Source organism: Pan paniscus, chromosome 14 (genome assembly GCF_029289425.2).
Source record: "Pan paniscus chromosome 14, NHGRI_mPanPan1-v2.0_pri, whole genome shotgun sequence".
In the NCBI taxonomy this organism is placed as follows: domain Eukaryota; kingdom Metazoa; phylum Chordata; class Mammalia; order Primates; family Hominidae; genus Pan; species Pan paniscus.
Window position 1 is genome coordinate 27,068,112 of NC_073263.2, and position 288,358 is coordinate 27,356,469.

Consider the following 288,358-nt stretch of genomic DNA (forward strand, 5'->3'; position numbering starts at 1 on the left):
AGGGTGAGCAACTCTGCTGAGGACGCACCTGAGAGGCTGGCCCAGGCCTGTGCACTGCTTGCTGGGAGCAAAGCATGTCATCAAACCAAACTGTGTCCATTTGCCTGTGTGCAACAGAAAGACAAACATTGAGTCACTAGGTTTTGGCTGTGAGAAAGGTTCATTGTGAGTTGACTGACAAGGAGACAAGGGGCTATGCTCAAATCTATCTCCCTGAGTTGGGTGCTGGGTTGGGTTTTTATAAGCACAAGGTAATGAGGTGTGATCTGATTGGATCTTGCAATGAGGTGATGCCAGGAGGCATGATCTGACTGGATCCTTCCATGGAATGTTTGCATCTTAACTCAATCCCAGCTCCTTAAGCACTTAGGTCCCACCAGTGGTTACACGCTTGGTTCATCTGGGCATGCTCAGGTTTATGTGATCTTCAACCTGGGAGCCCGTGGCAACTGAAAAACTCACAGGTTTGTTAAATGAAAGTTGAACCAGATTGGTTTGATGGGTTACCAGCAGAGGCCTTTGGGGGTTGGCTGGAGCAGCACCACCCCTCTGTGGTGTGCACCTGGAGCACCCATCCACATAGGCCCCAATGATGAGATAGCGTTAACCACCAGCTGTGCTGTAGCAACCCAGCCCCTGTGGATGGCCACATAGTGGGTGAAGAAGTCCCAGGTTTTAACCCGGGCTTCTTTATTGGAAACTACATGCTTCTTCTCAAGTGGCTTTGTGGGCACAGAACCCAAGAGCTGAAACAATTCTTTCCCAAAAGAGGACACTGAGATTATTGGGCAGGAAGGAAGTTTTGGGCTTACTGAAGAAGGCTTGTCTGTATAAAATTGCTACTATTCGTGACATCTGTTCTTTAGATTATGTTTCCTGTGCTCTGTTTGTCAACTTGGAGCACCATAATGCACTTTGATTTATGGCTGCTGTCCTTAAAACCCACCTGAAAATAAGAACCCCCTCTTAACCTGTGAACAGAACTAGAACCCTGCCCCAATAACAGCTAATATTAATTTTTATTTAGTGCTTGCCAATCATCTCACAGCTAGGGGTGATGAAAGTGGATTTAACCAATATGCCTTAATGCTACCGTTTATGTGTGTCTGGCACTGTGCTGGGTGGTTTCCATTTTATTCCTCATCCTGAAGATAGCCCTGAAAGATATTGTTTATCTTGATTTTTCAGATGAGGAATCAGGGCTCAGAGATGTTAAATAGCTTGCCTGATATCACAAAGCTAACATGTGATTGGCTCAGATTTCTAAACCTGCCTCTGTCTGACCCCGATGCTGTGTCCTTCCCACTACCCCACACTGCCCTTCCAGCAAAGGTAGCATCCATGTGGAGGCAAGAATTGGGCTCCAATTTGCAGGAAGTGCAGATATGTTGGGGAGAGACTCAGGATATCAGAGCTGGAAGGAATGATTCAATTGAGGGTTTTCCAACTTCACGGTCCATGGACAACCATCTGGCTTGCGTGGATAGTGTATGATCCCCTACATTTGGGAGTGTCTTGTGACCCCCTAGATCTGGAGAGTAGTGTGTGTCCCCCTGGATTCAGGGGTAGTGCATGACCTCCTGGATTTTTGTACAGATGAAGAAACAGGCCCAGACAGGTGACACTGCTTGCCAATGGCCAGAACCAGTTGGTGAAGGACTCAGACTCTCTGACTGTCTTCTTTCCTGAGCAAAATACATAATTATCTCTTCCAGAGCATGGACAACTGGTTGTGGCTGCTCACTTTTCTTCCAAATCTGGGGTTTAAGGCCTGAGTTTTTCATGACTGTGGCATTTGATACAGAGATGTGCTGGCTTCTGAAACAGAGCAGCCTCAGCTTTCCTGCTGCTTCATCTACTTCTGAGATAAAGACAGCCTAATGGGCATGGTTGCTCACACCTGTAATCCCAGCACTTTGGGAGGCCAAGGTGGGAGGATCACTTGAGGTCAGGAGTTCAAGACTAGCCTGGCCAACATGGTGAAACCCCGTCTTTACTAAAAAAAAAAAAAAAGAAAATACTGAAATCAGTCAAGTGTGGTGGTGTGCGCCTATAATCCCAGCTACTCGGGAGGCTGAGGCAGAAGAATCACTTGAACCCAGGAGGCGGAGGTTGCAGTGAGTCAAGATCCGCCACTGCACTCCCGCCTGGGCAACAGAGTGAGACTCTGTCTCAAAAAAAGAGACAGCCTTATGGTTTCGTTAGAATGGGAAACGGCAGCAGGGCTGAAGGAAATTACCAAGACTAGCTGCACACTTGCTTATGAATCAGAACATTACACTTCTATGAGACCAAGTCTCATATATGCATTTTTAAGCTGGTACAGTATTTACTTCCACTTACCTACTGCCTCACCGTCATGGACCAGCCTCGGATACTCCCCAGCGAAAACATCCAGGGAGAGCGTGGCCGCCACGGCACACCTCAGGCCTTGGTCAGGGACACAGAGGAGGAAAAGGGTGCTGCCTGGGAAGGGCCTCCTCCTCCTCCTGGAACATAGACCCAAGAAGGTCTAGTGAAGCTCCGGAAGCCAAATCTCCCACGCGCCCACGTCTGGGTACCCACCCACGACCAGCATCACTTAGTCAGTTTTATATTTAAATCGCCAGAAGCCTGAAAACTGTAGAAAGGACTTGTCCCAGGTGATTCACTGGGGATCCTAGCCACAGTCTTTTACTTTCATCCTCAAAGGCCTATGATGACAAACATAGCCAGGCTCAGCCCCAGCCCACCTGGCAGGTAAAGACAGCCAACGGCATGCCGTGGAAGCTCAGATGCCCCCAGTTTACGGAGCTCCAACCCTCTGCTGGGTTTGTACAGGAGCCCATGGTTGAAAGAGGCAGCCTCCATTGGAACAAACACCCAATCAGACATTGTGGAAAACAGAGAACATCCCCCGAGGAATTTTTAGGTGGGACTTCCTACCTAAGGAGGTGAATACAGTATCATCTCTCACCTGCACTCCTGAAAGTGTCATATCTGGTTCTGTTTTTCACGATCTAACCCTCCTTCTAATCTGTTCTCCACCTGGCAGCTAGGATGTTCTTTGTTTATAAAAACTGGTTAAAATACACATAACATAAAATTTACCATTTTAACCATTTTTAAGTTGAAGTTCAGCAGCATTAAGAACATTCACATTGTCGTGCAACCAGCACCATGATCCATCTCCAGAATCCCCTTCATCTCCTCAAATAGAAACTCTGTGCTCATTAAACAACCACTCCCCATTCCCGCCTTCCCCAGCCCCTGGCAACCACCGTTCTATTTTCTGTCTCCAGGAACCTGACTGTTCTGGTACCTCACGTAAGTGGAATCTTGCAGTGTTTGTCCCCTTGTGCCTGGCATAGCATGATGTCCTCAGAGTTCATCCAGTCGTAGCATGTGACAGGATTTCCTTTGTTTTTAAGGCTAAATCATACTCTACATTTTGTGTATCTGTTCATCCGTTGATGGACACTGGGTGGTTTTAGAATGTTCTTTGCAAAAACGCAAGTCTGATTGTATGACCGCAGGTGGGATGAGGCCCAAATCTTTAAAAAGCCATCAGGCTGTGCCCCCTTTGCAGGATCACCAGCCTCCCTCCATCCCAGGCCCCCAGTGTCCTCTCATTCCTCTGGGGCCTGGGCCTGGGAAGCTGTTCCCACAGCTTTTCACCTGGTTAACTCCTCGCGCCAGTCCAGTCCAAACCCAGGGTCCCATCCAAGTCAGAAGCACAGCCTCCTCTCTCAGGGCCCCTTGTGCTTCCTCCCAGCACAGCTCAGACCTGTCATTACACATCTGGTTCTGTGGGGGACCCCTGTTTCTGCCGGCGGACTCCAAACCCAATGTTTAGCTCACCTCGGCAGTCCTGAATGCCTGACAGATAGGCGGCGCTCCACAGATGTGAATGTGGTGAAAGAATAAATGTTGGAAGGAGCATGGGGCTGGAGGCAGGCTAAATTTAATATTTATTTATTTATTGACAGAGTCTTGCTTTCCCACCCAGGCTGGAGTGCAGTGGTGCAATATTGGCTCACTGCAACCTCCATCTCCTGGGTTCAAGCAACTCTCCCGCCTCAGCCTCCCAAGTAGCTGGGACTACAGGCATGCACCACCATGCCTGACTAATTTTTTGTATTTTTAGTAGAGATGGGGTTTCGCCATGTTGGACAGGCTGGTCTCGAACTCCTGACCTCAGGTGATTTGCCCACCTCAGCCTCCCAAAGTGCTGGGATTACAAGTGTGAGTCACTGTGCCTGGCCATTGCTTGAAGAATTTAGAGAATAAAACACCAGCACAGCACCCGGCACATAGTAGACGCTCAGCAACATCACCGCCCTTCTTTTCTCTTACCCTAAATCTAGTCTGAAGGGAGATATGGGTGAGAACACATTTGCTCCCATAATTACCCTGAATTGTATTGGCTGACACGTAAAGCAGCATTTCCCTTGGAGAGAAGAATGGTGGAAAGGGTCTGGGGCCTTGGGTACCTTATAAGGTCCAGAAACCCTCTTGGCAAGGCCTGAATGCCCTACCTCAGCTCCATCAGCATTACCACCACCTGACCTTGTCCTGAGCCGTAAGCCCTGGTGTTAGCTGGGGATGCAGGAGCAAGGGCTTGGGGCAGGGGTGAAATTCTCCCTAGAACTGGACAACTTGAATGACACCCAGCAGGAGAAAGCCTCAATATGACTGTGTAAGATCACAGTGGTTCAGGAATCCCTTTTTTCCTACACTGTCCTGAGCAGGCTGAGCTCAGAACCACAAACATCTGCACACACGGGCAGCTGGCCCCGTCACCGGCCTCCAGGGGCAGTGCCCCCGCCATTATTAGTCATTACTAGAGCAAACATTAGTACAAGTACACACACAATTGCAGAATCATTGCTCTGATTGGAAACACTGGTGTGGAGTCTTGCAAGCATTCACTGGGTGAGACAGAAACTGTGAACTTGTTTTTCTAGGCTCAGACACTTCTTTCAGATCCAGGGCTGACAAAGAAAGGCCCATTACGTGGGGCACCTCCCCCAGGACTTCCTCTTCAAATATCAGCTAGATCAGGTTCCTTCTATGCAAATCATTTGCGCATTTATCCTGCTTTTCATTAACATAATATCTCCTGAGCCATCACCCTAGCCTCTCTCCTTTAAACATTTCACAGTCAAACGGAGCTCAACAGAAAGAGGGGTGATACCAGCGTCTTTGTTAAGGCGGTAGTCTTTATTCGTGTCTCCTCTGCCTGCTATATACTACTGTATGCCATAGCCACATCCAAAATGCTTTATTTTTTAGTGAAGAACAAAATAAAGCTGAGATGAACTACTCGTGGATTCAGAAGCCCCAAAATCTCAAGGAAATTGTGAATTCCACCTGTATGCACACAGTACACGATACTATGCTTGTTATCTATGAGACGGGCCAGAAACTAGGTAGAACCTAAGAATAAATTGTGCAGGGGATGCGTTCTTTGCAAAAGACATTTATTACTGAGGACACATCTCCTCTGGATGGAGAATTTATTCTGTGTAGGAGGGGGCTGAAGTGGGGGTTTCTACACCACCCTTTCTGGGAGAGCATGCTTCATTGCTTTGCCAGGTAGGGTCAGGTGGATGGGGTGGGCACCCCACAGTCTTATTCTGCTACTGACCACTTCCTCCCAATGGCACGTTTTTACAGTTTCTCACTTGATTTGTGCACGCAAACACACAAGAACGTTCTTCTGGGGTCTGTATATGGTGATGTCGGCGTGTTTCCAATTCATTCTTCCTTTGTACCAGCACTTAGTAGGGAAACATAGGAGAGAACTCACTCGATGTTGTTAAGCTGAATTAATTTCATGTTTTGGGGTGGGAGGTAGGGACTTTCTGACTTCAAAGAGCCTTTGATTCTTATATGATAAAACAGGGTACAGAACCATATATGATATAATCTTAGCTATGAATACAACCAACCCTGACACACCCACAAACACACACACAGGCTTGTGCATATATGCAATTTAAAAAAAGACTTCATACTGATACATCATAATGTTAAGAAAGCTTCTTCTGAGTGGCTGGGATTATCATTGGTTTTTAGTTTATTTTTTATTTTTTCTTTCAAAATGTCTGTAGAAGCCTATATTACTCTTGTAATCAAAAAAGGTTACAGGAGTAACCTTTTATTTTGTTTCTTCTATAAAATAAAATCTTTTAATGTTTTTTCCTCTATAAAAATACCCTGGAAACTGATTAATTCTTAAGTAGTCATCAGGCAAATTTTTCAGAGGAATTAATTAACAGCTAGCTTAGAGCAAGGCATTGGAGAAATGGAATATGACATTAATATTCCAGGCTGAGGGAAAGATAGAGTGGTGACAGGGAAGAGGAGAGGAGCATGGCTTACCAATGATCTTACCAATGCCATGGCTTTCTTACTGGTGTTTATCTGGGACACACATACACACAGCCTCTTCTTCTGCCATCTCCTAGTTCTGACACTCAGCCCTGAGCAGCCCTCAATCCAGCAGCTGGAATACCTCCATGCCCAGGCTTTAAGGCCATAATCAAACTAATACTGTCTTAGTCTATTTTGTGCTGCTATACCAGAATACCTAAGAACATAAACTTTATAAAGAACATAAACTTTTTTCTCACAGCTCTGGAGGCTGAGTAGTCCAAGATCAAGACACTGTCATCTGGCAAGGGCCTTCTTGCTGAGTCCTCACGTGGCAGAAGATGGAAGAGTGAAAAAGAATCCAACTTCTGCTGTCAAGCCCTTTTAAAACAGTATTAATCTATTCAAAAGAGCAGAGCCCTTGTGACCCAAACACCTCCCAACACTGTTGCATAGAGATTAAGTTTCCAACATATGGATTTTGAGGGACACATTCAGATCATAGCAGATATTAGCAGTGAAGGTCCAACCAGGAAAATGAAAATATCTCCAAATATTTAAAATGAGGAAAATAAATTTAAGAATTGGCTTCATAAATGAAGGAAGAGCTAAGAGGCCAACAGGGACCATGAAGCCACTGATAGCTTAGTACCAGCAGGAAGCCACTCCATGCACTTGGACTGATGGTTTCTGGTAAACCCACGGCTAAAGAAACCACAGAGGGAGGGAAGGAATGTCCTGGTTTCTCCCTTCCTTCCTCTCGTCTTCTACCAGCACCTCCCATGCCAAACCCAGCTGGCAGCAGCTGCCCCTGAATCCCACTGTGATACCAAGCAGGGCAGGGGAAGGAGGAGTAACAGGTCTGAGGGCAGGGAAGCTACAGACTGGACACCACCTATCATTGGGTCAAAGAGCCTGTGAGCTGCCAGCTTGTCCCTTTCCCTCCCACCCTACTCCCCTGCCTGTTAGCAGAATGCACTTGAATCATGCCAGCTAATTTTTTCCTAGTCTATATCATCTTTGTGCCAGATCACAAAGATGAAAATATTACATTAGTTAAAAACGACCTCGTAGTCATTTTCATGAATGAGGGAACTGAAGTTTCAGAATGGCAGTCCCTCTCAGCCCTTGCTTCCAAGTTCCACCAAACTGAGAACAACTTCAGGGGCCAGAGAGGATCAGCTTTATAACTGAAGCTCATATGAAAACTAGTCTGCCCCTGGGCAAGGTAGTGGCTTTCTTCTCCCTTTCCCAAAGTCACCAACTGAAAGTCCTGAATGTCAGCAGGCCGAGAAGCAGGAAGGGGAAGTCCTCTAACTCAGGAGGGGTGTCCCCAAGAGCATATAGACCCAAGGAATAGGAGAGGAGGGCTGGGGCTGGAGTTGCTTTTTGGGCACAGTGATCTTACCTCTGCCACTGTGGTCCAATAGACAGAAGGTCTTGCTAATTAGATTACTATCTCTCCCTTGTAGGGGACTGCTATGCTTTGAATGTCCATCCCATCCAAAATTCATGTTGAAATTTCATCCTCAAAGGGGCAGTATTGAGAGGTGGGGCCTTCACGAGATGACTGGATCATGAGAGGGCTCTACCCTCATGAATGGATTAATCTATTCATGGACTATGAATTAATGAGTTATCATGATAATAGGACTGACTGCTTTACAGGAAGTGGAAGAGAGACCTGAACTAGCATGTGAGCTTGCTCAGCCCCTCACATGTGATGCCCTGCGCTGCCTGGGGATTCTGCAGAGAATCCCCACTAGCAGGAAGGCCCTCACCAGATGCAGCCCCTCGACCTTGACCTTCTAAACCTTCATGACTGTAAAAAAGAAATTTTTTTTCTTTATAAATTACCCAGCTTCAGGTATTCTGTTATAAGCAACAGAAAACAGATTAGGACAAGGAGTGAAAAAAAGAGGTGAGGCATCCAAAGCTCCCTTTATATTTCCCTGAGTGGTACAAATGTACACAGAAGATCCTATTTTATGAGCCAAGGCAGGAATTAAAGAAATGAAACAGGAGGGAGGCCTCCTCCCACCCACACCTCCACCCTCAACTGTGAAGATAACTTGGGGCATTTGGGGGCTCCCTCAGCATTGAAGTTGTAGTCATGATAGAAAAAAAGGCTACCTGGAGCAAACGGAGTAGGACAAAATAAACCCACCCATACCTGACAACGAGAGATAAACAGATGAGAGATAATCTGTTTATCTCTCATAAACCTCATTTAGCCTCATGTTTACATTTATTTCCAGTTCCTCAGATGGTCCTATTTTTGATAGGTAAATGTAATACAAAGGGATCATATATATGTATAGTTTTAAATTCTGCTTTAAAAAATAACATTATGTTATATATTGTATATTAGTAAGTATTCTTCTAAAACATTATATTGGTAGGTTTATAGCAGGTCATCGAATGGCTGCTCAAAATTTAAATGTAGATTGTAAGACTTGCTCTACACAGTGTAAAAATATGGTCATACCTCTGCTATTAAAGCCGCAATTACTTTTGCACCAACTTGTCTTTTTGTTTCCTGTTTTGTTTTGTTTTTGAGACAGAGTCTTGCCCTGTCGCCCTGGCTGGGGTGCAGTGGCACGACCTTGGCTCACTGCAACCTCCACCTCCCAGGTTCAAGCAATTCTCCTACCTCAGCCTCCCGAGTGGCTGGGACTACAGGCATGCACCGCCACGCTCGGCTAGTTTTTTGTATTTTTAGTAGAAACGGGGTTTCCCCATGTTGGCCAGGCTGGTCTCGAACTCCTGACCTCAAGGGATCCATCCACCTCAGCCTCCCAAAGTGCTGGGATTACAGGCGTGACTCACCGTGTCCAGCCTATATTCTTTGGAAATTAATTGCTGAAGCTTCCCAGGCCCTTTGAGCGGAAAGTCCAACTTGTCCCTCTCAAAATTCCCTGCATTTCCCCCAAGTTGTCCAAGAATGCTGGATCCTTCCTCAGCCCCGAGAGGACTCCAGGTAACAGGCTAGCAAAATGACAGCCGGGGCTCCAGCCTGCAGTTCCCGGTGGTTGCCACGTGGTGTCAGTGTTGAAGAGTAGTCCTGTACCCTGCAGCCGGCAATGACCATCCGTCCTGGGATGTCCCTCCGCGTCTAGCCCCTTGTCGTTTACATTTCCATGCTCAGACATTGCCCTCTAAGACACAGCCACTAGGCAAGGCTTTTACGGGTCGGAGGTACTTCCAAGGTCAGCCATATACTTAATGCTCTGGAATCAATTCCACTACCAATTCTTTGGCCCTTGTGAAATTGGGACATGAAACTTGAATCTCCTTCCTGCAGGATAACTATTTCAACGTCTTGTTCACTTCCCTCTTACTAGATTTGAGTCCCCCTTTTGTACGTTTCTAATTTCAAATCAGACCTTTCTAATTTCAAATTTGAGAAAGTGGTGATTGGACTGCTGGCCCCTTTAGAAAACCCTGAGCTTCTCAGGGAAATCAGCCCACTTCTTCCCCAGCCAACAGCTCTGCAAATCAAGGACTATGTCAGATTTTGCTAAGCCATTCAGGGAAACAAAATGTTTTATGGTTTTTTGTTTTTGTTTTTGTTTTTAAATGGGTGCCTCCTTGTCCTCTGTTTATAAGAGACCACTGACACAATTCTTTATAGATCGAAGATCTGTTTCAGTGTGATTATCTATACCTGTGTTAAAATTTCTTTGTAAATAAAAATCTCATCCTCTATGTACCCCATGACCTGGTAGTTGTTCTATTGCTGGACTTCAAGTTGTTACTATGTTTTAAAAGTCATAATAATAAATAATGCTGACTTTTGGCTTAAAGATGTCAAATTGTCATGTGTTTATTTCCACTCCCTCCTGGTATCTTACTGAAATATATGACAACAACAAAAAAGTAAACAATGGGGGAAACCTCTGGCAGAGAGAGATAGTGGGAAAACATACCATTGATAGAGAAGAAACATGGAGACGTTCTGATGTAATAATAATGGCTGTGTGGGTTTACTGTGCACCCAGCCCTGCTCAATGCCTTTACATGCATGCATCATCTCACCAAAGAATATGAGATAGGTGGAAGCTCCAAGCAAATGGAACTGGACTGCTGGGCACATGATACGGTTTGGCTCTGTGTCCCCGCCCAAATCTCATCTAGAATTGTAATCCGGACGTGTAGAGGGAGGGACCTGTAATCCCCATGTGTGGAGGTAGGGAGGTGATTAGATCATAGGGCGGTTTCCCCATGCTGTGCTCTGGATAGTGAGTTCTCACAGGTCTGATGGTTTTATAAGGGGTTCTTCCCCTTTCACTTTCTCTTCTCGCTTCTGCTGCCTTGTGAAGAGGGTGCTTGCTTCCCCTTCCGCCATGATTATAAGTTTCCCGAGGCCTTGCCAGCTTGCAGAACTGTGAGTCAATTTAACCTCTTTCCTTTATAAATTGCCCAGTCTCAGGGAAGTTCTTTATAGCAGTGTGAAAACGGACTAATACAGCACATCAAGCAACACTCCTGTTTCTCCTTTTTCACACAGAAAAAGAAGAGGAGGGCTCCTCTGAGACCTAATTGGATGCATTCCCCAGCTTAGCCCAAGTGTGGGCTGCTCATGGGGTGTTGTGAGGGTGCGGGGATGGTTTGAAGGGCAAACGTGTCAGTGCGCTTCCGGGACCCCTCTCCAAGCCAGGCACCCAAAGGCAGGACCGGGGACTCAGTCTACTCACGAGGACGAAGCTCAGCTTGGAAACCCAGATGCTCCACCTCCTCAGAACTCCTTCCAGCGATGCGGGGACAAGGTGATGCAGCCCCCTTCCCGTTGTCTGAACTCCAGCAGGTGCAGAGTGAGCACTTTGGTTGGAAATTCTTGACTGCGAGCTGTCTCCTGGGCTTCTCTCACAGGGGCCCCACAGTGCCCCAACCCTCCAGCAGGTGCCTGGACCCACTGCCATGCTGTTTCACTTGCCAAAATCAGGGGAATTCCTTTTCCTGGCTGGGCCTTTTCTTCTTTCCCAGTGAGCTGGGAGGTGAAAATTTTAGGACTCTATGAACAGAGACCAGTCAAGGCTCCTTATGGTTTTGTCCTTACTGCCCTTGATTTTCAGTCCAAAACCATTTTCAAGGACAACCTGCCATGACCTCCACTGGCTCAGCGTTCTGCCTGAAGGAGAGCTGCCTTCAGCAGCAGATCTCAATTGCCCACCTTTTGGAGGTGGACCAAGGGGTCTTGCCTCCAACCAAATGACAACCTCAAAGTGGACCAGGTGTTTTCCTTACCTCATTTATAACCTGGGGTGTAAATGATTGGCAGTGGAAGGTCAAGCCGTAATTCCTGTGATGAATTGGGGCAGGTTAAATGGACTGATCTGTTTCTGTTCATCCATAGTAACATCATGCAGCTGCCCAGCAACATATTTGAACAAGAGTTTTGCAATCATCACACGTAAAATCTTTCTGTTGGAAAAAGGCACGCATATGCCTTGGTAGAATATATTTGTTAATTGCTATTTTTGTTAGCTTCATCTTTTCTTCAAAATAGAGGAGAAATTATTACTTTGATAATGGGTAGAGGGGTTTCAGGCTTAAAAAGAGGAATTTTCCAAGGGTATTAAGAACAAACACAGCAGCCAGGCGTGGTGGCTCAGGCCTGTAATCACAGCACTTTGGGAGGCCAAGGTGGGCAGAACACGAGGTCAGGAGATCGAGACCACCTGGCTAACACAGTGAAGCCCCGTCTCTACTAAAAATACAAAAATTAGCCGGGTGTGGTGGCGGGTGGCTGTAGTCCCAGCTACTCCGGAGGCTGAGGCAGGAGAATGGCCTGAATGTGGGAGGTGGAGCTTGCAGTCAGCTGAGATGGCACCACTGCACTCCAGCCTGGGCGACAAAGCAAGACTCTGTCAAAAATAATAATAATAATAATAATAATAATAATAATAATAATAAACACAGCAGGGCAAAAACTGCTGTCTGCCGTCTGCAGCCACACATGATGCTGGTTATTGAGGAGAGTGTGTCCATCTGGAATCAGATGCAATTGCTGAGGGAACTACTGATGCTTGTATACCATGGCATGTGATACATGGAAGCAGACAATAACAACACAGAATCACTGGATGTTTGTGGAGAATCAGCACCTCGAAGGAAAGAAAGTATTTCAAGCAATCAATATAAATACCTATCCCTACATATTATAGAGTTATTTCAGGAAACAAGAAATAAGACAATTATAAGTAGTATTCTTAGAAATATCCAGGCATGGCCTGGCGCAGTGGCTCAGGCCGGTAATGCCAGCATTTTGGGAGGCTGAGGCAGGCAGATCACTTGAGGCCGGGGGTTCGAGACCAGCCTGGCCAACATGGAGAAACACAGTCTCTACTGAAAATACAAAAATTAGCCAGTCATGGTGGTGCACACCTGTAGTCCCAGCTACTCGGGAGGCTGAGGCAGGAGGATCACTTGAACCTGGGAGGTGGAGGTTGCAGTGAGCAGAGATTGTGCCACTGCACTCCAGCCTGGGCAATAGAGGGAGACTCTGTGTGTGTGTGTGTGTGTATATGTGTGTGTGTGTGTGTAGTTTTTGGATATGTATATATCCAAGCAGATATTCCTTCAATAAAGCAAGAGCAGACTTGGAAAAGAGCAATTAGATAAGAAAGAAGCATATTTTAGAAATTAAAAATTCCAATGGAAACAAAAGATGATATACCCATACAATGAAATACTACTGAGGAATAAAAAGGGAAAAAATTACTGATACACTCTACGGCATGGATAAACCTCAAAAGCATTATGTTGAGCTAAGGAAGCCAGTTGCAGAAAGTGCATGCTATATGGTTTCTTTCATATAAAACTCGAACACAAGTGAAATTAATTGATGATATTAGAAATCGTTCGTGATTTCTGGGGAGGGGTCATGAATTGACCAGAAGGAGATGAAAAAACTTTCTGGGGTCATGGAAATGTTTTACATCTTGATTGAATGACTATACGTGTTATATGTATGCATTCATTACAACTGACTGTGCACTTAAAATTTGTGCATTCTATTGTATGAATATTATACAGGAATTTAAGAAAGGTGGCAAAGACTAATATGAATGGACTCCACTCTCAAAAACAACAGCAGCAACAACAAAACACCTTTATATATACTCTGACTTATAGTAATTCAGCTGAAAACTGAATTAGTGAATTAGAGGAAAAGGTGATGGAAGTCATGAGAGATGGTGAAATATAAATGCAGTGTCACCATCGCTTGTATAATAGGAATTTCATGATGAGAGAATAGAAGGAAAAAATCACTGAGAATATGTAATAAATTGTTTCCTGAGTGGAGAAAAAGAGGCCATTGAATGCCAAGTAGGAATTCTCAGAAAACTACCTCCAGTCTGGGCAACACAGCAAGGCTTCATTTCTATTAAAAAAAAAAATAGCCGGATGTGGTGGCACACACCTGTAATCTCAGCTACTCAGGAAGCTGAGGTGGGAGGATCGATTGAGCCCAGGATAAGCCCGCAGTGAGCTGTGATAGTGCCACTGCACTCCAGCCTGGGTGAATGTATAATGTATGCTTTCATCAATAGTGCACAAGAGGTAAGACTCTGTTTCAAAAAAAAAAAAAAAAAAAGAAAAAAGAAAAAGAAAAAGAAAGAAAAGAGAGACAGAAAAAAAGAAAAACTACCTAAACATAGTCTGATGAAATTTCTCAAGCCTATGGTTAAAGGGAAAAATTTATAAGCTTCATGACAGGAAAAAAAAATACCGTCATAGAAAAGAGAATCAAACTTTTAACTTACAAACCAAATGCTAGAAGATTGTGAAACCACGTTCCTAGGGTTTCCTCTTGGAAAAGATTGTTAGTAGCATTCCATACCCACTCAACTTATCTATCCTGTGTCAGGGTAAAGGAAGGCAGTCAGTATCCTACTCATATACCTCCTCTGCTAAAAATAAAACAACAGTAAGAAACCTCAAGGCCGGGCGCGGTGGCTCACGCCTGTAATCCCAGCGCTTTGGGAGGCCCAGGCGGGCGGATCACGAGGTCAGGAGATTGAGACTACCCTGGCTAACAAGGTGAAACCTCGTCTTTACTAAAAATACAAAAAAATTAGCCGAGCGTGGTAGCGGGCACCTGTGGTCCCAGCTACTTGGGAGGCTGAGGCAGGAGAATGGCATGAACCCAGGAGGCAGAGCTTGCAGTGAGCTGAGATCACGCCACTGCACTCCAACCTGGGCGACAGAGTGAGACTCCGTCTCAAAAAAAAAAAAAAAGAAAAAAAAAATTCAAAACATCAAAATAGGGCAGGCGCAATGGCTCACATCTGTAATCCCAGCACTTTGGGAGGCTGAGGTGGACAGATCACAAGGTCAGGAGTTTGAGACCAGGCTGGCCAACATAGTGAAGCCCCATCTCTACTAAAAATACAAAAAAATTAGCTGGGCTGGGTGGCATGAGCCTGTAATCCCAGCTACTTGGGGGGGCTGAGGCAGGAGAATTACTTGAACCCGGGAGGCAGAGGTTGCTGTCTGAGCCGAGATTGCATCACTGCACTCCAGCCCAGGCAACAGTGGTAGACTCTGGATCAAAAAAAAAAAAAAAAAAGGAAAGCATCAAAATAAATAATTCAGAAAAGATGAAGACAAAAAACAGTAATAAACAATAAGACCTGTAAAGTTTAAGTAATTATTGGTAACACGGCTGTTTAGTACATTTTAAAGCTTTTTTTTTTTTTTTCTGGAGACGGAGTCTCACTCTGTCGCTCAGGCTGGAGTGCAGTGGTGCAATCTCAGCTCACTGCAACCTCTGCCTCTCAGGTTCAAGCGATTCTCCTGCCTCAGCCTCCAGAGTAGCTGGGGTCACAGGCATGTGCCACCAAGCCCAGCTAATTTTTTTTGTGTTTTCAGTAGAGACGGGGTTTCACCATGTTGCCCAGGCTGGTCTTGAACTCCTGACCTCAAGTGATCCACCTGCCTTGGTCTCCCAAAGTGATGAAATTACAGGCGTGAGCCACTGTACCCGGCCTTTAAAGCTTTCTTAAAGTAGAAGAGGCATCATGTAAAAAAAATAATAACATCAATCTAAACATCTAGACGATTTCAGCAGAGCTGGAAATACCCAGCAGGGGAGGCAGAGAGGAATTAGAAGTATGTGAATCACCCTTTTTTAAATCGAGGGAGTTATTTATATTGTTTAATTCTTGACACTGATGAAAAATACATTTTCAGATATGTCTGTTAGAATTGAAACAGGATTTTTAAAATGTTTCATTTCCCACTTTAGCAGCACATACACTAAAATTGGAATGACACAGAGCACGGCCCCTGAACAAGGATAACATGCAAGTTTGTGAAGTGTTCCATATTTTTGATGACTGGATAAAGAAAATCTGGTATATTTACTCCATGGAATATTATTCAGCCATAAAAAGCATGAAATCCTGTCATTTGTGGCAACATGAATGGAACTAGAGGACATTCTGTTAAGAGAAATAAGCCAGGAACAGAAAGTTAAACACCACGTGGGATTCATTAGATTCTTATAAGGAGTGTGCAGTTCACAGTAAAGTTTGTGCTCCTATGAGACTCTAATGCTGCCAATGATCTGATAGGAGGCAGAGCTCAGGCTGTAATGCTTGCTGGCCCGCAGCCTGCCTCTTGCTGTGTGGGCCAGTTCCTAACAGGTCACGGACTGGTACAGGGATCCCTGCTCTAGAACAGTTGTATAATGTACACTTTCATCAATAGTGCACAATAACCATTTCATTGTAACTGCAGCAATACTGCATATTTTAATTTTAAAAAATTAGCGGCCGGGTGCGGTGGCTCATGCCTGTAATCCCAGCACTTTGGGAGGACAAGTCGGGCGGATCATGAGGTCAGGAAATGGAGACCATCCTGGCTAACACGGCTAACAAAACAAAACAAAACAAAAATTAGCCAATTTGTTAAAAATAAGAGTATTTAGGGGTAGCACTTCATTAATGTTGAAGTCTAACATTTTTTCTATATACTTATTTTTGTCAATTATGATTCCATTTATTTGAAACTGTAGAACATATATGGAATTGGGGGAGATTGTTTTTATTTTTGCTATTTATATAACTTGTGTAAGTTGCTTTGTAAATCTTTTACTCATTTTTCTAAGAGACTTAATATTTTTCTTGTGGATTTTTGTAAACTTTTCACATATTAAAGACATTAATTCCTTATCCTATTTCCTTCAAATATTTTCCCAGTTTTTCATTTGCCTTTCAGTAGTGCCCTTTGACATATTCAGAATGATTCAATTTGGTCTTAAAATTTATTTGTGCTTAGATAAGTTCTTATGCATCTAAAAATCAGATATGCGTATTTACTGGTTTTTGTTTGTTTATATTTTACTCTATATTCCATGTGAAATTTTAACCTATATTATGAAACGGGAATTTAACTTTATTTCCCCAAATAAGTAATAATTTGTACAACACCGATACAGTCCTGAACTCGAATCCTGGCCCAGAGATGAATTCTTGCTTGACCTTGGACACGTTACTTAATCTCTTTAAACATTGCTTTTATCATCTGTAAAATGGAGATAATAACACCTACTTTGTAGAGTTATAATAATTAAATAATACAATAAATGCAAAATTCCTAACAAGTATCCTGTTTAATAACTGTGAAGAGCCTGAGATTTTACCCTACTTGCCAGCTGACAAGTTAGCCTGCCAGTTTCACAGATGCTGGCAGAAGACCCAAGACTCCTGGATCAGAAACAAAGGACTTTATTATTATCTAATGCACAGCAGGCAGCAAGAGCATCACCATATGTGCATCAGTTCTCCTTGACTGAAGTCCCATGGTGGTGAAAGGATGAGCCCAGATAATTACCTAAACATGCAGTGGGTTGCATTATAGGAGAGGAACTCTGAGTTTAGCTTATCCAAATCTTCTAAAGCGTTCAGTAAGCATGCCTGCCCTTTGCTCTGTGGGAGCACCTCTTTCTATTTTCCAAGGCTGTTTGCTAAATGAACAGCCATAAAAAGATAATCTAAAACAAAGGAGAGTTAGTCCCCCACAAGACTTGCAGAAAAGTGAAAGACCCATGGAGAATTGTCTCCCAACACCTGCATGTTCAATAAATGGAATTGTGTTTGTTATTATCTACTAAATTATTGTATACATCTGTCTTTGGGCTTTCTATTCTCTTTTATTTTATTGGCACTATGTTTATGTAATCTTATGTTCCATGAGAAAAATCTATGTGAATTTAAAAAAATTACTTTTATATAAAAGCTGAACAGATGATGAATTTGAATAACGTCATATAGAGCAAAGTTAAACAACTTTGCTATATATGGTTTCGGTTATGGTAGAAAAATTGGTTCACATGGAAATCATCCCCCACTTCCTTTTGTGCTCTAAATACATAACAATGATAGACAAAACATCTTTAGCAACATATGAAAGACATAACTATCTCAAAAACAAGATAAACATATCTGGGAACCAGAGTCAGGATAGAAACGTGAAGGCATTATTACATAAAACCACAAGCCTCCTGGGCTCCAGATCCAGAAGCAGGCAAAACTGGCCACAGGGCTGCCACAGTACACTACTATAGGGGCAGCATTCATATTGCTGGGTTTTTTAAAAAAAATTTTTATTTTTCTCTTTAGAAAAAAAAGGACAGACACATTGTTATCTATGTGAATGGCCTCTCCTGGAGCACAGCTCCATTGGAGGGAGGGAACCAGTTTCATTCATAAAGCAGCCTAGAAAACAGTGTGACAAAGTTGAGAACGCTGCTGATCCGGACTGTGTTGGTATGGAGCTGCATGTATGCTGGAGTGAACATTTGTCATTTGTGGCTGCTTAATATTTTGACCACTGCCATGGTTTGAGAATGATGCCTCCGAAACTCATATTGAAATGTAATTGCCATTGTGATGGTATGAAGAAGTGATTAGTCATGCAGGCTGTGCTGTCAGGAATGGAGCAATGGTATTGCCATGGGAGTGGGTTTGTTACTGCGAGAGTTGGACCCCTTTCCCTCTCAGTCTTGCTTGCTCTGGCCTCTTGCCATGTGATACCTTCCATGTTATGATGCAGCAAGAAGACCCTCACCAGACGTGGCCCCTTGGTTTTCGCCTTCCCAGCCTCCATAGCCATGAGCCAAAGAAATATTTTTTTATTATTAATTACCCAATCTGTATTCTTGTTATACCTGCAGAAAAACAGACCAAGACAACCACCTTGCCCTCATTGTGGTGATTCTCCATATTGAGTCTTGCCTTCCCATAGCAGAAGCCAGAAAATGTGCATTCCAGGAGTTCCTTGAAACTAGGCTCCAGGCATGGGACCTTGTCTCGGCCAATCAGGTGTATCCCCATGAGACGCGGACTTGGGTGAGCAAGGTGTCAGAGACTGATTGTGTTCCCCTAAAATTCATATGTTGAAGCCCTCGTAAAGATAAAGCCTTTAAGAAGGCAATTAAGGGCCGGGCGCGGTGGCTCATGCCTGTAATCCCAGCACTTTGGGAGGCTGAAGCCGGCAGATCACGAGGTCAGGAGATCAAGACCATCCGGCTAACACGGTGAAACTCCGTCTCTACTAAAAACACAAAAAATTAGCCGGGCGTGGTGGTGGGCGCCTGTAGTCCCAGCTACTCGGGAGGCTGAGGCAGGAGAACGGTATGAACCCGGGAGGCAGAGCTTGCAGTGAGCCGAGATCGCACCACTGCACTCCAGCCTTGGCGACAGAGTGAGACTCCATCTCAAAACAAAACAAAACAAAAACTAAAAAAACCCGAAAGCAATTAAGGTTAAACGAGAACACAAGGATGGGACCCTAATTCAATAGGACTAATGTCCTTACAGGAAGAGGAAGAAACAGGAGGGATGTGGACACACAGAGGAAAGGCCATGTGAGGACACGGCGAGAAGGCACTGTCTGCAAGCCGAGGAGAGAGGCCTGCTGCTATGGTCTGAATGCTACCCCCCAGATTCATACATTGAAACTTCATGGCTAGTGTGATCGTGTTAAGAGGTGGGGCCTTTTGGGGGTGATTAAGCCTTGAGGGCAAAGTTCTCATGGATTGGACTAGGGCTCTTATAAAAGGGGTTGAGGGAATGGGTTTGCCCTCTTCTGTTCTTCCACTGTGTGAGGACACAGTGTTCATCCCCCCCAGAGGAGACCAGGCCCTCACCAGACACGAAACCTATTGGTGCCTTGATCTAGGCCATCCAGCCTGCAGAACTGTGATAAATTTATTTCTGTTTTTTGTTGCTGTTGTTTGTTTTTTGAGACGGAGTTTTGCTCTTGTTGCCAAGCTGGAGTGCAATGGCACAATCTCAGCTCACTGCAACCTCCGCCTCTGGGTTCAAGTGATTCTCCTGCTTCAGACTCCTGAGTAGCTGGGATGATAGGCATGCACTACCATGCCTGGCTAATTTTGTATTTTTAGTAGAGATGGGGTTTCGCCATGCTGGTCAGGCTGGTCTCAAACTCCTGACCTCAGGTGATCCGCCCGCCTTAGCCTCCCAAAGTGGTGGAATTACAGGCATAAGCCACCACGCCTGGCCTAAATTTCTGTTTTTTAAGCCACACAGTCTGTGCCACATGCTGACAGAGGCATCTATTTATTTGGGGGACAGCAATGGTGCAGAGTTGGTACCTGGTTCTGAATATCATCAGTGAACAAGTAGCAGTGGTGTTTTTGCTAAAATAGACCCTGTGATGTCATTGGGCATCATCCCTAGTTGTGTAGCTCCAGAGCTTGGATTTCTAGCCCTGCCAGAGACCCTTGAGTTACCTAACATCCTATCAAAAGTTCCTTTTCTGCTTAAACACCGCTGTTATTTGCACCTAATACCCCCAATCGATATAGTAATTTTCTGTAGAAGACAGTATTGCAGAAAACCTGACTGCAGTGTCTTAAATACAAGGAAAGTTTGTGTCATGCTCCAGGCATCCTTGACTTGGGCTGGCCAGGTGGGTACAAGAGTTTTTTTTGTTTGTTTGTTTGTTTGTTTGAGACGGAGTCTTGCTCTGTCGCCCAGGCTGGAGTCCAGTGGTGCGATCTCGGCTCACTGCAAGCTCTGCCTCCTGGGTTCGTGCCATTCTCCTGCCTCAGCCTCCCAAGTAGCTGGGACTACAGGCGCCCGCCACCACACCCAGCTAATTTTTTTTTTTGTATTTTTAGTAGAGATGGGGTTTCACTGTGTTAGCCAGGATGGTCTCGCTCTCCTGACCTCATGATCCACCCGCCTCGGCCTCCCAAAGTGCTGGGATTACAGGCATGAGCCACGGCGCCCGGCCTAGTACAAGGGGTTTTATGAGGGACTCAGGCTCCTTTCTCACCGTTGTCTGCTGTCCTCCCTGTGGAGCTTTTGTCCTCATGGCCATAAGTTGCCTGTTGCGTCTTCTATATCAGGCGTCAGCAAACTTTGAAGGGGCCAAATGATGATGAACGCTGTGTCCTCACATGGTGAAGAACAGAAAAGGGCAAACCCACTCCTAAGCCCTTGTGTAAGAGCCCTACTCCAATCCATGAAGTGTGGGCCATAGGTCTTTGCTAGAGCTACTCAAGTCTGCCACTGCAGCATGAAACAGCCACAGACATGTGCATATAAATGGGCATAGCTGCGTTCCAAAACACTTTATTTATGAAACCAGGCAGCAGGTGGAACTGGGCCCGTGGGCCACAGTTTGTGGATCCCTGTTCCATATCCAGGAGGAGGAGGAAGCAAGAGCCAGAGTCAGCACCTTCAGCTTAAAGCTCAATGGCCAGAGCTGTGTCGTATGACTACCCCCAACTGCAAAGGCAGTTGGAAGTCTGAGCATCTATTAACATTTACAGCCTTTAGAGCAGGGCCCCCCAAACATTTTCATGCCGTGTGATGCATAGAAAATAGGGGTACATGTTTGATGTTACTTACTGCCAACTGGATACGGGGCAATGGCTGGCCCAAGTCCTACCTGGCTGCCGCAAAGGTGGAAGGGATCAAGTTCTCGGTCACACCTGTAACCCATTTGCAGATGCTGATTGGAAAGTTCTGCCCTGGAGTCAGACAGGCAAGGAAGAAGGTTGTAGGACAGAACAAGCTCCCCCACATGTGTACAGACTCAGGGACTGTATCTTTAATATTCTTATGGCACGAAAACTCCCAGGCACCACGGAAAACCTGGTTTTCATTAAATACATATTCTAAACTTTGATTGCAAAATTCTTCATAAATAGAGCATTCTTAAAATGTTTTTTAACATGGTGTGACACTCTTATTCTGGTACTTCCCAGGAAGTGGGAGTTGACACTTCAAATTGTAGTTTCTCCACCAGAAATAAGGGCTTCTTTTTGCATCCTGTGAGTAATTGCGACAGGGTGACAAGACACCCTAGCACTGGCCAAAACCACAAAGCTCCATATTTTTGGATTAGTGTGGATATTTAAAAAATTATTCCAATCCCTCACAAAGCTTTCTCTCTGTCCAGGCCCAGCTCTGGCTTTCCCTGGGCCCTCGAGTTCCCCAGTTCTTTTGTGCTCAAGCCCATGCTGTATTTCTACTTTGCTTTACTTCTTGTGACTGAGACACACACGGTGTGATGGAACAGTGGTCTCTAGGCTGCCTTTGCCATAACTCCAGGTATATTCCCTGAAACATGTTTAACCATTCTCTGTACCTGGCCCATATTTGCTTTGCTGCACATAATATAATACTTTGCTAGTGGCCCTTAAGCAGGAGAATATGTATTGTTTACTTAACAAAAAGTTGAGAGGTGGGCAGCCTGAGGGTGGGTTTGGCAACTCAACAGTGTTACTGGGACCCCGACTCTTTTCTGCCAACCTCCGTAGATCAGGTGTCTTTTTTCTTCATGGACACAAGCATTGGCTCCTCCTGACAACACCCATGAAGGAAAGGGATGGTTGTCAAAGCCTTTCTCTCCCTGCACCTCTCTTAGAGAAGGAGCCCCCAACATATTTCTCCATATGTCTCACTGCCAGAATTGGGCCACAGCCCACTCTTAAATTAAACAATCGCAACAAGAAGAGGAGACTAGCCAATCGCAAATCAACCTACACTGCTGAGACCAATCATGGATCAACCTGCATGGCTGAGACTAATCACAAGTCAACCTGCATAGCTGAGACCAATTACAAATCAACCTGTATGGCTGAGACCAATTACAAATCAACCTGCATGGCTGAGACCAATTACAAATCAACCTGCATGGCTGAGACCAATCACAAATCAACCTGCATGGCTGAGACCAATTACAAGTCAATCTGCATGGCTGAGAGCAGTCACAAAACAGCCTGCATGGCTGACATCAATCACAAGTCAACTGGCATGGCTGAGCATACTACTGACCAGACAAAAGGGGATTCCAAGAGCAAGAGACAGGAAGGATGGTTATTGGGTAGAAAACCAATAGCACCTGCCATTGTCCCCTCAGCTCTGAGTCAGTTTCCTTGGTGCTTGTTCCTTAGAGTGCAGAGGTCCTGTCTTCTGTGCCTTTATGATCCCCTCTTAGAATCCACTAGAGTGGCCTGTCCAAACGGAGATTAAAAAGATATTTTTAAAAAATATGTGTTCTCATGGAATACTACTCAGCATTTAAAGGACAAATTACTGGCACGTGGAACAACATAGATGAATGTCACCAATGATATTATGCTGCGTGAACACAGCCAGCATACTACTTTTTTGTAGCATACTGCAAAGAGTATATACTGTATGATTGCCTTTATATGACGATAAATAGAACAGCTAAAAATAATCAAAGGTGGAAAAAAATTCAGAACAGTGGCTACCCATAAGGGGTGTGGAGATTGCCTGGGAAAGGAGCCAAAGAAGCTTTCTGGGAGAAGTAAAATGTTCTATTTTGTGTAATGTGTGGATTACAAGGGTGTGTCTATTTGTCAAAATCATACTGCTAAGCTGTCAGAGCGTTTGAGTGTATGCACCTTTTACAACAATAATTGAGTGCGGGGAGTGGGGAATGAGGGAGCTATAGAGATGAAACAAGAATGACAGAATGTTGCGAATTGTTGGAGCTGGTGGATGAGAACTTGGAACATGGGGTTCACTATCTTTATTCTGTTTATTTTGTATGTTTGAAATTTTCTAGAATTAAAAATTGTTCAAAAAGTATTTCTCCCTTCTCTTTCATGCCACTGGGTTTTTAGTTTGCATCTCCTCTCTCCGAGGCTCTTCTCAGAGAAAGACCTGGATAAGCAGGCTTCTGCTGCCTTCTGGCATCAGGGGACTAGAACTTAGTATTGTAACCATGAGCATCTCCGTCATCGGGCAGGGGGCCCAAGTGCAGGCTCCACAATGTGCAATCTGACTCCTTGGAAACAGAGATGCCCACTCTCCCTGTGTGCCTGGCCTCTAGCACAACAGCCTGCTCAGAGTGGGTGCTCAGCAAATGTTTGGTGAATGAATAAATGAATTATGAATTAACAGAAGAATGAAACTAATAAATGATCGTTGCAATAACCTGTACAAAAACTTTTCAAAAAAAAGTGTATCATAGGCAGGACCCAATTTATATAAATGGATCATGCTCCAAAGAGTCATTTGTCACTTGTTTGGATTTCTTGAATTTCTTCTTAGTGGTGAAGTTTCCAGATCAGCCACTAAATGTGGTGACCTACTTCGAGTGAAAACGTGTAACATCGTTTCAAAGGAAAAAAATGCATTCTGAGATCTACCTCCAGAAAACCAGTCTCTAGTTGAAAGCTACGCGTCGCCCTGCAGCCTGGCCTGCAGCTCTGCTTTCCTGCCTTATACAGCCTGGCTGACTGTAAGATGGAATTAAGTAGTCTGTATTTACTGAGAGGCAATTACTCAAAGCAAGGTGGACAATACAACCTCCTGGAGGCTGTCCTGTCCCATGTTCTATCTCATTTCCCATTACAAAGGGCAGCTTCAGAATTTCTACCCAGGAAAGGGCTCAGGGCCCTTGTATAGAAGCTGTGTTTGTTTTTATTTACATCACTGATGTATTTAGAGTTGCTTAGCAGGGGTGGCAGAGGCCCCCTAAGGCACCCCTGGGCACTGTCACTCCTCATACGTTGCAGTTGTTATTGCTTTTACAAATATGAATCTTCCACCAGTAAATGGCCTGCCTGGTTATGGCAAGCTTCGTGCTGTTTTCCATGCCATTAACCCTATCACCTGGTCAGCACTCCATAGCTGTTGTGGAACGGTGATGTCTGGGAGTGAGGCAGCTGAGTGTGGTGCACGCACGGGGTCTGCAGGTGCTTCCAGACCCCTAGCAGAACATCGCCAACCACTGCAGGCTGGGGCTGGGTTGGACCCCTTTGCAGGTGGCTATGGAGGCATCTCCCATGGGTATTGAAGGAATGATGTCTAGGAGACAGAAGAATGTTTACCCCATGCTATGTGCTAGTGTTTTGATGTACATGATCTCCTTTTATCTTCACCAACTACCCAGTGAGAATTAGCTAAGTAGCCCCATTTAACAGACAAGGAAACAGAGGCTTGGAGTGTTGTTCTGCTTGGAGATAAGAAAGTGTATAAACTCACTAAGATATGTAATCCTCAGGGCCAAAGCCCTCAGCACATTGAGGACACCAAATCCCTCCTGTCCCCAAGCTCCATTACTATTATGTTGCAGCTACTTCTTGGATGTCAAAAAAATTTCATCCTACGGTCAGCCAGGCTGTATAAGGCAAGAAAGTGGAGCTGCAGCCCAGGCTGCAGGGTGACGCGTAGCCCCCTTACCACCCACTCAAGGACACCCAGTGTGTTGGTGTCTTATTTCCACTGTCACGAATGAACACAAACCGAGTGACTAAAAACAACATACATGTATTCTCTTACCGTTCTGGAAGCCAGAAGTTCAAGCTCAGTTTCGCTCAGTGAACATCCAGCTGTCAGCCAACTGGTTTTTCCTGGAGGCTCTGGGGGGATTCCATTTCCTTGCTTATTCCAGCTTCTAGAGGCTGCTGAATTCCTTGGCTGAACCCCCTGCCTTACACCCCTTCTACCCCTTGCTTCCCTTGCCCCGTCTCTTACTTCTGTAGTCTAATCTCCCCTGCTTCTCTCTTGAGAGGGCCCTTGTGATGATGGGGGCCCACTTGGATAATGCAGGATCCGTACTCAGTCCCACCTGCAAAGTCCATTTTGCTGTATGAGGCAACATTCGAAGTTCTGGGGATTAGGCCAGGTGCGTCCTATGGGGGCCATCACTCAGCCGACCACATTCAGCACCACCGCAAAGATCTGGTGTGGGCAGGCCTAGGGGCAGGGCCAACACGCCAGGAAGAGAATGAACTTGGAAATGGAAATACCAACATTTCACTTGTTTAAGGATAGAAGAGAAAAATCATCCCACTGCAACTTGAATGAATTGACCATTTCTACTTTTCCTGTTTCCCTTCCTGTCCTTGGCTAAATGCAGAGGTAATTTTATATAATTGCAGTGATAGGATTAATACAATTTTCTGTTCTGCTTTTTTCACTTAATATCACTTTTTTTTTTTTTAATGGAATCTCAGTCTGTCGCCTAGGTTGGAGTGCAGCAGTACAATCTCGGCCCACTGTAACCTCCACCTCCTGGGTTCAAGTGATTCTCCTGCCTCAGCCTCCTGAGTAGCTGGGATTACAGGCGTGCACCACCACACCCAGCTAATTCTTTTTCATATTTTTAGTAGATATGGGGTTTCACCATGTTGGCCAGGCTGGTCTCGAACTCCTGACCTCTGGTGATCCGCCCGTCTCAGCCTCCCAAAGTGCTGGGATTACAGGCGTGAGGCACTGTGCCCGGCCCACATGTATTTTAAACTATTGATAATTGCAACTCAGAATTCATGTTAAATTATTCTTTAATGTAAAAGAGGGTGATGTAAAAGGCTTCCTTTAAGCACCAAAGACCCACTAAGGTTAACAGATGTGCACAAGGCTGTGCCTGTGTTTCCTGGGCCGGGTCTGTGTCACGATTCCTCCCTCAACATCAGGCTCTGCTCCCCTGATGCCTCGTCCCTGGAACAATTTAAGATGCTTTCAATTGAAAGCCTTGGAAATCTGTCTAACCCTTTTATGTCTATTGGGTCCCTCTTGTTTTCTGCTGGATGAAAAGGCCATGCAGGAGCCACATTGATGGTGGAGAAGAGAAAATAAATGCGTAAGGGGACACGCTACATAGACACTGGCCTGGGTCTCATTCCAAATGTATTTCCTAACTCATCCGTGCCCAGCAGCTGAGCTATCAGAAGATTCTGGTGGTGGCTAGATGTTTAGGCCTTTCCTAGACTGGAAATATTTCTTGCTGAAATAGCAGCTGCATATGCCTCCCCTGGAGAAGGTAAAGACGACCAGCAAGAAAAGTCATCTGAAAGTTGATTGAATTCCTGCATCCAAAGGTTATTCTGACGCTGCTGTTTCTCTTTCTAAATCCTACAAAGGTAAGGCAGGAGCAAATTTTACCATAATAGAAAAAAAAAAACAAAACACCCAACCCTTGGGCCTGTGTTTTCAGTAATTAGCTCAATGTGCTAATGAGAGTCTTCAGGGAGAACAGCATTAATTAATGGGTGAATTTCACTTTAATAAATGTATAGGCAATTTTCTAAATGCAGATGGCAGAGTCCGCCCTGATGGCTCTACCTAGAGCCACTCAACACGGTAAGTGTCGGAGGAAAGTGGTTAATTTGTAAAATGTTTCATGATCCTGATTAGAAGAGAAATAATGCTTGTGTTTGCTTTCCAATGTATTATTCATCTCTTCACAACCCAAGAACTCCACATCCTTCCCCACCTCCCAGTGTCCTGAGGCTCTTTGTCACTCCTCTTTGTCGCTTCCGAAATGAGAAGGCCTCTCCCTCTGGAGGACGGGGACCTCCCGCCTCGCCTCGAGTGGGCTCTCTCTCTCCACCAGTTTCTAATCCCAGGGAAGCTGAATGCCTTCCACTCTCTCTCTGAGTAGACAGAAAGGGGCAGAATGTTGCCCAAGCAAGATCAATGACACCGTCTAAAAGAAAGTGCCTTCGAGGCTAGGAAATGTAATGCACCAAAGTCATCATTTCTTTAAGAAATAATTTGCTGGTAGTTGATTACAGACTTTAAAAAGCACCAGTCATGATAGGGAGCTAAGAGAAGTTCTGCTTTTTTAACCAACCCTCTGGGTCAGTGTTATCCTCCTCCTTCACAGTCAGGCAAACAAAGGACAGGGTGAGAACCTAGGCTGCAATTTGAAAACACATTTCCAGGCTTTCCAGATGGGCTCATCTTGATGTTTTGAGAATTAAATGGAAAAGTACATCACAATTATTGCTATTGCTTAGAGAAAAAGAGATGAAGGACAAGATCACCCATTTGTACCTGGTGCAAAGAGATTTATTGAGCACTTGCTTATGTGAACCTATTGGGGGGGAGTCACATGACAATAAAATCAAACTGCTCTGGATCAATAAACTTTATTTATTTTATTTATTTTTATTTTTTATTTTTTGAGACGGAGTCTAGCTCTGTCACCCAGGCTGGAGTGCAATGGTACAATCTCAACTCACTGCAACCTCTGCCTCCTGGGTTCAAGCGATTCTCTTGCCTCAGCCTCCTGAGTAGCTGGGATTACAGGCATGCACCACCATGCCCAGCTAATTTTTGCATTTTTAGTAGAGATGGGGTTTCACTGTGTTGGCCAGGCTGGTCTCGAACTCCTGACCTCATGATCCACCAGCCTCGGCCTCCCAAAGTGCTGGAATTACAAGCATGAGCCACCACGCCTGGCTGTGGATCAATAAACTTTAGCAATTACAACAAGTCCAGATTCATTACAACCATTATCTTGACAATAAAATCTCAATCTAACAAATCTGTCAGCTGGACTCAAAATAATTGAAAAATCCAGTTAAATAGAAATGCCCTGGCCTGTCACTCAATGTTTTAATAATCAAAATGGAAAAGCGCTTCACAATTGTTGCTGTTGCTTAAGGGACACAGAGACGAAGGTCAAGATGACCTGTTTGTGCCTGGTGCAAACTCCCTCCTCATTGGGTGTCGGCCACACTCACCAGAGATCTGTCACCATCACGTACCTTATAAATCTGCGTTGATATCAGAACATGACTCTGAGGAACTGCACGATTCTCAAAGCAGATCCCGCCCACCTCGTCTTCGTATGACATCTTTTCGGGGGAGGCAAATCATCACATTCCAGGGACACTTTTTTATACATAAGGTGGAATTTCCCCCCTCAACCCAAATGACTCAAAAACCAAGTTAATCGGGTGTGATATTCTGATAGATTCTAAATGCAGCACAAAAATCCAGTATAACCACAGAATTTATATAGTCCTGAAATCACAATTTTTTTTCTTTTTAAGAACCAGAATGGAATTTGGGATTATCAAGTATTCATCACCCAGATGAGAAAACCCAGGCATAGAGGAGTTGGGATATTGACTCCAAGCCAGGTGGCTACAACAGAATGATGTCCAGACCCAGCTACTAATTTGCAGGGGCCCCATGACCCAAGAGGGAAATTTGCCCACTTGCTTTTTTCTTGCCAGTCTGCTGGTGTGCACACTTCCGGGACCCAGGCATGAATGCTGTGGCCCATCGCCCTAGGCTTGGCTGGATTCTAGTCTTTGGAGTCAACAGGCTGCTAAATTCAGACAAGTGGAGCAAATCTAGCAAAATGGAGAACCAGTATTGCCACGTCAGGACGCAGCGCAGCTTCACCAGATGCAATCCCTGTGTCTGCTGGGGACTTCTTCCTAATTCACTGGTCCTGGGAAGGCAGGAAACAGTGAACCATGTTTCGTTTCATAATCAAGCTGAGAAGAAAAATGTGTGCTGGTCTCCACTCCATGACATTGGTTATTGGGAGTTGGATAATTTTTGAAAAAGTGTTCAGAAAATTCTCGGTCAGGTGCGGTGGCTCACGCCTGTAATCCCAACACTTTGGGAGACTGAGGCGGGCAGATCACCTGAGGTCAGGAGTTTGAGAAGAGCCCGGCCAACATGGTGAAACCTCGTCTCTACTAAAAAAAATACAAAAATTAGCCGGGCATGATGAGGGGTGCCTGTAATCCCAGCTACTTGGGAGGCTGAGGCAGGGGAATCGCTTGAACCCAGGAGGTGGAGGTTGCAGTGAGCTGAGATCGCACCATTGCACTCCAGCCTGGGTGATAAGAGTGAGACTCTGTCTCGCCAAAAAAAAAAAAAGAAGAAGAAGAAAAAGAAAATTATTGCTACGAGTTAGAAGAAACAGTGTGTGAATGGCCAGGAACATGTTGATGCTTTCTCACTCCAGCCAGACTCAGTTCAGGGGCACTGGCTGGAACCACGAGTGGCCTCTGCTTTGCTGTTATGAGAAAGTAAGGACCATTGATGGTCAGTGTCATGGGGTCTATTTTGAGAAGTCCCCGGGTCACATGAGCATTGAGAGGGAGACAATTTTCTGGTCTACTCCTGGACCATGTTCAAAACTACCAGGAGAAATGCACAAGCCCTGCCCACAACACCGTTGGTGTGCCCAATTGGTGATTTTCACCCTTCAGCAATTCATCCATTTATTCCATAAGCCTTTAACTGACCACCTTTTCTGTGCCAGGTTCTTGGGCTAGGGATAAAATGATGAGGAAAGTGAATGCAATTTCTGTCCTCAAGGAGCATTCAATCCAGCAGTGGAGAGCAAGAAAAATAATCATCTCCACAGTGAATGGATTAGGTGACAAGTGTTCCCTTTGCCTTGCCTAGCCGATCTAGCCAATATGCCAACATGGGCACTAACAGGATAGGTCAGCTTAGCCAAGGCCAGGAGCAGAATCCATCTAGGCTGGAGGCTTAGACAGCAGAGAGATTCAGAGGGTGACTTCTGGAGTAAGACTGCTCTGGTCACTGTTTTGTCCCTGTCGCTCTCTAGTTTTGTGACCTTGGGCAGGTAACTGAGCATGTCCTGGTCTGTCTTTGCAGTTGTAGAATGGGGGGTAGTGTCTCCTTTGTAGGGCTGCTGTGAGCCTCCAATGAACTGGTGCTCTTGCACAGAGCCTGGTATATGGGGAGTGTTGGCTGTTAGTGCACCAAGAGTTCATGGCCAGAAATTCAGTTTGTTGAAAGCAAGATTAACAAGAACACTAATCTAAGCAGCACAGAGGGCCTGGGGAGTGTCACGGAAATATATTAATAGTAGCAGAGTTTGGCCAGGCATGATGGCTCACACCTGTAATCCCAGCACTTTGGGAAGACGAGGTGGGTGGATCACCTGAGGTCAGGAGTTCGAGACTAGCCTGGGCAACATGGTGAAACCCCGTCTCTACTAAAAATACAAAAATTAGCTGGGTGTGGTGGCACGTGCCTGTAGTCCCAGCTACTTGGGAGGCTGAGGCAGGAGAATTGCTTGAACCCGGGAGGTGGAGGTTGCAGTAAGCTGAGATTGCGCCACTGCACTCCAGTCTGGGTGACACAGTGAGACTCTCAAAAAAAAAAAAAAAAAAAAAAGTAGCAGAGTTCAAAAATGACGCTGGTGTCAGGCAGGAAGGTGACAACTGGACTGACCAACAGGCAGTCTGCGAGTGTTGTCCTCAGAGCTGGAAGGCGACGTGGCCAACAGCCTGCTGTGAACAGATGTGGTCCTTGACCCCCAGGCTGACCCGAAGGCTCTGTTTTGCATTTCCTGAGTCATCAAGATAGGGGTTGCAGCAGAATGGGGAGGCCAGGAGTTTGAAGGGGAGACAGACTTATGTTTAATGCTGTTTTAAGTTTTAAAATCAGAAGGTTAAACTTAAACCTTCCCTCTTGCTCACCTTTAGGAAGAACAAGCTCAATCGAGGTCACATTCACCGTGATGCACCTGTTTTTCAGCCCAACTATTCAGAGGAAGGCAGGACCAAATGTTGTTCTCTGTCTTGATTTTCACTGGAAGCATAAGAAGTGGGGATGCCTGTCCTGTGCGTGTGTGTAGGAGAGTTTAAGTTCATAGTAAAACTGCAATTGGAGCCCATTAGGGAGAGATTGGGCTGCTGACACACATGGGAAGCAGTGCATTAGCCTATTTCCTTCCCGTAAAGACCTGTAAAAGCCAGTGTGATTTTTGCAGAATGAGACTCTTGCAGCCAGTAATCGGTTCGGGCAGCACCAGAAGCCCTGAAATCAACCAGACCGGGTCAAAGAGGCTCTGTGCTGGCTGTGGAATGGGAACTAATTTATCTTAACAGTCACAATGGTCAGATGGGGTCATCATCACCTTACTGCTTCTTGAGAGTTCTGCTGTTGCCAGAATTCCTTACATGCTCTGGGTTTTTTGGCGATCTAATGTGTGTGCTTGAGTTTTGTATCCCTTGAGAATACAAATGGCATCTTGTCTCAGCTGGAGAAAGGGAGAGAGGGGAGGGACTGGCCAAGGGGCAGCTTGTGAGTGTTGTCCTCAGAGCTGGAAGGCGATGTGGCTTTGGGAGCGCCGTGTGCCACACTGAGGGCCTCACGCATGCCCAGCCATTTATCAGCTGAGTGTACCCAGCTCCTGGCCACGCGGTGGCCTGATGCAGTTTACCACTTACTTTATGCAATGAGGATCTCAAAAGAGTGTAATCGTGTGACTATTTATTCCTTATAAATCACTCACTGGCTTGTCTGGGAAATTCTTTCCCATTGATATCTGAGTTAGAGAAAGCCGACCGCTGCTGTGAACAGTCTCTGAGTAATTTGATCCTAAAACCATAACCCAGAAGCAATCAAAGACACAGCTCTGTTGGGGAGACAGGGCCTTCCCATGATGTGGCTTTGAACAACTCAGAAATCACTGACCTAAGTGATGGAAGAAGAATTTCCAGATTCAGACCCACAAGGAATCCTTAACACTTTTGGATGGCACCACTCCAAGCCCAGAGCCGCTGCCGCAGGAGTCACCCCCATCGTGGCATCCCCCGGGGGACCAGGGCACACAGTCCAGCACTGTCTAGTTTGTGATCATCCCTCTCATTCAAGGAGGTTCTATGCAGAGCTTTCCCCCGTGTGGTTTATGGTTTATTATCCTGTTTGGAGCTCCTTTAAATTAAAACAATCCATGCCAGTGTGGCGCTCTCATTGTTGCCCCTGGTCTGTTTACTCCCAGCTCTCTTCAGGGAGGAAAAGGCTGGAAACTGTGTCCTAATGGCCCAATTAGTCCTAATGCTGCGTAGTGTTGACTGTTTAGTCACTACCATATTGTGTACAGAACTAATTGTGGTGAAAGCAAATGAATGGTCAGGAAACAAACAGGCTACTAGAAAATAATTACTTGGAGTGTTTCTCTTTAGTACCTGTGCAGCGGATTTCATTATAGTCAACAGCCTCTAAGCTGCTCGAAATAGTGGTATTTGTCATTTTCATAGAAACTTGATAATGACATTAATTTATCTTAATGGCCTGTTCTATTGTTATAAATAGTAAAATTAGCTTAAATTGTCTTGCTTTTGCTGGTTTTGGATGGCTGCAAAGGGCCCCACGGCAGCCGACGAGTAGATAATTTGGTGTGCTTGACAAATTTCCAATAATTTGTTATGTGGAACATGAGTAATGCTAGTACCATTAATGTTCATTTTCCTCTAAATTCATTACTGCCCTTTTCCCTTTTATCTTTTTTAATGTCTGGGCCATTTTTCTATATTTCAAGTGGAGCCACAGAGCCTATTCATATTCAGCCGGCTATTAACATTCTGCACATAGCGAACATCCTGTAGAAAAACAACTCTTTATGAAATGATGAGCCTGGTTGCTCTATCTGAGAGAAAAGCAGGCAAAATGGGGCTTACTGGTATCAGGGCCTGGGTATAATTAAGTCAAATGTAATTTTAAAGAAATTTAAATGTTTTCATTTTATGGCAAAGGTAAAACACACTCCAGGGAGAATCGAAGAAGGTGTAAATGCACTAATAACATTCATTCCTCCCTTTCATATTCCTCCTATTTCAACTTCACATGGCATTTTATCAAAGGTTATTATTCAGCATTCTCTATAAATTTGATTCTAATTAATCCCTAAGAAATATGGTGACTAATTTCATTTCTGTAAGCAGATATGTTGACATCTGAACAAATGTGAGGACTCTTTTTTACTAGAAAAACCCCTAGAATTTAGTATGCTTACTTTCAGTTCCACATCTTTGTCTTTCATTCATTATGGGTTGGGAGAGGCCGCATCATCAGTTGATTCAGTCTTTCTGCAGTTTCTAAGCATCTCCTCTACTTTCTTTCGTGTTGTCATATGAAGGCCACTAAACAATAAAGAGGCTGACTAGAGCTTTATATCAATTAAATAATGTATGTAAAACATGTACATTACAAACATGAAAACAATGTGTGCAATATCTATCCTGTACAAAGGAATGGACATTGAGACCCAAATCCAATTTATTTCTACAATTTGGGTAGAATGATGTTGAAAGCTCAGGGCTTATCTACATTAATTCTTAGACTGGTACAATCCACCCCACTTTCACTCCAGGTTAAAATGCCCATCTAGAGTATAAAGAAAACACAAGCATATCTGGGGAGAAATAGGCATCTTAAGAAAAAAGAAATGTTGGCTTTCTTAGGATGCCTTGCTTTCTAAAAAAGGAAGAGTCTCCTTTCTGGAATTGTGCAAAACTCTTCCCAGTATTGTCTGGTCCTATTGGGGAATGCCAAGGAGGAAAGATTAGCTTTTTTTTTCTTTTTTTTTTTTCTATTTCTATTTCTTTTCTTTTCTTTTAAGAGATGAGGTCTCACTGTGTTGCCCAGGCTGGTCTCAAACTCCTGGCCTCAAGTGATCCTCCTGCCTCAGCCTCCCAAAGTGCTGGGATTTCAGGTGTGAACCACTGCACCCCACTGCTGATATTTTTAAAGTAGACCTTAGACATTTCTGTCAACCTAAAAGTCCCTGGATGACGACTTTTACACTGAAACAGAAAATCATCATTTAAAGAACTTTTCTTTTCATGAGACAAAATTATTCCTCTTTTTCCACTAATACAAACAGATTTTAAAAGCAGCCTATTCAATAAAATCACCCAAATGTACTCCTGAGTGTGTACCCAGGCTCTTCAAACCTCAGGGAGGGATGAAGCATAATGTACTAATAATGTAATGTATCAGCGGGGCAATTCATAAAATATTTATCCTAAAGCAGAAAATGTGTCTGTCTGCCTTGTTCATTTATAAAATAATAGTTTAGGGGAATTAGGTACCAGCTAGATCCCTTAGTCAATGTAGTTGGCTTCACCCAGAGTCCATTAGACTAGGTTATGTATCTGCTAAGGAAGACGCAGCCTGTCAGCAGTGCATAATGGATCATGAAAGATAAATGGAATTAGGCAATTGAATAATTAGAGTGGTGCCTCCCAGAGTGGCTCTAAGTAAAGGGTTGCAGGGATTTCCATTAGAAACCTCCATTTCCATGGTTAGAAATCCATCTGGAAAAATTTGGCTGGGGCTGAAAGTTAGTACCAGGTGGGGCACTGAAGGGAAAGAATCTCCCCAGAGGCGCTGTGGTCCTCAAAGGCCAAGGCTGAGTGATTTAGGAGTCATGATACTGGAGAGACTCAAGCCCCACTCCCTTCCTCACCTAAGTCAGCCTCCCAGGCACCAAAGCACCAGATCTGATGGAAGCGAACATTTCCCAGCTTGGGGGAAGGGTGTTATGTCTGATCTGCTCCTCTGTCCTCAGGCTTGGAGCACACAGTGATGTCTTAGGGAAAGGCTGTGCTGTGAATGGTGTGCCCTGGGACAGTGCAGTCTACAATCTACACAACTGTGCGAAGCCTCCCTTCAAGGGCCACATCCCCAACACCTAGCAGAGTGCCTGGCACACAGAAGCTGCTCAACAATATCCGATTAATACACAAACAAATTACTGTGATCTTTACAGAATTCAGTGAGAAGCAAGAGGAGACAAATTGCAAACGAAGGTATTCCTAGGCTTGGCAGACAAAGAAGAAGAATCGCTGCAGCTCTGTGCAGATGCCTTATGAGAAGAGAATAAAATCTCTGGGCCATTTTTAAAGACCCCAGAATCAATTTCTTCAGTCACCGGTGTTTACTGAGCAGCTACAATGTACCAGGCTGTTCTAAGTGCTGGCAATACAAAGATGAAAACACAAGGATCCTGCCTTGGGGAGCTTTGTGTGTATGGGAGAGACATCAAGCTGGAGTAAAGGATGGTGCCCAGGGCAGGGGAGCACTAGGAAAGAGCCCCTCAGTCTGCCTGGAGAGCCCTGAGGGCTCTAAGCACACTCGTGTGAAGTAAAACCCACACCAACATTCAATTGCCTATGTTCATTCAACAGGATCTAGCTCTATTCTGAAAACTACTGGTGGAGGGAAAGGTTTTTATTCAATATGTGACTACAAATACAGGGAAAAGCAAAGTCATCTGGCCCCTGGCTTGGCCTCTTATTAGGTGAGAAACCTTGGGCAAGTCACTGAACATCTTTAAGCTTCAGTTTCCTCAATGTTAAAATGTTAATAGGTTGATAATAGCCAACTCACAGGTTCTGGGGTTTAAGTGAGAGATCCTATGCCTGAGCATACTGTGAACTCTATGTGTGCACAGTTTAGTTATGGCCAACACTATTTAAGGGAAATTTGAATAAGTCCATGTAGCTTTTTTTTACTTTTTTTTTTTTTCTGGGGGTGGGGTGGGGACAGAGTCTTGCTCTGTCGCCCAGGCTAGAGTGCAGTGGCACGATCTCAGCTCACTACAACTTCCACCTCCCGTGTTCAAGTGATTCTCATGCCTCAGCCTCCCAAGTAGCTGAGACTACAGGCGTGTGCCACCATGCCCGGCTAATTTTTGTATTTTTAGTAGAAATAGGGTTTCCATGTTGGCCAGGCTGGTCTAGAACTCCTGGCCTCAAGTGATCCGCCCGCCTCAGCCTCCCAAAGTGTTGGGATTATAGGCATGAGCCACTGTGCCCGGCCCATGTAGCTTTCATACATGAAATACATGACATGTTTTCATCCACCACACACATTTGCATTAGGTCATTGGGCCCTATTTTATAGAGGAGGAAAATGTGACTTTAGAAGGCTTGGTAATTTGCTCTAATTCAATTGATTCATAATACGGGCGGGACTCAATCTCAGGGCACGGGGCTGTCAGGCAGCAGGTTTTGCTTGGCCTGCACAGTGGGGAGGGCCTGGCACAACAGGGCGCAAGCCGGGAACTCGTGCGTGGACACACAAGCCTGGTCCACAGTGGAGATGGGTTTCCACCTGCAAGCTCCTGCTGGTGGAGATGCACCAGGGACAGATGCTCCCAAGGAAGTGCTGTTAGGGGCTGGTGTGTGACCAGCTTCAGGGAGCCAGCCTTGGGAGGGCCAATGGCCTCATTACTGTCCACACAGTTGCTTTATTAACAACTTTGCCCAGAGTGGCCCATAAATGGTTCAGCACCTCTTGAGGTCTTGCTCAATACAAAGGTGTGCTTCCATCCTGTTTTCTTCTCCATCTTCCTGATCCTCATCCCTCCTCCTTCTCTCCCGAGCCCACCCTCACTGTGTGCTGGCCCCCGTCCGGCCTGCTGCTTCCACATTCTCACACTAACAACCCTTCCCATTTCTCTATCTCCAGCTGTCTCTTTCACCCAGCTCCTTCATGTCAGCTTAAAGATATTCTCCATCCTCCCAATCCTAAACATAAATTCCTTAAACAACAGTCTTCCAGCCATTCTTTGGGTCCCTCAGCTATCGTAAGAATCCAGGTTCTGTCCCCGGCCCTCTATCTCCATCCCCTTCATGCAGGCTCTGCTTTTGCTGTGGTGACTGATGACCTCCTGCCTGGACATCCAGTGTCTTCACCCAGCCTGTCGTCAGCATGTCCTCAAACAAGTGGTGGGTACTGGTTTTGTGCCTCCTTCTCAGGGCTCTCTTCTCCCTGCAACACCCTCTTATCTTGCCACCTGTCCATCTACACCATCATTGATTCCTCCTCCTGCTCCAGCCCTTGCAAACGTGGTTTTCCCTACTTCTTTGTCCCATAGCCTCAATGCTATGTTCATACATATCATATAGGTGATGCTGTCCTCTTCACCTGTGATCCTGATACTGAATACATCCAGGTCAATGAGCAGATCCCATTGCTCTCTGCCCCTTCCTGGCAGCATTTTTATCCTTCCGTTCTTCCCTCTTTGTCTCTCTCTTTCTTACAATATTTATTCAGTGCCTGCCATGTGTCTGCTTCTGTGCTTGGCCCTGGATACTGAGAAAGACTCATGGGGTCCACCCTAGCTCTGGGCCTGAGTGATCCTCGCAGTCTGCTGCCACCTGCCCCAGGACATCCCTCCCACAAGGAAACCACCCAAGTGTTCCATCCTGAAGCTTTAGAAACAGCTCACATTTCACCTCTCCCTCTCACTTCACATCCATTCCATCCCAAGCCCTCTCATCCTTGTCTCATAAACGTGCCTCATCCTGCAGCCACTGTCCTCTGCTTCCTGCTGTTGTTGCTGGTTATCTTCCCATAACTGGAACCCTGCTGGGGTTACCCAACTGCTCTCTGGCTCCTGTCCCACCCTCCATTCTGGTTTCCGCGCACCAACAGAATGGTCTTGCTAAAGTGCAAAATGCGCGATTTGTTCTTTCAACATCTGCGGTGCAGGGTGCTGGAGATGCAATGGTGGAGCAGCAGGTGACGCCCCTGCCCTCGGGAGCTTACAGCCCAGGCTGGGTGGAGATGGACACTACAGTGTTGTGGGGGTCTCAAGGGAGATGTGCTGTAGGCTGGGACCCTTCGATGGCTCCTATCAGTTCAAGCTCAATCTCCTTAAATGATAACTCAGGCCCTTCCCATCTAGTGCCCACCTACATTGCTGGTGCCATCTCCCACATCCCCCCGGTGTCCTTCACACTCACCACACACCAGCTCACCAGTCCTTGAAGACACCCTGGGCTCTTTCAAGGCTCCACACTTAGGGGTGCTCTTATCTGCCAGGACGTTCTCTACTCTTTTTTCTTTCTGCTTAAAAATGTTAATTGTGATAAAACATACACAAATAAAATGTACCATCTTGACCATTTTTAAGTGTGCAGTTCAGGCCGAGCGTGATGGCTCACGCCTGTAATCCCAGCACTTTGGGAGGCCAAGGTGGGAGGATCACTTGAGGTCAGGAGTTCGAGACTAGCCTGGCCAACATGGCGAAACCCCGTCTCTACTAAAAATGCAAAAGTTAGTTGGGTGTGGTGGTGCATGCCTGTAATCCCAGCTACTGGGGAGGCTGAGGCTGGAGAATTGCTTCAACCCAGAAGGCGGAGGTTGCAGTGAGCTGAGATTGCTCTACTGCACTCCAGCCTCAGCAACAGAGCAAGACTCCATCTCGGAAAAAAAAAAAAAAGATGCAGTTCAGCAGCATTAAGGACATTCACATTGCTGTGCAACCATCATTACCATCCATCTCCAGAATTCTTTCATCTTGCAAAACTGAAACTTTGTACCTGTTAAACACTAACTCCCACTCCCTTTCCCCTCAGCCCTTTGCAACCTCTGCTCTGTTTTCTTTAAAAAAAATTTTATTTTTAATTATTTGGGGTACATAATAGGTATATATATTTATGGGTACATGCAATGTTTTGATACAGACATATGATGTGTAATGATCAAATCTGGGTAATTGGGGATATTCATCACCTCAAGCACTTATCATTTCTTTGTGTTAGGAATCTTCCAATTCTACCCTTTTAGTTATTTTAAAATATACAATAGATTACTGTTGGCTATAGTCACCCTGTTGTGTATCAAACACTAGATCCTATTCATTCTATCTAATTGTATTTGTGTACCCATTAACCATCCCTACTTTATCCCCCTCTACTTCTGTCTCTGGATTTGACCACCCTAAATACCTCATGTAAGTGGAATCATACAGTTTTTGTCCTTTTGTGACCGGCTTATTTCACTTAGCATAATGTCCTCAAAGTTCATCACATTGTATCATGTGTCAGAATTTCCTTTCTTTTCAGGGCTGAATAATATTTCATTATATCTGTATCTAGCTCACATTTTGTTTATCTATTCATCCAGCAATGGACACTTGGATTGCTTCCATCTCTTGGCTGTTGTGAAAAATTCTGCAGTGAACATAGGTGTCCACATAGTTCTCTGAGTCTCTACTTTCATCTCTTTGAGATATATACCCAGAAGTGGAATTGCTAGATCATATGCTAGTGCCTTTTTTTTTTTTTTTTTTTTTGAGACGGAGTCTCGCTCTGTCGCCCAGGCTGGAGTGCAGTGGCACAATCTTAGCTCACTGCAAGCTCCGCCTCCCGTGTTCACGCCATTCTCTTGCCTCAGCCTCCCAAGTAGCTGGGACTACAAGCGCCCGCCACCACACCCGGCTAATTTTTTGTATTTTTAGTAGAGATGGGGTTTCACTGTGTTAGCCAGGATGGTCTCGATCTCCTGACCTCGTGATCTGCCCGCCTCGGCCTCCCAAAGTGCTGGGAGTACAGGCGTGAGCCACTGTGCCCAGCCGTTAGTGCTATTTTTTGAGGGACTGTCATACTGTTTTCCATAGTGGCTGCACCATTTACATCCCCACCAACAGTGCACAGGGTTCCCATTGCTCTATCATTCCCAACACTTATTATTTTACATTCTTTTTGATAGTAGCCTAATGGGTGGGTGGTGTATTTCACTGTGGTTCTACTCATCTTTGACCTCACTGAAACCTCTTCTCTCCTATTAAAATTCCCCTGATTTCCCCAAGCAGAGTTAGTGTCCCATAACCCCTGCCTCCCAGTCGATCACATTTCATGAGGTTCTATATGTATTTGCTGATCTGTATCCCCTCAGGATCTTGAGCTCCTAGAGGATGGTCTCATTTAGTCAGGGAGGTGTCCTCAGCATTCCAGGCACAAGAACTATTTTAGAAGTGTTTGTTGAATGAATAAAAAGTGTTGTATCACACGTATTTAACACATTTTTGTTGGTTGATTTGCTGGTTTTAATTTTTTATCAAACTATAGCTTACATATGTTAAAGTGCACATATTAAGTGTGCAGCTCCGTGATTTTTTTACATTTCCACTTGTGCAACCATCATCCAGAGCAAGATGTAGAACATTTCCAACACCCTAAAAAACTCCCCAGTCAAATACTTGCCCCACCACAAAAGTAACTCCTGTTTTGATTTTTAAAAACTCTCGATTGGTATGCCTGCATTTGAACATTCTACAAATGAAATCATGGAGAATGTACTCTTAAGTGTCTGCAAGATTCACCCGCATTGCTGTGTGTGTCAGTGACTCACTCCTTTCGATTGCTGAGCTCTGCTCCATTGTCTGAATGTACCACAATTTACTTATTCACTCTCCTGTTGGCAGATATTTGGATTGTTTCTAGTTTCTTGGCTATGGTGAATAAAGATGCTCCAAATATCTTGTACATGTTATTTGAAAGATATATGCACTCATATCTCTTATGTACGTGACTTAGAGTGGATTGTGCACAGCTTTAGTAGGTAGTCCCAAACAGTTTCCAAGCAGGTGAGTAAATTTACAACCCACTCCCCAACAATGAGTTCTGGTGGCTCCTTATTCTCACCAACACTTGGGTATTGTCATTCTTTTAATTTCAGTCATTCTGGTGGTGGAGCATAGCCACCATGAAATTAACAAACCATGATCTTGTATCTAATTTCAAACTTCTTCTTGGTAGCAAGATTTTTATTTTTTACCAGCCTTTTAAAAATCACTTGTCACTCACATGCACACGTATGTTTAATGCGGCACTATTCACAATAGCAAAGACTTAGAACCAACCCAAATGTCCATCAATGATAGACTGGATTAAGAAAATGTAGCACATATACACCATGGAATACTATGCAGCCATAAAAAATGATGAGTTCATGTCCTTTGTAGGGACATGGATGAAGCTGGAAACCATCATTCTCAGCAAACTATCACAAGAACAAAAAACCAAACACCACATGTTCTCACTCATAGGTGGGAATTGAACAATGAGAACACTTGGACACAGGAATGGGAACATCACACACCGGGGCCTGTTGTGGGTCGGGGGGCGGCGGGAGGGAGAGCATTAGGGGATATACCTAATGTAAATGGCGAGATAATGGGTGCAGCACACCAACACAGCACATGTATACATATGTAACAAACCTGCACATTGTGCACATGTACCCTAGAACTTAAAGTATAATAAAAATAAATAAATACATAAAAATAAAAATCACTTGTCACTGATAATTTCTTTGTCTTTCTTTTCTTTTTCTTTTTCTTTTTCTTTTTTTTTTTTTTTGTGAGACACGGTCTCACTCTGTTGTGAGGGCTGCAGTGCAGTGGTACAATCCTAACTCACCACAGCCTTGAACCCCTGGACTCCAGGGATTCTCCTGCTTCAGCCTCTCATGTAGCTGGGACTATAGGCGTGCACCACCACGCCTGGCTAATTTTTTATTTTTTGTAGAGATGGGGTCTCACTATGTTGCCTAGGCTGGTCTTGAACTCCTGGGCTCAAGTAATCCTCCTGCATTGGCCTCCCAAAGTGCTAGGATTACAGGCCTGTAATTTTGTAATTGTATAATTGACACACCTGGCAGATAATTTCTTCTATTTATTAAGTGCCAGTATATTTACCTCCTTCTACATTTGAGATATATATTAAATACACTTTTTATGTAAGTTGTTTTTTTTTTTTTGAGGCAGTCTTGCTCTGTCACCCAGACTAGAGTGCAGTGGCACTCCACCTTCCAGGTTCAAGAAATTCTCCTGTCTCAGCCACCTGAGTAGCTGGGATTACAGGCATGCACCATCACACCCAACTAATTCTTGTATTTTTGGTAGAGACAGAGTTTCACCATGTTGACCAGGTTGGTCTCAAACTCCTGGCCTCCCAAAGTGCTGGGATTATAGGTGCTGGGATTAAAATAGGACCGCATGCGGCCTATTTTAGCATTTTTAGTAGGGTTGTTAAAGCCTGTTTAAACTGTTGGGCTGAAGTTCTCTCCCCACTTTAGCATGAGAGGAGTTACAGCATGGGGCTTGAGAGGCCTGGACTGAGAATGCTTTGGTGGAAATTCCAGCTCTGCCACAGAGCTTCTGTGTGACTTTGGGCAAGTTTATACAAGCTCTTGGTAACTCAGTTTCTTCATCCATAAAATAGAGATAATAATATAATATGCCTTATGAAGTTGTCATTAGTATTAAATTAATTATTGCACTTGAACTCCTGGTGCAGAGTTAATTCTCATTAAATATTAGCTGTTATTGTCACCCAGCTTCCCCATGACACTATTAAAAGTCACTTCCTTTCCCATTATTTTCTTATTCCCAGTTAGTCTTAATAATAGCTCCCAAAAAGGTTAGGCATATATCAGGAATCTGTGCTTTATTTTAATCATTATTTTTCCTCTTCTTATGCTGATATCATCTAGTTTTGTTGATTGTCATTTAACAATATATTTTATAGTTATCTGAGAAGTTTAGTTCTCCTGGTTCTGCTGTTATTTTCCTTCCCAAATGCAATACTCTTAACTATTTATTCTTCCAGATGGATTTTGATGTGATTTCTGTGGGAATTTTAATTGCTAAAGGAGCTCTTCCGTCTTTAGCATTTTAAATTGTCCTAGACTGAAACAGAGCCCAACACCCAATTCTTCAATACTTTATTTATTTCTCCCTCCAGAATTTTGTAATTTTTCTCCATACCAGGTTAATTTCCAAGTATATTCTTTAAAACTTTTGTGAACTGGATTTCCTCCTTCACTGTTCTTAGTTTATCCCTTATATTAGAAAGTGATGGTATTTGTGGATTTATCTTACAGCATGTCACTTTGGGGAACCCATTGATAGTCTCTAATAGTATTTTTCTGCTTGGTGAGAGAGCAAACAACAGTGGGAAGGACATGGGCTTTGGGGCAGATGGACCAGGCTGAAACACACCTCCTTTCATGACTTGCATGTAAGACTTCGGGCAAGTTTCCATCTTCCCTGAGACTCAGGGTCCTTATTGGTAAGGGGGGCACACAATTACAGCTAGGGAGGGCTCGTGCTGGAACTCTAGAGCTTCTTTTTTAAATATCATACAACCTGCTGGGTATGTACCCAAAAGAACTGAAAGCAGGATCTCAGAATGGTATTTGAACATCCACATTCATAGCAGCATTATTCACAATAGCCAAGAAGGGAAGGTAACCCAAGTGTCCATTGATGGGTGAATGGATAAAAAAAAAAATAATATATACATACAATGGAATACGATTCGGCCTTAAAGAGGAATGAAGCTCTGACACATGCTATAACATGAATGAACCTTGCAGATATTAAGCTAAGTGAAATAAACCAGTCACAAAGAGCAAATATTATAAAACTTAATATGACGTGCCAAGAGTAGCCAAATAGAGACAGAAAGTAGAATGGTGGTTGCCAGTGGCTGGAATCTGGAGAAAAAGAGAGTTATTGTTTAATGAGAACAGACTTTCAGTTGTGCAAGATGGAAGAGTTCTGGAGATGGATGGTGGTGATGGTTGCACAATCATGTGACTATACTTAATGCCAATGAACCATCCACTTCAAGATGATCAAGAAGGTATATTTTATGTTACCATGCATACCATGTGTATTTTACCACAATTAAAAAGAATAATAATTTTTAAAAATTATATAAGCTGGAGTTGCCATTCTGGAAACAGATCCTGAGCAGATGGAAGTTATCAGTGCAGCAAAACTTTCATATCTCCTGATATGTGATAAAGGGAGTCACATTTGCTCCTTTCTTAAGCTAGCAAGTTGAAGGGAAGAGTATTCCTTCCACATGCTACACTGGTGGGTAAGTGGGGGATTCCAGGTGAGAGTAAGGGGAGCACAAAGAAGCACATGTAGAATAATCTTGTTTATAACATTAATAACATTAAATTAGCATGTAGTATTTATTGAGTCTTTGTGCTAAACATTTTAAATCATTAATCATTCCTTTATTAAGTATCCATAGCAACCCATGAGGTAAGAATTATTCCAATTTTCCCAGTAGGAAAACTGAGGTTTAGGGAGGTGTGTGTTTGTGTGTGTGTATGTGTGTGTATGTGTGTGTCTGAGAGAGAGAGAGGTAGCAGTCTATTTTGCTGTTCCTGCAACTGTTCTTTTTCACTCCGCAGAGGATATGGGGTTGGTATTTCTGAGTGAATTCTTATAGTTTTCCAATCAAAGAGGCAAGAATAGGTTATTCCCTCCCCAATCCAGTTTGACAGATCGTGGAAGAAGGCTGATGGGCCAGCTTGTTATATGTCCTTTCCTGAAGCAATCACTATGGCCAGGGGACATGTAATACTGTAATTTTCCCAGAGAAAGACAGGAGCCTTTAAATACCCTTGTCTTGTGCCTAATTTTAAGGGAGATGCATCTGACCTATTACCATTAAAATGATGGATTTTTTAAAAATCTAAAATGTTTTATTCAACATTGTATTCAAGGTCTTGGAGTAGTAAGAGAAGAAATATAAATAAAAGATATGTATTTTGGAGAGGTGAGGTGGCTTGTGCCTATAACCCCAGCTACTCAGGTGGCTGAGACAGGAGGATCGCTTGAGCCTAGGGGTTTGAGGCTACAGTGAGTTACGATCATGCCACTGCACTCCAGCCTGGGAGACAGAGTAGACTGTCAAAAAAAAAAAAAGAAAAAAAAGGAAAGAAAAGAAAAGTAAAGGTTACTGGTGGAAAGTAATAAATAAATCTAAATTTTATGACACTTGATGTTATCATTTACACAGAAAACTCAAGGGATCTATGGAAATATTATTAAAAATAATAAAATTTTGTAAGGTGCCTATGTGTAAGATTAATATGTAAAAAGTAACTAAATCGCAAAGTAAAGAGATGAATAAAAACAAAACACAACATACCAATACTAAGGGGGTGTAGCCAAAGCAGTGCTAAGTAGAAAATTTATAGCTTTTTAAAACTTCTATTTAAAAAGGAGAAATATTTCAAATTAATGATGTAAACTTCCACCATAAGAAGAAACTATGAATAAAGAACAAACTAAACCTAAAGCAAGCAGAGGAAGAAAATAATGAAGTTTAAGGTGAAAATTAATAAAATAAACAAATAGTAGAGAAAATCAATGAAACCAAAAGTTGGTGTTTAGTAACAATCAACAAAATGGACAAACCTTTAGCTACACTGAGCAAGAAAAAAAGAAAGAAGACTCAAATTACTACATGGCCTAGTGAGATTTATTCCAGGAATACAAGGCTTTTTCAAGATACAAAACCAATCAATATAATACATCATGTTAACAAAATAAAGGACAGAAACCACAGGATAATCATCTCAATCAATGCAGAAAAAGTATTTGACAAAATCTACCACCTGTTCATGACTGAACAAACTCAGACTAGAAGGAAACTTCATGAATCTGATAAGGGGCATCTATGAGAAGCTCACAGCCAACACCATATTTAATGGTGAAAGACTGAAGGCTTTCCTCTTAAGATCAGCAAAAACTTAAGATGTCTATTTTTGCCACTTTCATTCAACATTGTACTGAAAATTCTAGCCAGGACAATTAGAGGAAGAAACAAAAATTGGAAAAGGGAAAGATTGAAAATGAAAAAATAAACTATCTTTCTTTGCAGGTGACATAATCTCATGTATGGAAAATCTGAGGATCCTCATCCACACAAAACTATTAGAACTCATAAAGAAGTTCAGCAAGATTGCAGGATACAAGATCAATATACACAAATTGATTGCATTTCTAAACAATAGCAAGAAATAATTTGAAATTAAGAAAATTTAATTTATAAATTGATAAAAAATTATAATTTATAAAATTATGGCATCAAAATGAAGAAAGTACTTAGGAATGAATTTAACCAAGGAGGAACAAGATTTGTACACTGGAAATTACAAAATATCTTTGAAAGAGTTAAAGAACACCTAAATAAATAAAAATACATACCATGTTCATGGGTGGGACGGCTTAATCTTGTTAAGAAGGCCATAGTTTCCAAATTAATCTGTAGATTTAATGCAATTCTTATGAAAATCCCAACAGAGCTTTTTCCCCCCAGAAACTGACATACTAATTTTAAAATTTACAAGGAAATGCAAGGAGCCCAGAATAGCCAAAGCAGTCTTGAAAAGAAGAACAAAGTTGGAGCACTCACACTTTCTCATTTCAAAACTTACTATGAAACCCTAGTAAGAAAGACTGTTTGTTACTGGCATAGGATAGACATATATCAATGGCATAGAATTGAAAGCCAGAAGTAAACCCATCCATTTATGGGTAATTGATTTTCAACAAAGGAACCAAGGCATTTTAACAGGAAAAGAATAATTTTATCAACAAATCGTGCTGGGACTACTGGGTATCCACTTGCAAAAGAATAATGTATTCCTACCTCATATCATACAAAAATTAACTCAAAAAAGATCACAGACCTAAAGTTAAGAGCTAAAACTGTTCAACTCTTAGAAGAAAACATAGATGTGACTCTTTGTAACCTTGGATTAAGCAATGGTTTCTTAGATAATGACAATGAAAGTATAAGCAACCAAGGAAAAAGCAGATATATAGAACTTCATTACAATAAAGAATTTTGTGCTTCACTATCAAGAAAGGAAAAATGCAACCCATAGAACAGGGGAAGAATATTTTCAAATCATATATCTGAAAAAGGACTTGTATTCAGAACATTTAAAGGGCTCTTACAACTCAACAATAAAATTTTTTAAATGGGTAAAGGATTTGAACACACATTTCTCTGAAAAAGATATAGAAATGGCCAATAAGCACATGAAAAGATGCTCAACATCATTAGTCATTAGAGTTAGGCACATCAAAATCACAATGAGATATCACTTCACACCCACCAGGATGGCTGTAATAAAAAAAATAATGAATGTTGACAAGGATATGGAAAATTGGAACCCTCATACATTGCTAGTGGGAATGTAAAACGGTGCAGCTGCTTTGTAAAACAGTTTGACAGTTCCTTAACAAGTTAAACATAGAGTTACCATAGGACCTAGCAACTCTACTCCTATGTATACACCCAAGAAAAGTGAAAACATATGTCCACACAAAAACTTGTACGCCAGTGTTCACAGCAGCATTATTCATATAAGCAAAAGGTGAAAACCACCTAAATGTTCAGCAGCTGATGAATGGATAAAGAAAATGTGGGATATCCATACAATGTTATTCAACCATTGTTCCACGGTGGTCAGGTTGTTGCAAAGCTACCCCTAAAGTCCTAGGAAGATGAGAGGCTGAAGATAAAATCTGACTTATCCAAGTTTCTCAGAAAGAAGCATTTAATAGGGTCTTACAAACAGAAGCCATAGCCTTGGGCGGCCACAAGACAAGACGGTGGATCCCCACACCATTTCCCCCAAGACCCATGGTGTATATGCCATAGGCAAGTAATGTATAGACCAGGAAAAGGTAAGAATGCTATGTGAATCTGCCTAAGGGTATAATTTATAGTAAAGGTTGGTTTTACCTAAGGGCAGGAATTACGGTAACATTACATAAAGTATAAATCTTAGAGGCATTTCCAGGTGTTAATCAGAAGTCAACATGGTAGCCGGGTGCGGTGGCTCACGCCTGTAATCCCAACACTTTAGGAGGCTGAGGTGGGCGGATCAGGGGGTCAAGAGATCAAGACCATCCTGGCCAAAATGGTGAAACCCCCGTCTCTACTAAAACTACAAACAATTAGCGGGACACGGTGGTGGGCACCTGTAATCCCAGCTACTAGGGAGGCTGAGGCAGGAGAATCGCTTGAACCCAGGAGGTGGAGCTTGCAGTGAGCCGAGATTGCGCCACTGCATTCCAGCCTCTACAGAGCGAGACTCCGCTCTAAAAAAGAAAAGAAAAAAAGAAAGGAGAGGAAAGGAAAGAAGGAAAGGGAGGGGAGGGGAGGGGAGGGGAAGGGAAGGGGAGGGAAGGGGAGTGAAGGGGAGGGGAAGGGGAGGGAAGGGGAGCAGAAGGGGAGTGAAGGGGAGGGGAAGGGGAGGGAAAGAGGCGCGAAGCGGAGGGGAGGGAAGCGGAGGGGAGGGAAGCGGAGGGGAGGGGGAGGGGAGGGGAAGGGGAGGGGAGGGGAGGGAAGGGGAAGGGAGGGGAGTCAACATGGCAGATTAGATCCGAGATGGAGTCGCTTTGTCCTCCACAGCCATAAAAAGGAATAAAGTTCTACATCATAGATGAACCTTAAAAACATTGTGCCAGCTATGGTGGCGGGCGCCTGTAGTCCCAGCTGCTCGGGAAGCTGAGGCAGGAGAATTGCTTAAATCTGTGAGGCAGAGGTTGCAGTGAGCCGAAATCGCGCCACTGCACTCCCGCCAGGGCGACAGAGCGAGACTCCACCTCAAAAAAAAAAAAAATTGTATAAAATGAAAAAAGCCAGTCATAAGAGACCACACATTATATAATTCCATTTATATGAAATATCCAGAATAGGTAAATCCATAGAAATAGAAAGTAAATTAGTTGTTGCCAGGGGAAAAGGGTTTTGGGTGATAAAAAAAAGTTCTGGGGTTAGATAGTGGTGATGGTACATAATTTTTGGAATATACTGAAAATCACTGAATTGTACACTTTTAAATGGTGGCTTCTAGATCTGTGGATTATCTCAATTTAAAAAGTAAAAGCAGGCTGGGTGCGGTGGCTCACGCCTGTAATCCCAGCACTTTGGGAGACCGAGGTGGGCAGATTTTGAGGTCAGGTATTTGAGACCAGCCTGGCCAACATGGTGAAACCCCATCCCTACTAAAAATACAAAAATTAGCCGGGCGTGGTGCTGGGCACCTGTAATTCCAGCCACTCGGGAGGCTGAGGCATGAGAATCGCTTGAACCCAGGAGGCAGAGGTTGCAGTGAGCCAAGATCGCACCACTGCACTCCAGCCTGGGCAACAGAGTGAGACTCCATCTCAAAGAAAAAAAAATTAAAGAACTACTAAAAATAATAAGAAAAAAAATCATACTACCCAACAATAAAATGGGCAAAGGTCATGCACAAATATATTTCAGAAGAGAAAAAGTAAACGGAGAACAAACTTGTGGCACGATGATAATCTCATTAGCAAGCAGATAACTGTAAATTAATACTGCAATGCTATTCCATCCTGACAGGTCTCTTGTGAACTGCTGGGAAGAATGTAAAATGATACAGACACTTGGGAAACAACTTGGAGTTCCAGCAATTCCTTTCCGAGCTACATGCCCCTGAGTTGCTCTTGCTTTTGCCAAAAGGGATCTGGAAGAATGTTCACAGCAGTACTCAGAACAAACAAAAACTAGAAACAAATGAAATGCCCATCAATAGGATAAATAAATCATGGTGTGATCACACAATGGAATATTCTAAAATAGTGAAAATGGATGCCTGTCAGCAATATGCAAAAGCAAGGACGAGTCTTAGAAACAACACTGAATCAAAAAAGTCTCAGAAGAGCCAGCATGTAACATTTTATAAATCTCAAAATCAAGCAGAATTCTACCTCATATTATAAAACTGTACATTTAAAAAACAAGGGATGATAAACAGAAAATTTAGACTTGTGTAACCCCCAGGGTTGGGGATGAGGCAAGAGAAGTGGGTGCAGGAAAGGACGCTCAGCCGGTGTTAGTGACTCTGGTGACACTTTTGTTCTCAGGCTGGGTGGTGGGTTCATGCTGTTCATTTTATTATTATTGCTCATGTTATCATATGCATTATTTTGTATATATTAAATGTTACATTTTTTTAATTTAAAGATAGTTTTTATAAAAACAAGCAATGGGCAAAGAGGATTTTTTTTTAAAAACCTTAGTGTTTATAGAGGAAAATGGAATCTTTCGAAGTCTTCAACAGACAACAGGCCAAGTGGGGGTGCCTCATGTCTGTAAAATCCCAACATTTTGGGAGGCCAGGCAAGAGGATCACTTGAGTCCGGAAGTTCGAGACCAGCCTGGGCAACATAGCAAGACACTGGACTCTATAAAAAATAAAAAATATAAAATATAAAAAGAAACAATGGAAGCATCTGTGTGTCTTTCAGCTGAACTGTGTGCCACGAATTAGACTGCTGGTCTTAGTCAATTTATCTAGAGGGCCTGGTGCGATTCAGGTGAAAATGCCATTCAGCCACTCAACAAACCTTCCCTAAGAAAGGTGCATGCTGGGCCCATCAGTCCTCTGGAGGAAGCCAAGATGGGTGGATATAGCTCTGCCTGCTGGAGCTTCTTAGGTCATAGAGGACATTGTTATACTAAGAAAATATTCAAGGGAGACAAAAATGATCTTTTTGGGATGCAATCATGTCTTATACCCTTTGCTTACTAGCATTGAAGGACTTCCCCTTAGCCCTGGAATGAAACTCAGCTGCGACGCATGCAAGGACTTCCTTTATCTGGCCCTGACACCCCTACAGCCCTCAGTGCCTTGAGTCTCTCACCCTTGGTTCTCCATGTGACACTCATACTGAAGTTCTTTGGGCCCCTGGAATGTCCCTGAGCTCTCTTCCCCCTATGCTTTTGCACACTCAGTTCCCTCAGTCTGGAATGTCTATCACCATCTGCCCTACACGTGGCCGAGCCCCACTGACCTATTCTGTTTTTTTTTTTTTCAAAGAAGCATTCCATGAACCCTGGACCAAAATAAGTCCCCTGGCTGCACACATCTACAGCGCCCCAACCCCTGTCACCTCCAGGGTTACTGTGTCAGACTCATTCACTATGGTAACCCCAGCAGCGCCCCAGAGCATAGCAGAGGTGGAATCAGTATTTGCTGGATTTAATTTTATGTATGTCTTAAGAGTTCTGTGCAAACTGTAGAAGAGGAAGAGATAACTTGTATTTGGAGGGAAGAGGTGGGCTTGAGGAGGAAGTGGCACAGCACGAGGCTGGGTCTATGACATGCATCACTGTCAATCACTGGGGTGCTTTTCCTGTATTTGAGGTTGTCCTCAAGCTGTTGGCTGTGTCTCCCTGTGGTTGCAGCAGCAGTGCTGGGTAGAAATGATCTCTTCCTCCACCTAGTCCCAGCTTATTCCTTCCCATGAGGCTGGAGCGTGTGCTGTGTCCTTTCCTGGTTCTAGCATGGGCCATTCCCAAAGCTGCCTTCCAGTCTGGAAGAAGCTCTGCATCAACTCGAATGGGCTGTTCACCACCATGTGTTCAAATTGCAGTGCTCTGTTGACTCCAGCTCCAGGGTTACAGCTTCCTTTGCTATCCCAGGCAGGACTGCCAAATCCACAATGCTGAGCCCCAGGGGATAAAAGCCACATGGTGCAGAAATCTGTGTGGCCAGTGAAGAAAGTGGGCCTGTGTGTGTGGAATATGAACAAACTAGCTCAGAATCTGCAGAACTTAGAGGAAGCTCAGTTGTGGCAGTGCCTTGGTCATAGGTTGAGACTGTGAGATGGAGATTAACAGGCAGGGCCTGCTCTTGGGATCAACACTTGGTCCCCTTCCTTGAGGCCCTGGGGGAGGTCAGGCAGCCCCATCCTGGCACCCACAGACCACCTCTGCTGAATGGGCCTCCCTGTCAACATCCCTAGACCTTCTACCTGCTTCCTTGAGAGCATAACCTTCTTCCCCAAGTGTGTTATTTTTATTTTTGTAATCTCCTTAAATGTTATACAAAATTAGTTTACACACAAAGAAAAACAAACAAACAAAAATTTTTAATGATGCAATTTCAAGAAGTGTGGGATGGCTAGAAACCCGAGGAGATGTCTCCAGGAAGACACTGGGGTCTCCAAATGAGCCACCTGTACCCTTGACAGAACCAGGGACACAGAGGGGGAGCCTGGCTTTGGGCGGAAGGTGACGGATGCTTTGGGTCAGTTAGAAGAGTTGGCGATCTGTGGGAGCTCAGCACAGAACTGCTGCTCTGGTTACAGGCCAGGCGAGTGGGAAGCAACAGAACAACACCCAGCTTCTTTCCTGAGTGCCACTGACAGAGGAGGGTACCCTCCACCAGGGAGAATGCCTCATGCCAGGCAGCGGAAAGGCAGGGCTGCGACTGCCAGGAGAGCCCATCAACCCTCATGCCAACAAGGCCCCAGGGCTTCCAGCTAGATCATCCCAAACCCGACTTCTTAGATGTATTTTGAGTTTTGAGACCTGAACGTTAGAAAAGGGATTGAAAATGGAATAGGATGTTTTATGACATTAAAAATGTAAACATTCATTAAAGCATAATGCACATAAATAAAAGTGCACAGATCATAAATGTGCATCACAAAGTGAATACAGCCATGCAGCCGCCACCCGGGCCAAGAAACAAAATCTCTGCAGACCTCCAGAAGCCTGATCTCTCATCCCCCCTTCCAATCTTTAAAGTTTTAGAACATGTCTGTTGTAAACAATAATAATAAAAAAAAGTAAAACAGTTCCTACACACGGGCCACCGGTCCATTCATGCACCCAGGTACCACCAAGACGCACATTCTCTCAGCAGTCCCTCTGGTCTTTGAGACCATTTCATCCCAGATGCAGTGCCGTGCTTAAGAGGCATTACATCTGAGCATTAGAGAGTGCCAGAGCTGCGCGGTACTCGGAGAGCCTCCTGTTCAACCCCCTCATCTTTCAAATGCAGAAACTATTATGGAGATTAGTATTAATTTGATGATGATGAGGCTTCTCGTGCATCTGTTTCAAGACTTGCCCCCACCACCGCCGCTGAAAGTAACTAAGCAAAGTCTATGAGAGAAAACTCTAAGTTTTAATACACTTTGTTATTCACCACTTCTCTTTTCTTAATTCCTTGTTAGCTGTGGAGGTGGGGTCTGTTAAGGTGTCTTTTAGTCATTCCAGGCAGAGCAAGTCACAGCAAAGGTTGTGGCCTGATAACTGTCTGTGTTGTTGGGTTAAGAATCCCATGTGGGTCATGGATTATCTGCTGGAAACTTCAGAATCTCCTTTCAGTGAGATCCTTGTAAATCCATCCTGCTCTGTGGCTGACAGGGGTTAGAGAGGCATTTTTTCTTGTCTCTGGTACTCCATGCAAATGCTCACTGCTCTCTTGATTTTATAACCGGAGCTCCAAGCTCCTGTCTGGCTCAAGTTTCCAGGGATGATCCCTGAAGCAGGAGCCCATTCTCTAACTGCAGGTGGGCATCCTCACCCTGCACAGATGGGGGTGTCATGTGGAGATCGTGGGTATCCCCTCCTGGGCGCACTCCATCTCTTGAAGCCTCATGCCAAAACCCCTCCACTCCTGGGTACCATCTGTTTGCCTTCTATTTTTATTCCTTTGGTTTTTGTCTTCCTAATTATCCCAACCTGACTAGCTCAAGGATGCTAGAACTACATTCTCACCATTGCCAGAAGAATAGACAAACAGAAGCCTGAGTTTTACCTAAAGGTAGAATGACAGTCTCTACTTGTATATTTGTCTCTCTTTCTAGGTTGGGTTAGACAGAGCCCCATTTGCTTCTTTGCCCCTGGCTCCTGGTGGGCATGGGTCCTGACACTCATTCATTGGGAGCTCTAAAGCTGTCGGCTTGGAGTTTGCCAGGTGCCATCATCTGACTCCTTGACAGGCTGCTGCAGGCTGCCTGGGTGCAGAGCAGTGCCCCTGGCCTTCCACAGGATGCAGCTGTATCATTGCTGCAGGATTCTCTTCCACACAACATATGGGCAGAGAACAATGAAAATAACTCCTTACATCTATTTGCACACTTCTTTCTAGTTTACAAAGTATGTTCACATTCGTTATCTCCTTTTAGTTTATGTTTCCTCTGTCACTTTGTCAGCTTGGAAAGGCTATCATTATCCCTTGGTACAGAGGAAGACACTGAGGTTCAGGGGTGAGATGCTTTGCCCAAAGCCCACAGCTAATAGGAGTGAACCCAGAATTGGATCAAGCTTTCTCTTGATTCCAATTCCGATGCTCTTCTTCCTTTCCCAGTAGGAAACCCAAATTCCCTTAGGTCAGATCAGCCTCTCCCTTGGTGTTTAAGCCCAAATACTCCCGTTTCCTCCTCCTCCAAGACAGGAAAGCCTAGCAGGAGGTGTCTGGGTCATGGGGGTGAACCCCTCATGAATGGCTTTCTGTCATTCTGAAAGAAGTGAGTGAGTTTTGATCTCGTGAGACTGGGTTAGTTATCACAGGAATGGATTCGTTCTCACAAGAGTGTGTTGTTATAAAACCAGGAGGCCCCTTGGTTTTTCCTCTTTGCATTTATCATTTCTCCTTTGACCTTCTGCCATGTCGTGACACAGCATGAAAGCCCTCACCAGACACTGAGCAGATGCTGGTGCCCTGCTTCTTGAACTTTTCACCCTGCAGAACCATGAGCTAAATAAACCTCTTCTCTTTATAAATTACCCAGTCTCAGGTATTCTGTCATAGCAACAGAAAATGGACAAAGACAGTAGGAAACAGGGCTATTCAGGGTCAAATTTGCCTCCAAACACTCTCTTCTCAGTTCTACCTCATGCTAGGTCCATCTGGATGCCTTTCTCAGGGTTCCCTTCTGAGCAGCAGCATACTTACAAGGCTACCTCTTAGGGCAGAAGAGGGGACGGAGGCACCCGGATCATCTGGAAGTAGGTAATGAGGAATGGTGGCTGAGCTCTGTGAGCACACACCAATGCTGGGAGGATGCCACATGTGCCAACCTGGGAAACAGCTGATGATGCTCAGGCTCAAAGAGGTTAAGTGACGTGTCCAAACTCACACAGGTAGCTTGTGGCATGGCCAGGATTCAAACCCGAGAGTGGCTGGATCTGAAACTCCACTCTACAGGCTATAGGCAGGAGTGCTGGGAGGTGAGGTGCTCAGCCCCACAGGAACCAGGAATCAGGGCTCCAGGCCCGAGGAGAAGTGTCTTCCCTGAAGAAAGGGCATGCATTTGGTCTCCTCTCCTTTTGTTTGTGGTCATCTTAATGAGATTTCCTTCCCCCTTGGCCTCACCACCCACTTTCTTACACACTGGCCTCCTGTGTGGGAAGGTGGAGCTAGCATTAGATCTAGAGGCTGGAGCCTGGATCCTGGTTCTGGTTCAGCCCAGCTGGTTCAGCCCAGCTCCGGGGAAGTCATTTAACTTATCTGAAGTCTGGTTTCCTCACCTGAAAACCAGGGGGTTGAGCAGGTGATCCCCTGCTGAGATGTTCTCACCTGCAGCATTCCAGGACTCTGACATCTCCGTGATCCACAACCCTCTCCTCTTCTCATACCCCCCACCTGCCTGCCTCTGCCACCCTTGTGGGGGTACAGATGACCTGGCACAAGGCACTGTCACTATCAGCCAAGGCCGGCTAAGGAAGACAATGCCAGCCAGCTAGTGCCGAGACACCCCATTCTGAGGAATGCTGGCACAGTGAGGTGCTCTGTAGAATGCAGCTATTTTCTTCTTCCTAAAATGATCCCCAGTAGCTGTGCCTTGGGCTGCCAGAAGTGCTCTGCAGGAGATAACTTGGTCCTATATGCTCTTCACTCTTGTTTTGCATGACTTTAAGCAGTAAATGCCCCCCGACACTCCTTTTCTTCAGTGTTCCCCACTAGAAACTCCCTGATATAGTTTGCATATTTGTCCCCTCCAAATCTCATGTTGAAATGTAATTCCCAATGTTGGAGGTGGGGTGTTGTGGGAGGTGTTTGGATCATGGGGTGGCTCATGAGGAGGCCCTCATGAATGGCTTGGGCCATCCCCTTGGTGATAAGTGAGTCCTTGTTCGAGTTCACAGGAGATTTGACCATTTGGAAGTGCGTGGCAACTCCCGCCACTCTCCCACTCTGGTGCTTGCTCCTGCTTTTGCCCTGGGAAGTGCTTGCTCTTCCTTTGTCTTCTGCCATGATTGGAAGCTTCCTGAGGCCTCCCCAGAAGCCAGGCAGATGCCAGCACCATGCTTCCTGTAAAGCCTGCAGAACTGTGAGCCAATTAAACCTCTTTTCTTTATAAATTACCTAGTCTTAGGTATTTCTTTATAGCAATGCGAGAACGGCCTAATACACCCCTCCACGCACCCAAAGGAGCCCCGCAGATGTGATGGAAAGGCATGGCCCTGACACCTTCTCCTTAGTCCTAAGTCACCAGCCAGAATCTCAGTGTTGGAGGTCACTTCCTCCAACCTCGCTCCCATGCAAGAAGAGTCTCTCCTGATGCCCACCTGGCTTCTCCATGGAGCCTTCTGGAGACACTGGCCTCGTGCCGGAGTGCCTGGAATTGTTGCAACTTGTCTTGGCATTGTGACCCCGTCTGCCTTCCCACAATTCTCAACACGAGCACCCGCTCAGCCTTCTGCAGTGATGCAGGAAGTGTCAGCTCTCTTCTGCAGGATGGCCTAGAAGCTTATGAAGACAGCCGATGTGTGCCTTGGGCCACTGCATGGTCAACGTCTACAGTTTCCTGTTACAGCTCAGATGATGAGGTTTCCACAGCTACCTTCGGGACATGATCCAGATTCCCACGTCCACCTCTAGGAGTGCCCAGAAGAGCTGGATGTGTTATACTGAGAACAGACGACAGCGGGGGCCACCCTCCCTTCATGTAGATGCTGTGCTCCACTGGGTGAATGGAGCTGACTACTGCACCAGCAGCCAAGTTACACACCAGTTCATGCTGAATTTGTGGCTGTCTAGAATTTCCAACTTTACTCCATTTTGTTCATATGCAATTAATCATTTGAGCCTAAATGAGACACTTTACCTTTTAAAAGTTCACCCTTTCCGTTTCAGCATCATCTAACTTTTTAGTTTTTCTGCCTAGCTTTGTGACATTTTGAAGTAAAAAGTCATATAGGACAACCCCCAGGACAGAGCTCTAACCCCAATTTTACGTTACACACACTCTTAGTTGACTCTGAAGCGCTGGAAATTAGGTATTATTTCTCAACCACATCTTAATAGCTCTGAATGTAATAACATCTATTCCACATCTCAGAAGGTTTTTAGAAAATCTTTTTCGCCCCAGGTTTTCTAACGGGGAGGAGCTGCTTGGCTGGCAGGCCACACATCGGGCAAGTTACTTTTCCTTCATTTCTACATCTATAAAATGAAAATGAGAATACTTACTTTGCAGGGTTGTTTTTTTGTGAGCATTAGATAAAACAATTTGTTTCCATTTCCACGAGTAAGTTCCTTTTACACCTCCCTGGGGACTGTGGCCTGCACGCGAGCATACCCTGAACATTTCTTTCAGTTTACATCGGAGACACAATATATGTATTATAAAAATTCATGTTCATTCTGCGAAAATGATAAAATACACTGAAATCAACCAAAATCACACTAGTAATTAGATGTGACCACTGTAAACACTTTGAAACATCCTTCCATTCCTTTTTAATGGATAATTGCACATATACTCACACACACATAGTCTTTAAAAATCATTTGTATAATCTGAACAGTTTGTATCCTGTTTTTTCCCTTAACATATTCATAAGCATATTTGCATGTCAACAAGTACATTTATAAAATATTTAATGTTTTCATTGTGGTAAAATATGCATAACATATTTCATGCATAACATAACACCATTTTAACCATTCTAAAGCACACAGCTCAATGGCATTAGGTGCATTCTCATTGTTGTGAAACCATCACCATCATCTCCAGAACTTTTGCATCTTCCCAAACTGAAACTCTGTGCCCATTAAACACTAACTCCCCACTCCCCACCCCTTTCTCCAGCCCCTGGCTGCCACCATTCTACTGTCTATGAATTTGACTACTCTGGGTGCCTCATATGAGTGGAATCATACAGTATTGTCCTTTGTAACTGGCTCATTTCACTTAGTATAATGTCCTCGCGGTTCATCGATGTCACAGCATGTGTCAGAATTGCATTCCTTCTTAATACTGAATCACATTCATTGTATGTATAGACCACATTTGGTTTACCCATTCATCCATCAATGGACACTTGGGTTGTTTTCACCTTTTAGCTGTTGTGAATAATGCTGCTGTAAACACGGGTGTGCAAATATCTGTTTAAGTCCCTGCTTTCAGTGTTTATCAATATAGACCCAGAAGTGAAACTGCTGGATAATTGGACAATTCTATCTTCAATTTTTTGAGGAACAACGATACCGTTTTCCATGCTGGCGGTACAATTTTACATTTCCTCCAGCAATGCACAAGGGATCTGATTTCTCCACACTTGTTATTTTCTGTTGTTGCTGGGGTTTTTTGTTTGTTTGTTTGTTTGTTTGTTTGTTTGTTTTTTATGGAGTTTTGCTCTTGTTGCCCAGGCTGGAGTGCAGTGGTACAATCTGTACTCACTGCAACCTCCACCTCCCAGGTTCAAGGGTCCTCATGCCTCAGCCTCCCAAGTAGCTGGGACTATAGGAGTGCGCCCTCATGCCTGCCTAATTTTTGTGTTTTTGGTAGAGACAGCGTTTCACCATGTTGGCCAGGCTATTCTCAACCTCCTGACTCAAGTGATTCACTTGCCTCGGCCTCCCAAAGTTCTGGGATTACGGGTGTGAGACACTGCACCTGGCCTGTTGTTTTCTTTTTAATGGTAGCCATCCTCATGGTGTGAAGTGGTATCTCATGGTTTTTATTTACATTTCCCTAATGATTAGTGATGTTAAGCATCTTATCATGTGTTTATTGGCCATCTGTATATCCTCTTTAAGGAAATGTCTATTCACCTCCTTTGCCCATTTTTTTCATTGGGTTTTTGTTTGCTGTTGTTATTGTTGCATTATAGAGCTTCTTTGTATATGCTGGATATTAATCTCTTATCAGATATATGATTTGCATATATTTTCTCCCATTCTGTGAGTGTCCTTTGATATACAATTTGTTAATTTTAGTGAAATCCAATTTATCTTTTCATCATTGTTGCCTGTTCTTTCGATGTCATATCCAATAAATCTTTGCCAGAAAACTTTTTGCCTGGTTTCCTATGAGTTTTATAGTTTAGTTGTTACATTTAGATTTTTGAGTTACCTTTTTAAAAACTATTAGGTAAGGGTTAGGTAAGGGTCCAGCTTCATTCTTTTGCATGTGGACATCCAGTTTTCCCAGCATTTGTTGAAAAGACTGTCTTTGCCCCACTGAATGGTCTTGGCCCCTTTGTTGAAAATCATCTCTCCATATATGCAAGGGTTTATTTCTGGCCCCCTATTCTCTTCCATTGGTCTATATGTCTGTCTTCATGTCAGTACCACAGCTTTGATGACTAGCTATGTAGCAAGTTTGAAATCAGGAAGAATGAGACCCTCAACTTTGTTCTGGGCCCCTTTAAATTCCATATGAATTTTAGGATGGATATTTCTATTTCTGCAGAAAACATGGTTGGGATTGTGATATTGTATGGAGTCTGTCTTGGGTAGTATTAATCTTAACAATATGAAGTCTTTCAATCTATGAACAGAAAATTTCTTTCCATTTATTTATGTCTTTTTTAAGTTCCTTCAGCAATATTCTGTAGTTTTCAGTGTACATGTCTTTCATCTCTTTGTTCAAGTTTATTCCTAAATATTTTATTCTTTATAATGCTATTGTAAATGAAATTATTTTAACTTCCTTTTGGGATTGTTCATTGTTAGTGTTTAGAAATGCAACTAGTTTTCGTGCGCTGATTTTGTATCCTGCAACTTTGCTGAATTCAACATAATTTTAATTGCTTTTTAGGTTTTATTCTTATAAATTGAAATGGGGACCCCAGCCAGAGAACACTCTGGACCACACAATCTTTTGTCCTCAACCTCCATATCCCAGTCTCCCCATAGTCCAAAGATTCCCTTACCCTGCACTGCCAGAGGGTTAAAGGGTCAGTTCCAGGCAGCTCCTTTGTCAGGATTGCTGGCCTCCAAAGCTCCACCTCGCTAATTCTGTTTCTTCATTGTCAAATAAGGAGGTCCATCTCTGTCCTCTCAGGTCTTCTGCAGCACTGGATACCATGAGTTAGCTCACGTACCTGAGTTCAGTTTTCGTGAGAGTTCATGATGACTGCGGTATGGTTAATCATTTGTTAAATAGTTAGATTTTTATTCCAGAGAAACACCTACTCTACAGAGCACATATGAAACAGGTTTGCATTGCATGAATTATTTTCCCATTTGAAACCCAGAATCTCACTCAAATGGCTTTCCAACCCATATTGTACTGAAGCATCCTGTTCGTTCCATTAACTATTCACAGAGTCAACTGGGGAACCGTTGTTATTAATTTCAATGGAAAGCTAAAATGCAGTTCATTTTCTGTAATTGCAGGCCCACGGTCTAAAGAGCCAGCAAAAGCTTTTAATCTGAGGCTTTTTTAGAGGAGTATGATCAGAATTACATTGAACATCTTTTGAAGGTGCGTAATTATCAAAACCTCAATAACATTGACATTCAAAGAGCCCTATACCATAGAAGCGAAACTCACATGCAGGGAGCAGGACAAATTGGGGTCTGAGTTACCCAGGGATAGAGAAATGGCCACGGGGAAGGTCGACAATGTTTGCACATCTTGCTTTGCTATTTTATTCCAACTATGAGGCTCTTCATGCCACATGGGAAGGGGACAGACGCACTCCCTTCATATATGTAAGTTGTTTGTGGCCTCAGATATCCAACCCTTCCTGCTGCAGCTTCCCTGACCTCCTGCACCGGGAGCCACCGGCTGCAAACAGGCTGCAAACACCGGGGAGCTGCAAGCGAGGGCGGCCAGTCCATCCAGCCAGCAGAGGGCGCTGAAACGCGGCCCAGTGAACCAGGGACGTCCAGGGCCAGCGCTGACCACTGGTGGTGCCCGAGCTCCCAGGGCTCTGATGCCCGGCTGCTCCAGTCCGCAGAGAAAACTAACCGGACACTCCACTGCTACTTTCTTCCCGATGCTCATGAGTCTCACCTTTGGTGAGGGCTGTCACCCTTTAGCCACAGTTCTGTGAGAGAACCACCTCCTTTTCCCCCATAGGAGGAAGGACAGCGGCAGAGGAGGCCAGGGGAGTGGCTCACGCAGTGATAAGTGACTGCAAGGCCACCCCCACAACACTTCCCACAGGTGGCACCACCTGTGCACTTCCGCTCAAAACTGAAGTGGGGTGACAGCACACTGCTTGGCATGGGGACAGAGACAAAGGAGGCAGGCACCGGGGACAGGGTGTCAGCATGTATGTGCATATATATATGTGTATGTGTGTGTGTATATATATACACACACACACATATATACACACCCTGTATATATATATATACACACCCTGTATATATATATATACACACCCTGTATATATATATATACACACCCTGTATATATATATATACACACCCTGTATATATATATACACACACACATATATATACACACACACATACATATACATACACACACAGACATACATACATATACACATACATACATACATATGTATATGTATATATATATTTTTAGTTAAAATCCAGATCGATGATGCTGGCACCATCACGTACTCCAAATGTCAAAGCCACACGTTATGAGGTTGGTGAGATAGGCCACCCACCCTCACATACTCATTCATCTTCAGCATGTTGCCACTTACTATATTTTGTGTGCACCCGGATAAGTGGATTTAAGGATTTCATTATTCAGTGTTAACTAAATTAAATTTGGAAAAAATGTATATGTAGCTTTAAAAATATGGTTGCAAAGAATCTGTAGGTTGGCAACATTAGTAACGGGAGCACAAGTGAACTCAAAGGAAACAGCAGAGCTCTCGCATCTCTTACTCCTAGGAAGGCCCCTTTATCAGCCAGTCCGCAGGAGAAGCAATGATGAGCTCAGCAGATCTGACAGTCTTAGGCCAACCAGAATTTTTTTTAGAAAAGCAAACAAATCTGTCATTTCAAGCAAAAGATGTTGCCACAATAAGTGAGAATGTAATTGTTCCTTTTTTGCCCCCTGGGAGTGGGGGTGAAATAAAAGAAAGAAAATGGGAAATCCTATCTATAAGACCAAGTAAAAATAATCATGCATCGGGCATAGCTCTTACCATGAAGTGGCAGCAGACACATCAGAACCGTGGCAGATCACAGACTCTTTCCAAGTGGCAGGGATTGTCCAGGGAGCGGCTGAGTCAGCAGCAGGGCCTGTCCCACCTGGGCACTATTTCCTTCTTTCCTTTACTGCCACCCCATGTCAGATGGTGACAAGAGGATCATGACAAACAAGAGGCAAAGGTCAGATCAGAAGTCAGAGTCAAAGGCAGGGTCAGAGTGCAGATTTCTGACTCCCTGACCAGTGCTCACAAAGGAATCAAGCCCGCATCTAGTGTGGGCCCTGGCGTGGCCTTGGTGTTAAACACAGGAGAGAGCATAGCATGGTGGGCTCTAAACCCAGAAATCAGACTCCCCCGACAACTTCCAGCTCTGAGACCCAACCTCTCTGTGCCTGTCCTCTCTGACTGTAGAACTGGGAAAGTTAATGAAACTTGCTTTGGAAGCTTGTCGTGAGAAATGAATGGATAAACACATGTGAACGATGCTTGGTGCATACTCAACTTTTAACAAATGTTAGCTGTTGTAATCTTATTTTACCACTGAAGCTGAAGAAACTTTTTTCAGGTTGAGATACTGCATTCCTGGAGTCCTTCAGATCTTTTACCAAATTCCAATATCAAGTTCTCAACTTCCACAGTCTCTGAATCCTGAAGTACACTTGAGAATTTCTGCCAAGATATGCACCTTCAGAGCCAAGAGCAGCAGTTAAGAGACCAGTGAAGTTCTCCTGTTTAGACACTACAACGGAAAATTTGAAAGCAAATATCTCAGACAACAAGGATGGCTGAAATACAGTACAAACCAAGAATGCTAATCATTTTCAAAGTCAAAAAGTAAATTGGGACACCGATTTAGCACAGCTTGCAACCTTGCAAAATTCCTGCTCCACAGAACTGTAACTGCTGGCCTCTCCAAAGGTCGGGCAGAATGCACTTTATTTACATTTCATCCAAGCTTGCTACTTTACAATGTGGACTTCCCAAAGGGCAGGGCTGTCTTACTTATTTCTGTGTTTGTTGAATGAATGTTGAACATGGCAGTCTACAGCCATACCACCCTGAACGTGCTCAATCTTGTCTGAACGTTGAACGTGGCAGAGTGCTCCTCATGGGGAAAGAAAATGCGAGAAGAGGTGGGATGCAATTATTTCCTTGTTTTCAGGATGGGCAGTGTGATCAGGATACTAATGTGAAATGTAATGATGCCGAGTCCTTTTGCAGTGGGCAGGGAAGGGTCACTAGGGGTGCCGGTGACTGGTGTGTATTTTTCCACTTGCCAGTTATGTGCAAATGAGTAAGTCATGAAATCTCAGTGTTTTTCATTTATCCAATGGGAGCAATCTATTTGAAACATACCTCACAAGTCTATTATGAGGATCAAATGAAATGTTTGTAAAGAATGCACAAAAGTGCAGAAGTGAAATGGTGTAGTGAGTGCACGGGTGTTAGACACACGCATGGTGTTGTTAATCATTTGCCACCCGCACTTCTTGAACATGTAAAGATAAAAGAATCAAGTCTGCCTAGAAATTATGCCAACATAGGTAAAGGAAAATAAATGACATATTTCTTATACAGGCTCACTCTATCCATTTCAAACCGCAGGGGCCTGGCTAACAACAGCTTTTTTTTCTCATTTCCAAACTTTTGCACTCATTTGTTTCTGCTGTTCTATTTCCATTATGAAAACCTTCAAACATTCCCTTACTCCCGTTTTCTCTTCTTTGTTTCCTGGATGGTTTGAAAGCAGACCTCAGACATCATGTCGTTTCATCCACAGGTACTTGCACATTTTGCCAAACTTTTTGTAAGAGCAGCCGAGAACAACTCTGTGGCCTCGGTGTCCAGTCCTTAGCGCTTTGCCATTGGACTTCCCAGCTCTACCCTGCCATGGAACCTATTCTCTGAAAAGTCACCAAGGATGTAAACCCAGAGACTATTTCTCAATCCTCACCCTCCCAATTTCTCTGCAGCTTCAGACACTGCTGAGTCAAAGCCAGCAGGCATTGCATGAACACCACGTGCAGGTGCTGTCAGGTGTGTGGGTGGCTGAACACCCAGGCCCTGGAGGAGCTCTCAGGTGCTGAGGGGCACAGACAGGACAAGTGGCAGCCAGCGTGTGCCTCTAGGGAAGTGCAAGAACAGCGAGTGGCGGGGGGGCTGCAGGTGCCAGGCAGCCTTGATGCCGCTGGCATTGGGCTGGGCTTAGAAGGATAAGCAGGGCTTGATGGCTGGGGTCAGGTTAGAGAATCAGCAGGACAAGGCATTCCTGGAAAAGCGGCACAGTGTGAGCAGGAGCTGGCTCTTCGGAAAGCTCAGGGTGATGCCTGGGGAATGTGAATCACTTGTGTGATTAAGGCGCAGGAGAGAACTTGCTGACTGTGTCACATTTACGAAAACACACACCATGTTGAGAGTAAACAAAAGTTTGAGTTCAGAGGAACCTCTAAGAGTAGATTTTTTCCCCCTGCAGTCTAAAGGGAGCTGTTTTTTTGTTTTTTGTTTTTTTTTTCTTGAGATGCAGTCTTGCTCTGTTGCCCAGGCTGGAGTGCAGTGGCGCTATCTTGGCTCACTGCAAGCTCCGCCTCCCGGGTTCATGCCATTCTCCTGCCTCAGCTTCCCTAGTAGCTGGGACTACAGTTGCCTGCCACCATGCCCGGCTAATTTTTTGTATTTTTAGTAGAGACAGGGTTTCACCGTGTTAGCCAGGATGGTCTCGATCTCCTGACATGATTCAACCGCCTCGGCCTCCTAAAGTGCTGGGATTACAGGCATGAGCCACCACGCCCGGCCAGAGGGGAGCTGTTTTAATAATTCATTTGTAGTGTAATTCTTGGTCATTTCCAGGGATGAGTAATTCTAGCCAAAATCTCTCTGTCTATAATATCTACAACTACCACCTATTTAGCACAATGTGTCAGCCACGTTACATGCATGATTTCTAGAACTTACAGCAATCAAGCAAGGTAGGTATTAACCTCAGGCTGCCTGGCTCTACCCACTGTGCCACAGCACTGGCCTCCCTCTCGATCTGGATCATGTGTGCACCAACATACTTAGTGTTTCTCTGTTACAGGACAGAGGGAAAAAGGAGTGGAAGTCAGCCAGCAGGCTGTGCCCCCAGAGCCCATCACACCGGCACGGCCTTCCTAGAATGATCACTATTGAGACAAAAATATCCCATAGTCATGAAGCCTTTCACACATGCACACACGTCAAAACCTAACATGCCACCGAGAACCTGGATTCAGCCTCTGTTATGTCTCCTCAGGCCTTCCCCGCACACCTCTCTCACTTGGTTCATTTCCATCCTGTGTTCTCCATTTACCTGGCTTTGTTTCCCCATTGCATTTATCAGTTTAAGGGTGAATTCAACAAGAACTCCCTTCTTTAGATTGCCTGAAAGCTGACCAAGAACGGTTAAGTTAGAGACATCTATTCCCCAGACTCTAAAAGATGAGAAGCAACAACGACTTGTCCAATGTCAAGGTTGTAAGGGTGGCGGCAGCTATTACAAATAAGGTTTTTTTGAGACGGGACGAGGTGATTCCAACTGTAATCTTAGCATTTTGGGAGGCTGAAGTGGGGGGATCACTTGTGCCCAGGAGTTCAAGACCAGCCAAGGCAACAGAGGGAGACCCCCATCTCTGCAAAAAATAAAAAAATTGCCAGGCGTGGTGGTCTGCGCCTGTAGTCCCAGCTACTTGGGAGGCTGAGGCGGGAGAATCATTGAGCCCAAGGGGTGGAGGCTGCAATGAGCAGTGACTGAGCCACAGCACTCCAGCCTGGGCAACAGAGTGAGACCCTGAAGTCATGTTATTTCTTGATTATGTCCCTGTGTATCTCTGTGTAAGCACAGAGATAGCAACTACTCCGTCTTAAAAACAGATGAATTCTGAGCCTCTAGAGCAGTGCCTGGCACATGGTAGATGCTAAGAGAACATTGGCCAAGTACAATGAAAAGATGAATCAGTAAGTGTTTTGTGTCTTGGGCCTGCCTAATATTCATTTAAATATGAAAAGTAACAAATGAAGAGACATCCCACCTGCCTGGCCTCCTCGTTTCTACACTCTAGCTAGGAAGAGGGACAGGGACAAATTATTACTAAAAAGGAATCGCTTAACAATTAGACATGCCCAAGGGAGGCGATGCCTGGAATGCAGCAGGGAGGTCCCTGTCACGGGAAGCCTTCAAGCAGGAGCTAGATGACCATATCACAGTGGGGACCCGTATACCAGAAAAATGGACAAAGAGCTTCCCTTTCTAAGGTTCCATGACTTGGGATCAGCAGGGGGAAAAAGTAGCACTAGACTGGGGACCTGGATGACACAAGGACATCATATCCTTTGGAATGACTTACATATGACAGGTGACAAGGACTGCCTTTCCTGAAACATTTACTAAGTATCCACAGAGGGAGTTTTGTTGCTGTGAGCACCCCCCATCCTCCACAGGTGCCCATCTATCTCAGCACAGGCCAGGACTCCAGGAGCAGGAGTTTAGCCCACAGCCGCCAAGAGACCAGGCAAGGATCCCAGACTCCAACTCTTTAGGACTGAGCCACGCAGGAAGGAACAGGCACAGAGGGGTGAATCTACAAAGGGCTCTGGGGTATTGCTTCCCTGGTGGAAGAGGCTAGCAGTCAGGAGAATGGGACTAAACACATCCCATGAACTAAGACATTCTCAGGTCATTTCTAGAGGAGGTGAGTGAAAGGAGACCTTTCAATTAAACCTAGGTAAAGTAAAGAAAAACTTCATTTTTTTGAGACAGGGTCTCACTTTGTTGCCCAGGCTGGAGTGCTGTGGCTCAGTCACTGCTCATTGCAGCCTCCACCTCTTGGGCTCAATGATCCTCCCGCCTCAGCCTCCCGAGTAGCTGGGACTACAGGTGCACACCATCACGCCTGGCAAATTTTTTACTTTTTGCAGAGATGGGGTCTCCCTCTGTTGCCTTGGCTGGTCTTGGACTCCTGGGCACAAGTGATCCCCCCACTTCAGCCTCCCAAAGTGCTAAGATTACAGTTGGAGTCACTTCATCCCATCTCAAAAAAAACCTTATTTTTAATAGCTGCCGCCACCCTTACAACCTTGACATTGGACAAGTCGTTGTTGCTTCTCATCTTTCAGAGTCTGGGGAATAGATGTCTCTAACTTAACCGTTCTTGGTCAGCTTTCAGGCAATCTAAAGAAGGGAGTTCTTGTTGAATTCACCCTTAAACTGAAAACTTTTGAAGAAATAAGGCAAATGCTGATCCAAGTTTGTGAAATAGCCCATCTTGAAAGTGTTATTTGCAGGTGAGTGAGTGAATAGAGCTCAAATGGAAATCTCTAAGTGCTTCTCACTCAGCCATGGAGCGAAGCCACCTTCTCCTGATGGGAGGCATGCTCTCTGCCACCTGCGGGGACAGTGTGAGTCCTCCAAGTGCTAGTCTTTTTTTTTTTTTTTTTTTTTTTGAGGCGGAGTCTCACTGTCGCCCAGGCTGGAGTGCAGTGGTGCGATCTCGGTTCTCTGCAAGCTCTGCCTCCCAAGTTCATGCCATTCTCCTACCTCAGCCTCCCGAGTAGCTGGGACTACAGGCGCCCGCCACCACGCCCGGCTCATTTTTTGTATTTTTCTTTTTCAGTAGAGACGGGGTTTCACTGTGTTAGCCAGGATGGTCTCCATTTCCTGACCTTGTGATCTGCCCACCTCAGCTTCCCAAAGTGCTGGGATTACAGGCGTGAGCCACTGCGCCCGGCCTAGTCTTTTATTCTTGTAGGTGATTAAAGTTTTAGCATTTCTCACTTAGGCACTTTATAGCTATTAGGCACTGTGCTTACATGTACAACTTCTCTTCTAAAGAGCTTCTGTGTTGCCATAGAAATTAATTAGTAGTATATTTACACCATAAAATGGCAAAAGAGCTTTCTAATAAGGACCTTAGGGAGCTGAAATCTTTCCCTCAGCAAGAAGACAAGACAGACTTAAGAGAAAAACCTCAACTCATGAATTCCTAGCCTGTTACCAGGGCAGCAGTTTACCATGTTGGTGTGTAATCTACATGGTTTTGTTGATCACCCAAGGTGGACAAATGAAAGAAAATCTGCATTGTAAAAGATGAAATTAGGTGCTGTGAGGAAGTGACCCAGAGCCTCTCACTATGTGTTGTGCACAGCAGGTGCTGGATAAACTGTTTAAACGATTCCATGAAAGCAACACAGCCATCACTCAAATGAGCTTGGGTATTTTATAGTGCTTAAGGAAACTTGGAAACAGTATACTTTAGCATGCACTCGAAACATCTCACTTTCCATTTTTAAATGTTGATTAAAGATACTTATTGCTTATATAAAGTGCCAAGTTAACCTCACCTCTCTTTAAGCTTTCAAATTCCAAATTAGTTAAGTCTGAATTAACAGGGCATTAATGTACTGTAACATGGGTGTCAGGCATGATGAAATGGGTGAAGTGCCCACAGAAGCTGAAATTCAGGTTAACTTCAGATTTAATTTTAACCATCCATGTATCTGATTACAGCTTCAAACATGTGAGGAATCATAAAGCAGCAGCCCACTTTCATTTATAGAAGAATGGGTATCAAGTTCTGAAGGTACAGCAACAGAATGAACAGACCTCAGGTCTTCTAGTGAGAAAAGAGCCACAGCTAGGACAGAGAGGGAGGATTCAGCCGTTAGAGAACTGTTCACTGTGCACAGTATCTTGAGAAAACGAAACCCTCTAAATCTGCCTTCCAAAATTTCCTATGAAAACATGTCTCTGGATTTACAATGCAAGTTGCATTTGCTCTAGTAAAGTTGGTGATAGTGACCTTTGCTGAACTGCCCTTCCCCCAACCCCTCCCATAAAAAGGCAAATTGCTTCAGTGATTTCCAGACTGCTTGGAAACGGGTAATATAATGGTGAAAATGTTGTTGCGTCCCAAGCTTTTATAAAGTCTTTCCTTATATCTGGATTGCAACTTCAAGTTTCAGATAGCATGGGTCAGTGTGCTGCCGTTAATCCCACTCTGGCCTTCTGTTGCCCACATGTCCTTTGTGGGATGTTACTGGAATGTTAGGAACTATCATAAACTGTGCTTGCATCAGCCTTTCAGTATTTTACATAGCTCAGAAATGAAATCTAACCAAACCCCAACAGTATATAACAATTACCATAATACTAACTGGAGAGGAGAATGAGGAGGAGCTACAACGCTTGCCACTAAGTCAGACCTCAGGGTGGTTGGAGTCACGTGGTCTCAGGTCCTTGTATTGTGCAGAGGGGATAGAGCTATTGTTCAGGTTGAAACTTTATGTTAAATATGCACGAAGAAAAATTCAAGGGTAACTGCAAAGTGAACAGAAACAGAGCTACAATTCAGTAGAAGAAAACATGAAGCACAGAGAGGCAGAGGAAATCAATATAGGGTGGAAAGAAAACATATAATAATCATCACAACATAAATGGACAACCCTTGGCAAAATAAAAAATTCCAAAAGTAACAGAAAAGAATCTGCTTATATGCTATTCATACACTTGTTCACATTATAATGATGAACTTTGGTTTATCACATCATTACAGCTGAAATGAGGTCACAAATTGGGAGAAGATATTTATACCTCACATCATCCACGAAGTATTAACATCCAGAATAAAAAATGTCTACAAATGAAAAAGAGAAACACAAATAGCCCTTTAGAAAATGGTCCAACAGGTTAGTCACCAAAGAAGGGACCTGAAAGACAAGTAAATATGTGAGAAGTTCCTCGACTTCACCAGTAAATGGGGAGATGGGAATTGAAGTCACAGTGGGATGCCCTTTTCACCCTCTTCGGTTTGAGAACACCAAATGTTGGCAAGAATGTGGATCAACAAAACTTACCCAATTACTAGTGGAAATGTAACATTAGTGCAACCACTTGGGAAATTAATTACCTCGTAAAGATGCACCTACTCTAAATGCAGGAATGCAACTCCTAGAGCAGTGGTTTTCAACTATGCATGTAACCCCCCCTGAGGAACACACAAAACCAAACAAAATTGATGTCCAAGCCCTAGCCCAGACCAACTAAAACAGCAAAGCTCCCCAAAAGATTCTTGTGTGCAGCCAGGATTAAATGAGAATCACTGCCCTGCAGAAACTCTCCACATGCACATGAATACTTGTTTATGGGTGCTCCCACCAGCACTGTTAATGATGAGAAGAAAAAAATAACCTAAATGTCAAGTAACTAAAATATGGATAGAAAATTGTCATAATCATTGACTAGCAAGAAAAACTTGAGCTACACAAACATGCATGAATCTTGCAGCAAAAGTAGTTGCAGAACACCACATATGCACATCATTTAAATATTTAAAACCATACACACAATACTATATTTGAATGATGTATGAATACGTAGTATAACTATGAAGAAACAATGGGAAGGCCAGAGGGTAGACACAAATGGGGAAGGAAGTCAAATGGCAGTGGCCCTGCTTATATTTAAGCTGGGTGGTGGGTACACAAGTGTTCACTGTATTATTTCTGACTTTTGTGTCAGAAAAATTGTTAGGAATTAAAAATAGCTAAAGAATGCAAAATGGAGACAACTCTTTCGGGAAACTTTACTATGAATAGCAGAGTCAAGAGAGGGTTATTTAGAGACAAGGTCTTGCTCTGTTGTCCAGGCTGGAGTGCAGTGGCACAATTGTGGCTCACTACAGCCTTGACTTCCCAGGTTCAAGCGATCCTCTCACCTTAGCCTCCCAAAGTGCTGGGATTACAGGCATGAGTCAATCTGCCTGGCTGAGTTTGTTTAAAATATGAAATATGCCCCTGATATTTTTTCTTTTTTTGAGATGGAGTTTTCACTCTGTCACCCAGGATGGAGTGCAGTAGTGCAATCTCGGTTCACCGCAACCTCCACCTCTCGGGTTCATGCGAAGTCTCGTGCCTCAGCCTCCTGAGTAGCTGGGCTTACAGGCACCCGCCAGCACACTCAGTTAATTTTTGTATTTTTAGTAGAGACGAGGTTTCACCATGTTGGACGGGCTGGTCTCAAATTCCTGACCTCAAGTCATCCGCCTGCCTCGGCCTCCCAAAGTGGCTGGGATTATAGGCACGAACCACCGCACCTGGACTACTGCCCCTGATACTCTTAACCAAGGATTTCTACCTGCCTTCTACCCACAAGGTGCTCCCTAAGCAGCACTAGAGGCCTCAATTTTCCTGACCAGCTCAAAGATAAACGGACAGAATAACTCCCACTGCTCAAGCATGGGCTGCACACACTATTGTAGAGAAACCGGATAAGTAGTTGAGGCCAACTTCAGCAGCCATAAGGCACACAGACAGCAGGTATCCTTGATATGAGGACAACAACATTTTACCTTGGGGATATTGCTCCAAAAACCCATTTGCCAGTCATAATAAGAAAAAACAGCAAATTCCAATAGAAAGCAACTTGCAATATACCTGACCAGCATCAGCATTCTCAGCACCCTCAAGAGCAAGGAGTCTGAGAAAATGGCACAGCCAAGAGGAGAAGAAGAAGACATGATGACTAAACGTACTGTAGACTCCCTGAACAGAAAAAGAAATTAAGCCTCGATTCTATCTTGGCAATATCTTGAGCTCTTCAGAAGTGACAGAATCTCTGACATTTATTGTCTAGTTTTAAAACACTGCCACAGATGGGGTAATCAAGCATCTACCTGGCAAAGTTTTCTTCTTCCTAGCATATAGCTATGACCATAAATGTGTAACTTACTGAAATCTTTAAAAGGAGCCAGAAAAAGCTTGCCCAGAGAGATTGGTAAAGATTTCTTAAAAGAGTGGTGTCACTTGAGCTAAGTCAGTCCCTGCAGACGCAGAGAGCAGGGGATGTATGCGGGCTGGGGTGGTTTATATAGGAAGCAAGAAAGGATGGGAAATAAGGCCACAGGGGCAGGTTGGGGGCCAGACCACAAAAAGTCTTTGTGCTATACCAAGGCTTTTGATTTATCCTGCAGACAACATGGAACAAATTTTTTGTTTGTTTGTTTTTGTTTTTTGTTTTTTTGAGACGGAGTCTTGCTCTGTCGCCCAGGCTGGAGTGCAGTGGTGCTATCTCAGCTCACTGCAAGCTCCACCTCCCGGATTCACAACATTCTCCTGCCTCAGCCTCCCAAGTAGCTGGGACTACAGGCGCCCGCCACCACACCCGGCTAATTTTTTTGTATTTTTAGTAGTGTGTTAGCCAGGATGGTCTTGATCTCCTGACCTCGTGATCTGCCTGCCTCGGCCTCCCAAAGTGCTGGGATTACAGGTGTTAGCCACTGCGCCCAGCCAAATGAAGATTTTTAAACAGGGCAAGGATATGATTAGAGTTGGGGTTCAGAAGTTACTCTCAAGGCTTAAGAGTTTGGATTGAAAGATGAAGAGATAGGAAGTAGGCAAATGCTTGGGAAAGCACAGATTTCAGTTTTGGAGGTGCTGAGATCTAGGTGTCTGTCTCAGGCTGTGGACTGTGGGAGCTGTAGACTTAGGTGTCAGTGGTGCTCCAAGTTGCAAGGTTAAAGATGGTACTTAAAACTCTAACTAGGTAGCAAGAGATCGAGGCCAGAAGAAATGCATACACAAAGGCCTACGGAGATTCACCATTAGGAAGGAAAGTGGGGAGTGCAGTTGAGAGTGAGACACATGGAGCGTCACTTAAGCCCTCACTCCAGATATGGGAACAACGTGAACCAGCAGAGAAGAAAAAGCTTTACAGTTGGAGGAAATACCATAAGTGTGTGCTCTGAGGAGGCTGCTGGAGCAAGGGAGGGTAAACGGCACCATGGAGCCATCTGGACAATCCAATTAGGAGTCTGACCACAGAGGCCTTGGTTTGAACTTAACTTACTAGAAAACTAGGAGACAACTTTGTTTCTTTCAGTTACAAATTTTTTTTTTTCCTAGTAACCATATTAGAAAAGAAAAAGAGGCCAGGCCTGGTAGCTCACCTCTGTAATCCCAGTGCCTTGGGAGGCTGAGGCAGGTGGATCACCTGAGGCCAGCAGTTCGAGACCAGCCTGGCCCACATGGCAAAACTGTCTCTACTGAAAATATAAAAATTAGCCAGGCCTGGTGGTGGGCACCTGTAGTTCCAGCTACTCAGAAGGCTGAGGTAGGAGAATTTCTCAAACCACAGAGGCAGAGGTTGCAGTGAGCCAAGATCGTGCCACCGCACTCCAGCCTGGGTGACAGACCGAGACTCCATCTCAAAAAAAAAAAAAAAAAAAAGGAAAAAGAAAAACTGTGGGGTGAGAATAAGGTGGGTTTGTGATCCTGAGGTTTCATGCTCGGTGCTCGGTATATTATAAGGACAGTGGAGCCAGCAACAAAAATACAGATCACAGACTAAGTTAACAGCTGCTGTTCAAGAAAAGAGACAACGTCACTATTACAGAAAGGATGACTTTTATTTCCATCCTGAATGATTCACACCATTATTTAAACATCTGAAAAATCCTGAAATAATTTAAACTGAAGGCACAGAACAAACCAAAATATTTAACTATCAGAACTAAAAATGAGAAAATCCAGATAGTTCTATAGTAACAATAAATTATGAACAAGTTTCCATCACCAAATATCACTCTAACCAAAAATGACTGTCTTTTGTCATAAAAGCTACAGCTTAAGCTGACTCCAAGATTTCTATAAAAATGAGAGTGAAAAAATTTCTTCTTTCAAAATACTCATTATGCCACCAGGTTCAATGTAAGTATTTTGTATATAACAAAGTAGCAGTCAGGATATTTGTTGATGGATGGCTACTCCCCAAGAAATGACACATTCTTACAAACTTTAAAAAAATAGCAAAGTTGGTTACAAAATTCTATTTGGGGAGCAGGGAAAAAACTTGTTCCATGTCAATCAGAATATCAAGGCATTTCAAAATCAAATTGCTTCCAAAGCCAATCATCACACAACAGTAATATACTGTATGGGCCATTCCACTGTATCTTGTTATATGTTGATCATACAGTGTAACTAAGGGGTTGAACAAGTCAGTAGCAATGATTGTTGCTGTATCTTATTCCAAATAGATATGTTTTTAAAAAATCATTATAAAACTAACTGAAATAATCAGTGACATGCTACAGATACAACAAACCCCAGCAATACAATTGCTAAGTTTCAAAATAAAGTGGTCATGCTTCATAATATATTGTACTGTAGTATTCTGAAATACATTCTCTGATTATCAATACCATTTATTACAGAGGTCACTTGTAAATTAGCTCAGATTCTGAACTAGGTTTCTAAATGAAATTTTTTTCAAGTATGTATAATATTAATAAGGTAAAGATATTTTTATCTTATTCACTTATTTATGTGTTCAGAGGATAAGTATGTTGAATAAAGGACAAAAAATGGGCTAGTCATAATTTTCAAAAACACTTCAAAAAATATGAAATAGTCTAGTGACTGAGAGCTGACTGAAAGATACATCTAAAACCTACATTTCCAACAAAACAGAACTTTTCTGTCTCCTACTTGAAACAACTAATGTCATAAGAAATAATGGGAAAAATAATTGTTTCTAAAATACACAAGAAATACTCCTACCTGAACAAAATAAAAAGGTCTCCCTTTCTCCTACTTAGCTGTGATATATATGTATTTAATAATATGGTTTTATCTTTATCATTTCGTTTAATCGCATAAATCACAAAAACATTTCTAGCCAAGATTACTGCTAAGAATAACACAACTCTAGAAATAATTTTTTAGCAAAAACTACTTCAAAATTTCCCTACATAGCAAAACATTCCTCTGGAAATAGATTTTTAATGCTTTTGGGCTGTTCAAGTAAGTGCAGCTTTACCATCTCTAACATTAAGTTATAATTATCATCCAAATTCCTTTGTAACTGGATAACATTATCTTTTATCCTCTACTATTCTAATAATAGTATATTAAGAAATTTCTTTAGTGTTGTCAGACTTATTTCTTCATCTTCTATGAATATTGAGAGATTACAGTAGAAATAAACCAGAAAATCAGTTTATAAACAGTATGAAGTTTTGAAATGTTGGCACCAATAAAAAATGGGAACGGCCGGGTGCGGCGGCTCACACCTGTAATCCCAGCACTTTGGGAGGCTGAGGCGGGCAGATCACAAGGTCAGGAGATTGAGACCATCCTGGCTAACACGGTGAAACCCCGTCTCTACTAAAAGTACAAAAAATTAGCTGGGCATGGTGGCGCACGCCTGTAGTCCCAGCTACTCGGGAGGCTGAGGTGGGAGAATGGCGTGAACCCAGGAGGTGGAGCTTGCAGTGAGCTGAGACTGTGCCACTGCACTCCAGCCTGGGTGACAGAGTGAGACTCTGGCTCAAAAAAAAAAAAAAAAAAAAAAAATGGGGAATAGTTATCACCAAAATTTAAAGTATATTCATTCATGGTATTGGTTATGACAGTGGCAGTACACGCTGTTGTTACTGGCTTCGCTGACATCAGGCCTGAGGGATACAGAACTCGTTCTATGATTCAGTTACTGAAAACAAAGACCCACCAGAAGGTCTTTACTCCAGCTGGGGCACAGTTTGGGTGAGCTTTGCTCATTACCATAGGTAACATTTTAACAACTAAGTCTGAATTCTGAAAATATAAACTCACAAAGGTTAGTGGAAGACTGTTTCCCAGCTAAAAGAAATGTAACTAACTTAGGAAACCATTTAAATAAACATAAACGGACAATCTTAGTGGGTTTTGGCCCTGTGTATACCAGCAGTGTCAGCAGCTCCTAAACCACAAACACAATGAAACCAAAGGGTTTTCTTTCAAAAATCTAAAAAAGGAAGATGCAAGATTTGAAACCAATTTCCAAAATCTATACAAGGCTGCCAGGCCAACAAATAACGGTCAGAGTGACTTTGTTCCTCTGCTCCTTCAACATGGGAACTAGTGCAGAGTGGCTCATGCCCACGGTCGACAGCCCATTTACGGCCACAATCATGTCGCCACACCTGGACAAAGAGAGACAGATACAGAATGTTACTATTTTCATGGTATTAAAAATATCCCAATTGAGATTTATGTAGCATGAAAAATGCGGTTTCACTTACCACTGAACTGTCAATGGTTAGGGTGTATAATCTACTTTGTCTGGGACAGCCCTTAAGCCTATGCTGGCTTTCCCTTGCCAATCAAGGAAACCCCTGTGCCGATGACTCCATAACCAGTAGGTGAATGTCAAGGACAAGCAGAGTAATTTTCACACTAATTTAAGCAAAATATAGAGTAAATATGCTCTCTCTTTAAAAAAATACCAAGTCATGCATTTGAAGGGGGTTATTATTTTGACTGCTATTTTTCTATTCATTCTTAGAGCTCATACATCTGAGGGCTGAATTAGATTGGAAATAAGACCCATACTTCCTCTTCTTTCAGCTGTTGACACTCACTGTACTCTAAGCAGAATTATTATGGATGGATGATGAATTGGAGGACCTTTCCAGCCTTATAATTACCATAATTATCCTTATGGTTTTTGGTCTTCTATTTATACCATAAATATACTATTTTATTGTTAACTACTTCAATTTCTTTTTGGAAGTAGGAGGAATACAAATTATAATTAACAGAGGCCCAGACTGGTTGAGTAACTTAGCTAAGAGAGTGATTAATTCATTTTTCCCTACTCTTTCCTCCTAAAATGATTTTTTTTTTCATCTTTATCAATATAGGCTGACCTGGAGCATACCACTCCCAATCACCTTTCCATACATTATTTAGATGTCACTTACTCCTTGCAAACAGTGTACATTCTCCATCTGCATAGCATTCTATATAGAATGTCAACATTTACTTTTTAAGAACTGGTTCTTCCTTCGTAAACCAGGTATTAAGAATTTACAATCAACTACCTCCTCTCTGCTGGTGATGATGTCTTGCCATGACACCTTCTCTTTTCTTCTCCCAGTGCCCGAGCTTTGATAAGACACTGTACACTGAGCGAGGACTTTTGCTCAGTGGTAGAGGCTGGCAGAGGGGTTAAAGTCCAGGGATCTAGAGCCAGATAGTCCTGGGTTTGAATGCCAGCCAACCACTTTCAGCTATTTCATTGTGGGCAAGTTTCTTAACCTTTCCAAGCCTCAGTTATCTTGTTTGTTTTAAAACAGGGATAATAAAGAAACTTACCTCATAGGATTGTTAAAAAGATTACATAATGCATGCACAGCACTTAGCACTGCGCCAGGCATCCTGTAAGCTATTGTACATTCATTCATCAAATATTTATGGAGATCTTACTTTATGCAAGGTATTGTTATGACTGCTAGGGATATAACAATAAATGCAACAAGATCCCTCCCTTATGGAGCTTGCATAAATACGATCTCAGGTAGAGATGAGTGCTATGGAGAAAAATAAAGCAGAGTCATCTAATGACAGGACTGGACCTGAGTAGGCTGTGTGGGAAACTTACTCAGCGCTCAATGTCACATCACAACATGATGAATGAAATATGTCCGATGAAATAACTCAGGTTCAGTTTCTGTCATCAGATTAATGAAACATAGCTATAAGTGACAAGACAGTAAAGGTAACATTTCAGTCTAGATCGGGATTGGCAAATTTTTTCTGTAAGGGGTCAGATGGTAAATATTTTAGGCTTCAAGACCCATACAGTCTCTGTCACGATGACATCAACTCCGCTGGTGTAGTGTGGGAGCCAGAGAGTACATAAACCAGTAAGTGTAGCTGCACTGCAATGAAACTTTATTTTCAAAAAGATAATGGGCTGGATTTAGTGCTGACCCCTGACCCCTGGTCTAGATCATGTCCAATGTCATCAACATGAATCACATCATTAATTAGAACAAGACTCACTTTAATCTTCCATCATAATAAGCTGGAGTTCCCAAGACAATAGTTTTAATGAAAAAAGGCTGATTGGTGTGGTTTTCTTCATATCCACCAACGATACTAAAGCCCCAACTTCCCAAGTAACTTCTTCGTAAAACTATATCGTGACAGCTATGAAGTGTGCTATAAACAAACAGAAAAATAAAGAAAAAATTAACATGGAGGCTTTTATAGCCGCTTATTTTTGTTATAACCCCATACCATGTTATATTTACCACTCTTGGAAAAAAGAAAAAGGGCTATTAATAAATAGATTATTTTGACAATCCATTTTCTAGCACAGACACAGTCCTAGGTAGACTCAAATTTCTCCAACTTTTTTCAGTCTTCCCAAGTGAAGACACACACACACACATACACACACACACACAAGTAGAGAACCTGGTTACAAATTACACCTCAGTAACCTGTACAAAAAGGTCATGTATCTATATCAGCTCACTGCATTGTCAACAAAGTCCTCAATTCTACTAATCACTTTTATCTACAAGAGGAATTACAATGTGGGATGAAAGAGGTCTAGTACTGCCAAGCCCAGCATGCAAATGAAAGAAGAAAAAGATTAGGAACGCAGCTTCCGAAAAGAAGGCAGATAATTATCTCTCTTTTCTAAAGGTCCTATAGGCTTTTAGTCTACATGAGGAGTTATTTGTTATTTTCTCCTTTACTTAGGATGTTTTCATTTTAAGGGAGACTCTAATTGCCAAAATAGAGAAATCAATCTGGAAAACACTAACAAAAAATCTTTTTCTGTTTTTTTCTATCATAGACAAGCTGGGTACAGCATCATGTGTCTGTAGTCCCAGTTACTGGGAGGCTGAGACAGGATGATGGCTTGTGCCCAGGAGCTTGAGGCTGCAGTGAGCTATGATCATGCCAACTTGGGTGACAGAGCAAGACCCCATCTTTAAAAAAAAAGAAAATATATACACATCTATACACACACATGCATATATAAATGTATCATAGACACTGAGAAACTACAGTTAGAATGCTACTGCCAGATTGCAGGATGTGTCCAGAGAGGGAGAAAAAAAAAATGTAGTTATGTTTCCATAGCTCTATGGATTTGGGAACAAGCAGTGAGTAAAATCTTAAAAACAAAACAAACAAAAAAACCACACCTAAATGATAAGGAAAAAAAAAATCTCTTCATAAAAAATAAATATCTTTCATCTTTAGGTGGAACTGGATCTAAATGCATGGAAGGCAAGGTTTCCTGTTTTAAATCCATAATAAAATAATAAATATATATAATATAAATATAATAAATAATTTTAAAAATCCTGTTTTATTATTTCTTAATAAAGCCAATTCTATAAAGCAATGTTTACCACGCCAGAACTTCTCATCTTATCTAGTTTCCTAGCTCACTGATAAGAAAGGCTTCTGGGATGGAACAAGGTCCCATGCACTGGCCTGGATTTAAAGGGACAGTGTTGGTTATTTTCCTAATGCTGCATCTTCTGAAACAAACAGCTTTCTTGTATACCCCAGCAAATCGCAGTGGAAGAATCTCCCTTTTCAAGAAAAGCAGAGCAGAGCTGCTACACTATGCCGTGTGAAACCTGCATATAGGGGCCACCTGCACCCACTGAGGTGGACACATGGCTGTTGAATATAGCTTTGCATTCAACAGAGACCTCCATACACACATTGAATAAGTAGCCTTTTATCGACAGGTATTCTTTCAACACAGGTGGGCTCAAAAACAGATTTTACTATACTGTGTATTTCTCATCTAAAATCTTTGCTATTATGCCTGGCACACCAGAAAATGCTCTAAACAAAGAGGTCAATGTGCCAACCTCCAAACTAGACTGGTATATCAGATAAGGAAAATTAAAGGAAGCACTAGGGACCAAGTTTCTCCAGGATGCTGCTACTCTCTGCCTGCCCCATCATTAGAGGTGCAGACGAGCTCTGAGGTCTGCAACGTGCTGCCCAGCCACTGCACGAGTAGACCACTTCTCACCCACTATGAGCAAAGGGCCTTGAAGCACTATATAAATGCTAGTTGTTGTTATAAATGTATCCCACGAGTCAGGTGGCTCAGAAAATAGCAAATTCTTATTGTTTTATTTTAAAGAATCAATAATTTTCATACTTGGTCAAAAGTCAAAATGCTTCATAGCTTAGTTTTAGGATTCTTAGGTACAGTAAGACTCTAAACGGATTAGACAACAAATGATGATAGGAACACCTTCTTCCTATCTCAAATGTCAAACAACAACAACCGCGGAAAGGAATGTACCCTGGGATGCCACTGGAGGTTCCATGTGCTTCTGTGACCCCGACACTGACCAACCACAGCATATCTTGGCTGGTCACATTTATAAAAAATAAAAGTGAAGCAGCCATTCTTGAACACTAATGGTTTGGCTTAATAGACTCTTGTATCCAATAAAAATTGAGTTTTAAATACCGCCTTTTTTAGCGAGTTAAAATAAATTTAAAAAGGTGTTAAGAAAGGCTTCTGGGATGGGGGGAAGCCCCAAGATTGGCCTGGGTTTTCTGATGAAAAATGCATGAAGTCTCAGCACATAGCAGAATGAGTGCTGGTAAACGACAACTTTTCTAAGCAAGAGGCTGGGTTATCCAATCTCATGGCTAGCCCACTGAGGAGCCTTAACAGGAATGGACACAACTGCTTTCTTTGTGTACCTTTTAAAGTGTAATATCCTAAGAAAAATTATCCTTTTCTTTTGTAATTTGATTTGATGTTGCTATTTTACTGAATTAAAGCTTTTTTTTTTTATCCCAACGAGTAAATTTATCATGCTACACACTGATAAGGGCTGCAAGCATGATTATGGTTTCCATAAAGCAACAAGAAAGCGCTCAGTACCTGGGAAGCCCAAGCCACATGACCCATGATGGGGACCAACTGGCATCATACTCATTTTCGCTGAAAGTACTCAGCTGCTCCTCCGCGTTCTGAGTCGCCTCCTCAACAATCTGGACCTCAAGTGCTTTAAGGGCAACAGCAGGGGACGCGGCACTGGCTTTCAGCATTGCAACTGCCTCACTGTGACTTAAATTGGTCAAATCAATGCCGTTGATATTTAGCAACACATCACCTGTTCAGATGAAGAAACAAGAAAAATGAGCTGAGCCACTGAGTTTTCACCTGCAAATCTTGTTGTTTATAAACTAAGCAACAAAAGTTAGTTCCCCCAACTCTGATGAGATAAGGTATAATAATAAATGGCATTTATTATTTCTTTGTAATTTTTATAATATTGAGAAGAAACCCAATGCACAGAAAACATTCCATAATTTTAAAATAATGTCATAATACATAGAAAAAAGTGTGGCCTGAGGCACCTTGACATGATTGGAAGTTCGAATCATCAGTCTGAGTTTAGCTGTGTACAGGCCCTGGGCAGGTTCATTTCTCTTCTTAAGAGTTTCAGAGATTTCTACAATTCTGTCCAATCAAAAATCACCTGATCCTTTGCCCTTAGAAATAAATCTTTAATGTATTCTGCTTTATATTTACACAGTTCTATACATAAGGACAGCCCTGTATAGTTTATTCAGGGCAAACATCAGAATATGTACAGAGAAGCTATCCCTGGGCCCACACGAAGAAATGAAACTTGCGGTTTGAATGTCTTCCCTGTTTCAGGAAGAAAAGAACTGTTGCTCTGCTAAGTAATATAATAAAAAATGGCAATGAGGATTATATCAAAGGTTAGGAAAGGATTAGTTTTGTAGGAAGCAGACATTTGTGCTACAAAGTCTACAGAAATTTATCTCTCCTAATTTATCATCAGTTTTTCAGATTATTAAAGCAAATCATTCTCATTGAAGAAAATTTAGAAAACACAATAAAAGAACAAAAAGGAAATAAAATTACCCCAATACTACAACTGGATAAATAACCTTTACTTAATAGCAGCTTGAGAAATAATTCACATACTATTCAATTCACCCATTTAAAGAACATAATTTTATGGTTTTAATATATTCACAGTTGTGCAATCATCATGACAGTAATTTTGAGAACATTTTAATCACTCCCTCTATACCCATCATTTCCCTTCCCCAACCCTAAGCAACTACTAATCTACTTTCTGTCTCTACAGATTTGCCTCTTCCGAACATTTCATGTAAATGGAATCATACATGGTCTTTTATATTTAGCTTCTTTTACTTGCATAATATTTTCAGGGTTCATCCTTTTAATTTGTGCCAGTACTTCAGTCCTTTTCATAGCCAAATCATATTTTGCTGTATGGGTAGACCACATTCCATTGATCCATTCATCAGCTGCTGGACATTTGAGTGGTTTCCACTTTCTGGCTATTGTGAATAATGCTGCTATGAACACTGGTATACAAGTTTTCATATGAACAGCTGTTTTCATTTCTCTAGAAGTGGAATTGCTGGTCATATGGTAACTATATGAGGAATCAGTTTAACTCTTTGAGGAACTACCAAACTGTTTTCCAAAAACAGTTGTACCACTTTATATTCCCACCAGCAATTAATGAGGGTTTCCACTGCTCCACATCCTTGCCAGTGTTTGTTATTGGCTGTCTTTTTCATTATTGTCATCCTACTGGTTGTGAAGTAGTATCTCACTGTGGTTTTGATTTGCGTTTGAGACAGGATCTCACTCTGATGCTAGGCTGGAGTACAGTGGCATGATCTCAGCTCACTGTAGCCTTGACCCTCTGGAGCTCAGGTGATCCTCCCACCTCAGCTCCTAACTAACTGGGATTACTACAGATTCACACCACCACAGCTGGCTAATTTTTGTATTTTTTGTAGAGACAAGGTTGTGCCATATTGCCCAGACTGTTCTCAAACTCCTGGGCTCAAGCGACCCACCTGCCTTGGCCTCCCAAAGTGGTGAGATTACAGGCGTGAGCCACCACACCCAGCCTGAGCATCTTTTCATAGGAAAACTGGCCATTTATTTATCTTCTTTAGAGAAATGTCTATTCAGATTCTTTCCTCATCTTTATGTTGTGTTTTCTGTCTTTTTAATTAGAGTTGTAAGAATATATATTCTAGACACAAGTCATTTGTCATATATATAATTTGCAAATGTTTTTCCCATTCTGTGGGTTATTTTTTCATTTGCTTGGTTGTATTCTTTGTAGCACAAAAGTTTGCAGTTTTAAAGTCCAGTCTGTCTATATTTTATTCTGTTGCTTTTGCTTTTAGTGTCATATCTAAGAAACTACTGCCTAATCCAAAGTCATGAGGATTTACATTTGTGTTCTCTTCTAAGAATTTCAGCTCTTATATTTAGATCTTGAATCCATTATGATTTAATTTGTGTTTATGGTGTGAGGTAGGGGTTCAACTTCATTCCTGGAAAAATAGGTTTTCAGAGTCACTTTTCTTACCTTATATACAAACTAAGTCAATGGAGACTGCTATTTTTACCATGGCAATAGTGGCTAGCTGCAACCCCCATCTATACAAATTATATAGCATTGATAGGGAATATGAAATGGCAAATGCATTTATCCCTAAAATTAATTTTGTCTTCTGCTCCACCTCCTCTCTGAGTCCCCTTCTACACAGACACTTTATTAAAAGAAACATTTTTCAGTGAGATGGCCCTTCGGAGTATCTAAGTCTGTTGTAATGCTAGAGGATCTTTTCCCAAGATAAAATAATCTAAGAGTCTGAGTAACTGTTAGCAAATTCTGGAACTGTCATCAAGGTTCAGCAACTTTCCTTTATATAAGGCATTTTTCTAACCTCATAGAATGACTTTATGCTTCCATATGCAAGGGACAGTTTAAAGAACTTTAAAAAGTCATGTTTAATAGATACTTTGTAGATATTCTTTATTTTTTTAAATGTGCATTTAATTCAGAAATAAGATGTGGTAAAATTTTTCAAGATCCCATCTTACCTCTCTTTATTCTGCCATCTCGTGCAAGGCAGCCATGGGGTGGCACACTGGTCACAAAGATGGGCAGCTCACCACTCTTACTTCCCCTGCCCCCAGCAACGGTCATGCCAAGGGATTCATGTGGTTCCTTCTTTACAGTAATGTGTTTTTCTTGGCATGTAACACACTGAGTAAGATCCTAAAACATACAAGAAAAAAATCATTGGATAATGAATAAAATATAGTTGAAGTAAAGTTATTACTTCAAACTAAGGTAATAACTTACATGGCATTTATAAAGTAATTATTTTTTATTCCTTAATTGCAAATGAAAGTAATACACAGTTCTTAATAAGTCTGCTGTGGATCAATGTCAAATTTTGGACTATGTTATTTTCATATGACTGTTTATGTAGCTGAAAAAACTCAGGACTGCTGAAATACAGCAGTCAAAGTAAAATAAGCACATCATTTGTATAATTTGTTTGAGCTTCATGTTTGATCAACTTCACAAAAGGAAATGATGCTTTTGAGTTTTAAGATTCTGAAGACAAATCAATTAATTTTACTTCCATCTTTCCCCCATTTCTTTGAAAGAAAAGTTGACAGAGTAGTACAAAAGTGTAGATTTTGGCAACTGCCAGAAAAAGGCCATCGACCTATCTCCTGATTCTCACTGACTACTACTATGAGTGCTCAATCATGAAGAAGATGCAAATCTACCTTCAAAATCTTCATGAAAAGCTAAAAGGATATAAAATGACTGAATTTTTGAAAAAGTTAATGACAGGGAAATAAATTCCCAACAAATTAATATCTCCTATTTTTACTGACATTTGTTACTACTACTTATTATTGAGACGTTCCTGGAAGAAAAAGAATTTAAAACATCACTTTTCTTTTGAATTAGAATTCAGTAAAAAATAAGATGTACATATGCAATATTAATATTAAAATAATAATTAACATTTGGGCTTAGCCTGTGAAAAGCTAATGCCTTTACATGCATTATTTCATTTAACCTTCACAAAAGTCCTGAAATTATATATTATTATTGACCCCATTTTACAGATGATGAAACAAACTTAGGGAGGTCATGTAACTTGTCCCGAATCATGTTAATATAGGCAACTGTCCTGGGATTCAAAATTTATGTATGTTAAAAGAACGTACTATACATTAATACAAATAGTATTTTGTATATGTTTATATAGTGTGATAGACTACATGTACATATTGTATATATGCACCTACACAAGAACTATCCCATTAAGTGTACAGTGTAAGATAATGTCTCAGAAGGTTTTAACACTTATTAACTTTTAAGAGAATGTTGTAGATAATTAAAATTGTTAATAATATAAAAAATACAAATTACATTCACAGAATTATAACATTTCCTTAAATCACATTAGAGAATTGACATGTATTTAACTGTTAATAATGGCATTTATCAAATCTCTAAATCAGGGCCTGGAATTCTAGGCCTATCTACCCTTCTCCAGATGTGAAATCTATACTCTTGAAATTTTACCAAAGGAGCTATGTATAATAGCAGCATAGTATTCCCAGAAAATGTTATGACCAAGGAGAAAATTTGTAAATGTTTTAAGGCAATCTCCTATCTAAAGGTATGAAATTTTTGTCAGCAGCCTTCAAAATTAGACAAACACAACTTTATTCTGAAGACAACTCAGGTAAACTCAACCTTGAGTATATTTATTTAAGCAGGTTCAGCCCTTACATATTTAAGCAAAGTGTGGGTATTTTATTACTCTAGGTGTCTAAAATGTATGCAATTTTTACCCAGGAACCCAACCAAACTTCAAAGATTATACTCAGTTTGCTTCAAGGAACTTCCTAAAACAAACATGAATGTTTATCAGAACAGCTACTGGGAAGCTTTATAGAAGACTAATATATATTTTAATTTTTTCAGAATGATTATAATTGTCTGAAAAGATTGTTTTGGTGAATGTGTATGTGTTTTCCCTAGGAGACCTTTACTTTGCTGTATCAGGATTTGACAAAACAAATGGAGCATGTTAGTAGTAAATAGCTAAATGAACACATTCCATTTCAAGTGGTTTTTCTAACCAGCCAGGTTTGCAGAGTGCCTGGAATAGAACAAATTCAGCATCACTATTTAGAACATTGTCATATAAAATTAAAGAGAATGAGAATTAGCATAGTTATGACAGAAAAATACATGTGCCCACAACAAATTGAATTAAGGAGAGTTTGCTATAGGAATACTGGAATTATTAATTACAGTTTTTCAAACTCTCTTAAAACTATAATGTTGTTATATACACCCATATCTCAAATTATAAAATTCAATAACATAAAAGATTCAATTATCAACTTGTACCTTATATTATAGTTTTATATGTATAAAAAACTTGTAAAGCAAGGACTAGCTATATGAAACAACGCCTACTCAAAAAGTCCTGTTTAAAACAATTACCCCTTTTCCACAGTCATTATTTAAAGGCAAATTATAGGTTTCCTTCATACATTTTGGTTTTGCTCAGAAATGAGAATGAAGTCTGTGATTATAATTTCTTTTTAGTATTAACTAAATCAAAGACCAGTGACAAGTCTGTAGAGAACTTAAGCTCAGAAAACCATATAAACCCAATGGGCCAAAAATACTGTGTCTTTAAGCTATGCTTTCTTAGGGTACCAGAGACAGACTCCAAAGCTAATTATTCACTCAAATGTTACTTTCAGGTGACAATAAATAAGTTTTTGCTTAGTAAAGCAATTTAATTTTACTTAAGGAGAATTACTCTGGTAGGTCACATTTAGCTTTTATTTTTGCATAATCGGGTAAGCATAACATCATTGTTTTAAAACTTCTGGCCCACTGGAAGTTAAGAGTTCAAATGAAGGATGAAATGAAGTAAATAATATCAAGAATGCTAAAGTATCATCCTTTCAGATTTTTGGACTGAAAGTGAGGTAGCATCAAAATTCTCAGCTCAGGTAGAATACATTATAAAACCAGTGAAATACTGATTCTGAAGAAACAGTAACAAAGCTTAACATATGGGAATTTTAAATGATTTAGGGTAATATTCCTCTAAGCTTTAACATAAAAAGAAATATGCTATATATGTACCTATCAAATATGCTATATGCTATATATGCTATATATGTAAATATGCTATATATGTACCTATCAAAATTCATGATTCATATGTTTAATCTTCATGTATCTAATTCAGGTTCTGTAGGCAACAGGCTCAATTATTAAGCATAGATTTGTCAATCTTGTCTTATGTTTTTTCATTAACTAACTCTTATATTTAAATAAGCAACCCAAGATAAATTCCACTTTCAAGTAGGATTAAACAGATAGAAGATTTCACGCTTCTTGTTAATCGCCTGGCAAAGGAAATTTCCCCTCCAAGAAACTATCTCCAGATCTAAGGAACAAAGCGGTCACTTTCCAAGATAGCAAAACATATACATTTCATATTCCAAACACCTATATTTTTCAACAGAATAACAACCCTCATTTGAATCTTTTTTTTAAAAAACTGCTTTATTGAGGTATGACTGACACACAAAAAAACCTTCATTTAAATCTTACCAGCTTGTAACAATGATCCTTTGATGGTGGCATAAAAAAAAAAATCCTCACCTTATGTGAGCTTGGTCTGCTATAATACGGTGGTGGTGTGTGGTGCTGGCTGCTGCTGCTATGATTTCCTGCTTCTCTAATGGTGTTACCAGGCTGGGGTTTCCCTGGTCTAGCAATTGTTAAATTCACTCTCTCTCCACTGGCCTGGAGAAAACACAAATACATTACCACAAGTGACTAATGATGTTTGTCATTTTAAAGATAACACACAGTGTAATTTTCAATGAACTTCTTAATCACTGTACCAGGGCGTCATCTGGACAGTGACTGCAAGCAACTGGTGGCAAGAGGAATGAGTTCATTTCATTAGCTAATATCTTAAAACTTCAGCAGTTGAAGCGCATACACACAAAAATCTTGGGCATGCCCTCTGCAACCCCACCTCCAAAATGACCAAGGCAAAGTGGTCACACTGCCTGGGCTCTTATCGCCCCATGATTGGTAACTTTTCTTGTAATACTTCTTTGCATCTTCAAGGTTGGCCTTAATACTGCAAGACAGAGCAAAGGAAATAAAACAAAAGGAAGAACTGCTTCAAAACTTGATTAAAGTCCATTGTGACTTTTGAAATAAATTTCCATGGTGGCTACTTCAGAAATCATAATGAAATTCTGCACAGCTTTGTTTCTGCTGCTATAGGTCTGAGTCAAAAGTAGGATATCGGCTTCAACATTCTTGAAAAGAATGACTACAGAAATCCTGCATAACAAGACTTTATATGTATGTGTGTGTATATATATAGCATACGTGTGTGAATGTGACACACGTCTCAAGTGTTAAATTATTTTAGAGGTTCATGACTATCGTTTTAAATTTAGAGGCTTGTTAGCTATCATATTTTGAACATACGTTTACATCGGTTACATTTTTACAAGTTATTTAATGCTTCCTTTTAAATTATAAGTCTAATTTATTTGATGCTGACTCTTGGTCATGACCACAATGCCCAATTTTACTGTAATTCCTATGGGAAAATATGATAGCCTGCTTTAAAGAAATTGTGGTACAAAGTGGAGACCTCTCCCATGATTATAGTCAATAATGTTAAGAAATCACTTTATTTTCAAATCTTACATTAGAAAAGAAGTGAGAAACAAGTTTAATGCCTTACTAAAATCATTTACTATTGGTCTCCTTTTAAGACATGGAGTATATGTTATTTTTTAAAATCCAAAAACAATAAGGCTTTTACTTATTTTCAAAAAGAAACAGAGCAACTTTAGTTTTCCATTATTTGGAGAAAATTATAGCACAAAATACGTTGAAACTATTTATAACATCCAAATATAAAATATGATCACGGACAATTTAAAATACATTTTCTATCTGTGTATCTGTATTTTTCACATTTTGGTTAGAAATTTAGTTAGAATCATCCAATTGAATGAACTAGATTAGATAATTTAAACATTGCCTGAAATACATATAGTCCATCTATTATTTTCTGTCTTATTGATCTGGCCTCTCACTTGACTCTTTTACTCAAACAGATGCTATAACTCTATTAGCTTTCTTCTTCCTCCTCCTCTTTTCTCCCCTCCCTCCCACTAATCTCCACTCTTACAAGATGACCTGGGTTTTAGTGGTGCAGCTGCTGGCTAATACCCACAGATATAGGTCCTAATGTTGCCTTTGATTTGAGGAAATTTTAAGGCATCCAATTTCTTTCAACCTCAAGTCTATGAAATTAGACCAATATCAGAATCTCCTCTCAATACAATAAAGAGAGTTGAGACTTGGATTTTCTTATAGTCTTAAATTTTCATTGTTATTTGATTCTGTGTTGTAAACACATTCTTCAATGACTATCGGCCTACCCTACTTCCTGATCCTCAATTACATAATTCTTGGTTTCCTTTACAGTGTTTTGTTTCGCTAACTTTAAGAAAGACATCTTTTTGTTGCACCCTTATCACTGTAGAAGTTGCTCATATCATTAAATGCTATGGCATGTTGCAGAATGTATAGATCTCCTCTGGATGACTTTCCAACTTATCCGTCTTCATGCTTTTATGAAAAACATGTTCTTTCTCTAATAATGACTATCCTTACTTATGTCACAAAGATGCTATGAGGACAAATTTTATCATGTATTTTAAACACTGTGAATTCCTTAGAAACAACAAAGCACTATAGAGATAAGAGTTATTCTTCCTCTATTTATATAGATCCTGACAGGGAGTTAAGAGACCAGGTAAGTCAGATCCTTGGTAATCACAGCTCTTTTGAGCCTCCCTTTCCTCACTTCTAAAAGGTGGACACTATCATCTGCTACATCTGGCTTAATAGTAGAACCCAGGACCCAAATGAGAAATGAATGTGAAACAGTAGAGCCTACGCTCAGTAAATAACCATCCCCAAAATTCACAGGGATATAGTTTTTAGAAAAAACTATCTCCAATGAAGTTATACTAGTGTGGATTTTAAAGAATTCAGGTAGCCACACCTGATTTTCTAATGAAATATAAAATGTCCCCTGAATTCTGATGTTATTGGCCAGTGAAAACAAATACTACTATATGATCATTTCGGCCAAGCCTTTGGAATGAAGGCCAAGAGGGTTTACCTGAATAATCTGGGCAGCAAGCTCCGGAGTTCCATGCTTCAGGTCGTGCCCATTGATGGCCAGCACTCGGTCATTGCTGCTTAGCCTGCCGTCCTGGGCAGCCAACCCCCCTTCCAACAGGTCAAGAATAAAAACCCCTGGCTCATCTGTCCTTCGCACCAATTTAATGCCAAGCTGTTCACCAGAGTCCCGTTTATGAAGAGCCACTTGGAAAATCTCTTCTCGTGGAGAGTTACTATCAGAATGGTTGTGTGCTCGGTTGCCAAAGCGCCTCTCTCGAAGCACAGTAAGATGCAGTGTGTTGCAGGGCTGGGAAAGGACAGCTCGGGCATAGTTATGGGACACATTGCTGATATTGTAGTTGTTGACCTAGAAAAAAAGAATTGTGACCGAAGTGTGACAACCTTTTATTTTTCCAATTTGTAGGAATGTTTATGTGACATTTCCACAGGAAACTAAGTTAAGTATTGTGAGAGTGCTAAGTATGGTGACAATGCTATATAATCATTATTTACAAAGAAAACCACATTAAAGACATTTAAAAACAGAGTTTCTAATATTAACTTACAATGACTAGCATCAAGGAGAGAATAGTAGCTAGGATCACGGGCTTTAATGACGGTCTTGAATTAGAGTCCTAGGTACTACCATTTACTAACTGATAACTTAGGCAAATTATAGAACTTGTCTGAATGAGTCTCCTCATCTGTAAAATGTGTTTACTTCATGGGATCAGTATGAGAATGAACAGATTAACATGTGGCAAGTGCTAATGAAATAAATACTAATTCTAGTGGAACAGAAATTTAAGTTTTACTAGATTACAAATTTGCTTTTTCCAAATTAAATACACTTAAGCTAGAGAAAATAAATTGTTATTTTAAGGAAAGTAGCACATTTCAGGTATACAAACTTATTTTAGATAAGTGACTTTTACCTGAAAGAAAACCAGGTTAATTGTAATTTCACTCTAATTCTTCAGCACAGAAATATTAGGTTGGTGCAAAAGTAATTACGGTTTTTACCATTAAAAGTAAAATATAACGTATATCTAATGCATTATTCAATACTCATATAACATTTATGTATTCACCTTTATAATCTCGAAAAAAGTATAGTGACTGATCCTTGGGTATGTAACAGCACTTAGAAAATACACCTAACTTCAATTATTTCTTTAGTTACAAGAGATGAGCATGATTCTTAGCATTTATCACAATTAGAGTTCTTCTCTGAATCGGTCTGAGATGAAACCAACATCCTCTGACCATCTGTTATATGACAGGCTCTGAGTTAGGTGTTTATGATCACCTAAAATTCTTACATCTTTTTCACACAAATCCACATTAGGCAAGACTTTCCTCTTCCTATTTACTTAGGATTGATAGTTGTAAATACTATTTTGAATTTTGTTGATTTTGACCTATTAACACCTTTCAGAATTCAGTCACCAAATGCACAGATGTCACACACGAACTTGCTTTCTCCCAAGTCTGCAACATCTATTAATTTGGTAGTCATCCAAGTCCTTGGTAAAAGTATTGAATAATACAGGGTCAAGAATGGAACTTCTGAAGTTCTATTATATTTAGAAAGCAGCTTCTAAAAATCCACGCAGATATAGATTCATTAGTCAAACCACCGTTTCCAACTATTTAGCTACAAAGCTACCTACCTGTAGGTTCACATTTTTCTGTCTTATATTCAGACATATCACACTATCACAAATGACTTTACAAAACGTCTGGCTAAAATCCAGCCATGTGTAAACATGCAGCCTCATAACATCTTTGTGAAGCAGGCTGGGGAATATTCTACAACTGGAAAAAGATTTTTCCTCCAGCAATGCATGGTTGCCAGTGAAATTCAGAGAAAGCAGAAACCAAATAAAATATTGTTTCTAGATTTTGTAAAAATAACATCAGCATAGCAAACTATCTCATTTTTGAGCTAAATGTGTTTTTTTATCAATACAATCAACAGCTGTAATTATTTTCCTTCAGAACTGAAAATGCCATTATTGATGACTTCATTAAACTGAAAATACTTATTCTTAATAATGTTCTAAGTTATATTACTTTTATTAATGATAGTGAGGTAATTTATAATAGCAGTATTTTTTTTCTTCAAAACTGCTCAAAGAGGCTGCATATGAAACTCTAAGAGTAGCAAAAAGCTCTGAAAGCATATGGTTCTCCTTTTCAAAGAGGCTATTTAATAACATTTGTATATGTAAATAAATATATATAAATGTGGGAAAACCACCAAAGCCACACACTGCTTATGTATATGGTCTGCAAAAATGAAAATGCAAGCTAGCTCTCTGGTCTGCAAATCAACCATCCTACTGCCTCTTTGAGATTTTCAAATTGGCTCACTGTGTTATATTTATTTAGCTTATACAAAGTTGGAGGTAACCAGATAGTAAAAAATACCAATAGGCCTCTTTCCAAGTGTTTACTCTTGAATAACCATAAACAGTCCATATGTGGGAAACGGGGGTGGCTTTACTTGGCTCCAACACACCAGTTAAAAGCCAACCAGAAGTCAGGGCCTATAATAGGAGAGACCCTTTGTGAATTCATTAATCAGATTATGTGCTCAGACTTTTCTTATCAATTTGAATCAGTAAACTAGATGTAAGATTGCCATTATTGGAGTTATTAGTATACAGGTTTCCATAAACAGTAATAATGCAGTGGAATTTCTACAATGTAGACTTTATAACTGAATTAATTCCCAAAAATATGGTTGATAATTTCAGATAATTACAATCTTTTGAGGTCTAAAGATTCAGTAGTGTTAATGAACCATTCTCTAAAATAGAAACAAGCCCACTGATGAAATGTATTAGTAAAAAAAACTTAAACGAATCTGTTATATTCTAAGAAATATAAATAAAAACATTTGTAACAATACTGGGCTAGTAGCAAAAAATAAGTGTACACTTACATTTCAGCTAAAAAGCCCAGAAGTGGGAGAGTCAAAGAACACTCAGTGGGCTGCAGAAAAGGACTATCTGCCCTTCCTGGTCCTGACCACCAAAGTGTCAAGATGTCTGGGAGGATGAATCTGGGAAATGAGCTGTAAGAGTCCCTCTCTGCAAAATCAAGTCAGGAGCTAGGATGTAAATAATACAAGGGGTCCTACAAGTTGTGCCAGCCTGTGCAGCTAAAGTACTAATATCATAAAATGCAGCTAGGATAACTAAATAGCTAGCTATGACAGGATCAGAAATCTGATTTTATATGAGCTGGATTAGTTATGTTCCTGTATTCCTCTATTACGTCTAAGTATTTGGTAAAAAAAACACTGTTTGAAAGTTCAGTCTGTCTCAGCCATGCCTAGGGGTAATGAAGGAAGGGTTTTGGGCTTGGTGTTAATTATTTTCAGGAATAATACACCATGAAAAGCAGCATACAAGCGGGAGTGGAAATCAAACCCAAGAATCCCTAGTAGGGTCAATCCTGGCTGCCTTTGTAGACTCCCATAGCCCCAAGTCTAGAGATTTCTTTTCAACAACTAAAAATCCTAACCAAGTTTTTCTTTTAATAAAGGAGATGGCTATTCCCAACAGCATCTTATATTCAAATTCACTCTTTTATTGACTCAGCAAATATTTTCTGAGCACTTACTACAAGCTATGAGAAATCTGTATCATAATCTGTACCATTAGGGTGGTTGCAATTACCTTAGATCATGCCTACATACGTAAAATGTTCAAACAATTCTCTGTAACTCATCACGTGCCAAGTGATGAAGAGAAAAGTGATGAATGCCAATAATAACTAATGTAGGAGGAATCAGTATGGGGGAGAATGGCTGAACAAAAGCTTTAAGGATGAAGGTGAACAAACTGGCTCATGAGATGAGGACAGGCTGCAAGGGAATAAGGTGTTTGCAGGGAAGGAAGAAGACTGCTATGTCTGGCTCTTCCACTAGACTGTATATTCCATGAGGACAGGTCAGTATTTTGCTCTGAAATGTACCACCAGCAACTAGTATAGTGCCTAGAATGTTGTGAGAAATGAATGAGCTGGTGTGCCTGAAATGAAGAATTGAGATTAACAAGACAGGTTGTAGAAGAGACCGTGGAGGACCCTGACTATTAGATTAATCAGTCTGGACTTGACCTCCTAGTTGAACCTTTGCAAGGCAAGCAGGGTTACTGATGTATTAACCTGGCAGTGATTGTTTCAGATTTAAGGGAGGAGAGTTGGGAGGCAGAAGTATATGATGGGGTATTCTACTAAGTTAGATATGAAGAAGAGAAGTCCTAGACTCAAGAAGTGGCAGGAAAATGGAAGTAGGGGGTAGATATCAACAGGTCATGGTGAAGGACCGAACCACAAATCCAAGGAGAGAGAGGAGTCCCTGCGCTTGGGTTGACAGGAGACATTTTCTCTTGTTCATGAATATTTCCTCTCTCTCCTAGAAGTTATCCATTTTTAAGCTTCAATTATTATCACCTTTGTATGATGAAAATGGTCCAGGCCGGTATTAACATCAACTCCGGTATTGTAGAACTCTTACCATTCTCCTCCCCTCATCTCAACTTGCCCTCTAATAAAGTATCTTATCCCATGCTAGTTATTTTTGGAGAATACCTGTTTCTTCTTAAAGATCATCTTCTGAAAGGGAAAACAGTAAGGGGAGCGAAGGGGATTATTGAAAATGCAGAGTTGGAGTGTTTGCTGAGGAGAGTGCATTAGGGAGTTGATAGGAGATGACTGCAAGATTTCTGAACTCTATCTTATAATCTGTGGTATAAATTATGAGTGCTGCATGGTTCCTTCTTTTCTAGATTTTAGTAGTCTGTATACAAAAGGATAAATCCAACAATGAAGGTAATGAATGGGAAAACTGGGTATAAAATAATACCAATGAGATGATAATTTCAACATGGATGAAGGTGACCCTTGAACAGCCATTCAAGAAGTCCAAGCAGGAAGAGGCTAGTCAGCCCAAAGAAGAGTCTAGCTAGCTCAGCGAGCCTGAGATCATGTGCCAAGCCACATTGCATGCAGGAATGAAAATTAAGATAGGAAGAAAAAATACTCTGTGTATATGGGAAAATACCACAAATTACACATAAATTCTGATGTTTTGCATATAGAAACAGTAAAACTAATCTATATATAATTTAGGTTCCATAACAGCACAATTTTCTAAGGTTTAAGTGTTAAGAATGGAACAAAAAGGCACAAGTTAACAGAATAATTAAAACTGATACCTGAAGAATCTGGTCTCCAGCAAGAAGTCTCCCGTCTCTGGCAATGACCCCATCCCGATAGACCTCCTGGATGACAATGTTAATCAAAGGTGTTTCGTTGCCACCCACAATGCTGATTCCTAACTGAATGTAAGGATTGGACCGATGAATTTCAATCGTGGTGATTTCTCCTTCTGGTAAACTAAGTGGCTGTTGTGTGGCTGCCAAGTTAAAAATGAGACAGACAAAAACAGATGTTAAAAACATAAACAAACCCAACAATTTATATTCTGATTATCTTCAGGTAAGTATGTCACATTAATACATGATTAACAGCTAAGCAGTATCACTGGATAAGAAACAAAATGACAAAATATCTGTTGTTAAGATTATCTAAAAATTTTCTCTACTAAAAGTGATCAGTAAATAATAAATAGCTACTATGTATCAGATCACTAGGGACGACACAGTGATCTGATTAAGAAATATGAAAAGAAAGTCATTCTGTCCTCATTGATGAGAGAAAATTTGGACCACGAAACAACTGTACATAATGTGAGGCAGTACAAAGGAAACACTAGCTCTCTGGCATAGAAACAGCACAGGTGTTGAGAGAGTAGCCACATCCAGCTCGTAAGAAGAGGTGGGTCTTGAACGGAGACGTAGGAAATGAAGAAGGCGCATAGTTGCGGCAAGGAAAATTCAAATTTGTAGTAGAGCTTGGAAAAAGAAAATCATTTTTAAAAGGAAATATCAAGGGCCCACTACCATGATATGCCCAAGATCCATGACTACAGGCCTTCTGTTAACTTCCTAGTGGGTAACAGAGCAGTGGCTGGTACCAGAGGTGTATAATGGTGAGATGCATGGTCTTGGAGTCAAATACAAACCCAGTCATTTACTGGTTGTAGAAACTTGACCAATTAATCTCTCAAGCCTCAGTTTTCTTGTTTAAAAAAAAAACAAACCCAAACTTAAAATGTTACAAGCATCTAAATAGCTAATACATATAAAATGTTTAGCACAGTGCCTGACACAGAATAGCATTTAATTGTGTTGTTCTTGATGTTGACTTCTTATGACAAGAAGCAAACAAGTTTCTGAACACAGACAGTAATAACCACGCGAATGACTAGTGAGTGCACAGACTGCAACAGAAAAGGGATGGGTTAGGACCATCTGCCTCGGGGGTAAGATTTGTGATTTGTTTCTAAAATGCAAACTGTTAGAACTGTACAATGAAAAGGGTGAATGATGTATATAAATTATATCTCAATGAAGTTTCTTTTATTTCTGTTTGTTTTCTTATTTTTATTTTTTAAATTTTTCTTTAAAGATGAAAAAAGTACATCTTGGGTAAGTAGTGGGAAGAAGGGAAATAGAGATGAAATACACAAGGAGTTGCACCACACATACTGTCAGCTCCAGCGCTCTCCTCAAAGGCAGGGTTGTCAAGGCCAGGCTCCTCACTCCATGTGGGAAGAGATGCTGATGTCAAGTGCCGCTCCACAGGCACTGCGCCTGTCCCCAAACAGTCTGCTTCTGGAGATAAGGTACCTGCAGGATCTAGTAGAGTGGGCCCATTTTCATTCTCAATATCTGCTTGAGTTCTACTAGTTTTCCTTCTCTCCAGGGCAACTCTCCGATGAGAAGCTCCAGGACATCTAGAAAAAGAATATCAGATGGTTTCCAGATGATTTTGAAAACAAACAAACAAATAAAATAGGGAGGGGGACTAATAGCTTCTACACAAACAGAACCAGAAGCTAGAAGTACCTATACACAGTTTTGATCCTAATCTCCACTCACACTAAGTTCTTACTGCTCCATAGAGCAGATAATCAAGAACAGAAGGATTAGCATGAACAATGGTTTGGTATGTATCCAAAGAATATGTCAGTAAAAAATTGTATGCAGGTATATACTTGTCACCAGAAAACACCCTCATAGTCATCTCTGTACTGCAAGAATTATTCTGAAATTCTGATCACATAACCCATTTACAGGTTAAATGGCTTAACCACAGCAGTGAAATCAGCAGTCTTCTCCCACAAGTGGTTGCGTCCTGACTTAGACCTTGATTGTGCCACCATGCTTCTACACTCTTCACAGACACACGACACGCTCATTAATTAGTGGGTAGTGAGACATCTGAAGCTTTACAACTTACTGCAAGGCAAAGGAAAGACCCATATAATTTATTTTATGATAGACATGGAAAGAAAAATATGCCTCCTAGTTTGTGAAATTAGAATTTCAATAGAATTATTGATATGCTATGTAAACTGAAGAATATATTCCAAGTACTTGAAAACTTACATAAACACCCAGAAATCACAACCGTTAACCTGTTTGTTTTTACTTATTTAAGCAAATAAAAGGAGCCGATGGATGCTTGTTTTTAAACTTATAATCAAGGAAACATTTAAATAAAGGCTCTATATAACAAATATTAAAAATGATGTCAAGGGGCCAGTGCCTTTCCATTGGACACCTTGATTGGACAGTGACTAATAACCCCTAGTTTGAAGGATGGGAGGAGGACAAGAAGATTAGTGAAGGAAAGTTGGACACATATACCTGAGGCCTACCACGACTCTACGGATGCCACATGCTTTGGTTGTAATTAGCTACAGTAATGCTTGGTAGGATGGGTGATCATAGACCTTATGCCTAGGGTTGCAGACCTTCACTCAACAATATTTTTAAAACTCCAAAATTTCTAACACAACACAGAATTAAATACAATTAAAACTAAAAGCTATCGCTTAACTATAAAAGTAGTATTTTCCCTCCTGAACTAAAGATTTCTTTTAAATCCTGGATTTCAAGTTCTTGAAAGGGATTCACTATGAAATATCTTTATTCACCTTTCTCTCATTTCTTGTTTGCTCTACACCTTGTTAAGAAGGGGGACAAATGGTTTTCTCCTCTGTATTGTTGTACAGCACTCCAGGGAATGCTCTCGCAAGGGCCTGACAAGTATTTTTGAAAATTAGATCATGAAAAAAATTACTTTTGTCAAGTAAGCAGGTTTAATTCGAAATATATTTTTAAAATATTTTATTCAAAAAAAAGTTGAGGCTAAAACTAGACCATAAAAATAATATGACTGAAAAGACAGGTAAAGATTTAATTTACAAAATCACATCATACACAAATATCTACACAAGAATAGCTAGTGTTCAATGGAAAAAACGAACCAGGAACTGGAACTGAAGAAGAAATACAGACAGATTATGTACATCTGGGAATCAGTCTAGCTGACAACTCTACACCTTCACAAACGAAATATGTAAGGCCTATCTTATAGTTATTAAACACACAAAAATAACTTTTAAAAGGAAAAGCTAAAGTTGTTAGAGAGGTAAAGTAACAGGTATACTTACAGTCCCAGTGAGACAGCAAACTGCTAACAGGAACTAAAGAAAAATATTAAAAATGACATCATGTAAAAATACAGAAAAATTATTTCACTCAGCATTAGAAGAGGAAGGCCATAGATTGAACCTTTGGGAAAACCCATATTTAAATGAGATGGACCAGCCTGAGTAGATGAAATTGAACAACTAGACAGAAAGAGATTATGAGACAAAGAGTGCAAACTTAACTAGGGAGACAAGCAGTCAACAACAACAAAAAGTGACCAATAGTGCAAATGGCCACAGAAAGGGCAAATAAGGACCAAAAAGTGTTGGTAGACTTGGCAATTAGAAGGTAACCTCAGAAAGAACACTTTCACTGATGAGGGCAAAGGCCCAGATTATACTACAAACATTTCTTTTAACATAATATATGCATTCTAGAAAAACTGCAACAGGGCTTAAAGGAAAAAAAGAGTTGGGGTAGACACTCAAAACCGTGTATCGGGGAATGGGAAATGGCTGCTAATGGGTATTGGGTTTCTTTTAGGTATGCTGAAAATGTTCTAAAAATTGGATTGTGATGATGGTCACGTAATTCTGTGAATACACTAAATAGCACTGAATCGCACACTTTAAATAAAGTGAATTTATTTAAAGTGGGCAATTTATAATGAATTTATAAAATAGGTGAATTTGATGATATGTGAATCTCAATAAAACTATATTTAAAAAAAACTATTAGGGAATGAGTAGATCAGAGCAGACTTGGGCAGATAAAAGCTCATGAATACAGACAGCTCAGAGCCATCATCCCTCAAGCTGCAAATACTTGGAACCAAAAGAGAAAGGAAAAACTCAACATTTGTGGAGTGCCTAATTTGTGCCAATTACTTACGTAACAACCTTTATATACATTATTTCATTAAATCCTCACAATTACTCTGTTATCCCCATTTAAAAATGGGAAACTTGAGACTTAACCAACTAAGCCAACATCACACAGCTATTAAATTGCAGAGCCATAATCCAAACAAACTCAGATCTGATTTCAAAGGCTTCTAGCTTCTGTTCTTTCCAGTGTATCATACTAAATTCATTCCTATGGTATTCTTTTCCTAGGCCTTGGGAAAATATAAATTGAATTTCTTCTAAAAACTTGTACCTAGAAACACAATCACAGAACGTTGGGGCTAGAAGGGTATTAGCGATCATTAAAAAACAGAAATCACAAAAATAAAAACCTATCCATCTTTGGAAATGGAACATTTAAGAACACAAACTGAAACTGCACTGGGGGAGGTGACTTGGTTTATTCAGGCAGGTGACTCAGTGTAGCAGGAGACTAGTACAGAGGATATCAAAATTAAATAAAAACAACAGAATAGAACAGCATGTGACATCTAATTAGATTGAGGTAGGCACATGCTGAGACCATACAGTGGAGCTCTGAGATGGTGGGCTGCTGAGGCAGTGCAATCTGCCATGGGCTGAGGGCTGCACCTCCTGAGGGAGGGATCTGTACATGTAGGTGTGTTTTTTAATTTTCTTAAATAAAACCAAAATGCTCTTGCAGCAGCCAAGACCCAAATAGGGATTTTTCCTTTCCTGCTGAAGGCTGTTCTTCTATTCCCACTATTCTGGCTCTCCTCCTAAGGGAAAAACTATATATGGACTAATTTGATTTATGCTACAGTGACATCATTCCCTGATAACAACTGCATATGAGCTAGTTCACACTAGGAAACACATGGTGCAACAACACACTATATTACTGTCAGTAATATTAGTATTAATAGTGGGGGTGGTGGTAGTGCAGTAGAAACAAAATAAAACAATGCATACTAACCACTGCACAATGCCAGGTATTTAATGACACTGAAAGAATGTGAACACCTTAGAATCAAGAAAAATGATAAAAATAGCTAGGGAATAAACAAAAATTAATTCAAGTCATGTCAGTGAAAATGGTGAATTAAGAATATCTGAAAAGTCTCTCCTCCATAAAAGCAGTAAGAACACTGGAAGAAATTGTCAGAACCAGCCATTTCTGAAGTGTGGAAATTAGCCAAAGAATTATAGCAGTAGGGAGAACATTTGTTCAAGAAAAATGGCTGACTCTCAGTAAGAAGAGAGAGCTCTGTGGCATTTGAGTTTACCCTATTTCCATCCTCACCTCCCCAGAATATTGGAAAAGCAACAGCCCACATCACAGTGGAAATCAGGAGGCTGGCAGACACTGGAAGAGCAGACTGGAGAACCTTCAAAGCCCCATTCCCAGAGATCTGTTATTAACTGACCTGTCTATGGTTCCCCTCTTGTGTGCTTGTCTTTTTTCTTCTTTTTTTTCCCCTATACTTGTTTCCTGTATGACTGTGTGCCTGTCTTTACTTGGCTTGACTCAGAGCTCACCCAGGGCAAACTTCCTTTTCATTGGGGGCATTTGTTAAGCATTGGTTAAAAAAAAAAAAAAAAAAAAAATCAGAGGTCATTGCTGAAGATTGTGGCTGCCTGAAGACAAATACAAGGCTAACCAGAATGTTTACAAAAGCCAGGGAATGACACGTCCACAGAGGTTCAGCTATGTTCAGGGCTGTGTGTGTAGGCTAAGGTGGAGCTGTCAGTGGCGTGAGTGTTGAGGGTGTGGCATGCCCCACCATGCACACAGAACCCCCATGGAAGACGGGGACATTTTTTTTAATCTCAGGCATTTAAAGAATTCTCTGTCCAATCATTAGCTGTCCAGTACACAAAATGAGCAGAGACTTTACAGAATTAGTTCATAAGAGTCACGTAGCAAACAAACGACAAACAACAACAATAACAAGTCCTCAGGAAGGAGAAGAATCTAGTTTTCTGAGTTGCCACATTATATTATTTAAAATGTCCACTGTTCAATACAAAATTAAGAAACATGCAAAGAAACAAGTACAGCCCATTCACAGGAAAAAAAAAAAAAAAAGCAGCCAACAGAAACTGTCCCTAAGGAAGCCCAGGCATTAGCTTTATCAGACAATAACTTACATCAGCTATTTTAGATATGTTCAAAGAAGTAAAGGAAACCTATCTAAAGAACTAAAGAAAAATATGAGAATGATGTCTTATCAAAAAGAAAATATCAATAAAGAAACATTAAGTCATAATAAAGAACCAAATAGAAATTCTGGGGTTAAAAAGTTTAATGAAAAAGAGTGCATGGCCGGGTGCTTTAATCCCAGCACTTTGGGACGCCAAGGCGGGTGGATCACTTGGGGTCAGGAGTTCAAGACCAGCCTGACCAATATGGTGAAACCCCGTCTCTACTAAAAATACAAAATTAGCCAGGTTTGGTGGCACATGCCTGTAATCTCAGCTACTTGGGAGGCAGAAGTGGCAGTGAGCTGAAATTGCGCCATTGCACTCCAGCCTGGGGAACAAGAGCAAAACTCTGTCTCCAAAAAAACAAAACAGAAAAAGAATTCACTAGAAGTTCAACAGCAGAATTGAATCAGAAGAAAGAACTGGCAAACTTGCAGATAGGTTTATTGAGATCATCCAGTCTGAGGAACAGGAAAGAAAAAAAAAAAGAACAGAGCCTCATGGTCTTGTGGGACACCATTAAGAGAATAAACATATACATCATGAGAGTTCCAAAAGGAGAGAGAGTGAAAGGAGTAGAAAGAATATTTGAAGAAATAATGGCCAAAAATCTTCCCAAATTTGATGAAAAACATTTATCTACACATCCAAGAAGCTTAATAAACTCCAAGTAGGAAAACTACAAGATATACACACTTAAGACACCTCATAATAAAACTGGTGAAAGCCAAAGATAAGGAATCTTGAAAACAGTAAGAGAGGAACAGCTCATCACAAGGAAAGGATCCTCAATAGTATCTGCTGATTTCTCTTCAGAAACCATGGAGACTAGAAGGCAGTGGGATGACGTACTCAAAGTTCTGAGGGAAGGGGAGACAGAGAAGGGGAGAAAACTCTCAACCAGGAAATCTATATCCAGCCGACTTCAAAAATAAAAGAGAAATTGAGACATTCCTAGGTAAAAACAAAATGTTTGTTGGTAGCATGCTTAACCTGCAAGAAACACTAAAAGAAGTCCATCAGGCTGATGTGAAAGGACACTAAACAGTAACTGAAGTTCATGTGAAAACTGAAGAGCATCAGTACAGTACTGAATTATTTTATTTGGTTTGTAATTCTTTTACTCCTATCTGATTTAAAAGAAAAACATATAAAGCAATAATTCTGTGTTGATGGGCATATAATGTGTGAAGATACAACTTGTATAATAATAATAGCACACAGGAGGGGAGAGAGAATGAAAGTTTTTGTATACTACTTGTGATGGTTAATTTTATGTGTCAACTGAGTGGGCCACGGGGTATCCAGATTAAACATTGTTTCTGGGTGTGTCTGTGAGGCTGTTTCTAGCATGTGAATCAGTGGACTCCATAAAGTATAAAGTAGATTGCCCTCCCCAATGTGGTTGCATCATTCAATCCTTTGAGTGCCTGAAGAAAACAGAAGGTGGAGGAAGAAGAAATTCATTCCTTATTTTCCTGCCTTACTGCTTGAGTTGTGACATCTCATCTCCTGCCCTCAGACTGGGATCACTGGCTCTCCTGGTTCTCAGACCTTCTGACTGAGAAGGTCTGAATTATGCTACTGACTTCCCTGGGTTGTCAGCGTGCAGAGAGCAGAATGTGTAATTTTTCAGACTCCTTAATCACGTCAGCCAACTCCTCATATATTGGTTCTATTTCCTTACAGATCCCTGACTAATTCATTAGTGAAAATGAAGCTAGTATTCATTTAAAATACACTGCTATAAACTAGGATGTTAATTGTAAGCCCCAGGGTAACCACTAAGAAAATAATTTTAATTAAGAGAAATGACAGGGGAATTAAAATAGAATATTAAAAATATTTAACACAAATGGAAGAAATGGAAGAAAAAAGAAATAAGACATATAGAAACAAACAGCAAAATGGCAAATGTAAAGCCTACCTTATCAGTAATTACATTAAATTACATGAATGAAACATCCCAATAAAAAGTCAGTGACTGGCAGAATGGGCTACAAGAAACATAATCCAACTGTCTACAACAGACACACTTCAGATTCAAAGACATAAATAAAGCAAAAGACAGAAAAACATAACAAGATATGACAATTATAAACAGAAATTGTACCAAACAATGGCCCCAAAATACGTAAGTAAAAAATGACAAAGAGAGAAATAGACAAATCAACAATAAAGCTTTTGATACTCGACTTTCAATACTAGCAGAACAACTAGACATGGAACCAGAAAATAGACCCTTTAACACTATAGACCAATTAGACCCAATAGACATATGGAGCACTCCATCCATTAACAGCAGAATACACATTATTCCCAAGTACACACAGGACATTTTCCAAGACAGGCCATGTGCTAGGCCATTTTAAAAAAGGCCTCAAGGCTGGGCATGGTGGCTCAAGCCTGTAATCCTAGCTCTTCGGGAGACCTAGGTGGAGGATCACCTGAGCTCAGGAGTTTGAGACAAGCCTGGTGCAATATGGCAAGACCCCGTCTCTACTAAAAGTACAAAAAAAAAAAATTAGCTGGGCATGGTGGAGTGCGCCTGTAGTCCCAGCTACTCGGATGCTGAGGCACAAGAGTCACTTGAACCCAGCAGGTGAAGGCTGCAGTGAGCCAAGATTGCACTGCTTCACTCTAGCCTGGGTGACAGAGCGAGATGCTATCTCCAAAAAAAAAAAAAGAAAAGAAAGGCCTCAATAAAATTTAAAGGATTGAACAATACACATTATGATTTCCCATTGCAATTAATTCCAAATGGATCAAAAACTGAATTATAAGAGAGAAAACTAGAAAACTCTTAGAAGAAAACATACATGTAAATTTTTGTGACCTTGAATTGGGCAATGTTTTCTTAGATATGACACCAAAAGCATAAGCAAACAACAATGAACTTCATAAAAATTAGTTATTTGTTCTTTAAAGGATGTAGGAAAGTGAAAAGACAACTGACAGAATGGGAGAAAATATATGCAAATCATATATCTGATAAGGGTCTAGTATCCAGAATACATAGAAAATTCTTACAACTTAGCAAAAAGACAAATAATCCAATATAAAAATGAACTAATGATGTTGAGCATGTCATGTGCTTACTGGCCACTTGAGTATCTTTGGAGAAATATCTATTCAAATCCTTTGCCCATTTAAAATTGGATTTATCTTTTCATTTCTAAGAGTTCTTTATATATTTTGGATACTAGAATACACATGATTTGCAAATACATATATCTGCTTTTTCACACCATACATGAAAAAACAATACTGATAAGAATGTGCTAAACACAAACTTCCCTCCAAGTTAAAGTGTGAATTTAAAAGTGCAATCATGCCTCAGCCTATCCTGATCCCTTTTTTTTTCTATTTAGTTTTTCCTGGACCATCAACTAAAGCAGGGTTGTCCAATCTTTTGGCTTCCCTGGGCCACATGGGAAGAAGAATAATTGTCTTGGTCCACACATAAAATACACTAACATCAATGATAGCTGATAAGCTTAAAAAAAAATAATCCCAAAAGCCTTCCTGGGCTGCATGTGGCACAGGCTGAACAAACTTGAACTTAAGGTTTCATAACCATCTCATGAACAAGAAAAGTTCTCAGCAAGGAAAGAGGCTTCTTTAAAGGTTTTCTATTGTAAACTTTTTATAATGGCATTAAACTGTAATTTTTAAGAGGAAAAGTAATTCTGAACCTTGCCATAAACTAGGGCACAAACACACAATTTAAAAACAACAACAACTAGCACTTACAATTACCAAAGGCTTAAATGTTAAATCGTTAAGGGTGGGTTGGAGATGAGTGGTAGAGGGTAGGAGGAATGCTATATAGCTGATGTTGCTTGGCAGAATTTCAAAGAAACAATTAAAATGTTACATATTTAGTACAACATGTAGAATATTTTTCAAAGGCTTTATTTCTCTGTTCAAAGATAGAGACTGTCCATGTCTCTTAAAATTCTTCATTTCACTAATACATAATCAGTTAAAAATAGTAATTTTATTTAAACATGTTCATCTTTCATAAATATTTTATCTGTAGGAGAAAAATGTTTGCTCTTCTCAAATCAAAACACATTTGTTAAGGGCAGAATTTCATTCAAATAAGAAGGTGATCTTAAATGTGAAATTATCAAATTTATGCAAACTACTGCTAATGCTCTATTTCTACCAATAATTAAGAGATTCCTGTAAACCCTAAAAGCTCAAGAGCAAAGGCACATGACAGCCATGCAACTTTTATACAATGACTCATTGTTGCTGATGCTAAAATCCTATGAATTTCAATGAAACTTACAGACTTACCAATTTCTAACAAACAAGTGAGATTTGTATACCGAGAAGCCGCAAACAGTCGTAGTAATCATATTCTGCGCCGCATAACATCATTCTTCTTGCTAGTTTATGTTGGTTTTAGAACATGGCTGCAAATTTTTTTGACTTCCTATCACAAGGTGAAACCTAGGTCCCCTTTTCCTTGGATATGGGTGGGTTTATGACTGCTTCCAACAAAGAAGGGATGCCAGGCAACTTCAAGGCTAGATCATACGAGGCCATGCAGCCTACTAGACACTGAACCACTTACGTAAGAACTTTAAATACCCTGAGGCTGTCATGCTGGGAAGGCTACCTGTAGCCTCTCCAGCTGACAAGTCCCACGCACCTAGTCATTCCCATCAAGGTGCCAGAAATGTGAATGAAGAAACCATCTTGGAAGTAGACTCTCCAGTTACAACTGTTGCAGTCCCTGGCTTTCAGCTCCTTCCCAGCTGTGGCACACATAAAGATGGCAGAGACAAGCCATCCCTGTTTCATCCTGTCTGCATCCTGACTCACAGAATCAACAAATGCTTCTTGTTTTATGTCTGTATGTCTGGGGTGGTTAGTTTCTCAGCAATGAATAACTGAAACATAGATCCACAATTTAATTGGACTAACATGAGATGACTGTCAACTTTGGGCAAATAAACTGAAAGACTATAAAGACATGGTTCTGTTTCTAAAGGAATCTACAACCCGGCATTAGATTCTAACTTGCAAAGACTACCTAACACCTAGAAAAGTATCTGGCACATAGCAGATAATCAATATTTGCTGAATAAACAAATGAACTATATTATTTAGGGTTGAATGTTGTATAATATACATTTCTACCTGAATTTCAATGTTCTTATTTAAGAGAACAGAGAAAGGTCAGGCTGTTCATCACTATCTGTTCAAATGGCATATAAAAATCATATTACATTTTATAATTTTTTTACATTTATATACTCAGTAATCACTCTTAGCTGTCTGTATCAGGCAAATCACCACCTTTTCCAATCATCCATCTTTTCACTGTATCTTTCATGTTACAGGCCTAAGATACTTTAGAAATGATAAAATTGGTTACTTCAATACTAATAAGCACAGCTGGAAAATGAAACCTTCAACGGGATAAGCCTTTACCAACATGTAAATGAAAAGGCAGTTTGCAATTACCAAGGTTTTTTAAATGCTCATTATAAATGGTTTGATAAGAAACACTAGTAATAGTTCAACTGCAAATTAAATTCTTGAATGCATGTTAATTAAAGGAATATTCCTGAAAATCTGTGAAACTGTTATCTTTCAGCTCTCAAAATCATAAATAACTGAACTGACATTTCATTCAGTTCCTCTAACATCTCATAACTGATGTTTAGAAAAGAAGCCTATACACTGAAAAGAACAGTTCTACTGAAAGAAGCAGCTGAAATATTCTTCAGCCATAACTAGTCCTGACTCAGACTAGTATATTCAAAAGACCAGTGTCCGTTTCCAGGAGGCCTCTGCCATCATGTTCAGATTCTATGCTTGCTGGTTACAGAAGATATAAAAAAATGCAATGCTACATTATTACACGCATTTTCAAAAGTCTGTCTATCCTACTCTATCTTACCTCCTAGTTCTAGACAACACAGTTTAGAGTTAAGCATTCTATAAATCTAAATGTTTCCAACATTTTAATAACATCTTTGTTTTTTTCATTGTTTCTCATGTCAACTCTGATGTTTAGAAATAAATATCAACAATATATTGATACAAAATGAATGTGTATTTCATGTGCACATGAACGAAACTTTGACTACTACATAGCAGTAGAGAACATGACTTGACCTGTGATAGAGTCAACATGGTTTATTAGAATAGTAAACAAGAACAGTAAAGCTTGAGTCTAACTACAGCATTAACTAAATTTTTGTGACTCAGTCTCCTTATTCATAAAATGAGGGGGATTAGATAATCTCCTTCAAGTCTATGATTTTATGTGTGAGTATAATAGCAAGCCATTCTATATCAGACTTACACTCTTACATCTAAGTCCAGTATGATGTAGTACGCATTGTTTTTCACAGCAATCGAGATTACTGCAGATTTATACTGTACAACTGGCTTAACTTGAAATTACAAACCAGTATTTATTTCTGCCATTTTATGTGATTCTACACAAATGACGTATACTGTAACTCTTCCTAAGTTAAAGATCAAGTCTTTTAGCAAAATCGAATTATAAAACTCATCAGCTAAATAAATTACTTAACCTTTTAAAAAGCTTTTATGAGAACAGAAATTCCCACTAAATATTTATTTTCCAACTCCTAATTCTTGTTCAGTCTAGTCCCTGAACCCAGAATCTTTACAAGATCTTAGCAAATAAAATAATGTATTTATTTCCATATTGCAACAAAATTATCGTTTTTATTGGCTGCATAATATCCCACTGAGTTTATGTGCATAGCATTTTTTAACGCTTCCCTACTTTTAAATAACTGATTCCAATTTACCAAACTATGCACAATGTTGCACTGAACATATTTACATACAATTTTTCCTCCTTTTAGATTATTTCCTTAGGATAATAAACTAGATAAAAGGAGATTTACATTCATATAGTTTTTAAAAACTAACTGCCAAACTGCCTTATAGAAAGAATCTATCATAATATCCTGTCATCCATTTGAATATATCAGTTTCATATTACAGCAGCAGAAATATTAACAGGTATAAAACAGAACTTCCTCACTGTAGTTTCTGTATTCATGTTTTTGATAAATAATGTTAAATACTGTTCCATACGACTTATTTATTGTATCTCTTCTGTACTTGATTTACCCATTTACTTACTAGTGTTCTGCTTTGTTTTGTTTTAATCAAGTTTTTATGTTCATTTGAACCACCTTTTTCCAAAATCTGGAGTTACTTCTTTTATATTTTTTGCTTACCTGTTTTTGAGATGTGCCTCCAGATCACAGCGTTGCATTACATCTTTGCACACTGAAGAAAATGGACATAAAACTAATAATTTGTCTAGGAGTTTATGAACTAGAATACTAGACTTCTTGCACAACTTAAAATGAAGTCTTTTCCGGTCCAACGGACAGAAATCTTTCTCTTGTAAAAAGTTTCTGAGGCACTTGTAGCAGAATGTATGTCCACAGGGTGTGTCTAGTGGCTGCAGCAGAGGCTGAAGGCAAATATGGCAGACTAGGTCATCATCCACTTCATTCTGGTAATTGTACAAATGGTTTTCTCTTGTCCAGTGCTGTTGGCCACATTCAAAACACAAGGGGTTTAGAGAAGAGGAGGAGGTCTGTTCCACAGACACCATCTCATCACTTGTTGTTCCCATTTTGAATCAATTCTGTATCCTCATGTGTTAGACTTCCACTTCAGGCTTGGTTTCCTTTAACAGACAGTGATGTATCTGACTAAAGTTAAGGTGTGTTTTTCTAGATAAGCAAAACAAACACATGAAAAAAGGTAATTAATATCAATCAAGATAGGTTAAAAGTATCAATGTAATATTACTGGTTAGCTTTTTTTAGTAAAAAATTAAAGGTTCAATCAGGTAATAAATTAGTCATAAAAAATGAAATTAATTTTCTAGTTGGCTAAGAATGACTTACACTGCCAAGTTCTTTTTGATTATAATTTTTAATTGTCTCATTTGTTTTTTTATTTATTTGCTTTTTAAGTCAGGGTCTTGCTCTGTCACCCAGGCTGGAGTGCAGTGGTGCAATCTCAGCTCACTGCAACCTCTGCCTCCCAGGCTCAAGTGACTCTCCCATCTCAGCCTCCCGAGTAGCTGGGACTACAGGTGCACACCACCATGCCCTGCTAATTTTTTTGTATTTTTTTGTAGAGACAGGGTTTCCATGGTGGAAAGCCCAGGGTGGTCTTGAACTCCTGGACTCAAGCAATCAGCCCTCCCAAAGTGCTAGGATTACAGGTGTGAGCCACCGTGCCTGGCTCCCACTGTCAAGTTCTTGATAAAAAAAAAAAACTTTTTATGAAAGATAAAGACACCATATATTATATAGTGTGACATAAGAATCAATTTGTTTTACTAACTGAAATCCCCAAATATGTCACTGTTCAATGGTAGTTTTAAAGCCAATTAATTGTGCTAATAGTAATGCTGTTTGAGGTATATAATACATTTGCATGTCATCTTAGACATGCTTCTTTGCTTCTGATTGATTTTATGCATTTACAGTACAATATCAAAGATTGTGTCTTCGAAATGTAGTCTCAAGGATAATTCAGAATCAACTAACACAGGAACAGAAAACCAAATACCACATGTTCTCACTCATAAGTGGGAGTTGAACAAGGAGAAGAAATGGACACAGGGAGGGCAACATCACACACCAGGGCCAGTCAGGGGATGGGGGGCTAGGGGAGAGATAGCATTAGAAGTAATACCTAATGTAGATGATGGGTTGATGGGTGCAGCAAACCACCATGGCACATGTATACCTAATGTAACAAACCTGCACGTTCTGCACACATATCCTGGAACTTAAAGTATAATAATAATAAAAAATGACCTTTGCTCAGCACTATGGGAAAAATGAATTTCAAAATATGCATGATTTGAATACTCTCTCCATATGTAACACAGATTATAGAAAGATGCATCTGCATAGCATATATAAATAACAGCGCAAACGCTGCAAAGTACAATACTATTTTATTCCACTAAAAGAAAAAAATCTGTCAAAATTCAATTAAACACATAAGATATGTTATACATTTCAATTTCACCTCATAGTATTCCATACTTCGATTTGGGCTTGCTTACTCAGAGCAGCAGAGAGAGAGAGAGAGAGAGAGAGAGAGAGAGAGAGAGAGAGAGAGGGGGAGAGGGAGAGGGAGAGGGGGGGAGAGAGAGAGAGAGAGAGAGAGAGAGAGAGAGAGAGAGAGAGTGTGTGTGAGTGTGAGAGTGTGAGTGTGTGTGTGTGTGTGTGTGTGTGTGTGTGTCCTCTCCAATATAACTTTTTTTTAAGTTCGATCTGTTGCCCAGGCTGGAGTACAGTGGCGTACTTGGCTCACTGCGACCTCTGCCTCCCCGGTTCAAGCGATTCTCCTGCCTCAGCCTCCCGAGCAGCTGGGATTACAGATGCCTGCCACCACGCCTGGCTAATTTTTGCATTTTTAGTAGACACAGGGTTTCACCATATTGGCCAGGCGGGTCTCAAACTGCTCACCTCAGGTGATCCACCCACCTTGGCCTCCCAAAGTGCTGGGATTACAGGTGTAAGCCACCATGCCCGGCCCTCCAATATAACTCTTACAGCAGCCTCCTCCAGGGTAGTGCGAGCCGAGCCAGGAATGCTCCCCTCATCTAACGGTTTCCATCTTTCTACTGCTGAAGGATCAGGGATTAAATATTCAACTCCAAAGGCAGCAGCTCTGTATTTCTTCTTCTGTAAATATTTACATAAGAAGAGACTCTAGAATGTACCAAACGTTGAATATCGAGACAGAAGAGGTAGGGAGAGGACAGTTAAAACCCATTATTAAAATTCAATTTAGTAAGTACTCTAAGAAAAGTTATGCACAGGCTGTTATGTGAGAGACATGAAAAGAACTGGCATCTAACTCTGGCTTTGTGGCCGGAAATATTTTCAAAAGGGGAAAAAAAAACATGGGACTGCTGAGTTGTGACAGGAAGTATCAGCCAGAGAGAAAAAATGGACAAGGGCACCTTGGGTGAAAAAAAGCATCAGCTAAGTTGCAGGGGCTTGAGGGTACACAGCACATTCAGGGAATATGAAGCAGGTAAAACTGTGCAGCAAAGAAAACACACTCAGGGGAGGGGAATTCTAGAACTCAGCGTGCCTGCCCCAAGAACCTTAAGAGTAGGATACCATGTTGAGGCTACTAGCATTTCTATTTCAATAACAAAATTCTCCAATCACGTATATGTATTTGCTTATTTATTTAAAGCATTTATTGGAAAAACAACATTAAAGTAGGCCAGGTGCAGAGGCTCACTGCTGTAATGCTAGCACTTTGGGAGGCTGAGGTGGGAGGACTGCTTGAGTCAGGAGTTCGAGACTAGCCTGGGCAATATGGTAGGACCCTGTCTCTACAGAAAAAAAAAAAAAAATTGCTGGGCATGGTGGCATGTGCCTGCAGTCCCAGCTACTCAGAAGGCTGAGGTGGGACGATCCCTTGAGCCCAGGAGTTTGAGGCCAGCCTGGCAACATGGTGAGACCCTGTCTCCACAAAAAATAAGAAAATTAGCCAGGCGTGATGGTGCATGGCTGTAGTCCCAGTTAATTGGGAGGCTGAGGCAGGAGGACTGCTTGAGCCCAGGACTTTGAGGCTGTAGTGAGGCAAGCTTGCACCACTGCACTCCAGCCTGGGCAACAAAGCGAGACCCTGTCTCTAAATAAATAAAAATTTTAAAAGAAAAACATTAATGTTTTAACAGATTTAACAACTGTCATAAATTAGGAGGTGGTGGCATAGGATTCAGGTGGGACAGTTGGCCTCAGATAAATTGTGTTTTTAAGAACTAATAAAATAATACTAGCAAGGCTGGGCACGGTGGCTCACGCCTGTAATCTCAGCACTTTGGGAGGCCGAGGCAGGTAGATCAACTGAGGTCAGGAGTTTGAGACCAGGCTGGCCAACATGGTGAAACCCCATTGCTACTAAAAATATAAAAATTAGCCGGCTATGGTGGTGGGTGGCTGTAGTCCCAACTACTTAGGAGGCTGAGACAGGAGAATCACTTGAGCCTAGGAGGCGGCAGAGGTTACAGTGAGCAGAGATCATGCCACCGCACTCCAGCCTGGGTGACAGGGTGAGACTCGGTCTCAGAAAAAGGAAAAAAAAAAAAAAAATGGGCGAGGCGCGGTGGCTCACACCTGTAATCCCAGCACTTTGGGAGGCTGAGGCGGGTGGATCACGAGGTCAGGAGATCGAGACCATCCTGGCTAACACAGTGAAACCCCGTCTCTACTATATTTTTAAATCAGCCAGGCGTGGTGGCGGGCGCCTGTAGTCCCAGCTACTCAGGAGGCTGAGGCGGGAGAATGGCATCAACCTGGGAGGTGGAGCTTGCAGTGAGCCAAGATCGCACCACTGCACTGCAGCCTGGGCAACACAGGAAGACTCTGTCTCAAAAAGGAAAAAAATAAATAAATAAATAAATAAATAAATAAATAATAAAAAAATACTAGCAGCCTATAATCTAAACTCTATCAATACCAACATCAAGAAAGCAAACATTTCTCGCATTTCATAATTCATGTTCTTCTCCCTTTGAGCATCGTAACTTTTAACACGTCAGTGCAAGTACATGAGATTAAGGAGAGAAACATCCTGTATCTCAGCCAGACAGACACGTCCAAGCTAGGTATTTTAATACGGAATTTCTGCAGATTCTTGTTTCCTACCCAATAGCAAGAATTACCAATTAGCAAGAATATTCACTTATTTTTTATCCCTCTTTGTGATAGTGTTTATTCTAATTTTTCTCTTCCTCAAAAAAAAACTACAATTCTAGCCTCCCACATGATGACTAAGAAAGTATTTAAGACGATTATATTTTAGCTACTTTCTAAATCTCTAAATAACTTCAGTTCTTTATTTTCATTTTATCAAAAAACTTTTCATGAAGAAAATTAACATGTTCCCATTTAGTAACAGCGGTCTATCTCAAAGGGTCAATATAAAGAATAAGTGTATATATATATACACTTATATATATATACTTACATACATATATATATGTCAGTACATATATCTATATCTATATAATATCTAAGTTCAGATAAATATACGTATATATATATACACACATACACATATATATTGCTGTATCTGGCAAATCATAGGTGCAATGTAAGTGCTATCTGTTATTAAAAATAGAGAATCAAATGTTCACACAGATTTTATTATTTGCACAAAGCCATATAGCATATAGTTACTTAGTAAGAAAGAAGGAAGATAAACCCATTCCTTCTGGCTTTAAAATAACATAATAGGAAAGATATTCCAGGAAAGCTTTAGAGTATGAGTTTTGTAAGGAGAAAGGCACCCTGACCTCACTTCTCTAAGCCCCAATCCCACCCCTCTTCTCCCAGCTCAGGCAGATCTTTCTCTTTCTGCTTTGTGTGCAAGCTGGCTGTACTGCCTTACACTACTCTCACACTGGGGTCCCTCACTGAACTATCAGCTCTAAGAGTGAGCCTCCCACAGGGGAGGAGCTCAATAAATGTTGAATGACCAACTGGGTGACAATAATGCTTTCTCTCAGCAAGTTTAGGTGAACAAAACTACATCTATGTGTACAGGAGGATATGCCCATGTTCATATATGTTTGAGTTCAGATATTATATATCTGTGAGCAGTGTGAAATACTAAAGTACAAGTTAAATAATAGTCTCAAACATTTCCTAAAATATAAAGATAAAACGTAGCATAATGTGCATCTTTTCTAACTGTATAATCTATTTAACAGTATTGCTGGAATAGTAAAGAGAAGGAAGCTGTTAGCCTGGGCGGGATTATTACAACACATTTAAAACAATATCTTGAAAAATAGCCAGTGCAATAGGAAGGGAGTTTACTACCTAATTTCAGTTAAGATTAACATGCTTGATCTTCCTGGTTTAAGGGATAAGAATATCCACAAAGACTCTCAGAAAGAACTATGGTTTTCCACCATCAGTTTGCATACTCCAAAACTATGTATTATTCAGTCCATTTCTCTCGATGTTACTCCTGACTCAGATTTAAAGGGTCTTCACTGGCCCTAACCTAAGAGATCCAGCTCAGGGAAAAAGACGATGAGCTAAGAGTTACCACCGAAGGTTAGACAGGAAGCATCTGTGGTTCCCTTAACTCATCGGTACCAGGGGTCTAAGAATACCCTACCTCTCAAGTCCCCCTGGCCCATCCTTCTCATTCCTTAGCTTCAGCTCAAATTCTGCCTCCTCCTACTCTTGAGCACTCCCCCCCTTCCCTTCTGCTCCTGCTGCCCTTTACACATATTTTCCCTTCAGCAATTCCTACAGTGCATGTTTGCTCATCTGCCTCCCCTCCTCTTTGAGGATAAAAATAGCCTTTTTAATCTTTTGTATTCCCACTTCTTAGGACATACTAGGCATTTAAAAAAGATTGTTCTCAGGCTCATACATGATCCTGAAATGCAAAAAGGGTCCTGATATGTATAACTATATTCATATATGAGGAAATATTGTGCATTTGTGGCACTTCAAAGGAATCAACATATGAACCCAGCCCGTTAATTTACAAATGCACAAAGAATAAGGTAATACTCCCTTTAATCTTCAAAGGGGTAAGAGAAAAAAGTTTCCCCACTTGGTATCAACACAAGAAAGTTTTCTCATGGTATATGTCACATACCAGCTTTGATAGCTGCTTCTGTATAAAGCAGTGCTGTCGCCAGGCGCGGTGGCTCACGCCTGTAATCCCAGCACTTTGGGAGGCCAAGGCAGGCAGATCACAAGGTCAGGAGATTGAGACCATCCTGGCTAACACAGTGAAACCCCATCTCTACTAAAAATACAAAAAATTAGCCGGGCATGGTGGTGAGTGCCTGTAGTCCCAGCTTCTCGGGAGGCTGAGGCAGGAGAATGGCATGAGCCCTGGAGGCGGAGCTTGCAGTAAGCCGAGATGGCGCCACTTCACTCCAGTCTGGGCAAGAGTGCGAGACTCTTGTCACACAAAAAAAAAAAAAAAAAAAAAAAGCAGTGCTGTCAAACTTGTTTGACTTCAGAATCCTTTTATCCACTCTGGACAAGTTTGGCAGTTTCCTTAAAAAATTCATGCAACTACCATATAATCCAGCAACTATACCTTTAAGCATTTATCCCAGAGAGGTGAAAACTTACATTCACACAAAAACTTGTGCACGAATGTTTCTAGCAACTTTTATTTGTAGTAGCCAGAAACTACAAAACAACTCAGATGTACTTCCACTGATGAATGGGTAAACAAACTGTGGCACATCTATACCACAGTTTTACTCAGCGATAAAAATGAATGAACTATTAACCTCTATGAACAACAACCTCTATGAATCTCCAGAAAATTATGAGCGAAAAAAGCCAATGCTAAAAAGCTGCATACTGTATTGTTCCATGCATATAACATTCTTGAAATGACAAAATTATAGAAATGGATTAGAGGTTGCCAAGGATCAAGAAGGGTTAGGGGCAAATAATAGGGCAACACAAGGGGTTATGTGACAATGGAAATTTTATCAATTCCAATATCCTGGTTATGATACTGTACTATAGTTCTGCAAAATGCTACTATTGGGGGGAACTGGATAAAGGGTACATGGGATCTCTCTGTATTATTTCTTCTTACAACTGTATATGAATCTACAATTATCACAAAATAAAAAGTTTAATTAAAAAATTACTGAAGCTCCTAAACAGCTTTTATCTGTCTGTATTCATTATGTTAGTAATGAAGATTCAAATATCCATGTTCATAAAAAAAAAACCCAGTAGATTAACATTTTTATGGAAAATAACTTTTTTCAAAGTAAAAAACATAGAAGAAATATATTATTTTACATGTTTGTTAATCTGGAGTCTCATATATGTTTCTGTTTTTAATCTGTCATGAGCTCACATGTGAGGTCTGGAAAATTCTACTAGACACTTGTGCAAAAAAGAGTGAGAAAGGCATTGTGAAAACAGTTTTGACCCTGTGGATTCAATGAAAGAAAAGGGGGTAAATGACTGATACAGAGCATCGAAGAGTTCTAAAACCCTTCTTTCACAAGAAGTACCGGTCAATAACCAACAATCCTTTTGGAAAAGCAAAAACTAAAAATGGAAAAATGCTTGATTGAGCCTTGCTATAGGAGTCTGTCTTTCCCGGAATAAAGTTCTTTCCCCAGGGCCTCTTCCTACTGGAAGAAGCATATCTGGATATTTAGCTGCACAGAAATATTTGCCGTATCATATGGGAGCTTCACATAAATTTTATTCTATAAACTACTGGCTATAACTATAATCTACTGGCTTTGCTTAAATAGTAATTAATCACATACACACACAGAGGGAGTTTGAATTTATCTCTAAAACACGATTCTGTATCTGTTTATATATAATAAAACACTTATTGGTATATTTACCTTTTAGTCTCAGTATTTGTTCATTTTTATTTTTTGATAACTTTAATCTTTTAAATATTCTATATAAGGGAGGTCAAATTGTGGCTAATAGAAAATTTTAAATTTTAAACGCCCTTCACCTTTAGTTCTCCTAATTTTGAAATTCTCCTAAACCATGATGAAAAAGGTTTTTTTAGTGCAAAGTGATCAAGGCAAAAACCAAACTGGGTTACCTGCCTAATTCCTACACTGAGACAGTTATACTAAAGTTATACTTTCAAAGGTTACTCTAAATCATGTTACCTTAATTTGGAAACAGAATTTACATAAAATTATTTCAAAAAGGAAATATATTAAATATCATGCTAAACCTTTCCAGTAACATCTAGATGAACCTCTGCCAATAAGACCGCTGTGGAAAGAACTTTGCTCCAACAAGAAAGACTTCTCCAGCACCTCCAACACGTGGGCTTTCTTCATTAACAGCAGTCTTCACCAGCCAGCTGAGTTGGGGCAATTTTTTTTTTTTTGAGATGGAGTCTCGCTCTGTCACCCAGGCTGGAGTGCAGTGGCGTGATCTCGGCTCACTGCAAGCTCCGCCTCCCGGGTTCATGCCATTCTCCTGCCTCGGCCTCCCCAGTAGCTGGGATTACAGGCGTCCGCCACCACCCCCGGCTAATTTTTTTGTATTTTTAGTAGAGACGGGGTTTCACCATGTTAGCCAGGTTTCACATGTTAGCCAAAAGTGCTATTTAGGAGATGCTGCTGCATCTATGGTTGGTTTTTTATTTTTATTTTTATTATTTATTTATTTATTTTTTGAGTCTCACTCTGTTGCCCAGGCTGGAATGCAGTGGTGTAATCTCGGCTCACTGCAAACTCTGCTCACTACAACCTCTGCCTCCTGAGCAGCTGGGATTACAGGCACATGCCACCATGCCTGGCTAATTTTTATATTTTTAGTAGAGATGGGTTTTTGCTATGTTGGTCAGGCTGGTCTCGAACTCCTGACCTCAAGTGATCTGGCCGCCTCGGCCTCCCACGGCCTCCGAAAGTGCTGGGGTTACAGGTGTCAGCCACCATCCCCAGCCCGGTTTTTTTTTAAGGCAAGCACAGGTAAATGTTAGCAGCATAGATGGCTTTAGTACTAACCCAGATGTTAGTAAATAGGTGGTTTTAGATAGCAGATTTTGCCTCAGAGCCAATCTTATACTTTTTCATAAAAAATATCTAAAGCTACAGAAGAAGAAACTTGTCAGTCCTATTTTCTCCAATAAATGCAAAAGAATCAGGTGGATACTGCTATTCTGTGATCAACCTATGCAATAAGGTAAAGGAAATAGAACTAAAATAATATCATGGTGATATTACTAATAAAGATTCCCAGGCTTCATTATCTTAACTAAGAACAAGATATAAGAAATTTAAATGTTGCAGCTTTCAAAGCTAATCAGTGACACCAATAATTTAAAAAGCATATTTAGGATGTTCAATTTGCTCTACTTATAACTTTATATATGTATTATATATATGAAGTGTATATATACATATACTATATATATGTGTGTGTGTATATATATGTGTGTGTACATATATATATATGTACACACACACATATACATATATACCATCAGATTAAGAATAACTTTGGGTCAGACCTTGAAGAGCCATATTTGTGCTTTCTCAAGGCCAGACTAAATAGACAATGGCCTCAGGGGCAGGGACCAGAGCCTTGTTGGCCTTGATGTTTACACAGAATGATTCCCATGTGCTGACACAATGTCTTCTAATTTACTTAAGTTACAGTTCTAACACTGAGAAAACTTAAAAGAAAATACATTGTAATTCATTACAGATTCATATATATCAAATATCCCTGCAAAATACAAATGCATGTTACATGATTCAAATATTAATAAAATATTTGCACTGTAAAGCCAGAACTATAAAGAGGCTGTACTATATGAAGCCCCTAGGATGATCAACAATGCACCTCCAATTATAGTAGTTTCCTGTGTTTCCAAAACAGATTCAAACAAAATCCTAGGTTTCACATGTTAAGTTGCTATTACCTGCCTTTCTGACATCTCCACTAGGGAGTGAACTTTCACAAACCAACTATATTGAAAAGCATACTAATTATTCTTTTCCCTAACCTCAAACCTGACCTCCCATTCTTTTTCCTGTCTGTTCGTCCATCCATCTAGGATTTATTGAGAATCTCCTATGTGCCAGACACTACTGTTCCAGGGCTAGGAATTGAGCACTGAACAGACAAAAATCCCTGCCCTTGTGAAGTTAACAGGGGGAGAGGGTGGAGGATAGACAACATATAAGAAGAAATGAAATGCAGTATTTTAGACGCTGAAAGGTTTTACAGAGCAAAGGAAAGCAAGGCAGGGAAGTCAGAGTACTGGGAGGACAGCTATTTTAAACAGCATGATCAAGGAAGAACTCACTGAGAAGGTGGCATTTGAATTTAAAACCAAAAAGAAGTAACTAGAAAGCCATGCAGGTATCTGGTGTAAAAATGTCTGTTACAGGCAAATGAAACAATAAGTACAATGGCCTCGAGGCGAGAATGTCCCTGGTGTGTTCAATGAACAGTAAGGAGGCCAGCATAGATAAAATTAGGAAAGTTCAGAGAAGACATCAGAATGGTTACTGGGCTAACTAAATCTTGTAGGGCCTAAAAAACTTTGGTTTTTACTCTGAGTCAGATTTTAAAAGATCATTGGCTGCTATGTTGAAAATAATCTGAAGGGCTCAAAGGCAGAAGCAATTAAAAGCCTACTGAAATATTCTGAGCCACAGATGATGGTAGATTGAACATGATGAACATAGTTGAGATAAAGAGAAATTACTCAATTTTAGATATATTCTGAAGGTAGAACCAATACAGTTTGCTGATTAATAAAATGTGTTCATGGGCTGATGGGAGGGGGGAAGGTCAAGGGTGACACCAAGATTTTTGATCTGAGCAACTGGAAAGATGGGGTTAGCATAACTGAGATGCACAAGTCTGTAAGAGAGCAGGTTTAATGGGTATGCTCAAGCTGGAATATGTAAAATTTGGACTGCCTGTTAGATTTCTAAGAAGAGACACTGAAGAGACAGTTGCACACACAAGTCCAGTTCAAAGACAAAGACTGGGAAGATGATATAAATTAGGAAACACTGGTGTAAAGATGGTATGGAAGGCCATCAGATTGGAAAAGATCACTAAAAGTGTAGATGAGTGTAAGCAGCAAAGAGAAGGGCTGATTCAGGACTCCGCCTTGGCACCTTTCTGGGGGATGAAGAGGACCAGGCAGACGAGGAGTGTCCACTGTGATTGGACGAAAATTAAGAGAGTATTGTACAGAGAAAGCAGATAAAGAAAAGGGTTCCGAGGAGGAAGAAATAATCAACTGTGTCAAATCCTGTAAGCAAGTAAAATAAGATTAGGACTGAGAATTAAGCACTGGATTTAGCAGCATGAATTCATTGGTGACCTTGATAGAGTTTTGGTGGAGACAGCAGAAGCCTCCTGGAATGAGTTCAAGTGAGAATTGGAAGGGAGGAGTTAAGAGCATAGACAATTCTTTTGAGAAAATATGCTAAATGAAAAGGGGAAATTTGTATCTTGGTAGGAAGCAAAACAATCAGAGGTGATAGCATTCCACCCCATTAACAAAACATTTTTCACCCCCATGTTTACAGGTTTATGATTTGCATCTGTCTACATCCTTTCTTCTTTTGCCATATCTCTCCCTCTCCTTTCTAAAAGCTAGTTTCTCCTCCACCTGGGTTCATCCCTTTGGAAGCCTTTGTCATTTATCTCATCTTCTTCCAATCTCTAACTTTCTCCCCATCACGTACAAAAACATTCATGTCTTATCAACTTTAAAAATAAAAACAAATCATTCTTCTACAATGGTTACCCTTTCCCTCACCTCCATTTCATCTCCAATAGTTTTGAAAAATACCATGCTGCAGTTGTCAACTCCTTACCTAAAAGGGCTTCTACCTCCATCAGCCACAGAGACTAGTTTCACTGTGGTTATGAATGTCTAACTGCTAAACCTAATGCCAGTCTCAGACCCTCATACTACTTTATCTCTCTTCAATATCACTAACGTCTCTCTCCTTGAAACTCTTTGCTGGCTGAAACTTTTTTTTTTTTTGAGATGAAGTTTCACCCTTGTTGCTCAGGCTGGAGTGCAATGGTGCAATCTTGGCTCACTGCAACCTCCGCCTCCCGGGTTCAAGCGATTCTCCTGCCTCAGCCTCCTGTGTAGCTGGGATTACAGGCGCCCACCACCACGCCTGGTTTGTTTGTGTGTGTGTGTGTGTGTGTGTGTGTGTTTTTTTAAGTAGGGACAAGGTTTCACCTTGTTGGTCAGGCTGGTTTCAAACTCCTGACCTCAAGCGATCTGCCCGCCTCTGCCTCCCAAAGTGCTGGGATTACAGGTGTGAGCCACCACGCCCAGTCTGCTGGCTGAAATTATACCATTCTTGTTCTTGTTCTCATCCTATCTATCACTCTTTTGTAACAGCTGTCCAATTACTTCCTTTATACAAACCCCAAAAAAGTCAAACTGTTGGACCAAAGTGAAAGGAAGACTTCTGATTTACATTACAAAACTGCCCTCCAAAATGGTGAACAAAATTTGGACTCCTACTAGCAATGTATAAATATACTAACTTTTTCAAAATTGTTCTAAGCCTAGTCAATTTTCTTTTAATATTTATAAATTTTATAGTTGAAAATATTTCATTGTTCTTTTAATTTGCATCTTTTTTAGTCCAGCTAAATTAAACATATGATTATTATCCTTAGTTATCTTGTGAAGTGTCTGTTTATAACCTTAGCCCCAGTGTTTTCTTATTGAATTGTACTGTTTTTCTTATCAATTGATTTGAACTCAACATATTAAGACAGCAACCCTTTATCACATTATTATAGTCACCTCTCCCAAGCCTCCTGTTTGCCTTTTAGTTGTCTACCAGCATAAAGACGCTGTCAATTTTCATGTAATTGAATACACTCACTTTTCCCTTTGAGAGTTCTTCCACCACTCTTATCTTCTTCTTCATAATGAGATAAAGATTTGCCTCTATTTTCTTTATTTGTATAGTTCATTTGTATAATAAATTTTTTTTATTATCACTTTATTCTGGTTAGTATGCAGTATGAGAATAGATCTAACTTTATTTTTCTCCCAGTTGTTAGAGTATATCTGCCTCACACTTGTGTTCAAAAACTAGGTCTTTATTCCCCTCTAAATGATCCGTTTCCTCACGGCACGCCTATATTCCCAGTATCACATAATTAGAACCAGAGGATCCTCCCGTTTCTCTTTCTCACTCCCTGCCTCATTTTCCATACCTAGGCACCAAGTTCTCCTCGATTCCACCTCCAGAATGTGGCCTCCCCTTTCTTCCATTCGCACCACCACTCTCAGTTATTTGTTGCACCTACTCTTTTAGCAAACGCAGAAGGTTTTCCCGTCTTTTTTCTGTCCTACCTTCCGTCACAACACTAGTATCCAAAAAGCCATGATACTATTTTCCCTGCCTGAATACTCTTCTGTGGTCCCCAACTGCTTCTACAAAATTAAAGCCAAATTATTCAACCTTGCAATTAAACCTTCCCAGATCTGACTCTAGTTTCACTTTCTGACACAATTCTACACATTTGTGCTTTGGCCACACCAAATTATTTACAACTTCCTGACCACAGCATCCTCTTCCCTGCCTGGAATGTCCTTTCCTACCTTGGGTATCTGCAGAACCCCCATCCATTTAGTGGTCAGCTCAAGTAAACACTCTGCTGTGAAGCTCTACCCAATCCACCCAAACACAGCTCTCACTATGTCCCTTCCACCGCCACTTATCAGAGTTATCATGCACCTCACTGCAGTGGTTTGCAATCACTTGTTTGCATGTGTCTTCCCTACAGACTGAACAGCCATTAGAAGGCAGAAACCAAGTCTTAGTTGTTCATCTCTATAACCCCATGCCTGACATGAGTATGTGGTTAATAATAAACCTGAGGAAAGGGAATATGAATGAACAAATGTGTCCTCAACTTTTACCTGCCTTACCAATCCTACCAATTTTGTCTCTAGAATTCTTATTCCCACTACCTCTGCTCTAATTCAGATTATTGCTACTTCCTGATAATCTTCTAATTGCCTCTAGTTTCACTTCCTCATCACAAAAGGTGATCTCTTAACAAATAACTAAGATTCTATCATATCTGTCTCTATGTCCACCTGTAAACCCGAAAACCCTGTGTCCTAGCCAGCTGTCACTTCAAACCATTCATCCAAACCATTCAAATCTCTCTGTTTCCAATATTCGTTAGTCTGTCTCTTGTACCTGGATATTATCTTCTACTTTTCAGTTTCTCTGCCACCTCCCCTAATGGTATTTGTCACTTGTTACTTCATCCTCTTTTCTCCCTGGCCCCCAACAACATACTTAGAGCTGTTGCTGCTAATCTGCTGTAGGCTGAGTATTCAGATACTCAAACTTATTAGGAACCATATGCTAAGACGAAGCCAACACTGAGGCTCAGAAAAGGAACAAGTAGGTGGCTTCAGTGCAGGGTATTAAACACAAGTATCTACGGTGCTCAACTATCTTTTACATGTACAGCTGACCCTTGAACAATACAGGCTTGAACTGCATGGGTTCACTCATATGTGGATTTTTTTCAATGAATTTATTAGAAAATTATTTGGAGATCTGTGACAATTTGAAAAAACAGATGAACAGTATAGCCTAGAGATACTGAAAAAAATTATGAAAAAGTTAGGTATGTCAAGAATGCATAAAATATATGCACATTTTGTCATTTACTACCTTAAAACATATACAAACTATAAAAAGTTAAAATCCATCAAAACGCATACACACAAACTGTACATGGCACCATTCACAATTGAGTGAGATGTAAACAAATATACAGTATTAAATTACAATTGTTTACAGATTCATCCTTTATTATAAACCATGTTTCTAACAAAGCCAAATCACCGTTATTTCTAAAACAAATTATAACAGAAAAGATGGTGAACAGGAAAGGATCCCATGGAGATGTATGTTAAACATACACATACGGCCAGCCCTAGACCAATTCCATTTCACAAATTTTATTTTGTTATTTTCTTAACTTTTTCTCTTTTTCTTCATTCTTCCCTTCCTCTGTTTCAATATTACATTCTTTACTCTTACCCGCCTTTTCCAAACAAAATCTTTCCAAATAAAATCTTTCACAAAATCTATAAGAAAATCTCAATCAAGTGATCTGCACATGATTTATGAAAATATACCTTTGTCTAAGGACATTTGTACATGACAAGAGAAAAAGCTAAACATTAAAGGAACGACTCTTTAAGACACTGCCAAGGAAATACAATTGAATAGAGCCAACATAACAAACAGGCTTTCTCAGTCTACTCCCAATGTCATAACATACAGATAAATGTCTCTGTAAAGTTTAACCCACCTGCATAAGTGTCTAATAGAGAGTGCTTCTCTGAAGGTTGCCTTCCACATCTAAGTAGGCAGTTTCCCCTCAAAAATATAAGGCTTCTATTAGCCTCCCTGTTTTCTCTAGTCTCAATCATAAACTTCTTTATCATTAGATTACTACTACAGGGAAAAACCTCTAAGGCCTATCCTTATCAGAAATCAAAACCTCTAAGGCCTATCCTTATCAGAAATCAATCTGTCCTTTTGTAGATGGCCAACTTCATTGAAACCATATCTTCCTAATTTCACAATAAAAACGGCACTCAATATTTTGAGAAACACAGCAGTTTATAAGTCCTGCTATGACATATAGGAGAGGCAGACATCCAATATAAGGATATCTGGGTCAAGTGGAATAAAAGAAGCAAAGTGTTATGCAAGTATAGGCGGAAAAGAGTAATTTCTATTGCAATAATTGGGAAAAGTTTCTTGGAGAAGTACACGGGCTCAGAAACAATACGAGGACTCTCAATGGACAGTTATGGGGAACAAGGAACAACAGCTTTAAAAATTGATATTTCAGAAATAGTTGATGCACTCTATGTGGGTATATGCATGTAACGGGGGTGGACGGACAGAAAAGAGAGTCTGAGGGCTGGACTAGGTACAGAGAGAAAGCAAGGGTTCCTGAGTCAAATGATGTGACTAGACCCATGTGTCTGGGTAGGTAACTCTGGCAGCAGAGTTATGGCAATAATGAAGGGGGGTAAAACAAAAAGTTACTGCAATGGCCAAGATGACTGGTAATGAGAGCTTGAACTAAGGGAATGACTATGAACAGTCAAAGGAGGAATGGATTTGAGCAACATTTTAGGATACAAAAGTTTTAAAAGAGAGAAAGAAGAAAAGAGGGTAAGAAAAGGTGTTAGCATACCATAACCAGCATAGACATATCAAAGAAAAGAGAATTATAAGGGAACTTTCTTCATATTTCCCATCAAAATATCCCTATATTCCTTACAATTCAAAAGTAGTTTCTCATAAATATAAGAATTTCCTGGTATCTCCAAAAAGCCAAAATTTGATAATCCATTTACTATTTTACTCTATAAACTGTACTGTTGAGAAATAAAATGTCTTTCAATTTACAACAAATGTCCATTATCAGCAGGAGTTGCAGCCTCAGGCCCTAACCTTCTGCTTTGAAAAACTGGGGCACTGTGCTAAACAATCTACAAAGCTTCTTCCAGCTCACTGCAGCACATCACTTAGCACATCCTTACCACACCACTTAGGAGTGGGTAAGGGTCTCAGCACTGTTTAAAAAAAAAAAAAAAAAGACATGATCAACCCCTATGGCCCACATCTGGCTGAAACATCAAAGTCCAATTACCTAAAGAAAAACAGTACAGCTAGAAAAAGGTTGAGATGTAGGCCACTAAAATTAGAAGTGAAAAAACAAGAACACAGGACAAGGACAGAATATTAGGATTTTTGTTATTAAACAAAAGGGGATGAGACCGATGTCACAAAATCATACACAGTCTAAATTGAACAGGGATTAACCCATGGGGTCAATTTTGACATGTAAAAGGAATAGATTGGGAGAGGGAATGATAATAGCTAACATTTATTTAGAACTTACTTTATATCAGGCATAGTGTCAACTGGGATGGAGAATTAACAGATTTAATCCTCAAGATAACCCTGAGATGGATACTATTCTCACATTCCTCCCCATTTTTCAAATGAGGAAACTGAGAGTAAGGCCCAAGACCTAAAGCTAGTGAGGGATGGAAACATGATTCAAATCAGGCAGTCTGATTCCAGAGCTATAATTTTAAAGTATATACTGTACCTAGTACTTACAGTATAGTAAATATAAGCAGGCTGCACAAACCAAAATATATACATACCTATACATATACAGTATATACATACACAAACATGTACATATACACATATATATGTTTACATAAACAAGTGAATGACAGATCCAAGGGGAAGTTACCCTCTATTGTTAACTTTCCAGAAGAAAACATGTACTGCCATCTATATGGGGGCCAAAATGCTGGATGGACCTCATTTCTTAGTCTCACAAAAAATTTTCCACAATTCTGTATTTTCACTTTTAATTTTTACTGTAATAAAATGGAGGCTTCAAAATTGACACTACTTTTTGTATCCACAGAATTCAATAATTATATGCTTCTGTGTTCAGATATCAAAATCAATTTGAATGAACACAAAACTGAATAGCATCTCAAATTTTGAGCTGCCCATCAATCTCTCACAAAGCTTCTTGGAAAACATTCATTTATATTTGTCATGGGGCACAAAATTTGTACAGTGCTTTGAATGCAACCTTTGTATATAAAAGGGTCTATACAGAAATGTTTTAACCAAGCTTGAAGCTTTTCTCCTAGGGTTTTAACATACAGATACCAAAAGGAGCCTTTGTTTACTCATCGGAACAACACTGTCTTCTAAGGCCACTCACCACTACTTTGTAAATTAGTGCCTCAAGATCTGGAATCCCACTTGGTTTTTCTTGCCAATGGCTCTAGGTGTTTGAACAATTTGGGATATAACTGCCTCTATCCTTATCTACTAGCATCCTCATTGCAATCTGAACTTACGATTCTAGTAAAAGAAATTCATTTACGTTACAGACAATATACTTATGTTCTAACCAGGTAAAGGTCAATTAGTAATCCATATTTACAAAGCTATAATTAGGAAGTAAGTTAGGAATAGACAATATAAAGTAAAACAATAACAAAGGTATCTCGTAGGAATAGAATAGCACCTGTACTTTGGCAACTCTTACTTTCCTGCAGATTATGTTAATGGAAGGGAAGAATTTCAAAGGCACCCCAAAAAGGCAAATATTTAGCAACTTTCTCTCAAATCAAACTTTTACACTTTGGATCTCAAACTCAAGAAACACACATCTAAATATTTAAACTTGTGGGTCTTGGTTAACAATGGCAGCAAATATCACCCAAAGAGCATTACGCCAATCCTGAAAATCTTTTGGTTGCTGTTTCCATGGAAACAGCCTAGATGAAGAAAACCTAAGAGTAAAGAATAATACATTTTTTAAAACCACTTTATCTTGTTTTCCCCTATCAGTTAACCAGCATGGCACATAACTAACAGGCACATCAGTTATGTACCAGAAAATTCACGACTCATTCAACAAATATGTGTTGGTTATCTGCTGCATGCCAGGCACTGCACCAGAGGATAGGGTTACTCTGGAGAGCTCACAGAGCTCAGTCTAGCACAAAGACATTTACTAGCCAATGACACAAAATGATCGAGAAATTTCACATTCTTTTGTCATATTAGGTTTTTGAAATTTTACATTTCAAAAACAGTGTACATTTTATACTTACATCACATTTCAGTTGGGACTAGCCACATTTCAAACCCAATGCCAACAAAAGGCTAGTGTCTTGAACTGGACAACATGGGTACAGATATTCCAATGGGGACGAAAAGCATGCATATCAGGAGTAAGTCGTTTCCTCAAAGAACATAAAATCTAACCAGTAGATTAGCCACTATACATGCAAAATATATATGGTACAGAAACATAACCGTAGAATTACTCAGTAAGTAAAGAAATCTGTAAGAAACATTAATATATAAGATACTGGGTGAGCAACTGTGTGTAGAATTCTTTCAGCTGCAAATGATGGAAAACCTGACTGAAAGTGGCTTAAGTGAAAAATAAGATAGGTGTTACTGACTCGGGGCTTTCTCCCAACTCTGCTTCCTCTAGATTGGGTTCATCCTCAGGCTTCATGTGGCAGCTAGTTCCCAGCAGTTTTAGGGGCATAGTGTCAGACCCCTTGTTCTGCTTCCACAATACTGCCAACAAATGCCCCAGAATTACATCTTCCTATTTCTAATGGCTGGCTTGGTCATGTACCTATGCTGAACCAATCACAGTAGCCAGGGACATGTGATGCTTTAATGGGCCAGACCTGGGTCACTTCTGTAACAAGGCATCAAGTCAACTTCCCCAGAATCACAAAGACTAAAGTGGCTTAACACTGATAAGCCTGATGTATGGCCTATCTTCCTTTAACCATATTACTTGACTGCTTCACTTGATACTCAAACAACCCGGAAGAGTCTTATAAAGTCCATTTCCAGTGATTTATTCCTTCATAGCTCAATTTATTCACTATTACTACATGCTGGACATTATACTGATTGCTTTACAAGCAGTATTTCATTTAATCTTTCCAACAAACCCTATGAAGTAGTTACCATCACCATTACCATTTTATAGATGAGGAAAACGGGGATCCAAGGGATTAAAAACAACTAGGCTATCAGTGATTGGAATGGGATTCAAACTCCGGTCCATCTAATTCCAAAGTCCACATTCAGCAGTACCTGAAATTAAGATATTTTTACTGTTCCCTCCCTCTTCCCCATCATTAAAGAAAAAATAAGAAAGACATTATATAAGCAATATGTGATGCAATTCCACAGAAGCCACATGATTTATAACACCCTATCTGCAGACATTGCTGAGAAAACTGATGACAGCCCCAAAGAAAGACAACTGCATTAATAAACTAGAATGATACTTCTCTAAATTCTAACTCCTCAAATAAGGCTATGATTTGGTGTAATTAACAGTATAGTTAAGTTCTCAAAAATTCTCAGCCATAAGCTCATAAATATCACTGGAGCAAAGAGGAAGAAAATAAAGTTTCTAAAATAATATATCATGCATGAACAGACAATGAAAAGTTCCATTATTAATATTTTCCCAAAAATTTTTTAAAATTTTTATTTTTAGAGACAGGGTCTCAGTTCTGTCATCTAGGGTGGAGTGTAGTGCCATAATCACAGCTCACTGTAGTCTTGAACTCCTGGGCTCAAGCGATCCTCCCACTTCAGCTTCCAGAGTAGCTAGGATTACAGGCGTGTTGAACCATTGCACCTGACCTTCCCAACAATTTACTATGAACATTTTCAAACATACTGAAAAGTTCAACATTTTCAGGGTAAACACTTGTTCTTTACAAGTCTACCATTAAGATTTAACTATATATGCTTTGTCACATATCTCCTCATCCTTCCCTGTTTTATCAACTTCATGATCTTCAAAGTAAATGCAGAAGTCAGTACACTCCTAAATATGACAGTATGCATATCAACTGAAGTTCCTATTTGTTTACATTTAGCTTTTGAGGTGGAATTTAAATACAAAAAAAAATGTGCAAAACTTTTTTTTTAAGACTGCATTTCGCCATGTTGCCCAGCACTCAAGCAATCATCCTACCTCAGCCTCCCAAGTAGCTGGGATTACAGGCATGTACCACCATAGCAAGTAAAATGTGCAAATCTTAAGTCTACATTAATTAAGCTTTTGATAAATGCATACAACTATGGAAGGCAAATCCCTATTAAGATAGAGAACAGAATCATTACTCCAGGTTTTTTTATGCCCTTCCCAGCCAATCTCAACCCCAATTATCTCTAGAGGCAACCGCTAGTCTGATATTCTTTCCATCATAGATTAGTTTTGACTATTCTAGAGTATCACCTAAATGGGAACATAGAGTATGTACTCTTTTGCATACAGCTTCTCTTACTCAGCATGTTTTTGAGATTTACCTATGCTGTGGTATATATCAGTAGTCTGTTTCTTTGCATTGCTTGGCAGTATATCACTGTATTGTGTCCCTTATTGATGGACAACTGGGCTGTTTCCAGTTTTTGGTGATTATCAACAAGAACTTCTATGAACCTATGTTTTCATTTCTCTTGGGTAAATACCTAAGAGTAGAAGGGTTGAGTCCCAGGGAAGATAGATGCTTAGTTTTATAAGTAACCACCATACCTTTCCCAAAGTGGTTGTACCATTTGACTTCCCTAACAAGAATGTATAAGCTTTGGTTGCTCCATATTCTTTGTCAACATTTGATGCTGTCTTTTTAATTTTAGCCATTGTGTTATGTGTGATCAATTAATATTTTAATTACTTTTGAGTTAAATCTATTTGTAAGATACAGCACAAAAATAATTGAGGTACATAAGATATAGGGCAACATTAAGAGAAATTACAATATTATAAATTTTATATATAACTTTAAACTTTTTTCTACTTTCAAGAAGTCACATGATTTAAACTATACTTTCATTCAGTGCCTCATGAAATAATTATGCTGTCAAATATTAGCACTGTTGCTTAGGAAACTGGTATCAAAATACTAACTTTTCTTTCTGTTTATCTCTTACTACTTAATAATACCAACAATTTATGGCTCACTTAACCTACAATTTAGATCAATAATATAAATTGAAAGATATTTGTTAAAAAAGAACACTGTCAATGTCTCTCTTTAAAATCTAATTCTCATTTGCTATACTAAAATATTTAGTCACCTTTTCTAACATAACTCCATCTTGGAACTATGTCCTCTAATTAAGTTCTGGGGGGACCAAGAATGGCATCTGATGCCATTCCTTAAAATAAAAACAAAAACACACCTTGGTACAATCGCACATTCTGAATTAGCTTGTAAAAGCAGCACAACTGTCCCAGAAACAAGCAAATCACTCTTGGATATATTATGATATTTTTCAATACAGTATGCTTACATAATCGATGCCATTATAGAACTCAGCAGGTGACAGTCCACATCAGTAAACAGACATCTACTGATGACAAAGAAATAGTAACAATAGCCACTTAGGGAAGCCACTAGCGGTGCCTGAATAGATAAACAGTTTCATGGTCAGATCCCATTTTTTATGCAGTCTCTTACCTGTCAAGGGGCAGCCAATCCCTACATAGTTACTGTTGACTTTTCTTCTACACAAATGTCAACAATGGGGCACAAAATTTTAAGAAATGCTTCCTGACTCCTTAATGTCATTGTAGCTTACAATGACAAACTTCAAATTGGTGAAAAAATGACTATTATGTATTCCACCAAAAAGGAGATGTCCAACTACCATTTTAACACACGCCTATCTTATTCATACCACTCTGCAATGCACCAATTTGTTTTGCTGTTTTTCTGAAATGTTTTCCTTCCTTCAAAAAAAAAAAAAAAAAAAGAAGGCCGGGCACGGTGGCTCACACCTGTAATCCCAGCATGCTGGGAGGCCGAGGCCAGTGGATTACAAGGTCAGGAGATCAAGACCATCCTGGCTAACACGGTGAAACCCCATCTCTACTAAAAATACAAAAAACTAACCGGGCGTGGTGGCGGGCTCCCAGGTACTCAGGAGGCTGAGGCAGGAGAATGGCGTGAACCCGGGAGGCGGAGCTTGCAGTGAGCCGAGACTGCGCCACTGCACTCCAGCCTGGGCAACAGAGCGAGACTCCTTCTCAAAAATCACAGTATAAAATGAACCACACTCTTTCCATGCTATGCTATGGTACCCTCTCAGATGAGGAGAGCAGGCATGGCCAGCAGATCCACACAATGGGCAGAGTCAGCAGTGCACTCCGTGCAAATGGCTCCTCAGCTATCGAGCACACTATGGGTGATCAAAGAAACAGAGGGTAAAGAATAAGAATAAGGAGGGAGTTAATGGAAGTCCTTTGACACTCCAAAGAGCATCACAAATTTAATCCACCATAAGTTTCACTGCAGATTAGAAGAGTGCCCAACAACTAGAAATGGGAGCAAGAGCAAACCATGGAGATATAATATATATATGGTAGAAGAGATTACACACTTTTTTTCTTACTCTTACCTGTTTTTCCAGATTTCCTATGAATATCTATTACCAAATGTTCTACCATTTAATTATTTTATAATATAAAAAGTAAAAAATTCTACTATTCCACAAATTAAAAAAGAAAGAAAGATCTATGGCTCAAAGGGTTGAAACAAAGATGTTAGTCTTTTTTTGTTGCAACCCCTTTTCTTATGCTTGCTCCTAAATTGCCATTTCCTATGGAATTGTATTATTATTAAGTTATTTCTATTTAATTTTTTTTTTTTTTTTTGCCCTGCCTTTTGGTGCTGACCTACTGAATTTTAATGGGGGAAAAACAGACCTTTTCTGAAGAAAACAACATACAAAATGAATACACAGAACCATGTAGGTAAATATCTCACTAGATAAGTATTACAAGAAGGGTTTGATAAAATTAGAGTTCTTGCTGATAGCCCATTACAAAAGTCAGGGTAATTATATGCTTTTTCCGGGTCCAGTCTCTGCAACAAAGAACCAATTACTCTTTAACCCCCTTACCCTTCCAAATATTTCACTACGTAAGCTTGAAGACTACTAACCAAAATTAAACAACGAAGAAGTTGAAGCAGTATATAAAGAATGTAACTATTCCTTTCTCTAGGTTTAATAGAGAGATGAATGGCAGACAGGCTGACAGACAGGTGGACAGAGATAGATAATGCAAGCAACAGGCTTTTCCCTTTAAAACTGAAACCAGGGTTTCTACAAAATCATTCAACTGCATTAAAACAAAACAATTCCACTGAGTTTCTATTGAAAATCATCTCATTATGAGTCCAAGAACATGACTGTGGCCATTTACTCTTAGAACCTATCTCTTAATTGGCCAGCTATGTGGCATAAACTAAAATGATCTTTAAAGTCCTTTTCAGCAAGAAGAAAGAAAACAATTATGATTCTATCAAAACTTTAACTTTTCATATAACCCTAGTACAGTAAAGAGTAAGACAGCTTTTAGATCAAAGAAGTCTGGTTTCCAATCATAGGTAACCATATTATCTTGTCCAAATTGTACATTACCTCTGAAACTTTCTGAGCTCCAGTCCTTAAATGAAAAATATCGACCTTACAGGGTTACTATGACAATTAACTACTGAATGAAACTTAAAGTTCCTAGCTCAGAGATAAGCCACAGAGCAGTCACGCAAATGGCAGTTATTACAATGATTAATATTGGCAGTTGCACAATTCTGTCCACTTATATTTCACCACAGAAAGAAAAGCAATGTAACACTGAAAATATTAAAACTTTCTATGGCAATACTCATAAATTACTGAAAACAATTTACCTTTTTTTCCCCTCTAGATCTAACATCATATTCTAATTGAACTCAAGGAAAAGACCACCTCTCCCACACCCCTTTTCAGAAAAACAAAATGGATGCACCTGACAATCCTCAAAATGAAAGCTATTCTAAGAGTGTCCACTACAAATATTAAAACTGTAAAGGGACAATCTGCAGACTTGATGAACACTGTAAAATGCACAAAGACATTTCCAATTAGCAAACAGATGTGTTAAACAAATAATTTTTAATTAAGCACAACTTGTACTACAAAATTCCCTAATAATCAAGCTTTTTAGCAGAATTAGTGTACCAAATATGTTTTATTTCATGGTTGTGCTATATTTGCTAGACCAAGGCCACCTAGTAAATATCCTATTTTAAGTTATCATGAAGATGCCCAGATTAATTTTTATTGTGTTCAGCATTCCCTTGAAAAAGGATTAAGTAACAAGGTCATGATTTATAGCGAAAAAAAAAAAAAAGAGAAAAGCTCAAAAAAAAAAGGCTCAAATAATCATTTTGTTCACAATTATATCCAACAAAGAAGACCTCTGTTTTCCTTAAGGTTACATTAATTAAGGTGGGATCAGCAAACGAAAGGTGATCAAGTTAAATTTCAAAAAAATTAGCAAAGTAAAACAAATTTTGCACTATTTTAAATCAAGGTACAGAACAGTATGAGTTTTAAAATATCTATGTATTAATATATAGACAGACACATGAGTTTATACACACAAAATATGCCTGGAAGGATATACAAAAAAACTAACAGCAGTCAACTCTAGGTGAACCAGGTAGCTGGGGTGAAGAGCTCACCTCAGGCTTGTTTTTCATGAAGTATCCATCTGAACACATACACTTTCATGTGTATGGAAGTATATTTATGGCAGGAGCAAGGGAGCATGCACAAAAAGAAATAAAGCAGAAATTAGAAAGCAGTCAAGATTGGTTCTTATATACATGATTAAAAAGCAAAGTACAGAAACAAGATCTTCACATCAAAAATAAGAACAATTTTATGGAGCACTAAAAATGAAGTTGCATGCCCAAGACAATGTTTTTTCTTTACTGCTTCATTTCTGTTTCAAAAGTAAATAAGTAAAACACAAATCTAAATATTAATTATCACATTTATCTGCAAAGTTATTTCCTATCATAAAAATGGGAGAAATGTAAATTATTGCTACATTTAAGAATCTTTTTGCAAGACACATTGTTTACACATATTCTATTCAAGCTTATTGAAATGTCCAGTGTTATAATACATTTCTAAGAATCAATTTAACATTCAGCTGTAATCACACCAGCACAGAAATAGACAAATTTGTGTTTTCTTGTATTTACTTCCTCTACTGCTGCTTAAGGGAAATCTACTATGGCATTCCTGGTTTCTAAAAACGCACCACAACGTCAACTGATGAGTCATGGGTCACACTCCAAGTTCTTATGTACCAAAGAAAGCAGGGCACTAAAGTCTTACACACCAATTTTAAAGACTGTCTAATAAGCTCGGTTACAAACCAAGAGTTCTTTATAAGGTAACACAGATGACAGTTTTTAAACAAGGCGTGAAAAACTTCAAAATAAAACTGCAAATTCCACAAAGAGTGATAGAATTATTTACTCTTTTTCAGACTCCTAATAACTGGTAGGGTTTTGTTTTTCTTAATTGAGAACATACAAACATAAAGCACTGTTGAAATACTGACAGGTACAAACTCAAGTTTGTAAAAACTCAACAAACTCCTAGCTTCCTGAAAGTCCAAATTATCTGAGAAATAATTTTCTATATGCCTTGTTTTGATTCTTAATTATTTCCAGTTTTCACTATTTAACCATTTCACTGACTGGGAAACCTCCAGGAGAGGGTACAAAAGGGCAGGAAGCAAAGATGACACCATTTGATTCCTTTGGGCATTATTAGTTAAATTTCCGTGGTGAAGAGACAAATAGCTAAAAGGAAACCTGGAGACCAGCTGTAGATTCTAGTAACCAGCATAACAGACCATTGAGATTTAATCACATCATCTAATTTTCCTCCTAGCATCCATCATTATCCTCTCCATTAATTGCTTACCTATTTGCTGTTGTTTCTCTTCCTGCCCCACAGCATGTAAACTCCATGAGAACAGAGATCCCACCTGTCTTGCTCATTGCTATAGTCTCACCATGTAGAACAGTGCCAGGCACATAACAGGCATTCAATAAACACCCAGTGGGAAAAGAAGACATATATGTATTCAGTTATCTTAGGACCTGTAGTCATGAAAAGGCTAAAATTTATGTTTGCTTGAAACTATTCTTTACTCGTAACTTCTAATAAATTTTTATTTTGCCTTGTCACAACTCTATGCTTTTGTCATCTAAATATGTTATCAAAATAGAGTAATCATACTGAAATTATAATCTAGACTAGATTTCTGAGAACAAGAACTTCTATAATTCACTTTTCTATCCCAAATATCTAGAATGGTACACAGCACAGAATAGGCATTCAAATATTTGTTGGAAAATATTATTTTAAAAGAATTATAACTGGTGGGATTAGTAATGTTTATTCTCTTTGCATAGTTTATGATTTCCTGCATTTTCTACATTAAGCATGTATTAATTTAAAAAATATACACTGCGATTTTAAAAAAGAAAATCAACATGTATCCCTTATATCTTCATGTAGTTTATAATGTATACAACAAGGTAAATCAAACAGACGTGCTGCTTAATCCCCAAGAGTAACCAAACAGAAAAACATTCTTTAAAATTGAGATATTGCTAAATTTTAAATTAAATTTAAAATATTATTTTTAAGAATATTAAGCTTTATTGTCTAGAAAGATATCCTTCCATAAATCCTAGTGTACTTAGAGAGCAATTTCTTTGAGTTTTTTGTTTTGTTTTGTTTTGGTGGGGGGCCAAAGTCTTGCTCTGTCACCCAGGCTGGAGTGCAGTGGTACGATCTTGGCTCACTGCAACCTCTGCCTCCCAGGTTCAAGCGATTCTCTTGCCTCAGCCTCCAGAGTAGCTGGGACTATAGATGTGTACCACCATGCCCAGCTAATTTTTGTGACGGGGTTTTGCCATTTTGACCAGGCTTGTCTTGAACTCCTGGCCTCATGTAATTCACCTGCCTCAGCCTCCCAAAGTTCTGGGATTACAGGCATAAGCCACTGCGCCTGGCCTGTTTTTCATTAACAGAATCATTTTCTTTTCAAAAGGTTCAAATAACCAACAGTGATTTTTTTTTTTTTTAAGAGATGGAGTCTCGCTCTGTTGCCCAGGCTGGAGTAGAGTGGCATGATCTTGGCTCACTGCAATCTCCGCCTCCCAGATTCAAGCAGTTCTCCTGCCTCAGCTTCCCAAGTAGCTGGAACTACAGGCGTGCATCACCATGGCCACCTAATTTTTGTATTTTCTAGTAGAGACAGAGTTTCATTATATGTTGGCCAGGCTGGTCTCGAACTCCTGACCTCAGGTGATCTGCCTGCTTTGGCTTCCCAACGTGCTGGGTTTACAGGCGTGAGCCACTGCGCCTGGCCCAGAGTGATTCTTTTTGAAGACAAAGAAAGTTATATTATAAATAAACAACTTAAGAACTACATAATGGTTTGCTTTCCTCCAGCACCAACTTTCAGGTGAACCCAAACTGTAGAAAGAGAAAATATAGTCACTATCACATTTAGAAAGACTAAAATCATGCAGAGCAACTGTGTTACAGGTAATCATTTTATAGGAAAAAAGTTAATACAACATAAATTAGTTGAAAGTTGACTGACGTTTAAAACAGTACTCAAGATTTTACCATCCTTCTACATTCTGCAAAAGGGATTCATTAAAAGTTTTTAATCCTTTCAAAAAATAGGTACTATACCATTGAAAAAAATCCAGACTCTCAAAATAAATCCTGAATGGTTTCTTAATGTTATCATACTCCATTAAAAACAGAAAAGAAATTCAAATGTGCTAATAAATGTACTACATATACCGGAAAAAGAATAGGTCAGTGTCCCAAAATAGAATTATGTCTATTTTTAGCAAAATCTAAAATTAGTCTATTGAAGTATCAATTAATACATCTCATCTATAATAAAAGCACAAAGCCTAAAACTGAGAAATCCATGAGATTAATAAATATTTCATGTGGGAACTAATTGCTATGGACACTTGAAATCCATTAAATAGCCTTCGCATAGTGGTCTTAAAAGGTCATGCACTGCTACTACCGATCAAATGCTTGACATATTTAGTAGCAGAGGCACAGGATACAACCACATGCACTGTGATACCTGGCCTCTCCCTACCAATTTTATATTTCAGCTTCAGCTAAACCCAGACTATCGACTGTTTCCAAATTGGTATCTTGCAACTATAAGAAATAAAAACAACAGAGAAATTCACACTAGAATATACTATGAAGCAGCTGAAAACTGTATTCTAGCCCAATAAGCGACATCAATTCTCCCAATTTAAAACTATTCCATGTATTTCAGACCTTTCCCTCTCTTTGTTATAAGCAGGGTCTCAGCAATATGCTCAAAATATTTTGTTTGGACCCTTATCTTACACCATATTCAAAAATTGCCTCAAAATGGACTAAAAACCTAAATGTAAAACTTGAAACTATAAAACTCCTAGAAGAAAACATACTGGAAATGCTTCATGACACTGGATTTGGCAAGGATTTCTTGGATATGACACTAAAAGCACAGGCAAAAATAGACAAATGGGACTACATTAAAATTAAAAACTTTTGCACATCAAAGGACACATCAACAGAATGAAAAGGAGAAAATATTTGCAAATCGTATCTGATAAGGGGTTAATATCCAGAATATGTGAGGTACTCCTACATCTCAACAATAAGAACAAAAAAAACAGGCCAAGGATGTGAACAGACATTTCTCCAAAAACGATACAGAAATGGCCAACAAGCACATAAGAAGTTCAGCATCACTAATCCCAGGAAAATGCAAATCAAAACCACGAGATATCACCTCATACCCATTAATATGGCTACTATTAAAACAGAAAAGAACAAGTGTTGGTGAGAACATAGAGCATGTAGAGAAACTGGAATCCTTCTGCACTGACAGTGAGATTGTAAAACAAGTGCAACCGCAATGAAAAACCGTATGGAGGTTCCTCAAAAAGTTCGACTACCATATGATCTAATAATCCCACTTCTGGGTATACATCCAAAAGAATTCAAAGCAGGGTCTCAAAGAGACATCTGCACACTCATGCTTATGGCAGCACTATGAGCAATAGCCAAGAGGTAGAAGGAACCCAAATGTCTACCGACAGATAAACAAAATGTGGTATATGTATACAATGGAATATTATTCAGCTTTACAAAGGAAGGAAATTCTGTCACATGCTACAACATGGATGAACCTTGAGGTCATCATCCTAAGTGAAATAAGCAAGTCACACAAAAAAAGACATATATTGTATGATTTCATTTACATGCGGTATCTAAAGTACTCAAATTCTAAAAAGTAGAAGAGTGGTTACCAGGGACTGGGGAGAGGAGGAAATGGGAAGTTGTTTAATGGGTACAGAGCTTCAGTTTCATAAGATGAAAAAGTTTTGGAGATCCGTTGCACTGTAATGTGAATATATTTAACAGTGTACACTTAAAAATGGTTACGATAGTAAATTTTATGTGGTTGCCACAATAAAAAGCTGAAGCAATGTGAAATATTATTCTGTTAAATATTCATAATTTTGGTAGAATTTATTTTACTTCAACCACTGAAAATTCAGCATCCAAACTGAGATATACTGTCTAAGTGCAAATCATTTCACTAGATTTCAGTACTTAATATGGGAAAAAAGAATGTCAAATCACATTTACAATTTCATATTGATGACATATATTTTGAACACACTGTTTTAAAATATGGAATTTAAAAAATGTTATGCTTTAAGAACAATAATTAGAGAAGAATGTGGGGTCAATGGAACTGTGTTTGTTTTACAAGGTTAAAGATTGGAGCATATTTATAGGCTGGTGTGAAAAAGAAAGCAGGGAGAAAGAGATTAAACATAGAAAAGAAGGGAGTTAATTGATAAAGCTGCTCCTGAAGGAGACTTGAAGAGATAACAGGCACATTTGGAAAAACAGATCTGAGACTTAAGTAGGTAAAGTTCGGAAAGGGAGAGACAGAAAAGTCCTAGAGAAATCACAGCAGATCATCTCATTTCCTCCATGAAATAACCAGATTATCTGCAGACTATATAGAAGAGGTGGAGTTGGATAAAAGGGTTTGTAATGATGAGGTTTTGGAATAAATCACGAGTGATGAAGAACAAAACCCTCATTGGGGCTAACAAGACCCATATGATCAGGCCATGGCCTACCTCCCTGGCCTCAGCCCCTGCCATGGTCCCAGCTCTCTCTCATCCACCTCCTCCCCCTCCCTCAAAGTGCCATCCACCTCTGACTGCCTCCTCTGAGGGTTTACCTGTGTAACACCTACTCAGCCAGATATCTGTTTAAGGACAACTTCTTCAGGAAGTCTTCAGTGATACCCCACTTTGCAGAGACTAGGGCAGTTTCCCTTCTCATAACCCAAACACCCTATGCCAGCATCATCCAACAGAAAGATCACTTGAGCCACATGTGTCATTTCAAACGTACCAGTAGCTATGTTTAAAAAATGAAAAGAAACAAGTGAATGAATTATTATCATTTTGAGACAGAGTCTCACTCTTGTTGCCCAGGCTGGAGTGCAGTGGCACAATCACAGCTCACTGCAGCCTCAACCTCCTGGGCTCAGGTGATCCTCCCACCTTAGCCTCCCCAGTAGCTGGGGTCACAGGCATATGACACCACACCCAGCTAATTTTTTATAGAGACAGGTTTCGCCATGTTGCCCAGGCTAGGCTCAAAATCCTAAGCTCGAGTGATTCTGCTGCCTTGGCCACCCAAAGTGAGCCACCATGCCTGGTCGAATTATTTTTAATATTTTATTTAACCCAATATATGCAGAATATTATCTTGAATCGCCTCTAGATTGTAAACTCCATGAGGATACCACAGCATACTTGGCTCAGTGTCAGAGCACTCAGTAGGAGCTAAACAAACGTTTACAAATTGACTGAAGGGTATGGGGGTAGGGGGTTGAGGGACATTTCCCTGCATTGAGGACCAGCCATTTAATTGGTGATACCAAAGCAATGTGGAGACAGAAGCAGAGTTAATCTGAACAGGGGCGTTATCTGGCAGGTACAACACAAAAGACAAGTCCAAGGGAGGCAAAGGTGCCAGTGGGAAGCATATTCCAGGTGTTTAACCATGGGCTTCCAAACTGGATAGAGACGCTCTGCAAGGCCAAAAGGTGTCCCTGCAGCAGGGAGGGGAGGGTGAGGTGGAACAGAAGGACTGGCACACTGTTGCTGTGAGGGGGAGGGGGCACTCTAATAGAAAGTGTGGGTATTGAGAGAGCTGCAAAGATACGAGAAGAGACGGAGGTCCAACTACAGGATATGTAAGTTTTAAGATTTCTAACATGGAAAATTTAGGGAAACGACAAGATGCCAAATGAATGTTCAGACACAGTGGAAGCAGGCCGGGCGTGGTGGCTCATGCCTGTAATCCCAGCACTCTGGGAGGCCAAGACATGCAAATCACCTGAGGTAAGGAGTTCGACACCAGGCCAACATGATGAAACACCATCTCTACTAAAAATACAAAAATTATCTGGGTGTGGTGGCAGGTGCTTGTAATCCCAGCTATTGGGGAGGCTGAGGCAGGAGAATCACTTGAACCTGGGAGGTAGAGGTTGCCGTGAGCCGAGATTGCGCCACTGCACTCCAGCCTGGGTGACAGAGCGAGACGCAGTCTCAAAAAAATAAAAATAAAAAAATAAAAATACAGGCGAAGCAAAGGTCACCCGGCTGCAAATGATTAACTACTCGAATGAATGTCTTTTAAGATTTTAAATACTACAAGGGCAGAGACAATCTTTTGTGTGCCACCCAAGCCCAGCACTTCTTAGGTACTTGTTAAATACAACTAAACTGAAAGTCAAAGTTCAAATGTTAAAAATCAGATAGAAGTAAAACTGCCTTTGCAAAAATTATATCAGTGAAAACATAGCAGTGGGGAGATCTTAGCCAATTCTCTTCTTGCCTTTAGCTTTCAAGCTGCCCTTAATTATTCCTGGGCTTAAACCAAGCTAATTTTGGGAGAAATTTAGTTTATAGTTTAAATGGTAACAGCTCTTCCCCAAAATTCAACCACCTTTGTAAAGCTAATGAGGGACCACGAAGCTAGGCAACAGAGGAACCTGAATTCAGCTAAGGTATAGACATAAACAATTGCCAGCCACTATTCCAGAGGTCACAGGATATGCAACTTGCCCAATTACTCCCTCAGATAACATCACTACTGGAGAAACTAAGATTGGCCTTTTGAGATATCTGTTCAGGTTTTTTGGTTGGACCCACTGACCACTCCTGTGGCCTCACCCAGAAGCCACTCAGAGCATAGGAGTACCATTTCCCACACCCCTATGATTGTGCCCCCAACCAATCAGCAGCAAGCACCCATTGCCTAGCCACTCCCACCCCTTCCCCCAGACTACCTTTGAAAATAGCCCCCAAATGCTCAGGTAGGCTGATCTGGGTAATAATAAAATTCCAGTCTTCTGTTCAGCAAGATCTATGTGTGTAAAAACTCTTTCTCTATTGCAATTCCCCTGCCTTGATAAATTGGCTCTATCTGGGCAGTAGGCAGGAAGAACCCATTGGGCAGCTAAAGAAGAAAAAGTCACAAAACTGAAATAAGATTTAAGTAAAGGTCTCCAATTTATGGGTTCAGTAATTATTTATTGGTCTAAATGATAAGGGTTCTCATAAACGATTAAGTCTTTAAGATTAGCAGCCGAAATCCCAACGGGGAAGGGGGTGGCAGGTATAAATATTTCCCAGACTTACCTTACTTTTATCTATAAAACAAAGTAATAGACAACAGAGCCTTGGAAACTGAGAGGAAATAAAAACACACTCAGGAGTGTTTTTTTCTATTCTCTTATTCAACACAACAGTCATCAACACGGAATACTTCTATGTCCAAATGTGGGTTCCCCCCCACACCCCAATACACAAAGCAGTGGACACCAGCTGGGTGTCCTCTAGTTCAATTCAATTCTGACCTGGAGATAACCTCAGATCCCAAAGCTGAGGGCTCAGTCTCCAAGACCGCTCCCCTCTCCGCCAGACACCAGTCGCAAGTGCAGGCCTCAGAAAATTCTAACTGACTGGCCTCAATTTGGGGTTCCCATAACCCCTCTTTGGGTTCAATTAACTTGCTAGAGCAGCTCACAGAACTCAGGGATACACTTACTTAGGTTTACCAGTTTATTATAAAAGATATTACAAAGGATATAGATGAAGAGATGCACAGGGCGAGGTACGGGGAAGGGGTGCGGAGCGTCCATGCCCTCCCTGGGGCGTGTTACCCTCCAGGAACCTCCATGTGATCAGCTGTCCAGAAGCTCTCTGAACCCTGTCCTCTTGGGCCTTTTATGAAGACTTCATAACATAGGTATGGTTGGTTAAATCATTGGCCATTGGTGATCAGCTTACCCTTCAGCTCCTCTGCCCTCCCTGGAGGGTGGTGGTGGGGCTGACAGTCCTAACCCTTTAATCCAGCCTTTCCAGTGCCCAGGGCCCATCCTGAAGCTACCTAGGGGCTGCCAGCTGTTCAGTCAACTCATCAGCATACAAAGACACTTAGCGCTTTGCAGATTCCAAGGAATTTGAGAGTTGTATGCCAGGAAACAGGGATAAAGACCATATATATATTTCACAACATCACAGAAGCTTTAATATAGCCAAATACATCTTATTTTACACATAAGATATAGGTCCTCGAAACTTGGCTATCAACACTTTTTACACTGGGCCCTATTACATACTTTAGAGCAATCTGTTATTTAAAATAATTCTAAGATTACTCTTCAAGAAAGAAAAAATTAAACCCTCATTTGTTTTACATATGAAGGTGGTATGCTTTTAAAGCAGACACACAATGATTGTTTTATGGTATGTTACTTGTCTATTGCCTATTTTCTGCATTTGTTTCTATTCCTCATTTCTCCTGCTCAGCCTGATTTTTTAAGAAAAAATAATTTTTCCCTGCATAATTTCTCCACTGAGGGAAAATGACTGTCAAAATTATCATTCATAAATCTCCAGGCTGGAAAGATTAAACGTATAAGCTATGCTTGCATCCTATCCTCCACAACAGTTCTGTTCCTATCTTTCCAGCTATCTTTATCGAGACTTCAGAGGCTCTGCCCCGGTGCTTTGCAAATAACCAACAGAGGACAAATTTATGATGCGGCTATTGTCAGTTTACCTCTGAACAAAGCTTTATCTCTATAAAATAGTTTAATCATAAGCCATCAATGTTGCAGTTCTTCTATATTCCTATAAGAACAGGAAACAGTTCAAGCTTCCTCACTGGATCAATTCTCTTTTGCTTTCCCTCTGACCAATGACTGTTTCAAAGATTTGGAGAAGTCTGTGAGCCAAGCCAGATCAAAGCCAATTTGGATCCAATTTGTTCATTAATGCATGCTGTCAACAAAAAGAGTCAAACTCTGCAACATATTTGAAGAGATTTATCGTGAGCCAAATCTGAGTGACCATGGCCCATGACACAGCCTTCAGGAGGTCCTAAGAACATGTGCCCAAGATGGTAGGGGTGCAGCTTGGTTTTATACATTTTAGGGAGGCATGAGACATCAATCAAAAAATTTTAAGAAATATATTGGTTTGGTCCAGAAAGGTGGGACAATTGCAGGGGGTCGGGGGTGGGGTGGGGGGTTGGGGGGGTAGCGGGGAGTGCCATTCCAAGCCATAGGTAAATTTAAACATTTTCTGGTTGACAGTCGGTTGAGTTTGTCTAAAGCCCTGGGATCAACAGAAAGGAATGTCTGGGTTAAGACAAAGGATTGTGGAGACCCAAGTTCTTACTTTCAGAGGAAGCCTTCAGGTAGTAGGCTTCGATAGGTGGTAGTTAAACGTTTCTTATCGGACTTAAGGTCTATGTTAATGTTAATGTCAGAGAGGTATAACAAGTCATGTCCGACCTCCACTTCCCAATCATGGCCTGAAACTGTCTCTCAGGTTAAATTTTAAAAGACTCCTGGATGAGGAGGAAGTCCATTCAGATGGCTGGGGAGAGGGGGAAGCTTAGAATTTTATTTTTGGTTTACAATACATTAATATTTGTTTAAGTACTTAGGGATTCTGCAGTTAGCAAAATAGATAGGATCCCAGCTCTAGGAAGCATACATTCTAAAGGATAGAACCTACAACACCTGCTTCTTTAAAAGCATACTAACTAGAGGACAATTTATTATTGTAACGTCATGAGCACTTGCTTGTTAAAAAATTCCTTTTTTGAGACGGAGTCTAGCTCTGTCACCCAGGCTGGAGCGCAGTGGCGCAATCTCAGCTCACTGCAACCTCTAGCTCCTGGGTTCAAGCTATTTCTCCTGCCTCAGCCTCCTGAGTAGCTGGGATTACAGGCACCTGCCACCACGCCCAGCTAATTTTCGTATTTTTAGTAGAGACAGGGTTTCACTGTGTTGGCCAGGCTTGTCTAGGACTCTTGAACTCCTGACCTCGTGATCGCCCGCCTCAGCCTCCCAAAGTGCTAGAATTACAAGCGTGAGTCACTGCACCTGGCCAAAAAATTCCTCTTAATAACTTCTTAGAAGGCTAATACACAAAATAGCCACCTTTTCTGAATCCAACCAAACAAAATAACTTATTAACCACAGATTTTCCTACTGCTTTGTATTTTCTGAGGAAAAGAAACAGATGCCAGGAAAGCTAAAAGGGATGTGTTTTGTAAGACTCTCAGGCCCTCCTACAGGGTCAATTTAGGTAGGCCTGCCCCAGTCTTCTAATTCTACATGCAAGATACATACATATTACTTTTTCAAACAACACTGCTTCCTAAATAGAGGAGAACCTATGAAATGAGACCTGTGATTCTTTTTTAAAAACCTAGATGCATTTGGATAGAGGAAGGTGGGCCTGTGAACTCTAGCCCTGTAAGCAGGAAGGAAAGTTAAATAGTTCCTCATAATACAATTTAAAGATATCGGGTGTCAATGGTAAAGGAAAGAAAGAAGAGGGGAAGAAGGCCAAAGAGCCAACTAGATTACAAGAGCCTGGAGTCCTCCTTTCTTTGATGGTGGCCAAAATATATTTTAAGGATAGAAATGCCTAATATTCAATGTCAACACTTCTGATATCACTCCACTGTGAACCCCTTCACCCTCCCCTTCCTCTAAATCTCTCATAAAGCTTACCATACCCATAAAGCCTTTCTGTGAACTCTTTTTCTTTTCTATTCTTTCCTAGCTCCTGTGAGACACAACTATCCAACAAATGCATCATGGATCTCTCAACCATCCATTTAGCACCTCCTTAGATTAGTCCAAAACTGAACTTATCTTCCCTTCTACACCTCTACCATCAATTGTTTTTAACTGCTCCTTCTCATATCCTCCAACATTCCACTAGCTCATTAACGTCATCATTTAAAGGAACAACTAATATTTACTGAGCACTTGGAATGTGCTAGGTACCCTGCCAAAGGCATTACATGCATAATTCCTCAAACCCTACTCAACAGGTACGACAATCATTTCCCAAATGTTAGGAAATCAAAGTTCTGTCAGGATAGTTATTCTAAGGGTAAGTAATAGAATTAGAATTTGACCCGTTTTAATTTCACAGCCAGCTTACCCAGTACACGTCAATCAATGCCTGAAGTCAAACAACCCAGGATTCATCCTTCCCTCCTTAAGCCTACCCAGTCACTTATCTAGTCCAGCCTCCTAGTCATACCTCTTAAACACCACGTCATTTCTCCTTCCACTGCCAGCACACTAGCATTTACTAAGTCCTTACTATCTGGCAATCACTATTCTAAGTAATAGACATGTTTTTTCCAGTTCTATCCCCCAAACTCTGAGATGACAAACCTAAGGAACAAAGAGGTTTCAGTGTATGACAGAGCCTGATTCCACCCCAGGTAATCTGAATAGAGAATCCCTGAGCACTTAACCCCTCCATTAGAACAGCCTCCAACTTAGTCTCCATATCGCCCATCTGGAAGCCCACCATCCTCCAGACGCTGCAGATATCTTTCTGGAATGCTTACCCGTTATCATGACATTCTCCTGCTTAAAATTAGCAGCTCAGTATCACTGACTGGATAAAGTCCAAATTTCTTAATCTGGTATAAAAAATCCTTCATTTTTCTGTTCAAGTCAATTCAGTAAATATTTTAGTGCCCAATGTAAGCAAGAAAAGGTGCCAAGTGTTCTGAAATGAATAATACATGTCCCTGACTACTACCTCCACCTCGGACACTGGGTCCTTCGGCCAGACAAGCCCATATGCAAAGCTCGTAATACAACAGCCCAAAGACACATACATTTATTTTTAAGTGGCCTGCGTGCTACGTGCCTACAATGTACGAAATCCCAAACCAATCTGAAGACTAAGTGCCTACGTAACACCTATTCTTACAGGTCTCCAGGCAGAAATGCTCCCTAAGTTCAAATTACTTCAGGGTAACTAGTGGGATAAAGGCATGGATCAGTTTCCAAATGAGAAAACTGGGCAAGAAGCAACCCCCGCCATCAATGGCTGGCATGCAGTAGGTACTTTATCAGTGGCTAAATGAATAATGAAAAAATTTCAAAGTTGATGAGAGAAACAAGATATATGGAGAATGTAACACACAAGTGGGCCGAATTAAAAGTGATGTTATTCTACTTTGGTTCTCATTTGGCCTACTTTTACCCCATGGGAAAACTCACATGTGGGACTTGGACAAGCTAAAAAGCCAAAACTTTGTTATTCATGGCTCAACAAAGCTTTGACAAGCCAAAAAGGATACCAGATTCCCGCTTCCTTCTTTACCTGCCAAAGTCCATTTTCTAAAGAGGTGTGGGGGTGGGAATCAAATCTAGCAAAGTAAATAAAATTGATCTACTGAGATCCAACTTCATTAGTGCTGCATCGAAGTACATGCAAAAGAAATATCAAAACCTGTCCTGGGAAGAAGGCCAATTTACAAGTAAGTACTATTGCCGCAAGAACGTGAAATTCTTAAAGGCAGTTCCAATAAGCTGGAGCTCACAAGTGTTCCTCCTCCTGCACCGCCACCGCTTTTCACTCAACTTTGTTTCTGATTTCTGTGATTTTAAAAAGCATAATATACACAGCAAAGCCCATGCATAAGTATACTTTAGCTCCTCGTACAAACGAACGTCTGGATTCATAAACTTAACGGAAACTGAAATACTAGAAGAAACACTACATGAGTCAAAAGTCCTTGTTTAAAACGTGGCATAAAGCTTTGAAAAGCGAGTGATGTATTTCCTGAATGATGCTTTGTGTGCAACTGCTTCCAAATCAAGATTCATATTTTTAAATTACCCCCGGAAGATGTCAAATCTCTCTCCCACCCTCTCCAGCCTAAAGAGAAAGGTGAGAATTCACAGGCAACAGGCTGGGGCGGAGGGAATGATCTCTGCCCATCCCTTTCCAGAGGAACAAAACCCGATAAAGGCAGCTAGTGCCACTCTCATTGCCGACACCACACACACACAGAGGAAATTTAAACACTCATCCCACCTCTCCCTTCCCTTAAGAAGCAAACGACGCCAAGATCTGCACCACGGTGGCCGGAACCAGCAAACGCTAACAACCGGAGGCCGCCCGCCTCCCAGGCGCCTGCAGGCGGCGGGCACCGGGCGCCGACTCTCCCTCCTGGACCAGCCCCACACCCGAGTCCACGCCAGCCCCGCAGCCCGGGCGAGCGAAGACAGTCGCGAAGGACCAAGGCTCCGGGGCGAGCTGTGGCGCCGCTCCGGCCGCCTCCCGGGGCGCGGCGCTGCCCCACACCCAGCTGACGCCCGCACCTGAGGCGGCTGCCCGCAGCCAGCGAGAGGGCGCGCAGCGAGGCGGGCAGGGCAAAGTTACTCACTGGGAAAGCGCGGCTGCCCGGGCCGCGCACGGGCTCCTGGCGCCGCTGCTCGGCACCAGCTCCCGCTCTCCGCGGCCCGCTGAGGGAGCGGAGAGCCTACCCGGCTCCGCTCCGCCAGGAATCGCCGCCGCCGCCGCCGCCGCGGATTTCCTGGCAAGAAGCAAACTCCGGCCAAGACTTCACTTCTCAACCGCCCCTGCTGCCTTCCCGGGGGCAGCGCCAAGGCCGAGCGGCCCAACCCGCACCCGGGCCAATCGGAGGTAGCACAGGGAGGGAGGTGGGCGGACCAGAGGGCGGCTTCACCTATCCGAGAGCTCGGGAGGCGGGCCAGAAGGGGCCCGTCACTCCCGGGTTAGAGTGAGACCACTCCGCCCTCGCCGCCCGCCTCCCCCACTCGCCCCGGGCTGTCCCCGCCGCCCGCCTGATTCCCCTGCGGAAGCCCCGCTGGCTAGGTGTCTGCGCGCACCCCCGGCCGCCGCCAAGAGTGGCACAGCTGGGGAAGGAGTGAACATCCAGAGGAATCGCGGGGCGGGGTGGGGGGAGGCCAGGAGAACAGGTGGCGCAGGGAAGCAGAAACGTAGTTGCGCTGGACAGCTGGAGTGGGGCAGGGTCGGGGCCAGCGGCGAGGGGACAAGAAGGGCCGATTCGAGAGGAAGCGCACCTGAGGGAGCACAGCGAAGGCCGGGATGCAGGGAGCTGGGTGGAGAGCGAGCCTGGGCGGCGAAAGGTTGCCGAGGCGGGGGCTGGGCGCCTGGGAACAAAGGTGAGGGCGGGTTCCGCAGGTGAGGAGGTTTGAGGAGCCACTGGGGAGAAAGGGAAAAGGAAGTCTACAGCCGGAGAGGACGCGCTCTGGGGGTAGAAGGAATCCTAGGACGGAAAGGATAAGGTGGGAAACAGTTTTCTCCCAAACTCTCACTCCCCCAAAAGAGACATTTCTTTCTTGCCCTTTTTTGACCCAGTTGAAAATGCAACTGCAAGCTCCCCGGTGAGACAAATACCGCCTTCAACCTTCGTATTCTGTGGTGACTCATCTCGCACGTGACCCCCCCCCCTTCAAGGTGTGTTGACCGACTACAGTTTAAGCCTGTCGTCCCACAAAAGGCCCGGGAGGGCCGGGGTCCCAGGAAGGGCCATCCTGGGTCAACACTGCCCCAGTTGGGAAGTCGGGCCGCTTTCGGACTTGCCACTGGGAAGGGAAGTGATTTGGGGGCGGCAGGTAAGGCCGCGCCCCTTCGCCATCACCTGGGGAAAGGTACCAGAGTTGAGCCAGGGCGCCCGCAGGCCTGTCTGGGCCTAGGGGTAAGGCGGCGCTGGCCCCGCCCCCTGCCCCCCCCGCCGCGAGTGGCCTCGCGTGGTCGTCCAGGTGAGCCGCCGGGCCGCGAGCCACCGCTCACCCCGCGTCGGGGCGGGGCCTGGGGGCGGAGCCTCATGCCCCGCCCCGCGGCTGGGCCCTGCCGCGCCGCTGCGGCTCCTCCTCCCTCCTTCCGTCCTCCGCGCCTTCCGTCGGTCGGTCCTTCCTTCCTGCTTCGCCTCCGCGCCTCGCGCTATGGGACAGAGCCCCCGATCCGCCAGCACCACCTGAGGATCCGGAAACCGCCCCAGCGATGGAAGAGGATCAGGAGCTGGAGAGGTAACGGCCGAGGAGGAGGCGGGCGGAGCGGGCCGCGCCCAAGGGGAGCGGGTGGCCGAGGGGCACGCTGCCTGGCCTGGCAGCCGGGGCCTAACTCGGGGCGCAGAGAAGAAGCATGGAGAGAGAAGTGGGGAGGAGACATGAATGTGTTTCAGTTGAGGGGCTGAGAGGTACACTAGCTATCAAGGAGGGAAGACAAGTTGGGAGACCAGAGTTAAGTATCCGAACTGCCCACCCCCGTTACAACAGCAGTGTGTAAAAATCACGCCCCGGGCCTCTGCTCCTGAGGACGGTACTCGTGCCTCTGTCCCTGTAACTACGGCTCACCTTCTTTTCTATGTGCAGACTGCTCCTAAAGCCACTCTGTGCGCTGAGCTCTTTTTCTCCCTGCTGCTTGACTCCTGAACCTTCCATTCTCCTAGTTTCCTTCTCTTGCAAAATGGAAGCCGTAGTTGGGCCTGCACATTGATCATCTGTATCCTGTATTTTTATACTAGAGCAATCGGGATTTCTATGCCTTTCAACCCCCTTTTCATCCTCTAGCAGGACCAGTCCTATTCTAATCCTATCCCTTGCTTGTGACTCTACCAAAAAATATTTTTGCAAACACTTAAGTTTGTGTTTTTCTAAGAAAACTCCCCTTGTGGCCAGTGTGGATGGTCAAATGGAGCAGGGAAAAACTGGAGGCAATAAATTAAATATTTATTGATAGAGTTTGTGGAGGCAGGAAAATGAGAGGCGAATAATTCTGTGTAGCTGGAGTAGATTAATAATAATGTGTTGCAATGTGATATAGTAAATGAGAAAAAGCTAGTTACAAAACAATATTCAGTATGATCTCATTTTTATAAAAAATATGTGTGTAGAAAAATATCTGGATTGAAGACCTCAATGGCTGAAGGCGAGAGGAAGACAGCCCTGGAAATGGTCCAGGCAGCTGGAACAGATAGACACTGTGTGACATTTGTATTGCACGAGGAAGACCATACCCTAGGAAATTCTCTACGTTACATGATCATGAAGAACCCGGAAGTGGAATTTTGTGGTTACACTACGACCCATCCTTCAGAGAGCAAAATTAATTTACGCATTCAGACTCGAGGTACCCTTCCAGCTGTTGAGCCATTTCAGAGAGGCCTGAATGAGCTCATGAATGTCTGCCAACATGTGCTTGACAAGTTTGAGGCCAGCATAAAGGACTATAAGGATCAAAAAGCAAGGAGAAATGAATGCACATTCTAGTCCTTTATGCAGTATACAAGGAGAACTGTCCTGTAGGATATTCTCTTCCTGATGGTGCAGAACCCAGAATTAGAAGTTTGTGGTTACAGCATACTCTGTCCTTCAGAAAGGCGTGATTCTAGCTGTTGACCCCTTGCAGCTGTTGGAATCTCTGCAAGAACCTCTGTATTCTTCTAATAAATTCCCTCTTTTATTTAAACTAGTTTGACTGGTTTCTGTTCCATGCAACCAAATGGTCCTTGAGGATGACTTTTTTTCTAATTAAGCCAGCATTGAAAATGAGGAAACTGAGAATATCAGAGGCCTAGACAAGAACTGTGATCATGGGAATTAAAAGGAGTATATATCCATGTCTGTAGTTGGAGTGGTGGGGGTAAGGGAAGAGACAAAAACCATGACCCCAGTTAGATTGTTGTTAGTTTAAAAACAGAAGGAAAGAAGATTGGGGTGGGGACTTGGCTTCTTGCTAAACTTTTTGGCTTTTAAAGAATTGCATCATTTGCTGTGATTGGTAGACTGGGCAAGGGTGGGAATAATTTGGAAGAAGTGTGAGAATTCTGGTTTTACATGAGAGTTTTAGGGAGTAAGGCTCCATCTTTGAGGCATTTACAGGAAAGATACCAGTTTACTGCTTGAATTTTGGGATATACTTAGTCATGATCTAAGTAAGGTAAGATGTTTTGATTATATTACAGAAGGAGAAAATTGGGATGACTAGAAAACATTTTCAGTCCTTAAGTAGGTATAGCCTAGGGTAATGTAGAAGAAGCCCTATTTGAGAGAAGGTAAAGCCAAGGAGAAGGAAAATTCCATATAGGGGAAATGACTGTTTTGGAAAACACATACCCCACCCGGCAGTGCTCTGTGCTTTGGGGCCTTGTTTATCTATCCCCTCTTCCTGGGCCAGTCTTACTCCTGCCATACTCTTAAGTCAAAGCTTATGTGTCAGGCCTCTCAGCCTAGTTTGGGTACTTCTTTGTGCTTTCATTACACCCTGTGTTTCCTGGCCTTGGCATTTACTATGCTATTGGTAGTGCTTATCTTGTTTACCCACTAAACCAACTTGGAGGTCAACATGATTCTGGTACCTGGAACACCTGACAGGTAGTGGACACTTAGTAAATACTCTATGAATTCATGTAAGTAGTTATGGCATGCAGCTTTTCAGTCCCTCAAACCTGACCTCTTACACTAGCCTGCCATAGAGCCTACATTTCCTACACTCAGTCAACTTCTTTAAAGATATATCCATATTTTTGAGTACTAGTATGTTCCAGGCCTTGGGGATAGATACATAGTTATAGTGGATGAGACAGAGTAAGTCCTGTTCTCATAAAGCATGTGTTATAAGAGCCCCTTAAAAAAAAAATTGTGAGGCTCGGCATGGTGGCTCACACCTGGGAAGCCAAGGTGGGAGGATCACTTGAGCCCAGGAGTTTGAGACAAGCCTGGGCAACATAGGGAGTCCCTGTCTCTACAAAAAAATAAAAAAGGTAGCCAGGCATGGTGACACATGCCTGTAGTCCCAGCTACTTGGGAAGCTGAGGCAAGAGGATATCCTGAACCTAGGAGGTTCAGGCTGCAATGAGCCATGATCACACCACTGCACTCCAGCCTGGGTGACAGAGGGAGACCTTTTCTCAAAAATATATATAAAATTAAAAACTTGTAATTCTGTAAAAGCAGCAAATTTAGGGTCAAGATAGAAAACATGAGAAAGGAATCTACTTTAGGCACGAAGTTAGGAAAGGTGTTCTAGAGATTACAGGAAGGGAGAGAGCTGGCTGTGCAAAGAGGAGAGAAAATGCACTCTGGGGGTATAGCATGTGCAAAGGTCCTAAAGCAGAAAACTGGTGGCATGAGGAACTGAAGATATTGAACAAAGATTTGCATGTTTTTGTAGCACAGTAGACGAGAAGGGCCTGTCCTCTGGAGTCCGTGGGAGGAAGAGTTGGGGTAGTAGGGATTTTGGATTTTAGGTACAGTGGGAATGACATCTTCATTACTTTGATTACAGAGTGGGGGGAGATGAATTATAGGGAGGCTGGAGTAGAAGCAGAGAGAGACACTATAAAGAGTTGAAGTGGCCTGGAAGGGTAGAAGCTAGTGATGGAGAAGAGAAGGTAGGTTTGAGGTATATTTTAGAACTGAATTGGCACAGAATTGGTACACTTCAGGAATTGTGGAAGATGAAGAATCAAAGATGACTACTGCCTAGCTTTGGGGCCAATTACTGAAGTTGGGAAGCTTAAAATGGAAAATAGATTGGGAGGTGGAAAAGATGATAGGAGTCAAAAGTTTCATTTGTGAACGTTGTAAGCAGTGGCTATGTGAGTTGGAGATCGTGGAAGAGATCTAAGCTGGAGACAAATTTTATGAGTCCTTGCCATAAAGATGACATAAATTGATTTAAAAAAAAAAAAAAAATAGAGGGTGACAAAGAAATGGGCCCAGAACAAAGCCCTAGGCAACTTCAGTATTTAAAGTTTGGGTCAAAGAAGAGTTAAAGATAAGAGTATTTGTAAGTTTGGGTCAATGTGATGGTAGGAAAGTGCAAAAATAGGGTGTGGAAGCCAAGGGTTTCAAATAGGGAATAGAAAAATGTCACCTGGAGTTAACATGGAGGTCACTAGGCAGTAACAGCATTAGTTTACTGCCTAAGAAGAGTAAACATTACCACTCATTATACAGAGGAATGGCTTAGTTTGGTTTTCCAATAAAAGAATCACATGAAGACGTTGGAAGAGGTGAGTTTAGGCGGGAGCAGGGATGTCATAGGGCAAGGATACAGCATATTCTCTTATGGTAATAGTAAGAAATTCTGGAAAGTCAATGTTTGTTTAAGGGCATTAGCCTTTGAAGATAAAAGGAAGCTCAAAAAGGATGTGGAAAAGGATTAAAAACTTTTTTCCTCTCCCAAAACTTTGCCTGTGGGGATAGTAAACAGAATGACTTACCTGGAGTTTAATTCCTCTAAACCAAGGCCTGTCAGGAGATGAAAACAAAGTTTAATTAGTGGACATCAAGGTACAGACTGATGATAGATGAAGTACAGTGGGAAACACAGCCAGAGGCGACCGCTCACCACATCACGACTTCATTGCACCTAAAAGAATTTAGACTGATCGCGTAGCATGCAGTCTTGAATGTCTTTAGGGTGACCATAAACTCACGGGTTCATACAAAACACCTGCAGAAGGCAGTTGGGTGGAGGGAAGAAACTGAGAACGGGGCAGGCAGGTTAACCAAGAGTCTTGTATATGTGAAAGGAATCTGCATAAAGTCTGTAGGGACCTGAGGGAAAGCTGAGTTGGTCCAAAAAGGACTAGGGAGATGAATGTGAATCTTATATATCCTGTGAAAAGTTAATCCGCATCTGATTTGCACTCCAATAGCATTTCATTCTAAATAAACTCATGCCAGTGATTCAAGATCAGAAATTCTCTTCAGCTGTAAAGTACTGTGACTTTTAAAAAGCTGATTATTAAATATATACCAAAGGCTTTTAACATATAGTAATTCTGAGTACTTGCTGGTACTTTCTATTTTCAAAGTACTTTACAAGCTAATTATTTACAAATTGCATATAGCTGTAACATCTAAGTACTCTAATTAGTTGGCATAATGCACAGGTTCACACAGAATCTCGAGAGATGGAAAGGTGTCTACAAAGTGGTCTCTTCAGTACTGACCCAAAGAGTGTCTTGCATCTCAAGAGATAGGAAAGCATATCAAGTTCCGTGGCCTACCACTCCCCACCCTTCTTTTAGTTTCCCTTAAACACGTTATTCAGATTTTAGATGGTCTCCAGATCACTAGACAAAAGTCATCTTTTTGGTTAGCGTAATTTAGAGTCATTCTTTGTAACAACCTTTAAACTGGGCTCTTAGGAAGTTTACCCAAATCTACCCATCTGCTTTCAAGTACTTATTAAGACCCCCAAACCCAGCCTTTTCTTGCTCAAATTCTTAATGTTGCTATTTTCTTTTCCTGCTTTATAAACTATCCTGGTACAGTTACTGCGTGGGTCTGGTTTTTTTTTTTTTTCTCATGATGAAATTATTCTTAAACTTGGATTATTAGATCTCTAATTATATAACTATACAGTAAGTATGTACCTAATAGTAGCACAGTCCTGAGAAATGGTGGAAATAAGACACTATGAGTCTGTCCTGAAAACCCTTCTGTGGTTTTGGAGAAGGCAGACAAGAGCTGTACACATGAAAAAGAAAACCAATTGTATTGACAATGAAGTGCCCGAATGTGCAGTGTGGAGTATTATGTGATGAATTCAGAATGGGATGGGTGAAAGGCACTGCTGAAACATCGATTCTTTCATGAGCACTCATTCTGTTGGCCAGTGAAGATGGCAAATAAGAATTGGCGGCTTATTATTAATAACAGGAATAAATGGTTTCCTTTTTTCCAGTGTAAGAGAGCTGTTAAAGATTCTTGAGCTAGAACTGCCGTAAAGTTTTAGTTGTTTTTTTTTTTTTTTTTTTTTTTTTTGTCCCATGCCTGTGTGCAGAATGGGTGAGTGGAAGGAAACTGGAAGACAGCAGTGAGCTGGGGACATTTGTAATAGTCCAGGTATAATGTAAGGAGGGCATACTTGTAAGAGAGGAGATAAAAGGATGGATACAAAAAAAAATGCTTAAACAAAAAAAGTAACTTGGAGACAGATTCTATAGAGGGGTAATAGAAGAGTTGTAGATGACCCCAAAGGCCCCATATCCAGGTTCATTTACCCCTTTGTTTATCCTACCATTCCCTCACAACCAAAAACCAGTAAGGCAGGATTTATCATTTCTTCTCTCCAGCCTGTCCTTACTAGTGGGAGTTAGTGGGTGCAACCACCCTTACCTCCTTCCCCGACCCATATCAGAAGAATTCATGTATTTTACAAGGATATGAATCCAGGGCTACAGATGTGAAAATTGATAGTTGAGAAGAGGCGATCAGGGCAGTGAACAGCCTGGCTCTTACGGTCTGCACTCACCAAGCTGCTTGCTTTACAGGGAATGTTTTCATTAATTGGCTCTGTAAATATTGAGCACATACTATATGGAGGCACAGTTTAGGGGCCAGGATACGGCAGTGAACAAGTTGGCCCACATGCAGTTTATTTTCTGATGGCAGAGTTAGACAATAAAGAAACATGCAAACAAATTTAATTTCAGGTAGTAAACTAATAATGACAAGGAGAAAACACTGAATAGTTAAGGAAGGCCTTTCTGAGGAGGTAACATTTGAGCAGAGAAATACAAGAAGAGAGAGACCAAGGATAAAAGAGAATGAGCCCAGAATTTTTTTAAAAACCTGAGCTTAGATTATTCAGCAATGAAAGCAAAATTATGAACCTTTCTAGAGGAATAAATTGTATATTTCAGCCTTGTGTTTGTGACTTTTATTAGTGCCTAAATTTATATCATCTGTTTTTAATCTGTGTATGTATTTACCTAACAATTATAGTAAAGAATATTGTACTACTCTGTGGGAAGGAGGATATGTAGGATATTGGAGTTATTTTCGATTGGCTGATACATGTATGTATATTGGAGGGGCTTATTTAAATTGAACTTTTTAATTCTTTTTTTGAGACAGTCACACTGTTACCAAGGCTGGAATGCAGTGGTGCAATCTCAACTCGCTGCAGCCTTGACCTCCCAGGCTCAAGCAGTCCTCCTACCTCAGCCTCCTGAGCAGCTGAGACTACAGGCATGTGCCACCATGCCTGGCTAATTGTTTGTTTTTGGTTTTTTTTGTGTGGAGACAGTCTCACTATGTTGCCCAGGCTGGTCTTGAACTCCTGGACTCAAGTGATCGTCCCATCTCAGCCTCCCAAAGTGCTAGGATTATAGGCGTGAGCCACTGTGCCCAGCCAAAATAGACCTTCCTTAGGAATAGAAATTGATATGTGTGGAATCTTGGGTATCTTTTCAGTAAGCATAGGCATAGCAAACTTAGGCAGTATAACATTGGAATTTAGGGCTGTTGGACTCACAATGCCTGGGTTTTGATCCTGGCTCTAGATGTTAGCCATGTGACCTTGGACATACTGTTTGATCTCTTTGTGCCTGAGTTTCTTCTGTAAATGGGATAACAATAATACCATATAGGGATGTTACAAGTGTTAATTTAGATAATATTCAAAGTGCTTAGGACAGTACCTGAACCATAAAGCATACTCTCAATCAATGTTAGCTATTAATGTTATTATTGTAATATCATTGATGTTGAGCAAGCTGGGTTGGTTTATATTCCTTCATGTGAAAACTTTGAAACAAAAAACCTTAGTAGCCTGTGTATTTTTTTGTTTTCTTCAGTCTGTAATATGATTTGAGGACCCCTGTATGGAAGGTTATCAGTCTGTTAAACCCATAGCTTTTAAGAAAAATACTATAAAATAGCATTTTTATTAATAGGATATAGAGAAAAGTCGCAGACAAATTGTGTTTCTCCTCTTTTTAAAAAGAAATTAAGATTCTGATGGAACATTCATAATCATCCTTAAGCTTTAAGATAAAGGTTAAGCAGAAGGAAAAGCAAGTTCTGTAGCAGATGGGTACCTGGCTTGGTGCCAGGTATCTGGACTATTGGTAGGAAGCCAGGGCTCAATCTAGGTCAGTTGATTGTAAAAACTGCATTAAAAAGACTTTATTTATTTATTTATTTTTTTGAGATGGAGTCTCACTCTGTTGCCCAGCCTGGAGTGCAGTGGCGCAATCTTGGCTTACTGCAACCTCCGCCTCCTGGGTTCAAGAGATTCTCCTGCCTCAGCCTCCTGTGTAGCTGGGACTACAGGCACCCGCCACCAGGCCTGGCTAATTTTTGTATTTTTTAGTAGAGACGGGGTTTCACCATATTGGACAGGCTGGTCTTGAACTCCTGACCTCGTGATCCACCCGCCTCGGGCTCCCAAAGTGCTGGAATAACCAGCCTGATTTTTTTTTATCTAGTACTGTTTCTCAGTATATTCCCTGTTCATTGTGCAAGGCACTTAGCATATCTCAAAAACAAAAGCTACCTTGGTGCTTTTCTAAGTTTTACCTTCCTGACTGGAGTCAAACCTCAAAAAAATTATGAATAATGCCCCCACCAATTTTATTAAAAGGACTCCAAGAGAAAATCCAACAGCCTGGAGCATCTAATTACACAGAGATTGAACTAGTTGGCTTAAACAACAGCTTGGGGTTACAATTTTTGTTTTTTGTTTTTTTCATGGGTGGAAGAGACTTTCTCTGCTGACCTCTTTCAAGGCAGTGTTGTGTAGAGGCGAAGGGTAGGGACTCTGAAGTCAGAGGGCCTGTTGGCTCCACACTTCCTATCTTATGAATGTGGGCAAGTGATGTAACCTTTCTGAGCCTCAGTTTCATACCTATAAAATTAGGCTAATAGTAACACCTACTTCATAGGGCTATTGTGAGAAATAAATGAAATAAAACACTTAGCACAATTTCTAGTACACTTAAATACTCAAACATTAGCTATTGCTATTGATATATATGGTTGTTGTTCAAGTCAGTTAGTGGGAGTTAAATTTATGGTCTTCATAGTACAGGTTGTGTCATGTTATCCATAGGAGCCCTCCTGGCTGGCTTGCATGAGCTGCCCGCCTCCCCCACCCTGCTGTCTACCCAAAGCATCACCTGTGACTCTGCCATGCTGGCCTTCTCACTTCTTTTATTCATATAAGCCTAACATTGCCATTTCAGGGCCTTGGCACTTGCCCTTTACTTCCTGAACCTCTCTTCCCCTAAATCTTCACATGGCCTGTCCATTTCCAAAGTCGTTTGCTCAGAGAGGCCATCCTTGACTGGGTATTAGTCCATTGCTGCATAATAGATTATCCCAAAACTTAGTGGCTGAAAGCAACAAATACATCTCAGTTTCTGTGGGTCAAGAATCTGCGTGGAGCTTAGCTGGGTGATTTTGACTCAGGGTCTCTGACAAGGCTGTAGTCAAGATGTCATCCAGGCTGCAGTCTTGAGGATTGCATGGGAGAGGATTTGCCCACAAGCTCACTCATATGGGGCTGCTACATGCCATGGCAGCTGGCTTCCTGCCAGAGCCAGGAAAACAGAGTTAGATAGAACGCAAGACAGAAGCCAGTCTTTTTATGCCCTACTCTCAGAAGTGGCATTCCATTGCCTCTGCTCTATTCTGTTGGTTAGACATGAGTCAGTAAGTCCAGCCCACACTTGAGAGGAGTACATGAGGGTCTGAATACCAGGAGGTGGGGATCCTTGGCACCATCTTAGTGGCTGCTTACCCATCCGCCTTCTCTAAAGTGGCATGCACACCCACATACAAACCTCCATCACTCTCTATTCCTTTACCTTGCTATATTCCTTCATAGTACTCATTGTCAACTGACATTATATTATGTATTTATCTATTTATTGTCTAACTCCACTTGAAAAATATCTCCTTGGTGGCAAGGGCTTTGTCCTTGTTCACTTCTGAACCCCAAGCACTTAAAGCTGGGTCAGGCACACAGTAGGCTTTCATTAATGTTTCTTCAGAAAGTCAATGAATAATGTGCATGATTACATACGAGTGTCAGAGTGTGAGTACCACAACAGGAAGAAGGACTGATGATTTATAATGACATTATTTTGTACACTTATCAGCTGACATTTGCAACTCAGAAAGCTACCACAGTAACAAGCTTCAAGAAGACAAAAAATTATTGAGTGGGACAAGGAACCATGCCTATCCTGTGGCTTCAGTGGGAGGAGGAGCTGGGGGGAGGCAGGAGTAAGCATCATAGAGAGCCTTGATAAAGGTGGTTATGCTTTATATTCTGTTTCATTTTTGTCTTCTCTGTGTCCTCAAGAGCCTCTAACACTACTGTCTTCACCACGTTGATCCCATGCCTCATCTGTTATCTTGTCTATTGGTTTAAAAAGGTAGAATATCTCCCACTTGAAGTTGATTGATGGATATTTTTACTTTGCAAGAGCAGTATGGGAGAGTGATATGAATTTTCCTTGGGATCTTGTCCCCACAGAACTCTAGTAGGGAAAAAGCGGTAGGATTGTTGTTTTGAGTACCATGAAGTGGAATTGAAAGGATTTGATTCCAAGGTATGCTGTTTTTTCAATGCCGAATAGTACACTCATTTCCTAACCAGCTGTCTCGTAAATCTGTGCCATTTACTACAAATAGCATTGCTTTGGAAAAATAACAGAATGCATGCATTTGTTTTTCCAGCAGCTATTTAAGGTCCATTTGTTTTCCAGGTACCAAGAAAGCAAAGACGAATCTCATTTCATGCCTACCTTCACAGAGTTTGCAATTCGACTAGACCAAAGAGCTGTGTAGTATTAAAGAACTGAAGGATAGGTGTCATTTCTTGTAACTCTTTTACCTCATTAAAATTGCAGCACCCCCTCCCCACCCCCCAGCACTCCTACCTTGTAGTATTTTTTCTATAGCACTTATCTTCTAACATATGAGATATATAATTTACCTTTTTATTGTATTCATTATATATTGCCTTTCCCTCTACCCCTCAAACACACACACTGTAACATAAGCTCTGTGAGAGCAGAGATTTTTGTTTGAATGTTCACTGATGTATCCACAACCCCTGGAACAATGCCTGGCTCTTAGCAGGTGTTCAAAAAATGTTTATCAAATGAATGAATAGCAGATTGACTCTGCATTGGTTTTTACATTAAATACCCCAAGAGCTGAACTTGAATTTAAAAAGGGAAATAACTATTCTATAAGCTTCGAATTGAGAACCACAAATTTGTGGTTGTGTGTCTTCAACTCTATAGTCTGTCACATGTAGTTGGCAAGAGACTGGGCCTGTCCAGGAGGAGTCAGACCTAGAGGTTCATTTAGGCAAAGGGTGACCAGAGCAGGCAAAGATAGAGTGCCAGAGGAGTAGCCTATGCAGTAGGAACCAAGCAGATCTGATAGATATTGCCAGGTAGATGATTCCAGAGGGGTCACGTGAGCTAAGAAGAATTGGGCATGTTGTTTATACACACATAAGAAGGCAGGGCTTTGTATCTGCAAGGCCAAATTTGACTGCAACGCATCTCACATTAATGAGAACTGACCCCCGCCAAGGCCGACAATGTTGGTTTTATGAGCACCTGTTCTACCCATATACCTACTGTGTGATTTTGGATTTGGGGAATTCCCAGACCGATAATATTTCAAAAAAATCTAATGGGGTGAAAGGATGTAGGATTGCTTAAGTTTTATTTTGCCCTTACTTTGTGAAATGGACTTTCCTTCACTTTGGTGGAAAATTGCCAGAAATCCTAGTCTTTATTTAGGTGACCTGAAGCACTTGAAGGACAAAACAAAGACTTAAAGCATTCAATAATTTGATGTCTGTTGTGCCATTTTTATCATGTTAGCTCCATAATAAATTGAACAGACTATTGCACTTTTCCCTTGGGTCCTCATGAGCATTTGTCTACAACTGTTAATAAGTTACATGGGATCTAAGAATAAATTTTCATTGGAATTCAGATTTCAAGTGAAGGATCACCCAACATTGCGATCCCTCATCTAACATTATTTCAGATCCTGAGTTGCTGCTTCGTTCTGCATACTTAAACATAAGTCCCGGTACTTGGAATACTTAACAAGGGGTTTGTGTTGCTGTTGTTGTTTCCAAAAGTGATTAAAATTGGTAATATAAAATTAATATAAGCTTCATTTATCTCTTCATTCCCTGAAGATGAGGAGTAAGAGAGTACCATCATCATATTCTTGTCAAAGTAAATGAGTTGGAGTTATATTCTTTATCAGACCTTGTAATTGAAGCCTTCTAGACTTGATTCTACAGTTTTATTTCTGCTTTTTGTTTATTGGTTTGTTTACATGGCAAAGATTGCAGTTTGTCCTTAAATGGATGGAAAATATTAGGGATTCCAGGGGCTTATGATTAGAAACTTATGATTAGTTTGTTTATATGGCAGAGATTGTACTTTGTCCTTAAATGGTTGGAAAACATAAAGGATTCTAGGGGTTTATGATTAGGAACTGTTGTGCTGAAAATGTCTGTCTTTAGAAGTGTTAGCTTACAGGTGTGTCACTGTCTGCTGCCCAGACTTGTAGCAAGCAAGCAGAGGATTCCCTTCCTATTTCCTTGTTCTAATAAGTTGGTCCCCATCGGAGAGCAATGAAAGATCAGAACAAGCCAGAACATGAGGAAGCCAACTAGACTTACTCCTGGCCAAAAGCAGACAGCCTAACAGACACGTAACTGTGACTGTAAAGTAAGAAGACTGATTTGCCTCACCAGGTAGGAAAACCAGTTTAATCCTCCTTCAAGGTAGATAGTGTCTTTTCCCCTTTATAGAAAAGGCAACTGAGACCTGGGGAAGTTAGGTAACCAGCCTAAGGTTATATGACTAGTAATTAGATAGGAACTGAAAGATGGCCTGACTCCATAGACTCTGCTTTTTTTTTTTTTTTTTTTTGACACATGGTCTCACTCTGTCACCCAGGCTGGAGTGCAGTGGGGTGATCTTGACTCACTGCAGCCTTGACCTCCTGGGCTCAAGCAGTCCTCCCACCTCAGCCTCCCGAGTAGCTGGGACCATAGGTGCAAGCCACCAAGCCTGGCTAATTTTTGTATTTTTTGTAGAGATGGGGTTTTGCATGTTGCCCAGCCTGGTCTCGAACTCCTGAGCTCAACCTATCCACCTGCCTTGGCCTCTCAAAGTGCTGGGATTAGTCATGAGCCACTATGCCTGGCCAAACTTAGCTTTTAATGGGCGTGATGTTGTCGATGTTACCTGCCTTGGACTCATAAAGATAACAGCTTTGCCAGAGCATATCCTCCAAGGAGTTCAGTTTAAGAGACAAAATTGTTGGCCTAGCTGAAACATGCTGGCAATAGGGCTGTTCTTTGTAAATCTTAAACATGAAAAGAATCAAACGAATGAGAGAGTAACTTGTTAAGAACCCAAATAAAGGTTTACTGATAATACTTGGTTTCTGAAAACACCATTTTTCATATTATTAAACCTTATTAGTATTATCTTTAAATATGTTCATTTTAACTTTTTCATCTATATTGTGCTAAAGCAGTACTTGATCATCCTCAAAATATAGAAACTTTTATTCACGGATTGAATGAAATAAGGGTATGTGTTATTTGACAGGACTCTGGATATGAAGTCAGAAAGCTCTGGGGTAGAGTCAGCTGTTCCCCTTACTGGTTGACCTCAGACAAGGCAGCCTCCCTAAGCCTTGGTTGCCTAAACAATAAAAGGGAAACAGGAACTTCAAGGGTTCATCTCAGACTTGGTGAGGTAATATATATTATTCAGTAAATTGCTGTGCACATGATATTTTAGTTAACATACATAACTATCAATAGTCTATCTATGATTACTATTAAAATTATAACTATAAAATGATTATTTTTTAAAAAATTCTTAATAGATTTGTTCAGTGCTCTATAGTTACAAAGTAACTATATATATATACATACACACATATATATATATAAATTGTATTTAATCCCCCTAAGAATTCTGAAAGGATAGTAGAAATATCTTCATTTTAATCGCATAGCTTTGTGACCTTGGATATCACAGGATCACAGAGCTAGTAGGTGCGGAACTGGGACTTATTTTCTCACCACTATATTGTGGCTGCTTTCTTATTCTCTTAAGGTTACTTGATGGTGTCCTAGATTTAAAACTGTAAAGGAAGAACTGCATAATTTGTCTTCTAAAAGCACTGAGAGGTGTTTTAGGGACTATATAAAGATAGAACAGTTACTGAGTAAGTCTATTCAGTCTGGATTTTTTGGGTAAGAAATTCTGCTCTGAAGCTTGTGTATTGCAGATCACAGTAATCATAGACACATCACATAGCATTGGGATAGTGTTAGTGTTGGTACTTAAAGTGTTGTCCTCTAAAGGTAATGATCCTGGGCTGAAATATTATAATTATAATCTGTCTCCTCATCGTTTCTCCCTAGGGTGACCATACATGCCATCTAGGCTTAAATATTGGTAATTTTGAGTTAAATTTTCAAAAACCAGATATTATTTAGTGTTAGGCAAGTTGTTAACTTCTCTAAACCATAATTTCCTCGGTTTTATATGACAAAGTTAAACCAGATGGCCTCTAACTCTAACATTTGAGAAACTTTTCCCTTACATTTTTTAATAATATAGATTGTATTTAATGGATCTTTACCCGAACATTTTGGTTCAGGTAATTAAAATGAAAGTTATAGTGAAAAGATCCTTGAAACTTTTCTAAAAACACTGGGCGTTCAGGAATTAATATAGTGTATGTCCCGATTTCTATCAAGCAAACGCTAAGAGAGAATTGTAAATTTAGGGGTCTAATATTTCAAATGAGATGTGAAAGTATGGTCCCAAGCATTTGTACTGAAAATGCAGTGCCCCTTTTTTGGTAAGCGTAAGAGTGTATTAGACTTTGGGAGGAAGCCAAATTATGCTGTTTGGATAATCAGCATGATCTATCTCTCAGAATTTTCCCCTGCGGTCTCAATTGGGTACCTATTCTATTTTTAACTTAGTTCTAAACTCTTTGTTAGCATTGCTCCATCCAATTAAGCTGCAGCTGCTGTTCCATCCCTAAGGATTGTTTATGTTTCAGTGGATGAGATGGTCCTAATATGTACGGCTACTTAAAGTATAGTTTTAATTCAGGGACAAGAAAAGATTGTGTTTAAGTTTGTGATATTTTTTAAAACAATGCATAGTTAAACATTGGCTCTAGAACATGCTTTCACATTTCCCTTCTTAGTTATATCATCACATATAATTTATAAGTCTCTGAATGATAAAGTGTGGTTTGCTGGGTTTTGGTTGTCTTGCAGCTGGTTTCTGATGCCAGAATCATCGATTGTATTACTCTCTGTGGTTTCTTTCTTTTGGCAGCTGATGTGTTGTTGGTATGATATGTGTTATGATATAAAGGTAAAGGTTGGATTAATTGTAATAGAATTTTCCATGCCTTGGGTTTTTCTCCATGCTATAGAGATTAGTCTCCATGAGCTGCTTCCTTCCTTCCTTTCAGTTAATCTCTGCAGCCTTTCTAGTGGTTCCTCCTGTGCTGTTGAATTCAGCATCTGTAAGAATGTGTTTGCATTGTACCAGAGCTCTACAACTTTGGCCAGATAAGAAGGAAGCATCTCTGGGAGCTTTGAATGTCAATATAAAACCTTATTTGCACAGTTGTGCACTTTTGGCTGACTTGTTCAGTGGACCATCTAAGTTCATCACTTTGAACTTTTGTAAACATTTTCCTTAAAGGGATGCTGCTCTCAAAGTTAGGTTTATGTGTATGTTTAGCCGCTTAACTCTATTAACTACTCCTTTATATAAATATAGAATTTTCCCAAAACACTTGTACATATATTAACTAAGTTTTTAAAATTGTAAAATGGGATTTAAAATTACCTTGTCCTACTTAATTTCATTGCCGTATAAATTGGCACCAGAAAAACAACTTGAAACTTGAGGGTGTAGGGTTTAAAGAGTTAAGAATTTACTGATGGGTTTTAATACATTAAAAAAAGTTTTTTTTTTTTAGAGATAGGGTCTTGCTGTGTTGCCCAGGCTGGCCTCAAACTTTTGAGATCAAGCGACCCTCCCCCATCAGCCTCCTGAGTAGCTGGGACTACAAGCATGTGCCACCACACTGGCATAAATTTTTTTTTTGTATAGTATATTTTTGTAGTTAATTATTGATGTAGAAAATATTGTCTACGTATATATGTACTATTTTTTCAAAATCTCTCCCTGCCAGTGTGTAGAGGAAACTACCATATGCCTCAGAGCCATGTTTGATGCCTAGAGTGTGAAAGACAGAAAATGCCTGGTGATCAAGATGAGGCCTGGTCTGGCAGTCCCCACAGCAGGAGGGAAGCACGGTTGCTCTAGAGTGGGCTACATCCTCTATTTCACTGGCCCTTCATCATCTCTTGCCTCTAAGGCAGGACTGTGCCTTGCACTTAACGGTCACAGGACTGTCACTGAACCTGTGATGTTGTCTGTGGAGTGCAGGCTTTCTCTTCTTCCCATCTCATTGTGTATTGCTAGATTTCTAAGAATTAGAAGTATACACATGTTTTCTTCCTGGGGTTAAAAATGGCTTTATTCAGATGATGACAGGGAAATTATTTATCTTGAAATAGCATTTTCAAGAGACTAATTTCTACGTGTATTTTTAAATGAAAACTCTTTTTAAAGAGCATGAAATGATGAGATGCCAAAATCCTACACATTCTAGAACTTTCTTTTATGTTTTTTTTTCCTATTCTTTGGCTTTTAGCTTTGAGTATAATTTATAATCATTTGCTGAATCAGAGACTGAAATCTACAAGGGGTGGACAGCTTGTTTTCTAGCAGATTACTGTAGCCTTGACACGCTGAAGAAAATAGCTTCAGCAGGCTGACCAGACTTTCTGCTGAATAGGCCATCCTCGGGGCTGAGATCCAAGAGCTCTGAGGTATTGTTTAGGACAGTCTACAGAGAACTGCAGATGATTTGTATAAAATAAAGCTCTTTTAGGATTAAGAGAGTGATTTACAGACAACGCTTTTGGTGAGGTGATTTTTCTGGTATGTGGTGTGTTTATCAAAGAACAGTACACCTACCAAACTTCTCCCTCATTAAAAAAAAGCTGTAGAGGCAAACTTTAGAGGCTTATGTTGTAATGTTTTCTTTTGTACAAATTCTGCAATATTTTTTTCCTGTCTACATTTTGAACAGCTATTTGGTGAGAGTCTGAATTTTATTTTTTATTTCTGCTTTTTGGTCTTCTGCCATTTTTCCTATCCTTTACTAAATTCAAGCAGCTGCCATATTAGCTTTTCTTTGCTTGGATATTGGCTCCCTTCCACACCCATCTTTCTAGACTTTAAATCCCTTTTTCTTTTGCAGTTTTGTTTTCATCAGTTTTGTTCTCCAAAGCATCTGTTCTCTTAAAGAGATAACAAAATACATTTTATTGAGTAAAAGAACTCAATAATTATTTGACCTTATATTCTCTGTGTGGATTTTTCCCCTAACTAATATTTCAGAAGAGCATAGACTGTAATATTTTTAAACCTAACATTTGACCTATCAACAGATCTGCTCTTCCTGTTATTGTATTGTCCATGGGCTTTTCTATTCAGAGTTTACTATTTCCTAAGTAACCCTATCACCACCACCCCACAAAGTTATTTTCAGTAAGAGCTGCCTTTCTTCATAGCTTATATAAAAATTTACCATAGCACATTTACTCAGGTTTTATAATATGAATTGAAAAACAATCACTGTATTTTCTGTATCAGGATTTAAGAATAAATATTTGTAAAAATACTTGCTGCTTTGAAAATGAGGTCAGTAGACCCGACAGTGAAGTAGGTGTCTTATGAACTGAGAAATAAGTTTTCCCTGGGAGCTAAACGTTAAGAATTAACCCACATTTTAACTGAAGAAGTGATCTCTCTGTAATAGTAATCCACTCTCAGAGGCCATCTATAAATGGGTAGTTGCAGATTTGAGAATGTCGAAGTCCAGGTGAGGGGACTTGAGTTTTGTCTTTGCCAGAGCAGTTCTTGTCATGATAAGTACCATTAAATATTGCTGCTCTCCTTGCCCCTCTCACTAGACTGAGCTTCTTGAGGACTAGGATCATGTTTTGTAATAGAGCCGTAGTGTAAGGATTAAGATCCTGGGGCCTAGAGTCAGGTTGCCTGGGTTCACATTCCAGGCCCTATCATTTATCGGCTGTTGTGGCCTTAGGTAAGTTTCTTGACTTTTCCTTATATTCTCCTTATTTCCTTATCTATGAAACGGTAGCTACATAGAGTTGTGAGGATTAGCTGTAAGGTACATGGTACATAAGTACTGTTACCATTATAATTTTTCATCATGTCCCAGTGGTGCATATTAAATGCATATTATAACTGTATTCAAAGGAGAATTGCCTGGACCCTGGATGAGGAGAGCAGCCCTATATATCACAAATATATAGATGCCTCTGTCAGTGGAGATCCAGTGCTCAGTGCAATTCATAACCCAGGAAACACCCTACTCATGTTTTGACCTGCACCCTTGAATGAAAGGAAACTGTTTAAATATGTGAAGATTGTACCAATGTTGACTTTCCAGTGGACACTAATTTAGAGTATGGAAAGGTTTTGAACTGCAGAAAAGTTAAAAAAGACATTAACTTGTCAAATCCTTCATCTTGGCATGAATGCAATAGATCCTTCACTAAGAAAATATTGTTTCCCACTAGTGCTAAGCTTCCATTTTCTTGCTTGTCATATTATTTCAGTTCATGACTCTGAAGATACTCATGATTTAATACTGTACTTGAAGCAGCTGCACCTGGAAACTGAGTAACATTTTGCAATCTTAAATCATATTACTCTTATGTTTGTATATGTGTAGGTCTATGTGGAACATACAAGAAATTTGACACTGATTCATAGATCATTTTATTATTTTACATTTTGTTTTTTAATACTTTTAGACTATTATGGTTTATAGAACATATAACCTTCCCTCAGTATCCCTGGGGGATTGCTTCCAGGACCCCCATGGATACCAAAACCTGATATAAAATGGCATAGTATTTGCATATAACCTACATGCCTCTTCCTGTATACTTTAAATCATGTCTAGATTGCCTGTAACCTAAGTAATCTATTATTACTAATATTACATTGTACTAGGTATAATCTAGTCTTACCTAGTACAATGTAAATTCTATGTAAATAGCTCTTATTCCGTATTGGTTTTTATTTGTGTTATTTTCATTGTATTGTTATTTTTTTGCTTCTTTAAAAAAAATTTTCAATCCATGTTTGGTTGAATCCACAGATACAGAGGGCCGACTGTTGTGCTTACAAAAAAAGGGGCACTGCATTTTCAATACAAATGCCTGGAACCATACTTTCACATCTCATGTGAAATATCAAATGCCTAAATTCACAATTCTCTCTTAGCGTTTGCTTGACAGCAATTGGGCCATATGCTAAACTTCCATATTAATTCCTACACATCCGGTGTTTCTAGATAAGCCCCAAGTCAAAGTATTTACAAGGCTCTTTTTCCTATAATTTGCAAGGAATGAAACCACTTTTAATTTATATGAAAATCTTGATTATAACAATATAATTAGGGACTTTATTAAAATCAGTGCAAGAAAATAAGTTTCATGGAATATAAACGAAATATTTCTGTCTTTCCACATTAATCCAAATATTACCATTAATCCAAATATTAATATTAATCCAAATATTCAGCCATTTCAAAAAATGGCTGAAAATATTTTTTATTTTGTTATGATGAAAGCATATTTGTCAAGATAGGAAGAAGAAATATATTTAAATATTTTTAGCTTATTTTATAACTTTTACATGTTCGGAAATATTGTATGGGGACTTCATGTGCCCCTCAGTGGGCCTATAAGAAAGGAGCAGTTACTTCTATTGATGTGGAGCAAACAGGGAGATCGGGAAAGGCTTGGTGGAGAGGTAATGTGAGAGCTGAGCGTCTGGTGTAAAGGTTGTGAGTGGAGAGTGATTTGGACAGAGGGCATAACCTGGGCAAAGCTCCCCCGTGCATGTAACAGCAAATGTAGTGTTGCAGTTGGTGGGAGTGTCTAAGCCGTGTTATGTCTCTGGACTGTCAGAGCCAAGGCCCTAGATGTGGTTATCCCACAGAGCATCTGTGTGGCAAGGCCTTGCAGAGACAGGCCAGTGGCCCCACTGTGACATCTCACCCTCTCTGTAGTGGCACCCTCCACTCCAACACTAGGCGCTGTCATCTCAAAACACAATTAGCATCTCCACTAAGAAATGGAGTTCAGAGGATGTTAACGTGTATATATATATATATATAATGAAGCAAAAGAATAATATTGGAAGCTAAACAAAGGCCATTTATCTCTGATCAGTAGCTCACTGAAGGGAAAAGTGTTTTCCAGATCTGAAACCTTGCTGAGATTTTCAGGCAGCCCTAGTAGATCAAAGTCCTCAATCCTGACAGGAAATATTCCAGCTCTGCCTCATTCTGTGTCCTTGGTCAGTGTCTGTGGTTTCCCAGTCTGCCCTAATGTTTGATGACACTAAGGATACGTGTTGCTGTTGTGCCCCTGTTCGTTTGGCCACTACAGGGGATTGCTCCCTCAGGAACCTGTAGCTCTTCATTTTTTTCATTAAATTTATTTACCCAGTGACATACTATATTTTTTTCTTTTATCTTCTTCTCACCTCCTTTGTCTTTCCTCTTCTTCCATCTCACCCATCATCATCTATTCTGTCTACAGATGCAGTATTTTTATTTTTAAAACCTTGCATTTGTATCATGTCCCACACATACCCAGAACCCATTTATTCCCCAGATCTTAACTTAACCATGTATGTGCCAGGCATAGAGAAAACTAGGTTGAAAAAGACAAGTTCCGAGACCTTTAGGAGTGTAAAGAAAATAGCTATCATATTTCTTCTGCTTCTTATAAAATACAGAACACTTGGATCCAAATCAAATATTTTATTTTATCCTCATAACAACCCTGTGAAGTAATTATTATCATCATTGCAAAAAGCAATCTGCAGTATCTTTGTCTTATTTTTCCTCCACTGCTTAAAATACCACTTTCATCTATCTCTTTAGTTCATGTTGGGCATGAAATCAACAAAGGAGCTCATTAATTTTCCTTTCAAACTCATGTTCCTCCATCACCTTCCAGTCTTTTACCAGCATAAGTTCTTCTTAAAAATTCAGCACCTTTTCTGTTTGTTATTTTATAAATAAATATTGGAGCTCCCTCCTCACATTCTCCTAGATAATCCAGTATTTGTTTTTAAAGTACATATATGGCTCTTTATTTTATATGCAGGCCCTAATAGCCTCTTCAGGGAAGAGCCTAATTCACCGTATAAATCACAGTACCTTGTATTTAGCAAGTGCGTAATATAGATTAGCTGAATTTAACAAAATGTGCAGATTAATTTATTGTGCCTTTAGTTTATGTCTGTGAATAACTCTTTTCATTTCCCAAATAACCTCAGTGTTCCTATTGAGTTTTACCTTGTCTTTAAAAACCCTTTTCACAATTTGAATTTTTGTACCTTTCTTTAGAGCTGATACATGACCCCAGACAATCTGATATTTTACTGAAATTAAATAAGGATATTTCTGAATTTTTGCCTGTGTCTGTAGTCAAAATACTAAGTCATAAAGAACCCAAACTTTGTCCTGTGGTTTCTACAGATCCCTATGACTACTAAACCACTAGTTACTACTGGCAGTATGAACCTATAAGCAGTTGTTTGCAGATGTTCAGAGTGATCTGATCATCTGTCTATATTTTTTTAATCAATGACCTGACATCAAAACTTTACTGAAGATCGAGTAGATAGTTCCATTTTTCTCTCTAAGCTTTATCATTCCATTATGGGAAGAAATTTAGATTGCCATAGTAAGGTTTCTTTTACACGTATGTGGACGACTCCACAAGTATAAACATGTTTGCCTTCAGCACTGATAATGTGTTGGGCCTTTTAGATAACTTCCCAGTCAACAGCAGCAAATGATGTTGTACTCATTTCTGCCAATTTTCTAAGAAGTCTGTATTCTTGTCACCAAGTCATGCTTGTTTGAACACATCAAGAAGAGAGTAGTCTTATTAAGCAATGTATTGCCTTTTTTGAACCTGTTTTTCTGTCCATCATGTGACAGATACTGTACTATACAGCTAGCTGATCAAAGGTGACTTTTAAAGACTGAGAGAGACACAAATGAGGAAAGCTTCTAACGTTCAGCCTTGTGTTCCTAGCTTTCCTTCACCATCACAGGAAGAGGCCTATAGTTCCCTCTGACTGACTCCATCATTTTTGAGCAGTTATTTGAGATTTAGCTTCTCTGATTTTATTCCTTTAAAATTCCTGTTTTCCTACTCTATTATTTAATTTTCCTCTCAATTTCTGGTGCTTTATTTCAGTTGCCTTCAATTTCTTGCTATCCTTCTGTACACTGGAACAGTTAACCCTCAGTTGATTAAAGTGATTAAAAAGAAGCAGACCCAGATAACTCAAAACTAGTTTGTTTGACTTTGGATTTTAAGATGATTTTGTACCAGATTTGCATTCCTACTTGGGTTTTATTTAAGCTGCTATTATGATCAGTTGACATTCCTTAAGCATGTACCAGCTGGCTAATGGAGTGAACAGGCAGGCCTGAGGAAGCTGTGTTAGGATGGAAAATTGGCTGGAGATAATACACACATGGATCATTGAAAATTGATTGTGGTTTGTTCCTGTGCCCAGAAAACCGTCTGCTTAATGACTCAGCTCTCTTGGGTCTCCATGGAACTTAGTATTCTAATATAATTAATTAGTTGTACAAAGAAACCTTCAAGATATTGAAAAGAACCAAGTATAAAAACTAGCATACCAAGAACTAAGTTTATGTCTGAATAATTTTTTAATTGTTCAAGTTCTGTATATACTTAGTTCTTATATATTCTCCTATTTGCTTTTCCTGTATTTTAATTACAGTTTACACTTCTTTCATCACCTCATTAAAAACTATCTTGTTTCATGCATGTTGATGTTTCATAATCTTTGATAATTTAAGTTATTTTGCCCCTGTGATCGTGCAGAATAGAAACTGGATTTATAATTTCCTTACCCAATAATTCATTAATGAGATTTCTAGAGGAAACAACAGAGGCTACAGTAATGGGGAAGTTGCTGACTTTCTCCCCTTAATTTTGAAGGTAGTTATAGTGTTTTAAGGTTGGGATACTTGATTGCTAGAAATTGTTTTCTTCTTTGGAAGTAAAGCTCTGTAGAGGGAGCTTATGCAGGAGACTTTTGGGTGGGAAGTAGCGAATGCTCAACATTCTTAGGACAAAATAGTGATCAGTCCTCCTTCATTCCTTCCGCCTCTCCAGTATCAGCCTATCCCCCAGTTCTCTTTGAATGAATGCAGTAGTGGCACTCTGTTAGGCCTTTTTTTTCCCCATTTAGTTTATATTTTGCCTTTTAATGATAAACAATTTCTCCAGGATTTGCTGCGCAGATATTTGTGGAGGAGATAGCCTAATAGAAGGATCAGATGATGCCTAGCCTTAAAAACAGAAGTTGGGTTTTGTTTGCTTTGTTCCTCTTCCTCATTGCCCTTCTCCTTGATCGTTAGCAGTGTTACTTTGGGCAAGTTAGTCGATGTCTCTGAATATCACTTTCCACATCTGTATTGGTGGTAATAACTATGTTATCATGGTTATATAGAATAGTACTTGGTATACTTAAAGCTCTATATCGACATTAGTTGTTGTTAAACCAATTGCAGATACCTAACTTGGGTAGATCCGAACCATGGGAATGGGTCACACTGCACCACTTTGGCTGTGAACAGCAGCTAAGCCCCCTTTACCAGTGGGAACACGGTAGACCAGCTGACTGAGTGCCCTCCCACCCAGTATCTACTCCTCCTTTTATGGTCCTCCATCCTTGGTGAATTTGTTTCACTGCAGGCAGTCTTTCTCATACATATATCTTCTTTTCTCTTTGATTGTACTTGTAAACCAGAAGGCATCCTTAAGCGTGCCAGGTAAAATTAATAACAGTGCTAGAGACAGTTTTAAGTAGAATCGACACTAAAGAAGAGTCACTGTCAAACTTCAAGCTCTTGAAAGCACCTAGAATATGCCTTCAGGGTCTCTGCAAGAATCTTTACTGAGTATCTTCTGCAGATGTATAGCATTTCAGCTGGTTTCTGACTCAAATAAGCTTCTATAGTCTGGTCCAGAAAGCTAGGCAAACATTTTAACATAGTTTTTATGGGAAAACACATTCTAGTTTATTTGTAACTGATACATATTTTGTTCATAATTGGGGAACTGCCCCAAAAAGTTGTTTTCCTGATTGTTTTTAACCATTTCTTTTGACAGAAGGAGAGCACATAGGTGGATCTAGGTATGATTTATCTTTTTATTTTAAAACTACCACACTAATTTATGGGAAAGGAAGAGGCATATTTGGAATATTTATACCCTTTAATTTTTTTACTTAAATCTATAAGGGTGAAAAACAATCTCTGTTTTGGAATTAGGATAAATTTTGCTTGAACTGTAAGAGACAAAGTCCCCAGATCATTTCAGCAGGCCATATCATTATTCTAAAGAGCTAGAAGAAGCAGCATATGTGGTCATCAGATGAACTTACCTCTTTGTGATTCCATAAGAGGTTGGGCTGCGAAACTTGTGATTGAGGGAGTCAACATGTCAGTAGATAGGCAAGCGCTTTAGTTTTTCATTGATCTGTAGCAGTGGGCCTTCCCAAGAAGGATCAGAAAATGTCAAGCTGCTGAGTTAACTGAAAAGACATCTTTTAAAGATCTCAATAAGAGTTTATTTTAAAATGAGTTACACAAAAATAAGCAGATGTATTTTTGAAGATTAAGAGGTGGTGAAATAGTTTGAAAGCATAGTGTTAGGAATATGGAGGTAAATAACGAGAAACAGATGAAAAAAGTTGAAATTGTTTTCTTTGGTGGGTAGGGCAGGATAATTTAGAAGACTGTTGTATCTAAAATCTTTTAAATAATATTTGTCTTTTTAAACTATGTGCATGCTTTACTTTGATAAAACAAAAATCAACATGAAATAAAACATTCTTATAAACAATGTTAATATCATTTGAAGATTATGTAGTGTATGGTAGTATTATAATAGTGTCATAATATTTTAATATAGACTGTATGTAATTATCCAGCTTCAAAAATTCATGATTAGATTTATAGTTCTGTCTTTGGACTATATTTGTTTTGGACTATATTTGTTTATACCTCTCTTTTTCTTAACTTTGTTTTTTCTTAACTTTGTTATTGATACATCATATTCAAGTCAGGGACGATCATCTTCCTATGTTGCTACCCATAGCACCTTGCACAGTATCTTACACATAGTAAAGTCTCAGAATATGGTTGATAAATATGTTTTGTTTTTTTAACCTCTTCAAAAATTACACAAATAATACATGTTCATTGTAGAAAAAATAGAAAATACAGCAATGCAAACAGAAAAAATCACCTTAAAACTCATCTTACTGTTTTGATAACATCCCTCCAAATTTTTTTATTATTATTATTTTTATTTTTTTTAGAGACCAGGTCTTGCTATGTTGCCCAGGCTGGTCTCAAACTCCTGGCTTCAGGTGATCCTCTCACCTCACCCTCCCAAAGTACTGGGATTACAGGCATAAGCCACCACACCTAGCCGTCTCCAAATGTTTTTCTATGTAATATATATGTAAATAAATTTGAAATTAAGGTTATTCTACACATATTCTTTTGTACCAGCTTTATATACTGAATATGTTATGAGTGTCCTGTGCCAAAAATTCATTTGTCTTCATTTTTAATGACTGCCTAATCTTCCACATATGTGGATATGTTATGATTTATTTAACCAATCCTTTATCAGTAAATATTTAAGTTTTCTGTTTTTTCTTTAATTGTTAACAAGTAGTTTGAATATCCTTGTACATATACTTTTCCGTACTTATTTGAATATTTTCATAGGACAAAGTAAAAAATTTTTAGATCAACTGGTATATACTATTCTTAAGGTTCTTTATTGTGTTGCTGGATTGTCCTCCAGAAATGTAATATCAGCTTCAGTCCCCATTAGTAGAGAAGAAGTTATCCATTTCTCTACCCCCTCACTAACTAATGGGCAGAAACATTTATCCTTGTTGAGTTCACTGGTATTTCTTTGAATAACAGTGAATTTGAAAAAATATAGATATATACATATTTGGCTGTTCATGTCTTTTGGTTATTCAAATTAATAAGAAAAGATAATTCTTATATTAAGGATATATGATTTAACTGTCTCATATCAAAAATATTTTTTCCAGTTTGTAATTTTTTTCTCTTCAATGTTGCTTCTCTTTATATTAATAGTTTCTTTTTAATTTATGTGTTCAAAATTGTCAACCATTTAAAAAAAAATTTGCCCCAGCAATCATGCTTCAAAAGTTAGTTCCTTTCCCAAGATCATGGACCTGGAATGAATTGATTTTCAGAACTTAGTAGGGTGACTGCCTCTCAAATCTTTTCCTTTTTCTTATCAGGAAAGCAATAGAAGAACTGCTTAAGGAGGCAAAACGTGGGAAAACTAGAGCTGAAACAATGGGACCCATGGGTTGGTAAGTTCTTTGAGTAATCTTCCTTAAAACTTAAGAAAAAATTCTTAGCTGGAGATATAAATATGTAAATCTTTAGCATATAGAGGAAATGGGAAACCATGGAAGCAGAGGAAATCGCTCAGAGACAAGTGTAGAGTAAGACACTGCTGAGAACTGAATGTTGAGAAATTCTAATAACATGAAGAAATGGGCAGCGGGCGCCTATGGAGGATACGCAGTATAGGTTCATTGTCCCTTTAGTTCACAAGTCTCCAAGAGGTATTTAGATACTACTGTGCCCAAAGTCACCTGTGCAAGAGTAATATTATGTTGGTGTTCATTGTTTAAGAATTTCTAGTTTACTTATAGTCCTTAGTAAATTAAAATTTATTTTAGGAAATTAATTTTAACTGTAAGCATTTTGATTATGTGACAATTCAGCCATGTAGAATTAAAGATTACCTTTGCAGATTATGTACAAAATAGAGCTTGTTAAAACTTAATAATATGGGCTGGGCACAATGGCTTATGCCTGTCATCCCAGCACTTTGGGAGGCCAAGGTGGGAGTATTGTTTGAGCCCAAGAGTTTGAGAATAGCTTGGGAAACATAGTGAGACTTCATCTCTACAAAACAAACCAAAAAAAACACCCTTGTAGGCACTACTTTAGTGATGCCATTTGCATTTGATGAATTTGCTGATTCTGGAATTTATATCTACAGTTAAAAATGTACTGCAATGGAATAAGGAGGGTCATTAAAAAGAGTAAAATGTAAAAATGTGATAAGAGTAGAAGCTAAACTTCTGAACATAGCTTGTTTTGTAATTTTGACATTTAGAACCATGCACATAGTTTACCTAAAATCCAAGACAAAAATTAAAATGGAAAAGATAATACCTAAAAATCAAGCAAAATAAAACATGGACCTGATAAACCATTGAGTGGATGGCTTAGCTACATGGAAAGAAACTATTTCAGGTGATCTGGAATTTGACTATATTTCCAAAAGATAAAAAATAACTACAAAGAAATTGTTTTCAGTCATCATATTGTTAGTAATAATATTGGTATTGCTATTCTGAAAATATTATATAGTAGGATAAAACAAGCAATACTTTCTATATATAAATACCAAGATTTAACATGAAAATTTTAAAGAGCTACAAATATAAAATCAAAGAAATAAAAACCTACCTATAATCCTAAATTTGAATTGGAAACATCAGTATGAGGTTGTGCTAGATTTTCTCTTAAAAAAGAGAGGGAGAGAGAAAAGCTTTTTCTAGTTCTCTTCACAGAAAAGGCCTAGAAACAATGACCACCCACCCAGTAGCAGTGAGCACCCCTGGTGCCAAAACTGTGTTATGTAAATACCATTTCTCACTGAAAGGAGAGCGGAATCCTTAGAGTAAGAACTGATTGCAGACCTGAAGCAGTGCCCAGAGTTAGCCAAACTGCAAAATTAGAGGTCACAGTCCCCACGACTATCCTTACTTCTTATACCAACCACAAGTTCAGAGGGTTCCCCCAAACTACCACGCTTAGCTTCAATAATTCACTGGAAGAACTCACACAATTAACTGAAATCTGTTATACTTGTGGTTACAGCTTATTACAGGGACAAGATACAAACTAAAATCAGCCAAAATAAGACACAAAGATTAAAGCCACTGTTATCCTCTGCTCCGTGAAGAGGACATGCTACCCTCCCAGCATCAGTGTGTGATAATAAGCATGGAATATTGCCAAGCAAGGAAGCTCATCTGAGGCTCAGCATTCAAAGTTTTTATTGCGGTTTCATTAAATAGGTTTGAAGTCATGACATGCTACCCTCCCAGCATCAGTGTGTGATAATAGGCATGGAATATTGCCAAGCAAGGAAGCTCACCTGAGCCTCAGTGTTCAAAGTTTTTATTGAGGTTTCATTACATAGGTTTGATTGATGGATGGATGGATTACATGACTGATCTCAGTTTCCAGGTTGACTGATACCACATAACCCAAAGCTCTCACCCTAAGTCACATGTTAGTCTCTCTGGCATGGCCAGCTCCCACTCTAAGACTCTTAGGTGTGACCAGCTCCACCCTAAACAAAGACATTTCTATGACATTACTTTCTGGAAGCTAAGGCAAAGGCCAGCCCTCTCTTTGGGCCAAACCAAACTCTTGACTACATGGGCAGGAAATGTATAAGAGAAGCTGGAAAATCTTGTCACACCAGAAAGCAAAGAAACTGTCAAAGACCAATGTACTCATTTCAGAAAGACTGAGGACCCACTTGAAAGATCTCCCATTAGTCAAAGATGATATAATTTGATTTAAAAAACAAATAAATGATTAAAACACCTAAAATATGTTAAAATCTGTAAGGTCATAATGATAATCATAATAATAAACCTGGTAGTCCCTTTTATAGGATGCTAGAGCACCAAATCACTATTCACAAAACTGATAAATAGGAAGAAGTAAGCATTTACCCTGTTCCCTGTACAAATTATACTTCAAAGTCACCAATTAATTGATGAAAGAAAACTTTACAGAAGAATTGTAACTAATATATTAGAAGGATTATAGAATAATATTATCATCATTTGAGTTTCAACACATTCATTAACCCTCATACCACAGAAAGATGCAAGAAGAGCAAACCACCACCTCTGGGGCATCCTTGTCAAAAAATTGAACCTGAATCTGATCAAGTCTCTAGTTAGAACTACTAGTTTGCAAGAAATACAGAGGGCAGAGAAACATGTTAAATGACACCATAAGGCTGCAATCACAAAAATCCAAAATGTGAGAAATGCTACAGGACAAAGAACCCAGTTTCTTTAACAAATGAATTGCAAGGAGAAAAGAAAGAAAAGTATCCTGTGAATTAATAGATTTGAGGAACATCAAATAAAATGGGTACCTTGTTTGGGTCTTTATCCAAACTAACTGTAAAAAGTTATTCAACAATTGAGGGTATTTGATGATATTAAGGAACTGATGTTGATTTTTTAGGTGTGATAGTATTGCTGTTATTTTAATTTTTAAAAGCCATTATCTTTTAGAAATGTATTCTGATATATTTATGGATGAAATTATATAATGAAATAATCCAATGTGAGTCAACCTGTATCTATCAAGTGTAATCATCTTAGCTTCAGTAAAATACCTAGTAAATAATAGATATATTATTTTAGAGTGAATACTGAAAAAAATGCTCAGCTTTAATTTTGAATATTTATATTAATAGATATAACCCACATAAACAAAATCTCTTTGGGGTGTCCGCAATCATTTTTAGGAGTGTGAGTGTAAAGTACCCTAAGACCACAAAGTTTGAGAACCACTATTATAAGACAATTGAAAAAAATAAGAATGCCAGCAGGAATTCTTGTCTTATAGACTCATGGGAAAATTGGGAGGATGGTAGTGAAAATCTGGTGAGATAATGTGTATGAAAACACCCAGCATGGTTCCTGGCATGTAGCAGTTAGTTAGTAAATATTAGTTAAATCTGCTCTTCTTTCCAGCCCTCCTCTGTGCTTTACAGAAATAAGGTGCCTCTACTATTATGAGTCAGATTAGTATAAACTTTTTAGGCACAGGGTGCTTTGGTTTTGGATATAAGGCTGAACCTTCATCAGGCTGTCAGTAATCATTGGTCCAATCTAATACCTATTAGAAAGACTCAGCATAGAGCTAAAATCATGCAATTTACAAGTGAGTAAGAAAATATCAATTATAGTTCTTGCTCTGTAAGGAGCGTTCAAGGGGATTGGTTGTTTCTTGCCAGCTCTCCAGATAGACATCATTTATCCTGACAACTTTAGTACCACCTTCTGGCTTCATAAAACTTTCTGATGGTAAAAGAACTAGTGTATCAATGCTAGTTCTGCTCTCCCTGGGGAAAGTTACCATGTGCACCAGACTGTCTTGAGATTTGTGTGGGCGTTGATGTACTCTTTAGGAATAACACTGGTTAGGTTGGTAGTTACACAGAGTTACTGGGGACCCAGGCTCCTTCCAGTTTTCCAAATCTCCCAATCATAGGGTATGACTCTTTTCTACATAGTCTAATATAGTAACAGACATTGAGTCCACATTTCAATTAGCAGAAAGGAAGAAGAGAAAGAAGGCACACCCCTTTCCTTTAAGAAAACTTTCCATGACTGGGCGCTGTGGCTCACGCCTATAATCCCAGCACTTTGGGAGGCCGAGGTGGGCGGATCACTTGAGGTCAGGAGTTTGAGACCAGCCTGGCCAACATGGTGAAATCCCATCTCTACTAAAAATACAAAAATTAGCCAGCTGTGCTGGCACACGTCTGTAATCCCAGCTACTCAGGCTGAGGCAGGAGAATCACTTGAACCTGCGAGAGGGAGGTTACAGTAAGCCGAGATCACACCACTGCACTCCAGCCTGGGGGACACAGTGAGACTCCATCTCAAAAAAAAAAAAAAAGAAAACTTGCCAGAAGTTGCATTTACCATTTCATTTTTTTGAGACGGAGTCTTGCTCTGTCGCTGGATCTCAGCTCACTGCAACCTCTGCCTCCCGGGTGCAAGCAATTCTCTGCCTCAGCCTCCCGAGTAGCTGGGATTACAGGTGCCCACCACCATGCCTGACTAATGTTTGTATTTTTTTTTAGTAGAGATAGGGTTTCACCATCTTGGCCAGACTGGTCTGGAACTCCTGACCTAGTGATCGCCTGCCTTGGCCTCCCAAAGTGCTAGGATTGCAGGCGTGAGCCACCGTGCCCGGCCTGAATGTACCATTTCTTCATGTACCCCATTGGCCAGAATTTAGTCTGATGTCTACATCTAGCTGCAAGGACAGAAATTTCATCTTTTTTTTCATAGGCAGTTGCGTGGCAGATAAGTATCTGGGGTTCTTTGACTACAGAAAAAAGAAAGAGCAGATATTGAGGGACAACTAGCAGCTTCTTCCCAGGTATAGGGAAAAAGCATGTTGAAAAGGGAGTAAATAAAAGATGGCAGGCAAAGTAAGATACTCCAGATTGTAAGAGGTGGATCCCGTGGGAGACTAGGATGTGAAATTACACTTTCCCATGAGTCTGAAAGACACGAATTCCTGCTGGGATTGTTACTTGGTTATCTCAATTGTCTTGGAACAGTGGTTCTCAAACATCTTAGGATACTTGCACTCTTACGTTATTGAGAACCCCAAAGAGCTTTTGTTTATGTGGGTTATATCTATCAATACCAATGTTTAAAATTAAAGCTGGGCAATTTTTAAGTATTTATTCATTTTTAAATAATAAATACATTAAGATAAATAACATTTATAAGAAAAATAACTATATTTGCAAAACAAAATGCATTGAGTACAGTAATTTTGGAAACCTCTTTGATGTCTGGCTTATAGAAGACACCTGGGTTCTTATATCTGCTTCTGAATTCAATCTATTGTAATGTGTTATTTTGGCTGAAGTATGTGAAGAAAATACTACCTTACAAAGATATGTATTTTCAAAAGGAAATACATATCAGAAAGTTTAACGAAGCCAGTAGGTGATACTAAAGTTGTCAGGATAAATGATGTCTATCTGGAGAGCTGGCAAGAAACAACCAATCCCCTTGAACGCTCCTTACAGAGCAAGAACTATGATTGATATTTTCTTACTCACTTGTAAATTGCGTGATTTTAGCTCTATTTCAATAACTTTTTCAGAAGACTGTAGATATTCTTCTTTGATACTACATCAGAACTTTGCAAGTAACTTCAACAAGTAGTAATTTCATAATATTCTTTTTAATAATGTGTACTTTTCCTATCCTATTACAGTAAAAGCCCTTTATATAATATCCTTGTACCTTGGCTGGATCTTCTACTTATTCTTGATTTTGTAACATCATCATTGGTCATCTGGAAAATATTGGTTCACTGAGTTATGAAGCTTCCAAATGTTGACACGTGTCATTATATAATATTTTTTAAATCACATTTGTAAATATCATCACCAATCTCATCAGATCAGTCTTTTAAGTGTCAAGGGAACCTGTCAAGTTCACCGTTTGCCAAAATTCTAATTTTCTTTCATCTGGAAGCTCCAGTTGTATATTGGCAATGAATACTGTGAGTTGTTTTCCTAGAAGTGACAGGCTCACCCACATCTGAATAACCAGCTAGTTCACTTTGCCATTCAGTCACACAAGTACTTTTCCTTGAGGCCTCCATCATAATCTCAAGTAGCAGAGTGCTTTGTTATGTATGTCCCGTTTATACATATACATTATTAAAAAGACTGATGCTCAAGGGTAAAAATTTAACAAAATTAATAATTTGCACTGCTTCATCAAGGACATTCTCAAGTAAAACTGGCCATTTTTAACTGGAAGTGCATGGTGGTAAAGAGTACAATGACCACTGGTACAGTTTTTCATCACTGCCTTGTTTCTTGCCACTGTTTTACTTGTTGCTTTTGCACCATCAGTGCAAATGTCAACCTTCTGGAGAAGAGCAAATTATATCAAAACTATGGAAATAGCTTTGACTTTGTAGATTGCCTCATGAGTCTGGAGGACTCTCAGGGTTCACGGGTCACATGGTGAGAACTGCTGCTTTAGATAGGTGCCAGCAAGCAAATACAGCAAAACAAGGAAAATAACTAGGAGGAGAAAAAAGGAGACAAAGGGTCATTTGTTGAAGATACGATGTCTACCCATAGTGGTTTAGCACAAGATAAACATTCAAAATCAATTCCTTATACAGTCAATAGCCCACTAGAAAATATAATGAGAAAAAAGGACATTGTTTGATTATCTATGATTGTGTGATATATTTACATGTAATACACAAACATATAATTTTTGGCTGAACCATGTGAAAATTAATTGTAGGCATCTTGATACTTCAGCCCTAAATTCTTCAGCATGCAGATCTCAAAGACATTCTCATACATAATCACATTGTAATTACCATATCAATGAAATTAATGTATAATTTCATATTGTCATCTAACATCCCAAAAATGTCTTTTATAGTGGTCGCCTTTTGTTTGGGATGCAGATTCAGGATCCAGGCAAAAATGTTCCACATACTGGATTTGCCTTATTATGTTTTCTTGATTAGATTCAGGTCAAACTTGTTTGACGGGAAGGAATATTACACAGGTGATGTTTTTATACGTCTTAATTACAACAGATCAGGAGGACTTAATGTCAGGTTGCCCTTGATAAAGCTGGTGACTACCAGATCTCTCCATTATAAAGGTGCAATTTTTCAGCTAAGATATTTTTGGGAGGAATGAGATGAGAATATTGCATGCTCAATATAATAATAGTATGTAAATTTATAGTAATTAGTATGAGATTCGTGTAAGACTAAAGACATTAGTGAGAGAATAGAGAATCAAGAATAGAGACTGGGGGAAGAAAGAGGCAGGAGGAAGGAAGGGAGTGGAGAAGGAAAGAAAACAAAAAAAAGAATGGAGACCGACGTATGTATATGAACTAACTGTGTGGAAAAAGGTCATTGTTCATACTAGTGGAGAAAGGGTGGATTATTTAGTAAGTGATGCTGATACAGTTGACTATTCATCTGTAATACTGAAAATTAAAAACTAAACATACAAAATATGAATCTTATAGAAGAAAATACAGGATAATATTTTTATAATATTGGCAAGGATAAGGTAGAAACCTCCCTCAGCCAGGCACAAAACCTAGAAGCTATGAATGAGACAATGGCAGATTCAACCATGTCATAATAATAGTAAACTTCTACATAGAAAAAGATACCATACAAAAAGTTAACTTGTGAAAAGACAAGTGGTAGACTGGTTGAAATTATTTGCCATATATAACAGACAAAGGACTAATACTCTAAGTATTGAAAAAGCTTCTACAAATCAGTTTATAAAAAGAAAACCATATCTGTGTGTGTCTGTGTCTGTGTATGTGTATATATCAAAACTACAAATGGCCAGTAAGTAAACATACTAACACGTTTATTGAGTACTTAGCAGAGCTAGGCTCTGCTATTTTGACACTCATGTATCTGTAAACAGAATGACAAAGATTCCTGCTCTCTTGGAATTTATAATCTAATGGGGATGGGAGTGCATGCATAGGTATTTATATTCCTCTTAAATAGCACTTAAATTTCACCCATTAGATTGGCAGAAATGAAAGAGGCAGTAATCCAGTGGAGATGAAGGGATGTGGAAAGGGGTGCAGTGTGGTGCTTCAGGCAGTGGTGTGGTTTGCTCTGTGCAGGGCCATGGGCAAAATGTTGAGTCACAGTTCTCTGTGCCCCTTTACCCAGGATCTCTGCTCCCAGTAATCGCTCTTTCATAGAACTTAATAAATGTGTGCAGACCTAAGTACAAAATTATTGTAGCACATTTTGATAGTAAAAAAAATGGAAGCAGTCCAAATGTCCATAGATAGGAAAATGCTTAAACTGTGGTACATCCTACTGTTGAATATTTTACAGTCACTAAAAAGAATTGGTCAGCACTATATGAATCCTTGTGAGAAAATATCTACTATGTATGTGAAAACCCGAGTTGTGGATCAATGCATGTAATCCTCTATTGGCCAGGTCAGGGAAGGCCATGGGACCCCGTAACACATAAAGGTCTGTGAGAAGTTAGGCCTCCTAACAGTGAGCACTAAGGGGAGCATGAGAAGCGGGGAATGCTATCCATTGTAACCCTCTACCAGGGGCTCTGTTACAGTAATATATAACAAATATGTGTTCTATTTATCACTTTTTAATAGAGTTTTTTTAATTAGAAAATAATCTGGAGAGGTTTTTAAAAATACAGATCTCCAGCCAGGCGTGGTGGCTCACACCAGTAATCCTAGCACTTTGGGAGGCCGAGGCAGGTGGATTGCCCGAGCTCAGGAGTTCAAGAGCAGCCTGGGCAACACAGTGAAACCCCATCTCTACTAAAATACAAAAAATCAGCTGGGCATGGTGGCGCCTGTGTTCCCAGTTACTCAGGAGGCTGAGGCAGGAGAATCACTTGAACCCAGGAGGCGGAGGTTGCAGTGAGCCAAGATTGCACCACTGCACTCCAGCCTGGGTGACGGAGCAAGACTCCATCTCAAAAAAATAAAAAATAAAAATACACATCTCCTTCCCTGCTTCACTCTAGGGCATTCTGATAGAGAAGTCTAAGATCGGTCCTACAGGTTTTTTGTTTGTTTGTTAGTTTTTTAAGCTTACCAGAAGATCTCATCAATCAAGTTTGGGAAGCACTGCTCTGAACAATTGAGCAAGTCAATCCCATAGAAGACTTCACTTCATTAAAAATAAAAAGTTTATCTGCTTTTTTCTCTATCTCTCTCGTAATGTTTACGTTTTGATTCTTGATCTGTGTTGCTCTGGAAGCAGGACTCTCTGGGTACTTGCTTATTCCAGGGGCAACTGTTTTTTCCTAGCCAGAGTTCAGTCCAGCAGTTCAGCACACCCAAACAGATATGGGCTATGAAAGGAGGTCTGGACCCATGACAACCGTGGCTTGCTTCTACTCACTAGTGCTGGGACAAAGGGCACCTGCCCTTCATCTGCTCATCCTGGAAGATCACCTGGTTTCCATTTATTTAAATAAGTGTATGTGAGAAACTTTTAACCACTAGTCATTAGTTCTCAAATTTATCTGCACATTTGGAATCACCTGGAAAGCTTCAAAAAATACTGACGCCTGTGCCCCACTATCAGTGATTATGAACTTGGGGTGTGGCCTGGGCTTTGGAGTTTTAAAGAGATACCCGGGTGATTCTAAAGTGAACACAAATTTGAAAAACATTTTACTAGTCCCTTTTGTTTTATTAAAAAGAATGATACCAGCCTGCTCTGCAGAATCCAGAACAATCCTACACCTCGGCCAGAGGCAGACAGCTCCTCTGCACTGAAATAGCACTTAGGTAGCCTGGCCAGGTGTTCAGCCACAAGAGTCCCAAGACCCATCGCTGTGGAGTGGACTTCTTGGACAGTTCTTAAAAGAGTAGCAATCTGTTGTTCACTAGTGGCCATGGCCTGGTTTTTTCTAAGTATCTGGAAGACCTTTTATTTGCTTTAAAATTTAAAATAGAACTAGAGTGAGTGGTATTATTTTTTTCATTTTGGATATTCCATAAGAAATAGATGGTTGAGCAGTTGCCAGAGAGAGATTGCTGATCTAAAGAAAATGCAAGTGGGATGCCATTTTTTATTTTATAAAGAAAGAGACCATTTGGTGCTATATTCTTCCTTGGATGTATTTCAGCAAAAGAATCTCTTTAGAAGCTGTTGTTGACAGATGCTTTAGGAGAAACTGAAATATTGGCTCATATGACTTCCTTTTAGTCAACATAAAGGAATTTATAAGCATAAATTTCAGAAATTTGCCCAGCTTCATTGTCTACAAAGCTGTTTTTATTCTGGTCACATTCACTTTAGCTTATCTACTGCCCAATATAATTTCTGAGTCTAGTGCCTGTGGAACTTCAGCCTTATACTTGGAAAAGCTTATATTTTGGCAAAATAAATCCTAAAGGTTGAATTGAGAGAAAATGATTCTTGAGTTCTCTTAACCCAATTGTTTTAAGGGGAATGACTTTTTTTTATGCTTTTCTGTTTGGATTGAGAGTCAATCTAGAGATATGGAAGGAAGTCACCCATCTTGTTCTTCCAGTTTATGTCATCAACTGTTGATTATTGGAAACTAAATGATTTCTCCAGTCTTTATCCAGACATGTGTTTATTTATTTATATAAATATTCACAGGGCACCAGCAGGTATGTTAAGAGGCTGATCATGGACAGCAGTAAAGAAGACTCACTTTCCTGGCCTTAAAGTTTTTAATCCCCTGGTGGATACAGAAACAAGCATCAAGTGATCACAGTGTGGCATGCCACACTGACTGTGTTAGAACCAATGAGGAGGGGAGCAAGGGCTCACATCTCAGACGATTCGTGGAGGAGGCTCTTGGCAATATTTTCAGGCCACAGAGATCCAAAGCCTTTATACGTATAGAACATGAAACCCAAAGAGTTTTCCTAAAGCCCTGGCTAGGGAATTGCTGATGGGACTATAACTTGGCTTTCCTATCTGTCACTTAACACTCCTTGTATGGCATCACTTCTCTCTGTGGATTATTGTCTGATAACATGCTGAAATGCCAATGCTTACTGCCCCTGCTTCCCACATTCCTTTCATATCCAGTTATGAAAGTGAATGAGAGAGCCCTGAATGTGTTACTGTTAGAGCACATATCTATGTAAATGATTTGCGTTGCTGAGGGAGCTGGAGGCCGAGGATTATAGCCTTGCAAACTGTCTCAGTGTGTTACTATTCACGTATATGCTTCTGAACTTTGACTTCCCCTACCTTCTGTTCCTCTTGGTAGTCTCCAAAGACAGAGACACATAAACAGAGAGCTTGGTATGTATCTTTGCTACAGCGCTTAGCATAATGCTTTGCATATCTCAGGTGTATATATATATATATATATATATATATATATATATACACACACACACACATACACACACACACATACATATACAGACAAACACATGTCAATGATTTTTTATTACTTTTAGGTACAATGTTGGAGACAGTCATTGAACACCCACTGTGAGCCTCAGGACTGTTGTACATAGTAATTAAGGGTTAACAGTTTACTAATAGGGATTATAACACCATAAAAAGCATTTTTCAGGTGGCCACATGCTGAGGCATTTGATTGCCAAATTATAAACTGTAGCACCATGGGTGGTTTTGGTAGTTGTGGCAGCATTAAACAACAAAATGAGTTGTAATCAACCACAGCATCAAGATAAAAAATATTCCCCTTGTTTCATGCAGAGTTGGGAGAGTTAGGCCTCTGCTTCAGTCTTTCTAGATGCATTATTCCAGACCTACATCCATGAGAGTGCAAAGACATGTACAGAATGGAAGATACGCTATTTGCTAGTATGGGAATGGATTTGTCCATAGAATAAAAGAACGCATTGAAGTGCACTGCATGGAAACTTGCTTCCATGACTCCAAGGTGTCTATTCCCTAACCATAAAAATAATTCTTATTTCCCACTACCTGTTCGACTTCACACATCTCAGAGTCAGGCATGTTTAAGGGACTCTCCACCTTTGTCCTTGGCCGTGTTGGTGACTCTCCTGGGCTCCTGAGTGGCCAGCTGTTCTCAGCAGACCTGTCACTGTGTGTGCATCTGCTGCTTCATGCCTGTCCTGGATGAGGAGCCTTAGCCACAGCGTGCTGACAAGCTTTTCACCTGCGGTTTCTTTCTTGACTGCTCTGTTAATTGGCCATCTGGTTGGACTGCAGTGAGTCTTTCTCTGCTCCACTCTCTCTGCCCCATTCCAGACTCCCTGCTTCCAGTCTGGCTCCACATCTTACTAGCTTGGGATGTGGATAGGCGCTGTACCTTTCTTCTTTTCTTTCCTTTCGGATGGTGGCTGTGGAGATGAAATGAGGCAACATTGGTAATGGAATAGCACAAGGTAATTGTGTCTTCAGTGTACCCTGTTGGCTGGTGATCCTGTGTCACTCTCAGATAGGTCCTATTCAGGAAATATTTTAGAAGCAAAAGGTAGCAGGTCTAAATCTGTGGAAAGTTAGATACTACTACCTCTATCCTTCAGCAAGAGAGACAAAAAAGATGAAAAGCTTGTAATTCTAGCCCCAGTGAGTCTTCATCTCTCCAGTGGCAGATTCTTGAGCAGTCAGCCTTTCCCATGGCATGTGGAACCCTTCCATCACAGCCTCTGAGCCCACAGGTTTGAAAGTGAAGGAAATTGCTTTCCTTTTAAAGTTTAACCTGGATAGAATGCCAGATCTCAAATCTGACATTGTGTCATGGGTACTTTCCAAAGCAGATTTAACCAGTCTCATGATATTTAGGGTTTATATCCATTTATGTTGTTAGCACCTTAAATCTGGCTCTTACCATGTGAGCTAGCATAATTTTCTAGAAACAAAAATAAACTAAATATAAAAATAACTAGCCAGGGTGAGAAAGTCGCCCCCCAGGTCAGAGCTAAGACAGGAAATCAGCTGCCCTGTCCTGTGGCCTCCTCCAGTCCTTCCCCCAGCACACCTTTTGGGCATAGACAGTGACAGACAGTGCACACACAGCAGGCAGCCGTGGCCTATGATCTTATGCTCAATTTCAGGGCTCAGATGGTTACCCTAAAGCTGATACGAGAAAAGCCAGGAATGGTGGAGTGTCTAATGCCAGCTTATCATGTCATCTCAAATACTGTGGAAGATCGGGGGAGGCGGGAAATGGCAGTAAGAAATAATTTCCTAATGTGATAAATGAGAAGAGTGAACTTTTCTAAAGAGTTAATGTACAGAGCATGAGCAGAGGATCCTAAAACTGGAAGGGACTCTAGAGATCACCTACCTACTTCAACCGTTAGTTTTACATCTGAGGACAGAGGCCTAGAGGGTTTGTGGAACAGTTGGAAATACAAATGATAAGCTCAAAGGTAGTATGTAGTAGCCTCTTGATCCCGGTGGCAATGGAGAATTGAGATAGCCTGGAATCTGAAACTTCTACAAATACAAATCTAACCATGTTAAAAGTACCAAAACTTTTAAATTTTAACCCTTTTTTTGGAAACTTATGTAAAATGTCTCATTAACTTTTAATGATGGCTTACTTTTTTCTTAATCTTTTCTTTCATAGAGATTCTACTCTGTTCTTGATTAACTTATTATCACAGGTGATTTGAGGCTTTGGGATATCTTGAGTTGCCATCTTGCAAAAATTCCGGATGTATTAGCCTATTTGAGAGCTACGTGTACTCTTTCTCATGAAGAGAGAGTAAAATAATATATGTCCACCATCCTTTTTCTAAAACCTTTGTATCCAAATAAGTCTCTAATTTTAGATATTTTTACATTTTAGAAAGGTATTACAGCACAGATAGCATGTACTAGACACCCCCCCACCACTACTCTGTACTTGTTCAACATGGTATCATTTCTTCAGCAAAACATGAATGTTTATATTCAATGGGATAAAGACTATATAAATAGCCCAAAGTCAGGTCAGATCAAGTTTTGCTGCCAAACAAACTTTGGTGTCATAAAAATAACTTGGTTTTAATAGGTTTTTAAATTTTGGAATTAGGGATAAGAAATTGTGGACCTGTAGGTAACATTTGTTGCAGTTTGCTGTATGCCAGATACCATGCTAAATGCCTTATGCATTATCTCATTAAATCCTCACAATAACTTTATAAGGTAGATACGTCTGTTATTCCCATTTTGCAAGTGGGGGAAACGAATGCAAAGAGGAGTTAAGTAACTTGCTTGTGATCACACAGCTAATTAAATAGTAGGCTGTGAACCAAAACTGAAATTAACCAAATGCCTTTATGTGTCAGGCATTGTTCTGAGTACTTTACATGTTCTCATTCATTTGATCTGCATGCAACCCTTTAAGATAGTCGCCATTATTATCCCCACTTAACAGCTAAGAGGCAGCAGGGAGATTACATAACATGCCCAAAGTCCAGTCTGTTAGTGTGATTCCAAAGCATGTGTGCCCAGCCACTGTCTCATGTAGTGTGATTTCTTAGCAATGAAACAACCGTGAGATTCAGCAAAATTAATTTCTATCTTAAAGGCCAGAGAAGCTCTCCCCACTGATTCCCTCAGACATTGGTTTTGATGTTGCCGTCCTTAGACTTGGATCTATTCTGTGCAGATTTTGGAATTTCTTTATATAAAATGATTTACTATATGTACCTTCACATCTGCTTGCAACTACTGTATCTCATTGCCCTGCCCTATTTATTAGTAGAGTGTGAATGAGCACTTGTCATCACTTCTAAAATGTGTACTGGCATGCCTGGGAGATGTCTGACTTTCAAACCCCACCTCCACCCCACCCCAGTAAACCAAGATCTCCTCAGGCCACCCTTGGCTATTTACCTAGAATAGAATCCCAGGCATAACCAACATTAAAAAACTGCATCTCTGATGTTAAAAGAGATGTAAATGCCAGTTTTCTTGTGGAATTATTCTATAAAACCATCTCATTCTCTGGCTAACTCTTTGGGTCACTATGTTGAGTCAGTGGGTTACACTAGCAGTTGGAAGATAGGTGCAGTCCCCTCTGCCTCTTGGCATGAATGCTGCAGTTAGTAGCAGGGCTTTGCTCACCTCGAGGAAGCATTTGGTTTTAAAGATGATCTGACATTGAAAACAGCAAAATAGAGTGGAATTCACCAGTAGTTACCAAAGGTTTTGTTCTGAGATCCTGGATTACCATCACGTCTGGGAAAAGTACCTTTCCTTGTTGTTTAATGCAGAGAAGAACTGGCCAGTTTACCACCACTGAGATGGCCCACTTCAGTGAAAAGACCCCAGAATTCTTCTGTTGCTGGACATGTTTCACCAGCTACTCCTAGCCCTATATATCCAAGAGACATATGTAGTTCATTTGTCTATAAAAAAGATTTTGCTCTTGTAGTAAGCACCAGGCCACCATTGCCAAAGATAGGCCCTCTAAGCTTTTTACTCTCTGTGATGGAGGGTAGTTTTTCCTGTAGGCTGTCTGTGTTACGCTGTTTTGGAACATGCCAGTGTTTAATACTGTTCTGAATCATTGCTGAGTTTGCAACTGCAGTGGGTCAAGTGTCTTCACCAAAGCAACGCCTGCATTCAGTAGTACCCTGTCAGACCCTGCAGGAGAACTCGGCTTGCCTCTCATCACGTGCCTGCCCTCCTGCACAGGAATGTCCTAATGCCAGCGTGCCCCCAAGAGGTAGAAATGTCTTTACCTTGAGACTACTAAGGGAGCGTAATGCCAGTGTACCTTTTCTGGAAGCTCTGTGAAGCTCTATAGTTCGTACTTGCAGAACTGTTTTTTCTTTGTTTTTGCCTTTCTTCTTTGCCCTTCGTCTCATTCACTGTGGCTTCTAAACTCCAGAGCTGTCACCACCCCTGAATGTTCCCACTATTTCTATTGCACTCCATTGTCCTTTTCTTAAATTTTCTAATTTTCCACTGTCCTTTTCTAAATTTCTCCTCGTTCTAGTTCATTCCTTTGTCACTTTTCTGGCCTGACCATTTTTCTCAGATATTTTCTCTGTCCTTGTAGGCTCAAGAGCTACCTATTTGCAGCAGGAGGTATTTTCTTGTTTTTCTTCCTTTTACTTCCAGATTCAGTGCCATTTTGGTTTTCTGAGGTGGTCTGACCTCTGTGAGTGAGGCTATGATAATGCCTGACTGCTTATACTTCACCTGTACAGTACTAGTCCACACAATTCCTATGTGGAGTGTTGTTGGCTTGATTTTGAAGTATTGTTTGGGGTTCTCTGTAAATCAAAGTTTTAGAGAAATGTGGCTATTCTACATTCGTTTTTGTTTAATACCAGCCACCCTGAATAACATGATTTTGAGAATCAGCATACTCCTAAAGTAGCCCATCATATGGCAGACACCTCAAGGCTAAGAGAAATATGAATGTTCTCATTTGTATAGGGTCATGTTTTTGAAAATGAAAGATTTATTAACACCTGAAAAAGATAATACATAGTATATAAGTAGATCTAAGCACATTAATTAGCAATTTGATTGGTTGCAGCCTCTCCTACGTAAACTTGAATCATGAAGGTACTGAAATATATCCTGCACAGAAATTCACCAGGGCAGGAGATTGAGTAAAGGGCTCCTCCACAGAGCATAGCCTGGCATCCTGAAACGGAAGTGTAAGAATTTTTTTAAGTAAAAGATTATTGCATATTTATGGATTCTTTACACAATTTTTTTTATTCTATAGTAGATCCTTTAGCTCCTGTATTTAATATACAGCAGAATATACTTTTTAGTTTCCTTGGAAAGGAACAGTTTTCACTGTCTGGTAATAAAACGCAAGATGCAATAAATTTAATCCAAAATAAGTTACAGTAAAATAGGGCACTTACTAGTTTGAAAGAAAATATTAAATGATTCTGTTAGTTCACAGTGTGGTCAATACCTGTACATATGAACTTCAGTAGGAAATTTAGTCCCAGGAAGGAAGAAAGGTTTAAAGTGTTCCAGCCAGTCTTGTCTCAAGAATTCCAATCGTCTTTTTTTTTTCCCCCTGGTACTCAGAGTTTACACTAGGTGGCATGCAAGGAAAGCTAACAAATTCAGAAACTCGATTCTGTGGGAGCAGGATTCTTTGGTACTAATCACGATAGTGGGTCCAGCTTTGGAGTTAACCATTTGATTTGTGATGGTTTTTCTTTTCTCCTCCCCACCCCAGGATGAAGTGTCCTCTTGCTAGCACCAATAAAAGATTTCTAATTAACACAATTAAAAACACATTGCCCTCTCATAAAGAGCAAGACCATGAACAAAAAGAGGGCGATAAGGAACCAGCGAAGAGCCAGGCCCAGAAAGAAGAAAACCCGAAGAAACACAGAAGCCATCCTTACAAGCACAGCTTCCGCGCTCGAGGTTCCGCCAGTTACTCCCCGCCACGAAAGCGGAGCAGCCAGGACAAGTACGAAAAGCGGTCCAACCGGCGGTGAGGCTGGAACCAGGGCCAGCCAGCCCTGCGGGCCTCCGTGCTCCCTCGGGGTGCGGTGTGCGGAGAAGGCGTGAGCTGGCAGGGCAAACACCTGAGAGTGACTTTGACAGTAGGTCCTTTGTTGTTTTTAAAGATAGGTCCTTTGTTGTTTTTAAAGAGGCTGCTGGCCACAGGCAAAAAAATGACCTAGTAACTCTTGAGGAAACAAGTACAAAGGAGGATGTCTTGGCAAGTTTAAGCTACTTCCGCAGTGTAGTAGACTTAAATATTGTTGTTTATCTTGTTTGGAAGTGTGTTTCAAAATAAACATGTCTAGAATTTAAAGTTTTCAGAGATTGTTAAAACTGGTTCCAATTTTCTGGTCATTTCTCAGAAAAATAAAATACTTAAAAATTCTATATTTTACTTTTTGGGGGTATCACATTTAAAATTTAGAAATCATCAGTCCAGTGACCATATTTATGAAAAGCTGTAGCCCTCCAAGGTCTGGGAATTTATTGAGAAGCTCTTTGATAGCTCTGCTTTTGTTTTCCCTTAGGTGAACAATGTAGGAAATCCTCAAAGTGGCTTTGAATTTAATGCTCCACTTCAGTTACCAGAGGTTAAAAATGGGTTTTGTTGTTTCCTGTGCATTCTCAAACTCATTTATTAGATAGAACAATCTTTCTATATTTAATTTTTTTAATATATAGGTCTTAAGTGGTGCTTTAAAAAGAACCCTCACAAGTTAAAAATTAACAGTTGTTTCAGTGCTAGATCTTACCAGCTAAAGACTTGTGATACCACTGTATAGTATAGTTGTTCCAGAAATCTTCATTTTAAATAGAAGTGTTTACAATGCCTTTTTTCCCCCAGTATTGGTCTTCAATACCTGTTTTCATATACAATTACAAACCTTTCAAACCTGTATTCCTTCTTTATACTCAGGAAAATGTCACCAAGCACCCTCCTCCCCAGTCCACAAAAGGAAGAAGATGAGGATTCTGTCTCCCTGTTCCCCCTCCCCAGTTTTCCAAAGTGTCTGAGCATATGCCTGGCTGTCCTCAGATCATCACCATGCCACATCCCTGCTCCCCACTTCCTGGCAGCCAAGAAAAGCCCTTTCTACATGCTAGAAGGAAATACATCCAAAAAGTTAGCATTGGAGTGTTAGAAACTAGAATAGACCTCTCTGCCACCGAGCTGCTGTGTCACACCCTCAGCCTGCTAGGGAGTGACAAACCCAAATCATTCTTGATCCACCCCTTCTGCCACCCCAGATCCCAGGGACTCATCCTGTGACTTTGTAACCACACTCATTCCTTTCAAACACAGAGGAGGAATTATTGCTTCATCTGACTTTATTCAAATCTAGTTATGTATTAGCCTAAATTATTTCTGCAAAATTTGAAATGTTTTTTATTTAAATATTAGAAATAGCACAAAGTCATGGAGTTTTTAAAAATTGTTATAATTAAGTAAAAATAAAGCTGAATTGTGTCATTTGTGTATGCATTCCGTATTTATTCATTATTTATTTATTTATTTTGTTTGAGACGGAGTCTCGCTCTTTTCCCCCAGGCTGTAGTGTGATGGCACGTATCTCGGCCCACTGCAACCTCCGCCTCCTGGGTTCAAGCGATTCTCCTGCCTCAGCCTCCTGAGTAGCTGGGATTGCAGGTGTGCGCCAACATGTGCAGCTCATTTTTGTATTTTTAGTAGAGAGAGGGTTTCGCCATGTTGCCCAGGGTGGTTTCGAACTCCTGAGCTCCGGTGATCTGCCCGCCTCGGCCTGCCAAAGTGCTGGGATTACAGGCATGGGCCACTGCACCCAGCCTTGCATTCTGTATTTATAACACACAGACAAGTTCATTATCCTTTAAAAGGGAATGACTGAAATGAACACATTTTTGTACTCAAAATTAAGGGAAGCTTTTTAGCCTAACTATACTTACCTTTCTTAAGTTGTGTTAAACGACAAGTGGCCTACAAAACCATTTTCCCTTTTAAAAGCACTGTTCTATTTCAGAAAAGTTTATTGGAATCTTTAGGCTTCTATCAAGAGCAGCCATAATTTCCAGTCTAAAAATGTCAAGAGAAAATTATCTATTTTTATTCCCTATGTATACAGTAGATGTTAGGGGAGGGATTGGTCTTGAGATACATGCACCAGCCACCTCCTGTTTCTGTGGTTAACATACTGGCGCTGCCAAGAGCTCCCATCCGCCTGTGTTACTATCTGATCTCCATTGTAACTATATTTAGAGATCACAAAGCCTGGGATAGAGGTTAGAGAAATTGAATCTTAGTCCTGCCTCTGCTTCTGGCTAGCTTCAGGCCTTATCTGGGTCACTTTTCTGGACTGCATTTTTTCATCTGCAAACTAAGATGTTTGGAGTGAGTCTTTAACTTTCAATAGGTAAAGAAAGAAGTGCAAATAGCCCTAAATTTTAGGAACAGCGTTCCATGCTTCCACTAGAAACCTTTAAGACTTAAACACAAATGCAACTTGACATAATTTTTTGTTTTATCTCATATTAGAAAACATAGCCTGTAAGAAATAAAAGCAAAAAGCTATGGTTCCTAGCCATATCTGGTCACCTACTGGTGGCTAGTCTTTCTGAATCGCCCATGTATGAAGGGGGAGGGACTTAGGGTAGGTCCCTCTGAGTAGGCAGTTTATAAATTTTTATTTGGAAACACATGTTATAAATCTCAGTGGGCTTTACTTTAGGGCTCAGCAGGCTAAGCACTAAAGGACATTTCCTCAGAGCTGATTCTGGAAGATGGCTGTGGAGTTTTGAATTTCCCTGTGGACTTTTTTGCTGAGAGGTTGGCAGGGGGGCGGGGGGCACATTGGCACATCTGCTTCAAAGCATAAAAAATGCTTTGGGGTAGCATTTATTCTTTCACTGATTATTCAAGTGACTTAGCATGGCACTTATGTATTTATTTATTTTTTGAGATGGAGTCTCGCTCTGTTGCCCAGGCTGGAGTGCAAAGGCACGATCTCAGCTCACTGCAACCTCTGCCTCCCAGGATCAAGCAACTCTCCTACCTCAGCCTCCCGGGTAGCTGGGACTACAGGCATGTGCCACCTGGCTAATTTTGTATTTTTAGTAGAGACGGGGTTTCACCATGTTGGCCAGGCTGGTCTTGAACTCCTGACCTCAGGTGATCTGCCCACCTCGGCCTCCCAAAGTGCTGGGATTACAGGCGTGAGCCACAACACCCAGCCCATATTTTTACAATTAATTACATATTCGTCATTCGTAGAGGTCATGCCATCACCTTAGAATCATAAAGAGTATCTGGTGGATAAGCAGTGCCTATTTAATAGACATTATATGAGGTGGGTTCCTGATGAAATGAAGCCTCATCACTTTCCTAAGGAGTGTTCTGTGTCCTGGGATCCAGTATAGAGGACTCCCCTCCCCCAGAGGAGCTGAATCTAGGAAACCTATAAATATTCTCCCTATGAGGTGTTTGTAGGTTGTATTGGAACTGTGTGGACAGTAACAGTGATTGTCTATCACCTGTGGCCAAACACTGTTATATCTTTACCTGTGTCCAGGTAGTTATCCCACAACCCTATGAAGAAGATGCTATTCACCTTCATTTTACAAATAAGGGAAACTGAGGATAGATTAAAAACTTTGCCCAAAATCACAGAACTAGGAAGTGGCAGAAATGCTAGCTGAAGCCAAGACTCTCTGAATCAAAAACCCATACTCTTTCCTGTACCCTATGCCAAACTTAATCCAAACTCGGCTCCCTCAAAACACAGGACTGGAGGGTCGTCTCAAGGTGTATATGCTCCATGTCTTCCCAATTTAAGAACCTAAAGAACTTTTATAATCACTGCATTTTGCAAGCCAAAATCTACTCCCATAGATCGGAACATGGAAGCCCCAGCAAAGAACATTTGTATGGGGAACTGTTTCCCAAGGGCCAGTGTAGACAGCGATCTGAATCCAAGAGAAAAACTCTCACAACTCTTGTGAAATGGTTAAATGGCAGCTAATGGAATATAGCTATGGAAAACTAAAACCTCAGGTGAAGCCAGTATTTTAGATCTTCCATGTTTGAATTTTTTTTTCTCCATCCATAAGAATAGTGAGATTTGGGAGTGAAGAAATCCTTGGGACGGGGCCTCTTTGATACCATAGAAAACATTCTATAATCCAAGGAATCTGAGAAACTATCTCTTGGAAAGCCATGTCAGCAGATCATAAATTGAGCCTCACCCATGGCTCTTCTGAGTCTAGATACTGAGAAGGTTAGTTTGCCAAGTGGAAACTCTTGTTCTCAACATGGAAAAGATGCCCAGGAAGCATGCCCTTTTACACACAGGAACACATAAAGAGGAAAGTAAATTAATCCCCATTAAACTGGCAAGACAACACTGAAGGCAGAATTCAAAGGCAACTTATAAATTTTTATTTGGTAACCCATGTTATAAATCTCAATGAACATTACCATGAAAAGGCCAATAATAAACATGGATTTTGGAGCATCATTAATAGTAAGATGAAAGATGAACTATTTCTCCCATCCATATAGTCCTGTAATATTCACCTTTGGTTTCGATAACTTATAAATACTCTCTATGTGAAACAAATACCAGATATAACACATCATATGAAACACCTGAGGGAGACATTTCTCCTCCACATAAATGTATAGCCTGCCCTAAGTGGTGGTCCCTTGTCCTTCCTGGATTGTTTTTTCTTATTAATTCCTCAGTGGTAGCTCCCTCAAGTTGAACTAGTATATACTGTCCAATTACAAGCCCCTATCTACTCCAAATTACACTTATCAGTCTGCTAAATACTCCTTTCAAAGCTCAGTACCAATTTACAAAGAAAACTCCACAAGACTTATTTTTAATCCCATATCCTGCATGAAGAACAGACCATTGGTGTACTCATTCATTCTCTCACTCAGTGAACACTTAGAGAGTCAGGAGATTATGACAAGCACATGCTGGGCCCAGACCTGGACAATTTAACCCCGTTCCCAAAATCTAGGCCATGCTTGTGTCTTCCATATTTAAAGCTACAGAGTATTTGTTCAGTACAATACTTGCTTCCTGAAATTTTTTTGGCCCTGCCTGCAGTTATTCTGATCTTCCATACTGGTGAAGCAGTTGGTAGTTGTTCATCAGCACAAAAACAGTGCAGATTCCTTCATTTTCATTTTGTTAAAGAGTCCAAATTTTCATTTTGATGAATTCTAAAAACATACATCTGATGAATCTTAAAAATATGTATGTGAATCTCTAAAGTATTAACAGCAGACATAGCAGGCAATGTATAATATATAACCAGCTCATGTAAAACTACTAGAAATAAACTAAGAGCACAGTAAAAAAAAATTGGTAAAGATGAAATGCTCATGGAAGAGAAAATACAACGGTCCAATAAGCATATGAAAAAATGTTCAAATCAGCAGTAAACAAAAAAAGATGCAAATTAAAACAACTTTTTTTTACCTTTCAATTTAGCAAAGACTGTGAGGTTTTTGTTTTTGTTTTTGCTGTTGTCATTTTAAGTAATTCTTCTGACAAAGGTGTGGTAATGCAGATACTCAAAAAATTTGTAAGAGGGCACAATGGCTCAGTATTTCCAGAAATATTTAAAATGTTCTCTTTTGTTGACAAAGTACTTCTTCTAAGAGTTTCACAGTTGGTTTTGTGTTTGGCTTCAGTATTTATCTATTATGGGTTGAACTGTGTCTTCCTCAAATTTATATGCCGAAGCCCTCACCTCCAGTACTTCAGAATGGGACTGTATTTGAAGATTGGGACTGTAAAGAAGTAGCTAAGGTAAAAGACTGTCAGGGTGGCCTCGATCCAATCTGACTGGTGTCCTTATTTAAAAAAAAAAAAAAAAAGAAAGCCAGGCGAGGTGGCTTACACCTGTAATCCCAGCACTTTGGGAGGCCGAGGTCAGGAGTTCAAGACCAGCCTGACCAACCTGGAGAAACCCCGTTTCTACTAAAAATACAAAATTAGCCATGCGTGGTGGCACATGCCTGTAATCCTAGCTACTCAGGAGGCTGAGGCAGGAGAATTGCTTGAACCCAGGAGGCAGAGGTTGCAGTGAGCTGAGATTGTGCCATTGCACTCCAGCCTGGGCATCAAGAGTGAAACTCCACCTCAAAAAAAAAAAGAAAAAAAGAAAAAGATTTGGATACACAAAGAGACACCAGGGGCTCCTGCATGCAGAGGAAAGGCCATGTGAGGATGTGGGGAGAAGGCTTCCATCTGCAAGTCTAGGAGAGAGGCCTCAGGAGAAACCAACTCTGCAGACACCTTGATCTTGGACTTCCAGCCTCCAGAACTGTGAGAAAATAAATCTCTGTTGTTGAAGCCACTCAGGCTGTGGTACTTTGCAATGGCAGCCTAAGAGACAATATAGTATCCTTATCTAGATGGTTGCTAAAACTTTCTTCTGATTTAATCACTGGGCTTTTGTTCTTGTTTTAATTATTCTGCTTTGGAACTATATGAACAAACATAGTAATAATTATTTCAATGTAAAAATGAAAATAAATCACAAATGTCTTTTCTTACATGTTAACTATGTTCATTTCCCCATGTTCCCAATGCATTATGAGATTGGGATGCTGTTTAACAGGATGCAGTATGTACTCTGAATTAGTGACCAACAAATTGTTTTTTCTCCCAAAGCCAGGACATGACTAGTCTGGAAACCAAGAGGAGGATGTGGCAAAACTCAAAATTAAAATTAATGATTTACTTTCAAAAGCTTGTGCTCAGTCTCCCTAAATCTCTGAGCTCTGCAGATCTGTTTTAGGATCCAGTGGAGAAAGGGTACTACCAGGGATCATAAAAGCAATGACACTGAATTGGAAGTTAAGACTGCCACGTGGCAATCAACCCAAATGCCCGTCAATTAACAAGTGGATTAAGAAACTGTGATACACACACACACACACACACACACACACACGATGGCATACTTCTCAGCCATAAACAGGAATGAATTAATGGCATTTGCAGTGACCTGGATGAGATTGGAGACTATCATTTTAAGTGAAGTAACTCAGGAATGGAAAACCAAACATCGTATGTTCTCACTCATAAGTGGGAGCTAAGTTATGAGGCTGCAAAGGCTTAAGAATGACACAGTGGACTTTGGGAACTCAGGGGGAAAGGGTGGGAAAGGGGTGAGGGATAAAAGACTACAAACAGGGTGCAGTGTGTACTGCTCGGGTGATGGATGCACCAAAAACTCACAAATCACTACTATAGAACTTACTCATGTAACCAAACACCACCTGTTCAACCAGTAACGTGGGGAAAAAAAAAGACTGCCACATCTGCCACGTGGCAATTTCCGCCTCCTCTTTAGGATCACACTCTTGAATGGGGAATTTGACCCTGAATATTAAAAGAAAATCGGGTTGGCACTCTATCTTGGGAGCTGGAGAAAGCTTAAGAGAAATCCTGGTGCACCTCCATGTGGGATCATGCTCAGGGGTAAAGGTTAGTGGAAGACCAAGCATCAAGTAGCCATGCCATGTAGACCAGGGGCATGCTTTGCCCATATAACACCTTTATGTGAATGGGAGCAAGGTGCCTGCTTTGGGTGGCTAAATTCTGGAAGCTATATGCATTGGCAAGCTGGATTTTGCCTCCATTCGCACTTACATCTGGGCGCCCTTGTGCAGGTTCCATCACTTGGAGTTCCAAGTGGCAGCCCTGACATGGACTTTACAGACTTTACTTCATGAATGAAAGTTTAGGTTACCCCACTAAACAAAGAGTCCCAGTGAGCTAAGGTGCTGGCGGAAGGCAACTGTTTCATGGAATGGGAGAGGACTCAGAAACACCAGCTACGCTGTTATAACCAGCTAAAGAAACGAAGACTATAACTTTTCATGATTTAAATTATTTTTCTTGATCTTTCTTTCTCCTTTCCCTTACTATTGTATATTCAATGTGTTGCCTGTGGTTTGGTTTATACTTGAGTCCACAGAAGTGAGTGGAGACTTGAGACAAACTAAAAGTAAAGTAAATCAGCTGAGGTGCTGGAGCTCAGTAGTCCCATGACATCACTTCTAGAAGCAGTAGTTGGGTGTGATGCTGGCTCTGCCAATGATGAAGTGAGTTTGTATGTAGGACAGTTACTTGGATTAGACTGGGATATTTTTGGAACTCTGTGTGTCTCTCTGTTTATGGACAGTGTAGGGGTGGACTGAAATGACCTTATCCACCCAGTACCTCCTCCTAGCCTTCATTTTGTAATGGAGCCTGCCCCAGCCATAGAGGTGGGTACGTGAACCAGGCTGGGCCAATCAGACAGACTGCTTCACACCTGAAGCCAAAAAGGGTTTATCCAAGGATGGGGATATGACCAAAGGAGGCTCAGATTAGGCCTATTCTCTCAGGAGTTTGGAATCTGAACAGAAACATACAGAGAGAGAAGGCAGTTGGAGCTGAAGTCATTGGATGTGAGTGTCTAAAAGAGATGGTCCTTGTGTTCCTGCTGCTAAGCTCCCCAGAGAATCCTGTTCTTGTCCTTTCCAAAGCTTGGTTGGGAAGCTGTTCACCAGCATCCTTCCAGTAACGTCCCTTTGTGCTTAAATTTATTATGTAGATTTCTATTGCTTGTAGCCAAAGGACCTTCGCTACTATAATCACTATGCAAGGATTAAAAAAAAAAAAGCTCCTAGATATTTTAAGAAAAATAGCAATATACAGAATGGTATGTATAACATTACCATTTGTATAAGAAAATAAAATGGAACATCTTTGTATAGATATGGTAATATATCTGTATACAGACATACACATACCATTCTTTGCATAGAATACCTCTGGACCAATACTTAAGAGACTGTAAACAGAGTGGGAAATGGAGAGTGGAAGGCATACCTCCAGTTTTGCTGTTTCCATTTGATCCATATAGTTTTGAACCATGAGCATTATTTTGAAAATAGTTATTTTATTTTAAATAAATGAATTAAGTATATTATACTGCTATCATTTGGATATTTGACCCTCCAAACCTCATGCTGAAGTTTGATCCCTAATGTTGGATGTGGGGCCTACTGGTTGGGTGTTTGGGTCATGGGGGTGGATTCTTCATGAGTAGATTTATGCCATCCCTAGGAGGTGGGGGTGGTGAGTGAGTTCTCATTCTGTTAGTTCCCATGAGAGCTGGTTGTTACAAAGAGCCTGGCACCTCCCACTCCTTGCTCCCTCTCCTACCATGTGATCTCTGCACATGTGGCTCCTCTTCACCTTCTGCCATGAGTGGAAGCAGCTTGAAGCCTTCACCAGAAGCAAATGCCGGCACCATGCTTCTTGTACAGCCTGCAGAACTATGAGCTAAATAAATCTCTTTTTTAAATAAATTACTCAGGCATTCCTTTATAGCAACACACAATGGACTAAGATATATGCATTGTGATGGAAATGATGTATTGTTATGTGAAAAAAGCAAGCTGCAGAACTTTAAGCAAAATATGACCCCATTTGTGTGTGATTTCTTAAGTCTTTGTGTGTGCATTCACATGTGTGGGAGGGCATGGCCTAGTTGTATGTACATGGAATACCTTCTACTAGGCCCCACCTCCAACGCTGGGGATCACATTTCAATGTGAGGTTTGGAGGGTCAAATATCCAAATGATAGCAGCATATACATCTACTTAATTCATTTATTTAAAATAAAATAACTTTATTTTTAAAATAATGTGCCCATGGTTCAAAACTATATGGATCAAACTGATGTCTTATGTACATACAACTATGTACATATAATACATAGAACTATATGTATCAAAATAATAGCAGTGGCTCGCTCTGGAGTGAGAGGGGATAGTATGATTATTATCATTATTATTATTATTATTTTGAGATAGAGTCTTGCTCTGTTGCCCAGGCTGGAGTGTAATGGTGTGATCTCTGCTCACTGCAACCTCTGCCTTCTGGGTTCAAGCGATTCTCCTCCTGCCTCATCCTCTCAAGTAGCTGGGATTATAGGCGCACACCACCACACCTAGCTAATTTTTTTTATTTTAGTAGATACGGGGTTTCACCATGTTGGCCAGGCTGGTCTCGAACTCCTGACCTCAAGTGATCCACCCGCCTTGGCCTCCCAAAGTGCTGGGATTACAGGCATAAGCCACCGCGCCCAGCTGAGCGTATTATTAATACATTTCTTTTCTTTTTATGCATACTCTTAAAATGTAGATGTATATAAATTTGTAACAAAAAAAATCTGTAAAGAAAAAAAGAAAGAAAAAGAAATGTGTAGGGAGCAAACCCAGTGACTTATCCCCACCCTGTTCAGTTCTTTTCCCTCACACATGTTCACAAGGGCTCAAAGTGGTGACATCACTCACATGTTTGTGGTGGTGCTGGGGCTAGCAAACCTATTGCACTGCCGGTCATATCAGAGTACAGCACATGCAATTATGTACAGTGAATAATACTCAATAATGATAATCAATAACTATGTTAGTGGTGCATGTATTTACTATATTTTTATTGTTATTTTAGAGTGTACTCTCTACTTATTAAAAAAAAAACAGTTAATTGTGGAACAGCCAAGCAGGTCCCTGAAGGGAGTACCCCAGAACAAGGTGTTGGTATCATAGGAGATGACGGCTCCGTGCGTGTTATTACCCCTGCAGACTTTTTAGTAGGACAGGATGTGGAGGTGAAAGACAGTGATGTGGATGATCCTGCTCCCATATAGGCCTAGGCTTACATGTTGTGTTTGTGTCTTAGTTTTTAACAAAAATGTTTAAAATGTAAAAAAATATATATATATATAGTTAAAAGCTTATAGAATATAAAATAAGGATATAAAGAAAATATTTTTGTATGACTGTACAATGTGTTCATGTTTTAAGCTGTGTTATTACAAAGCCAAAACGTTTTTAAAAATTAAAAGTTTATAACACAAAAAAGTTACAGTAAGCTAAGGTTATTATTGAAGAAAAAAAATCTTATTTAATAAATTTACTGTGGCCTAAGTATAAAGTGTTTCGAAAGTCTCCAGTAGTGTACAGTCATGTGCTAAGCCCTCACATTCACTCACCACTCACTCACTGACTCACCCAGAGGAACTTCCAGTCCTACAAGCTCTATTCATGTTAAGTGTGCTATACAGGTATACAGTTTTTTATCTTTTATGTTGTACTTTTCCCGTTTTTTCCTATATTTAGATACACGAATGCTTGCCATTGTATTACAATTGCCTACAGTATTCAGTAGAGTAACATGCTGTACATGTTTGTAGCCTAGGAACAATAGGCTACACCATATAGCCTAGGTGTGTAGTAAGCTACACCATCTAGCTGTATGTAAGTGTACACTGTATGATGTACACACAGTGGTGAAATCATCTGGGCTGGGGGCGGTGGCTCACGCCTGTAATCCCAGCACTCTGGGAGGCCGAAGTGGGCGGATCACCTGAAGTCAGGAGTTCAAGACCAGCCTGACCAACATGGTGAAACTCCATCTCTACTAAAAATACAAAATTAGCCGGGTGTGGTGGTGCATGCCTGTAATCTGAGCTACTTGGGAGGCTGAGGCAGGAGAATTGCTTGAACCCTGGAGCTGGATCGCACCATTGCACTCCAGCCTGGGCAACAAGAGCGAAACTCCATCTCAAAAAAAAAAAAAAAAAATCATCTAACAATGCAGTTCTCAGGATATATCCACATCGTTAAGTGACACATGACTGTATTTGACAAAGTGCTCAACATCGTCAGTAATCAAGAAGTTGCAAATTAAAACCAAAATGGGATAGTACACACCCAACAGAAGAGCTAAAATTAAGGAGACTGACAACTCCAAATCTCAGTGAGGAGCTAGAGCAACCAGAATTAACATATATTGCTGGTGGGAGAGTAAAATGGCATAATCACTTTAGTAGTATTTTTTTATTTGTCTGTTTGTTTGTTTTTTGAGACAGAATCTCACTCTGTCACCTAGGCTGGAGTTCAATGGTGCGATCTCGGCTCACTGCAACCTCCATCTCCTGGGTTCAAGCGATTCTCCTGCCTCAGCCTCCCAAGTAGCTGGGATTACAGGCATGTGCCACCACACCCAGCTAATTTTTGTATTTTTAGTAGAGACGGGATTTCACAATGTTGGCCAGGCTGGTCTTGAACTCCTTACCTCAAGTGATCAAGTGATCCGCCCACCTCGGCCTCCCAAAGTGCTGGGATTATAGGCGTGAGCCATCTGGCCCAGCCTTAGTAGTTTCTTATAAAACTAAACATACACCTACCTCATGACCCAGCAATTCCATTCCTAGATATTTACCCAAGATAAATGAAAGCATTTGGTCATGGTAAAACTTGTACAAAGTGTTCCTAACGTTCATAACTGATAATTGCTTCAAAGTGGGAAAGCCCAGAATGTGGCATGTACATAAAATTGTAGACCTGATGAAGATGCCATTCAGATGCCCCTCGAGAAGGATGGGCTGACCAGCTGCAGGGAGTGCAGTCAGCAGGTGGCTTCCAGCTCCCAGCTCCTCAACATCAGTCTGAGCTGCAGAGAAAAACATACCCTTCTGGGCGTGGCCTGCATCTGGTGACTGAGCAAGGTGGAGAGATAAAAGCACGACTGTTTCGGCTCCACATGGAAAACTGGCAGGCAGGACTTCCTCCGAGTTCCCCACTGGTTTGGCAAGGCTCTATCTGGCCTGCAGGGCAGTTCAACCTCTTCATCTTTCTCAACTTCAATTGTACTTCTGCCTGCTTCCTTACACAGGTGTTGATCCCTAGTTAGCTTCTTGCACCCTAAACTCTGTCTCATCATCTGTGTCTAGACAATCCAGTTTGCTGCAGTTGTGTCTGGAAAGAGCAGGCAATCAAATGGGATTTTGGAGCTGAATCATTCACCGCCCAGCTAGCAATGTGGACACCTTGCACAGATGGTGTTTCCATTGTTAAAACTTCCACTGGTGGTGAATCAGGAGAGTGGACTTCTGGAAAGGGATGCACTGCAGAGGTGATGAGTCAGGTGCTTGAGAATTCTGGAAGAAATAGTAGATACAAGGATAAGGGGATTCTATGGCTATTGTCTGGTGCTAAAATGACTTGGGAAGCATGGAAAAAGCAATGGCCCCTGCTGAGTGAAACTGAAATGTCATTATCAAATAGCTGGTCTTTCATGAACTTTTACCTCTAGTCATAGCTGTATTAGGAAAGAACTCAAGTTCCAGGTATTCGGGGGTAGAGCCCCTCTCTGCCCATAAAGTGCAGCAATAACCCTATTTCTACTTGTTAATTAGGAGCAATCACCTCAGCAAACACAGCACCTCCACTTTATGCCAGTTGATTCACTAGCATCAAAAGCCACAATGGCCGTGTGGTTGTCTCACTGGACCCATTGTTGAGTCCCCTCTAGAAGCCTGCCTTCTTTGTCAGGCCTCTAAAGAAGCAGGACCTAAACCCAGAATAGGAAGCAACATTTTACAAGTGAGTCCTTATGTGTCACAGTGGTAGGTACCACTCCTACTTTCACCCCTTGATTCTTGGACCCATTTTTTCTGCTTATGCACCATAAGAAGAGAAACTGCACCATATATTGGCTGTTGTATAGAACAAAACCCTAACTTCACTTGTAAATCTCCAAGTTGATATTATGAATGAGTCATCAAAAGGCCATTCTACCATTCTATAGGATGAGTGACTTCTAGCTGATGGTGTTTATTCTAAGAACAGTGAATCCTTTGAGCATATTGAGTCACCTTTTTGCTGTCAAATAAATTTCTGCCAGATGCAACATTGTAAGGAATAACGTGATGGTGAATAAGACACAAAAAATATCCATGGATGGAGATGCTAGATGCATGGTGGACAGGAAAGGCAAATCTATATTCAGAATGTCTACTTCAAAGAGGATAAATTACTGCCCTCTCCATGATGTAAGGAGTCGAGTGCAATCAATGAGCCACTAGAAGATTGGCTGTTCCCTTCAGGGCATGGTGCTAAATGGTAGTTAGCAAGTTGGATACTCTGCAGTGGTAGTGGTAGTCAGATCAGCACAGTGGCAATATCCATGGATGCCTAATCTCCAGCCCTGCCACCATGACCACATTGTACACAAACTCCTCAGATGTAGTTCACTGAGATCTACACAGTGAGTCATGTTGTCCATTTGGTTAGTGAGATCCTCTTCTACCATGGGCTCCCTCTGGCAAACATTCATGTAAGATATCAATTTATCTCACGCTGTGCATTCTAAGAGGTTTGGCCATATATCTCTTGCGCAAACTTCCTTGTCTCTAATTCTCTGATCTTGTTTCTAGCATGTCTCTGACCATCTGGCCAAATCATTGTCCAGTGACTATGAATCAGTATAGGTATGCACCTCTGACTTCTTCTTCCATTTAAGTTAGACAACCAATGTCCTGCTAGATGTTCTGCCCACTGGGAAGATTCCTTTCCCCAGTGTCCTTCAGGGCCACCCATGAGTGGGGCTGTAATGCTATAGCCATCCCTACAACCAGCAGAAGAAAGCTGTAAATGAGACCAGAGGGATGAAGGAGATGAGCAGGACATCAGGAAGTCTGAGCCACTTCTTCTGAATCCTACCTGTCAGGTGGTGCCTGATCTTCAGGATCCTGCCTTCAGGACCTGCTTTTGCCTGATCCCATATGAACACTTTGTTTGAAGGTAAAGTGCTGCTTCATATGCCCAAATGTATGATGTTTGGATGACATCATAATGGGCAGTTCATAATGAGCAGTTTGAGTCATATGTTCAGTTAATGCCCTATAATCAAGTGTTTAGTCCCCACTCAGACCCAATAGACATCTAGGAACTGTTTCTCAAGAGGAGATTAGCTATTTGCTCAGGAGTGTATAGCTTCTTTCAAACACTGTAACTGTAACTACAATTCTTCCATGAGTTTGCCCAGGGCTCAATAGAGTATCTTCTACTTCAGACATATTGAGTATCACTAGATTTGCTAGATCATAAAGCCTGAGGATGATAGTCACATTGTGCATGACCCAGCTAAGAAGCATTCTCTTGCTCTTGATGCCACTCAGACCTGCTAGCTTTACATATTTCTTGGTAAATGGATAGAGAATCACACTCAAATATGGCAGAGTAGGGCACTATGGAATTTGTTGTCCCAGTCCAAGCACATTAAAACAAAAAAATTACTTAAAATACGTCAAGACAACAGGCATAGACTTGAACTGTTCCAGGCAAATAAGTCACTCTAGACATATATTGCCTCCAAGATTCAAAGAAGCCCAGCAAGGATTTTGATTTTCTTTAAGTGGAAGAGGATGCAAACTGTTGTGTTACCCAGTCACTGAGCTATGTTCAAATTTTAATTATAGTCTTTCTATTCTCTCTGTGGTTCAAGGGTTTTTCCTGCAGGAAAACAAATGCAGTCTCAGTGTGAGAAAGGTAAAGGGATTACCCATTGGCATCTATGACTGAGTAAAGACTACCTTGAAGTCTTGAAAAACTGCATGAAGATACAGGAAAAATAACCTCAGGACTACCTGTATGAGCTGGAAAACCAGTCAGCTAATATAAACTGTATGATACCTAAGTCCTTCTCTTGCCTACAATTTAAGTTTGTTGTCGCTTTAAGTCTTGTTTTCCTTCTATTCACCTTGTCCACCTCCCAGAGGTTTCTCTTACACTGAGGATGAACAACTACAGCCCTTGGAAAGGTATAATTACAGATAATGAATATATACATATAATGAATGGATTTATATATCCATAGAGAGAGGAGAATGATAAGGGAAAACACCTTTTATGGCAGATATTCTGAAAACTCTAAAAGAATATTGTCATTACCTTTCTTTGCAAGTGTAAATTTTTTCTGGTTTACTACCACTCCATCTGTTTTCAAAAATATACACCTGAATCACTTTTCAAATTTATACTATATGCTTATTTATATATTAGCTAGTTTATATGTAGAAAGGTAGGGTGAAGATCTTGGGTTGTACTTGTGTAAAAAAGAACCTGTGAAATTAATGTACTAAGAACTGAAGTGAACTTCTGCTTCTGGCCAAAGTGGTACACCAGATTTACTCTCTGAGAGGACCAGATTTACCCTCCCACATGAAATAACGAAAAAAAACCAAAAAGATGAAAGATGTGAAAAACAGATCTCAAGATATGGGCAGCAGGCAACAAAGAATAATGATCCTTGAGTAGAAGAAAACAAATGAGGTGGACCCTATGATTGTCCTTGTGTGGAGAAAGTTCCTAGGCTATGGTGCAGGAAACAGGAATCCAGGTAGAGCCACAAGGTTCTCCTGAGTTGAGAAGACAGAACTTTCTGGGAGTCTAAAGGGGGCCACAGCAGCTAGAGTTTACAGGGGAACATATTGAAGAGGAGAGATCACAAAGAAAGAAGCCAAGATCACCAAAGGGTCACTATAAGATATTCAGATAAATACTGAATGTGTGTAAAAAAAAAACTATCTGAGGCTAGGAATAAAAACAACAATCATGAAGGCATTAAATGAAACAATCCTCAGAGCTCACATAGGGTTAGGAACAGTTTCTGGTTTTGCTAGCCACAGTGGAAAACCTAACAATTCACAAAACATCAGAGTACTTACATGAATTTTGCCTTAGTAGTAGGGAAAATTTAGCCCTAGACTAAATAGCTTTCTGAATCCACCAAGCAAAGATTAAAAGCAAGACCTAAAATAAACAAATTGTTTCCAAGTAACCTAATTGCATTCCAGAACAAAGTTATAGAATGATCACATGAATCCAAAGATATACAGCATCACCAGATAAAATCACAGTGCCTGGCACTCAATCAAAAATTAGAAGGCATGAAAGGAAGCAGAAAAACACAAGCCATTAGGAGGAGAAAGACAAAAAAGACATAGAGATGTTAAAGATGATAGAATTAGTAGCTAAGGACAATAATTGTTATTTCATATATGTCCATATAAATAGATCAAGATTAAACATCTTAAGTGGAGACATGGAATATATAAAAAAGACCCAAATCAAATAGATAGAGATGGAAACTCAATGTTCTGAGATGAAAAATATTTTGGATGGGATTAATGACAGATTAGGCATTGCAAAAAAAATTAGTTAACTTTAAGACAGCAAAAGAAACTATTCAAAATGAACTATGGAAAGAAAAATGACTGAAATGAAAAGGAACAGAGCCCTGGAACAAATTCAAGTGACTAAATATGTTTGCAATTGGAATCCCTAAAGATTAGGATGAGTAAAAAAATATATTTGAAGAAATAATGACCAAAAAATTTCCATATATAATGAAAACTATAAACACATGGACACAAAAAAACTCAATGAACTCCAAGAATAGAAAACATGAAGAAAACCACACCAAGGTGCATAAAAATCAAATTGCTTAAAACCAATGATGAAGAGACAATAAATATTAAAAGTAACCAAAGGAAAAAGATACAGTACATTCAGAGAAACAATAGTAAGGTTGAAAGCAGATATGATCACAAACAATAGAAGCCAGAAGACAGGGAAACAACATCTTTAAAGTACAGAAAGAAAAAAACAATTGCCAATGTAGAATAGTTAAAATACCTTTTGAAAATGAAATATTATTTCCAATGTCCTCATCTTCACTCTCTCGTCAGCCTCATCAGCCATGCCCTTCCTTGCACAAAAAGTCCTCTTTGGAGAGAGTTTTCCAGCCATGGAATTAGAGTCCCCTTCTGTAGCTGCCACCAGCTTGAGCCCCTTGTGAACACTTGAGGGAAAATAACTGAGTAGGGTGATGATGAGGTACTGTTGTTTTGAGGTTTTTTACATAGTGCTTTGGATTTTTTTAAGGTACTGTTCTCTGTTACAAAATTTATGCATTTTTTATTTTTAAAAGAATGTCAAAAAGAAAAGAAATGTACAAATTATACTCTTCCCTTACTCTTACCTAATGGTGAAAGTCTGAATGAATGTTCTTCCCTGTAAGATCAGGAATAAAGCAAGGGTCACTATTTCTCTCCAACATTATCCTGGAGTGTCTAGCCAAGTATAATAGCTCAAGAAAAAGGGATAAATGTTGTTCATACCAGAAGAGAAGAATCAAAACTTTCTTGATTTGCAATTGACATAGTTTTCTATTAGAATATCCTGTAGAAACTTTAAATAGCTACCAGAACTACTGAGCAAGTTTAGCAAGGCTGCAGAATACAAGAAGAGAATACAAAAATGAATTATATTTCTAATACTAACATCATTGTTCTAACGAACAGTCAGAAATAAAATTTAGAAAAAAATAAGTATTATTAAAAATATGAAATACATGGGGATGAACCTGATAAAGATATGAAAGGCCTGTACACCAAAACTACAAAACATGGCCGAGATTTCTGAAATCTGGCCAGGCATGGTGGCTCACACCTTTCATTCCAGTACTTTGGGAAGCTGAGGAAGGCAGATCACTTGAGCCCAAGAGTTCAAGTCCAACCTGGGCAACATGACAAAACCCTATCTCTACAACAAAATACAAAAATTAGCCAGGCATAGTGGCACATGCCTGTACTCCTAGCTACTTGGGTGGCTGAGGCAGGAGGATCTCCTGAGCCTAGGAGGTTGAGGCTGTAGTGAGCCATGATTACACCACTGCACTCCAGCCTGGGTTGACAGACTGAGACCCTGTCTCAAAAATATGTATATTATAAATAAATAAAAAGACTTCTAAAATCTTAAAGATCTAAATAAATGGGAAGCTATACCATGTTCATGAATTGAGAGATTCAATATTTTTAATATCTCATTCTTCCAAAATAGATATATAAATCCAATGCAATTCCAATAGTGTTTTTTTTTCAAATGCCTTCAAAAATTCAGATGAAAATGCAAAGGACCTAGAGCAGCCAAAAAACTTTGAAAAAAAATGTTAGAGGACTTATTCTACCTGCCTTCAAGGCTTATTATAACTTATGTAATTAGGAGAGTGTGATATTGGCATCAAGAAAGACAATTAGATTACTGGAACAGATAAAGATTCCAGAAGTAGACCACACATATATGCTCAATTGACTTTTGGCAAAAGTGCAAAAGCAATTTAGTGGGATATGGATTTCATGCATAATAGTATGGGGAGCTCTGCAGACATGTTCCCCAGTAAAATGGTGAAATTATTTTATTATTTCATTTTTTAATTTAATTTTTTGAGACAATGTTGCACTCTATTGTCCAGACTGGAGTGCAGTGGTGCAATCATGACTCACTACAGCCTTGACCTCTTGGGCCTAAGCAATCTTCCCACCTCAGACACATGCTACCATGTTCCACTAATTTTTTTATTTTTTCTTTGTAGTCAGTCTCACAATGTTACCTGAGATGGTCTCAAACTCCTGAGCTCAAGCGGTCCTTCCACCTCAGCCTCCCAAATAGTGCTGGGATTACAGTATGAGCCACTGCATCTGGCCATGAAAATTATTTTAAAAACAACTATTTAAATATCCCTAGAAATGATTTTAAGAGTGTATAGCCAATGAAGAAACATCTATCTTTTTAAGGCTACTAAAATTTGGTAAGAACAATGAGAGTTTTGATATTTAAACCAAGACCACTTCTCTCTCCTCATTGACCACCAGTTCAGCAAGACAGAAATTCCACCCCAGACAGGTGCAGCCAAGAACACAGGGCTCCCTCTGCCCCCAGCAACCAGTCAGTGGGCCATCCTCCTTGGAGGGGCAGGACATCAGCATTCTCATCCAGTTCCCAGCTACCTGTTGCTGAGACTGAGTTCTAGGCAAGTATGCCCAAGGGATGGACTTCCTTCTCCCATCCAGTCCCCACTGGTGGAACAGAGGCTTGGCCTTGGGCATGGCACCACTGAGAATTCTGTGTCTCTCATTTTCCCTGCCCTAGTTCATAAGGTGATGGTTCAATGCCAGGAGAGGCAAGATGAGAAGACCCAAAACCACTGTCCCCCCTCCACCTCATGATCAGCTCCTTAAGTAGGGATATCACTCAAAGAGAAGCACACCATTATCACAAACCCCAGCTCTAGAGCCCTGGATCCAATATTTCGCCTGGAAGAAGCAAATCTAAAAATAAATGGCACCTAATCTCATCCCAAAGCAATTGATTTTATTTGCAATAGAGCATGAAGAAGTTTAAACCTAAGGATGCACTCAAGAACAATGAAGGTTGTGGTGAAAGGCATTTGGAAAGATATTGGTAGATTTGTTGAAGATTTGTGCATAAGAGAGCTGGAGAAAGAGATAGATAGAAGTAGCCCTCCTAGGGTCAAAACAAATATCAAACACTGACCACAGGAACTATTCCTTCGAAGGAGATGAAATTTGATTGGCTAAGTCTGTAGATCGATTTATGCCCCAGGGCATTGTTGAAAACAATAATGCAATTAGCCCCCAGTTTGTAGAGTTTAGCAGCTGGGTGCAGTCTAGGGTAGAGACAGCTAAAGAGAGCTCTGTCAAAACCACTGTCATCCCAGAATGACTGTGGAAATACCCAAGGCTGCCCACCCTAGGAGTAACACCAGGGGTTTAACACTGTGTTTGTGTGTGTGTGTGTGTGTGTGTGCACGCATATGTGTGTGAGACAGAGAGAGAGAGAGAGAGAAGGGATGAGAGGAGAGAAATAGATAGAGATGGTGGTGGTGGTATGGTGGTGGTGGTGGTGGTGGTGGTGAATAGATTTCACTAAGATAAAAGCTAGTCACTAAGCAAATAGCACACAAATAATAAGCCCTGGAGAGGGGAACCATAACCGAGACTTTCTATTATATATTATCTAAAATGTCTTGTTTCCAACAAAAAAACTATGAGACATGCAAAGAAACAGGAAAATATGGCTCATATACTGAGGGAAAAAAGCAGGCAACAGAAATTACCTGTGAAAGTGACCAGATTTTGGATTTAACAAAGACTTCAAAGTAGCCATTATAAATATGTTCAAAGAACTAAAGGAAACCATGATTAAAGAAGTAAATGAAGGTGTGATGACAATATTGCATCAGATAGACAGTATTAATAAAGATACAAATTATTTAAAAAGATAGAAATTCTGGGGTTGAAAGGTACAATAATTGAAATGAAAAGTTTATTAGAGGGGCTCAACTTCTTGTGAAAGAATTAGCAGACTTGAAGATAGACTGATTCAGATTATATAATCCAAAGAACACAGAGAAAAAGAATGAAGAAAAATGAACAGAGTCTCAGAGAAATGTGGGATATCATTAAGCACGCCAACATAAATGTAATGAGAGTACCAGAGGAACAGAAGAGAAAGGATTTATTTGTATATAAAAACCACAATGACCTGACACATCAATTAGAATATCTAAAATTAAAAATAGCGGCCATCCCAAATGTTAGCAACAATGTGAAGCAACTACAGCTCTCATACACTGATGATAGAAATGTAAAATTGTACAACTACTTTATAAAACAGTTTGACAGGTTTTTAAATGGTTACACATATATTTATTATATAATCCAGCGATTCCTCTCTTAGGTGTCTTACCCAAGAGAAAGGAAGTCATATGCCCATACAAATACTTATTCATAAACATTCCTAACAGCACTATTTGTAATAGTCAAAAACTGAAAACAACCCAAATGTCCATCAAGGGGTGAATACATTATCAAGTTATGGTATATTTATGCAACAGAATACTGCTCAGCAATAAAAATAATTTAGTATTGATTTATACAATAACATGAATCACATGGATAAATGTTGATAAACTTCAAAATAATTATGCTGAATGAAAGAAGTCAGATGAAGAGAGTACACAGTTTTGCCTCCCTTTATCTAAAATTCTAAAAAGTGCAAACATCTATAGTGACAGAAAGCAGATCAGTGGTTGTCTGCGGTGGGGTTGAAGTGAGGAACAGGCAGACATGAACAAAGGGGAACGAGGAAATGCTAGGGGTAATTAATATGTTCATTATCTTGATTATGGTGATGGTTTCACAGGTGTGTGCATAGGTCAACATGTATAAAGCTTTATACTTTAAATACATTACTTTGTTTTATACCAATTATGCCTCAATATAGTTGTTTTAAAAATGTTATCAGAGAAAGAAGAAAACTAAAGTGAAGTAAATAATCATCCAGCTATTGGCTGATGGGTATTGTTATTCACATAAAAATTTTTCTAATAAAGAGTAAAAGTTGTATTTGAAAAAAAATCCTGGCACCCCAGTCCTGAGGATCCCTAGAAAATTTACAGGGGTGGCAGTCTTAAAAAATTTTTAAGGGCAGATTTTCAATCCTTGGCTTGCATATACCTTGCCAAGACACCCAAGGCACCTGCAATTTCTTGCTTACCAGGAATTTCCAACACCTGCCAGCAAGATTTTATTATATCAGTGTAGTAGACCAGCCTGAAGTGCTATGGACTGATAGGGGTACAGTCTTTATGGGCTTGACTATAATAAAGAGATAGAGGGTCTAGTCAGGTAAACAAAAACAGTTTCTGGGCTTTTTGCTTAGAGGAAGTAATGAGACAAAGACATACTTCAGATTGATAGGTAAATACAAGAGGCCAAAGGTTTTACTCCAGTGAAGAAACTACATGTGGGACAGTAGCTGCAGTTGGAGTCATCACCTGATTAAGTTTATGATGATACACTCTTACCCTCTAAGACTGCCAGTCTTCGAAGCATATACTAAACAGGTGAGTCAAATGCAGATTGATAGGAATAATTACCCTGCATTTTTAGTCTTGCTTGGTTACATTCATCTTTGAGATTCCACACAGGGATTTAGTATTGCCTTCTATTTTTTGTAGGGTAATCCCAGGTCCTTCCACTTGGTTATTTCTACCATAATAACTGTTATTCGATGTGTCAGAAAGCCAATGTGGGAATTCCATCAGTTGTCAGGTGTGCTTATTGAAGCATTCACTCAGGAACAGTATAAATAACCACAAGACAGGTTTATGGATACGTTGAACCAGCTATGAGAAGGACTCAACAAAATTCCATTTGTTATCGCACCCCTATAAACACCCATTTTGATGGGTGGGCCACAGTGGAGTCCTGGGTTCCAGCAAATTAACCATGTCCAGAATTCCTAGAAAGTCTGGATATTTTCCTTTCTCTAGAACACAATTATTCTAATACATGGCTGCATATTCCTTTGGGGAAATACTAGGAAGAAGCAACAGAGTATACATTCCTTTTACAAGGGTATCTGGCCTCTTATTTTAGGTCAAGTTATTGAAGAATAGTTTACATACAATAAAATTTACTTTTAAAAAGTGTATAGTACAGTTCAACAAGCTTTGACAAATGAATACAATCATGTAACCACCATCATAATTGAGATTCATTAGGGGTTTTAATGTCAGTTGACAAGCTCATCCAAAAATTTGCACAGCAGAGCAAGACTCCAAAAATTAACATGAAAATTCTGAATCAGAAAAAATATGACAATTTTGACCAGATATGAAGACTTTAATGATTAACCTTTAGTATTAAATATAGTGTGAAATTATGCAGATATCAGTAGACTAATGAAACAGAATAAATTCTAGAAACAGACTCATTCCTATAGAGAAGTAATGTATTACAGAGGTGGCATTAAAAATCAAGGGATAAAGTATAAAATTTTCAATCCATGTGTTGGGACAACTGGTTATCTACATAGGAAAATAATTGATCCCTACATCTCCCACAACATACCACAATATATTCCAGGTAGACTAAAAACTTAAATGGGAAAAGCGAACTTAAAAATCTTTGGAGGAAAATATGATGTAAGAGTACAGGATTTTTGTTTTTTTAAAAAAGAGATCAAGTGGAGTATTTATACATCTGAATACATTAAAATTTAAAACTCATGCATAACAAAGGACATCATAAACCAAGCTAAAAGACAAACTACTGTATATACTTCTGAGAAGATGAAATCGATGTATTTTTCTCTACCCCTCTTGCTAAGTACAATTACATACCCTGGACATTATACATAAAACAAGCATAACGACGTTCTGAAAAGTCAAGAAGACAAACTGGGTAAGGACCTTGGAACCCAAGAAACATCATGATGATGAGTTCCCTAGCTTTTCTTTTGCCTCATATATCCCAGACTTGGAGCTGAGGAAGCCAGCAGTCAGGAAACACCAAAGGGTACAGATCTTAAAAGCCTGCTCTCTCTAGCCAAAGAACTAGGAAAGGGACAGCCTAGGAAGACAGAAAACTTTCAGACAATAAATGCTCTATCTAGCCAAATACCATAGAAAAAGCAGTGGATCCATCCCAACCGATGCCAGAAAAGGCTTAGTGGAAAACCTAGACTTCCATTCTTGCCGGGCTGTAATGGAGCATCACAATATTCCCACTAGGGTAATGTCAAAGAAGACCAAGGCAGGAGCCAAGACTTACATCCCCAGTGGGTGGTAATGAGAGCTGATCCCCAGCCCCTACCTGGCAGTGTCCTTTTTTTTTTTTTTTTTTTTGAGACGGAGTCTCGCTCTGTCGCTCAGGCTGGAGTGCAGTGGCACGATCTCGGCTTACTGCAAGCTCCGCCTCCCAGGTTCCCGCCATTCTCCTGCCTCAGCCTCCCAAGTAGCTGGGACTACAGGCATGTGCCACCTGGCCTGGCTAATTTTTTTTTGCATTTTTAGTAGAGATGGGGTTTCACCATGTTGGTCAGTCTGGTCTTTAACTCCTGACCTCAAATGATCCTCCCACCTCAGCCTCCAAAAGTGCTGGGATTACAGGCATGAGCCACTGCAGCTGGCTGGATCCACCCTCTTTCTACTCCTGGAATGGTGTCATATGAAGCCAGCTAAAACAGAAGGTTTAAATAAGTTCCAGACTTTTATAACATAATATCCTAGATTTCCAGGTTTCAATAAAAAATTGCACCAAGGACCAGCAAGATCTCAAACTAAATGAAAAAACACAATCAATAGATGCCAACACCATGGTAATATAGATGTTAGGATTATTTTACAAAGATTTTAGGTAGCCACCATAAAAATGCTTCAACAATTACAAATACCCTTGAAACAAATGAAAAATATGTCTCAGTAAAGAAATAGAAGTTATAAATAAGAACCAAGTAGAAATTTTTGAAATGAAAAATACAATAACTGAAAAGTAAAAATTAATAGATGATTTAACAGCAGAGTGGAGGAGCCATATGAAAGAAGCAGTGACTGGAAGATAGAGTAATAAAAATTACTTAATCCAAACAACAGAGAGAAAACCTTGAGAAAAATAAACAGAGCCTCAGGGACCTGTGAGGCTGTAACAAAAAAATTGAACATTTACGTCATCAGAATTTCAAGAGAGGAGAAAGAGGGCAGGTTTGAAAAAATACTTGAAGAAATAAAGGCTGAAAAAGCCTCAAGTTTGGCAAAAGGCATAAGCCTACGTATTTAAGAAGCTGAATGAATACAAAACGGATATGCCCAAATAAATTACACCAGACACATAATACAGTCAAACTTCTGAAAACTAAAGACAAATTAAAAAGAAACTGTGGTATACCAGAAGGAAGTGGTACATTTTTCAAGTGCTGTCAACTCAGAATTCTATATCCAGCAAAAACGTCATTCAACAATGAAAGGAAAATCAAGATAGTCTCAAATGAAAGGAAATGAGAATTTGCTGCCTTTTAGGATGACTAAAGAAAACTCTCAAAACAGTAAGAAAATAATAAAAGAAGGAATCTTGAAACACAAGATAAGAATAAAGAACAGTGGAAAAAGTAAAATCATGGGAAATATACTACATTTTCTTTCTCCTCTTGAGTTTTCTAAATTACGGTTGATGCAAAAATTATAACACATCTGATGTGGTTCTAAATGTATATAGAGGAAATATTAAAAACAATTAAGAGCTGGGCATGGTGGCTCATGCCTGTAATCCCAGCACTTTGGGAGGCCAAGGCAGGTGGATCACCTGAGTGCAGGAGTTCAAGACCAGCCTGGGCAACAAGATGAAACCCCATCTCTACCAAAAATACATACAATTAGTTGGGCATGGTGGTGTGTGCCTGTGATCCCTGCTACTTGGGAGGCTGAGGTGGGAGGATCACTAGAACCTGAGAGGCAGAGATTGCAGTGAGCCGAGATCATGCCACTGCACTCCAACCTGGGTGACAGAGTGAGACCCCTTCTCAAAAAAAAAAAAGTTATAAATAGGAGAAAATAAAAGGGAGTAATATTTAAATGACTCACCAGAAGTGGTAAAATAATGACATCAGTAGATTGTGATAAATTACATAATACCCAAAGCAACCATTAAAAAAAGCTATGCAAAGAGGTACACTCAAAAGTACTATAGATAAATAAAAATGGAATTTTAAAAAATGTTCCAAAACCCACATGGAGCAAGGAAAAAAACAGAAAGACTAGTTAGGAGGTAATTACAGGTTAGAGGTGTAATGATCTGGATATTGTGATAACAGTAGATATGGACAGAATGCAGTTTGGGAGTAAAATTTACTAAATTTTCTTACATATTAGATATGAGGTGAGAGAGAAAAAAAGGAATCTAGAATGATTTCTAAGATTTTGACAGGAGCATATGGGTAATGCTGATGCTGAGGTCCGGAAGACTAGAAAAGAGATAGAGGTTGACAATTTATTGCTTGATCTTAGAAATGTTAAATTACAGATTAAATTCAAGTCAGTTTTTCCCTATATTAAGAACCTAGAAAAAGCCCCTGGTACTTGGTTAAAGTGCATACAAGGTCTAAATAAATAAATAAATAGGCATTGTTGCTTCAGAGATGGCAGTAACTTGGGAGAAAATACCCGGAAGGAATGGAGTTCTATTTTACAGAATGCATTTATGTTTTGAATTGGAGACCATTATATGGTGCTATCTCCACAAGAGCCAGCACACACTGCTTTGCAAATCAAGGGGTGAGGCAGAAGTGAGAATGGATCCTCTCACCATTGCACCTAATAGTCTTCTCATGGAATTTTTGCTTCCTATCCCAGCAACTTTGAGCTCTGCTGGTTTGGAGCTCTTAGTCGCCAAGGTGGTGGTAGTTGGGAAGTGGGAGAATGCTTCCACCAGGGATCACATGAATGGTTCCACAGAATTAGAAGATGAGACTGCTACCAGGCCATTTTGGGCATCTTATGCCACTGAAGCAACATGCATAAAAGGAGGGAGGGGTGCTGTTACCCTACTTGTTGAAGTGATTGATTCCAATTACCAAACTGAAATTGGAGGCAAGGAGGACTATGTGTGGAACCCAGGGGACTCTCTGGGGTGCCTCTTAAGTGGCTATACCATTTTGCATCCCCCCCAGCAATGAATGACAGTTCCTGGTGTTCCACACCCTCTCAGCATTTGATGTTATCAGTGTTCTGGATTTTAGCCATTCTGATAGGTGTATAGTGATATCTCATTGTATTAATTTGCTGTTCCCTGATGATATATGATGTTGAACATCTTTAAATATGCCTACTAGCCATGTGTATATCTTCTTTGGTGAGTGTCTAAGTATTTTGCCTATTTTATAATTGGGCTGTTTGTTTTCTTAATGCTGAGTTTTAAGAGTTCTTTGTGTATTTTGGATAACAGTCCTTTATCAAATAGTTGTTTTGCAAAGATTTTTTTCCCAGTCTATGGTTTGTCTTTTCATTCTATTACCAATGTCTTTCACAGAGCAAAATATTATTTTTCAACTTTTATTTTAGATTCAGGGGGTACATGTGGAGGTTTGTTACCTAGGTATATTGTATGATGCTGAGATTTAGGGTACAAGTGATCCTGTCACCCAGGTACTGAGCATCATACCAAAGAGTTAATTTTTCAACCCTCCGCACTTCCTTCCTCCTCCCTCTGGTAGTCCCCAGGCCTATTGTTGCCATCTTTATGTCCACGAGTACCCATGTTTAGCTCCCACTTATAAGTGAGAACACACAGTATTTGGTTTTCTGTTCCTGCATCAATGCTTTAGGATAATGGCCTCCAGCTGCATCTATGTTGCTGCAGAGGATATAATTTCATTCTTTTTTTATGGCTGTGTAGTATTCCATGATGTATATATATATACCACGTTTTCTTTATCCAATCCACTGGTGATGGGCACCTAGGTTTATTCCATGTCTTTGCTATTGCAGATAGTGCTGCATTCAACATGTTTGTGTCTTTTTGGTAGAATGATTTGTTTTCTTTTGGATATATATCCAGTAATGGGATTGCTGGGTCAAATCGTAGCTCTGTTTTAAGTTCTTTGAGAAACCTCCAAACTGCTTTCCATTACAGCGGGACTAATTTACATTCCCACCATCAATGTATAAACATTCTCTTTTCTCTAAAGCCTCACCAGCACCTGTTGTTTTTTTGACTTTTTAATAATAGCCATTCTGACTGGTGTGAGATGGTACCTCACTGTGGTTTTGATTTGCATTTCTCTGATGATTAGTGATATGAAGCATTTTTTCATATGTTTGTTGGCTGCTTATATGTCTTCTTTTGATAAATATCTGTTCATGTCTTTTGTCAATTTTTAATAGGGTTGTTTGTTTTTTGCTTGTTTCTTATAGATTCTCGATATTAGACCTTTGTTTGATGCATAGTTTGAAAATATTTTCTTCCATTTTGTATGTTGTCTGTTTACTCTGTTGATAGTTTCTTTTGCTGTGCAGGAGCTCTTTAGTTTAATTAGATCCCACTTGTCAATTTTTGCTTTTGTGGACATTGCTTTTGAGGATTTGTCGTAAATTCTTTCCCAAGGTCAATGTCCAGAATGGTGTTTCCTAGAATTTTTTCTAGGATTTGAGATCTTACTTTAAATTTGTAATCCATCTTGAGTTAATTTTTGTTTATGGTAAAAAGATAGAGGTCCAGTTATATTCTTCTGCATATGGTGCTCCAGCTTTCCCAGCACCATTTATTGAAGAGGGAGTCATTTCCCCATTGCTTATTTTTATTGACTTACCTGAAGATCGGATGGCTGTAGGTGTGTGGCTTTTTTTCTGGGTTCTCTATTCTGTTCCATTGTTCTATGTGTTTTTGTACCAATACCATGCTTCTATGGTTGCTGTAGCTTGAAGTAAGGTAATGTAATGCCTCTGGCTTTGTTCTTTTTGCTCGGGATTGCTTTGGCTATTCAGGCTCTTTTTTGGTTCCATATGAATTTTATAATAGTTTTTTTCTAGTTCTGTGAAAAATGATATTGGTAGTTTGATAGGAATAGTGTTGAATATGTAGATTGCTTTGGAAAGTATGGCCATTTCAACAATATTGATTCTTCTGATCCGTAGTATGAAGTGTTTTTCCATGTGTTTATGTCATCTATGATTTCTTTTAGCAGTGTTTTGTAGTTCTTTTTGCAGAGATCTTTCACGTCCTTGGTTAGATGTATTCCTAGGTCTTTTAAGACTATTGTAAATGGGATTGTGTCCTTGATTTGGCTCTCAGCTTGAACATTATTGATGTATAGAAATGCTACTGGGCCAGGCACGGTGGCTCACACCTGAGCCGAGATCGCACCATTGCACTCCAGCCTGGGCAACAGAGCGAGACTCTGTCTCAAAAAAAAAAAAAAAAAGAAAGAAAAAAAAAAAAAGAAATGCTACCGGTTTTTGTACATTGATTTTGTATCTTGAAATTTTACTGAAGTCATTAATTTTTGAGTTAATTTTTATTTATGGTGAAAGATAGGAGTCCAGTATCATTCTCCTGTATATATGGCTAAGCAGCTCTCCCTTGAAAGGATAAACAGTTCCAGGAGCATTTTGGCAGAGTCTTTAGGGGTTTCTAGGTATAGAATCATTTCATCCACAAAGAAAGATAGTTTGACTTTTCCTCTTCCTATTCGGATACCTTTTATTTCTTTCTCTCGCCTGATTGCTCTGGCTAGCACTTCCAGTACTATGTTGAATAGGATTGATGAGAGTGGGCATCCTTGTCTTGTTCCAGTTTCCAAGGAGAAGGCTTCTGGTTTTTGCCTGTTCAGTATGATGCTGGCTTTATGATGCCGGTGTGTTTGTCATAGATGGCTTATTATTTTGAAGTATGTTCCTTTGACACCCAGTCTCTTGGGGGTTTTTATCATGAAGCGATGTTGGATTTTATTGAAAGATTTTTCTGTGTCTACTGAGATAATATATGGTTTTTGTCTTTAATTATTTATGTAGTGAATCACATTTATTGATTCACATATGTTGAACCAAATTTGCATCTAAGGAATAAAGCCTACTTGATCATGGTGAATTAACTTTTTTATTTTATTAAAATATTGAGTTTATTTCACATGTATATTTTTGTCTCCCTACCATTTCCATTTCTGACCACTGCTACCACTATGTCCTATCATAACATTCCGTACGTACTTAAAACCAAGCAAAGGGTGGAGTTCCATCTTTAAAAACTAAACAGGCATTTTGGACAACATATTCTTGGCAATGGTACCTGGACAACATTTACCAAATATGGTAGGGAAAGTTCTCATTCTGCATTATAAAAAGGACAGCCAGATATCAACTGTTACTGAAATGAAATAAGATGGAACGTTCGTAACAAACAATTTAAATTATTTTCTTAAAGAGACTTCCTTCACTGCCAGAGATCTTGAATAGCCTCCTGGTCAGTCATCCAGAAGCAATTCTTCACATAAATGATGAACGTGGTTTCCACTTTGGGAAGAGAACCACCTTTTTCTACACTTGCTTGCATTTTTGCTTTAATATCTTCTACAGAACTAGATCCTTTTGGTGTTTCAGTTTTTTTCTCTTTTTGAAGGATTCTTGTCTTTTTTGTCTTGGTGTTGATGGTTTTGAGTCTTTTCCATTCTCGTTTGACTTCTGTGCTTTTTTGGCTGGAGTATCTGGTATAGATTTCTTCACTTGTGCTTTTTTTTTCAGTTTCCTCATCATCTTCATCATCATCATCATCATCATCTTCTTCTTCTTCATCAGCAGCAACTTTTTTCTGTGAAATCTTGCTACCACCTCCAGGGGCAGATCACTTTCCAGATATACTTAAGAGTTTTACAACCTCCTCCTTTTCATCTTCGGACTCTGCATCTTCCTCTACAGCTACTACGTGCTGTCCACTATTATGCACTGGCCCTGAACCACACTTCAATCATAAAAGCACAGGTGGTGTTATTTCAAAGCCCCCAAGGGAAACCATTGGCTATGCAAACATTTTCAAAGTTGCCGGTGTTACTTTAATTGGATTTCCTTCATAATTCATTGCCTCTGCTTCAACAATGTGCAATTTATCCCTCAAACCAGCCCCTAAACTGGTGCTCATTTTCATCATTATCCAGATAATCTTTGGTCAGCCTTTAGTTCACAACCAAAAAGATAGTTCTGGGGCCTCAGGGGGCTCATTTCCATGTCCACCAAATCTTCCATGGGTTGGTGGCATGCACTAAGGTGGAAGAGAAGACAAATGGAGATAAAGGACTACTGCTCCAGAGAACAGCTGCTGAGGACGCAGTCATACCACGGAACTGAATTAACTTTTTCGATGTGCTGTTGAATTCAGTTTTCTAGTATTTTGTTGAGGATTTTTGCATTTATGTTCATCAGGGATATGGGCCTGTAGTTTTCTTTTTTGGTTGTATCTTTGCCAGATTTTGGTATCAGGATGATGGTAGCTTCATAAAATGAGTTAGGGAGGTGTCCTCCCCCTTGACTTTTTTGGAATAGTTTTAGTAGGTTTGGTACCAGCTCTTCTTTTACATCTGGTAGAATTCAGCTGTGAATCCATCTGGTCCAGGGCTTTTTTTGGTTGGTAGGATTTTTCTTACTGCTTCAATTTTGGTGTTCGATATTGGTCTGTTCAGGGTTTCAATTTCTTCCTGATTCAATATTGGGAGGTTGTGTGTTTCCAGGGATTTATTCATTTTCTCTAGATTTTCTAGCTTTTGTGCATAGAGGTGTTCATAATAGTCTCTGAGGACCTTTTGTATTTCTGTGGGATTGGTTGTAATGTCACCTTTTTTGTTTCCAATTGTGTTTATTTGGATCTTCTATTTTTTCCTTTGTTAATATAGCTAGTAGTCTCTTTATCTTGTTTATCCTTTAAAGAAATCAACTTCTGGTTTCATTGATTCTTTATATGGACTTTGGGTCTCAATTTCCTTCAGTCTGTTCTGATTTTAGTTATTTCTCTTCTTCTGCTAGTTTGGGGTTACTTTGTTCTTGTTTTTCTACTTCCTGTAAGTGTGATGTTAGATCATTCATTTGAAATCTTTCTAACGTTTTGTGGTAGGCATTTAGTGCTATAAGCTTTTCCCTTAGCATTGCTTTTGCTGTCTCCCAGAGATTTTGGTATGTTGTGTCTCTATATGTTAGTCTGCTTTTGTGTCATTATAAAGAAATACCTGAAGCTGGGTAATTTATAAAGAAAAGAGGTTTAATTGGCTCGTGATTCTGCAAGCTGTACAGAAAGCATGGCACCAGCATCTTCTTGGCTTCTGCTGAGGCCTCAGAGGGCTTACAGTCATGTTAGAAGACAAAGGGGGAGCTGAAATATCACATGGTGAGAGAGGGAGAAGAGAGAAAGTGGGGAGGTGCCACAATTTCTTAAACAACCAGATCTCACATGAACTAATAGAGTGAGAGTTCACTCAATATTGCTAGGACAGCACCAAGCCATCCATGAGGGAGCCACCTCCATGACCCAAATACCTGCCACTAGCCCCCCCTCATTTCACATGAGATTTGGAGGGGACATACATCCAAACCATATCACTCTGTTTTCATTTATCTTAAAGAATTTCTTGACTTCTGCCTTAACTTTGTTGTCCCAAAAATCATTCAAGAGCAAGTAGTTTAATTTCCATGTAATCGTGCAGTTTTGAGAGATCATCTTAGTATTGATTTCTATTTTTATTCCACTATGGTCCAAGAGTATGATTGGTATGACTTTGATTTTTTTAATTTATTGAGACTTCCCTTGTGGCCAAGCATGTGACTGATCTTGGAGTATGTTCCATGTGTAGATGAGAAGAATGTGGTTGATGAGTGGAGTATTCTGTAGATGTCTATTTGTTCCAATTGATCGAGTGTTGAATTTAAGTCCAGAACTTTTTTTGTTAGTTTTCTGCCTCAGTGATCTGTCTAATGCTGTCAGTGGGTTGTTGAAGTCCCCCATTATTATTCTGTGGCTAAGTCTTTGTAGATCTGTACTTGTTTTATAAATCTGGGTGCTCCAATGTTGAGTGCATATCTATTTAGGATAGTTAAGTCTTCTTGTTGAATTGCACTCTTTAAATGATTTTAATTGTAATGAAGTCCAAATTAATACTTTTTCTTCCATAGATTATACCTTTGGTATTCTTTTTTTTTTTTTTTTTTGAAACAGAGTCTTGCACTGTCGCCCAGGCTGGAGTGCAGCAGTGCGATCTCGGCTCGGGCAAGCTCCGCCTCCCAGGTTCACGCCATTCTCCTGCCTCAGCCTCCTGAGTAGCTGGGACTGTAGGCGCCCGCCACTACGCCCGGCTAATTTTTTGTATTTTTAGTAAAGATGGGGCTTCACTGTGTTACCCAGGATGGTCTCAATCTCCTGACTTCGTGATCCACCCGCCTAGGACTTCCAAAGTGCTGGGATTACAGGCGTGAGCCACCGTGCCCTGCCTTACCTTTGGTATTCTATCTAAAAACTTATCACCAAACCCAAGGTCACCTAGAGTTTCTCCTATTTTATCTTCTAAGAATTTTATAGTTTTATGTCTTACATTTAGGCGTATGATCCATTTTGAGGGTTTTTTCAGGGTTTTTAAAAAATTGGTTTCTTCAGATTTTCTTCATAAACAATCTATGAACAAAGACAGTTTTCTCTCTTTCTGACCTGTATACTTTTTGGGGTTTTTTTTTGTCGTTTGTTTGTCTGCCTTTTTTTTTTTTTTTTTTTTTTGAGACCGAGTCTTGCTCTGTCACCCAGAATGCAGTGGCGTGATCTCTGCTCCCTGCAACCTCTGCCTCCCGGGTTCAAGTGATTTTCCTGCCTCAGCCTCCCGAGTAGCTGGGATTACAGATGCCCACCACAATGCCTGGCTAATTTTTGTAGTTTTAGTAGAGATGGGGTTTCACCATGTTGGCCAGGCTGGTCTCAAACTCCCGACCTCAGGTGATCCACCCACCTCAGTCTCCCAAAGTACTGGGATTGCAGGCTGGGATTACCTGACCTCAGATGAGCCACCTCGCTTGGACTCTGTCTACCTTTTGTTTCCTTGTCTTGTCATATTGCATTAACTAGAACTTCTTCTACAATGTTAAATAAGAGTGAGTAATAGGGGATATTCTTACCTCCTTCTTGATCTTAGCAGGAAAGTCTAGTCATCTCACAGTATCCATGAGGAATTGACTCCAAGATTCACTGTGGATACGCAAATCCACAAATACTCAAGTTCCTTGCATAATATGTACAGTATTTGCATATAAAATATGTACATCCTTCCGTATACTTTAAATCATCTCTAAATTACTTATAATACTTAATACAATGTTAATGCTATGTAAATGACTATATTTTAAAATTTGCATTGTTTTTTATTGTATTATTGTTTTTCATTGTTTTAAAAATATTTTTGATCCACAGTTGGTTGAATCTGCAAATGCAGAACCCACACATTCAGAGGGCTGACTGTATCTAGTTTCTCACCTTTAAGTATGATGTTTGCTGTAGGTTTTTTTGTAGATTTTTAAAAACCAAAGTTCCCCTCTCTAGTAAACTTACAGTTTTTATCATGAATGGTGTTAGATTTTGTCAAATGCCTTTTCTGTATCTATTGACATGATCACATAATTTTTTTAGCTGTTTATGTGATGGATTGCATTAGTTAATTTTCAAATGTTAAACCAGACTTACATATCTGTAATAAATATCTTTCAATCATGTTGCATAATTCTTATACACTTTTGAATTTGATTTACTAATATTTTGTTGAGGATTTTTACATCTATGTTCATGAGAGTTATTGATCTGTAGTTTTCCTTTCCTGTAATGTCTTTTTCTGTTTGGTATTAGGGTAATACTGGCCTTATGGAATGAGTTAGGAAGTATTCTCTCTGCTTTTGTTTTTTGAAAGAGATAGTAGAGAATTGGTATGATTTCTTCCTTAAATGTTTAATAGAATTCACCGGTTAACCCACATTGGCCTGGTGCTTTCTGTTTTAGAAGGTTATCAATTATTGATTCAACACATTTAATAGATATAGGTCTATTCCAATTATCTGTTCTCCTGTGTGAGTTTTGATAGATTATGTCTTTTAAGAAATTGGTCCATTTTATTTCAATTATCAAGTTTGTAGTCATAGAGCTATTCACAATTTTTTTTATTATCTTTCTAATATCCGTGGGATCAACAGTGATGGCCCTGAGTTAGTCAGAGTTCTCCAGAGAAACACAACCAATAAGATAAGATAACCCACTTATAGGAATTGGTTATTATTTCTACAACCAATTATAGGAATTGACTAACATGGTTATGGAGGCTGAGAAGTTCTATGATCTGCTGTCTGCAAGCTGGAAAACAAGAAAAGCTGAGATGTAATCCAGCCTAAGCTCAAAGGCCTAAGAGCCAGGGGGTCCAGTGGTGTATGTCCCAGTCCAAGTCCATTAAGAATTGTTATGTCTTGGTTGGGTGTGGTGGCTCACGCCTGTAATCCCAGCACTTTGGGAGGCCAAGGTGGGTGGATCACGAGGTCAGGAGATCAAGACCATCCTGGCTAACATGGTGAAACCCCGTCTCTACTAAAAATACAAAATAGCTGGGCATGGTGGTGGGCACCTGTAGTCCCAGCTACTTGAGAGTCTGAGGCAGGAGAATGGCTGGAACCTGGGAGGCAGAGCTTGCAGTGAGCTGAGATCGTGCCACTGCAATCCAGCGTGGGCGACAAAGCGAGACTCCGTATCAAAAAAAAAAAAATTGTTATGTCTTTTAAAGAATTTACTTATTTATTTATTATTAGGTAATGTTCCTCTTTATTCTTGATAATTTTCCTTGATTTGAAGTCTGTTTTTTCTGAAAGTAATATAGTTACTGGAGTTTTATTAAAATTATTAGAATTAGCATACTCTTTCTCCATCCTTTAACTTCTTTTTTTTTTTTTTTGGAGACAGAGTCTTGCTCTGTTGCCCAGGCTGGAGTGCAATGCCACGATCTCAGCTCACTGCAAGCTCTGCCTCCTGGGTTCACGCCACTCTACTGCCTCAGCCTCCCAAGTAACTGGGACTACAGGTGCCCACCACCACGTCTGGCTAATTTTTTTGTATTTTTAGTAGAGACGGGGTTTCACCATGTTAGCCAGGATGGTCTTGATCTCCTGACCTTGTGATCCGCCTGCCTCAGCCTCCCAAAGTGCTGGGATTACAAGCATTAGCCACTGTGCTCAGACCATCTTTTAACTTTTAATCTATGTGTCTTTATGTTTAAAGTGGATTTTCTATAGACAACATAAAGTTGGGGCTTGTTTTTTTAATCTACTATGAGAATCTCTGTTTTTAATTGGTGTATTTAAGCCATTTATAGTTAAAGTGATTATTGATATGGCTGGATTAATATCTACCATATTTTTCACTGTTTTCTCTTCATTGTCTCCCTTTCTTTTGTCTTCTACTCTTCTTGTCTTCTTGGTTTTAATTGAGCATTTTTTATAATTCTATTTTTCTCCTCTCTTAGCATATCAATTATACTTCTTTCATGGTTGCCCTTGAGTTTGCAATATACACTTACAACTAATCTAAGTCCACTTTTAAATAACACTATACTACTTCACACATCATACAAATAGCTTAAAGCAAAATTCTCAATTCCTCACTCTCATTCCTTATAACATTGCTGTCATTTGTTTTGCTTATCTAATAGCTATAATCACAAAATATATTGTTGCTATTATTATTTTAAATAAATGTTATATGTTAGCTCAGTTCAAATTAAGAAAACCAAAAGACAATTTTACCTCAGTTATTCTTCCTCTAACACTTTTCTTGTTGAAAGTTCTTCAGAGAGAACTTATTTTAACATTTCTGGCAACCTAAATAAGTTTTTTAAATTTTTGTCTGTTTGAGAAAGTCTTTACTTCTCCTTCACTTTTGAAGAATAACTTTGCTGAATACAGAATTCTAGGTTGGCAGGTTTTTTTCTTTCAACACTTTAAATACTTTACTTCACTCTCTCCTTGGTTGCATGTTTCCTGAAGAGAAGTCTGATATAATTCTCATCCTTGCTCCTCTAAGATTTTATTTTTCTCTGGTTTTTTTTTTCAAGATTTTCTGTTTATCTTTGATTATCTGCAGTTTGAGTATGAGATGATTAGGTCTAGACTTTTTGGGTATTCATTTTGCTTGGTATCCTCTGAGCTTCCTGGATCTGTGGTTCAGTACCTACCATTACTTTTGGAAAATTCTGCCATTATTGCTTCAGATTTTTTTGTGTTCCTTTTTCTCTTTCTTTTCCTTTTTGAATTTTTATTATGCATATGTAACACCTTTTATAATTGTCCCACAGTTCATTAATATTCTGCTCCACTTTTACATTTTTTTCTCCTTGTCTTTCAGTTTTGGAAGTTTCTGTTTACTTTTCTTCAGATTCCCTCGTTCTTTTGTTGGCTGTGTCCAGTCAATTAATGGGCCCATCAAAGACATTTTTCAATTCTGTTACGAATTTTTTTTATTGCTAGCATGTTTTTTATTCTTGCTTAAAGTTTTCATCTTTCTTCTTACATTATCCACCCATTTGTGCATATTGCTATCTTTTTCCATTAGCACCCTAAGTGTATTAATCATAGTTGTTTTAAATTTCCAGCATTTCTGTCGTACCTGAGTCTGGCTCTGATGCTTGCTCTGTCTCTTCGAACTGTGTTTTGTATATTTTAGTATGCCTTATATTTTTGGTTAAAAACCAGACTTGATGTATTGGCTAAAAGGAACTGAGGCAAATAGGCCTTTAGAGTGAGGTGCTATGTTTGTCTGGCTAGGAGTAAAATTGTGTTTGTGTTTGTTGTAGCTATAGGCATTGGATACTAAAATTTCCTTTGGTATCCCTGTTTTTTGTCTCCCCTGTTTTCTTTGCTTTTCCCTAGAGACATCTTAAATAAGATCTGAGATGAGTATTCCTTTTAGTTGTGTTCCCATTATTATATAGGAGCTCTATTGATGTGGTAGTAAGAGGTGTGTGTGTATTGAGGGGAAATATTCTATAGTCTTATGATTAGGTCTGTCTTTTAGTGAGCCTGGTCTCTGGGCTGTGACCTTCATAAGTCTATTGATGAGAGCAGTTCTATTTTGACTTGTTTTATCTTCCCACCCCTGTCAGACAGGAAAGCTAGAGGGTCTGGAGGTGGGCATTTTCTTTCTGCCACACAGAAAGCTAGAGCAGGGTGGAGTTGGGTATTCCCTTTCCCCCAGGTTGGTAAGGCTCTGGTAAAATTCCAGTTGGTTAGTCTCTGGTAAAGTCAATTTCCTTTGAGGCAGGTCTTGTTAAGAACAGAATGCCCAAGGTGTATTTTAAAATAGCTACTTTTTCTCCTTCCCCTCTGGAAGCACAGATTTTTCTCAGATCTTCACTGTGAGAAACTGGGGAGGAACGTGGTGGTAAAACACTCAACAGTGTGTAGGTCCCCCTAAGACTGGGCACACTGGTGTTTTTAAGTCTTAAATATGTCCATAATGAAATTCTAGAGATATGTCAAATATAGTTTAAATTTAATTGCACTGTGATCCAGCAATCCCACTTCTGGGTGTATATCTAAAAGAATCCAAAGCAGAATCTCAAAGAGATATTTGCACATCCATGTTTATTGCAGCATTATTCACAATAGCCAAGAGGTGGAAGTAACCCAAATGTCTGGGTATGAATGGGTAAAGAAAATGTGATATATACATGCAATGATATTATGAAGCCTTAAAAAAAGAAGGAAATTTTGTCACATGGATAAACTTTGAGGACATTACGCTAAATAAAATAAGCCAATCACAAAAAGACAAATACTGTGTGATTCCACTCATATGACGTATCTAAAGTACTCAAAACAGAAACCGAAAGTAGAAGAAAGGTGCTTTCCAGGGGCTAGGAGGAGGTGAGAGAGGGAATTACTGTTTAGTAGGTATAGAGTTTTAGTGTTGCAAGATGGAAAAGTTCTAGCAATCTGTTGCACAACAATGTGCATATACTTAACACTACTATACTGTACATTTAAAAACTGTTAAGATGGTAAATTTTATGTTATATATTTTTACCACAATAAAGAAGGAAAATATGCTAAGATTTTAATGGAGGCTGTTTGGAATATTTGTCTTTCATTGAGGAAGAACTGACATCTTCATTTTGAGTCTTGATCTCCATAAATAATTGTGTATCTCCACCTATTTAGGGTTTCTTTATTCTCTTTATATGTTTTATAGTTTTCAGTGAAAGGGAGTTTTACATTTTTTGTCAGATTTTCTGTTACTAGTTCATATTTTTGTCATTTTGTAAATGGTAGCTTTTTAGATTCTACTTTCTGAATGTTCATTTCTAGAATATAGAAATACAACTGATTTTTGTATATTGATCTTATATTCCTGCTATTTTGAGAAACTTGCTTGTTAGTTCTACTAGGGTTTTTTCATCGATTCCATAGGATTTTCCACATAGATGATCATGTTATCTGAAAATAAAGACAGTTTTAATTATTTCTTTTCAATCTAGATGCCTTTTATTTCTTTTTCTTGTCTCATTGCACTGGCTAGAATTTCAAGTATGATGTTGAACAGAAGGAGTGAGAATAGACATCATCTTGTTTCTGAACTTAGGAGGAAAATATGCAGTATTTCACCAGGAAGTATGATGTTAGCTGTAATTTTTTGTAGGTGCCTCTTCTCAGTTTGAGGAAGGTCCCTTCTATTCACAGTTTGCTGGGAGTTTTTAAAAATCTGGAATGGATACTAAATTTTGTCAAATGCTTTTTCTGCATTTATTGAGATGGTTATGAGGTTTCTTAACATGATGAATTATATAGATTAATTGTTGCATGTTTAACAAACCATGCATTCCTGAAATATGCCTCACTCAGTGTTCATATTTTATTTTTGTTATATATCAATCCTTGTTGGATTTGATTTACTAAAATTTTGTTTAAAAATTTTGCATATATGTTCATTGAGGATATTAGTCTGTAGCTTTCTTTTCTTGTAATATCTTTGTCTGTTTTTGGTAATTGGGTAATGCTGGCATAGAATGAGCAAAATAGTTCCTCTTTTTCAATTTTCTGGAAGAATTTGTATAGAATTTAGTATTATCTCTTCTTTAAATGTATCAATGAAGCCACTTCACCTGGGGATTTTTCTTGCGGGAAGATTTTTAAGCATTCAATTTTAAAAATAAATATAGAGACATTTGGGTTATCTATTTCTTCATGAGTGAGGATTGCTCATTTTTTTCAATTTATTGGCATAAAGTCATTTATAATATAATATGATTATGCTTTTACTATTTGTATAATCTGTGGTAGTGGCACTTCCCTTGTTCCTGGTATTGACACTTTATATCTTCTCTCTATTTTCCTGATCAACCTGGGCTACTAGGTTACCCATTTTATTGATCTTCTAAAAAAACACATCACCCCAATCCCTGCTTCTATCATCACATTGCCTTTTCCTTTTCTGTAGTCAGATTTTCTCCTGCCTCCCTCTTTTTTCATTTCTTTTGAAACGAGGTCTGACTATATTTCCCAGACTGGTCTCAAACTCCTGGACACAAGCAATCCTGCTGTCTCAGCCTCCCAAGTAGGTAGAACTACAGGCATGAGCCACTGCACCTGGCTCTGCCTCCCTCTTATGAGGACTCTTATATTTAGGGTCCATCTGGATCATCCAAGACAAACCACTCCCCCGATCTTTAATCACATCTACAAAGTCCCTTTGCCATATAGAGTAAAATTCACAGGTTTCCAGTCATTATTTGCATGTCATTAATTATTCCACCACAGCTCTTTTAAATAGTTGCAATGACATTCTATATAGAATTGTGCATCTTGCTTTCTTCACTTGCTATAGTTTATTAGCACTGATTTGTTTACCATGAATGGGCTTCGGGGTGATAGAAAAGGTTTATTTTGTTTTTTATTTTTTTATTTTTATTTTTATTTTTATTTGAGATGGGGTCTCGCTGTTGCCCAGGCTGGAGTGTAGTGGCATGATCTCGGCTTGCTGCAGCCTCCGCCTCTCGAGTTCAAGCAGTTCTCCCACCTCAGCCCTCCGAGTAACTGAAATTACAGGTGGCCGCCACCACGCCCGGCTAATTTTTGCATTTTTAGTAAACACGGAGTTTCGAACTCCTGACCTCAGGTGATCCACTCACCTCGGCCTCCCAAAGTGCTGGGATTACAGGTGTGAGCCACTGCACCTGGCCAAAAGGGTTTATTTTAGAAAGAGAGAAAAAGAAAAGAGAAAGAGCGAGAGGAGGGCAAGAGGGCAGGAAGGGAAGAAAATGAAAGAAGGAAGGAAGGAAGGAAGGAAGGAAGGAACGGAGGGAGGGAGGGAGGGAAATTCCCAGTGGAAGATAAAGGTATGGATCCTCAGGATGATGTGTGAAGACAGAAATCCTAAGAAAGGACACTACACATTCAAGCTGAAGACAATCCTCACCTGATCTAGTAGGATCCAACATGAAAGTAAAGTATAAAACAAGAAATGTAAGTCACGACACTTAGTTATTATGCTAAACAAACATTTGTTGAGCATCTACTATGTGGAAGGCATGATATCAGGTCTAGAGGTAGGCATGAACAAGAGGAAGGGGAAGAAGGAAATGAAAAGATGAATAAGACAAGGTCCCTGCTCTCAGTGCCCTGCAGGTGAGGAGACGAGTTGAGGAATGACTAATGGAAAGCAGAAAAACTTAAGTGCTAGGAAAGAGGTTTCCAGGTATCAAAGAGGGAGGGACCACGGCCAGCTCTCAAGAGAAACCTTTCATGAAAGAAAGCGGTATTTGACGTGGGGCTTGGATTAAAACTTTTTCAAGGCCGGAGTGGTGGCTTATCCCTGTAATCCCAACACTTTGGGAGGCTGAGGCAGGCAGATCACCTGAGATCAGGAGTTCGAGACCAGCCTGGCCAACATGGTAGAACCTTGTCTCTACTAAAAATACAAAAATTAGCCAGGTGCGGTGGCGGATGCCTGTAATCCCAGCTATTCGGGAGCTGAGGCAGGAGAATCGCTTGAACCCAGGAGGCAGAGGTTGCAGTGAGCTGACATCACATCATTGCACTGCCTGGATGACAGACTGAGATTCCGTCTCAAACAAACAAAGAAACAAAAAACTTTTTCAAATGTTTACTATGGAAGCATAAACAGAAGGTTGACCATGTATCCTTTCAATCTGAGAAGTACCTAAACCTTGGGTAATGATAATGTCATCACAGGAAGAATGTGAAGACGATCCTCAGTTGTACTAACATTGGGCTGCCTCTTGACAACCTAACAGAAAGAACAGCAGCAACTTCTCGGGGAAAAAGAAGAAAGCTAATAGGGGATCAGCAAGATTGGAAGAAAATTGCAGGGGTGGTTTTGTGAGGGATCCACCCAGCTAGCCAGAACTGTTTCCCAGAATTCCTTTCCTGTGTGAATCCAGGTTTGAGTTGGCTACAGGGAAAATATGTGGATGACGTGAAAAGCAAAAGTGCAGCGGCATCCACTAAGCTCTGAAGATCGGTGCCAGGTAGAGGCACAGCTGTGGCTCATGCATGTGGTTGCTGACGTGCTGGCCTCCTGCTGAGTATGGGACAGCAGCTGGGCTCCCTCCAGCTCCCATCCGATCTCTTCCTTCAGCGCCTCTGAATTTTGGGACAGGCACAGGTGCAGCTCAGGGAGGAGAATGCCAGCTTCTGTAGGTCACCCATGCTGTCGAGGCGAGAGGTGATGGGAGACAGACACAGGTCCCAGTTTGTCTTTGTGGGTCGTAGTTTGTCCTTGCAGGTTCCAGTTTGTCTTGCTTGTCCTGTTTCTGGCCTGGCCGACCTACAGCAACTTCAAACCCACCCCCAGACAACAAAGGCAAGGGCTTTCCCTAGATATTCACAAGCTCCCACAACTGTGAGAGGTCCAATCTCTACCCAAGTCTCTTATTTTGTATCACTCATTCCGGTTCTGCCTCCCTGACTGAACCCTGACTTGTGCAGTGCAGCCTGATCCAATGAACCTATCTGGTGAAAAGGGGTTAGGTATCTTTTTCATTACTTTAGAAAAGGTAAATCCAAGAGATTGCTTGCTTTGAAAATATTTACAGAGCTATCAGCAAATATATGGAGTTTTTTACTGTTGAAATGCAGATAAAAGCCTCTAACTATCTTCTCCAACCAAATAACTCTTAAGGACCTCAAACTGTGAAATCTAACATGTATTTCTTGATAAACACAGCTACTGGACTTTTTTTTAATATCGTAGAAAAATCCTAGACTTCTAAGAAAATAAAAGAGGTCAACCTACAATAAGAGTATAACATTGGTTTTAGTCTCAAAATATTTCTATTCAGCTAAATCCTTTTTCTCCTCTTTAAAAAGCCACTTGAGAAATCCCATTTGACAAGGGATATTACTACAGTTTGTACTGCTCAACATCAGGGCAAGACTTTTTTCCCCCTTTTGTAAAATCAATTTGAGTTATTTACAATGAACTTAAATACCATGAACTTTAATGAAAAAGCTTGACAGGTTTGATGTATGATAGACTAAAGTTTAAAAAAAAAAACAGAAAAAGATTTTTTTTTCCCTTTGGCTGTGGGATAAAAACATGGGTCTAGCTACTCAGAGTCACTTCTCAGAGAGCAGTGTAATAGAGTTGCCCAGTGATTATAAAATTTCTACAGAAAACTAGCTAACAAAGGAGATGTAAATGTTTTTCCATCAATGGAATAATGTAGCAGGAGGGGGTTGCGTTTCTCCCAACAAACAGAATCTTTTTGTGTGGTGTGTTTGTCTGCAAGCTAGTTGCTGATTACATTATTTGGTTTATTTTGTTGGGGTAGCTCCTAATAATTATTTTCTGGGAGAACCACAAAATAGATTGAGGTGCAGGACATCCTTGCAGAAGGGGCTGGATTCTGGCCATGGATGGCCTAAAACACTGGACGTTTTCAATACATGACTTAATGTCCTCCACGGCATTTGCATCCCAGCTCCTTGTTTTGCTTAATGCCTTCACACTAGTTGTAAGCAGTTTCTCAAACATAATCTTCAGCTGGGTGTTTATTTTGACCATGGACTTGATTTAGAAAGAACACTTTTTTCAAAGCAAACCCATCCACTCTTCCTGTGTCTAAAGGCAAAAGAGAATAATTGTATCATGGCACCCAGCCCTGTGTGTTTAGAGCTTTGAAATGATCCCAAAATTACTTTTCCCCTTTCATTTATTTTCTTCTTAAATCCTGTTTTACAGTAATCATTGAAGTGACTTCACTACATGGTCAGCTAAATGATGGCTTCAGGAATCTGGCTATTTTAAGTAGTAGAGACTAAATATCCACTTCTCAGTACAAACCTTTTTAAAAGGTATTTGTTTAATGGATGAGAAATGCCTGGAATATGAATTAAAATGTGCCCAAAGTACAACTGCATTTTTTCTAAAACACTCTGTGCAAGAAAATGTAAATTTTGTTCCTTGTTTGTACCTTTCTTCTAGATTGTATTTGTGTCTCTTTATATGAAATAAAGAGGAAAAGAGCAGGGCAAATTTAGAAATAAAAACATATTTTAATATTATTAGTGACTTCTACCTGATCACTTACTAATTAATTTTAAGTCAGTGACTTTGCAATGTAAATATAAAATCAGTTATATAGTTTGGAAAAACTCTGCCCCCTGAGTTCTATCCCTTTCACACGTTCTTTGACCCTTTTAAGTTTATCCTTTGGCTATAATGAGTTTATTCTTTGGCTGAGTTTAATATTTAGACTACAGAAAGAAAAAAACTTGAGTCACTCTAAGTTAGTTTGGCACTTCCTTTAATCTGGTTGTTCTTGTTCAACTCCAATCCCTCCCACCCCCAAATGAGGACAACAATATCAAACAACAATTGGGATACTGGGTGAGAAAGTGCTTCCTAGTTGGGCTTGGGAAGAGGTGAGCTCAGGAAGTGAGGGCCACATTTAATTGCTGAATTGATTCACAAGTGCTGAGAGGCTGTGGGAGTTGAATACACTCAGATAGATTCAGGAAGACTGAAAATAATTAATGAACTTTGTCACTTAAAATTTGGATTTTAAAATATTTTATTTTTGATGCCATTTTGTTTAGAAAATGTCAGAATGTAGAAAGAATGATGGGAATAGAAAATCATCACTTAGCAGGAATAATTATTTCAGTCAAGAATCATCATCAATGATAATCCAACAATCCCATGACTTCATATGTATCCAAAAGAAAGGAAATCGGCGTATCAAAGAAACTTCTGCACACTCATGTTTATTGCAGCACTGTTCACAATGGCCAAGATATGGAATCAACCTAAGTGCCCATCAACAGAAGAATCAATAAAGAAAATGTGGTGTATAAACACATGAAATACTATTCAGCCATAAAAAAGAATGAAATCCTGTCAATTGTGATGACATGGATGAACCCAGAGGACATTACGTTAGGTGAAGCAAGCTAGGCACAGAAGGACAAATACCACATGTCTCACTCATATGTGGAATTCTACAAAGCTGATCTGGAATCTGGGGATTGGTTATGGGATTCAAACAAAGAGGTACAGATTAAAGAGGATGGAACAAAAACGATTTTTGTTGGAGGGAGTTTTTTTTTGGAGGGAGTGTGTGTAGTGAAACCTGTGAATTTCACAGTAGTTATGGACTGCTAAACAAAAGATTTTCCAATATACAGGCCAAGCAGAGGAGTAAAAAGAAAAGACGACTACAGGCAGAGACACCTGAAGAATTTTTCAAAGAAATTCCCCATCTTCTCCTTGGCCAGCCCCACAGATGCTGTGACAATCACTCGTGGAGTGGGGTGAGGTTAACACACTACTTATGAATCAACAAAAAGTCTCTCATAAATAAAAGATGTCATATGTAGGTTTTTTTAGTTTTTGTTTTGTTTTGTTTGTTTTCTAATTGCACCAAACTCTTTCAGTGGACATTTTAACAGAAATGAGTGTGCCTTGCAAATTCATATTTTTGGTATGAAAATTGATATTCAAAATGTATCATCAGGTTTTATATTACTAAAAATATGAGGTTTGTATAATTTTTAAACCTTCAGATATCCCCAAATATTTTTGAAAAATGCAAAACTGCTGACACCTTTTCAAATAATTTTTTTTTTTGAGAGACAGAGTCTCACTTTGTTGCCAAGGGTAGAGTACAATGGTGAGATCATAGCTCTCTGCAGCCTTGAACTCCTGGGCTCAAGCAATCCTCCTACTCAGCCTCTTGAGTAGCTGAGACCACAGGCATGCACCGCCACTCCTGGCTAATTTGTTTGTTGTTGTTTTTTTTTTTAGAGAAATAACACAGTGGAGGTCTCATTATGCTGCCCCTGCTGGTCTCAAACTCCTGGGTTCGAGCGATCCTCCTGCCTCCACCTCCCAAAGCACTGGGATTACGGGTGTGAGCCACCATGCCTGGCCTTCAAATAATTTTTACAATATGTTTAAACAAAAGGTTTCTAAGATGCCTGTACTTGTAAACTCATTACTTTATTACATTTTATATCATATATTATAGAAAAATAGTTTTTAAATCTTTCTGTTCTGTTGGCATTAAGATATCTCAATCCTAGCAAGGCAGTTGACATCGGACAGCCAGGCTGAGTCCCAGACGTGCCAGGCAAACCATCTTCTGTGTATTGTCACCGCCCCCACCAGGGCCAATGAGTTTATGCTATGAATTGGAACAAAATGAAATCTGAATTCCAGCTTTAGCACTTCCTAGGAGAACTTGGATGAATAATCTTCCTGAGCCAGTTTTCTCATCTGGAATATGGAGATAAAAATGCTGATTTTTCAGAGTTATTGTGAGGATTAAATAATGCAAATAAAGTATCCAGCATGGAGTCTAATACAAAGTACAAATATAGTATCAGTTCCTTCCTTTTTTCCTCTTTTCTTATAATCCATGACTAGAACAATTTATATGTCAAATCAGCACATGATAATTTTATTGTTTGGCAGCGGATTTATGAATGATTGTTGCATTAGTAAGACCTGAGTAATTAATTAATTAAAGCAGAACATAGCATGGACAATAATGATAGTATCTTGATGTCTGTATTCCAAGCACTTTGGGAGGCCGAGACGTGAAGATCATTTGAGCCCAGGAGTTCAAGACCAGCGTGGGCAACATAGCAAGACCTCATTTCTACAAGAACTAAAGAAAATTAGCCAGGCGTGGTGGCATGTGCCTGTAGTCCCAGCTAATTGGGAGGCCGAAGCAGGAGAATCACTTGAGCACAGGAGTTTGAGGCTGCAGTGAGCTATGATTGCACCACTGAACTCCAACAGAGAAAGACCCCATCCCTAAAAAAAAAAAAGTATTTTGACCTCTGGATTATGGTTAGTCAATTCTGTGTAATTGAGGTCCAATTTAAAAATTAGACATGCTCATGTGTCCAACTAGTACTCTTTTGTCCTCAAAGTTTAACATTTAAATTAAAATGTTAAGAAGAAAAAATCCTTTTGAAATTTTGCAAAGTTAGGAATCATAGCTCTAGGGATTTCCATGTAAAAAGCTGATATGGGGGCCGAACGCAGTGGCTCATGCCTGTAGTCCCAGCACTTTGGGAGGCCAAGGTGGGCAGATCACGAGTTAAGGAGTTTGAGACCAGCCTGGCTGACATGGTGAAACCACGTCTCTACTAAAAATACAAAAATTAGCTGGGCATGGTGGCACGCGCCTGTAGTCCCAGCTACTCGGGAGGCTGAGATAGGAGAATCGTTTGAACCTGGGAGGCAGAGGTTGCAGTGAGCTGAGATCGCGCCACTGCACTCCAGCTTGGGCGACAGAGTGAGACTTCGTCTTAAAAAAAAAAAAGCTGATATGGTTAAAATATACACAAAACTTTCTAAGTGGATCAGTATAAGAAAATTTATTAGCCTGACACAGACATTGAATTTCATCTATTTTTGTAATGCCTCAACCATGAATTCAGTATACAAATAAGATGGAGCTATATTTATTCATTCAACAAGTATTTGTTTATTTATTTATTTATTTATTTTTGAGACAGAGTCTCACTCTGTCGCCCAGGCAGAAGTACAGTGGCACAATCTTGGCTCACTGCAACCTCCACCTCCTGGATTTAACTGATTCTCCTGCCTCAGCCTCCCGAGTAACTGAGATTACGGGTGTGGGCCACCATGCCCAGCTAATTTTTGTAGTTTTAGTAGAGATGGGATTGCGCCATGTTGACCAGGCTGGTCTCGAACTCCTGACCTCAAGTGATCCACCCACCTTGGCCTCCCAAAGTGCTGGGATTACAAGTGTGAGCTACTATGCCCAGCCAACAAATATTGATTGAGTGCCTACTGTGTGCCAAACTGGTTTTGTAGAGGATAGAGAATAGACCTTTGATTTGGGCAAGATGGAGGGCACTGATAACCTTGATGAGAGTGGTATCTGTGGCGAGGTGAAGACGAAAGCCTGGCTGGAGTTGTTGAAAGAGAAAGTAGGAGATAAGGTGTAAGGACAGTAAAACAGGAAACCTGAGATTTGCTATAAAAGAAAACCAAAATACTGAGTGATAGCTGAAGGAAGCGTGGAGTCAGATGACTCAAAGTTTATTTTTTCAGGTGAGCACTATAGCAGCATATATGTGGGCTAAAACAGACCTTCAGAGAAGCAGAAATTGATAATGCAAGAGAAGAAGATGGGAGTTTCAGAGCCAAGTCCCTAAAAAGATGAGAGAGAGTGGGATTCTGGGACAGCCTTTGGAAAGAGAGGAAAGGCAACATATGTGGACACAGGTAGGGCATGCTGAAAGATTTGAAGATAGGAAGATGAGGTATGTATCATCTGCTTTCATTCTTCAATGAAATATGGAGCTAGATCAATATCAGGGTTGATGTGTGTGTAGGACTCGGAAGTCTGAGACTGAAGAAAGAATGTGTGAAACCGCCACCTTAGGCAGCAGAAATCTAAGTTGATAAAGACAAGGGATGAGATGGCTGGGCAGTGCCACTTGCCAAAGTGAGAACTGTCTGCACGGCATGTGCCCTCTTGAAGTCACATTCAGCTTCTCAGGCGCCAGTCCACAGAAGGCAGAAAGCTGTATCTCACCAGTTTGCTTTTCCCTGCAGGCAGTTATAATGGAGGGGTAGGGAGGACAAGGGTCTAAAGCATAGACTCAGCTGGGCTTAGTGGCTCACACCTGTAATCCCAGCACTTTGGGAGGCCAAGGTGGAAGAATGGCTTGAGCCCAGGGAAACATGGCCAAACCCCATTTCTGCAAAAAATTTAAAAATTAGCCAGGCATGGTTGCATGCATCTGTAGTCACACCTACTCGGGAGGCTGAGGTAGGAGGATCACTTGAGCCTGGGAGTTCAAGGCTGTAGTAAGCCATGATCACACCATTGCACTCCAGCCCAAGAGACAGAGCAAGACCCTGTCTCAGAAGAAAGTAAATAAATAAAATAAAGCATAGACTCTACCCTGGAGAAGGACCCGGTGAAAATGATTGATGGAGAGCATTAAAGTCAATAAGTTGGAGGTCTTGCTTGGGTTGAAAATGTTGGGGTGGAGGGTACTGGAGTAAGTGACCTGCTGAAGGGGAGAGGAGCCGTGAGTGGGAAGTATGATTTAGCAGGTGGTGCAGTTCTTGGTGAATATGAGGAGAGATCCTGGGAAGTGAAGACAACAAGGAGAAGTCAATGCGTTGTATGTATCATCGACATAGATGCTGGAGTTTCTCAGCATGATGCAGTAGTACCTATGGAGAGAAAAGCATGTCTCAAAGGCCATAATCTTCAAGAAATAAGGGGCAGGAATGGGGAGATTAGTAGATGACAAGGAGAAGGAGGGGTGGCTGATGACAAAGCTGCTGGTATGCATGTCAAAGGAGCTGGGAGTTGGAAGGAAGATGGAGGCAAGAGTCAAGCAGGTCACAAGGAATGTGAGATATACTGTGAGTGTGAGAAGAAAGTCTGCATCCAAGAGAAACAGGGTGAAATTGGTGTCCACAGGAGAAAGGTAAGGCTTCAGTTACAGTAAGAAGCCAACTTAGTAGGTTATGAATCACTTTCATGGGACATGACTGAGCTTTAAAAAAACTAAAAGAGAATGTATATAAAAGAACAGAAAATATAAGAGCATAATATTGGATGAGGTTTAGATAAAATTGTTTTGTAAAATTATTTTTTGTTTAGTGTGTGTGTGTGTGTGTGTGTGTGTGTGTGTACTGGATATAGACATAAAATCCATTTCTTATTGTGGGTTGGAGTGAGAAGAGTTTGAAAGCCACAGCATTAGGTGATTATAGGACCCTATGGGGACAAGAATCCCTATGGTGATGAATGGCCTGGGTGGCTTGGAAATGGGAAGGAAAGTGAGGCATGATGGGATTAATGCCATTGATCTAGTAAGGGAAACTGAGTCATAAAGCCCCAGGCTCTGGTGGCCTGGTGAGGAGGTGTCTTTCGTCTGTGTCCAGGTTTATGTGGCAGCCTTCGCAATTTATCCCTGATACAATAAGCAATATATTTTGGGTTTTGTCCCTGGTTCGTGGCACAGAGCTCCTAAAACTAAGAATTTCCTGAGTGACTTGGATGTCTTCTGTTATTCATGATAACCCTGCTTTGGATCACACCTGAGCTTATGCTAATGAGGTGAGTTAGGCTGGGGTCCCTAGGTAGCCTCAGAATTGAGCTGGTCACTGGAAAGATCAAGTGATTAGAGGGCTGGAACTTCCAGCCACACCCACCAAAGTGGTGGAAAGTGGTGGAGGGCAGCTGGAGCTTAAGTCCTATAAAATTTTTTGAACAATAAGGTTTAATGAACTTCCAGATACGTGAATGCTTAGAGGTGCCAGGAAGGTCGTGCACCTGGAGAAGGCCTGGAAGTTTTGTGCCCTTCCCACATCCTTTCCCTGAGCATCTCTTCCATGTGGCTTTTCACCTGTATTCTTTATAATGTCCTTTATAATCAATCAGTTAATGTGTTTCCCTCAGTTCTGTGAGCCCTCCTAGCAAATTAACTGAACCTGCAGAAGGTGTCCTGGGCACCCCAACTTATAGCCAGTCTGTCAGCAGCACAAGCCCAGTCTGGGACTTGCAGTTGGCATCTGAAGGGAGGACAGTCTTGTAGGACTGAGCCCTTTAACCTGTGGGATCTAATGCTACTTCCAGGTAGGCAGAGTCAGAATTGAATTGAATTATAGTATGCCCAGTTGGTGTCTGCTGGAGAATTGCTTGGGGTATGGGGAAAATGTCCCACATCTGGTGTCAGCAGGGTTCTGTGTGAGTGTAGAGAAATGAAGTGTGGTTTTCCTCAGACTAACCATTTTTCCAATCTATTAAATTCAAGTGTATTAATGCTAATTTTTTATGAACTAGTTAGGTATTTTAGCTTGACTAATCAGAACTCACTGTAAAAAGATCATGACCATGAATTCAATCCCTATAAATAATACATTTTTAAATGACACACCTCCATGTCTTTGCCTGAAACTCTTCTTTAAGCCACAAATGATCTCAGCTCCCTATTGGGTCATGATCACAAAGAGGACCAATCAGAACTTGTAGATGGTTCAGGGTGAATTCGTCTCCAATAATGAGGCTTAAAAAAATAGCATCACCTTTGAATATGGAAGACAGAACAGTGTGGAATTTCCTTCTGTCTTTTATGGAATGATCATAACCCCATTAGTGAGGCTTAAAGACTCCCAAGGGAAATATTGTAGAAGATGGGAATTCTAATGAAAAGATTAGCTTCTGTCCCCTCTCCTGAGGTGCTCATCACTGTGAATAATAACTCACATTTAGGTATTCTCTTGATGCTCTCGAAGGGGCATTCACATAGAGCAATTCCTTAGGTTTTCTTTTCTTTTTTTGTTTTCTGAGACGGAGTTTTGCTCTGTCGCCCAGGATGGACTGCAGTGGCATGATCTCAGCTCACTGCAACCTCTGCCTCCCCAGTTCAAGTGATTCTCCTGCCTGTACCTCCCGAGTAGCTGGGACTACAGGCGTGCACCACCATGCCCAGCTAATTTTTTATATTTTTAGTACAGATGGAGTTTCACCATGTTGGTCAGGCTGGTCTCAAACTCCTGACCTCAGGTGATCCACCCACCTCAGCCTCCCAAAGTGCTGGGATTACAGGCGTGAGCCACCGCATCCGGCCTCCTTAGGTTTTCATGACCACACTCAGAGACAGGCTTCACAAAAGACTAGGGTGAGGCTCAGATAGAGTCTTCCCTCAGTCTGGCAGTCAATACCACTGTCATATGTCGTGTGTCATTTGTCACATGTGAGGCATCGTTCCAGGTAGTGGGAATATGGCAGTGGACAGAGAGAAATTCCTGCCGACTTCTCAGCACCTGCATTCTGGAGAACAGGGGGCTTGCCTCAGGCTTCCCAGCAAGCCTGCCCTCACCAGACCCAAGTCCTGGCATCTGACTCCCATTATGGGGCTTCTGCCACCCAGCCTCCCTGGCCTTCTTGGGAAAAATTGACAACCAATCCTATGATTGCTTCTTTGACTTACACAGTACTTTCCCATCTAAGAAGATGTAAGAGAAAAAAACACATTTCTCTTTATGAGAATAAGCCCCCTGAGGTAGGGATTACGGATTAAAATCCTTGCAAAGTTTAAAAGTCATTTTCCATGGTGAGAAAATAAGAAAATTGAGATTTGATGACTCTCTTGCTTTGAGACTACTGTTTTAATCAATTTAATTTTGACTGTATTTGGATACACTATGACATTTATGTGCATTTAGAGCACTTTACAATTCCTCTGTTTTCCTATGGCTTTGGTCCCAGATCACTTGCAAACTACCAACTGTGTGTTTCTGACTGACAATTACACACAGGGGCCACTGCAAAGACACAGAGAGGCAAGACAGATACAGACAGAGGACTCCAATCCCATGGTCACACTTTGCTATAATATTCTAAAGCAAAAATGTTTCCAGTGACTGTTAAACAAGCAACCCAGAACCAAGCAGTCTGTCGAGAACAGGGATTTATAGGTCTGCACTGAAGCTGGGCAGAGACCTGGGAAAGAGTATTAGACACGCCGACTCAGTTATGTTTTGGCCATTTTCTTCATCTGTGCTTAATTAGCACAAACTTTCTCAGAGGAGCTAAGGTTCACTAAGGCTTTTCATTGGGGGAGGGAGGATGGAGAAACTGGTGGAGGGAAGCCTAGCAGTGAATTGTTCCAACTATATCTCTGTTCAGTGTGGCAAATACATTCTTGAGGCAGGTGCTTGAATTCACAGGCTCTTTAGAGAAAAATTTAGCAGCCCCAGGAATATATTGGTTGAGAAGAAGAAGAAAGGAGGGGCAGGGAAAACACACATCAGCTGCTAGGAGGGAAAAAGCTAATCGTAGAAACTTCTCTGCCAGAGAGAGGTGCAGCTGTCAAAGCAATAAGGTAAATGAGTCTCAGACTAAAATGGATTTTGTAGTAGAACTGTGTTCTCTGATAAATAGGGGAGATTGAACTCCAGCACCATCCCGCTATTCCTTGGTAATGCCCCATGTGGGCGCTGACTGGGTGGTCTTAAGCCCACTGCCACCCTGGCTAACACCGGCCACACCAATCAAGGCCCCGCAGCTGAGACCCTGAGTGACCTGCTTCAGGGGCCTTTTTCAAACTCCGATTCAATCATTTGTGTGGGATGCTTTTTTTGCTACTTTATTTATGGGATTACATAAATGAGCCATTAAAAATGTAAATCTTCAGAACAGTGGAATAATACAGATTTAAACAATAAGCTCGGGGCGGTACAGTACAGAAACCGCCCTGCCCCGGCACTATCACCCCATCGTGACTATGGCAACAATAGGGGGTTCAGGGAAGAACAGAGGGGAAAGAAATAAAACATCCCCGCATTGGGGCCGTCATTGGCACCAGAGAAAGATTAGGGTGTTTTTTTTAAAGGAGTATTAGAACAATAATGAAGATGTGCCATTATAACCAACAAAGGAGCTGGGGCATCCCACACAGTGCGGGTGTCAGACAATCAAGGGACCGCAGATTTGAGAAGTTTATCCCACCTCGTGGCAAAGTATTTAACCCTTTTGTGGCTTTTGCAGAAGCAAAAAAAAAAAAAGGAAGAAAAGAAAAAAGGAGAAGAGTTGGGGGTGGACTCACTCCCATCTCCTCATCTAGCTGTGATAGTTTTAGGGTTACATTTTTAAAAAATAATCTGTTTCTGCCTGTGAATTCTATGGGTTCTTTTCATCTGGGTTAGTAAATTAGCCTGGGGAAATGCTGCTACCTTTCTGCACTGAGCAGTCCCCGGCTGGCAGGGAACAGGGACGATATGTGGTGGCCAGGGGATCCGACGATATGGTAGCCAAGGCAGGGGAGGAGGAGGTGGCAAGGGGCCCGCTGGAGAGAACCTGCGGAGGAACTTCACAGGCCCCTTGAGGTCCTCCTCCTGGGCCAGGCTGGGGATGGCTCAGACCATGAGAGCTGTGAAAGTCAGATGTGGAAGAGGAAGTCCACATTGCGGGAAGGTAGATTAGACTGGCAGAAAAAGACTGCCTGTAGTATTGATCACTAAAAGAAGTTAAGTGTTCCTGTTGGTAACATGCTAGGGGTGGGGAATGGGGCCACAAGTGGTTATAGAAATCTGCTTTAAAAGTAAGCAGATGGGCCGGGCGCGGTGGTCATGCCTGTAATCCCAGCACTTTTGGAGGCCGAGGCTGGTGGATCACCTGAAGTCAGGAGCTTGAGACCAGCCTGGCCAAGATGGCAAACCCCCGTCTCTACTAAAAATACCAAAATCAGCTGGGTAGGGTGGTGCACGCCTGTAATCCCAGCTACTGGGGAGGCTGAGACAGGGGAATCGCTTGAACCCGGCAGGCGTAGGTTGCAGTGAGCCAAGATCACACCACTGCACTCCAGCCTGGGAGACAGAGCGAGACTCCATCTCAAAAAAAAAAAAAAAAAAAGTAAACAGATGAATACCCATGTACCTTGCAGCACTATCACAATAGCCAAGAGGTGAAGAAACCCAAGTGTCCATCAACAGAGGAATGAATAACAAAACACAGCATATGCATACAATGGAATATTAGCCTCAAGAGGGAAACAAATTCTAACAGATGATATGACGTGGATGAACTTTGAATACATTAGGTTCAGTAAAATAAGCCAGTCACAAAAGGACCAATACCATATAATTCCACTTTTATGTGGTACCTAGAGCAGTCAACTTCATAGAGACAGAAAACAGAATGATGGTTGCCAGGGGCTGGGAGCAGAGGAGAATGGGCAGTTATTGTTTAATGGGTGCAGAGTTTCAGTTTTGCAAGTTGAAAAGAGTTCCAGAGACGCATGGTGGTGATGGTAGTAAAATGATGTGAATGCACTCAGTGCCACAAAACTGTACATTTAAAAATGGTGAAATGGTAAATTTTATGTCTATTTTACCCCAATTTTAAAAAAATAAATAATTGTTTAAAGAGAAGGCAGAGCGTACAAAGAAGCATGCCTGTAGTATTGATCACTAAAAGAATTAATTGTTCCTGTTGGTAACAGGTTAGGCCTTCGGCCCTCCGTGAAAAAGATCTGGGAAGTTGCAGGGCCTTCCCCTAAAGCCACAGTAAGTCAGTGTCTGGACTTTCCTCCAGTTAAGTCAAGTAGGTACCACAGGATTGCAAACTTATGCTTAGCAGAGGAAGCCTTTGCATGAAGGAAGTCGAATATGGATCCTGACCCAACATGAGTGAAAGCAGAGCTTTTCTGTTGCATCAGACACTGGGGCTCTCCCTGCTCCCTTCCCTCAGCAAAGAGTCCTTCAAACTGTGATGGGCCCTGAGGCCCGTCTGTGGAGTCCTGTGTTGAAAATCCCTGCCCTCTGCTAAGGCCCTGCCTGCCTTGACCATGACCATGCAGCCCTGCTACCTAACAGTTCATTGCATTGGTGAGGATACCAAGGCATATGCAGCATGGTGGGGATTCGCCATACCTGGTGAGCAGCCTGCAGCCCATTCCAGGAGCTCTTCAGGAGAGACAGCTGGGACGTGGGAGTGAGGGTGGCCCCAGAAAGAACAGACTTGAATGTGAGCCCAGGTGAGACTCTCCCACCCTTGATGCCCAGCCCCCTTGTCTACAGGTAGTGCAATGACCTTTTGCACACTGTTTCCTCTTACAGTGACCTCATGAGTACCCACAGCCTGGGAAGTCCAGGTGAGCTGGGTTACAAACACAGCTGCCTCTGCTCAGTGGAGATCCAGCAGGTCTGCGCCTCTGTGTCCCGGTCTTGAGATGGTCTTTCTCCTGGGGCTGCTTGTCTTATTGCCTCTCTGGCTATAGCCCCAGCCCCACAGATAACTTTTCCATCACCTTCTTTCATTTGCTTCTCCCCCCACCATGTTCCTGGAAACGTCTAGCTCCTAAAGAAATGGCTTTAGCCTTTACAAGGTATAATCATTTGCTTCCCACAGCTAATCTACACCAGGGAGAAAAGGCCCATTTCACAGCTCTTTTGGGAAATTGTGGGGAGAGAAAGCACAAACCAAATGACCTCCCAACTCACTGAAGGCTTCCAATCACAGAATTTTAGAACTCTAAACCCAGTAAAACTCTAAATCCTTCCCCCTTTTAACCACTATTCCTAATTTTGAGTATATTCTTCCATATTGACCATGTAAACAAATACACCCTGTAGTCAGGGTGGTTTGTTATTCCTAGATGAAAATGGAAGCCTAATCAATGTGTACTTCTGAATTGGCTTGACTATATAGAAGGTCATCCTCACTATTACCACCACAGTCCACATTCATGAAGCGACTGCTGTGAATCTCTGCTTTGCATGCATCATCTCCTTTTAGCCTTACAACACCTCCTTGGGGTCCATGATATTATTACCTCCACTTTCCATAAGAGGAGGCTAAGAACCACATAAAACTCTAAAACTCTTAAGAGCTACGTCTTCTCTTTCTACCCTGTGCCTCTTCCCACTTGGTGCTTAGCTCTGGGTTTGGCAGTTGTACATGCTTGGGAATGATTGTTTTCATGGCGTTGTCTATTTATTTACTTGGATCTTCTTGAATGTCTCTCAACATTTCTTCTTTCTTTTTTTTAAAGAGTCAGGGTCTCACTGTCACCCAGGCTGGAGTGCAGTAGTGCACTCATTGCTCATGGTAGCCTCAAACTCCTGGGCTCAAGTCATTCTCCTGTATCAGCCCCAGAGTAACCGGAACTACAGGTATGCACCACCACACCCAGCTAATTTTTTATTTTTTGTCTAGCTATGTTGTCCAGGCTGGTCTTGAATTCCTGGCCTCAAGTGATCTGCCTGCCTCAACCTCCTAAAGTGCTGGGATTACAGACATGAGCCACCACGCCCAGTCCATTTATTTCAGCAATCTGAAATTACATGAGTGATAGATGCTCACTGTCACGATTCAAACAGTGCATAGAAGTGCTAAAGTGGAATTAATAATCTTACCCTACCCCCTTTTAATCACTATCACCAACTTGGAGCATTTTCTTCCATATTTTTCTATACAAACACATACACCTGGAGATAGACTTGTTCATTATTCTTAGATGAATGGAATCCTATCATCTATAATTCTGTAATTTCAGTTTTTCACTTAAACAATGTATAATATGAATATCCCTCAAGGTCGATTCATATACAAGTGTTTCCTTCATTCTTCTTAATAGCAGCAAAATATCACATAATATGAATGAACTGTAAATATCCCATTGGTAACTGACTCACATTGGATTCCCTTTTGGCTATCACAAGCCATGATGCACTCTATACGTTTATTTCTGACACACATATTTCTAGAAATGGGATTTCTGTTTCAGAAGTCAGACCCATTTTAAACTTTAATAAATATTTAACAAATATTGGCAGCTTACTTTTCAAAAAGGATATAGTAACTTATAGTCTGATCCTGTAGAGAATACTCATTCCTTCACCGCTACCAGCCCTTTATGGTATCAGTCATTTTTGATAAGCAAATGGGCAAAAACTAGAATCTTATTATTGCTTTAATTTGCATTTCTCTGATTGCTATGAGATTGAGCACCTTTTTATTCTGGGATCTCTGGTCCCTGCCTGCCACCTGTGACCGCCAGGTTCCCACGAGTGTGTAAAGGCTGTGATCTGTGGGTCAAGCTCAGAACAGGAACCTAGGAACATCTAAGAATCATCCACGAATATGAAAACGAATTTGGAGCACTTCCCTCCTTATGGCCCTCCAGGAGGAAGAGGTTATGACTGTCTGCTAGACGGGGTTCTCAACATTTGCTATATGTTGGAATCATCTGCAGAGGATTAAAAAATATTGTGTCCTGGGCCCAGCTTCTGGAGCTTCTGATTTCATTGGCCTAGAGTGCAACTGAGTATCAGGAGTTGGTGGAGACTCTGCCAGGTGATGTTTATGTGCTTCCAGAGTTGAAAATCACTGTTCTCAAGATAATGTAGATGAGTAAGAATTTTCAAAATGTATAGAATCTTCTGATCTTATATGTCACAGCCACTGACCTGTCAGAGTATAGGACAGTTGGGAACAGAAGAGCAAAGGACTAGAGAAAGTATGAAGAGTAGGGAAAACCAAGTATTTTTCTGATTCCAGCAGGAAATGGAGAGATATTAGACAATACCTTTCTATTATAGCAGGTGGCACTAGAAATACGTGGGTGCACATCTGTTATGTCCACAGACAATCTCACTGGGGATAAGAGGTGGCCGTGTGGCTGCTGGAAGGATCCCAGCGAGTTTGCAACAGTGGTTGTTGCCGGATGCACACACCCATCCATTCAACAACTAGTTTTTGAGTGACCACTGTCTTCTTGTCATTTGCTCAGCCCTGGCTACACAGCAGAGAATAGGCCAGGCAGCGTTCCCTCACCAAGCTTACCTTCTAGTGAGAGAAATGGAGATTACACAAGTAATGACCCAAGCTGTTATTTAAGTTACAATGTCCATAAGCGCTATGAAAGGAAGTGTGAAAATTGATCACAGAGTCCATTTCTACACTTCTTCGAGCTCCTGTCTAGCCCTCCATCCCATAATCTCAACCCATCCTGAGCACAGAATAGGACTAGTTAAGTGGCATTGAATTCACAGAGTCAAATTCTTGTTAGTTGAAGTGAATTTACAAATGAGAATTAGGCTCAAATAGGTGGATCCCTTATTGCTTCCCCAGTGCTCAAGCTGGGATAGAGGGCTTTTGGTGCCACGATATGAAGAGTGTGTAGAAGTGATATCGTCTGCTAGAGTCCTGCAGAGTAGGGCTGATATAGCTGGGCTAACCAAGTGAACTTAAACTAACAAAACAACACATTCACAAGTTGGGAATAATATTACTTATGGCCGCTATATACTTACTGAGGAGCTTCTGAGTAGAGAAATGTAGGGTGTGGGTGGGGGTGGAAAGGTGGGGGCATGGGAGGATAGGATCTATGAGAGAGGGCAGCACTAACTGAGAGGCAAGTCTGCATCAGGAAAAAGAAAAACACTCCAGCTCCACACTGTGAGCTGGTCTTCCCTCTTGCCTGGCTGCCGGCCTTGGCAATATTCCCAATGCGTTCCTGAGGCTTCCCAAGTGTGTCAGAAGTATAGTCCTTCCCAAGGCTCTTCCCTAAGGCCTCATCAGAACGAGGCCTTTATACCACAGAGGACACACACACCACACAGACTGGACATCTCAGAGGGCCCATGGCATGTTTTCAAATTGCAGAGAACAAAAGAGAGGCCATAGTTAGGACTGATCATAGTTCATCCTCAATCGTGTCAATGAGTGCAGGTAAGCCAGGCTGTAGAAAAACCAAAGAGGGTTTCTACTTGGTTTGAAGTGGAATTTTTTCCTTATTAGACATATAATGGTGGATTGGGAGTCATTTAAGGGCAGAGACCGATTAATTTTTTTATTCTATTAACAAAGTAACTTGCTTATAATAGGAATGCAGCAAATCTTTGCTTCATGCTTGTGCAACTTGCTTTCATCCACCTGGAGTACTTCCTTCTTTCATTCCTGTCCTCTCTTCCTCTTCAACGATCCAAATTCCACATGGCATCCTCCTCCAGTTTTAGCTGAGTAAGGTTCTTCCTCTCCTCACTCAGGCACTCTGTCTATCTTGACCACACTCTATTCCGGCTGGTGCCCTGTTGCTGGGGCAGGTCTCATTTTGTTGTCTCCCCATGGCAGTGCCTGCTCTGGGAATCTCTGGGCTATTTTTTATCTTTTGGCCTCAGTGCCCAGCACTGTGCTACACTGAAACAGTCTTTATATTTCTGATAAGTGAATGGATAAGTGAATAAATGAATGAATGAATGAATGAATAAAGTAATAGCTGTTATGTGTGCATAGTGAAAAACTAATTTAAGAGTCCCATTGGTTCTTAAGCAAATAAGTTGTTGGAAAGTTTACTTTTATTAGTGTTACCCATCCCATTTTGGCATCATATAAATTTTGAATACATGAATAGATAAAATTACCAGAATAATGCAAAATAACTCGGCACTTTATGATACTTACCTTGTGCCAAACTCATTTCTAAGCACTTAAGATATAGAATAGTTTCAGCCGGGCACGGTGGCTCACGTCTGTAATCCCAGCACTTTGGGAGGCTGTGGCAGGCGGATCAGAGGTCAGGAGATTGAGACCATCCTGGCTAACAAAGTGAAACCCCATCTCTACTAAAAATACAAAAAATTAGCTGGGCATGGTGGCGGGTGCCTGTAGTCCCAGCTACTCGGGAGGCTGAGGCAAGAGGATGGCGTGAACCCAGGAGGCGGAGCTTGCAGTGAGCCAAGATCGTGCTGCTGCACTCCAGCCTGGGTGACAGAGTGAGACTCCGTCTCAAAAAAAAAAAAAAAAGATATAGAATAGTTTCTACTATAGACTTTATCCCTGACTTACTGTAGTCTAGATACATTGTATGTGTATATACTCACACACACACACACACACACACACACACACTTTCTCTGATGAGTGGAATCTTCATCATTCATTGTTGCTTAGCTATATAATATACCTTATCCATTTCTTACACAAATCGAAACCAGTATGTGAATTTAGGAACATAAATTTGCCTTCCTAAAATTATAGCTTGCGTTGCTATCATCATTTTTCTATAAAATAGATAACTTCAAAAGAGTGAGAAAACAAATGCCATGGATCCCAGAGAAAGATCATTTCCATCGCAATTGGCCCTACTAATGCTGCTTTTCAACCCTGTTTTCTACAAACTGGGGCTACGAAGGGAGGCTAGAATAACTTGTCCTAACTTTGTGACTCAAGACAAATGTTTTAATTTTATAAGCATGTTTTTACATGTTGAGAGAAATTGAAATTTACAGATTATGAAAATCATCCTTTTAGGTCCTTTTTATTTTCAGGCTAGGGGAGTATGTTGAAGGGACATTGAATTCATAGGGTGAAATTCACGTTAGCTGAAGTAAATTTACAAATTGAGAATTAGGTGCAAATAGTTTAATTTCCTGTTACTTCTCTAATTCTCAAGCTGGGATAGAAGGCTTTTAGAGATATGATATAAAAAAGTGTGTAGAAGGGTATCTTCTGCCAGAGTTTGGGGAATCTGATGATGATGATGGAGATGATGGTAAGGAGGAGGAGGAGGACGATGACCAAGGAGGAGGAGAGGGAGGAGCAGGAGCAGGAGGAAAAGCACCATCAATGCATCAATGGTGCTGCTCATTCATAGGGATGTTAGTCATGCGTCCCCACTGCACTGCATCTATGGGTTAACGTGGTGACTAAACGTCAATTTTTTAAGTACTCGCAATATTGTAAAACTGCAGCGTATCCTGAAAGGCCTGCCATTTTGTCTTTTGTCCCGAATCAGGCATCTTCACCTGGGCAATGCCCTGCAGTCTTATTCACCTTTCTGGGCCCTGGTCACTTGGCAGGCAAAACAAGAACGCAGAGCTGTCATTTTAAAGACTTTAGCAGGAGGGTTCTGCCCAGAATTTCACTGCTGCTTTCCCAGTGAGCGGCTTGGATTGATGCTTTTTATTGTTTATCCAAAAAAAAAAAAAAAAATCAACAAAACCCGGCGACAACATTGCCTCTTCTTGTGTTCTCTCACTATTTTGAGGTAATCAGCATGTTTAAAGTTAACATCAATTCGTCTTCTATATTTTGCCTTCTTAAGAAAAAAGAACTAAAGCCTACTAACTAGTTTAAAAGAGATGACACAAACAAAGCAGGCTTTTTCCTCCTCATGAACTGTGTATATAATTACTTGAATAATGTTGAATTTCACCCATATGCCGGGGAAGGGAAAAAAAACAGCAAAAATAACTACTGTGAATTCAAACCGCAAATGAATGGAACTGGCCTCATTCATAAATGTCATATGAAGCTTTGGTTTAAAAGGCAAGTCTGTCATTCCAGGGACAGCAGCTGTTGTTATGTTGAACAAAATGGATACAAATGGGTATTATTTTAAAGTGAAATGCTTAATTTCAGGCCTAACAAGCACACTGTCCTCTGTGTAGCCCCGTGTCACACAAGCCATGATCTCCAGTAGAGGGCTTGATTGCACAGGAAATCAAGCTCCCGGGCTGTGGCTGACCGGACCAGCGAACACACTGGCAATGTTTGAGTTACTATGGCAATCACAAAATAGGAAGGCCTTTTCTTCTTTTCCCCATCTCTGCATGCAGCCGCAGCCTGCTCCTGAATAGGCCACATCTGCAAAAAGTTTTAACACGGTACTCAGATAAAGAAAAGGATCCCAAAAATGGGCACTGACCCGTCTCAAAAAATGTTGCAAATTTTACATACAAGAATTGGGGAGCTGGGCCACTTTGCACAGGTTATGTCATAATGCAAACACAAAGGGATAAAAGCGCATGGAGGCTTTGGCTGTCAGATATTGAGAGGAGGGAATGGCAGAAGTAAATGACAGCTTAAATGCAGATGTAAGGAGAAAAGTCAAAGATGGGTGACAGAAAGTTACTGGTCAATGAATAAGGGAGAAATTTCAGACACACACACAAAAAACAGACAAAAGGGTAAAATACAATAAAATCTATCTATAGAGATTTACTGAGAAAACCCCCCAAAGCATATTTAGCAAATCTTAGAACTATGAAACCCTGTGAAACCAACACATGGCTCTTTAGACAGGGCCTTTGTGGACTTTCTGTGTCCCACCACTGTTTCCACGCAACTTACTGACGGGAGAGGATGTTTTCAAACAATGGAGGAGCCTCCCCGGGAACTGATATTTTAGACACAGCTTGGAAAAATGGATGTTTGCTGATGAAAAAAATATATGTAAAGACAGGTAGAGATGACCCTTGGAGACAGGCCTTTCCTGGAATGGAGACACTGGCTCGCAGCAATTCATAAGGAGTTATTTGGGGCTGACATCCCTTCCCCCACCCTATTCTCTTGCCCCCACATTTCTTTAAAATGTGTTACTTAGTCAGATTTTGTTTGTTTCCTCCTCTCTCCCAAGTCGGAAGGTGATTCAGCAGATTTCTGGAATGGAGCTGCCTGCCCATGCTCTTGGCATCTTTAGGTTGCAGAAGGACAGGCCTCCTTCCCGCTCTGTTCCACCCCTCACCCCCTCCACTGAGCCAAGGGCCAAGTGACCAGGCATCTGTCTTGAAAAGCCCAAGTGTCAAGAAGAAGCAAAAATACTGAAATTAATCTTCACTGCTTTTAACTGAAAGAGCTATTCACGGCGTGAAAGCAGTTGGAAAAGACTTGGGTGGGTAGTGAACTGAGAAGTCACCATTTGCAAGAGTTGAAACTCAGAGGGAAGAATACTTTTAAGTAGCATGAACTCGCCACAAAAAGTCGCAGTGCTCAAAGGCGTCCAGAGTCCAGTAAAACTGACACTACATTTCACATTCATTGACTCTTGTTCTTTTGGGGGAGTTTTCGTATGAAGAGAAAGGGACAATGGAAGACAATAGTGCTACCTTATCAAAGTTCATTCATGCAGCTATTTCAAATACTTTTAACTGCTTGTCAATAGGTCTCGCAAGTCCCTGAGATTCTAAACGTTCTGTCACGTTTGTGTACTAACCACTTAAAGTTCTGCTGAAGCTTTGTGCCCCGGACTGCCTCCCCTTTATGTGGGTCAAAATGCAAGGCAAAGCCATTGTGTTAACCGGCCTCCATTAAATTCATTGATTTGACCTGTATTTTAAAGACCAAAAGTCAAACGGAATGGGAAGTTAAGGTTCCCATACAAAATCTTCCCGTGGGCACTTTTTGGCTTCCTTGAACTATCTAGCATGTAGGCAAAGGACGTTTTAGGGCTGTTTGAAGTCTGGCTTGCTGCCCCACAGCATTTTTGCTTACATCGTATATTTGGAGAAAATTTTGGGTTTGTTCTTAATTTTATGCAAGGATGAAACAACGCTAAAGTTGAAGGAAGTCTGTTATCTTGAATTTGATTTTCTTCCCAAGGAAGTGGTTTTGCTCACCTTCTTCAGCAGCTTGACAAAGCTACAGCTGAGGCTGGTCCTGTTGCCCTAAGCTGGCTGGGCTCTCTGTCCTTGCTCAGAACTTCCTGATCGTGAATTGTCGTTTTTTCAGTCAGTATGCACCTTTGGACTTGAAGTGAGCTTAAGTTTTCTTTTGGACACATTGAGGAATGGCGGCATTTCAAAGCCCTGTCTTTTTCTCATGAGCGTTTTTATGGCAAAAGTAGTCACAAACAGTTCTCATTTAAAGTGTGTGAAGTGTGGGGGCAAGTAAGGAGGAGAAATTATCAATAAAAACCCAAAAAAGTGCCCTTCAACCAGAAGACAACTTCAGCCTGCTGTTCCTCTCTCTCACTTTTACTCTTAAGCATTCTCCCATTTCCATTTTGTCCAGTTAAAAAGAAATGGAAAACTGCCAGCACTTTGAGAGGCCGAGGCAGGTGGATCTCTTGAGGCCAGGAGTGCGAGACCAGCCTGGGAAACATGGTGAAACTCTGTCTCTACTAAAAAAATACAAAAATTAGCCGGGCATGGTAGTGGGCACCTGTAATCCCAGCTACTTGGGAGGCTGAGGCAGGAGAATTGCTTGAACCCGGGAGGCAGAGGTTGCAGTGAGCCGAGATCGTGCCATTGCACTCTAGCCTGGGCAACAGAGCGAGACTCTGCCTAAAAAAAAGAATAGGAAAACCATCCATCCACTTCAATGCAGAAGGAGCAAAAATCAAACTATTGATACCACTTAACACTTACTAGATACCACAGTTCTGATGACTTTTTAAAAATAATTCTATCATCACCATCAGCCAGTTGGGAAGATGCCAGGCCTAGCGAGATGTGGTTGAGGAGCCTGAACCCAGTAGATATGAAGTGCCCGAGAAAGGCAGAATCCAGTGAACACTTTGTGACTCTATATCGAACTGAGAAGATGCAGAAAGCCCATCGAGCAAATATATGTGTAGAACTCTAAAAACTCCAGGGACAGAGTTCTTGAAAGTCATGAATAAATATCTCTCTGCCAGGAAAGTTCATTTCTAATTGTTGCTAGCTACTATTACAATATAATAATATAGCACAATTGTTGAGGGTAAGATTGCTATACTCATTTTATAAATGAGGAAATTGAAACTCAAAGATCAAGGAACTTCCCAAGTTCACACAGCAAATAGATAGCAGAATAGAACCTGGATCTGTGTGATCACAAAGTCCACATACTGAGGAGAACTTTATGTAAGTTCCTTCCAATGACCAGATCCTGAGTGATATAAAAGCACACATGAAATTAAGTATTGATATGTGCTTATTGGGGATTACTGCTATGAGATACAAGATATTTTCCTAAGGCTATCTTTTTTTGTTGTTTTTTCTTTTTTTTTTTTTTATTGTACTTTAAGTTCTAGGGTACATGTGCACAATGGGCAGGTTTGTTACATAGGTATACATGTGTCATGTTGGTTTGCTGCACCCATCAACTTGTCATTTACATTAGGTATTTCTCCTAATGCTATCCCTCCCCCAGCGCCAGAAAGGCCCCGGTGTGTGATGTTCCCTCCCCTCTGTCCACGTGTTCTCATTGTTCAATTCCCACCTACGAGTGAGAACATGTGGTGTTTGGTTTTCTATCCTTGTGATAGTTTGCTGAGAATGATGATTTCCAGCTTCATCCATGTCCCTGCAAAGGACATGAATTCATCCTTTTTATGGCTGCATAGTATTCCATGGTGTATATATGCCACATTTTCTTAATCCAGTCTATCACTGAGGGACATTTGGGTTGGTTCCAAGTCTTTGCTGTTGTGAATAGTGCTGCAATAAACATATGTGTGCATGTGTCTTTATAGTAGCATGATTTATAATCCTTTGGGTATATACCCAGTAATGCAATTGCTGGGTCTAATGGTATTTCTAGTTCTAGATCCTTGAGGAATTGCCACACTGTCTTCCACAATGGTTGAACTAATTTATACTCCCAACAGTGTAAAAAAAGTGTTCCTATTTCTCCACATCCTCTCCAGCATCTGTTGTTTCCTGACTTTTTAATGATCACCATTCTAACTGGCGTGAGATGGTATTTCATTGTGGTTTTGATTTGCATTTCTCTGATGACCAGTGATGAGGAGCATTTTTTCATGTGTCTGTTGGCTGCATAAATGTCTTCTTTTGAGAAGTGTCTGTTCATATCCTTTGCCCACTTTTTGATGGGGTTGTTTGTTTTTTTCTTGTAAATTTGTTTATGTTCTTTGTAGATTCTGGATACTAGCCCTTTGTCAGATGGGTAGATTGCAAAAATTTTCTCCCATTCTGTAGGTTGCCTTTTCACTCTGATGGTAGTTTCTTTTGCTGTGCAGAAGCTCTTTAGTTTAATTAGATCCCATTTGTCTATTTTGGCTTTTGTTGCCATTGCTTTTGGTGTTTTAGTCATGAAGTCCTTGCCCATGCCTATGTCCTGAATGGTATTGACCTAAGGCTATCTTTTAAAATGGAATAAAAACACAGTTCTTGAGAAAGATTTATTTTGTTTATTTACAGAGACAGAGTCTCACTCTGTCACCCAGGCTGGAGTGCAGTGGCGCCATCACAGCTCACTGCAGCCTTGAACTCCTAGGGTCAAGCGATCCTCCTATCTTAGCCTCCTGAGTAGCTGGGACTACAGGGATGCACCACCATGCCTGGCTGATTTTTATGTCATATTTTGTATTTTTTGTAGACACGGAGTCTTGCTGTGTTGCCCAGACTGGTCTCGAACTCCTGAGCTCAAATGATCTCCCACCTCAGCCTCCCAAAGTGCTAGGATTATAGGCATGAACCGCTGCACCCAGCCAGGAAAGATTTAAATAGGACAAGTCTAGAAGGTAGACCAAGAAAGTGAACGATTGCCTCTATCCTCACCCTCACAGAAATCATACAAACGTATTATACTCTTGCTAGATGGTGTTCCCAGGGTGTGCTCCCCAAGGCTGGGATGAGAAGTGGTAAGGTGAGCCAGGATGGGTGTGATCATAGGTCCCATCCCAAGTCCCCTTGCCCTGTGTCCCCTCTCTGCTGACCTAGGCATTGTGGTCCCTTTTACCCCTGCTAAGACAAAACCTGCATTGTTGTTATCTTTGATAATTAACATTCTAAGAAGTTACTGCTTTTCTTTCTATTTTTTTTCACAGAACGTAATTTTTCATGGAACAGAGATTTGAGTTCAGTATCTAAGTTTTGGGGATGGAGAAACTAGAACTCAGTGAACTTTGAGTTTTAGGTTGTTGCCCCTGTAGAAGGCATATGGCCTTATGTTAAAAAGGCCATTCTTTCCTTCCTTGGGTGAACTAAAATGTTAAGAGAATCTTTAGATTTGTTACAATTTAAAAAATTATTAATTCAAGAAGCCCAAGGGCCGGGATGATTCCTCTTCAGTTCTAGAGGTTGGAGTCGCCACTCAGGACCAAGAGACTGAGACCTCCATTTTGGTGGGCCCTGAGGGTAGGGCCACCCTGGCTGGCCCAGAGGACAGAGCATCAGCCAAAGAGAATTATTCTCAAACCTTAAAATTTAATGGAATTTGCTGCCAGGTGCAGTGGCTCATGCCTGTAATCCCAACACTTTGGGAGGCCAAGGTGGGAGGATGGCTTGAGCCCAGGAATTTGAGACCAACCTGGGCAACACAGCAAGACCCTGTCTCTACAAACAATAAAAAAAAATATTAGCGGGGTGTGGTGGCTCATGCCTGTAGTCCCAACTACTCGGGAGGCTGAAGTGGGAGGATCACCTGAGCCCAGGAGAGTTCAAGTTTGCAGTGAGCTATGATGACACTACTGCACTCAAGCTGGGATGACTGAGTGAGACTCTGTCTAAAAAAAAAAAAAAAAAAAAAAAAAAAAAAAAAAAAATTAAATGGAATTTGTCCTGCTAGATTTTAGATTTGTTTGGGCCTCATAACTCCCTCTTTTTTTCTGATTTCTTCCCTTTGGAATGGACACGCCTATCCTAAACCTATCCCACTATTATATTTTGAAAGCAAACAACTTGTCTAGTTTCACAGGTTCACAGCTGGAGAACAATTTTACTCAGATGAATCATACCTCACCCATATCTGCTTTTTTTTGGAGACAGAATTTCACTCTTGTCGCCCAGGCTGGAGTGCAATGACACTATCTCAGCTCACTGAAACCTCTACCTCCCGGGTTCAAGCGATTCTCCTGCCTCAGCCTCCCAAGTAGCTAGGATTACAGGTGCCCACCACCAGGCCCAGCTAATTTTTTGTATTTTTAGTAGAGACAGGGTTTTGCCATGTTGGGCAGGCTGGCCTCAAACTCCTGACCTCAGGTGATCCGCCCGCCCCAGCCTCCCAAACTGCTGGGATTACAGGCGTCAGCCACCGTGCCTGGCCCCATATCTGCTTTAGATGATGTTTTGATGAGATTTTGAACTTAGAGTTGGTGCGGGAATGAGTTGACTTTTGAGGCTCTTGGGATGGGATGGGTGTATTCTGAATGTGAAAAGGACATGAATTTGGGGGTAAAATGCTACGGGCTGAAATGTGTTCCCTCCAAATTCAGATGCTGAAGTCCGACCCCCAGAATAATTGCCTTCAAATGTGAGTATATTTGTAGATAGAATCTTTAAAGACGTGATTAAGTTAAAATTAGGTCATTAGGGTGGGCACTGATTCAATATGACAGGTGTCCTTATAAGAAGAGGAAATGGGGCCAGGTGCAGTGGCTCACGCCTGTAATCCCAGCACTTTGGGAGGCCGAGGCTGGCGGATCACGAGGTCAGGAGATTGAGACCATCCTGGCTAACATGGTGAAACCCCATCTCTACTAAAAATACAAAAAATTATCTGGGCGTGGTGGCGGGCACCTGTAGTCCCAGCTACTCAGGAGGCTGAGGCAGGAGAATGGCATGGACCCAGGAGGCGGAGCTTGCAGTGAGCCAAGATCATGCCACTGCACTCCAGCCTGGGTGACAGAGCGAGACTCCGTCTCAAAAAAAAAAAAAAAAAAAAAAAGAGGAAATGGGCTAGGCACGGTAGCTCATGCCTGTAATCCCAGCACTTTGGGAGGCCGAGACGGGCAGATCACCTGAGGTCAGGAGTTTGAGACCAGCCAGGCCAACATGGTGAAACCCCCTCTCTACTAAAAATACAAATATTAGCCAGGCGTGGGGGCAGGTGCTTGTAATCCCAGCTACTCGGGAGGCTGAGGGAGGAGAGTCGCTTGAACCCGGGAGGCAGAGGTTACAGTGAGCTGAGATAGTGCCATTTCACTCCAGCCTGGGTGACAGAGCTAGACTCTGTCTCAAAAAATAAATAAGTAAATAAAAAATAACAAAGAAGAGGAAATTTGGACACACATGCACAGAGGGAAAACTGTGTGAAGACACAGGAAGAAGATGACCATGTAAGTCAAAGAGAGATGCCTCAGAAGACACCAATTCTGCCAACACCTTGATGTAGGACTTCTGACCTCCAGAAGTGTGAGAAAATTAATTTCTGTGGTTTAAGCCACTCCCTCTGTGGTACTTTGGTGTGGCAGCTCTAGAAACCTAATACGCTCTGGTTCCAACATTGCAGGCCAACATCAATTTTTTGTTATGTTCATTGCTCTGGCTGCCATAAACCATTGCACTCATATTGAGGACCTAGAAACCCTAAGAACTTTTTACCTGATGTGCTCAAGTTGTATATGAGAAAGTTTGTCTGGCCTTTGTCCCTTTTGGTCCTTCATTATCCAATATATTTTCTGAGTACCCAGTGTATATTAGGTTATGAGCAATATAGTAATAAACATGACAGTTTAGGTCTTTGTCTTTGAAGAGTTACCATTCCAATGGGGGAAACTTTTTTTTTTTTTTTTTTTTTTTTTTGAGACGGAGTCTTGCTCTTTCGCCCAGGCTGGAGTGCAGTGGCCCGATCTCAGCTCACTGCAAGCTCCGCCTCCTGGGTTCACGCCATTCTCCTGCCTCAGCCTCCCGAGTAGCTGGGACTACAGGCGCCCGCCACCACGTCCGGCTAATTTTTTCTATTTTTAGTAGAGACGGGGTTTCACTGTGTTAGCTAGGATGGTCTCGATCTCCTGACCTCGTGATCCGCCCGCCTCGGCCTCCCAAAGTGCTGGGATTACAGGCGTGAGCCACCGCGCCCGGCCGGGGGGAACTTTTAATAAACAAATAATATGGTGTCAAATTACGATCATCGTATGAAAAAGACAAAGCAGGGAGCTCTAGGTTATTATGATAGATTTAACACATGCATCCAATTTAGTCCCTCTAGAAATACCACTAAAACCAAAGGAAAGAGATTTTTTTCTAATCCAGGAGAACAGGAGAGGAACAAAAGCAATATTTAGAATTGTAAATCCAAGAGACAAATAGTAACAAATGTTGTAAAACTAAGCAAGCTGAATCCCAAATCCAGCTCAATTTCTGTCACAAAACCCTCAAAAGGCACAAGGACTGGGAGCACCAGGTGTCTCTGAAACCAGGGGTAAAGGAGAAGAACTAAAACAAGAAGGACAGGTGAAACCATTTGAGAAGAAGTTCTACCCCAAGACCGCCACACACACCCATTCCACTCCACTGGGCATCTGCCCTCCTCTATGAGGAAAGAAGACTGGAGGTTTGCTCTCTTCAGAGGACCTCTGGCAATGAGGACATATGACAGTGCCATTCTGAGAACAGGAGGATTAGGTGGTTAGTGCTAGTGGAGCAGGAGCTGAAACTGCCCCTGCTCCCCTCCCAACTTCACCCTCACCAGTTGTTTTCTCCCATCCAGTTCCCAGAACACCAGCAGCCAGATCCTTGCCCCCCAAGCAGGAGACTAAGAAACCTTAAAGCCGAAGAGGATAAAACAAAGATAGGGACATTGGATGTTCCTCAAGACCCCTCAAGGCCTGGGAAGGACAACAAGCTTTAAAAGAACTCTAAATCATTAACAGACATCAAAGGTTAATAGACAGCTGAGAACTCAAACAAACAGGAAAGTCACCTGGCATAAAACAGAAATCAAGAAGTGAGAGGATTCCTTAAAAAAAAATAACAAAGCAAAAACATTATCATTAACATTCTCAGAAAGGTGAGCAAAGACCTTGTATCAATAAAACAAGCACAGACACTAAGGGAACAAATGAAAGGAACAAAAAAGAGCTCCTGGAAATTAAAAACATGATAGCAGAAATGAAAAACTTCAATAAATGGCTGCAAGATTGAGCTGAGGAAATAGTTCAAAAAGTAGAAAAAAAAGATAAAAGATATTGAAAATAGAAGTAGAGTACAACTCCAGGTTGCTCAACTCCTGAATAATAGGAGTTCCAGAAAAAGAGAACAGAGATAATACAGGGGAGGAAATAATCAATGAAATATTGTAACAAAATTTCCTGGAATTGATGGACATGAATTTACAGAATAAAAAGATTCACAAAGTGCCTGGTACAATTGATTCATTCATTCAATCAATATATAGTAAGTGCCTACCATGTGTCAGGTAGTATTTTAGACTCTAAGGATAAAAGAGTAAACAAAGCAACTGAAAAAAAAAGTCCAGGAAAGTTTTAATGACAGATTGGGCAGGGAGAAGGCAGAGAAAGAAGTAAAAGGAGGTTAGATTCTGGCTATAATCTGAGGGTAGGGCCAATAGGATTCACTGATAAATTAGATGTGGAGCATCAAAGAGAGGAGTTAATGATGATTTAGAGATAACTCCAAGAAAAAACTAGAAAAGAAGGAGTTGTTGTTTCATAGAGAGAAAACTCAGATGCAAGTTTTTTGGTGGGTAGTGAGAGAGATTTGGAACTTGGTTTGGGGCGAATCAAATTTGAGGTGTTTATTATGCATCTAGGTAGAAATATCACTAGGCAGTTGCATGTATGAGTCTGGAGTACAAGGGAGAAGTCCAGGCTAGAGATAAAAATTTAGGAATCATGCCTTTCCATGCTCTGCTGCTGCCTGGATCGGTCAAGGACATTCATTCCAATATATGGAAGTATTCTGCTTTGATCTGCCTTTTTTTTTCAGTTCTAAAGAAAAAGTAATCTCAGCATGTTTTAGATTGGCATAACACTCAACCTATACATTCATAATTTGAAAAGAATTGCTTGTATTTTTTCCTATTCAGTGACACGATGTCTTACTATTTGCTCATATCAGTATTTGTATCTCTCAATAAAGATTTATAATTTATTATTTTCTGTATAAATCCTTCATATTTCTCATTAAATTATTCTTAGGTTCTGTGTTGTGTGTGTGTGTGTGTGTGTGTGTGTGTGTGTGTGTGTGTTGGGGAAGAGGTTGTTTCTAACATAAAGAGATTTGTTTCTCATTGTATCCTCTAATTGATTATTTCTTGGTATAAAAATGCTATTTTTTTAATATTTATCTTATATCCTGCCACCTAGGTAAATTATTTTGTAAATTTTGATGGTTTTTCAGTTCTTGCATTTTCTAAGTGGAAATTACATTACCTACACATAATAAGTTTTCTTCTCCTTTCTAATACAATTGACCCTTGAACAACATGGATTTGAACTGCATGGGTCCAATCATACTCAGATTTTTTTCAGTAAGAATTACATCAAGTGTGCCAGCCTCTCCTGCCTCCCCTTCCACCTCCTCCACCTCTTTGGCCTATGCCACTCCTGAGAGAGCAAGACTAACCCCTCCTCTTCCTCCTCCTCAGCTTATTCAACATGAAGACGATGAGAATGAGGACTTTGTGATGATCTTCCACTTAATAAATGGTAAATATATTTTCTCTTTCTTATGATTGTCTTAATATTTTCTTTTATCTAGCTACCTTGTTAAAAGAATATAGCATATAATACCTACAACATACAAAAAAAAAGTGTTAATCAACTCTGTGGGCTGTTGATAGGGCTTCCCGTCAACAGTAGGCTATTGGTAAAGCTCTGGGGGAGTCAAAAGTTAAACACCACATGTTCTCACTCATATATAGCAACTTTAAAAGTTGATCTTATAGAAGTAAAAAGTAAAAGGGTCTTAAGATACCAGAGGCTGGGAACGGTTGGGGGAAGGGAAGGGTGGGGAGAGATGTGTTAAAAGATACAAAATTACAGCTAGATAGGAAGAATAACTTCTAGTGTTCTATAGCACTGTAGGGAGTCTATAGTTAACAATAATATATTGTATAGTTTCAAGGAGCTAGAAGGAGGATATTGAATGTTCCTAACACAAAGAAATAATAAATGTTGGAAATGATGAATATGCTAATTACCCTGATCTTATCACCATACATTATATGCACAGAAACATCACTATATATCCCATGAATATGTAAAACTACTAATTGTCAATTTTTAAAAATTATACATGAATTTTCTGCTGCATGGGGGCGTGAGCACTCCTAACTCCTGTGTTGTTCAAGGGTCAACTATATATATGTTAGGTTCAGTTCTGACTCTGAAATCATTGCTTTCCACTACACCATTCTCCTTCTTCCTTCCATATCCTTTTTGTAATATCTTCAGAACAATACATGCGTTGTGCCATGCAACCTTGTTTGATACATGAGAAAAAAAGGGTCTGGCCACAAAAGTTAAGTGATATATCTTGGTTAGGTGCCAATGCATACAAGTAAACCAAAACCTCCAGCTGATCAATACGAATTAAGAGGACCAATAGCCCCTATTGATGACCTCATGAGAGGCTCCAACCAAACAATAGTTTTATTGGTTAAATGGTATAGGAAACATTCATAATAATTGGTTATGGGAAAAATTCTTTTGTTTTATGGGTAATAATAAGTATAACACAAATTAAAGTGCTAAAAGAACATTTGGGAGAAATTCAAAATATGTCTATTATTCTTTTTTCAAGATCTTTGATTCTTCCCTCCTGTGATCCTTGATTCTTTATTTTTTTGTGTTACAGATCAGCGGAGCATCACTGGCTGTGTGGGACTCCCTCCAGTAAGTAGGTCTAGGACTTTAGCCGCATCTGCTGCTCATCCCACATCTTGACAAAAGTACTCAAGAATCTCTAGTGCTTCCATGTCTCCAAATGCCATCTCCATTACACTTCAAAATGCACCCCCAACCTAGGATGATTGGGCTGTCCTTCTTAGCTGATAAAAACAGCAGAAAAACTTGATTTGTTTTCTTTATTTCTGTCAACTATTGCTATCAGGTAATATGCAGTATGTTTAACACTCTGAAACATGAAACCCCTGTAAGTAAGTAATCCAGGACACACACCTCCTGTAGCACTGTGTCCTACTCAGTCTTAGTCCAGCTAAATGTGGAAGTGTATGCACATTTGGATCTTTCTAGACATTTTCTGTAAGTACCATAAGAGAAGCATAAGGCATCCCCATTTGATTGTTAGAAGGCTAGCTGGTTTGCAAGAAAGGGACAGAACTTGGAAGAGGCTAGGGCCAGTCCTTGTGAGGTCACCACCAGCATCATCTCTGCCAGATCATGACACGCCACTGCAGCTGTGCCACTTCATCCATCCCTTACACAGCCTCCTCAAGGAGTTCTCCTGGCACAGCACATACCCTGCTTACTACAGAACATGTGAGGCCCTTGGCCGGGCACAGCGACTCACACCTGTAATCCCAGCACTTTGGGAGGCCAAGGTGGGCGGATCACCTGAGGTCAGGAATTCGAGACAAGCCTGGGCAACATGGTGAAACCCCGTCTCTACTGAAAATACAAAAATTAGCCAGGCATGGTGGTGCGTGCCTGTAATCCAGCTATTCAGGAGGTTGAGACAGGAGAATAGCTGGAATCCAGGAGATGGAGGTTGCAGTGAGCTGAGATCATGCCACTGCACTCCAGCACTCCAGCCTGGGCAACAGAGCAAGACTCCATCTCAAAAAAACAAAAAACAAAACACAAAAAAAACATGTGAGGCCCATGCTCCGGGGGACTTGCCTTGCCAGGTCTTGAACTTACAGGTAGAACAAGTGGTAACCACAGAAAGACTTGATCCTATTTTAATAACCTGATTCTCATCTCTTATGACCACAAAGTATGCTTATCCTTCTACGTCGATGTCCGCATTGGTCTGGGACCCTGACTACTCCTAGGGAAGAGGAATCAGACTGCCCTTCTAAGTGGTATCTATTCTTTCAAGGACAAGGGTGCCTTGTATGAAAGACCAAGGGTCATTTCTTATCTTTCCTTATGCAAGCAGTTGGTTTTGCAGGACCAGCCATGGTTCCCTGGAGACCCGGCCCAACTTCTGGTACAGAGTAGAGAACTGGACAAACATGTTTTGCTGGGCCCTGCAGCTTTCACTGAGAGACACACAGTTTTGGGGATGGGGCTTGGCCACTGTCAATCACTTAAGGCCCGTAGATGTTGCCTCAGTGTGGTGGCATCTGCCACCAAGGCCAGATCTAGGGATCTAGTTGCTAACTCAGCAGCAGCCTTCTGTTTTTCTACAAGCCTATAGAAATGTTTTGGTTTCTTTTCCTCCTCCTCCTTCTCCAGAATTGGCTTTATTAACAGCAAGAATTCAAGCAGTCTCCCTGGTCTCTCATGCAGTTCAATCCCCGACAGCCTTTCCTGTAAATGCCACCTGCTGTCACATGCTCCATCCGGGCCTTTGTTGTCAGGCTCACTTCTTTCTACATCTTCCTCCATTGACTTCAGCAGCTCCTTCATGCATGCCACAGTTTTTTCTGAAGTCTTTGGATGCATTTTCATAATGACAACATCAAAGTTCCTGCTTCTCTCTGTGTTACCAAATACTTTGTTGGAGTTGTTGATCTGACTTGGGACTTTGTAACATTCACTGAGGCAGACATGTATTTTAGCCATAGTTCAAATCCTCCTCTCTGGGAGCTGGCCTTGCACCTCTGGAAAAGAACCACGTTTTGATCACAGTGGCTTCCACCAAGAGCTGGGGACCACTGACAAATGGCTGGCCCTTCCCCCCCAATTCTAAAGGCCTCTGCCAGAGCTCCAGAAGCCGGGCGGAGCCTGCCAACAACCATTATCAGCCTGTCTGAGTAGACCCTATCTTCTTATTTGAAGAAAAACCCCACTTTCTTTAGAAAAGTAAGATATGTGAAGATGCTGGTCTACAGGGTCCTTTTGAAAACATCTAACATCTTCTATGGGACGTTTCCACAATTCACCACCTGAAACACTTGGACCACACATGTTTGCACATCCTGGACTTTCTGTCTGATACATCTAGGACTGAACAATGGGTTCTCCCAGAAGTTCCAGAGGGAATTCCTACAATTCTCGCTTCAAGATGGCGCTCCAGCTGCATCACCTGCAGGCCTGGGCTAGGATGTGTCTTGACTCTCCTTATGACACTGTCTTGGTGGCTCACTTGGGTGAGTGTGGGGCCAATCCAAGGGAAGTTGCAGGGAAGCTCCAAAAAGGTAACTCAGATTTTCTTGGGAGAAGAGAGATTCTGAGCAGATTGGAACATACCATCAACAGTGTCTTCTTCCTCCTGAGCTGATATCTGAATGAGTCCCTATTCACAGGAAGACCCTGGCCCACCTTGATGTCCCACTCAACTGTAATCCATTGGTCCTTTTTGGGCAATGACTGAGTCCTCTCCTGACCGAGGAAAGGAATGCATCTTAAGCCTCTCCCCATCAGGCCTTCATTAGCCCCATCCCCTACACCCACTGACTCTGCTCCCACTCCCGCCACTGTATCGCCCAGTGTTGCTTCCTGCAGGAAACCCTGCTGAGGAGTCTAGTGGAGGCAGAGATGCCCTGTGTTGAACACTCCACCATGCATTATGTCATTTTCTCCACACAACAGCCCTGAGAGGTAGGAAGTGTTATTCCCATTTTATAGAAGAGAAAACTGATGCTCAAACAGGTTAAATAATTTCTCAACTGTTGACTGAAGAGCATGGGATACAAGTTCTAGGCCATTGTTGGCAAAGTCTGTATGCTTCACAGCCTGGCTGTGGGATGTGCTCCTCTGCCTTCAGGAGCCAACCCATCACCTTGGCCAACCCTTCGACCAGTGCAAACACTGCATCTTTGTCAGCCTCCTCTGCTAGCACAGCCACCCAGCCACCTCTATAACCAATGCCAACAGCTCTTGCAAGAGCAGGAAAGACTCTCCTTAGACCAGGTGTCCCATCCTCAGCACTATTGGCATTTTGAACCTGATAACTCTTTGTGGTGATGAGGTGTTGTCCTGTGCAGTATAGGATGTTTAGCAGCATCCCTAGCCTCTAGTTGTTCTCTGGTTGAGAACAACTGCCCTAGGGTACTCATCCTGTCAGCTCTCTCTGCTTTTGAGCCAAAGTTCCTGAGAAATAAAGGTCTCTGATGCAAAGCCTGTCCCCACTATAGCACTTTGAAACATTACTCTTGCTGGGACAGGCACCTAACCAGGCTCCCTCTCACCATCTGTCTTAGTCCAGTCCAGCTGCTATAACCAAATCCTTGCTGGATAGATGATACATGACAGAAATTTATTTGCACACAATTCCGGAGCCTGGATGTACAAGATCAGGGTGTCAGGATGCTCGAGTTCTGGTGAGGGCTCTCTTGCAGGTTGCAGATGGCTGTCTTCTTGCTGGGTCTTCACATGGCAGAAAGAGCATGAAGGAGCTCTCTGCAGTCCCTTTTCTAAGGGCACTAATCTCATTCATGAGAGTTCCACCCTCATAACCTAATCACTTCCCAAAGGCCCCACCTTCTAATACCATCATCTTGGATATTAGGATTTCAACACATGAATTTCTGTGGACACAGACTTTAAGTTCATTGCACCGTCACTGTCCTGGTGCTCCCTGATGTACAGCCCCTTCTTGGGGAACTCAGATGGCCCCAAGTGGAATTAGTTTAATCATTGGTCAGGCTCCCTTTCAACAGAGTGTGTCCCTGAATGCTCCGTGCCCCCATTTTCAACATTCAACTTTACCCTCTGATACAGTTTGGATCTGTCTCCCTGCCCAAATCTCATGTGGAATTGTAATCCCCAGTGTTAGAGGTGGGGCCTGGTGGGAAGTGACTGGATCGTGGGGGCGGATTTCCCCCTTTCATGGGAAATTCATATGAATTTCCCAATTCATATATTCTTATGATAGAGTTCTCATGAGATCTAGTTGTTTAAAAGTGTGTGGCACCTTTGCCATCTCTCTCTTCCCCTTCTCCAGCCATGTAAGATGTGCCTGTTTCCCCTTCACCTTCTGCCATGATTGTAAGTTTTCTGAGGCCTCCCCAGAAGCCTAGCGGATGGCCAGCATTATGCTTCCTGTACAGCCTGCAGAACTGTGGGCCAATTAAACCCCTTTTCTTTATAAATTAGCCAGCCTCAGGTATTTCTTTATAGCCATTCGAGAACAGCCTAATACGCCCTCCCTTTCATGACTCCAGAGCCTGCACTCCCAAATCCTATGCCATCCAAGGGTGATGACCACCTGGATAAGAACGAGCCCTCCACTGGAAAGGACTGTGTAGAAACGAAGCCTGTACTCCCCAACAAGTCCAAACCTGCCAGATTCAGGCAACTACCCATGGAAATGCCAAGTAGGGCACCTCTGTGGCCAATCATTCCGGCCCGTTGGAGAGGAGGAACCGTGTGGGCAATCCATCATCAGCTGATGGTGGTGCCGGCTGCTGGCTCCCCATGCCTAGGCTGGTCTCCACTAACATCATTTAGTTTTTAGATTTTCCCAATTAAGAAAGGTTCCCACCAGCAACAGCAAAAATCCTCACCACCTCTTTCATTATCTCAGCTTTTCTTCCCCTTAATTACTATTGAGCTCCTGGCTGATTAAATTAGTTTTTGAGGTCCTTTCTGAAATCTTGGGGAAATTATCTAAAAATCATGAAATCAATTCCCTTACGCTGTTTTAATCCTTTATGCCCTAGGCTCAAAGAGGGATGGGCAGACAAGTGCAGGCCCTCTGAGAAGTGTGCAGCTCTACACTGCTTGCCAGCCTTCTAGGGCCTTTGTGGACCATCTGGGTCAATTTCCTTCCAAGTAAATGAAATGCAAATAAAAATTCCAGCAGTTTTTCAGCTGCCGGCTGCCCAGCTGATTAGCATGACAGAGGCTGGGAGATGAGGCCTGACCCGGTGCACTTCCCCTCATCTCATTAAGTTGTAACTCCACCGCGGCTGCATTCATGGTGTTTATTGACGCTGAAAGGCGTCTTTATCCAAAACTAGCTAAATTCACATTCAGAGTTTTTACTTGGAAGTCTTGCCTGCTCCAGCATCCACATGAAAGTGAACCTATTGTGGCTGGCTCATGTGTCCTGCTGATTCTGAAACAATCTGGAGGTTTCTCAAAAATGTTTATTTCACAAGTTTGTATCCTTCCATCCTGCTCCCCCAGCCTCAAAATGCACAGGGACACTCAGTGCAGGAAGAGGTAGGGGTGAGCGTGGGAGGAATTCCTAAAGTCAAGTTCTTAACAGATGTGGGAAAGCGAGGGTCTGGGAGAAGGATTTTGGCCTGGATGATTCTGAGATCTGTAGGTACAGTGAAACCTGCCACAGCTCATGGGGCCCTGCCAAGCTTTCTCACCTGGGCACTGGCTTCTCAGAGACCTCTGGCCAGGCACACAGCCCCACCAATGGCTGTTCCCCCTGGATTGATTTTCCTTCTTTATAACGCATTTAAAGGGCAGTTTCCCGTATCTGCCTCCATTAACCATGCATGAACATATAGCATGACCGTAGCCTTGATTTGCTGCTGGGGTCCTCACTGCTTTGTGGCTTTGCACCAGGGCCTGTTTGCAGGCTGGGGAATGATTTTGCTCGCGATTGAGGCTGGGAGGTCCCAGGACTGTGCGGCTCTTCTCTCATTTTCATCTAACAGAATGCTTCATGGGAGAGAAGAGGTATTTATCTTTGGAAATTGAGAATGAGGGGAAAGGAGATAAAATTCAAGAGGAGGAAGTCACTACTATTTATGATTCTCTGGTTGCCCCCCAAAGGAAACATCATGATCAAAATTCAATCTCTCTGACCCACGTGGGATTACAGCTGGGAAGAGAGCTTCGAAATCAAACTTAATGAATAAACTGGTTGATGAGTGACTTTTTTTTTTTTTTTTTTTTTGAGACAGAGTCTCGCCCTGTCGCCCAGGTTGGAGTTCACTGGCGCAATCTCGGCTCACTGCAAGCTCTGCCTTCCGGGTTCACGCCATTCTCCTGCCTCAGTCTCCTGAGTAGCTGGGACTACAGGCGCCCGTCACCATGCCCGGCTAATTTTTTTTGTATTTTTAGTAGAGACGGGGTTTCACCATATTAGCCAGGACGGTCTCGATCTCCTGACCTCGTGATCTGCCCGCCTCAGCCTCCCAAAGTGCTGGGATTACAGGCATGAGTCACCGCGCCAAGCCGATGAGTGACTTTTTAATATGCAAGTAAAGCTGGATGCTTTTGATAGGTCCTGGTTAGTATTTAGCCAACAGGGTATGCATGGATTCGCATGTGGGAAAAGGGTTGCTATCCTTCAAAATGCATGCCTGAGATCAGCCATTCAGAAGACATTTTTTAAACCAGTAAACAGCGTTGGGCCTGTTATAAAGGTTTACCAATCTGCAAAACTATCTTAACCGTTTGCCCATAGGATCTGTGCTAAGGATGATAATAGTTAACATTTTTGTTAAAATCATTTTCTATACTAGGTTTTCTTTTAGGGCTGGTTTCTGCTCAGGGCCTAATTCAGTAGGTTGGCCACTTTGTGGTTTGGCTCAGATTTTCCTGGCTGTTGATAAAAAGATTTTGTTTTCTCTTTGGTTGGCCAACAGGAAGGGGTGGGCGCATCAAAGGCTGAGAGTGACCGACCATCCATAGGCACAGTGTGGAGGATCGTCAGCTTGCTCAGCGTGCTTAGCTACAAATGAACAGCACATCCCAGAAGGCTTATAACTCTACAGGAGCAAAAAAGAGCACAGGGTGTGATCTTGGTAAGAGAAGAGGGCTAGCCCAAGGTATCCAGGCCATCTTCTCATGGCCTGCAATGCAGGACTCTTGGTCTAAGGGTTAACCCTGTGTCTGATGTGTGATTGCAAAAATTATGATAGGGGTAGGTAATCCAAGTGAGCTTGCCTGGCTGTTTGTCTGAGTGGATGCTGCCTTCCAGAAAGAAACTAGCCAGTACCTATAACATTAAAGGTACCATGTTATAATGGTGCCATCTTACAATGAGCCATCCCCCTCATTTGTCATAATGTGTCCAGAATTGGTGGGTTCTTGGTCTCACTGACTTCAAGAATGAAGCTGCGGACCCTCGCGGTGAGTGTTACAGCTCTTAAGGTGTTGCATCTGGAGTTTGTTCCTTCTGATGTTCAGATGTGTTTGGAGTTTCTTCCTTTGGTGGGTTCGTGGTCTTGCTGGCTCAGGAGTGAAGCTGCAGACCTTCGCCGTGAGTGTTACAGCTCTTAAGGCAGCGCGTCTGGAGTTGTTCGTTCCTCTCGGCGGGCTCTTGGTCTCCCTGTGCTTGAGGAGTGAAGATGCAGACCTTCGCAGTGAGTGTTGCAGCTCATAAAAGCAGCGTGGACCCAAAGAGTGAGCAATAGCAAGATTTATTGCAAAGAGCGAAAGAACAAAGCTTCCACAGTGTGGAAGGAGACCCGAGTGTGTTGCCACTGCTGGTTCGGGCAGCCTGCTTTTATTCTCTTATCTGGCCCCACCCACATCCTGCTGACTGGTAGAGCCTAGTGGTCTGTTTTGACAGGGCGCTGATTGGTGCATTTACAATCCCTGAGCTAGACACAAAGGTTCTCCAAGTCCCCATCAGATTAGTTAGATACAGAGTATCCACACAAAGGTTCTCCAAGGCCCCACCAGAGCAGCTAGATACAGAGTGTCGATTGGTGCACTCACAAACCCTGAGCTAGACACAGGGTGCTGACTGGTGTGTTTACAATCCCTGAGCGAGATATAAAGGTTCTCCAAGGCCACATCAGAGCAGCTAGATACAGAGTGTCGATTGGTGCACTCACAAACCCTGAGCTAGACACAGGGTGCTGACTGCTGTGTTTACAATCCCTGAGCGAGATATAAAGGTTCTCCAAGGCCCCACCAGAGCAGCTAGATACAGAGTGTCGATTGGTGCACTCACAAACCCTGAGCTAGACACAGGGTGCTGATTGGTGTGTTTACAAACCTTGAGTTAGATACAGAGTGTCAATTGGTGTATTTACAATCCCTGAGCTAGACATAAAGACTCTCCACGTCCCCACCAGACTCAGGAGCCCAGCTGGCTTCACCCATTGGATCCCGCGCTGGGGCTGCAGGTGGAGCTGCCTGCCAGTCCCAGGGCTGTGCACCCGCAATCCTCAGCCCTTGGGTGGTCGATGGGACTGGGCACCGTGGAGCAGGAGGTGGCGCTCGTCGGGGAGGCTCGGGCCGCACAAGAGCCCATGGAGGGGGTGGGAGGCTCAGGCATGGCGGGCTGCAGGTCCAGAGCCCTGTCCCGTGGGAAGGCAGCTAAGGCCCGGTGAGAAATCGAGTGCTGCGCCCGTGGGCTGGCACTGCTGGGGGACCCAGTACACCCTCCACAGCCGCTGGCCCGGGTGCTAAGTCCCTCATTGCCCGGGGCCAGCAGGGCTGGCCGGCTGCTCTGAGTGCGGGGCCCGCCAAGCCCATGCCCACCCGGAACTCCCGCTGGCCCGCAAGCGCCGCACACAGCCCTGGTTCCCGCTGGCGCCTCTCTCTCCACACCTCCCTGCAAGCTGAGGGAGTGGGCTCCGGCCTTGGCCAGCCCAGAAAGGGGCTCCCACAGCGCAGCGGTGGGCTGAAGGGCTCCTCAAGTGCCGCCAAAGTGGGAGCCCACGCAGAGGATGCGCCGAGAGTGAGCGAGGGCTGTGAGGACTGCCAGCACGCTGTCACCTCTCAATAACAACCCAGCTAGTCTTATATAGACAGCCCCATTTCAGTGACCAGGAAACTGAAGCTTGGAGAACCACTGTGTTGCTTGAGACCACAGAACTGGGGTTAGAAGGTCTAACTGACCCCAGAGCCCATGCTCTTCCCAATATGCTGTACTGTCTCCACAGCACACCACGTGCCACACATTTCCCATTTCCAATCCAAAGATCATGCCCCTCACATAAATCAAACCACAGACCATGGGAGCTACACACAGGACACTCAGCAACCCTCTGACTATAATTATTTGATGTTGCTTGCCACAGGCTGTTTGTGCTGCCTGACAATTATGTCTGCCCAGCCAGAAAGCGGAAGGTGAAATGTGTAGAAGAAAGAATAAATGCCCTTCAAAGCCTTTCTCCAATTCCATGGAGTGTTGCTGCACCCCACTGAAGACATGGTCTGAGCTGAGGCTTCGGAGTTACCCTCAAAGCTGGGCCTTGGCTTTTCTGATCTTCCCTGCAAGCCAAGTTGTCCCAAGAACCCAGCTGGCCAGGCCACAAGTCTGCTACATCCTGCCCTCCCCTTACTGTGAAAACCTGGGGCAGATGATCACCTGGCAGTGCAGGCTGCCTGTGAAGCAGTCACTCTCCCCATAGCAGATCAGTGAGAGCCATCTCTTACCATGTCCTTGAAGAGGAGAATCAGCTTTGCCCCAGTTTTGATCATATGAAGCAATAGTGTATTAAATAATAAAGCCAAAATTGTGATAGGCTGCCTGGCATACTGACACCCTACAGTATGCCAGGCACCGTACGAAACACTTTGCAACTGTCTTGGGTATTAAACAAGTGGAGGATATCATTACTGGATAAAGCATCCATCAGTCCATGGTCTACCTTGCTTTTCCAAGTGTGGCCCACAGATCAACAGCATCAACCAACATTATCTAGGAGCTTGTTAGAAAAGCAGAATCTTGGGCCCCTCCCCAATACTAACCTGCATTTTAACATGATTAAGAGGTGGTTTGTATGCACATTAAAGTTTGAGAAACACTGGCGTAGCGTTCTCTTTAAGTCCAGGATCAAGCAGAAAGTATGATTTTTCCCTCAAGATTTTTAATCCAAATGAGACTATACATATATGAGTTCTGCAGCAATTTGGAGCTTCTTGAATTTATATTTCCTTTGTACCTGGTAAAGAGATTTTTTTCAAATTTTCTTTTAAAGCTTGCTACCCCTCTCAGGCCTTTATAAGGACAAAGAAGCTTTTACCCAACAACATCTGAGCAAAGGTAGGAACCTAGCATCCTTGAGTGCCTTCAAAGGTGCATTGTGTGATTTATCTCTGGGAGCTGGATATTATGTTTGCTGTTTCTCTGTTACAGGTTAAAAAAAAAAAAAAAAAAAAAAAACTAGATTGAAAGGAACTACTCTCGGTGGCTCTGGCTATTAAGCGGCAGAGCTGGGATTCAAACCCAGGTCCTCTGACTTTAAAGTTCCCACCCTCCCACCATATACCAGGATGAGTCCGCTGCCCAGCCAAGCCAAGTAAATTTAAAATGGGTCAAAATTGCCGGGCGCGGTGGCTTACGCCTGTAATCCCAGCACTTTGGGAGGCTGAGGCAGGCGGATCACGAGGTCAAGAGATCGAGACCAGCCTGGCCAACATGGTGAAACCCCATCTCTACTAAAAAAAAATACAAAAATTAGCTGGGTATGGTGGTGCGTGCCTGTAATCCCAGCTACTCAGGAGGCTGAGGCAGGAGAACTGCTTGAACCAGGACCCGGGAGGCAGAGGTTGCGGTGAGCTGAGATCATGCCATTGCACTCAAGCCTGGGCAACAAGAGTGAAACTCTGTCTCAAAAATAAATAAATAAATAAAATAAAATGGGTCAAAATCATAAACATTACTATCCTTTTATCTGGATAAAAATACTCCAAGCACAATTGAGTCTTCATATCCCTAACACACAATCTCATGGAAAGAGCAAGAAATGGGTTGTTTTATTTTTATCTATAATGCTATTCAGATGCTTGCTTAAGGGATTTACAGCTTATGGAAATGGCTGGTTTAGATTCTAATGGAAAAAAAAACTCAGAGAGGAGACCTTAAATATTTGCAGCTGTAGTTCATTGTCTTAGCTGTCCTGGGACCAGATAGCAGAAATACAGTATAATTGCAGTGACAAAAAGAAGATAGCAATGCATAAATATTAGGGCTAGGGAAGACTTTGGACTGCTTCATCAGGATCATCAGCCAGGTTTAGGCACTACTACATCAGGAAGCTTAACAAATGTCTCTTGAGTTAGAGACCAAACAAGCGAGAGAGAGAGAGAGAGAGAGAGAGAGAGAGAGAGAGAGAGAATGCCTAGTGACATGCAGCTGTGCTCTTTAAATCATAATTTAAAAGGTGCCTTTCCCCAACTGCAGTAGTGCTTTCATCATCAACCTAACTAGGTTAGGGACTGACTCTGCTCACCCTTGGGAAGTGGGAGTAACAATTTATCCTAATGATTTTCAGAAACAACACAGCTTCTGGGCTAGAATCATATCAATTCCCCAGGGAGTTTCTTACAGTCTCACTTCACTGGGCCAGTGAGGATTTCCTTTCAAGCTGGGTTATCAAGCTGTGGATGAATTTTTTTTATCAAGATAAATAACCATATAAAATGAATGCTCTCTGTAATTAAATAAGTAAACACCAAAAGATGTGTTTCTCTAGGGGGATTATCATGAAAGTACAGATTTTCCAAGCAGGCCAAGTTCAAATTCTACCAAGCAATCAAAAAGCATATTTTCAAACTAACAAATATAATTTGTTGGTGAGATGAGAAAAAGCTTGCTTCCTGACATCTGCCAGACCATGTGCAAAGGATTTTCAGAGCAGAGGTTGAGGTGGAGGTTGCATCCAAGAAGATGACAATTTATTCTTTCATAAAACACCTAAGGACGCTGATTTCACCATTTAAAAAAAATTCAGATTAGAAAGTTTCCCCATCTCTCTCGAGGCTCCTTTCTCATCATGACCTGTCCTCCACCCCATACCAACCTCTCCTCCAGGGTTCCTATGCCCTCTTCACATCTAGCCACTGGAAGCTCCCCAAGGCATCGAAACTCCAAACTTGTCCTTCAACAGGACCCAAGAAATACTCTCCTCTCTTTTTCCTCACGCCATCAAACCTCCTGTTCATCAGCAATGTGAATCTCAGTTAAGTGCTGAGAAGAAATCAGGCTCACTAAACTAATTCACTCTAAGGTGTGAATGATTGATAGCCCCATAAATATCCCTTGGAGATTTGCATTTTAAAAGAGGATTTTATGCACCCTACTGAATCTTCATTTGCATGCATTTCAAGCTTGGGAAGAAGAGATTTGTTTTGTTTACCACATAAGCAACTTGGAACCTGTCATACCAAAGATCAGATCTTTTTACCATTTATAGTGAGTTCATTGGTTGAGTTATTATTTTCATCATCAGTTGCCTAATGCGTTGCTGAGCCCTGTCTTGGGTAAAGCACTTTATCCCTCCAAATCTAGAGCTGAACTGAAAGGGGACTGTGTCCGTCTTGCTTCACTCTTTCCTCGCCTGAACAGACAGAAAGTCCCCCAAATAACCAGTGCAGCTGCATTTAGGCCACTTCTTAGGTGGCACTTAGCAAGATGAAAAATGAGATCTACTCCAATTTTTGTAATAATCTTCCTGCTCCCTGCCTTCTACGTCTTACTAGATTTTGCTATAGCCCCTTAACTCTGAACTGTAGATTCAGCTCCACTTCCAGAACTCCAGGCTTTGGGCATAGGGAACAGAAAGAATTCAGATGAATTTCACTTTGAAGAACAAGGCACATTTGGAGTGTTTTCTCATTGCTTCACTCCATTTACTGCACATTTACTGAGAAACACTATGTTCAGTGTTTAATCTTTACATCAATCCTGTTGAGGAATATCACTTCCCCTGCTCTACAGATAAGCTATGTTAGACTCAGAAGTTAAGCAACTTACCCAAGATACCACAGCTAGTTTAGCAGAGCCAAGATTCAAATCCAGATCTGTCTAACTCCCAACTCCTAACTGCTATGTTGCAGTATATGTAGTGGGAGGGAGAGCACGGTCTTAGAGTGACTTCGCAGGCAGGGCCAACCTCTCTGTTAGGCGCAGTGGGCACAGTGCCTAAGGCCCACCATACCTTTAGAGACCCGCCCCACGAAGTGTTTTAATTCCTTTAATTAACTTTCTTTGGGGTCAAAGAAAATGTTTTCATAAATATTAATATATTCATCTTTATACCAACACCATCATAAAACACATTTTAAAAAACTTTTATGGAGGAAAGGGTCCACAAAGGCAAAAGTGCCAAGGCCCATCCCTGCTTAGAGGTGACCTGCTCCCCCCACTCCCAGAGGTTTCTGCTGCTCTGCCACCTGAGTCATTGTCAACTTTGCAAACAGCCACAGAAGAGCCATGATGTTATTATCTTGCGTCAGAGAGCAACAGATGAACAGAAAGGCTAAGTATATTGGTCAGGGTCATCTCGAGAAACAGAACCAATGGAATATACATGCATATATATGTGAAGAGAATTACTGTGGCAATTGGCCAAGAAGTCCTACCTCTGCCATCTACACCCTGGACACCCAGGAAAGCCAGTTGCATAATTCAGTCCAAGTTCTGGAGCCCAAAGGTCCGAGAACCAAGAACCAATATCTGAAGGCAGGAGAAGAGGGAAGTCCCAGCTCAAGAAGAGAGAGGAAATTCCCCCTTCTTCCACCTTTTTTTTCTACTCGGGCCCTCAACGGATTGGATGATGCCCACCACATTGGTGAAGGGGGATCTTCTTTAGTCAGTCTACTAATCTTTTCAGGAAACACCCTCACAGACACACACAGAAATAACATTTTAGCCGGGCATGGTGGCTCACGCCTGTAATTCCAGCACTTTGGGAGGCCGAGGCGGGTGGATCACGAGGTCAGGAGTTCAAGACCAGCCTGGCCAAAATGGTGAAACCCCATCTCTACTAAATATACAAAAATTAGCCAGGTGTGGTGGTGGGTGCCTGCAATCCCAGCTACTCGGGAGGCTGAGGCAGGAGAATCGCTTGAACCCGGGAGGCAGAGGTTGCAGCGAGCCAATATTATGCCACTGTACTCCAGCCTGGGTGACAGAGTGAGATTCCATCTTTAAAAAAAAAAAGAAAAGAAATAACATTTTACCAGCTATCTGGGTGTCCCTTAGCTCAGCCACGTTAACACATAAAATGAACCATCACACTGCATAATTCTCTCAAAGTCATGGGGTCAGAGGCCTGACTCATGTGGTAGGTCCTGGTAGTAAATCACTGGAGCAAGTGCGTTTCAAGGGCTCTCAGATTGGCTTGCACATGATACCACTGGGTGGAGATTTGGAGAAGACCAATGAGTCTCTGAGTTTAACATATCTTATCTGTAAAGTAGGGGAAGTGATATTTCCTCAACAGCATTGATGTAAAGATTAAACACTTAACATAGTGTTTCACAGTTAGTAAATGTGCAGTAAATGGGGTGATTGCAATGAGAAAACACTCCAAATGTGCGTTGTCCTTCAAAGTGAAAGAACAACATTTGCACCCCTTTCCCCAACCCAGGCCAGTAAGTTTGTTCTCTTCCATGATCACTTAGACATACTGAACTCCAAGTTTCTCTTCAAAGAATCAGTATGTCAGTATGTTCAGCTCTCTTATTCTTTGATTCTCCATTTTAAAGTTTAACTTCCTGGTTCTCTTCGCCCCCTTGCCTCTAGTTTCAGTAAACAACTTTCCCACCAGTTCTAATCAGTGGTTCACATCTGTTCCCCTGGTCACCTGCTTTGACCTGAGTCACCCCTGGTCACCTGCTCTGACCTGGATCATTCTCAGTCACCTGTTCTGTAACTGCCCTTCCCACCAACCTACCCACCCCACCACTCCAGCTCGTATCCCCACTCTCTTTAAAATAGCCAGTTGGAATTAGCTTAGACTGTGCCGTCCAACCCTAGCCAATAGGGGAACGACACAGCAGAAGGGGCTACCTGCATCAGGAATAAGAACCCCTTCCCCTCCCTTGTCCAGGTGTGCTCTTTGCCATTACTCCATCTGCAAGTCGCACCCTTCCATAGAAGTAAAAATTGCCTTGCTGAGAAAATTAAATTTATGTTTAAGTGCTATTTCTCTGTGGCACCGAGGAACAAGCATTTTGTTTCTAACATCACCCAGACCAGGGGTCTTGCTGCCATGTGCTGTCAAATTATAGACTGGGGCAAGGTGGATGGTTCTGGGCCAGCAGATCTGATACAGTGGTAGGTTAGAAATGTTTCTGCCCTTTCAAGATGCTGGACAGATGAGATTGGTTATCCAATCCAGATTCTCCTCTGCTTGGCCACTGGAACCCAACCAGAGAAGGACCTGTGAAGAAATCCCTCATGCTTTGGCTTTTTTCAGGGAATCATTCCTTTGATGGTGTCAGCAGCCTGACAGTTGCCTTTGAGAACTCTTGGCCAACATTAAGGGATTTTCATGCAAATAATAAACTCTGGCCTGGAAAAAGTCAACTGGAGCGTAACTTCTTTTTTTTTTTCTCTCTCTCCTTCTTTAAACTAAGGGATACTGCTCAAAGTTAAGATGACAATTATCAGTGATGTATAATAAGAGATGCTGAAATAAGGGTGATAATAAAGGTCCCGGGCTTGCTCACTCATGGTCACAGTAAAATTTTTATGCAAGTATATACCACCTTACATAAACCTCACTTTAGATATCCTCAAGTGATTGCACATCAAGATCTTCAAGTTGAAAAATACGTTAAGTATGCCATGGGGTTGACTTTTTATCAGAATTCACACATGATTTCTTTCATACGTTCAGGATCTTTTAGGGTGCCCATAGCCTTGCCTATATTTATGTATTTTATAAACCTACATTTTGGTATATGAAGTCTTTTCTTTTTTTTTTGAGACGAGTCTCGCTCTGTCGCCCAGGCTGGAGTGCAGTGGCATGATCTTGGCTCACTGCAAGCTCTGCCTCTCAGGTTCACGCCATTCTCCTGCCTCAGTCTCCCAAGTAGCTGGGACTACAGGCACCCGCCACCACGCCCAGCTAATTTTTTGTATTTTTAGTAGAGATGGGGTTTCACCGTGTTAGCCAGGATGGTCTCGATCTCCCGACCTCATGATCCACCTGCCTTGGCCTCCCAAAGTGCTGGGATTACAGGTGTGAGCCACCGCGCCCAGTCGAAGTCTTTTCTAAATAGAACACAAGCTGTTTGCTAGTTTCTTGAGTGCCATTTTTAACTATAAACTATAATAACAATACAAATGCTCAAGCAGGGTTCATGGAGACAAAAAAAAATAGAGACTAACGTATTTGAAAAAAAAGGTAATAGTTCCCTGAAAGGAATGTTGCCTTTGAGTCACTTTTCCATGTGTAGCACAGATCCAGCCCCTGGTTCCATCCTTTCTATTTTCAAAACATCGCATTTTTGCAGGAGTTGAGGGCAGCCTATAATATGGTGATAAAGACACAGTTACATGAAGAACATACTCCTCTCTCAGACTGCCCAGGTTCAGTGATTCATTCAACAAACTTTATTGATCACCTACAGAGTGTTAGGTACTCTGTTAGGTATAGGATTCAACTGTGAAAAAGACACATTAATCTCTGCCGTTGTGCAGACTACATTTTTTTTTTTGAGGTGGAGCTTTGATCTTGTTGCCCAGGTTGGAGTGCAATGGTGTGATCTCAGCTCACCACAACCTCCGTCTCCCAGGTTCAAGCGATTCTCCTGCCTCAGCCTCCCGAGTTGCTGGGATTACAGGCATGTGCCACCACACCTGGCTAATTTTGTATTTTTAGTAGAGATGGGGTTTCTCCATGTTGGTCAGGGTGATCTCGAGCTCCTGATCTCAGGTGATCCACCAGCCTCTGCCTCCCAAAGTGCTGGGATTACAGGCGTGAGCCACTGTGCCAGGCCTAAATCTATTCTCAGGATGTTCAGTTGTCAAAATGGCTTGCAAATTTCATCTTGAAAAACCCTGCTAGATCTGCCCTGCTGCAACATGAAGTGGCTGCTCTGCAGGCCTGGTGCACAGCTGTCATCCTGAGACCTTTCTTTTTATCATTTCCCTGAGTCCCTTCCCCTTTTTCTTTTCTTTCTTTCTTTCTCTCCTTTTTTTTTTTTTTTTTTTTTTTTTTTTTTTTTGACACAGGGCCTTGCTCTGTTATCCAGGCTGGAGTGCAGTGATGTGTTCATAGCTCACTACAGCCTCAAGCTCCTGGGTTCAAGTGATCCTCCCACCTCAGCCTCCAGAGTAGCTGGGACTACAAATATGCACCACCATGCCCAGCTACACACACACACACACACACATGCACACACACACACGTAGAGACAGGGTCTCTCTATGTTGCCCAGGTTGGCCTTGAACTGCTAACACCTCAGCCTCCCAAAGCTCTGGGGTTACAGGTGTGAGCCACTGAACCCAGCCCCTTTCTTTCACTTTTTTTAATGTTACGTGTTCTGTTCCTGTATCCCATTATGTTCATTTTACTTGGCTTACTCTCTTATTTTGGTGGAGCACATTCTCTCGTTGCCCAAGGAAGGATGCATAAGATGGAAAAATTCTGAGATCTGGAATATCGGAAAATGCCTTTATTCTGCACTCACACTTGATTGAGAGCTTGTTTGGGCATAGAATTCTAGGTTGGAAATGTTTTTTCTGGTCTTGTTTCATGTTTACAGTATTTCCTACAGTGTCTCTGAGAGCATTAATTGTATTTTTGAAGTTTTTGGCTTCTACACAGTTCCTGTATCTCCAAGGTTTGGTCTTTCATTTTTCTTTTCTGTCTGTGTGTTTTGGTCTCTATCTTTCATTTAGATGCCTTTCCTCAGCACTGTGATAGTTTGCTTATTTGCGTATATTTAACAGTAGCCAGTTAGCATCTCTGAGCATAAAGTTGAAGGTTGTCAGGTCTGAGTTTCCCATGTTGGGCTGTTCTGTCAGCACATTTAGGTCTCTTGCACTGGTCAGATTCCCTAGATAACACCCTTCAGGCTGGGTGCAGTGGCTCATACCTATAATCCCAACACTTTGGGAGGCCAAGGTGGGCAGATCAATTGAGGTCAGGAGTTCAAGACCAACCTGGGCTACATGGTGAAACCTCATCTCTGCAAAAAATACAAATTAGCCAGGAGTGGTGACACCTGTAGTCCCAGATACTCAGGAGGTTGAGGCAGAAGGATTGCTTGAGCCCAGGAAGCAGAGGTTACAGGGAGCTGAGATCGCACCAGTTCACTCCAGCCTGGGTGATAGGATGAGCCAACTGCAATGGTGTGATCTCTGCTCACTGCAACCTCCACCTCCCAGATCAAGTGATTCTACCTCCTCAGCCTCCCAAGTAGCTGGGACTACAGGTGCACACCACCACGCTCAGCTCATTTTTGTATTTTTAGTAGAGACTGGGTTTCACCATGTTGGCCATGCTGATCTTGAACTCCTGACCTCAAGTGATCTGCCAGCCTCAACCTCCCAAAGTGCTGGGATTACAGGCAGGAGCCACCTCGCCCGGCCTAAAAAGATCCTTTAAATATTCTTTTGGAAGGTCAAATCCTGGTTACATGTATTCTGACGTTTCATCTGGTTTCAGGTTAGTACCCATGACTTTGGGTGGACATATTGTCCTCCATCTACACAGGTTCCAGATAACAGGCCTCTAGCCTCTGCTAGGTTTGGGGAGAGGAAGTCCCTAACTCATAGATAATAAAGGGAATCAGGTGCTTTGCAGACAGCTTTCAGCAAATCCTTCTTCGTTTAGCTCCCCCTTCACTCTCACTTGAAGGCATACCTGGCCCCCCTGGTTCCTGAGATTTGGGGATTCAACTATGTCAAATGGGCTATTTCTTGGCTTCCCCTATTAGCAGCTTGAGATTCAGCTTCCTTCATTTGCTAAGTCACCTCTAACTAAATCCTTGCTAAATCCTCCTGACTTGTACTTCCCCAAATTTTGTTGTTTCGTCTCCTCTTCCACACTCCCCATCCTTATGGAAAAAATCCTTTGTTGTCTTTTTAGAGGGATTTTTGGCAGAGACTGGAATTAGAGTAAATGTTCAGTCAATTTTATTTTCCAAAGTATCTGAATGGTAACCCCAACCTAAAATCAAGCAAGTCACTCAGATATGTAAACCTAGGTATCACTTTCTAGAACCTACCAGGCCTTTAGAAGAGTAGTCACTGTCTTTGTCTGGGGTTTTAAATAAAACAAACTTGGAGAAATGCAGAAAATCCTAAAGATACAGAATAAAAATAAGAAGAACCAGAGTGTATGAGAAGAAGCCTAAAACAAGTAAGATTATTTAATAGCAAGGGAGGAGCTTGAGAAAGTTTCAGTGTTTTACAGGCATGAGGTTCTCAGGGTGGGAGAGTAGGAATGTGAAGACATGACATTAACTAGCTAGGAAATAGCACTTACATTTTCTCTGCGCTTAATTTTCAGCATTTGTAAAATGGAAGTGCTAATAGTTCCCTCTTCTTGCTATGAGGGCTCAATGAGAAAATACATCTCAGGGATTTGCCACAAAGCAATCTCAGGACCCCTAAAATTCCTGCCAACCCTCACAGTCCATGATTCAATGACCCCATAAATAGATTTTAATGCAGCATGAAAAATTAGATGGGCTGGTAGAAATGTCCTTTTAAAACTTGTCAAGTCAACAGAGATTATCCTTCTAAGACAATTTGAGTATTTTATTCCCCTGGATCTGGGGTAATGGAATGCATGTTTATACAAACCTAAACATAATATTTCAAAACATCACTCAAGGGTATGACTAGAATTTGGGAAACTAAAACACTAAATTCAGAATTCATTCTTCTTCTTTTTTTTTTTGA

General features: G+C 40.8%; 3 protein-coding genes and 2 pseudogenes across 6 annotated transcripts; 3 read left to right on the top strand and 2 right to left on the bottom strand.

The window, feature by feature from the left end:
• Window positions 1-15,601: 15,601 nt before the first annotated feature.
• LOC112436977 (U6 spliceosomal RNA) lies at window positions 15,602-15,696 on the top strand (annotated as a pseudogene).
• Window positions 15,697-73,562: 57,866 nt separating this feature from the next.
• On the bottom strand, window positions 73,563-148,915 carry LNX2 (ligand of numb-protein X 2). Of its 4 annotated transcripts, none has more exons than XM_034936490.3 (11): window positions 148,707-148,841; window positions 134,495-134,536; window positions 109,009-109,515; window positions 96,741-96,988; window positions 95,346-95,545; window positions 90,113-90,481; window positions 87,547-87,690; window positions 83,919-84,096; window positions 80,886-81,117; window positions 78,002-78,160; window positions 73,563-76,137 (listed from the first exon to the last, which is right to left on the bottom strand). In XM_034936490.3, the coding sequence occupies exons 3-11, from the start codon at window positions 109,413-109,415 to the stop codon at window positions 76,002-76,004; spliced, it is 2,073 nt and encodes a 690-aa protein (XP_034792381.3). In that variant the 5' UTR covers window positions 109,416-109,515; window positions 134,495-134,536; window positions 148,707-148,841; the 3' UTR covers window positions 73,563-76,001. The 4 variants fall into 4 exon arrangements, with proteins under 4 accessions (XP_034792381.3, XP_054953147.2, XP_034792382.3 ...); XM_055097172.2 differs by lacking the exon at window positions 148,707-148,841 and adding an exon at window positions 135,756-135,989; XM_034936491.3 differs by lacking the exon at window positions 134,495-134,536 and having other exon boundaries at window positions 148,707-148,915.
• A 1,288-nt stretch (window positions 148,916-150,203) lies between these two features.
• On the top strand, window positions 150,204-151,777 carry LOC103786072 (DNA-directed RNA polymerases I and III subunit RPAC2). The gene is made up of 2 exons (XM_008971613.4): window positions 150,204-150,336; window positions 151,203-151,777. Exons 1-2 carry the CDS (start codon window positions 150,311-150,313, stop codon window positions 151,576-151,578), a joined length of 402 nt encoding a protein of 133 aa, XP_008969861.1. The 5' UTR covers window positions 150,204-150,310; the 3' UTR covers window positions 151,579-151,777.
• POLR1D (RNA polymerase I and III subunit D) lies at window positions 150,204-195,721 on the top strand. Its single transcript, XM_003818334.6, has 3 exons — window positions 150,204-150,336; window positions 176,688-176,762; window positions 193,973-195,721. The coding sequence occupies exons 1-3, from the start codon at window positions 150,311-150,313 to the stop codon at window positions 194,238-194,240; spliced, it is 369 nt and encodes a 122-aa protein (XP_003818382.1). The 5' UTR covers window positions 150,204-150,310; the 3' UTR covers window positions 194,241-195,721.
• Window positions 195,722-224,704: 28,983 nt separating this feature from the next.
• On the bottom strand, window positions 224,705-225,525 carry LOC100979834 (nucleophosmin-like; annotated as a pseudogene).
• Window positions 225,526-288,358: the final 62,833 nt, after the last annotated feature.

Bases quoted from the DNA above. Each gene is read 5' to 3' on its own strand.
- LNX2 (XM_034936491.3), bottom strand. From the start codon at position 109,415: ATGGGAACAACAAGTGATGAGATGGTGTCTGTGGAACAGACCTCCTCC. The intron at 90,482-95,345 runs GTATCAGTTTTA...CTTTTTTTCTAG, and splicing joins CTGGAGACCAGATTCTTCAG to GTCAACAACTACAATATCAG. The intron at 76,138-78,001 runs GTGAGTCTTGTT...CTCTTTGTCCAG, and splicing joins TATTATGATGGAAGATTAAA to GTGTGGCGACATGATTGTGG.
- LOC103786072 (XM_008971613.4), top strand. From the start codon at position 150,311: ATGGAAGAGGATCAGGAGCTGGAGAG. The intron at 150,337-151,202 runs GTAACGGCCGAG...ATATGTGTGTAG, and splicing joins GAGGATCAGGAGCTGGAGAG to AAAAATATCTGGATTGAAGA.
- POLR1D (XM_003818334.6), top strand. From the start codon at position 150,311: ATGGAAGAGGATCAGGAGCTGGAGAG. The intron at 150,337-176,687 runs GTAACGGCCGAG...TTTTCTTATCAG, and splicing joins GAGGATCAGGAGCTGGAGAG to GAAAGCAATAGAAGAACTGC. The intron at 176,763-193,972 runs GTAAGTTCTTTG...TCCCCACCCCAG, and splicing joins ACAATGGGACCCATGGGTTG to GATGAAGTGTCCTCTTGCTA.